The sequence below is a fragment of the Cervus elaphus genome, chromosome 12, assembly GCF_910594005.1.
Source record: "Cervus elaphus chromosome 12, mCerEla1.1, whole genome shotgun sequence".
Classification (NCBI taxonomy): domain Eukaryota; kingdom Metazoa; phylum Chordata; class Mammalia; order Artiodactyla; family Cervidae; genus Cervus; species Cervus elaphus.
The window spans coordinates 58,268,409-58,556,766 of record NC_057826.1 but is presented as its reverse complement, the minus strand read 5'-3'; the positions used below and the strand labels follow the sequence as shown (position 1 = coordinate 58,556,766).

General features: G+C 39.7%; 11 protein-coding genes, 1 long non-coding RNA gene, 3 other non-coding genes and 4 pseudogenes across 22 annotated transcripts; 10 read left to right on the top strand and 9 right to left on the bottom strand.

Annotated features, from left to right (window-relative positions):
• Positions 1 to 80,383: 80,383 nt before the first annotated feature.
• Positions 80,384 to 84,500, bottom strand: LOC122705233 (annotated as a pseudogene).
• A 2,802-nt stretch (positions 84,501 to 87,302) lies between these two features.
• On the top strand, positions 87,303 to 87,724 carry LOC122705565 (annotated as a pseudogene).
• Positions 87,725 to 108,680: 20,956 nt separating this feature from the next.
• RPS29 (ribosomal protein S29) lies at positions 108,681 to 110,593 on the bottom strand. The gene is made up of 3 exons (XM_043920933.1): positions 110,433 to 110,593; positions 110,090 to 110,189; positions 108,681 to 108,783 (listed from the first exon to the last, which is right to left on the bottom strand). The coding sequence occupies exons 1-3, from the start codon at positions 110,492 to 110,494 to the stop codon at positions 108,775 to 108,777; spliced, it is 171 nt and encodes a 56-aa protein (XP_043776868.1). The 5' UTR covers positions 110,495 to 110,593; the 3' UTR covers positions 108,681 to 108,774.
• Positions 110,594 to 117,608: 7,015 nt separating this feature from the next.
• LRR1 (leucine rich repeat protein 1) lies at positions 117,609 to 129,832 on the top strand. Of its 3 annotated transcripts, none has more exons than XM_043919031.1 (4): positions 117,617 to 117,906; positions 121,075 to 121,176; positions 123,548 to 124,269; positions 127,741 to 129,832. In XM_043919031.1, exons 1-4 carry the CDS (start codon positions 117,694 to 117,696, stop codon positions 127,979 to 127,981), a joined length of 1,278 nt encoding a protein of 425 aa, XP_043774966.1. In that variant the 5' UTR covers positions 117,617 to 117,693; the 3' UTR covers positions 127,982 to 129,832. The 3 variants fall into 3 exon arrangements, with proteins under 3 accessions (XP_043774968.1, XP_043774966.1, XP_043774967.1); XM_043919032.1 differs by having other exon boundaries at positions 117,619 to 117,906; positions 121,078 to 121,176; positions 127,741 to 129,830; XM_043919033.1 differs by lacking the exon at positions 123,548 to 124,269 and having other exon boundaries at positions 117,609 to 117,906; positions 121,078 to 121,176; positions 127,741 to 127,899.
• On the top strand, positions 125,137 to 125,243 carry LOC122705922. The gene has a single exon (XR_006344194.1). It is a non-coding gene; the product is annotated as a U6 spliceosomal RNA (small nuclear RNA).
• Positions 129,833 to 130,365: 533 nt separating the features above from the next.
• RPL36AL (ribosomal protein L36a like) lies at positions 130,366 to 131,612 on the bottom strand. Its single transcript, XM_043919029.1, has 2 exons — positions 131,492 to 131,612; positions 130,366 to 130,816 (listed from the first exon to the last, which is right to left on the bottom strand). Exon 2 carries the CDS (start codon positions 130,783 to 130,785, stop codon positions 130,465 to 130,467), a length of 321 nt encoding a protein of 106 aa, XP_043774964.1. The 5' UTR covers positions 130,786 to 130,816; positions 131,492 to 131,612; the 3' UTR covers positions 130,366 to 130,464.
• Positions 131,613 to 132,102: 490 nt separating this feature from the next.
• Positions 132,103 to 134,254, top strand: MGAT2 (alpha-1,6-mannosyl-glycoprotein 2-beta-N-acetylglucosaminyltransferase). The gene has a single exon (XM_043919027.1). It carries the CDS (start codon positions 132,181 to 132,183, stop codon positions 133,519 to 133,521), a length of 1,341 nt encoding a protein of 446 aa, XP_043774962.1. The 5' UTR covers positions 132,103 to 132,180; the 3' UTR covers positions 133,522 to 134,254.
• Positions 134,255 to 134,487: 233 nt separating this feature from the next.
• DNAAF2 (dynein axonemal assembly factor 2) lies at positions 134,488 to 142,736 on the bottom strand. Its single transcript, XM_043919024.1, has 3 exons — positions 140,673 to 142,736; positions 137,390 to 137,533; positions 134,488 to 136,485 (listed from the first exon to the last, which is right to left on the bottom strand). The coding sequence occupies exons 1-3, from the start codon at positions 142,509 to 142,511 to the stop codon at positions 135,979 to 135,981; spliced, it is 2,490 nt and encodes an 829-aa protein (XP_043774959.1). The 5' UTR covers positions 142,512 to 142,736; the 3' UTR covers positions 134,488 to 135,978.
• On the top strand, positions 141,530 to 149,262 carry LOC122704402. Its single transcript, XR_006343852.1, has 3 exons — positions 141,530 to 141,645; positions 142,890 to 142,971; positions 149,206 to 149,262. It is a non-coding gene; the product is annotated as an uncharacterized LOC122704402 (long non-coding RNA).
• POLE2 (DNA polymerase epsilon 2, accessory subunit) lies at positions 145,261 to 174,829 on the bottom strand. Of its 2 annotated transcripts, XM_043919025.1 has the most exons (19): positions 174,701 to 174,829; positions 171,841 to 171,941; positions 169,271 to 169,346; positions 167,004 to 167,081; positions 166,777 to 166,870; positions 164,271 to 164,345; positions 161,888 to 161,971; positions 161,246 to 161,302; positions 161,024 to 161,072; positions 159,543 to 159,615; positions 156,481 to 156,653; positions 155,834 to 155,923; positions 155,606 to 155,660; positions 154,863 to 154,922; positions 154,700 to 154,777; positions 152,932 to 153,040; positions 151,939 to 152,115; positions 149,778 to 149,845; positions 145,261 to 145,375 (listed from the first exon to the last, which is right to left on the bottom strand). In XM_043919025.1, the coding sequence occupies exons 1-19, from the start codon at positions 174,766 to 174,768 to the stop codon at positions 145,357 to 145,359; spliced, it is 1,584 nt and encodes a 527-aa protein (XP_043774960.1). In that variant the 5' UTR covers positions 174,769 to 174,829; the 3' UTR covers positions 145,261 to 145,356. The 2 variants fall into 2 exon arrangements, with proteins under 2 accessions (XP_043774960.1, XP_043774961.1); XM_043919026.1 differs by lacking the exon at positions 164,271 to 164,345 and having other exon boundaries at positions 174,701 to 174,802.
• Positions 145,426 to 146,484, top strand: LOC122704400 (signal recognition particle 14 kDa protein-like). The gene has a single exon (XM_043919028.1). The coding sequence runs from the start codon at positions 145,677 to 145,679 to the stop codon at positions 146,007 to 146,009; it is 333 nt and encodes a 110-aa protein (XP_043774963.1). The 5' UTR covers positions 145,426 to 145,676; the 3' UTR covers positions 146,010 to 146,484.
• LOC122706045 lies at positions 146,685 to 146,764 on the top strand. Its single transcript, XR_006344299.1, has one exon. It is a non-coding gene; the product is annotated as a small nucleolar RNA U2-19 (small nucleolar RNA).
• Positions 146,912 to 146,983, top strand: LOC122706044. The gene has a single exon (XR_006344298.1). It is a non-coding gene; the product is annotated as a small nucleolar RNA U2-30 (small nucleolar RNA).
• Positions 157,690 to 157,821, bottom strand: LOC122706075 (annotated as a pseudogene).
• Positions 174,830 to 176,775: 1,946 nt separating the features above from the next.
• Positions 176,776 to 214,476, top strand: KLHDC1 (kelch domain containing 1). 4 transcript variants are annotated; one of them, XR_006344025.1, is made up of 15 exons: positions 176,789 to 177,033; positions 187,786 to 187,856; positions 188,313 to 188,430; positions 188,863 to 188,981; positions 192,756 to 192,834; positions 193,169 to 193,216; positions 194,525 to 194,608; positions 198,814 to 198,897; positions 199,378 to 199,436; positions 202,216 to 202,328; positions 203,833 to 203,905; positions 207,981 to 208,065; positions 209,931 to 209,983; positions 211,008 to 211,100; positions 212,660 to 212,791. XR_006344025.1 is itself a non-coding variant. In XM_043920227.1 (14 exons), the coding sequence occupies exons 1-14, from the start codon at positions 176,938 to 176,940 to the stop codon at positions 212,844 to 212,846; spliced, it is 1,269 nt and encodes a 422-aa protein (XP_043776162.1). In that variant the 5' UTR covers positions 176,798 to 176,937; the 3' UTR covers positions 212,847 to 214,476. The 4 variants fall into 4 exon arrangements, 3 of the variants coding, with proteins under 3 accessions (XP_043776165.1, XP_043776162.1, XP_043776164.1); XM_043920227.1 differs by lacking the exon at positions 211,008 to 211,100 and having other exon boundaries at positions 176,798 to 177,033; positions 212,660 to 214,476; XM_043920230.1 differs by lacking the exons at positions 209,931 to 209,983; positions 211,008 to 211,100; positions 212,660 to 212,791 and adding an exon at positions 209,584 to 209,892 and having other exon boundaries at positions 176,776 to 177,033.
• On the bottom strand, positions 185,654 to 186,414 carry LOC122705033 (flavin reductase (NADPH)-like). Its single transcript, XM_043920231.1, has one exon. It carries the CDS (start codon positions 186,361 to 186,363, stop codon positions 185,743 to 185,745), a length of 621 nt encoding a protein of 206 aa, XP_043776166.1. The 5' UTR covers positions 186,364 to 186,414; the 3' UTR covers positions 185,654 to 185,742.
• Positions 214,477 to 216,715: 2,239 nt separating the features above from the next.
• Positions 216,716 to 231,302, top strand: KLHDC2 (kelch domain containing 2). The gene is made up of 13 exons (XM_043919023.1): positions 216,716 to 217,766; positions 220,288 to 220,367; positions 222,041 to 222,158; positions 227,034 to 227,149; positions 227,448 to 227,529; positions 227,693 to 227,776; positions 228,289 to 228,369; positions 228,447 to 228,505; positions 228,915 to 229,024; positions 229,427 to 229,499; positions 230,532 to 230,619; positions 230,712 to 230,764; positions 230,993 to 231,302. The coding sequence occupies exons 1-13, from the start codon at positions 217,614 to 217,616 to the stop codon at positions 231,114 to 231,116; spliced, it is 1,221 nt and encodes a 406-aa protein (XP_043774958.1). The 5' UTR covers positions 216,716 to 217,613; the 3' UTR covers positions 231,117 to 231,302.
• On the bottom strand, positions 226,140 to 226,263 carry LOC122706054 (annotated as a pseudogene).
• A 376-nt stretch (positions 231,303 to 231,678) lies between the features above and the next one.
• NEMF (nuclear export mediator factor) lies at positions 231,679 to 280,510 on the bottom strand. 2 transcript variants are annotated; one of them, XM_043919020.1, is made up of 33 exons: positions 280,366 to 280,510; positions 279,457 to 279,525; positions 279,232 to 279,334; positions 275,985 to 276,110; positions 271,784 to 271,932; positions 270,465 to 270,532; positions 268,451 to 268,537; positions 267,157 to 267,230; positions 266,232 to 266,302; positions 266,076 to 266,151; positions 265,624 to 265,686; positions 263,624 to 263,701; positions 263,324 to 263,532; positions 262,894 to 263,085; positions 262,393 to 262,456; positions 258,469 to 258,557; positions 252,298 to 252,401; positions 250,893 to 250,955; positions 247,255 to 247,367; positions 245,828 to 245,885; positions 245,310 to 245,368; positions 245,101 to 245,221; positions 243,249 to 243,525; positions 242,455 to 242,497; positions 242,257 to 242,306; positions 240,002 to 240,155; positions 235,619 to 235,696; positions 235,270 to 235,467; positions 234,013 to 234,045; positions 233,105 to 233,205; positions 232,963 to 233,006; positions 232,801 to 232,880; positions 231,679 to 232,548 (listed from the first exon to the last, which is right to left on the bottom strand). In XM_043919020.1, the coding sequence occupies exons 1-33, from the start codon at positions 280,422 to 280,424 to the stop codon at positions 232,471 to 232,473; spliced, it is 3,231 nt and encodes a 1,076-aa protein (XP_043774955.1). In that variant the 5' UTR covers positions 280,425 to 280,510; the 3' UTR covers positions 231,679 to 232,470. The 2 variants fall into 2 exon arrangements, with proteins under 2 accessions (XP_043774955.1, XP_043774956.1); XM_043919021.1 differs by having other exon boundaries at positions 243,249 to 243,522.
• Between the last annotated feature and the right edge of the window lie 7,848 nt (positions 280,511 to 288,358).

Sequence of the window (288,358 nt, the reverse complement as noted above, 5' to 3'; positions counted from 1 at the left end):
ATTCAAATGTTGAATAATATCAAGTAATGATATGTTTAAATGAGAGCCGCAAATTTCTTAAAAATTAGGTGACAAGGGCATTAAAGTTATATTTTCTTTTCCTGAGCCACAGGTCTGGGATGTTTTTCAGTTGATAATAAAGTTTTCACTCCTGCAATGAGATTTATTCTGAAATCATACCTAACCATCTTTGCATAGGAGGCAAATTTGCATGGTACTGATCAGCAAAGGTCATTCTCTGTACAATATGGGGACTGAACCCATATTTATCACCCTTCCATCTACTGTGTTGATTCAGATCCCCCAAAATTATTTTACCTATTCAAAATACAACTTCAATAAATAAATAAAATACAACTTAAGTGTCGGTCAAAAATTCTTCTAAGGAGTTTGCAAATATTAACTCATTTAATCCTCAGAACAACTCGGTAATCCTATTATTATCCCCATTTTACAGATGAGAAAACCAAGGTTTACAGCAGTCACATAGCTCATAAGTAGTAGATGATTCCAACCAGCAGACTGACTTCAGAGTCCATGCACTCAAAACAGTATCCCACGAGGGCTAAATGATTGATTTGGGGAAGACTAAAGACATGATGGTCAGACGTACTTGAGGTAATTCAGGATTTCCTCGTTCTTGGCACTTTTCTGATGCTCGAATTGGTTGCACAGGAAACTGAGCAAGACCACAAGATGGGCTCTGGTCCTGTCCATCCCAGCCTCCCCTTTCCCAGGCCACAGTCCCCTACTAATAAAGTGCCAAGTGCAATCAGGGAAAAAAAGACAACAAGGTCCAGAGAAAATACAGACCCAGGTAGGCGTGACATGCAGTTGTCATCTGAACAAATGTTTATTGAGCCTGGGCCAGTCTGGAATACAGTCTTGAATCTGGCCTGGTCCCTTCTTTCCCCACCTAGAGCACCCAATCTAGCAGGTGAACAGACATTAAACCAAAATAACAACCCAAGTGAGAACAGTGATGAGCGGAGAGAGTGTTAATGCATAGCAGGTGGCCCTCTCACTCCCTTCAGGGCAGAGGTGCCACTAGAAGAAAATTCCTACAAAGGATGATAGTAGAGCATCCACTGAATGGTAAGTGAGATCTGACCAGCTGGGAAAAGAAGGGAGGTACACACAAGTACACAGTGACTTTGTTTAAGGAATAGAAAATTGTTCAGCTTGGCTACAGACGGGATCACCACAGGGAATGGCAGAAAACGGGATGGGAGAAGTGGGATGTCCCAGGCTTGTCTGAGCAGGACTGTGCCCTGATAAACACTCAGAAAACAGCCATGCTCTCAGAAAGCACACATTCTGCTCATATAATCAATCTAGTGACACGTATGTATACCCTGAGAACAGAGGCTCAGAAGTCTCTGGATCTTAAGGGGTTTCCTTGACCAGAAACTTGGGCTAAAATCTTCCTCCCCAGGGTCCTGGGTCTTGGCCCTTGGGCCCAATTTTGAAACTGTAGCATCCCTCAGGTTTCCTCCCCTTGGACCTAGCATCAAAGTCTTGTGAGTAATTTGTCGATTATTCCATGTAAGATGGAGCGATACCTTATGAAACGGTGCTTACTTCACCTCAGGACTTCCATCTCTTGGAAAAACAGCTGAACTCTGGACCAAGGATAAAAACTAATCCCTAAATCCTAGCATAATCATTTGGAAATACTGTATCAATTTTGTTCACATCAAATACCCAGAGGCCTGTTTCAGACCTGCATGCATGTGTCTTCCAACAACCTCCAAGCCACTCTGAGTTTTAACATCTCTCCTCTAATGATAATAGTCAAAACAATTCCACTTTTTAATTAATTGTTTTGATTTAAGTATTATGCCTGGAAGAGACTTTAAGCCAAGAACATAATTTGACAAACCTAATTACACACTTCATACATAAATACATATGTATGTTCAAATGAAAAGGCCAGGTTGGAATTGAAACCACATAAGCGTAAAATTAATTAACATGACTATATGCTATTCACTATTTAACACAAAGAGCTTTGCAATAACTTTTATTCTTGGTGGCTTCCAACCACCTCACGGGGAGCACTAATACCATTTTACCACAAATATTGCAAACAAAAGGGGATCTGTAGAGATTACAAGGTGGCCAAGGTTTTGTGTGAAGTGAAGCAGAATATTGAGACAAAAATGTAGGTAATTCAGGAGAGAGAAAAGCTAATGAGAAAAAAAAAAAAAGAACATCGATTCCAAACTCCCCACTGTACAGAGGAGAAAACAGAGATTCAGAGAGAGTAGGCAGTTGAACTTCAGGTACATGGCCTGTGAGCAGAGAACCAAGGTCATAGACACATTCTCTCATGTCTGGTTCAATGTTCTTTCTAAGTCTTTGCTTGTCAAATTCATCTAGACATGACCCCAGAGGGTCACAGAAGGGAGACACCAAGGGTGTGCAGTCATGCCATAAAGCATGTGTATCATGTATATCTGAGGACTGGAGAGGAAATAATATTATTTTATTTATGCAAACTTTATATCACTCAATATTTAACTATTAGAACAATACAGATGTAGTATAGATTTTGAATTTTTTAATTGCATGAATGTTTTTCAAAATACAACAGGACACTTCACAGAAAGGTTGTGCTTTTGTAGAAATCTCTTTGGACCCCTCCCCCGAGACTTCTCCAGGAAGCACAGTGCCCCTGCTCCCTGCAGCCCAGACACAGCTTGCCTGCTCCAGGGAATCAGGGCATCCTGGGAACACGGACCAAGTTCTTCTCATTCAACCTCCCTCAGACCAGTCTGGCCCTAGAGAGCCTAAGAAGTGGGCTGGGAATGGGAAACCTTTGGGAGGGGTTAATCCCAAGGCCTGGGTCATCCCTCTCCAAAAGAAGGTAAAGGAAAGGGGCTAACTCACAGCAGAAGCAGTAAAAGTGAGAGCCAAGCTCTGAGAGCTACAAAGCAACCGCTGAAAAGTGAAAGTGTTAGTCATTCACGAGTGTCCAGCTCTTTGCAACCCCACGGACTGTAGCCCGCCAGGCTCCTCTGTCATGGGGGTTCTCCAGGCAATTCTACTAGAGTGGGTAGTCATTCCCTTCTCCAGAGGATCTTCCCAACCCAGGGATCAAACCCAGGTCTCCTGCATCAAAGGCAGATACTTTGCCATCTGAGCCACCAGGAAAGCCCACAAAGCAACTAAGTCTCTGCAAGTAAGAGGCAGCCTATCAGAAGTATTAACAACCAAAAGAGCAGAGATATATTCTGACAGTCTAGTTAAAACACAAAGGTCTTGTATTCATTCTTAATGGCAAAAAAAAAAAAAAAGAAAGGCTCTCTCTGCCATGGACATGAGGAAAACCTGAATCAGCCACCTGGCCAGACCCAAGAGACCATCCTACAGCAGGGTCTTAGGAAACTACAGTTTAGGGTATAAAGGGCACAATCCCAGTACATGGTCATGGATCAAAGCCATTGTGGTCACTCAGCACTTCTTGGCCTCCTTTTAAGGTTCCTACATGTACATCAACCATACTATGCTCCATGCTAGAGTTATTCTCTCCCTTGCAATCTCTCCCTGTTCTTGGCTTTAAGAAAAATCTTCCGCTTTCCCTTGCAAGCCCCTCCCAGCCTCCAGGTTTCAGGGGCTACATCTATGAGTTTTTGTCTGTTTCATCTTCTGTTTCCGTTTCAAACTACTAATTCCATCTTCATCCTGTAGCTGCCCATATAACAGTTATATTAATACTATACCTTAGATCACTGCTTGGAGAAGGAAATAGCAACCCACTCCAGTATTCTTGCCTGGAGAATTCCATGGACAGAGGAGCCTGATGGGCTACAGTCCATGGGGTCACAAAGAGTCGGACACAGCTGAGTGACTTACTTTTTTTCTTTCTTTAGATCGCTGCTAGATCACACATAACAGCAGCTTAGTAACTTTCATTCTTATTTTTCATCAGTTGTATTTATCAGGTCGAAAATTAAATCTCTTGAAAACATTTCTGCCTAAGGAAATCACTTCCTCCTTTCTCTGTGATTAATTTTTCTTTGCTCATGTAACTTTTAAAAGTACTTGCTGCCTTTCCAGAAGGTCAAATGTGTTTGATTTTTTTAATTCTATTAACTTATCAGTCATAGAACCTCAGATATCGCCAACAAGGCAAATTATAATAGAACTGAGAAATAACAACTTAGAAGCTTTAAAAAGGCAGTTTAATCGGCATTATAATCACCAGGCTCAGAGGCACTCAGAATTGAGGGCAGGAGTGAGATGCTAAACTGAAAATCAGAATTAAATGAAGCCTGCTTGTTATTAATAAAACCTCCATTCTACGTCCAGGATGCTAACAGCCAGGCACACATCTATTGGCAGGAGACAAGGAATTTAGGGGAGAAACTGAATGGCTCAGAGAAAAGACCTAACAATCATGATCTTTAAGGCTTCCCTGAACATAAGGTCTGCTTATAACCTGTCATATCAGAGAAGCCCACCTTATGTGCACAGAGTTTTCTATCAGCAGTTTTGTGCCTCACATTTAAATGGGAAAGACAACCAAGGATGATTAGAAATTTGAGGAAAGAATTCAAAGTATGGAAGTGTAAGATCGTAAAAATAAACAGAAAAGAAGAACTTGGCAGAAATCAATAAACTATAAACAAAGCAAAGATGAAACTTTAAAGCCTGTATTAAGTGTGCCCAGGAAGTGAAAAGAATGTAGTGCATTCAAAAAACAGAAGAAGCTAATACTTTTTAAAATAGCAATGGGAGCACAAGAAAGAGTTACTGGAAATTTTTAAATAGATACGAAAGCAAAAAAGAAAAACTCAGTAAAGTTTGGAATGTGATCTCAGCCAAGGAAATCTCTCAAAGTTGGAGAAAAAAAAAGACAAAGACATGGAAAATAAGAGATGAGTAAGAAAGTTAGAGAATCAGTTCAAGAGATTTAACCTGAAACAGAACAAGTTCCATTAAGAGAGCACAGAGAAAAACAGAGGAAAGGAGCCATCAAGGAAATAATACAAAAAGACCCACCATGTTCCAAGCACAGTGAATAAGAAAAGACTTGTACCAGGAATAAAGATTCTCAAAGTTCCAAGGAAGAAAAAAGAAAGGCAGGGTAAGGCAAAAATAAGCCTAAGATGGGAGAACTAAGGAAGAGCATCCAACAGCCAAAGGGGTGAAGACAAGTCCTGGGACAGCAGCTGTGCATCAAGCCTAGAGCTCAGCCCAGCCAGAGGAGAGCAGGAGGACACAGCTGCAGGAGGAAGGCTGCATAAGGAAACAGTGGGACCAGTAGGATGAACGACGTGCCTGAGCATTTGGAAAAACCAGTAGTAGCATTTGACAGCTCGATGAAAGCATTTGGGAAATACCGTGTAGCAATAAGTGCAGAGACAAAGTCAATAGGAAAAAATGAGATATTAACAATTCCAGGAATAATGTAAATTTAAACATAGATGGGATCTCATCATTTAATTACTGACGAAATTTCACTGATTAAAAAAAAGGAAAAAAAGAAGCAAAAAACAATAATTTCAGTGATTATCTTTAAATGTTATAGTCAACCTGAAAAAAATTAGCACAAGAAAAGAAACTTATCATACAACTCATAATGGTCCAAGAACACAAAACATTTATAATCATCATAATAATGTAAGCAGGGGTTATTTAACCAAAATTTGTGACATAACTATTTTAGGGAAATGGGTGTGGTAACTAAGTCATTTCAGTACTGTCTAATTATTTTTGTGCACAGGTAGCTTTGATAAAAGTAAACATTAAAGTGAATTTTAAAAGCTATTAAAATAGCATGGTGTTCCTCAAAAAATAAAAATGGGGGACTTCCCTGGCAGTGGTTTGCATCTCCACTGCAAGGGGTAAACATTCAATCCTAGTCAGGGAACTAAGAACTCATATGCCAAGTGAGAAGGCCAAAAAAACATGAAGTTACTGTATGATCTCTGGCGATGTACCCAAAGGAACTGAAGCAAGGTCTATTATCAAAGAGATATTTGCTTATCAATGTTCAAAGTAGCCTTATTTGCAGTAGCCAAAATAAGAAGCATCCATCAACCATCAACAAATGAATGGGTAAACAAAATATGATAGATCCATACAATGAAAATATCACTCAGATTAGAAAGGAAGGAAATTCTGACACGTGCTACATTGTGGATAAACCTTGAGGACATTATGCTACATAATATAAGCCAGTCACAAAAAGACATATACAACATGATTTCACTTATATTCTAATTCTGTGAATGTGTGAGGTCAAATTCGCAGAGACAAAAAGTAGAAGAGTAGTTCCCAGGAGCTATAAGTATGGTGGAATGGAAAGTTGTCCTTTAATGGGTATAGAAGTTTCAGGTCTGCAAGATGAAAAAAGTTCTGTAGACTGCTTGCACAACAATGTGAATGGACTGAACACAAATGAACTATACACTTTTACATGGTTAAAACGGTAAATTTCATGTTCTGTGTATTTTAGCCACAATTTTTTAAATGTTTAAGGGAAAAAGCATGATGATCCCAAAAGTAAAACGTTTAAATTCAGGCCAATGCAGGGGACATGGGTTCGATTCCTGATCCGAGAAGATCCCACATTCCTAGGAGGAACTAAGCCCCTGCGCCACAATTACTGAGCCTGTGCTCCAGAGTCCAAGAATCAAAACAACTAAAGCCTGAGCGCCCAGAGCCCGTGCTCCGCAACAAGAGAAGCCCCCGCACTGAGAGGTCCACGCACCACAACTGGAGAGGAGCCCCCGCTCACCGCAACCAGAGAAAAGCCCATGCAGCAGTGAATACCCAGCACACCAAAAACCAAATAAATCAACACAACTCTAAATTCAGAAATGAAAATTTTTAACGTACATAAAAGCGAGTTTTTATCTAGCAATTGACTTTAAATTTCACTGATAGTCCTAAAATGTTATTCTCAACATGAAAAAAAAAATTTTTTTACAAATATGTTTCCTTTCACACATTAGTAAAGCAGTGAAGAATGAAATGTTGTTGCCATTTTGCTGCTGTTATTGATTTTAATAATGTAACTTCACAATAGTTATCATGTTTTAGTTTAATTCACTGTAATAGCACAAATCCAGGTGATCATGATATGAACCAAAGTATAAGAGAAATTCCAAATACAGGCCAAATAAAGGAAATTACCTGTTTTACTATAAAAAGTGAAAAACACAAATCAAAATATTTTTTATAAATAATAAAGTTTCTTTCAAATTGCATTAGCTGCATATCCTTGGCTCTAAGTTTTGCCTAATAGCTATCCCATCCATAATTTTTAAAAAGAGGAAGAATCTGAAAATTTAAACAGAGGTTTCGTTCTGTTTTATATAGAGAAACCATCAAGAACTGCTATCCTAGCCTACTTGAGTTTCAAATATTTATTAAGAATCTATAACACACGAACACTGTTCAGGGCAGGACAATGTGGGTGGGGAGCGGGGTTGCACCATGAGACCCACAGAAAGTCAAGAAACTCTTCCCGAATCTTCTTTCAAGTAATGAAGCACCTTCCTGTGCCTAAATTGAGTATGGATATTGTGATTAAATGGATATGATTAAATGGATGTGATTAATATGGATATGATTAAAATCGAGCTTCCCTGATGGCTCAGTAGTAAAGAATTCACCTGCCAATGCAGGAGACCTGGGTTCAACCCCTGGGTCTAGAATATCCCCTGGAGAAGGAAATGGCAACCCTCTCCAGTATTCTTGCTTGGGAAGTCCCACAGACAAAGGAGCCTGGCGGGCTACAGTCCATCGGGTCACAAAGAGTCAGACATGACTTAGTGACTAAACACCGTTCTGTTTTTATCAGGTAACTCAACAGTTTATATAAATAAATGAGAAAAGTAACAGCCAGTCACCTACCTAAAAAATACATGGATCCTGTATACCTTCTCCTCCAAAATATAACTGAAGATTAGAGTTTCATTCCATCAAAAACTGGAGAGCGTCCCTCTGCCTTCAAGAGATATTCCTGTTTTTTCTGCCCCTACTGTCTTGGGGATTCTAGGTTGTTCAGTGTTTCCAATTCTGTACTCTCATGACAAAAAGCCACAGATTTCATTCACATAAAACAATTGTACAACACCTACACTGTTCTCACCACTGTTCTGAGCATTTTGCAAATAATAACTAATTTAATCCTCATAAAGCATTAGGTAAGATATAGGCTTCCCTGGTGGCCCAGACAGTAAAGAATTCACCTGCAGTGCAGAAGACCTGGGTTCAAGCCCTGGGTCAGAACGATCCCCTGGAGAAGGACAAATTCCAGCTCCATAGAGGAATCGGGTGGAGAGGGAGGTGGGAGGGGGGATCGGGATTGGGAATACATGTAAATCCATGGCTGATTCATATCAATGTATGACAAAACCCACTGGAAAAAAAAATAATAAAAAAAAAAATAAATGCAGTGTGCCTAGATAATTGCTTAACTACTATGAGTCTGTTTTCACACCTATAAAAGAGACCATAATATCTATTGCATAGGCTTGATGGGGAGATTAAATGAGATAACATAGTAGTAATGCGCCTCTCACACTGGACATATTCAATAAGCTACAACCTTTTTAGATCGAAGGTTCTAATTGTCATGTATGACATGACAATTTTTTAAATTTTTCTATGAGAGACTCTCAAGTAATTAAACAAATTTTTAAAAATTCTAGAAGAAACCTAATAAGCAAAGAGTAATTCTAACTCTGGAAACTATAAAATTAACAATTTAATTCAATATTCAAGTAAGTTTTCTGGGCATGACATAAATTAAATGGTTATGGTCTCCATATACTGCAACCACATAGAAATAAAAAAGAGGGTATTCAGAATAACCTACTTGACCTTCTAAATAAAAATCAATCACTTATCACTAGAAATATCATCCTGTTATTTCATTTATTGAAAGTGCAAAGAGGAAAGTAAAGTATTACAGATGATATCTTACCAATTCAATGTACTACAATATCATAGTAGTATCATTTGTTTTTTTCACTCTTTTCAGACCCTTGGTGGGACTGTGTTTCTCTGACCCCTTGAACTGGATGTGGACATGCGATTCACTTTGAGCACCAAAGAATTGATGCTTTTGAACTGTGGTGTTGGAGAAGACTCTTGAGAGTCCCTTGAACTGCAAGAAAATCAAACCAGTCAATCCCAAAGGAGATCAGTCCTGAATATTCATTGGAAGGACTGATGCTGAAGCTGAAACTCCAATACTTTGGCTAACTGATTCGAAGAACTGAATCATTGGAAAAGACCCTGATGCTGGGAAAGACTGAAGGCAGGAGGAGAAGGGGATGACAGAGGATGAGACAGTTGAATGGCATCATCAACTCGATGGACATGAGGTTGAGCAAGCTACGGGAGTTGGTGATGGACAAGGAAGCCTGGCATGTTGCAGTCCATGGGGTTGCAAAGAGTCGGACACAACTGAGCAACTGAACTGAACTTGGGCAGTGAAATGTGAGTAGAAATGGTATGTGTCTCTTGCAGGCAGAAGCATTTAATTACTAGGTTGATACTCTGCAGAACTCCATTCATGTTTCCTGGGAATCACAGATGCTCAGACTGAGTTGGAATTACCATCATCCTGAGTGTTTCTGCATGACTGAGATAAGCATAGCCCTCCTGTCAATTCTCATTGATCAGATGGCATGGGCAAAAAAGTAAATTTTTGTTACATATAAGCCATCAAAGTGTACAGGCTGTTTGTCATTGTGACTTCACCTAGCCTATCCTAATAACAGAATAATGGGACAACTTATCTAAAAAGTGAGTTATTGCTGCAGACTGACTCATCTCATTTATGTCACAGAATGTGGATTAATCAACTCAACCACTGGGTGTCAGAAAAAACAAATGTGGTTGATTGTATCACTGTGCTCCCACTCTTTAGTCAGTAGCTGCCTCTCATCTTCAATATTTATTCTAATTTTAAGGGATTTGTTTCTTTGATGTTAAATACTATTGAACCTATTTTAAACATTATTTGGCTTTCACAGGCTTGAGAAATTGCTAGACGTATTTAATAAACTGTCAGTATGTTATTTAGGCATTAAGATTATCCATGCCTCAACACGGGCCTAAGTTGTCTGGATAAACTATAAACCTTTCTCTTTTTGACTCTCCAGGAAGAAATAGTGATGGTGGCTTCCCACTGCTTACTCACTTATCATGGGGTCATAAAGAGTTAAAACTCTGAAACACATAGAAGCCTACTAAAGAGATAAGTACACATCAGCTTTTTATTACATTGAAAAGCTGCAATGATCACAGAACAGATCCTAGCCTAAAGATTCAAAGCAAGCTTTCATAAGAAAAGCTCACCAGAGGGTTACAAAGACAAATCATATCTTCTCTCACCCCCACCAAACAAAAAGTGTCTCCTATTTCCTAGCCAAGTCCCAGGTTTGCAAGCTCAGTCACAAGCTCAGCTGGAACTCTACAGGATAAAACATAATTGATCCCCCACAAATTGCTGCAGAGTTCAGTGTGAAAATCAAAAACTTTCATTGAGCCTTTTAACACAGCTAGAGTGAGTTATAAAACCCTAGTCCATGATCAGGCTTCCCTTGAAGCAACAGATTCCTGGAAAATTTGCATATAAATCATAAAGAAATAAACAAAAATAGACCCAAACAAATTTATGGTTACCAAAGGGGAGATGTGCTCAGATGCTTCAATGGTGGCTGACTCTTTGCAACCCTATGGACTGTAGCCTGCCAGGGTCCTCTGTCCACAGTTTTCTCCAGGCGAGAATACCAAAGGGAAAGGCAGGGATAAATTAGGAGTTTGGGATTAACACATGCACACTACATAATACAGATAGTCAACAAGGACCGGTCTAGCACAGGGAACGATACTCAATTTTGTAATAACCCATACAGGAAAAGAATCTGGCAGTGCGCCCCACAGTCCCGCAGATCTGTCTCTCGCTTCAACAATGTTCAGATAGAAGAGACCCAGGGACACCCCTCGCTCCAGTCTCTGGCCACCCTCCAACATTTTTTCCAGTCCCAATCTTCAGAATCAGCCACTCAGCTATCCTCGATCACTGGGACCAGCCAACACCATGTTTTGAGCTTAACTCTTTACCCATCAACCATGAGCTCCCAGATGCGTTAGAATTATTCTGTCAAGAGGGAGGCTGTCAACTGCCTGGTCAACATGCATCTGCAGGCCTCCCACACCTACCTCTCATCTATTTCAACTGCGACGATATGGCCCTGGCATGGGCCACTTTTTCCCCCAGATTGGTCAGGAGAAGCAAGAGGGTACTGAGTCTCTCAAAAATGCAACCAGCACAGCAGCTGCGCTTTCTTCCAGAACGTGCAGAAGATGTCTCAAGATGAGTGGGGTAAAATCCAGGATGGTATGGAAGCTGCCATTCTCATGAAGAAGAACCTGAAACAGGCCTTTTAGGACCTGCATGGCCTGGGGTCTGCCCATGCAGACCCCACCTCGGTGACTTTCGGGAGAGTCACTTCCTGCAGGAGCAGGTGAAACTCATCAAGAAGATGGGTGACCACCTGACCATCGTCTGCAAGCTGGTTGGTCCCCATGTGGGGTTGGCTGAGTACAGCTTGGAAAGGATCACAAGCACAACTAGGAGCGTCTGGAGCCCAGTGGTGTTTGAGGAGCCCCTCTGGTATTAGGACTTCTGTCTGGAGCCCTAGGCAAATTTCTAACCACCCTGGAGCCCTCTCCCAAGCCTTGGATCAAATGGAAACAATAAAGTTTTTTGCAGCAAAAAAAAGAAAATAAAAGAATCTGAATATATATATATATATACACACACACACACATATATATATCTACATATATATATATATATATAACTGAATCACTTTGCTGTATGCCTGAAACTGACACAACATTAAATCAACTATACCTCAGTAATTAATAAACAAATCATAGATAGCCAGCCATATTAGATATGTCTAAATATTTATATTTCTAGAATACATATTTACATATATATATAACTAGCAAATAAAAGGAGTACCTACACAGTAAAACATTTCACACAATGATTAATCACTTTCTAATATCCCTGTATTAATCTCAAAATTTATAGTATTGGCCCTGTTTTATAACTTTGCATAAATGTCTAGAGATCAATTGCTCTAACAAAAACACCTAACTGCCTAAGCATTTTGAACAAGTAGTCACGTTAAGCAAAAACCCACGGGGACTCCAGACAACTATTTTTCATTTTTAAGCCAGGACATGGAAGCAACCTAGATGTCCATCAGCAGACGAATGGATAAGAAAGCTGTGGTACACATACACAATGGAATATTACTCATCCATTAAAAAGAATACATTTGAATCAGTTCTAATGAGATTGATGAAACTGGAGCCTATTATACAAGTGAAGTAAGCCAGAAAGAAAAACACCAGTACAGTATACTAACACATATATATAGAATTTAGAAAGATGGTAACTATAACCCTGTATGCAAGACAGCAAGAGAGACACAGATGTATTAAACAGTCTTTTGGACTCTGTGGGAGAGGGCCAGGGCAGGATGAGATGGGAGAATGTCATTGAAACATGTAAATTATCATATGTGAACCAAATCACCAGTCCAGGTTCAAAGCATGATACAGGATGCTCGGGGCTGGTGCACTGGGATGACCCAGAGGGATGGGATGCGGAGGGAGGTGGGAGGGGGGTTCAGGATGGGGAACACATGTACACCCATGGCAGATTCAAGTCAATGTATGGCAAAACCAATACAATGTTGTAAAGTAAAATAAATTAATTAATTTAAAAAAAAAAAAAAAGTTTTACCTCTGGTGAAAGCTAACAGCTGAGGAGAACAGACCCTGAAATTCAAATCAGAAGACCTGGTTTCTGGTCTGAGGGCACATCTGGGTTCTGCAGTGGACAGGACGTGCTGTTCGGGTAGTTCTTTACCTGTCTGAGGCTGTTTCCTTATCAGCAGATAATCTCTCAATTCCTTTCCAGATGTAAAGACTCCTAAGCAATAAGTGAAAAATTCAACATCTACTCTTATTGCAGGATAGCAAGAGAGTAAATTGAAATGGCAGGATAAGGCTGACTCAGCACAAAGGGAAGGATTTCTGGGAGAGGGGAGAGAGAATGATTGTTGTCATTATAACGTACCCACCTTCGGGGGGAAAAAGTTTTCACTGGACTCATTTGCATTTTCTCCCATACCTGGAGTCTCCACCTTTATTAAGTCTTTATAAACACACTCTCTATGCTTCCAGGGCCCCATATAAGGCACAGTCTCTGCCCTGGTCATCAGAGGAGGGTGATTCCAATAAAATAAGGATAAAGGGATGAAGATAAATGACCAGAAAGAAAATAGACTCACCAATAATATGTGTAAATGTGCTTATTTTCATGTTCTCTGCCAAAAACTGGAAGCTGCAGTGGCAGGGTCTCTGTTTCGGAGAGATTTTTTACATGCAAAATATTTTTACATTTTTACATAAAGAAACAACAGAAGCAAACACTAAAGTAGGCCAAGTTAAGAGTGCAGGTTGTTAAGATCAGTAATAAATCTGCAGTGGCTGATAGTGAACCCTGATTCATCCTTGATTCATTTCTAATACCCTTGTTGATGCAAAACAGAAAACCCCAAGTAGCTCAAACAAAATAAGACAGAAACAGGAGCTGGCAGTACAGTAGTGAACATAGCTGCCTTCCAGAATAAAACAAAAAAGCCAAGAGACAGGAACATGACATAAGTTGTATATTGTGGAAGTCTTGTAGTTTTCAAGGACCTATTTAAATAATCTGATCCATCCAATATGGCTTACCAGCATCCTTCACTTAAATTGCTCTGAATTTACTTCCTCATCTCCCATCTTTCGCACATTCTGTTCTTCTGCCTAAGATACAACCCTCCTACCCTGTCATTTTTGCCTAAGTAATTCCTACTCATTGTTCCAGTCTTCCTTCTCCAGGAACTCCTCTTGACACTCTAAAGCTAAGGCTGGGCTTCCCTGGCGGTCCAGTGGTTAAGAATCAGCCTTGCAATGCAAGGAACACGGGTTCAATCCCTGGTCCCGGAAAGATTCCACGTCTCGGAGCAACAAAGCCAGTGCACCGGCCACAATCACACTGCAACAAGAGAAACCACTGCATGGGAAGCCTGCACACCACAATGAAGAGTAGCCCCTGCTCATCACAATTAGAAAAAACCCGAGAAGCTATAAAGACCCAGCACAGTCGGGAATTAAAATAAATAAATCTTTTTTTTTTAAGTTCCTTAAAATAAATATTCCTCCACGTGTCCCACAGCCCTGTCTTAAAATTACTTGTGTGCTCATCCGTGTGACCCACAAGACCACAAGCATTCTGAGGGCTGATCCAGTGTCTTGTGGTGCTTATATCCTCAGCATCTACAGTACGCCTGGCACAAAGTAGGTGTGCAACAAATATCATGGCCCACTCTCCTGGCCTAATCATCAAAATCTTACAATAGAATCTGCCAAGTCATTCCTATTCCTGTCTCCAGGATAAAACCAAACAATCTGAAAAGCAGAGCAATGCTTTGTGAAGACGGTAAAATACTTCACAGTCCTAGGCTAGAACCAGGCCTGGCACAAATCAGATGATCGTGTCCTCTTTCCCTTTTTTCCCCCCTTCATTTTACTCTCAATCCACCCACTTCCTCACATCCTTGTTTATCAAGTGTAAACTTCAAGCACCATTCATAGACTAGTTGTTGTTCAGTCGATAAGTCGGGTCTGACTCTTTGTGACCCCATTGACTGTAGCCCTGTCCTGCCAGGTTCCTCTGTCCCTGGAATTCACCAGGCAAGAATACTGGAGTGGGTTGCCATTCCCTTCTCCACGGGATCTTCCGGACCCAGAGACTAAACCCAGATCTCCTGCATTGCAGATAGATTCTTTACCATCTGAACCACCAATGATTCCAATAAAGCCTTGCCTCAATTTCTTGTCTGGCGTCTTCTCAATTTCTGTTGAACACTGGTTGGTAGCAAAGCCATCCCAGGCCATCCTATCTTCAACAATTTTTCAAAAAAATTGTATATCCCCCTTCCCTGCTTTATTTTCATCTTTAACACTTATCATTAACATACTCTATACTTTTGTATTTATCTCATTACTTGCTAGCCCCTCTCCCTAAAATGCAAGTTCCACAAAAATCTCTCTTTTCTGTTTGAACCACTAACATAGTTCCCATCCTTAGAACAGTATCTGGCACAGAGCAGGTATGTAATAGAAATATTTATTGAAATAATGAATGAATGTGTGAGTGAATGAAAGTGAAAACTGTTGCTGTAAAACTTGAAAATAAAATGATTCGAGTTTAACTAAAAATATGCCACCAAGTTATTTACTTTATTCAGTAAATAATGCTTCAAGCATCAACTCTTTCCCAGCATTCTACATGTGTGTCATAAGAAAACCTTTCATAGAAAAAAAAAATCATAGTCATGCAGGTAAATCTTTGCTGTTATTCATCTGACAGAGGAGAAAAGCAATCTAAACGTGTTTGGTTTCCATTCTCAGCTGGACCCTCAATCTTACTAAATAAGCCATTCATTTGGCCAATCATGCCCCCCAGTCTATTCTTAATAGCCTGATAGTCCCAAGACTTATCAATTGCCTCAAGCATTCAGCCCCAATCCATATTTGCAAAGAAAAGAAGCCATAGTATCTTTCTCTTCCATTTTCATACATATTATAGTAAAAAGCAAAAAGGATCACAGCTTTTCACACCTCTCTCTAACCACACCCTTTACAGTGTGAATTTCAAGTTTCCTCTCATCAAGAGATAAAGTCTTTCCGAACCCCATAAATCTGGACAAATCTTGGGATTCCCTTTGTCCTGTAAAATGCAGCAGAAGGCATGCTGTGGAAGTTCCGATCTTGGCCTCAGCAGAACTGAGCACACTTGTGCTCACTCTCTTGGCTAGCCTACTAGAGAACAGGATACCACATGGAGCAGAGATGAGTCATCCCAGCTAAGGCCATCCTAGATCAACCATCTCCCAGCTGCCCTCAGAGCAACGGTTGATACTTGAGTGAACCCAGCAAAGCCCATAAGAACTGCCCATCTGAGCCCAGCCCAAATTACTGGTCCACAGAATCATGAGATTAATAAATGGTTGGTGTTTTAAGTTACCACAATTTGGGGTGATGTATTACACAGCAAAAGCTAAATGATAAACTTATGTAAATCTTTTCCTTTGTTTATTACCTTCCTTTTTGTCGCAAGTAGCAATGACTTAACTCTTTCAGAGCCTTTTTGGCTTAAGCACATCCTGTTCTTTCTCCTGGGTTGCCTTCCCCACATGGTCCACCTGGAAAACTCACATTAAGGCTCAGTTCAATACCACCTTGGTAATCTCCCCTTCCACCACCTGCACCGCCCCACTCCTATCTGAGATCACAGCACACATACATGCCTCCATCATAGCACTTACTTCTGTATCTTGCTACCCCAGAAGACTATCCATTCCTCAAAGGTTGAGATTATATTTTATTCAATCTCTGAAATCTAGTCCTTAACCTAGGGCTTGTCATGTAGGAGAGATGCTCAGTAGATATTGGGTAAATAAACCTTGAATGCTTTGACATCTCTCATTTCTGTCCCTCTTCTCCATACCTGCTACCTCTGCCTTCATGACTGACCTGGATAATTTAAACAGGCCTTCTTTGCTCCCCAGCCTCCCATCCACTCCACTGCAAACACCTTCAACACAGGGCCATGATTATTCACACAGTATTTTTCCCATAAGATTTCTAGCTCTTTCAAGGCAGAAATCGCATACCCTTCACTTTTGTATATCTAGCAGCCAGTCTAATTTATTAATAAAAGGTAGTTAATTTAATGATGAAACCAATATTACCAGTTAAAAAGGTACTCTGTTTCCAAAAAATAAAAATACCCTTTTTAATAATGATGAAGGACCTTTTTTTTCTTGACTGCACTGCATCACATGTGGGATTTTAGTTCCCCTACCAGGGATTGAACCCATACCCCTTGCAATGGAAGTGCAGAGTCTTAACTGCTGGTCCACCAAGGAAGTCCCCGCTTCCAAAAAAACTTCTACAGAGCTGACTTTTTAATAAGGTGTTGAAAGCAGTCAATAGAAGCAAGAGTGCTGTTTAGACTGAGTCACGCTTGGGAAGAAAAGGAATCAACTCTTGCCTTGGAGGGGTTTTTCTGGGACAGTCACTGTCATCCTGTATTGTCCTACTTGAAGCCCTAGAAGACTATCCACCTAGGGTAGTCTTCTATGGTAGTGAGAAGTGAAGTCTTTACTACCAATTCATCTACTACAGTTTTCAATATTTAAAAATGCGAGGACATCAGTATGAGAGACATCACTCCATTAACTGTCCCCAAGATTGGCAATTAATGGATTAATGCTGATCTGCTCAAAGACTCTTCCCTTGATGTTCAATGTCATGTTAACAACAAGTGTGAAGATGCAGAAAATAGGTTTATCAAATTCATAAATGCCCAAAGATGGAATGAAGACCAATTACCTCAAACCCATTCATCCCTTCAACAAATACTTATTGTATCAGTTCAGTTCGGTTCAGTCGCTCAGTCGTGTCCTACTCTGCGATCCCATGAACTGCAGCAGGCCAGGCCTCCCTGTCCATCACCAACTCCCGGCATATTTACCTACTATATGGCAGGACACTAGCCTAGGTATCAGGATGTGGCAGAACACAAAATAGACACATTGCTTTCTTTCATAGAGTCAAAAGAAAAGGTAAACATTAACCAAAGAAACTAATACATATAATGAATAAGCAAAACTAACACCTTGCCCTGCCACCATTGTGACCAAGCATACTACATACTGAAAAAAAAAAAAACATTAAAAACAAATTTTTTAAAAAGCACTTCACATCTGCAGATAAACCTTAAAAACAGGAATATCCTACCAAATATTAGTCCTGAAAATAACTGAGACCTTGAACCCTGTCCCCAAAATTGCTAACTCAAGAGTGAACATATTGACCCCTGACTTTTACAATACCAGCATCTAAAGCTATCTGAATATTCTACAGATATATTTTTAATCTTATGTTGCGTGTTAAGTCAATTCAGTCGTGTCCAACTCTGTGCAACCCTGTGGACTATAGCCCACCAGGCTCCTCTGTCCATGGGATTCTCCAGGCAAGGAGAATGGACTGCCAAGCCTTCCTCCAGGGGATCTTCCTAATACAGGGGTTGAACCCATGTCTCTTATGTCTCCTGCATTGGCAGGTGGGTTCTTTACCACTGGCACGACCTGGGAAGCCCCATTTTTAATCTTATCAGTTGTGATTTATTCATACCTTCTTCATTTAATATTAAGACATAGAAAGTATAATTATTGCATACAAGACAATGTATGCATACATCACTGGAAACTAAATTTACATAAAACTTCTCCATTTCTACAGCTTTAATAACTACATGAGAAAACTGCCATTGTTTCCCATCATGAACAGCTAACCAGTGGTAACCTGGAAGGGCTTTTTTTCTTAAATACTTGTTGTGTCCTTTACTTGGAAAGCCAATTCTGAAGGCTGGTCTTTCTTGCAAAATAATGCAAATAAAAATCCTTTAGTTTTCTTATTGCTCTTATCCCTGAGTTTCTCTTCCACCCACTGGAAGAGAAACACTTAATTAGCTGTGTTACCTGATAAATATACAACTCAGACCTCTTTCATCCAGGTTTGACTTTCTCAGCTCCTGAAGTAACAGGCCATGGAGGTGCAGCTTTTACTCCAGATGACTCAGTTTCTGTTTCTAATCCTTTGTCTCTTGGTTCCTAGAGTGAGTCTGGTTCTTGACCATGTCTGGGTCTGCTCTGCACGTGACTGCTATTTCAGTTCCTCTGTAACTAGCAAGAGAGCCAGGAGGCAAGCTTCCATCCTGTGCTCTGACCAGCTGGTTTCCAATGGGTGGCAGACAACAGGGAATGTGCTGTTCTTCATACCCTTTTCTCTTTCTCAATTGTCTTGATAAATTCTGATGTGTCCAGGCCTTAGAAATACTGTCACTTTGCCACCAAGTCATGAACTGTAATTTATTCAGGACCCTGGATAGTCCCAACCATGGCACTGAGAATTCACTCATGCCTCATCCTGAACCCCCAATTACGTAGTTTTATTTCCAACTATCAGTAAAATCTTCATGCTCTTTGGGCTGTCAACTGTGAGCTCAAATTACTCCAAATTTTTTTTAAAAAAAGAAAGAGAAATGTCCTGTGCACCCCTGAAATAGAGACTCATGCCTGGGTCAAGGAACATCACAGCAAAGGCAGCGTTGGCATGCAACTTGTTGTCCCTGCTGGACATAAAGCTGCTGCAACTGACTGGTGAGTTTTTGCTGGGACCTGACAAACGGGGCTTTGTATTTACTTTTGACTCGTGACAGAGGTTGCTGCTCTCTGTGTGTCTGTGGCCTTTCTCCTCTCCCCCAAAGGAAGATAATTAAACTTTAACAGTGGAGCAGGACAGACTGTAGGGGAATAAGGATGGAAGCAGAGAGGACAGTGGGACACTAATACATGAGAGCAGGCAAGAGACAGCCAAAGCTCAGACTATACTGGTAACAGCAAACGTGTGAGAAGCCATTGCATCCGATATAGTTTAAAGGCTGAGTTGACCACCTTGGCAGAAGGAATGGATGTGAGAGATGAGAAGAACTAAGAAACCAAGAATGACCCCAAGATTTTTGATGGATGACAGAAAATAAAAACTCAAAATTACCTTGACTATTGAGAAAAATGGAATGCAATAGGGATGTGTAAACCCAGCTCTTGAGTTTAGAAATGCTACTACAAAAATATAAGACAAGGGAAAATGGGCCTTAATGGAGCCTATGAGAAAATGACCTGGAGGAGTGGGGGTATGTATTAGTGGAACTAAGTTCAGAGTGATTCACTTGGCAATCAAAAGAGCCTACAACTTAAAATAAAGCAACGGAGGTAGAGGGCCTGATTTGAGGGAGATGATGTTTTCAGTACATTCCACACTAGACAGTCGACATTTCAAATCCCTCCCACCAACAAGGACCTACTGGGTAGCACAGGGAGTGATACTCAATCATTTTGTTATAACCTGTAAGGGGAGGAGAATCTGATAAAAGAAGAGCTACATTCATAGATAACTGAATCACTGTGCTGTACACCCTAAACTAACACAACACTGTAAATCAACTACACTTCCATTTTTTAGAAAAGAAAAAATAAAAGGAAATTAAATCACACATACCACACATACATATATAAATAAAATAAAATAAGATCCCTTCCAAGGCTAAGATTCATAAATCTTTTTTGTTGTTGTTGTTGTTTTTGGGTTTTTTTCCATTTATTTTTATTAGTTGGAGGCTAATTACTTTACAATATTGTAGTCATAAATCTTTAAATCCATCACTTAGGAGAAGCAGCATGTACTTGTAGCGGTCTCCATGTGTGACATATATACAGGAAGGAATCACAGACAAATCTACATTTTTAAACACTAAATGATAAACTGTAAAACCATGCGAAGTACCTCATTAGCATGCTTTACATATATGATTACTGAACTTTCTCAGTGATTCCTTCCTAACACAGGAGGAAGCTGTCCATGCATCCACACTGAGTACCTTATTTGTCTTTGAAGTTTCTTTTTATGAATAGGCATGGAAATCAGGAGAAGGGTGTAATTACCCAATGTGTGTGTCTGTCTGTGTGCATGCAAGCGTGAGTGTGTGTTTTGCAGAAGCAACATAAACACCAGAGCAGTCAACCAAGTCAAAAGAACTGAGTTCTGGGTGGGTCTCAGGCTTCAACTTTCCACAGGACTTCAGGCAAGTGTCCTTTGCCTGCATTCCACTGTCCTGAGCTGTAATGGAGCAGATAATGGCAGCCTCCGTGCCCACTGAAAAGAGACTCTCAAGACAAATGGGGTGTCCTACAATCATAGCCACCTACGGAACAGTTGCTGAGTACAAGACAGTATAATTAAGCCCTTAGGAGAAAAATGTGCTCTGAGTTCTCCAGAGAGAAAAAGGAAAGAGGAAAAGTAAATGAGAAAATGAAAAAGGACAGCAGGCAGGAACAACAGTCCCTCCCTGGGAGCTGGTTTAAGATGTGGTCTCTCCAGAAACATCCATCCAAGGCACCAAAGCTTTTAAACACACCAGCCAGTAATGGAGTGCAAGAGAGGTCACTGCTGTAGATGAATGCGGTGTTCACTCAACAGCAGAAATGGATGGTTTCTGTAACAAGAACAGATGGTTCTGCCAGGGTAGTATCTCCCCTGTCCTTCCTGCCTGTGTTTATAACGCTGTGTGTAATGTCACGGGACAAAGATCAAAGAAGGAAATGACAACCACGTGGATAGCACAGGAAGACTATTAGATAGAATAAAAGTACTTAAGGCAGTTCCAGGTAAATTAGTGTTAATTCTCAGCTACCCCGACAACCATTATGGGCCTTCCAGACAACATCTTACCAATTGAAAAACACTCTTTTGTCTCTTTTTCTCCAGATTGTGGGCATTTAATTCCTACATAAAAAGAAAGAGCCTTAAAACATAAGAACCCAGAAAACCAAAACCATTGTTCCTTTTAAGCAATTTTAAACTAGATCCACTAAAAACTATCTGGTCTACTGGTTTTATACTGAAAAGTTTAGCTGGCTGAAACCCATACTGTTTTACAACTATAAGGAACACAAGAATTCAAAAATCTGGCAGAATATAAGGTCTCTGCATTCTCATTTTAAAGCAATATCACTTTCCTTGAAGATGAATATTGTATTTCTAAATGACTGGATATGACCTTTACAAGTGTGTGGTTTCTCTCAGCAGCTAATATATATGTATTTCATTCATATGTATATCATTCCTGCTTCTCATTCTCTTGTTTCTATTAATTACTTTTTCTCTTTACATACTACATAATCAGTAGGGACATGTCCATTGCCTTTCTAGCTGATTTCTATTATTCCTCATTACAGCCTTTGTCCCAATTCCCTGCTTCCCACCGGTTATTAAATATTTAGACACTGAGTCTAAAATATCCTATTCCTGCCACTGTCACAGTGACCATCCTATAGTTGTATGATCAATTAGCCTGGCATCTGATCTCTGTTTAAACTGTCTTCTTAAAGGAAATTTAATTATGATTAATATCTTTTCATGACTTTGAAATTGTATAGGCATGATTCCTTACTCAGTCATGCCTGTTAAAAATCATAAATCAATTTATTTTATTCCCTCTAGATCTGAGGAGACCTTATAAATTCTGACTGAATTTTGACAATGTAAAAAGTCCAGGAGACATTAGATGAATACACTTCTGTTTTTCTCTTGCTGGAAAACCCTTTCAGTAAAATCTTTTTGGTTGGGATATTTGAGGAACAAAGGCCAGGTTCTGTGATGTCACATGCTAACATCACATATATGTTTTTTTTAATGTACTGTATCATTTTGTGTGGTCGAATACCAAAGGTTACGGTTTGTTTACTATTAACCTGTCTTGTCTCTAACCTGGGAAACTTACTTCAGCAAATTTCTCCTCCCTACTTTGAACTTCCTTTACCTGTCTTGCTTCTTGCCTTATTAATAAATTAATGCTTGACATATATTCTTTATCTGTATGAGGCACATTTTATTTCTTTAAGTCTTTGTTGAATTTGTTGCAATATTGCTTCTGTTCTATGTTTTGGTTTCTTGCCCCTCAGGCATGTGGAATCTTAGTTCTCTGATCCAAGATTAGGGGATGGACTGGCACCCCCCCTACATTGGAAGGTGAAACTTTAACCACTGGACTGCCAGAGAAGTCCCCGAGAGTCACATTTTAATTTCTTTGAAAACTATATTTTGACATCCACCCCTTGACTTTTTTAAAAGTTGAGTTTTTACTGGAAAAGGATTGACTAAAAGGGAATAAGGAAATAGATACATGTATAAGTGTGTGGGTGTGTGTCCTTTCCTGTTTCCATCTAGGGATCTTTCCTTCCTCCCTCCCTTTTTTCCCTTCCTTCCTTTCTCTCTTCATATGCTGGAGAGCAGACTGGCTCAGAGCTATCTGTAGGCCATGCGAGACTTTTTAATGGAGACAAGCATTTCCAAGCTTTTCCAAGGAGAGCCATGCAACACGACTCCAGTCACTGAGATACAAATAGAAGTGTGATTGGAGTTTCTGGAAAAGTTTTTGCTCCCCTCATAAAGAAGACAGTCGTAGCTGGCATTACCCCCTTTCCTCGCCTTTCTGCCTTGATTTCCAACCTGATTTCTAGAGTTGGGGCAGCCAGCCTTGCTCCCAACAGGCAATAAGGTCAAAAGAAAGGCTAAGAGACTCTGAGACACACCAGCTTGACATCACTGAGCCTATGAAACAAGAGCAGCAGCCACCAACCTCTAAACTTCTTATCTGAGAAAAAAGAAACGTCCATGTGTTCAACTCAACCCATTGCAAGTCGGCGTTCTTCTTGCCTTCCACCAAACACATTATTTGTTGTTGTTTAATCACTAAGTCGTGTCCAACTCTTTTGTGACCCCACGGACTATAGCCCGCCAGGCTCCTCTGTTCATGGGATTTCCCAGGCACAAACATTGGAGTGGGTTGCCATTTCCTACTCCAAGGGATCTTCCTGACCCAGGGATTGAAACTGCATCTCCTACACTGGCAGGAGGATTCTTTACCACTGAGCCACCAGGGAGGCCCAAACACATTTGTAACTGTTACAATCCCTAAGCCTCTTCTATGCTCCTGATTTTGCAAGTTACCAGATTTTTAACCAGAAAAGCAAGCTCTACTCAGCCTAAAGCTAGCCCTACAAAAGTGCACACTTTCCAACAGAGATCATGGAGCAGGCTTGGCAATGCTTTACAACAGTTTATAAAAATAAATTGATAGTGTCTCCAAGTGTGATGGAAACAAGTAACAAGCTGCCTGCAGCCTTCACTCCCCATCCCCCTCCAAATAGGAGAGCTGGAGGATCACCGTGGCCCTGCAGTGCTTGGGCTCCCTTCCCCGCCCCCTCCTCTATGCTCCAGGACTGATCCAGACTAAGACCTGGCCTCCACCCCACATTACTAGAGAGGAGAGCCCCAGGGGAATATGTGCTGACAAACAAAAATAACTAGACCCTGAGGAGTACTCAAAGCATAACTAAGCTCAACTCAAGCTTTTGACCTAAACTTTGCTTTCTTCTCACCGTTGGGTACCTAAGAATTTTTTTTCCACAGCTGCTGGTTGTGTGCTCAGGGTTTATTTCTGGCTTCTCATCAAAGGGAGAATGCCAATTCCTTTTTATGTATCTCTTCTAAATAAGGAACATTTGCTTTACATGTCTCCATTGAAAAGTCTCACAAGGCCTACAGATAGCTCTGAGCCAGTCTGCTCTCCAACATATGAAGAGAGAAAGAAAGGAAGGGAAAAAAGGGAGGGAGGAAGGAAAGATCCCTAGATGGAAACAGGAAAGGACACACACCCACACAGTTATGCGTATATCTATTTCCTTATTCCCTTTTAGTCAATCCTTTTCCAGTAAAAACTCAACTCTTTAAAAAGTCAACTTTTTTCCATGTAAAAACTCATTACTCAGAGAATCAAAATGTCCTGCACAAACTGCCTGTTTCTTAGGATTTCTCTGAAGATTCTGTAGCCCTGAGTCATCCCCTCGGAGATGGCTCCTGTGGAACTCTCTTAGGATAGGATATGGGCTCCTAGGATTACTTTTGCTCCTTGATATCATAGTGGTTATGTCTTCTTTCTTTTCTTTTTTTTCCCCCTCCTTTCTTTTTGACTCAAAAGTCTGTATGGTCACTGACATTTCCTTACCCTTCCAAACCCCCATTTCCTCTCCCCTTCTTTCCTTGATTTTCTTTCTTCTTGGCTCTTTCCACCACATGTGAAAAAGAGTGGGTGGGTGGGAGCAAATGAGATGAGAAAATGACAGGGAAGAGTAGAGAAGCAAGAATATAGTCACATGAACCTTGCCTGAGAAGAGCCTTCAGTCTCAGGGCACAGTTAGCTTATCTGTGAGTGGAAAGCAGCTCACCCTAAGCCTTGTCAACTTGTCATTGGAGCCTGGACATCCCAGGGGCCACTCCTGCAAGTCCTGGAGGAAATGCTGCCAACCTGTCATCTCTTCTCTTATCAAGCTATTGTGCTGAGGAGTCTCTGGCCACTTTTTCATTGTCTTGTGATCTAACTAAATCCATGGATGGCCCTAACAGGATAGTTCCTTAGTTGATCAACCAGAAAGGCTAAAAAATGACTTTTGCAACCATTTCTTTGCCCCAGAAAAAGCAAGAATATAATGTGATGTCCCTTTTCAGATGAGGTCACTTCTGTGACAGCCATCCCTCAGAATGAAAGTAGGCAGCCAAAGAGGGTCTGGTGCTGAGGAAACCTTATATTGAAGTGGCCAGATCCCCTGCTCCTCCCAATACAGATCTTCAAAGGGAGTCCAACTACAGTAAGTTCAAGAACATCAGACACTGTCTCAAAAGTGAAAAGAGGGATTTAGAATTCGTGCTTTTTTTTTTTTAAAGTTTCTTCAAATTGTACTTTTCTATACTGATGAATTCTTTAACAGCGATTTACCAGGCTTCTCTGTTCACGGAATTCTCCAGGCAAGAATGCTGGAGTGGGTAGCCATTCCCTTCTCCGGGGTATCTTCCCCAACCCAGGGATCAAATCCAAGTCTCCCGCATTGAATTGCAGGTGGATTCTTTATTGTCTGAGTTACCAGGGAAGCATATATATATATATATAGTGATGAATTTATTTTATAGTGATTTACCTATTTTTGTCTAAATACATTAAATTTTTATTCTAGAAGTGACTTCAAAACACACCCCAGAGGGTTGCTACTGACTCTCCATTGAGGGGTAAGTGAAGTGAAGGCTACTGGTGATGGTGACCCCAACCCTAGCCCTCTCACAGCCTCTTGTTTTAGGAACCTATGGGCTTTTGGGGAAGTGGATCCTATTTAAGCAAAAAAAGAACCCTTTTTCAAGGATAATTATTTTGTCCAATCCTCATTTTGCACAAGTCTTTCTCAGAATTGACATTTCCCCGAAAGTGGCAAAGTGTTCAGCTCAATGTCAAGTGCAGCGAAGCCTTCTATTTTCCTTAAAGCAAAAAGGTTTCAAATATATTTTACCATCCTGACAGCAGTGACAAATGGGACTTCATCTCAAATGAATTACAGATGGGCTTTCTGAATCACATAAAACTCTATGTAAATAGAGAACCACCAACTTTTTTTTTTTAATGTCAGGAATACTCTGAGGATTTTTTTGACATTTGTTCAAAAAAAAAAAAAAAACAATTACTAGCTCCCATCTCTTCATTGCTTTTTTCATTTATTAATGGAAGTAGAGTGAGGCAGGATGCAGGAGCAAGGAAGCAGGAGGAAGAAATCAACTTCAGGAAAACAAGAAGTTCCTTGATCAGGTGACCATGCCAAGGACGCAGCGTGGTCACAAGCAAATTCCTCAGACCACACTGCTTGTCTGAGGAACAGATAAGCAGAGGTCAGCAAACTTTTTCTGCAAAGGATCAGGTAATAAATATTTTAGGCTTTGTGAACAATGGAGTCTCAGCTGCAATTACTCAACTCTGTAGGGTGAGAGCAGCCAAAATACTATGCAAATGAGTGGGCAAGGCCATGTCAAATAAAACTTTTTTCAAAAGGAGGTGGCCAGATGTGCCCCCCCAAGCCAGATTTTCAGACCCCTGAATTACTGCATGACGTATTTTTTAAAAATAGTGCTTGATGGCACGTGAAAAGATGCTCAGCATTGCTAACCATCAGGGGAAAAGTACAAATCAAAACTACAGTGAGTCAGGACTTCCCTGGTGGTGCAGTGGATAAGAATCCATCTGCCAGTGGAGGGGACATGGATTCAATCCCTGATCTGGGAAGGTTCCACATGCCTCAGAACAAGTAAGCCCATGCACCACAACTACTGAACCTGAGCCTTAGGGCGCAAAAGCCACAACCACTGAGCCCCTGAGCTGGAACTACTGAAGCACGTGCCCTCTAGAGCCCATGCTCCGAAACAAGAAGAGCCACCACAATGAGAAGCCCACATAACACAACAAAGAGTAGCCCCTGCTCATCACAACTAGAGAAAGCCCACACACAGCAACAAAGACCCAGCACTGCCAAAACAATAATAATAAACCAATAAAACTGCTAGAGAAAAAACTATAATGAGTCATCACCTCACACCTGTCAGAATGGCCATCCCAAAGAGAATAACAAATAACAAAGGTTAGTGAGGATGTGGCGAAAAGGGAACCCTCATACACTGTTGATGGAAATGAAAATGGGTGCTGTCACTAAGGGAAACAGCATGCAGGAGTCTCAAAAAACTAAAATTAGAACTATCCTATGACCCAGCAATTCCAGTCCTGTATCAAAAAAAAAAAAAAACCACTAACTCAAAAAGATACATTCACCCAACATTCTTAGCAGCATTATTTACAAGTGCCAAGATATAGAAGCAACCTAAGTGTGTCCATCAACAAATGAATGGATAAAGAAGATGTGTTTATATGCATACACAACAAAACACCACTCAGCCATAAAAAAGAACGAAGTTTTGTCACTTGCAGAAATATAGATGGACCTGGAGGGCATTATGCTAAATGAAACAAGTCAGACAAAGACAAATACTGTATAATGTCACTTATATGAGGAATCTAAAAATACAACAAACCAGTAAATACAACAAAAACAAGCATACTCACTGATATAGAGAGTAAACCAGCGGTTACCAGTGGAAGTAGGTGAAACATAGGGGTGGAGGAGTGGAAGGAACAAACTACGGGATGTAAGATAGACTATGAGGATGTATTGTACAATGTGGGGGATATAGCCAATATTTTGTAATAACTATACATGGAGTATAACCTTTACAATGGTATAAGAAATAAAAAACAAAACAAAAAAATTTTGACAGTGCTTGGCAAGGAGAAGGGGACCACAAAACATCATCCCCCAGAAGCGTGTACTCGCAATGGAGCTGGTGCAAGTGCAGAGGCCTCCTGAGGGACCAGGCATTAACCTTTTATTATCGAATTGTGAGGAGAAGGGACTTCCAGATGAGGGACTGGAAGGGTTGTCAGGAGCTTCAGGACAACAGCTAGCTCAACCAGTATAAAAAGTTTCCAATATTTTAACAACAGGTAGGGCCATGCTGGCGGTACCAGCTAACAGCCTGTGTATAGTCTGGATTCCTGCATTAAGACACTTAATCCAAGAAAAAGATTAAGAAAAAAAATTAAAGACTTGCAAAAATGTGAAATTTGTTCATTCTATCTCCCCCTCCAAAAAAACAAAGCTCCAAACAAAAATAGCTGTATTTATTTACAAGCAAAAAAAGTATAAAAGCCGTAAGAAGACAACACAACTAGTAATTTCCAAGGTCATTTTAAAGCAGGATGCAAGAGAAGGTAGAGTGAAATGCTTCCTCCCATCAGCTTCCACCCATAATTAATGGCATTAGTGATAAGGACAGTGGCTTTGTGGCCCTCTGGTGGGTGGAAGTGCTGCAGAAATAGTGCTCTGAAGAAAACAACAACAGAGGAAGAAACTGTCTTTGGAGCAGCCCACCCCCCACCCCAGGTGCTCAGGACCCTCCTCATTTACTCCCACTCCCCCAACACAGGCATAAACACATGTATCAACTAAGCTGCCGTTGTGCCTTCCCAAGGAGCCCTCACCTGGCTGCCAATAAAAAGTCTGGGAACTCCCTGGCAGTCCAGTGGTTAGGACTTCGCACTTTCATTGCCAAGGGCGTGGTTTTGATCGCTGGTTGGGGATCCCACAAGCAGTGTTTCCAAAAAAAAATTAATAGCCAAACTAATTCATGCTAAAGTGTTTGTGAATAACAATGGCTGCCTTTTATTAAGACCTCTCAGAGGGTTTGAGTTTGGGGTTGGTTTTTTTGTTTGTTTTTTGTTGTTGGTTTTTTTTTTTTTTTTTTTTTTTTTTTCATTTTTGGCCAAGCTACAAGGCATGTGGGATCTTAATTCCCTGACCAGGGATCAAACCCATGTCCCCTGCATTGGAAGTGCAGAGTCTTAACCACTGAACCACTAGGGAAGTCCAGAGTTTTTAAAAAGAGGCTCTGGAATGAGCAATTCCTTAACCCAAATGAAATATTCTATAAACGGGAAGGAGGATAAGCAGATATTTTCAGTCAGGGAGCCCTATCCAAACATGCTACCTTGATGAGTGCCAATCATTTCCCTGAAAAAAGCAGATGCCCCCACTACAGCTCAAGATGGCAGAAAGTTTAAATTTTTTTAAGTTGAAGGTCTTGTCTTCATATCCAGATGTCCAGAACATCAAGAAGTTTAGAACAAGGTGCACCCTGCATACATGTCCCAACCACTTCCCCAGGACTCTACATTAAGGGCTGCTGCGGTTACACTATGAATGCAGAGACTTTGATGGAGCTGGAATTATGCAGTTTTGGGGGTGGGGGCAGGGGGTGGAGTTAGTGCTGTTGCCTCAGTGGCTCCCGGCCCATGAAGGGCGCTCTCTTACCTCAGGGCAGGGAGAACACATCTTTGGAATTAAACTGCCCTTTGTGGAGTTCAGCTTCGGCCAACAGGCAGCCGGGCAGATTCCTTTATAACAATAGTGTCCCAGTTTAAAAAAAAAAAAATGCCAGAACCGAAGCACATATATGGCTCCTCAGTCACAAAAGGAAGATGAAGGCAAGACCTGTGACCTCCAGTTCCCAAACTCACAGCCGCATGCTCTTTTTGTGGTCAGCACAACCTTAATCTTTAAACATACAAGCTGCATCTCTTGAAAATGTTCAGCCTTCAGCCGACCACATTTAATCAGAAGAGGGAATTCTAAGCCCCTGACTCCATGCCCTTCACAGCAATGACCTTGGAGGCACCCAGAGAGCATGTGCTTCCAGGGCCTTATTTCCTGGCAAAGGCAATGACAGCCTCAAAGTCTGAGCTCATAAACTCCTCACTAAAAACTCTGTCTGACCTCACCTGAAGCACTGTGATTTTAAAGCTTTGCACAAGCCTTTTCATAGAACCATTTGGTTTTGCTAAAGGGACGGAGGTGGGAAGAAAGGTGCTTTCCCTTGCTGAGCCACAGGAGAGCAGCGTGGAATCAGGCCACTGGCCTCCCAGCCAAGCAATGAATCTGGGGAGCAGACCAGGGTTAAGACTGTGACCATGATAAAGGATGATAATCGCCACCATAGGCAGGAGGATCTTTTTCTAATTAAACTCTCCTTTACCTCCTGGGAGAAGTGTTGCTGAGCCAAAAGCCGCAGGACCAAGTGAGCTGAGAGAGAGAACTGCAAAGGAAAAATAACCACAGGAATGAGATCTCTAGCTCCAAGGAGGACATCACAGTGAAATGCCTCTGGTTGGAAAGGAGGTCTCGGGTGGGAGATATACATGCCCATGGGCATCTCGGTGGTCCCAGCTGGTGGCCTCACACAGCCTCAGCTTTGCCTCAGCATCCAAACCGTGAGGCTGCATACACAAAAGTACGAGAGAGTGCTCATGAACACTGATATTGCCGGGACTCAAGGGAGGGGCCAAAACACATATGAGACATACAGGGAGAATACATCAGGAAGGGAAGCCAGAGGCGTGTGCTGCAGGCTGAGCAGTTGGCCCAGAACCTGCCCGAGCGTCCCTGGGACCAGAGCAGGCAGCCTGTGGGGAAGGGTGATTCCTCTGTAACCCCAGGCTACCTCCCCATCAGCCTTTACTCTGCCCTCATCATGCCCCAGGCCCTCACTGTCTTCATGCAGTTTCCCTCTGAGGCAGCCCTCTTCCTAAGCAAGAACCCAAGTCCAGAGGACATTCCCCTTCTCTGTCAGAACATATTCTCTGAAGCTGTATTTCTCCTAGGACCTGGTCCTCTGTCAGCAAGTTTTTCTGATCAACTGACCTCTGTGAGACATTACTTTGCCGACATAGGTCTGTCTAGTCAAAGCTATGGTTTTTCCAGTAGTCATGTATGGATGTGAGAGTTGGACTATAAAGAAAGCTGAGCACCAAAGAATTGATGCTTTTGAACTGTGGTGTTGGAGAAGATTCTTGAGAGTCCCTTGGACTGCAGGGAGATCAAACCAGCCAATCCTTAAGGAAATCAATCCTGAATATTCATTGGAAGGACTGATGTTGAAGCTGAAACTCCAATACTTTGGCCACCTGATGCAAAGACCTGACTCATTGGAAAAGACCCTGATGCTGGGAAACATTGAAGGCAGGAGGAGAAGAGGATTACAGAGGATGAGATGGATGGCATCACCGACTCGATGGACATGAGTTGGAGCAAGCTCCGGGAGTTGGTGATGGACAGGGAAGCCTGGCGTGCTGCAGTCCATGGGGTCACAGAGTCGGACAAGACTGAGCGACTGAACTGACTGACCTCTGTTAACAGGTGATGATGAGGATAAGTTTCTTCTGTAAAGAGTTTTGCATATTAACAGGGTCTTTCAATTCTTTAACTAAAAACTGTGACTCAAATGCTCAGAATTGCAAATACTCACTCAGACTGAGAAAGTGCTAACACAGTCATCCACTGAAACAAAAAACCACACATTAGGCATGAAGCTTCTGGGGGTCACATCTTATGTCTCCTGAATGTTAATGAGTCCCGTCTCCAATTTACAGCTAAAGAACAGCATGCACCTGTATAATACATGTGCTCAGTTGCTCAGCCGTGTCCAACTCTTTGCGGCCCCATGAGCCCACTAGGCTCATTTGTCCATGTAATTTTTCAGTCCGGAATACTGGAGTGGGTTGCCATTTCCTACGCCAAAGGACCTTTCTGACCCAGGGGTTGAATCCAAGTCTCTTGCATCTCCTACATTGGCAAGCAGATTCTTTACCACTAGCACCACCTGGGAAGCATGTATGATACATACACATCTATATTTTTTCCTTTTTTAAAAATTTGGCTTCTGAAAAGATGAGCATTCTCTGTGTCTTGATGGTTAACTTGGTGAGGAAAGTATATTTCCCTGTAATACTCAGAAGCTAAAGTGTAGAACTAAAAAGAGAAAATCAGAAGACCCATCTTTGATTCAGAAAGATCCCACTTGGAGTAGAGGATACACTGAGGCCTGTTTACTGGGTGAGGGGAAAGTATCAGAGTGAGGGAGATGGAAGGATGGGTGGATGGATAGTTAGACAACCAACAATGAGGGTAAACACAGACACAGCATCCTCAGCAGACTACAAAGGATGTGGAAAGATGAGGAGACAGATTAGAATATGCCTTCCTACCATCAGGGCAAATTCTTTTTTAGATATCAAAATTACCTATAATTAAAGGATCCCCCAAAGGGTCTCTCATAGTAAGTGATATTCCTCATGGCAACACTGTTAAAGGACTGAAAAGTAGTTGATTACGTTAGTATGATTTCTCTCCTCCCCTTTCTTTAGAATATGTAACAATTTTTTTCTTAGTCATTAATAAAGATCAGACAAAAAGTCATTCCTTTTGACCGCAGAAGACAGACTCCAAGGCACATCTGAGAGTCAGAGGTAAGAGTGGCCCTGGGTGAAGGATCAGTGGGAGGAAGAAAGAGTCAAAATGAACATCTCTCTAGGCAGACTCAAGATCCCTAACACACACACACAGTTCCGTGGTAGAGCTGGGGCAAGGAATCTATGCATATTCTTCAACATACAGCACTAGTGGATTCTGAAAAGGACTGTTGCTGAATTGTGTGTAGGTGAAAATGAAGCTTCCCAAATTGTATCCCTATATGCTCTCTCTCCCACCATCTCTTCATCAAGTTCATCTAATCACATGAATGTGGAAGCACAAACTGGAAACAAAATTAGTTTAAACATATATCTATCCTGGAAGTAGAAATATCACATGACATCCAAACTTTACATGTGGAATCTAAAAAGAAATTATACAAATGAACTTACTTACAAAACAGAAAGTCTCACAGACTTAGAGAACAAACGTATGGTTGCCAGGAGGGCAGGATGGGGGGAAGGGATAGTTAGGGAGTTTGAGATGGACATGTACACATGTGTGCTCAGTCACTCAGCCATGTTCAACTCTTTGCACCCCCATGGATTATACTCTGCCAGGTTCTTCTGTGCATGGGATTGTCCAGGCAAGAATACTGGAGTGGGATGCCATTTCCTCCTCCAGTGGCTCTTCCCAACCCAGGGATCAAACCCACATCTCCTGTGTCTCCTTCATTGACAGGCAGACGCTTTACCACTGAGTCACGTGGGAAGCCTGGATATGCACACACTGCTATATTCAAAACAAATAACGAACAAAGTCCTACTACATAGCACATGGAATTCTGCTCAATGTTATCCAGCAGCCTGGATAGGAGGGGAGTCTGGGGAAAATGGATACATGTATATGTATCGCTGAGTCCCTTCACTATCCACCCGGAACTATCACAAAATTGTTAATCAGCTATATCCCAATACAAAATAAAAAGGCTTTTTTTTAATAAATTAAAAAATACAAATCTATCTATAAGTGTGGAGCTTAAAATGTTCAAAATAGGATTGAGGGACGACCCACTTCCACCAAAGGGCTTGATGATTTCTTGTGTTCTAGGTCAACTCTACAAAACATGGTGTCCCATTAAGTCCTACAGACATAGGATTTGTAAGATTGCTCCCTGCAATGTCTCTCTTAGAGTATCAGGATAAATCAATTCTTCTCTATTCCTCATGCTTAGCAGGCTGAAAATCTTACTACTAAATGAGGGAATCAGCTTAGAGTGACTACACTTTACCAGCAAAACCCAGACTTACTTTTAGTAGAGCCAGGGTTTGCCTTACAAGAGTGCCGCCTAGTGTCTATCTGTGGAACTGCACACAATTTGTCTTAACACATTGAGGACCTAGACAGATCATTCGTGTTGTGGGACAGAAGAGCCTTGCTTTATGCAATCACAAAGAGTCGGACACAACTTAGTTATCAAACAAAAAAGTTTCTAAGGGGCTTCCCTTGTGGCTCAGTGGTAAAGAATCTGCCTGTCAATGCAGAAAAACTCGGGCTCAATCCCTCCTTGGGAAGATCCCCTGGAGAAGGAAATGGCAATCGGCTCCAGCATTCTTGCCTGGCAAATCCCAAGGACAGAGGAGCCTGGCATGCTACACTCCATGGCGTCACAAAAGAGTCAGGCATGAATTAGTGATTAAACAACAACAGAATTTCTAGGCAGACATGATTTTGCAAATCAAATTATATTCTAATCGATTTCTGCCTATTTCAAATATGCTTTCACATTGAAAGGGTCCCTGACACATGATAAAGATCACAATTTAAAATATAGCTGGGGACTCCCCTGGTGGTCCAGTGGTTAAGAATCTACCTGCCGATGCATGGGACACTGGTTCAATCCCTAGTCGAGGAAGACTCCACATGCCGCGGATCAACTAAGCCTGGATGCCACAATCAGAGAAACCCGTGCCCTCTAGAGGTGATGCTCCGCAACAAAAAAAGCCACCAGCATAAGAAGGCGGGGCACCACAACTGGAGAGTAACCCCTGCTCGCCCCAACTAGAGAGAGGCTTTGCACAGCAGTAAAGACCCAGCGCAGCCAAAAACAAATATTTCACTTAGAAATGCCATTACTAAAAAATATATAAATAGAAAAACAATGACACTAATTAACTTGTTCACAAAACAGAAACAAACTGACAGACGAAAAACAAACTTACGGTTCCAAAGAGGAAAGAGTGAGTGAGTGAAGTCGTTCAGTCGTGTCCAACTGTTTGTGACCCGGTGGACCTACCAGGCTCCTCCATCCATGGGATTCTCCAGGCAAGAATACTGGAGTGGGTTGCCATTTCCTTCTCCATGGGATCTTTCCGACCCAGGGGTCGAACCCAGGTCTCCCACACTGCAGGCAGACGCTTTAACCTCTGAGCCACCAGGGAAGCCCAAAGAGGAAAGTAGGGGAGGGATAAATTAGGATCTTGGGATTAATAAATTAGGAGCTTGGGATTAAAAGATACACACCACTTTATATAAAATATATAAACAAGTATAGCATAGGGAACTGTATTCAACATTTCGCAGTAACCTATAAAGAATCTGAAAAAGAAAATATATATATATATATAACTGAATCACTTCACTGTACAATAGAAACTAACACAATGTTGGAAATCAAATATATCTCAATTATAAATAATTTTAAATTTTTAAAAATAAAAAAGAGTCAATCATAGCTTTCAGGCCTCCCAATCTCCAGGGACACAGAGTCAAACTCTTCCGAGAACTTTCTCCCCATATTGTGCTCCAGTCCCTTCAGGCCCTGAGTCCTTGGTTCAGCAGTTCAACAAGCATCCAGTCACGCATGAGACACTGGTCTTCAAGCTTAGCCTCTCTGAGTGGCTCCCTCAGAAACCCCCCTCACTTGGCTCAGAAGGTATGGAAGGAGGTAAAATGTCAAGGTATTCTCTACTCCTTATAACATTAACTCTGATAAATCTTCTAATAAATTCTAGCTTTCTGTTATAAAGCCAGTGGGTACAGTCATGGGATCAATCAATTTGGCCATTTTTTTTCACAGCCATCATCTTGGTCTTAAGTCTTATCACCTTATGTTGAGTAGCAGCGGCCACTGGGTGTTTTCCACGTCCTCTGCTGTATTAGTTTCCTGTTGTAGCTGTTAACAAATCACCGTGAACTTGACAGCTTAAAACAGCACACACTTATATTAATATTATGGTTCTGAAGATCAGAAGTCCAAAATGGGTCTCCCTGGGCTTAAACCAAGGTGTTGGTTGCAGTGCTGTGTTATTCCAGAGACTCTATGGCAAAATCTCTTTTTTTGATTCTCTAGTTTCTAGAACTACATTTCTTGGCCTCATGGCCCTCTTCCATCTTCTAAACTAGCAATGGCCGAGCAAGTTTTTCTCTAGTATTATCACTTTGATACTATTGCCTCTGCTTTCCTCTTTCATCTTAAAGGACCTTGGTAACTGCCTTGAACCCACTTTGATAAGCCAGCAGGTAAGAGATAAATTGGGGGTTTGGAACTAACATATAGTAGAAGGAAACATACTCAGTGTCTTATAATAACCTAAAATGGAAAAGAATCTAAAACAGATATATAGATATGTGTATAACTGAATCACTTTGCTGTAACCCTGAAACTAGCACAGTGTTATACTTTAGTTAACTATACTTTAGTTTTTTTTTTAATGGTTTTAAAAAATGCCCTCCCTAGACACAGACCTTAGAATTCTCAAATAGAGGAGTGGCTAAGAATCCCCAAGCCAGAGCTTAAAGGGGTTTTCTTTCTAATGGTAATCATTCAGATTTCATACCTAAAGACTTAAAACAACAACAACAATAAAAAATACTGCAGTGATCGGTGGTGGCCTCAGGTTAGGAATAGAAGGGAGGGGACAAGCAGTGGGTGCACTTATAAAAAGGCAACCACATGGGTTTCCATGTGGTCATTCCATCTGAACTGAGCGTTGAGTTCAACCCTGACTGCGGCAGTGATACACAAACCTATCTATGTGCTAAGATGGAACAAGACTCGGATTAGACAGTGGTGATGGCTGCATGACGTGGTGATGGCTGCATGACGTGGTGATACACTGAAGCCCACTGAAGCATACGCATTCAGTGATTAAAACAACAGGAAAAGTGTTAAGAGCTAAATGTGTGTGTACACACTAAGTCACTTCAGTTGTGTCTGATTCTTTGCGACCCCATGGACTGTAGCCCACCAGGCTCCTCCGTTCACAGGATTCTCCAGGCAAGAATACTGGGGTAGGTTGCCATGCCCTCCTCCAGGGGATCTTCCTAACCCAGGGACTGAACCTCCATCTCTTGTGTCTTCTGCATTGGCAGGCAGGTTCTTTACCATTAGCGCCTCCTGGGAAACCCAAGAATTAAATAGACACATAGATAAAAAATGAACAAAAGCAAAGCTAGAAAAATCTAAATAAGACTGTGGATTCTGAGACTTCCATGATGGCCCAGTGGCTAAAACTCCACACTCTCAGTGCAGGGAGCCTGGGCTCAACACCTGGTCAGGGAACTAGATCCCACCGGCCACAGCTAAGACCTGGCACAGCCAAATAAATAAATTTTAAATAAAGACTGTGGATCCCAGCAATGTCAATATCCTGATTATAATACTGTTTTGCAAAACGTTATCACTAGGAAGAACTGGGCAAAAGGCACCCTAGGAGTTCTCTGTATTATTTCTTACACCTGCATGTGAATCTACACTTCCCATAAAAACGTCCATTTTTTAAATGGCTATAGTTTTGCAAGACTTGTTTGTTGTATAATTTTCTAATAGTATCTGAAGATAGTGGAAAAAGAAATGCTTTTGGTTCATTAATCAGAAACTTTTCCCAAATGTGAAATCCATCCTCTAGGGTTCAGAGATTCCATACTACCCCCAAGTGGTCAGTATTCTTTACTAACTATATATTTATATAGTCAGGGGAGTTCCAAGAAGTGATGTATCCTGAGAAGGTCTGAACTACATTCATTTGTTTTCAATCCACGTTTCATCCCTCAGATTCATTTCTTTTAGAGATCTAGAAATAAAAACAGCATTTATAAAAATTATTCTTTCCATCAGTTTTGCTGAGGGGCAAAATAAACCATTTCATTCAAGTTCTCCAGTCAATTTTACTAAATCCAAATAAGGACATTGCACACATATGCATATATGCAAGTCTACAGAGACAGTGGCAAACCACAATAATTAGATCTACATATTCTTAACCCAAAAAAGTAACTGTTTTTCTGTCCTATCTCCCTCTGTGTTCCCCTCTCCCAAAGTCTTATTTAACAATAACCCAAGACAGTAATTCCACCCACTGAATTTGCTTCCTGGCCTTGACACTTCCTGTTGTGACCAAACACATCTGATTGATCAGACATCCATGCAGGGCTCCTCATTCACAGTACAGTTGTGTCTTCTTAGCAAACACAAAATTTTCAAAGTACCCCCCCACCCCTGTTAAGTGGCTATACACTTATTCCTAAAGTAGTAGATGTTGGTTTATGAAACATTTTGGAAATTCTTTCTTACAGTTACCTTAAAGTCTTGTAGCATTTGTTTTTTTATCTATCCTAACTAGTGGGATTCTTTTTTCCCTTTAAGGAAAGGATTTGTTGACTGGGAACAGCTAACTAGAATTCACAGCTAAAAATTCACAGTTGGTCAATAATGTGGACAATGGAGCTTGTTAAAATTACTTTATCATCCAAAATACCCATAAAGTACTGAGAATGAATTTTTAAATATGTGTGCTCCCAAGACTAGCTCTGAAGGCAGACTGAGAAGAATTTCTATTATGTTTCAGGCAACAATAGCAGTAGAATAAGTGTATTATCAACCCCATGAAGATCTCTTAAGAAGATAATTGCTTGGATAAATAACTTCTAGCATATGCATAATATTAGAGGCATAAAAAGGGACCCAGAGCTCTCAACTTCCACCCCCAGTCCACCTACAAGCTAATACTCTGTGAGCTCAGAAGCGGTAAAACTTTTAGAACTGTGTGACCTGTAGTAGAATTGTCAGAACTGCATGAACACAATTCCATAGGTTGCAGCATAATTTATAGACTACTATAAACTTTTATTCAACACAGAAAATTAAAACAAAGCCCATGAGCACCCTGAGCACCATCTTGAGTAGAAAACTACCATTCACAACCACTCCAAATTTCTGAGTCAATTCTTTTTTTTTAAATCAGGCTTTTTACTATGTAGATGTAAGTCATTTTTAGGGAACATGTTAAGTACCTGGGCTCATGAAGGAGTTCAATAAATGGTGGCCATTATTATTATGCTTCCTATCACCCATGAGGGGCTGGATGGGATTATTACCTCTGTTCTTAGGTAAAGAGAGACTACAGTGGATTCTCGAACAATGTGGGTATCAGGGGTGCCAACCTTCTGCACAATAGAAAATCCCTGCACAACTTATAGTCAGCCCTCCATAAACTTGTGTGTGTGGGTGTGTGCTCAGTCTTGTCCAACTTTTTTTGACCCCATGGACTGCAGCCCACCAGACTCCTCTATCCTTGGAGTTTTCCAGGCAAGAATACTGGAGCGGTTTGCCATTTCCTTCTCCAGGCGATATTCCCAACCCAGGGATTGAACCCGAGTCTCCCGAGTCTCGTGCATTGGCAGGTGGATTCTTTACCCTGTACCACTTATCCATGGATTCAACCAACCATGGATCTATAAATATAGTGGTACTGTATCTACTACTGAAAAATATTGTATATAAGCAGACCCGCAGCAGATCAATAACCTCAGATATGCAGATGACACCACCCTTATGGCAGAAAGTGAAGAGGAATGAAAGATCCTCTTGATGAAGGTAAAAAAGGAGAGTGAAAAAGTTGGCTTAAAACTCAACATTCAAAAAACAAAGATCATGGCATCCAGTCCCATCACCTCATGGCAAATAGAAGGGTAAACAATGGAAAGAGTGACAGACTTTATCTTCTTGGGCTCCAAAATCACTGCAGATGGTGGCTGCAGCCATGAAATTAAAAGATGCTTGCTCCTTGGAAGAAAAGCTATGACAAACCTAGGCAGCATATTAAAAAGCAGAGACATTACTTTGCCAACAAAGGTCCGTCTAGTCAAACCTATGGTTTTTCCAGTTAGTCATGTATGGATGTGAGAGTTGGACCATAAAGAAGGCTGAGCACTGAAGAACTGATGCTTTTGAACTGTGGTGTTGGAGAAGACTATTGAGAATCCCTTGGACAGCAAGAAAATCAAACCAGTCAATCCTAAAGGAAATCAGTACTGAATATTCATTGGAAGGACTGATACTGAAGCTGAAACTCCAATACTTTGGCCACCTGATTTGAAGAACTGACTCACTGGAAAAGACCTTGATGCTGGGAAAGACTGAAGGCAGGAGAAAAAGGGGTGGACAGAGGACAAGATGGTTGGATGGCATCACCGACTTGATGGACATGAGTTTGAGCAAGCTCCAGGAGATGGTGAAGGATAGGGAAGCCTGGCGTGCTGCAGTCCATGGGGCTGCAAAGAGTTGGACACGACTGAGTGACTGAACAACAACAGCAGATCAAACCAGTGTTGTTCAAGAGTCAACTGTATTCTTGTCTAGGATTACCATGTTACTAAGTCCTAACAGTGTTAGCATGGTTGAGTTTCACAAATTGTATATATTCATATATAATTTGGTCTAACGTGTATTTTATCACATAACACTTATTTTATATAATATGCTTAAAATGTAATACATATTACATATTTATATAACATTTATATAATAAACATAATATAATTTATTTATATATGATATGCTAATATAGTATGCTATATATATGCTATATATAATATGCTTATATATGTCTATATTCTAAACATACATATTTATATGTTATTTTATGTCAAATTGTATAACATATTTGTACTATATAATGTTTTAAATATATACTTATATAATTTATATATACAGATTACTTACAATTTTCTACAAATGGAATTCACTTGAAATCAATCATTTTTCCTAGTAATTTTTAAAACACTAAAGGAGGAAGAGACTAGAAGCCCAGGTACTCTTTGAAAACTTAAAGGACAAAGACAAACTTGATAAAGGGTCCTCAGCTTCTGCCATGTCTTCTACCTTTGTCTTTATTTCTTTTTTTGACAGCCACCTTCCCTGTCCCCTGTTTCAACTAGCCAATAAATCACAAGGCTTACAAAAACAGTCCTCAGAAAATACTGTTGGAACGGTCGTCTGGACCCCAAACAACAGACAGGGAAACAAGAACCCCCAGCTGCAGGTTCAATTAACATAGAAAACCGCTGCCTAATTGGCCCCACGGGGCTTCCCCGGTGGAGCAGCAGTAAAGAATCTGTCTGCAAATGCAGAAGACGTCAGAGACTCGGGTTTGACCTCTGGGTCAGGAAGATCCCCTGGAGGAGGAAATGGCAGCCCGCTCCAGTGTTCTTGCCTGGAGGATTTCGTGGACAGAGGAGCCTGACGGGCTACAGTCCATGGGGTCTCAAGGAGTCATACATGACTGAGCACACACGAGCTGACACCACACAGCCAGAACTTGGCCTCCTACCCCGCCACTCCCTGCTGGATGGAGGGGTCACTCAGTCGGCAGGTGCCCTCTGATGTACCTCAGCTAAAGAAAGTCTTTCAGCTCTATTTGAGTCACTAAATCCTTTTCTTCTGACACCATGAAAGTACTTATTCCATCACACAACTTAGAACATTTGTATTAGCAGGGGGAAAAAAATGATCATGTCATACCATATTGATAGCAGGTATTTATGATTTAGCAACATTACAACTATGAGTCCCTGGGTCCACGGGAAAAATAACTCCACCTAAGCCTGATCAGCAGTCTCAGAATCTCGCCATCAACATTCACCTGCTCCTTAGTCAGTCATTTTTGGTGTCCTCAAGTTTGCCCACAATAGTAGATGCCAATGATGTAAGAACTATACAGGGGAGAACTTGATTCTTCTCATTCATTTGGAAAGTGTACTTATGTACAAAGTACTTATGTACTTCAGGTTGCCTTTTGTCAGAGGACCACTAAAGCACCAGCATTCCACTGCCTGGGGGCAGCTCCTTTTCATACACAAAACTCCCAACATCTTCACGGGTTACACTTTGCAAATGGAAATGGCATCCAGAAAGCAGTAAGGCAATGACCATAATTAACTCAAAAGGGGTACCCTTGGGTAGATGTGCCATCCGAGAAGACAATACCTCTGTCCTCAGCATAATGAACATAGGGTGTCAGCACACTGTAAGCACAGCCTATGGCAAGGGATTAAGTGACTTTCCTGGAGTGAGACAAGATGGAGAGCCTCTTGGCCCAGAATAGATAGATAGACAGATAAATAGATAGACACACAGCCAGATAGATTAAGAACTAACAGGAGACAGCAAGGTGAATGTATTTTATTACTAGTTCTATTTTTGTTACTACACCAATAATCTTCCATGCCAGTGGCTCCTGCTTAGAAAAGGTAAATGAAGGGGAAACTCTTCAAAGAGCCAAGTTGATGGATTCAAATTTAAATGCTAACTGGGCACAGGAATGTTACCTCCTGGGTCCTTAGTGACTGAAAGTTGGGACCTGACTCAGCTCTAGTTCTCACTTTGAATGTCAAACTCTTGCCTTGCGTGGTGTCAGCAGCTATTTAAAGAATCACCAGGAGAATCAAACCAGGGTTGTTGTTTTTCAGTCGCTCAGTCTTGTCCAACTCTTTGAGACCCCATGGACTGCAGCACACCAGGCTTCCCTGTCCTCTACTATCTTCCGCACTTTGCTCAAACTCATGTCCACTGAGTCAGTGATACCATCCAACCATCTCGTCCTCTGATATCCCCTTCTCTTCCTGCCTTCAATCTTTCCCAGCATCAGGGTCTTTTCCAATGAGTTGGATCTTCAAATCAGGTGGCCAAAGTATTGGAGCTTCAGCATCAGTCCTTCCACCAAATATTCAGGGTTGATTTCCTTTAGGATTGACTGGTTTGATCTCCCTGCTGTCCAAAGGACTTTCAAGAGTCTTCTTACATCATTTTCCCAAAACCTTATCAATAGCGAACAGCATAGACAAATCCCAGGGATAATGATGGGGGAAAATGTATCCTCTGAGGCTTTCAACAAAATATAACAACCTCAAGGAAGACTCCACAGCTCAGCCCTGACTTACCAGTCACTCCACTGAGAGGAAGAATCCTGAACTGTCTGTGGCTCCCTCCTACCTCCTGTGGCCTTTAGGCAGTAGAGCTCCAGGATACGAGAATCTTGAGGAAGGATTCTCTTCGTCATTGAGAGGCAGGAAGAAACTCACAGTTAGGTTGAGGTTTTGATAAGCCTCTTCCCAAATAAACAGTCAAGGCCCCATGATTCCCAAGTCCAGAGCAAAAACCAAGTCCCAAAATCAAAGGAAGGATACACTGCTCCGTAACAGGAACACAGTGAACACACACACGTGTGTGTGCACATGTCAATGCACCTCTGTGTGCCAAGGCAATTAACTCAAGTTCCTTGGTCTGCCCTTTATTGCTAAGGCTGTGGGCAGAGATCTCGGGTCATACAAAGACTCATCTCCACAGTTCTCTCTGCTAACACACCAGGGGCCAGGGAGCGTGCTGAGGCCTTCACAATAACAAAGGGAGGAGTCACCAGCTGGGACAAAGGCCCATCCAAAAGGCAGGTGCACAGTGCAGAGAAGTCCCTGGCAGACGCATGACTGATACACATAATACCTGCAGTGGGTTGAACAATGGCATCAGAAGGTATCAGATCCTAATCTCTGGAACCTATAAATGTGACCCCATATGGCAAAGACCTCGCTGATGTGACTGAGTTCTGGCTCTGAAAAGCAGAGATGATCCTGGATTACCCAGGGGGACCTGAAATGCAATCACGTGCCAGGCATGCTCAGTAGCTTCAGCCATGTCCGACTCTTGCGACCCCATGGACTGTAGCCCTATCCCGCCAGGCTCCTCTGTCCATGGGATTCTCCAGGCCAAGAACACTGGAGTGGGTTGCCATGTCTTCCTCCTAGGGATCTTCCCAATCCAGGGATTGAAACCATGTCTCTTGAGTCTCCTGCATGGCAGATGGATTCTTTACTGCTGAGCCACTGGGGAATCCCCAAATATAACCACAAGGACCCTTAAAAAGCAAAGCCGAGGAAGACATGGCACAGACAGAAGAGGGGAAGGCAGTGAGACATGGAGGCCAGAATGGAGTGATGCAGCCGCAAGTTAAGGAGGGCCGGCAGCCCCGGATGCTGGAAGAGCGAGCTCTGAAGGGAGTGGGGCCCTGCCGCCACCTAGACTTCTGCTGGCTGATGTCCACTTCAGACTTCCGGCCTCCAGAACTGACAGAGAATCAATTTCTGATATTTGTGGTGATCTGTTATTGCGGCAGTTGTGTAACAACTAGCCAAGTTACCTAACGGGAATTTTCACAACATAAAACTTCACCGAAGGTTATTTTAGGCTTGGAAAAGTAATACTTCTTAATGAGTAATGAACATGTGTCTGCAACAGAGAAAGAACTGAGACTACTTCCATGACCAAACCTGCTCGCCACTATCACAGCCCAGGAAGTATATTGATGGATCTGCTCAAACAAAACTGGCCCAGAGAATCTGCCTATCACAGGAGGCAAATAGCCAACCTAGTTTTAACATGAAATCTCACTTTGTCTTCCTCTTTGCTATATTTGTATAGAAGTCATTCTGCCCATTCTGGGGGGTAAGGCAATCTTTCCAAGGATGGGCTGCAAGACCTGTGTTCCCTTTTTCTCTGGCTACAGCATTTCTAAGGCTAAGGCCATCTTCCAGAGAAAAGTGCCATTGGGTGGCACTTTTGTGGTCCTTTTGTACCTTTTGTGGTCCCAGGGACCAGGCCTAACTGGAAGAAAACTCCAGAGCCCCCTGATGAACCAATAGCCACTCCAAAAAAAATCATTATCAGGAAAGGGTAAACATTTTGCTGAACTGGAAAAGAAGGCAGTGGACAAGGAAAGGGATCAATACCCTGGGAAGGGGAGAGGAAATCAGACATTGTGGATAGAAACCAACCACCTTGCTTAAGAGAAACTGCCCAGAGATGGCAAGGTCTCATTATGAGAATGGACAGCAAACATCTCAGGGGTGACAAGGAAGGACTTAGCCTCATGGAACTACTCCAGCCCAAGTGCAGGGAGGTGGCCATGAAAATGACTCCTTGAAACCTAGCACTCCTGATGGAGAGAGCTCTGGAAAGGCCAAGATCCTAGGGGCATCACTAGAAAGAGAGGCCCACATGGAGCCTGATCAGGACCAGGCAGTGGTTTTAACAGGAGGCAAAATGGAACATGACATCTCGGAGGGGAACTCTCAAGGAGATAAAGTGCTTACAACAAATGACATTAAATTTATGACTCCACTTCCCTGCTCCAACATTCAGGTTAATAGTGGATATGTGTGAGAAACTCTTTCCTGATTATTCCAAGTTAGACTTGGAAAACCTTTTGTCATGGGTTGAACTGTATCCCCCCCAAAAGAGACACAGTGAAGTCCTCACCCCAAGCACCTCATCACCAGACCGTTTTAGAAATAGAGTCTTTACAGGAATAGTCAAATCAAACTGAGGTCATTGTCTAATCCAATAGGAATGGAGTTTTTATAAAAGGGAGGATCTGGACACAGAGACTGACATGCCCAGAGGAAAGACAGTGTGAAGAGACTCAGGAGAACGCTACAAGAAGACAGGAGTGGAGTATATATGTATAAGAAAGAAATCCCAGAGACTGCCAGCCACCACCACAAGCGAGGAAGAGGCCCCTACAGGCTTTACAGGGAACATGGTCCTGCTGACACCGTGGTTTTGGTCTTTAGTTTTTAGAGTCATGAGACAATTCATGCCTATGGTTTTAAGCTGCCCAATCTGTTGGTTATAGCAGCCCTAGGAAGTTGATACACCTTGCTTTTCCAAATGTATAATATATGCCAAAATTTCTCAGACATGTTCAGTTCCCACCCCATCCTCCAGCAATTCCCACACCACTCAGACACACTCACAGCCCTCTCTCAGGGGCTCAGGAAGGTCATGGTTCCAGAGGGTTAATCCCTTTAACACACACTATCAAGAGCTTTCAAACTTTTTTTTTTTTTTTTAATGAAAACAAACTCAACCCATCAACAAAGTGAAAAAGATGTTTCTCCCACATGCTTTTACTTTGATGCAAAATTTACTTAAAACAATATTACATTATTACTGTTTGACAGCACCCCTTTCAAACCTGGCACCAGGAGAAAATAAAAGACTCTACATGTTCTAAAGACAACCAAAAAAAAGACAAAAGACAACAATCTGACATCAGTGCTCAGCCTGACAGCAAATGACACTGTCTTCCTCCTGAGTCTCTCAGGAAAAGACACCTCACATATTAGAAGTTTTAAACTCGGTTTCTCATAAAACAGCCAATGCCAAAGACAAAGGACACAAAAAAATATCAACTAAACATACACAAATTTCCGTCATGATCCTCAGGATATTTTTAATTTTTTGCATAATAGCTCAAAAAAATAATTACATTAGATATATACAGATAGAGATACAGTTATATGTAAAGCAATAAATAAGAATACTTCACTAGAAAAAAAAACCTTAGTCTCTGACATAGAACACACAATTTTGAAGGTCAGAGATAGGAATCTTCAGACAACTCACTCACTTAGGCTGAGTTATGTTTGTTCAGTAACTAAGATAAGATTCCGTTCAGATTGTGTTAAGCTGTATGCAGCAGGAACCTGACTTGATTGCCTTCACAAATTAGGGTTTATTTTTCTTATAGAAGCAGAAATCAGAAGCAGGCCAACCATGGCTGAACCAGATGCTCAAAGAAATCACCAGTGATTCAGGCTTCATCTAATCCCCTGCTCTTCCATCTTTAACATGTGGCCCTTGTGCTCATGGTCACATGATGACTTCCTTCTAGGCAGCAGTAGAAAGGAGAAGTGTGTGTGTGCTCAGTCGTATCCAACTCTCTGCTTCCCCCATGGGCTGTAGCCTGCCAGGCTCTTCTGTCCATGGGACTCTCCAGGCAAGAATACTGGAGTGGGTTGCCATTTCCTCCTCCAGGGGATCTTCCCAACCCAGGGATGGAAACCGAGTCTCCTGTGTCTCCTGCATTGGCAGGCGGGTTCTTTATGACCAAGCCACCTGGGAAGCCCCCATAGAAAGGAAAGAGGAAAGGCTAGAGGTAAATGATGTGTACCAACTGAATCTGTCCATTTGTCAGGAAAAGAATAGTTTTCCTGGATTTGTGTCTAACTGCCCAGAACAGAGTCACTCTTACTTCTAAAAAAGCCTGGAAAATCTAGTTTTGCACTGCTCCATTATTGCCCCAAACCAGTGTTAGTAGGGAACATGAAGGAGAATGATATTAAGGAAAGGGAAATTTAGCAGAATCTGCCGTGAAGTATGAGGAAGAAAAACCCAAAATGCTATCTCTCTCTTAAATCATAAAATCTCTCCTAGTTTTAAGATATAGTTAAATTAGTATATACCATCATTTAATCTTATGATGCAAGGTAAAACCACCTAACCTGCAATATAAATGGATTTAAACGGCTTTTTTTTTTTTTATTTAACAATTCCAGGCTGGAAATAAGCAAGAATTGACAAAATTAGGATGCATGTACAAGGATGTTAAATTCAGCATCACTGTTTATAAAAGTTCAAAGCTTCAAAGTTCAAGCAACCTTTTTTTTGGCTGTGCCACAAAACTTGCAGAATCTCAGTTCCCTGACCAGAGATCAAACCTACGTCCCCTGCAGTAGAAGTGCGGAATCTTAACCACTGGGAAGTCCCAAAAGTTCAAACAACTTTATATAACCATCAATATATAGAATTTTTTTCATTTATGGCACGACCATACTCTGAGAAATCTAAGCAGCTGTTTAAAAATGAGGTAGAATTAAATGTTGACATGGACAATGTTCCAATTTTGGACAATGTTCCAATACTGACTGTGAAGTGATAAAGCAAATCAGATTCCATTTACCTGAACACTTATGTGTGCACATACCTATTGATGTCATTGCATAAAAGGATGAATATAATATACATACCCATTGTTGAGGCTAGGTGAACAGGGGGAAGAACTAGGAATGGTGTTTGCAGGACAAGAGAACTTACATTTTGCTCTTTTTACACCTGTATTCCTTGATATTTAAAAAATAAAAGTGCATTTATCTATTACTTGTGTAACTCTAAAATAATAAAAGCAGAAAAGATTAATTTATACTGTTTTGCACAACATGAAACTTCAGTGCTCTGGACAAGAAGATCTAGTCCCACTTTTGTTACAATATATTTTTTTTGACCACTAGGCTTGTGGGGTCTTAGTTCCCTGACCAAGGATTGAAACCTGGGGGCTTAGCAGTGAAAGCACAGAGTCCTAACCACTGGACCACCAGTGAATTCCCTGTCACAATTTTTTAACTGCAATTCTTTCATTTGTAGAAATAGGAGATTGTGTGTCGATTTATAGGACTTTTTTGAGAAACAAATGAGATGAAGAATATGTAAGTTCTTTGAAAAAAATGGAACATCCCCTTAGATAGACAGATGTAAGATGTCATTATTATACCCTAAAACTTTCCAGAATTCATTTATTCATTCAATAAATCTTTTCTCTTTAAGGGAAAGCCACTGTTCTACACACTAGGGTAAGATATCAACACCAGTGGAAATGGATGGAAAAAAGATGGAAATTTTGATAAGAAAAGACATACCATCAAATATGTCTGTCAAGACAAAATTAAGTTTGTCTCTCGTTGCCATAAAATGATTACCCAGAGATAGCTTTGTGATGATTTATTAGTTCTATCCCAAGTGACATTTATTACTCTTGAGCTACCATCAGATCCACACTCTCTGGGTGAGTAGTAGTATATTAGACACCATCATTATCATAAAATTATTTTTTAAGCTATTGATATAGTAATAAAGCAAAACAACAGAACAAGATATCAAACTGTGGGGAGGTGATGTCTATTTTTTACTAGACATATTTTTGCATATCCTAATTTTTATGAGCATTGAATTAAATGAAATTACAACAAAGAAACAATGAGCTAAAATCAAGAAAATATAGGTGAGTTTTCCTAATTAACCTAAATCCCTAAACCCCAGCCCAAAGTCAAAACATTTTCTCTCCAGACTTACAGTCAACAACTTGCTCATAGCTAAGAAAAACAAATGTCTAAGACGATATTGGTTAAAGTTTCCTGTTAAGAGAGCTGTCCTTTTAAGTCAACCTGTCTTCTGAACATCACAGAGTCAGTCCCAGAAATGGAGTTAGAGATAAGCAGGCCCCCAGAGTGAGGTACAGAGGTGCAAGCTTGACCTCTACCATCAGATGCCTGAACCTGATGCAGCCAACCAGGTCAGAGGAGGGCTTAAGGTGCAGACCCTTGTCCACAACAATCACGGACTGTGGGCAGGAGCAGAGAAAAGCCAGGCAGAGGACAGGAGAGTAGGGGCAGGTCCCGCCCTGCATTCACTCCCACCACCGCCAGCATCACCAGAAGATGAAGGGGTGTGTGATATTGTTTCATGCTTGCAATGGTCTCACATTGTCCCCCTAGAAGAGACGAATAATGGTTTAACAGCAAATTGGGAAGGAATGAGAAAAATCTGATAGAATCCAGACTTGTGTCCCCACTCTGTTTCATCTCTAGCCCCCAACTATTAGGAGAGTGCTGGGGAGTTATGAGCACCCCTGTCCACACCTATTCTCAGCTGCTACCCCAGTGGCATTTCTGGCTGGGCATAATCTAAATCATCTAGTTTATTTCTTCTCACTCTTTGTCTATTCCACACTTTTCTGATTTGTCCCCCTCATTTTTCTCCCATAAATGTCCTTGCACTTTGAAGAAGTTTTGAAGAACTTATGGTTGCCAAACGGAAGAGTGGGGGGAGGGTGGGTATAAATTAGGAATACCATACATACTACTATATATAAAATAAACAGCAAGACCCACTGTATAGCACAGGGAACTATATTCCTTATCTTGTAATAACCTTTAACAGAAAAAAAAAAAAATGAAAAAAATTTGAATCACTTTTTTGTTCACCTAAAACTAACACAACATTGTAAAGTAACTATTTCAATTTTTAGATGGTTGAAGAAGAAGAAGAAGAAGGAGAAATGTTGAAGAGGAGAAAAGACAACTTCGAGGAAAGGATGGTGGTGAGCAGGGTCATGAGATTTACAGGGTTGAGGTTAGCCTTTTCCTATTTTCTGGTTTATTTTCCTATTTCAACAGACTATACCTTGAGTAAGTATACCCTTACACCCAATGTGAGGCTCATGGAATGCAATGGGAAGGCGAGGAGGGCTGGCGAGGACATCTAGAATCTGCCTTTGAAGTCACTTTCCTGGCAAGCGTGTGCCTGCTTGCCCCAGACGGGCTCACTCTCTATCTTCCCAACAAGTTCACTGCTTCAATAGTGGGACCCAGACAGTGCATTTTTTGACACCAGATGTGTGCATGTGTTTGGGAAGAGAGGGTGTCGAGTGTAACCCTGGAAAACCTGGGTCCTGATCCGATTCAGAAACAGTAAGATAGTGCTCATTAAGACCACCACGACAAATCGGCACACCCAGAAAGAGAGGGAGCATCACAAGTCGCTCTCAGCCTTGGGACTGTGATCAGAATGATGGAGCCATAGGTGAGAGAGCCAGAGAGGGCCTCGAGGTGACCATCCAGTGCCCACCCTGCCCCGCCCCCTCTGCACAGGTGAGCCTTCCCACTGAGGCCTCCAGACTCCTGAAGCGTTCATCTTCACCAAAGCCAAACAAGCGCATAATTGAGTCCATCCATCAAAGGGTCAATGGTCCTTTACAGATAACAGTCAAGTTTCCAAAGCTAGTCCCTGGGAACCTTCAGTACAGTGAATAAAACCACGAGGCACTACATCACTTTGTTTATTGCTTTTTTCATAGCTCATACTGGCATCTGTTCAGCCCAGGATTATTTAAGGCCTAATGTTCATGGCGCTGGAGTGTACAGTGAAATAAATGGGGTTTCAGCTAATTAAATGCTGGCGCAAAGCTGAGGTGTTTGAAAAATCTCAAAATCCATCTATTACCAGTGGGTCCCAGAGCCAAGAGCTGCTGCTGCTACATGACACAATAAAAGAGACGCTGTGTAAATTTTAAATATTTTATTGAACATAAATAATTAGAATATCTAGTTATTTTCTAAGGCAGAACTATCTAGCAGCTAATGTGCAGAAAGCACTGCAGATGTTCACAAATGGCAGAAATGTCAATTTGCTTTTAAGTTCCTTTTAAGCAATTTTTTACTCTAAAGAAGTAAACATTTATAACTGTGAATAAATCGTTTGTGGTTTGGGCAAATGTTTAGGAATATTCAATAAAGCATCCGTATAAATATTCAGTTATGGAGATAATTTGATTTAAATAGATGATACTTTCAATAAATAAACATTGTTCAACATGAATAAACATTTTAAACAACCAGCAAGCATCAAAACCCAGCTGATGTTTCATGCAAATCTTCAGAAAACATTTTATTTAGCAGTTCTCCTCATACACACCACACATTGTCAATGATTCTTTCAGAGGCTTCATTATAAGGAATATTTGCATGAAAGCAGCACCGTCTTTCAAGAAAATTCATCTTTTACAGCACCATCCTTTTATTACGCTCTTTTCTTCTTTGCAAAATCACCGTGTCACACAGCTGGAGTGTTATGTGGCATTATGATGTCCAAAGTTAAGAGCCCAACCACAGGAACCAGACTGCTTGGACTCGGAACTTTCTCTGCCATTTATGACTCTGTGACCCTGGGCAATTTAATCTTGCTTACCCTCCATATCATCATATTTTAAATGGAAACAATAATCACCTCCTCAGAGGAATGAGGGTTAAATAAGGTCATATTAAGTAAAATGCCTAACAAACACTCTATAAATCTATGTACTATCACTTTATACAATATTGTAGAAATTGAACACTCTCTGAATCATTTAAAACAGACTGCGTGCCCAGCGTTTGAACCTGCAACTACGTTCATATGCTGCTGTTGAGAATGCAGATCGGCGCAACATTCTTGGAGAGCAATTTGGCAACAGCTATCAAAATTTGAAATGCACATTTTCTTTGAGCCATTAGCTCTGCTCCTAGAAATTTACTTATCACTAGTTAGCAAATGTATTACCAGATGTCTCAGGATGTTCACTGCTGCATTTTTGTAAGAATAAAACAAAGGAGCAACTGTAATGTCCACCAATAGATAATTAAGTTACCAGGAATGCCCACTTATGAAGCTTGCCACAATGCAAATTTTACCTTTGTACATTTGGTTATTGGATTATTATTGTATTTCTTCCAGTGAGGAGAGAATAAGTTTCCTTCCAGGGACTTCCCTGGCAGTCCAGTCATTAAAGACTCTGCACTTCTGCTGCAAGGGTCACAGGTTCAATCCCTGGTCAGGGAACAAAGATCCCATATGCTGTATGATGCAGCCAGATAAAGTTTCCTTCCATAGGAGAGAGCCCCATGTGTGATACACTGCTGACCTCTCTCTGTCCAAAGATGCACTCAACCCAAGAAGGTAGCATAACTCATGCAACCCATGGTAAGTCTGAGAAGAGTAACCGGACTTGCTATGCTCAGCATCCGCTTTTTATCACAGTGGAGGAACAGGAGCTCTCTCCTGATCCCCCACCCCACCCCACTAGTGTCCTACCAGGGACGCCTACTCCAGCATAGCCCTTCCTGTGACTGGCTGGGTACAGTTGGGTTTAAACATGGATTCTGCCAACCTCTACAATTTCTATGACAATGTAAGTGCTATGAGGTCAGGAACCTGACCTGTCTGGTTCATGGCTGCATCTCAGAGATTAGAATTGGACCTGGTAGAGAGATGTCCCTCAATATGTCTTGAATGTGATCGGCCTGGCTCTTTTTCACAGGCTTCATGCACACTGCACTTTCTAATCAGGATGCCTTTCTGCTTTGCCTGTCACCAACTCTGCCATGTGACTCTGGATAGATCACATAACTACCCGGAGCTTCAGTCTTCATACGTAGAAAATGACCCTTAGATGATCTTTCAGGTCTCTTTCAGGTATAAAAATCGTATCTCTCTGCCTTATCCCACTCATTTGATGACTTCCAACAATGATGCCAAAACACACCAGCTCAGAGGAAGGCACTAACACAGTGCCCTCAGGTTCTTACCTTACAACTGAGCCGCTTAAGACGCAGCCTCTGGAAACACACTGAATACAAAAGCAAAGCCTCCCACACTCAATAAATCCTTGTTGAATTTCAGCATGAGACCAGAGGGAGAGGTATTGATGCTGGAGCTGTAAAGAACCTCCAAAAACAGACAGCCCATTCTTTGCCCTCTTGGGTGTTCACATCCTTTCTCAGCTGTCACCCAGCCCAGGCAGATAAATATATCTCTTTTTATCTTTCCACATACATCAACCCCTTTCTTTCCTGAATCATTTTTGTTGCTTTTCTCAGAATCTTCCCCACTCTGTCTCCGACGTTCCAATATTTAATGTCAGGGGCATTCACAGCGTAGGAGTAGGGGGACCACGGAAGCAGTAGAGGGGGCGGGGCCACGCAGACAAATAACAGTGAGGCAGCCACACCCCCTGAGCATCTGCCTCGCCCTGAAGGCTGCAGGACACTCAGGACACCCATCTGAAGGCTGCCAGATGCGCAGAGCCGGCCATTACCAATGACGTGGATTTGAGGGCCTGAAGTATAGCCTCCTGCTAACAAACGGCTAGCCTGGGTTCAAACCCCAGCTTCATCACTAAGTGTGTGTGACCTTGCACAACCGTTCCATTCCTCAGTTTCCTTGTTTAGAAAATAAGGATGACCTAAGTGAAGTAGGTCAGGGGAAAATGTCACATGGTATTTCTTATATGCAGAACCTTAAAAAATGATGAACTTATTTACAAAACAGAACTTATTCACAATGAACTTATTTACAAAATAAACAAACTCACAGACTTAGAGAATGAGTTGATGGTTGGAGGGGAATGGTGGGGGGAGGAATAGATTGGGAGTTTGGGATGGACACATACACACTAATATATTTAAAATAGATATCCAACAAGGACCTACTGTATAGCACAAGGAACTCTGCTCAATATGCTATAATAACTTAAATGGGAAAAGAATTTTTAAAAGAATTGTCAGAGGAGTGCATAATTTCCTTGGTTCTGTGTCATCGCGACAAAAATTTGAAGGGAAGGATGGACCAGTGTTACAGCCCTCAGCTGCACCAGTGTTACAGCCCTTGAACGGACCAGTGTTACAGCTTAGTTTTACTTAGAAAGGAAAGGAAAACACATTCTCGAGGCGTGAGGGCATGCTGACCAAAAAGATGGGAAGAGGAGAGAGGCCCCCACCCCAATTTTGGCTCCTCTTTCTATATGCTTTTTCTTCTCCCCCTGGGCCTGCCCTATGTAAATTGGGCTAGCCAGGAGTGTTCTTTGTTTTACCTGAGGTGCTCACTCTGGTCCTCAAACCTTCCTTTGTTCTATTTTCCCGGGTTGTTCCCTTCCCTGTCTTTTAGCCACCGCCATTCTGGACTCCTTTTTCGTATTCTAACTACCTAACATTCCCCCCTCAAGAGATAGGAGGCCCAATATTTTGGAAATAGGGGCATCGCAGTCTCTCTGGCTACTTCCTGCTGAACTGGGATGGCAAGGGGCATCAGGCCTTCCCCTCTTGCTAGTCTCAAGCCTCAGAGTCCTTATGGGGTGTCCATCTAAGGGTGAGTGATATTTTCTGTGGTCAGCGGTAGTTTTATATATCCTTGTTGAACTGGCACGCCATTTTGTAGCTTGTTGATCTAGGCAGAGACAAAACCGGTCAGACAACTGATAATACATGGAGCAATCATAAGCAGCATCAATATGGTGATGACAGGGACTAGCAGGGGCATTAGCCAACTCCAAATTTTCCATCACCAGGAGGATCCCCCAAAGAGAGATTGTAGCCACCCCGAAAACTCTCCAGCTTGTTCTTTGAGATCCCGTAGAGTCTGAGTGTTTTTCTTGAGGACTGTGAGACTTTCTTTAACTTAGATGGATATATTTACCCAGAAACAACATGTCTCACTCAAGATGGCTCAAGTCTCTCCTTGTTTAGGGATCAGGAGATCTATCTCCATCTGTTTTAAAGTACAACCCCTACCAAGCTGTGTTGGCTCTTTAGAGCTCTCCTGAGAAATTTTATCCCTAGAAACTTAATTTTGGGGGTGTTCATTAGAAAGGCACTCATTTGTAGTTCTGAATAGGTATCTGAGATCTCCAAGGGGCTCACAGGTGTATTGAGTGTCCTCTTCTGTTTTCTTCCACGGCATGACTCATGAGTAGTGAATCCAGGAGTCATGTCTTTGACTGCTATGGGGATAGAAAGTATTACAAGGTAGGGGCCCTTCCATGTGGGCCAGAGTTGAGCCTTTGGGGACCCATCTTTCCAGACTTTAATTAGAACTTGAGTCCCTGGAGCATATAGTGGTAACTGTTCAGAATCTTTTGGGTCCTGGTTGACTCCCCACAAGTGTATATCCCGTTGGAATTGCCCAGCGGCCATGGTATAAGACCAGAGCATCTGAGCCAGTGGATCTAGGAAGAGGTCACTGACATAAACAAAAGGTCTCCTGTACAGCATCTCATAAGGATTAAGACCAACCTGTTCCTTGGGGACAATACGGGTGCAGAGGAGAACTACTGGTAAAGCCTCCTTCATCCCAGGGAGGTCTCCTGGGTTATCTTTTTATCGCTGATTTTAAGAATTGGTTGGTTCTTTCTACTTTTCCTGAAGACTGAGGCCTCCGGGCACAATGGAGATAATAAGCAATGCCCAATGCTTTAGAGACCCCTTGGGTGACCTTAGAAGGAAATGATGTCCCATCGTCACTTTGTAATGACCTGGGCAGACCAAATCTCAGAATGATTTCATGGAGGAGTTTTTTTACCACCTTCTCAGGCTTCTCAGTTTGAGTGGAAAAGCCTTCAATCCATCCTGTGAATGTATCTATCATGACTAACAAGTATTTATACCCTTGAGAAACTGGCATCTGGGTGAAGTCCATCTGCCAGTCCTCTCCTGGGTAGGTCCCATGTCGTTGGACAGGCTGGGCCAGCTGGGATCTTCAAGCTCCTTGGGGGTTGTTTAATTGGCAAGTGGGACATGAGGAAACCACTTGCCTTATAGTTGTTTGGAGGCCTTTTCCTCTGAAGAATCTTTCTAGTAACCTTTGGAGGGCCTTCTCCCCTAAATGAGTGGTGGCATGTAAGGAGTTAACCAACTTCCATTGGAGGTTCCCAGGCAGAAAAAGGAGTCCGTCCTTTTGGAACCACCCCATATGATCTTCTTGAAAGCCCTCACTCTTAGCTTTAAGAGTCTCACCTTTAGTATATGGAGGAGTTTCTGGCAAATTAGTCTGTGGAACTAGGGTGGCAACCCCTATTAGGTCATGGTTCTGTAACGCCGCTCTCTTAGCTGCCTGATCAGCTGCTTGGTTCCCTCGTGCCACTTCCATGCTCCCGTTTTGGTGTCCTTTACAGTGGGAGACTGAAACGTCAGCAGGCAGATGGACTGCTTCCAAGAGCCTAAGAATTTGATCACCATATTTGATTAGGGACCCTCAGGTGGTCAAGTGGCCTCTTTCTTTCCAAATAGCAACATGTGCATGTAGCACCAGAAAGGCATACTTGGAGTCAGTGTAAATGGCTATTCTTTTTCTTTTCCCCAGTTCTAGAGCTCGAGTCAGGGCTATGAGCTCAGCTAATTGGGCTGAAGTACCTGGTGGCAAAGGTGTAGCCTCTATGGTCTCAAAATTGGAGACTACTGCATATCTGGCTCTTCTTTTTTCATTCAAGACAAAGCTGAGTCCATCAGTGTACCAGATTTCCTCAGAATTGGTCAGAGGATCTTCTGACAATCCCTCTCGGGGTTTTGTCCAGTGGTCCAAGGTTTCTAGGCAAGAGTGAAAAGGGAGAGAGCCCTCAGGTGTAGGCAGGATGGTGGCTGGGTTAAGAACCTCACAAGGGGATATAGTGAAGCCTGGATTTTCCATCAGCACTACTTGATAGCTGAGGATTCTTTGATCGGGCATCCAAAAATGACCTCTCCCATTTAGGAATTGTTTCACTTGGTGGCTGGTAAAAAATAGTTTGCCCCCAAAGGAGAATTTTAAAGCATCTTCTATCAGGATTGCAATAGCTGCAAGATTTCAAAGGCAGGGAGGCTAGCCTCGGGTGGTTGGGTCAAGCCTCTTGGATAAGTAAACTACAGGCTGGGGCTCAGGTCCTAACCTTTGAGTTAACACTCCCAAGGCTATTCCTTCTTTTTCGTGGACATGGCAAATAGATGGGGAAACAGTGGAAACAGTCAATTTTTCTGGGCTCCAAAATCACTGCAGATGGTGATTGCAGCCATGAAATTAAAAGACGCTTGCTCCTTGGAAGGAAAGTTATGATCAACCTAGACAGCATATTAAAAAGCAGAGATATTACTTTGTCAACAGAAGTCCGTCTAGTCAAGACTATGGTTTTTCCAGTGGTCATGTATGGATGTGAGAGTTGGACTATACAGAAAGCTGAGTGCAGAAGAATTGATGCTTTTGAACTGTGGTGTTGGAGAAGACTCTTGAGAGTCCCTTGGACTGCAAGGAGATCCAACCAGTCCATCCTAAAGGAGATCAGTCCTGGGTGTTCATTGGAAGGACTGATGTTGAAGCTGAAACTCCAATACTTTGGCCGCCTGATGCAGAGAGCTGACTCATTTGAAAAGACCCTGATGCTGGGAAGGATTGAGGGCAGGGGGAGAATGGGAAGACAGAGGATGAGATGGTTGGATAGCATCACCAACACAATGGACATGGGTTTGGGTGGACTCCAGGAGTTGGTGATGGACAAGGAGGCCTGGAGTGCTGCGATTCATGGGGTCGCAAAGAGTCAGACACGACTGAATGACTGAACTGAACTGAACTGAACTGAAAGTTGGAATGCTTTTTCTGGGTCTGGCAACCTCAAGGCAGGCGCTTGAGTTAAGGCTTGTTTCAGTGTAGCCTATGCCTTTTTTTGAGGATTTCCCCACATTGGTGGTATTGAATCATCACATCCTTTCACGCTTTCATATAAGGGCTGGCCAATTAGACCACAGTTGGGTATCCAGATTCTACAATACCCAGTTAGCCCCAGGAAAGCTCGCAATTGTTTTTCAGTCATAGGGGAGGGCAACTGAAGGATTCCTTGTACTCGATCAGAGGACATCCTCCTGGACCCGTGTGTAATCTGAACTCCCAACTAAGTGATCTTTGTCTTGACCATCTGTGCCTCAGCATGGGAGACTTTATATTCCCTCTCTGTCAAAAAGTTTAGAACCTGAATTGCATGTTGCTTGGCATTTTTCTCATCTGGAGGGCAGATTAGTAGGTCATCTACGTACTGTAATATCTTCCCATTTGGCCCCAGGTCCAGATCTAAGAGATCCCAGCAAAAGGCCTGCCCAAATAAGTGGGGGCTATCTCTGAACCCCTGAGGTAATACTGCCCAAGTCATCTGTTGGTGTTTTTCTCCTGGAGCCTCCCATTCAAAGGCAAAATGATATTGGGATTCTTTAGCCAATGGTATGCAAAAGAATGTATCTTTGAGATCCAAGACTGTAAACCACTTGGCACTGGGTGGGATTTCTCCCAAGATTACATAGGGGTTGGGTACTGTGAGATGGAGGGAGACTACAGCTTCACTTATGAACCATTAGCCAGGTTCCATCCTTTTTCTTTACAGGGGAGGATCGGGGTGTTACACGGCACACTGGTGGGGATCAATAGCCCACAGGCAAGGAATTTATTTATTAGAGGCTGTAGTCCTTCCTGAGTTTCTCTTCTGAGGGAATATTGTTTCCAGTTAAGAAACCGAGTGGGATCTCAGAGGACAATGATGACTGGTTCAGCTTGGTGGGCTCGTCTAGGAGTCCCCTGGTCCCACATCTGGGGGTTAATCTTGTCCTCCCATAGTTTTTGGTCCCTTTCTATTGGAGAGTGTGTAATGGGTTCCTCAGTAGTAACCAGAAGTTGTAGGGCTCTAGGGGCTGAAAAGTTTCCCATCACAAGGATGGTCCCCAGTTAGTATATCTGTTCCCAATAAGGGAGTAGGACACTTAGGGACCACCAGAAACTGGTGGGAAAATATTTGTCCATCCCAGCAACAAAAAAGTGCTTGGGTGAATCTTATAGTAATTGTTTTTCTTGTAGCACCCAAAAATGGTACAGGTTTGGGAAGAGAAGGCTCCGAAGTAGGAGGTCAGGACAGAGTAGGCAGCCCCTGTGTCAACCAAGAAATTCTCAGACCTACCTGCCACATCCAGTTGCACCCTTGGCTCCAGCCCTGTGATGGCTGTCTGTGACAGGCAGGCTGGCTGGAGTGGGCCGCTTCAGTCCTCTTGAACCACTTGACCTTGAGGCTCTTGCGCCCCCAGAGCAGAGTGCCTCCCAATGTCCCAATTGATGACATCTGTAGCAAGCCATTTTAGGAGACTTGTCACGGTTTGGACATTCTGGCCCAATGCCCCGCCTGTCTACAGATTAAGCATTTGTCTGGTGCCTTGTCCTTCAATAACTCGGGGTTTGCCATAGGGCTTCCCTGGAGGGTGGCCAGCATCTGGGCATGCCTTATCTCTTTCCTTTTCTCCCTTTCCTGGGCCTTGGCTTCCCACTCCTGTTCTCTGTTATAAAAGGCATTGGTAGCTGTCTGGACCATCTCATCTAAAGAGGCAGCAGGGTCCCGCTGCTGTAATTGTTGTAACTTTATCCTGATGTCTGATGCACATTGGGACAGGAAGTTGCCCTTTAAAATCACCTGTCCCTCGTAGGGGTCTAATTCCAGATTGGTAAACTTTTGGAGGGCCTCTTTTAGCCTTTCCAGAAAGGCAATGGGGTTCTCATTGGGCTCCTGAGTTATTGCTAAAACCTGGGCATAGCTGATTACTTTTTGCTGGGCTGCTTTCAGTCCTGCCTTCACACAGATCAGAAAATTATCCCTTTCCCAGATGTGCTCAGGGTCATTTTAATTTCAATTAGGATCTGAGGAGGGGACTGCAGTTTCCCCTACTGGATATTTATTGCTTGACATGTGAAGCTCCGTAGCATACCTTCAGGCTTCCTTTAAGACCGTAGCATGCTCGGGGTAAGATAAAGTTGGACTAAATATGACCATGATGTCCTTCCACATCAAGTCAGAGGCCAAGGTAATGTGATGGAATGTAACTATATATTTGCCTGAGTCATCTGTATAGCTTCCCAGATCTTGTTAGAGCTGTCTTAGTTCTAAGAGGGAGAAGGGCTTATGGATCCGGGTTGGTCCGAATTCTCCTCCAGTTTCAACTAAGGGACATACTCGAGTTGGCTTTTATGGAGGGGGTGTTCCCGGATATGGGGACATGTTTGGATACAAGGAAGGAGCACCAGGCAACTCGGGAGCTGTGGGAGGTGAGCCTTCACGGGGGGGTTCCCTCTCTTGGTTGTCTGTGCCTAAGACCATTTGCCTAGTAGGCTCACTTTTAGGGCATACAACAATCCCATACTTAAGACAGAGTTCCTTCATATCTCTTAGTTGGAAGAAAATTTGGACACAGGGCATCTCTGTCCATTTACCTTGTCTTTTGCAGAATAAGTCTAGCTGCAGAACAGTATTGTAATTTGAACTCCCACCCTCAGGCCAGTGTTCCTTGTCCCCCAGAGGATACCGTGGCCATGCAGTGGCACAAATGAATTTTAGCGACTTCTCCTTAGAGTTAGAGGATCAAACAGCTTCCAGTTATCAAGGATACATCTCAAGGGCGTCTGTCGGGAAGTAGATTGGTTATTTCCCATCTGAAAGACAGTGATGACAGGGAGGAAAAGAAAAAAGAAGAAAACGAATAGGACTCCTTCAGTTTCCATGGGTGGACTTCCTTAGGAGTGAGTCTTTTTGAAGCTTATCCTACCCAGTACTATTGCAACCTGAGAGCCAGGCATCCCCGGGTCAGGGTGCAGATCCCCAGGCAAGCTGAGGCATGACAGCCTCCTGGAGATCGAATCCCCAGGCAGGTCGAGGCATGCTGGCCTCCTGAGAATTGGGTCCCTGGGCAGGTCAAGGCATGTTGACCTCCTGGGACCCCAGGATTGGCGGATCCCTGAGCAGGTTGAGGCGTGACAACCTTTCAAGGACCAGATTTCTAGGCAAGTTGAGGCAGGTTGACCTCCTGGGACCCCCAGACTGGAGTTGGGTGTCCCCAAGGTCTCCAGTGTGACCAGTGCTGGGTAGGTTGTAATCTTAACTCATTGCCAGTTTGTTCATCACAGATGGGAATAGATATCATGATGTAAAGCAATCCAAGCCTGTGCCCTGAGACTGGGAACCTGATGAAGCAGCCATAAGCCTTATTCTCTTACTGCTCTAAGGGAATGTAAGTCACTGATTTTCTCCCCTAGTCCTCCGTAAGAGCAGGTTAGGGTGTCTCCAATGATAAACATTTCATTGTCATAGATCCACTTTAGGTAATAACAGAAGTAATGACAAAGGAGTGAGTTATCTTATCCTGTTAGGGGCTTTAAGAGTACCTTAATAATAAGCAGCATGGAGCAATGTTGCCCACAAGGGGGCAGGGTCCTGGTTGTAGGAGTTAGTAAGAGGCTTAAGAACAAATTGATAAGAGGCAACAGACCAGATGTTCCATAAAAGTGGAGTGGAGATTTAATCCAGGAGTATGTTTGTAACTTTAGAAGGGTGGTAAGGGTCTGGGCCCAAATGGCATGTAGGGCTAACTACCAAAGTGGCAAACATTATCCCTGGAAGCCCAATAGCCCTTGAAGGGATGCCACCAACAGATGGACTTCTAGCAGGCATTGTGTGCGTGTCACCCACCCTAGCGGATTCACTGAGAGATGCTGTTGTTACACATGATGTAGGAAACATGGGAGATGAAGGCCTGAATATTTAGAGGGATTGGATATTATACAGTATTTCCCTCCCAAGGGCCAGCTATTTTCTGGTTGTCCCTTCAGAAGATGGTAGAGGCAACACTGTGGGCCCAGACTGGGTTCAGGAAAAGAGCATAAAACAGGAGGGAAGGGGGCAGGGCACAACTTTTGAAAGAATGACATAGCCCAACGGCATAACATAAACTGATTAAAATCAAAGAGGTCCAAGATGACAAGTTCAACTAAACCTTGATCCCCAAACTGCAAGCTAAATGACACACCCAGAGGTGGCAGAACAGTTCCAAGTCACTGTCAAAAGACAGAGGAGTGGGTGGTTCCCCAATGATTGGGATGATCCTCCCACTCATTAGCATATGAATTCACCTAGCTGGCAAAAACTAGCCACACCACATTCCATGGCCGAAGCACTTGCCCTCTGCAATGGCCCACCCCCTGCGGAGTCTGATTCTCTCTATATCAGAACAAATCCCCCTCTTTCCTATTGCTGTGTCTCTAACTGAATTTTTGCAATGAGACATCAGAACCTGGGCTTCATTAGGTCCTGAAGCCAAGCACCATAGGTTTTGGCCAGGCTCAAGTCCCAGGAGAGAGGAGCTGAAGGACATGAGGATAAAGCAGTGGGAAAAACATGCTGAGGAATCCCCTTCATAACCTGCCAGAAAATCTGCTAAATACCTGATCTGTGCTCACAGTTTTCATTGGCCTGATTCTTGGCATAAAGAAGATTAAAGACAGAAGAACCCCCACTGGCTTGCGTAACAGCCACTAGAGCGCAGAGGATAGTGGAGTCTTCAGGACACACTGAGGAGTAGTCTCTCCAGAGTTCCTCAGATGCACCTACTGCCACTCGCCTGTTCTTGGGGGGTTCAAGGAAACAAGAAATGAGAGATTGTAAAGGAATTAAGATTTTGTTAAGCATATGTCCTTCCAGCCACAGGAGCAAGGACCTCTTACCTTAACCGGAGGTCTTCTGGAATCTGAGACTGAGCCATGTGAGCTTTCTGCTGAGCTCGTTTTTCACTGTGCCAGTTTCCAGCACACTGGGCTTCTTGTCACTGCCCCTGCCCTGGGTTTTCTTTGCATTCACCTTCCACCATGGGAGCTTTCGCAGAGTTGAGCTCCTGCTGTGCCTGGCCTCCTCCTTGTGGGACCCTGCCGAGACTGTTTCAGCAAGGTTAAATATGAGAAACGGGACCATAGATGTTGGGGGTGTGTGTAATTTCCTCAGTTCTGTCTCGTCAAGACAAAAATTTGAAGCAACAGATGGACCAGTGTTACAGCCCTTGAATGAACCGGTGTTACAGCTCAATTTTATTTAGAAAGGAAAGGAAAATACATAATTGAGGTGTGAGGGCATGCCGACCCAAAAGACTAGAAGAGAACAGAGGCCCTCCGGCCCAATTTTGGCTCCTCTTTTTATATGTTTTTTCTCCTCCCCCTGGGCCTGCCCTATGCAAATTGGGCTAGACAGGAGTGCTGTTTGTGCTGAGGTCCTCACTCTGGTCCTCAGACCTTCCTTTGCTCTATTTTTGCAAGTTTTTCCCTCCCTTGTCTTTTTGTCACCTCCATTCTGGATTCCTTTTTCTTATTCTACCTAACAGAATAGATCCATGTATATGTATAACTGAATCACTTTGCTTTACACCTGAAACCAACACAACATTGTTAATCAAGTATACTCCAATATAAAATTTAATTTTTTAAGTAAGGATGATAAGGGACTTCCCTGGTGGTTGAGTGGTTAAGAATCTGCCTTCTAATGCAGGGGACACAGGGTTTATACCTGTTCGGGGAACTAAGATACCACATGTGTTGGGGCAACTAAGCCCATGAGCTGCAACTACGGAGCCCACACACCACAACTAGAGAGAAGCCCACGAGCTGCAACAAAGACTCCAGGTATCACAACTGAGACTGACGCAGCCAAAAATAGATAATCTTTCTGTTTAAATAAGTGAAAGTTATTGGTTACACCCTTTAAAAAAGAAGGATAACACATGCTACTGCACAGGTTGTTGTGAAGCTTAAATGAAATAATACACATGAAATGCTTTGAACAGTACCTAGCACGTAGAAAGTGCTCAATAATTGTGAGCCATTACCTATTATCTTCCACGATGCCTGAAATTCTACTACTAAAGACTAACTCCTTGGGATTAAGGAGGGATTCTGGCCTGACTGCTAGTCCTATGCTTTTCATAGTCTCAGATTAAGAAGTCCAATGACACTCCTACTGTATTCTGTGAGGAGTGAGACTCCTGCCTGAGGCCCCTGTCATTGCATCCCTGCCTTGGTAATCTACCCAAAGTCCAATCCTGTACTGTTAACACCATATCTTTAGTCACCTTTTTGTGGCTAAACTCCAGCTGCTGAAATGCAGACCCATGAATAGAGTTCTCCCCAGTATGAAGTAGCTACTCAATTAATAATAGTTGATCGACCAGCTACATTCCACTGGTCTCCTTGAAACTGACCTCGAATAGTATCCTGTGGGTTCCCTCCACTTGCCCTCAGTGGCCACATGCTCACTGCCCACCCTGGGCCCTCCAGCCATTCTCCATGAGCAGATAGGTTCAAAACATCAGTCAACCACTACCCTTTTTCCATCTTCGTGGCTGATTAAACCACATCATTAAATCTCTGAGGGCTCTCCTCCACAGCACATGTTCTATGATTCAGTTCAGTTCAGTTCAGTCGCTCAGTCATTTCCAACTCTTTGCGACCCCATGAACCGCAGCATACCAGGCCTCCCTGTCCATCACCAACTACCGGAGTTTACTCAAACTCATGTCCATTGTGTTGGTGATGCCATCCAGCCATCTCATCCTCTGTCGTCCCCTTCTCCTCCCGCCCTCAATCTTTCCCAGCATCAGGGTCTTTTCAAATGAGTCAGCTCTTCACATCAGGTGGCCAAAGCATTGGAGTTCCAGCTTCAACATCAGTCCTTCCAGTGAATACCCAAGACTGATCTCCTTTAGGATGGACTGGCTAGATCTCCTTGCAGTTCAAGGGACTCTCAAGAGTCTTCTCCAACACCACAGTTCAAAAGCATCAATTCTTCAGTGCTCAGCTTTCTTTATAGTCCAACTCTCACATCCATACATGACCACTGGAAAAACCATAGCCTTGACTGGATGGACCTTTGTTGACAAAGTAATGTCTCTGCTTTTTAATATGCTATCTAGGTTGGTCATAACTTTCCTTCCAAGGAGTAAGCATCTTTTAATTTCATGGCTGCAATCACCATCTGCAGTGATTTTGGAGCCCAGAAAAATAAAGTCTGACACTGTTTCCGCTGTTTCCCCATCTATTTCCCAAGAAGTGATGGGACCAGATGCCATGATCTTAGTTTTCTGAATGTTGAACTTTAAGCCAACTTTTTCACTCTCCTCTTTCACTTTCATCAAGAGGTTCTTTAGTTCTTCACTTTCTGCCATAAGGGTGGTGTCATCTGCATATCTGAGGTTATTGATATTTCTCCCGGCAATCTTGATTGTAGCGTGTGCTTCTTCCAGCCCAGCGTTTCTCATGATGTACTCTGCATATAAGTTAAATAAGCAGGGTGACAAGATACAGCCTTGACGTACTCCTTTTCCTATTTGGAACCAGTCTATTGTTCCATGTACAGTTCTAACTGTTGCTTCCTGACCTGCATACAGGTTTCTCAAGAGGCAGGTCATGTGGTCTGGTATTCCGATGTCTTTCAGAATTTCCACAGTTTATTGTGATCCACACAGTCAAAAGTTTTGGCATAGTCATTAAAGCAGAAATATGTTTTTCTGGAATTCTCTTGCTTTTTTAATGATCCATTGGATGTTGGCAATTTGATCTCTGGTTCCTCTGCCTTTTCTAAAACCAACTTGAACAACTGGAAGTTCACGGTTCACGTATTGCTGAAACCTGGCTTGAGAATTTTGAACATTACTCTACTAGTGTGTGAGATGAGTGCAATTGTGCAGTAGTTTGAGCATTCTTTAGCATTGCCTTTCTTTGGGATTGGAAAGAAAACTGACCTTTTCCAGTCCTGTGTCCACTGCTGAGTTTTCCAAATTTGCTGACATATTGAATGCAGCACTTTCACAGCATCATCTTTTAGGATTTGAAACCGCTCAACTGGATTTCCATCACCTCCATGAGCTTTGTTCGTCATGATACATGATTGCCCTGCTTTAAAATGCTACGTCTCCAGGCTCAGACAACACTTATCAACGTGTACCCAGCTTCCTCCACCCTCTTCACTACCCTCTGCACCACTCTGCACCACCCTGTGTGGAGCTCCATTCCCAGACAGAGTCCCCCTCACTACAGCCAGGGCCTGGAATCCCTAACCAAGTCTCCTAGAATCTGTGTTACGTGCTAGAAGAAAGTCAGGACTATGGAAAAAGCAGGCTGCCTAGAGCAAAGGGTTCATTCAGGACATGAAGGAAGTGTAAAATTAGGCTAGAAAAGTAGGATGGGCCAAACCAAGGAGAGCCTTGAAAGGAGGCAGGTTTGAGCTGGAGACTGGGAGGGCGGTCATGCCCAGATACACTTGTACCAGAATGAGAAGAGTTTGGAGATGGGAGAACCAGTGAGGGAATCACAGGGCCCTTTGAAAGAAAGCAGAAAAGTAGACCACGTTCCCAGAGGGGGAAAAAACACACATACTGAACAATTTGCATAATATTTCAGAGGGTTGCAGACCTTTAAAGACCATCCAGAGGACTCTCTATTGGTGAACTCCAGATTAAAATCTCTGGAACAGAATCTTACAACCAATTAGAACCTGGCATAGTCACTCAAATAGTGATGTTTAAGGGGGGGAAAAGGACTTCCCTGATGGTTTAGTGGTTACAAATCTGCCTGCCAATGCAGGAGACATGGTTTTAATCCCTGGTCTGGGCAGATTCCACCTGCCGTAGGGTAGCCAAGTCCATACACCACAACAACTGAAGCCCACACACCCTAGAGCCTGTGCTCCACAACAAGAGAAACCACTGCCAAGAGAAGCCCAAGCACTGCAACTAGAGAGAAAGCCTGTGTGCCAAAACAAAGACTCAGCACAGCCCCAAAAATAAAATATATTTTTTTTTACAAAAAGAAAAAAATCTTAATTCCTGGTCAGAGAAAACAAGAACCTGGCTAAGCTTGGCAGTAACAGAAAGGACAACAGGGAGTGAATTCCAAACCATTTAAGAAGTGGGGGGAAAAGTGGGTGGTTTTTTTTTTTTTTTTCTTTTTTTTAAGATAGGAGAAATGAAAAAAAGGGAAGTTTGCACGTCTCTCATCTACGTGATCAGATGCATCCAAATGAGGGAGAGCGTCAGTTTTTTGTTGATTTGGTTTTTTCCAATGCTGGCGGTTTTTTCCAATGTGAAGTTTGATTTGTTCCTTCAACATGCTTTAATCAAGTGCCCAGGATAGGCTTGACCCTGGAACATCGACATGGAAAGGCAGAGCCCTGCTCTCATGGAGCTCACACTGCAATGGGGAAACAGGCACAGAACAAGGGCAACACAGAGACTGCTGGAGAGTGAGGGGTGGAGGGGCTTGCACAAAGCAAGGGGAGCATGTGGAGTCTGCAGTATGCTTGGGGAAATCAGGTGCTCCAGATAAAACTTGAATAGCTTGGAGCTTAACCTAACTAATGAGCTTTACCTAAAGCTCCAACAGGAAGAACTACACATTAACTTTTCCCTGCCCCAATAGCCCACATGTCCTTCCTTTCATGTTCTTCGCCAAGTGTTGCCTACAGATATGCTCAGTCACTCAGTCATATACGCCTCTTTGCAGCTCCATGGACTGTGGCCTGCCAGATTTCTCTGTCCATGGAATTTCCCAAGCAAGAATACTGGAGTGGATTGCCATTCCCTGTTCCAGGGGATCTTCCAAACCCAGGGATCAAACCCATGTCTCTTGCATCTCCTGCACTGGCAGGCAGATTCTTTACCACTAGCTCTACCTGGAAAGCCTTTGCCTATAGGAGATGGGAAATAAAGTGTCTGATTAAATATAGGAAAGGTCACACTGATAGCTGAGGAGAGGAGGGGAAAGCAGGAAAAGATTTGAGACATTAAGGGGTGGGAGTGGGGGAGGTAACAATAAGGAAATTATTATATTCGTGAACTTAAATTCCAAGCTGTCTCCTTGACAGATGAGAAAATAACAAAATCTGCAAATCCGGACTAGCAAATCCAGACAGGCTCCAAATGGGTTTGTCTGCCTTCAGGGAATAGTTAGTAAAATCACCCTGCAGGGAGCTCAAGGAGCCAGTCTTTGAATTGGGTTTAACAGCAGTGAAGCCAGATTTGCTTCTCTATTCTGCAGCTGTGTTAGCCTCTGTGATCTCTGAATAAATCGAGGAATTTTTCCTCAAGAAGGAAACCTTCCACAGCTGGTTTCTTGGGAGCCTTGAATGCTGTGCTTTTTGGCAGGTGTGTGACTGCCCAGCAGGGAATCCCGGAGTTTTGAGCAGGCCTGACAGTCACCTGTGAGGCAGGTCACAGAGCTTTAGAAATCTCCATCTAGATACAAATAAACTTATTTACCAAACCAAAATAGACTCACAGACATAGAAAACAAACTTATGGTTACCAAAAGGGATTGGAGGGGGCGTAGGAATGGAGGGATAAATTAGGAGTTTGAGATTAATATGTACACACTATTTAACATAAAACAGACAAACAACAAAGACCTACTGTATAGCACAGGAAACCTATATTCAATAGCTTGTGATAACCTATAATGAAAAATCTGAAAAAGACTATATGTGTGTATGTGTGTGTACAAAAAGAAGAAAGGGAGTCTCCTTCTAAACAAAAAAACAGAAGGGCCTAAACTTAGGGATGAGAGGCAGATCTACCGGAGGAGAGGTGATAAGTACTGGATTTTTTAGAAAATAGACAAGGTTGATTAATTGGGAATGTAGAACCAAAGTAAAGGGAGGAATTGAGAATGATGCCCAGATGTCTTACTCAGGGAACATGGGTTCTGACAGTTCTCTTCACTGACATAAGGAGTAGTGGGCATTCCAGGGAGGTGAGGTAGGGTGGGGGTTGCTAGAAGGAGAATGAGCTCAGTTCTGTTTTAGAAGTTTTTTTTTCCTCTGTGTACCTTTGGAAAACATAACAAAAATGCACTGACTATACAAGCCTAGAGTTCAGGAGAGTAGTCTAGTCTCAACATAGAGTCTGGAAATAACAGCTCATAAGCAGTGACCGAAATCCTGAGCACAGAGGAGATGCAGCATGAGAACATAAGGGGCTGAGAGGAGGTCCCAGGGGAAAACCAAAACTGAGACCACCAGAGGAGACCTGAGTAGAAGACAGCTAGACTAACCAGGAGAAGACTACCAAAAAAACTAAAGGGAGAATTTCAAGAATGGAGTGGCCCAAAAAGTCAAATGTCTTATAAAGTTCAAATAAAATGCCGACCAAAATATATCGTTTGGATGTAGCAACCAGGAAATCATTGGTAACCTTTTCAAGATGGGGGAGGAGCCAAGATGGCTGAGGAGTAGGACGGGGAGACCACTTTCTCTCCTACAAATTCATCAAAAGAATAACTGAACGCAGAGCAAACTTCGCAAAACAACTTCTGATCGCTAGCTGAGGTCATCAGGCGCCCAGAAAAGCAGCCCATTGTCTTCGAAAGGAGGTAGGACAAAATATAAAAGATTAAAAGTGAGACAGAAGAGCTAAGGACGGAGATCCGTCCCGGGAAGGGAATCTTAGGCGGCACTGCTTGGAGTAGGGTCTGGGCCTGAGAGCCCTGAGGGCAATCGGAGGGAGCTTCTGTGAGGTGCCAACTTGAACTGTGGGAGACCAAAGGAGAGAGAGTAAATTAACCGGCCCGAACACACTGCCGGCCGTTCGCAGAACAAAGAGACCGAGAAAATCCAGAGAAGAGCTCGCAGGCTGCGGACCGGCCCAGCCCCACCGGAGGCAGGAGGCAGGGGGGAGGGGAAGGTCGCGGCGAGACACAGGGCGCAGGCACCCGACCTGCGCGGGCGGGGACTGGGGCTGGGGACGCGGAGGGCGGAAGGCGCGCGCGCCCGACTGGCGCCAGCGGAAACTGAGACTGGGTCCGCGGAAGGGAGTGGGCACGCCACACCTGGGGAGAGTGCGCCCACCAAGCCCCTGGCTGCCTGGACCGCTCTGATGGGGAAGGCACAGAGAGCAGGCGCAGCTTTTTGCTCCGGGCTTTTGTGGAACACCCGAGGGCTGGAACCTCGCGCAGCACGGGCCGCGCTCCATATAGAACAGCCGGGAGCCTGAGCAGCGCAGACGGAGAAAGCAGCATCAGCCCCTCCCGGCAGCGCCAGCCCGCCCCCGCAGGGCCAGCCCCTCCCTGCCCCGCAGAGCGACTGAACTAGCTACCTGAATGAGTCCACCTCCGCCCGCCTGTGTCAGGGCGGAAATGAGGCTCTGAAGAGACCTGCAAACAGAAGCCAAATAAACAAACGGAACCGCCTCAGAAGGGACTGGTGCAACAGATTAAAATCCCTCTAGAAAACACCGACCACACCGGAAAGGGCCTGTAGATATCGAGAAGTGTAAGCTGGAACGAGGAGCTATCTGAAACTGAGCCGAACCCACACTGACCGCAACAGCTCCAGAGAAACTCCTAGATATAATTTTACTTTTTTCTTTTTTTCTTTTTTTTCTTTTTTCTTTTTTATTATTTTTTCTTTTTTTATTTTTTCTTTTTTATTTTTTCTCTTTTATTTTCCTTTAAAATCCCCTATTACTCCCCCATTACTCCTTAACTTTCATTTCCATAGATTTTTACGATTTTTTTAATTAGGGGAAAAAAAAAAATTTTTTTTTCTTTCTTTTTTTTTCTTTTCCTTTTTTTTTTTCTTCTTTTTTCTTTCCTTTTCTCTTCTATTTTCTATTTTTCTTTTTCTCTTATTTCTTTTAAAGTCCTCTAGTACTCCTCTACTCCTCCTTAATTTTCATTTTCAATACACTATAACCTTACAAAAAAAAAAAAAAGAGAAGCCCTATTTTTAAACCGAAGATTATTCTCTCCCAATCTTGACTCTCTGTTTTCTACCTCAGAACACCTCTATTTTCTCCTTTCCCCTTCTCTTCCCAATCCAATTCTGTGAATCTTTGTAGGTGACTGGGCTACGGAGAACACTCTGGGAACAGACAGCTGCGTAGATCTGTCTCTCTCCTCTTGCATCCCCCTTTTTCTCTTCCTGCTCATCTCTATCTCCCTCCTCCCTCTCCTCTTCTTCATGTAACTCTGTGAACCTCTCTGGGTGTCACTAACGGGGGAGAATCTTTTCGCCATTAACCTAGAAGTTTTCTTATCAGTGCTGTATAGTTGGAGAAGTCCTGAGACTACAGGAAGAATAAAACTGAAATCCAGAGGCAGGAGACTTAAGCCCAAAACCTGAGAACACCAGAAAACTCCTGACTACATGGAACTTTAAGTAATAAGTGACCGTCCAAAAGCCTCCATACCTACACTGAAACCAACCACCACCCAAGAGCCAATAAGTTTTAGAGCAAGACATACCACGCAAATTCTCCAGCAACACAGGAACATAGCCCCGAATGTCAACATACAGGCGGCCCAAGGACACACCTAACACATAGACCCATCTCAAAACTCATTACTGGGCACTCCATTGCTCTCCAAAGAGAAGAAATCAAATTGCACGCACCAGTACACTGACGCAAGCTTCCCTAATCAGGAAACCTTGACAAGCCAATCGTCTAACCCCACCCACGGGGTAAATCCTCCACAATAAAAAGGAACCACAGACCTCCAGAATACAGAAAGCCCACTCCAGACACAGCAATCTAAACAAGATGAAAAGGCAAAGAAATACCCAACAGGTAAAGGAACATGAAAAATGCCCATCAAGTCAAACAAAAGAAGAGGAGATAGGGAATCTACCTGAAAAAGAATTTAGAATAATGATAATAAAAATGATCCAAAATCTTGAAAACAAAATGGAGTTACAGATAAATAGCCTGGAGACAAAGATTGAAAAGATACAAGAAATGTTTAATAAAGACCTAGAAGAAATAAAAAAGAGTCAATTAAAAATGAATAATGCAATGAATGAGATCAAAAACACTTTGGAGGGAACCAAGAGTAGACTAACGGAAGCAGAAGATAGGATAAGTGAGATAGAAGATAAAATGGTGGAAATAAATGAAGCAGAGAGGAAAAAAGAAAACAGGATCAAAAGAAATGAGGACAACCTCAGGGACCTCTGGGACAATGTGAAACGCCCCAACATTCGAATCATAGGAGTTCCAGAAGAAGAAGACAAAAAGAAAGGCCATGAGAAAATACTCGAGGAGATAATAGCTGAAAACTTCCCTAAAATGGGGAAGGAAATAGCCACCCAAGTCCAAGAAGCCCAGAGAGTCCCAAACAGGATAAACACAAGGTGAAACACCCCAAGACACATATTAATCAAATTAACAAAGATCAAACACAAAGAACAAATATTAAAAGCAACAAGGGAGAAACAACAAATAACACACAAAGGGATCCCCATAAGGATAACAGCTGATCTATCAATAGAAACCCTCCAGGCCAGAAGGGAATGGCAGGACGTACTGAAAGTAATGAAAGAGAATAACCTACAACCTAGATTACTGTATCCAGCAAGGATCTCATTCAGATATGAAGGAGAATTCAAAAGCTTTACAGATAAGCAAAAGCTGAGAGAATTCAGCACCACCAAACCAGCTCTTCAACAAATGCTAAAGGATCTTCTCTAGACAGGAAACACAGAAAGGTTGTATAAACGTGAACCCAAAACAACAAAGTAAATGGCAACGGGACCACACCTATCAATAATTACCCTAAATGTAAATGGGTTGAATGCCCCAACCAAAAGACAAAGATTGGCTGAATGGATACAAAAACAAGACCCCTATATATGCTGTCTACAAGAGACCCACCTCAAAGCAAGAGACACATACAGACTAAAAGTGAAGGGCTGGAAAAAAATATTTCATGCAAACGGAGACCAAAAGAAAGCAGGAGTCGCAATACTCATATCAGATAAAATAGACTTTCAAATAAAGGATGTGAAAAGAGACAAAGAAGGACACTATATGATGATCAAAGGATCAATCCAAGAAGAAGATATAACAATTATAAATATATATGCACCCAACATAGGAGCACCGCAATATGTACGGCAAACGCTAACGAGTATGAAAGAGGAAATTAATAGTAACACAATAATAGTGGGAGACTTTAATACCCCACTCACAACTATGGATAGATCAACTAAACAGAAAATTAACAAGGAAACACAAACCTTAAATGACACAATGGACCAGCTAGACCTAATTGATATCTATAGGACATTTCACCCCAAAACAATCAACTTCACCTTTTTCTCAAGTGCACACGGAACCTTCTCCAGAATAGATCACATCCTGGGCCATAAATCTGGTCTTGGAAAATTCAAAAAAATTGAAATCATTCCAGTCATCTTTTCTGACCACAGTGCAGTAAGATTAGATCTCAATTACAGGAAAAAAATTGTTAAAAATTCAAACATATGGAGGCTAAATAACACGCTTCTGAATAACCAACAAATCATAGAAGAAATCAAAAAAGAAATCAAAATATGTATAGAAATGAATGAAAATGAAAACACAACAACCCAAAACCTATGGGACACTGTAAAAGCAGTGCTAAGGGGAAGGTTCATAGCATTACAGGCTTACATCAAGAAACAAGAAAAAAACCAAATAAATAACCTAACTCTACACCTAAAGCAACTAGAGAAGGAAGAAATGAAGAACCCCAGGGTTAGCAGAAGGAAAGAAATCTTAAAAATCAGGGCAGAAATAAATGCAAAAGAAACTAAAGAGACCATAGCAAAAATCAACAAAGCTAAAAGCTGGTTTTTTGAAAAAATAAACAAAATTGACAAGCCATTAGCAAGACTCATTAAGAAACAAAGAGAGAAGAACCAAATTAACAAAATTAGAAATGAAAATGGAGAGATCACAACAGGCAACACTGAAATACAAAGGATCATAAGAGACTACTACCAGCAGCTCTATGCCAATAAAATGGACAACTTGGATGAAATGGACAAATTCTTAGAAAAGTATAACTTTCCAAAACTGAACCAGGAAGAAATAGAAGATCTTAACAGACCCATCACAAGCAAGGAAATCGAAACTGTCATCAAAAATCTTCCAGCAAACAAAAGCCCAGGACCAGATGGCTTCACAGCTGAATTCTACCAACAATTTAGAGAAGAGCTAACACCTATCTTACTCAAACTCTTCCAGAAAATTGTAGAGGAAGGTAAGCTTCCAAACTCATTCTATGAGGCCACCATCACCCTAATTCCAAAACCAGACAAAGATGCCACAAAAAAAGAAAACTACAGGCCAATATCACTAATGAACATAGATGCAAAAATCCTTAACAAAATTCTAGCAAACAGAATCCAACAACATATTAAAAAAATCATACACCATGACCAAGTGGGCTTTATCCCAGGAATGCAAGGATTCTTTAATATCCGCAAATCAATCAATGTAATACACCACATTAACAAATTGAAAGATAAAAACCATATGATTATCTCAATAGATGCAGAGAAAGCCTTTGACAAAATTCAACACTCATTTATGATTAAAACTCTCCAAAAAGCAGGAATAGAAGGAACATACCTCAACATAATAAAAGCTATATATGACAAACCCACAGCAAGCATCACCCTCAATGGTGAAAAATTGAAAGCATTTCCCCTGAAATCAGGAACAAGACAAGGGTGCCCACTCTCACCACTACTATTCAACATAGTGTTGGAAGTTCTGGCCACAGCAATCAGAGCAGAAAAAGAAGTAAAAGGAATCCAGATAGGAAAAGAAGAAGTGAAACTCTCACTGTTTGCAGATGACATGATCCTCTATATAGAAAACCCTAAAGACTCTACCAGAAAATTACTAGAGCTAATCAATGAATATAGTAAAGTTGCAGGATATAAAATTAACACACAGAAATCCCTTGCATTCCTATATACTAACAATGAAAAAACAGAAAGAGAAATTAAAGAAACAATACCATTCACCATTGCAACAAAAAGAATAAAATACTTAGGAGTATATCTACCTAAAGAAACAAAAGACCTATACATAGAAAACTATAAAACACTGATGAAAGAAATCAAAGAGGACACAAACAGATGGAGAAACATACCGTGTTCATGGATTGGAAGAATCAATATTGTCAAAATGGCTATTCTACCTAAAGCAATCTATAGATTCAATGCAATCCCTATCAAGTTACCAACGGTATTTTTCACAGAACTAGACCAAAGAATTTCACAATTTGTATGGAAATACAAAAAACCTCGAATAGCCAAAGTAATCTTGAGAAAGAAGAATGGAACTGGAGGAATCAACCTGCCTGACTTCAGACTCTACTACAAAGCCACAGTCATCAAGACAGTATGGTACTGGCACAAAGACAGAAATATAAATCAGTGGAACAGGATAGAAAGCCCAGAGATAAATCCACGAACCTATGGACACCTTATCTTTGACAAAGGAGGCAAGGATATACAATGGAAAAAAGACAACCTCTTTAACAAGTGGTGCTGGGATAACTGGTCAACCACTTGTAAAAGAATGAAACTAGAACACTTTCTAACACCATACACAAAAATAAACTCAAAATGGATTAAAGATCTAAATGTAAGACCAGAAACTATAAAACTCCTAGAGGAGAACATAGGCAAAACACTCTCCGACATAAATCACAGCAAGATCCTCTATGACCCACCTCCCAGAATATTGGAAATAAAAGCAAAAATAAACAAATGGGACCTAATGAAACTTAAAAGCTTTTGCACTACAAAGGAAACTATAAGTAAGGTGAAAAGACAGCCCTCAGATTGGGAGAAAACAATAGCAAATGAAGAAACAGACAAAGGATTAATCTCAAAAATATACAAGCAACTCCTGCAGCTCAATTCCAGAAAAATAAATGACCCAATCAAAACATGGGCGAAAGAACTAAACAGACACTTCTCCAAAGAAGACATACAGATGGCTAACAAACACATGAAAAGATGCTCAACATCACTCATTATTAGAGAAATGCAAATCAAAACTACAATGAGGTACCATTACACGCCAGTCAGGATGGCTGCTCTCCAAAAGTCTACAAGCAATAAATGCTGGAGAGGGTGTGGAGAAAAGGGAACCCTCTTACACTGTTGGTGGGAATGCAAACTAGTACAGCTGCTATGGAGAACAGTGTGGAGATTTCTTAAAAAACTGGAAATAGAACTGCCATATGACCCAGCAATCCCACTTCTGGGCATACACACTGAGGAAACCAGATCGGAAAGAGACACGTGCACCCCAATGTTCATCGCAGCACTGTTTATAATAGCCAGGACATGGAAGCAACCTAGATGCCCATCAGCAGATGAATGGATAAGGAAGCTGTGGTACATATACACCATGGAATATTACTCAGCCGTTAAAAAGAATTCATTTGAATCAGTCCTAATGAGATGGATGAAACTGGAGCCCCTTATACAGAGTGAAGTAAGCCAGAAAGATAAAGAACATTACAGCATACTAACACATATATATGGAATTTAGAAAGATGGTAACGATAACCCTATATGCAAAACGGAAAAAGAGACACAGAAATACAGAACAGACTTTTGAACTCTGTGGGAGAAGGTGAGGGTGGGATATTTCAAAAGAACAGCATGTATACTATCTATGGTGAAACAGATCACCAGCCCAGGTGGGATGCATGAGACAAGTGCTCGGGCCTGGTGCACTGGGAAGACCCAGAGGAATCGGGTGGAGAGGGAGGTGGGAGGGGGGATCGGGATGGGGAATACGTGTAAGTCTATGGCTGATTCATATCAATGTATGACCAAAAAAAATAAATTAAAAAAAAAAAAAAAAGATGGGGGTAAAAAGCAGATTATTGAGGATTGAAGAGTAATTGAAAGTGAGGCAGTGTAGACAGTCCCAGGAAGGAAGGAGAGAGCTGGGTGTGGGGAGGAGAATCTCTGGAAGACAAGCTGGGTCATCAGCAGGCGTTCTTTTGTTGCCAAGGTTTTCTAATGGGAAATATTTCAAAGTGTTCTTATTTTGTAGGGAAGTGCCAATGAAGAGCTAGAGGATACAACAATGGAAAACAAAAAGTAAATCTCACAGAAGGGACCAGCGAGGTAGCACTTCAGTTGTCAGATGAGCCTTGGATAGGAGCGACTCGTCACCAAAGAAGGAGAATGGGAGGTAAAGGCTGGTGCCAAGGCCGACAAAAGTGTACATGGGAGCAACTGTTGTGTTTTTCCTAGGAAATGTTAAATTAGGTTATCCACAGAAAGTCAGGAAGTTGGAGTAGAAGTGGGTGCCTAAGAAGAGTGGGAGAGGGTTGGAGGCAGTATTAAGACGAGTGTGCATTCCATTAACATTGGATGCTATAAACGTACGTCTACACCTACAGTACCCATGTTGTGTGACTGCCTCTAGCATCTTTCAGAAACAAGATTTGGAGAAGGAGCATCTCAGAAGTAAAAAAGATATGAGTTGGGGTTTGCAGGACAGCTGTAGCAGATTTTGAAAAAGAGGCAAAGAAAGCAAGGATGCCAGCAAGACAGAGACCCAAGGATAAAACACAGCATGGAGTTTCATCATGGGGAATACATGTAAATCCATGGCTGATTCATGTCAATGTATGACAAAAACCACTACAATATTGTAAAGTAATTAGCCTCCAACTAATAAAAATAAATGAAAAAGAAAAAAAAAGAAAGAATAAAGAAATGAAACCATGAAGGGGCTCACAGGCTTCTGAGAAGAGTGGGGGAGGAGGAGACTGAAGATTATCACAAAGAGGGAAAGCAGTTGGGCTTTCAAATCCATATTAAAGGAAATGTGAAAGGGTGAGTCTTATGTTTAATAGTATGGGATATTACCAAGATGTTCCAATTGTGATTATCCTACCTGGGGAAATGGAATAGGTGCAAAGGCCAAGGGTGCCTATGAACTGCAAATACTGCTCCAAAAAAGTAAAAGCAACCTTCTATTCATCCAAAACTGCTAACTGCAAGAGATCTGCCTGTCACTGGCATTGGAGTATAAAAAGTTAGAGGCAAGAAGTGTGTCTGAAGTGACAATGTGGGAAAGACAGATCAAGAAGAAGCAAAATCCTACTTCAGACAACAGTTGCAACCAAGACCTCTCACAGGGACTTCCCTGGTGGTCCAGAGGTTAAGACGCCACACTGAATGCAGGGGGCCTGGGTTCAACCCCTAGTCAGGGAACTAGATCCCACATGAAACAACTAAGAGTTTGTGTGCCAAAGAAAACTATCAGTCAGTCAGTCAGTTCAGTCGCTCAGTCATGTCTGACTCTTTGTGACCCCACGGACCGCAGCATGCCAGGCTTCCCTGTCCATCACCAACTCCTGGATCTTGTTCAAATCAATGGAAACTATAAACAAGGTGAAAAGACAATCCTCAGAATGGGAGAAAATAATAGCAAATGAAACAACTGACAAAGGATAAATTTCCAAAATATACAAGCAGCTCATACAATTCAATGCCAGAAAAACAAACAACCCAATCAAAAAGTGGGGAAAAGACCTAAACAGACATTTCGCCAAAGAAGACATACAGATGGCTAACAAACACATGAAAATATGCTCAGCATCACTCATTATTGGAGAAATGCAAAGCAAAACTACAGTGAGGTATCACCTCACACCAGTCAGAATGGCCATCATCAAAAAGTCTACAAACAGTAAATGCTGGAGAGGGTGTGGAAAAAAGGGAATCCTCTTACACTGTTGGTGGGAATGTAAATCGATACAGCCACTACAGAAGATGGTATAGAGATTCCTTAAAAAACTAAAACCAACATATGACCCAGCAATCCCACTCCTACACATATACCCTGAGGAAACCAAAATTGAAAAAGACACATGTACCCCAATGTTCACTGCAGCACTATTTACAACAGCAAGAACATGGGAACAACCTAGATGTCCATCGACAGATGAATGGATAAAGAAGCTGTGGTACACATACACAATGGAATATTACTCAGCCATAAAAAGGAACACATTTGAGTCAGTTCTAATGAGGTGGATGAACCAAGAGCCTATTATACATAGTGAAGTAAGTCAGAAAGAGAAAGATAAATATCATATACTAACACATATACATGGAATCTAAAAAGAGGGTACTGATGAATTGACCTGTAAGGCAGCAGTGGAGAAACAGACACAGAGAACAGACTTATGGACACGAGGAGAGGGGAGGAGAGGGTGAGATGTATGTAGAGAGTAACACGGAAACTTACATCACCATATGTAAAATAGACAGCCAATGGGAATCTGCTGTGCATCTCAGGGAACTCAAACAGGGGCTCTGTGTCGACCTAGAGCAGAGGGGTGGGGAGGGAGATGGGAGGGTGGTTCAAGAGGAAGGGGACATATCTATACCTATGGCTGATTCATGTTGATGTTTGACCGAAAACAACAAAGTTCTGTAAAGCAAGTATCCTTCAATTAAAAAAATAAATTAAAAAAAAAAGAGTTTGCATGCCATAACTAAAAACCCAGCATGCCGAAACAAAGATTGAGATATACATGCCACAACTAAGACTTGGAGCAGCCAAATAAATAAATAAAAATAAACATTTTAAAAAAAGATCTTTGACAGAAGTTGCAACTCTGTTAAGACTTGTCAAGGACCATGGCTACTGAGGAGCAGATCTAGCTTTTCTGGGTAGCAGGTTGAAGTATTACTCAACTCATAATTTCCTCAGTTATAGCCAAAGTCATAGTCCAAGAGGGATGACCTTCACTGCCCAGACACGCATATAATCTACTTTGAGACTTTGATCTCCTCCCTTTCTCCCCTCTCCCCCCATGCCTCTTATTGGCGAAACGTAGCAGGAAATCAAGTAGAAAGGCTATGGATGCAAGACACACACAGTTAGCTTCCCAGGACAGGGATAAGGAAAGAGAGGTGTGAGGGACTTCTTTGGTGGTACAGTGGATAAGAATCTGCCTGCCAATGGAGCGGACATAGGTTCGACCCCTGGTCCAGGAATATTCCACATGCCTTGGGACAACTAAGCCTATGCACCATAGCTTGTGAGTCTGTGTTCTAGAGTCCACAAGCCGCAGCTACTGAAACCCGTGTACTCTCGAACCCAGGCTTCGAAACAAGAGAAGCCACCACAACTAGAGTGTAGCCCCTGCTCGCTGCAACTAAAGAAAGCCCACACACAGCCACAAAGACCCAGTGCAGCCAACAATTAAATAAATAAGTAAAAAGTATTTTTAAAAATGAGGGAGAGGTGTGAGGAGCAGATCTGGTGGAAGAAATGAAAAACACCCAGCAGAGTTAACAAAGTATATGAAGAGTTGTAATACTCCAGCACGTGTCTTTAGAGAAGGCACTGGTTTAAAGAAGTAGGTGAGACTTAGCATGCAGACTGGGACTAAACCAGAAGTCACAAACCAAACCCACAGGAACCTCAGAGTGTAGACAGGTTTTGTTTGGCGCATAGAACATATGGGTATATATGTGTTCAAATCAAAAACAGCAAATGTTTTCAAACCAGGAGATATCACAAAGAAATATAATTTCTGGCTTTTCTTTAAAAACTGGAAGATCCAGCAACAGTTGGCCCATTTCCTATAGCGCAACGCTTGGCTTGAGCTAACCACAGCCCCTTTAGACAGGGCATGCCTTGTCCAAATTTCCTCAGACCCCACCACCTTCTCTTCCATGCCTAACACTGAGGTCGAGAGTGAGTTTTCAGCCTGGAGGTGTCAATCAGCCTGAGGGGTATTTTATTTCTTTTTTTTTCTTTCATTTTTAAAAAATAAAGTTTATTAGATCATAATGTTGTCTGAATTTACCACCTTTGTCAAAAGTGAACTCAAAGCTTCCAATGTAGTCTATAATTCCTCAAAGTCAGCAACTTATGGACAGCTTCAGCATCTATGGTCGACCTTTCACTAGCCAGACAAATCTCCCGAAATAATCGCAGTGACCGAGTCATCTTCTCAAATTCTCTTGCTTTTCTATGTCCCTTTTGAATAACCTCCTCTGGAAGATTAGCAAGCCTAGCTGCATTAAAGCCATAGCTTTTAGGACAGGCTCCTTTAATGAATTTATAGAGGAAGGTAACAGTCTCCTAGCTGGGATCTTCACATTCATTTTCATATGTCCTAGGTACATTGCAACATTTTGAGAATAATCTTCAACTAGTGAATGGTAGTGGGTAGAAAACAATGTACAACACTTTATATTCTCAGCAAGTTCTTTAACAACTGCATTTGCTATTGCTGTCCTATCAAATGCTGCAGTACCTCTTCCTAATTCATCCACAAGCACCAGAGAATGTGCTGTTGCATGTGTAAGTATACTGGCAGTTTCACTCAATTCAACAAAAAATGTACTTTCACCTGACATTATTCTGTCTGAGGCACCAAATCTAGTAAACACTCTATCAATTGGTGTGAGCCTACACACTTCAGATGGTACATAACAGCCCCTCTGGGGCATTATAGCTAATGACCAGCCTGTCTCATGAGTGTAGACTTGCCTCCCATATTTGGCCCAGTAACAAGCACACAATAAGTTTGCCATTTTCCTCCTCCTCTTCCTCACAGCCTATTAGAATGTCATTAGGAACAAAGTCATCACCAAAAAAAGTCTTTGTAATGCAGGGATGGCGTGATCCTTTAAGGTCTAGAAAGGGAGGAGTAGCTTCTCCTGGCAACAGAATTACTGGACATTACATAGGACCATCACCCCCTCAACTGTAGTTAGCCAGGCACGATAAGACATCCAACACTACGGTGCACTCCACAGCAGCCTGCCAGTCCTTATAATTTTTATCAAAGGTATAGAACAGTCACTCCATGCAGTCTTTTAATCATGCACCTCTCTGTTCATCAGCATTTATCAGATTAACCAACTTATCAATTGTTTTGGTCCAGTATTGTTTACAGTCCTTTTGGGTGGATTTCAACTCATATTCTTCTGGCAAATTATGGGTGATGAAATTCTCTGGAATTTCCAACAGGTAACGATTCCTACCAATTCCCCAGTAAACTATGGTCCTACAGCCAATTCAACTGTGCTGTTTCTCCAAGTATTCCAGGAGGCTCTGTTCATTTTCTCTTATCTCAGCAAGAGCTTGATCATAATCAGAGTCAAATCCTACTTTGGGAGTAATCAGTCCAGTCTTTCGAGCCTTTTCATGGCCAAAAGTTGTATGCCATCGATTCAGTTCTGAAATCAAATCAGGAAAGCGGCCTTCAGGATTTTTTGTCTGCAGGGTGAGGACCTGCTTAAGGATTTTAGACTTAAAGTTATCAATGACTTCTTCCATAAGCCCTACAATTTTACATATTACTTTGAATCCTTCCAGAGCTGAAAGAAAATCAATAATCTTATTTTTTGCTATATGTGGTTTCTTCATACATATAGCCCGGCTATCTGGGTGGTTCTGGCTCTTGAGGAGAGACCCAACATTATGAATTTTACTCAGTAGTCTCTCGAGATCTGGAAGCTTCTTAAGAAGGTCTACAGCCTCAGAGATTTTGTTGGGCACAACCATTAGGTCTTCTATGGCATCCAGAGTAGGGCACAAAGCCACTGCTTTAGAAGCCGTTTACCAAAGGGGGTATGGCAAGTATCAATCTTCTCTAACAGGGTCCCTTTACTAGAACCGCCTGTTCCATTCAGAAAAATCTCAAAGTTGTTCAATGTCACAGCATCTAGCACCATTCGTTGATTGGCTTTAGCAAAGACAGCACCAGGTCTTGTAGCACAGACCCTGTCAGAATCCAAGAGAACATACTCTTCAAAATTAGCCATTGATAAAAGCTCCTGATCAATAAGGCATTTTTTGAGGTAGAAGACACAACCACCAAGAGCAGAGAGGGCCAATTCACTCTTCTCTCCTGGTGTCAATCCAATAGAATCTGACTCCGAGGTCATACCTTTAAGCAACTGGGGTACCATCACCCTATCATCCTCATTTAACTTGTCTGTAAAATATCCTTCTTGAAAGAGAGTTCTCAAAGTTTTGGCTGCATTCCAAAACTGGGAGCCTGGTATCAGACCTTCCTGAAGAGAAGAGGATAATAAACTCTTGAGAATCATCTTAGTTTCCATTGAAAGGTTTCCCCTTTCAAATAAGACTTGCACTGGAGGATAGTGTACCATTAAAGTCCTAAACCTGGACCAATGGCGATCATCTGAAAACTGACCTATGAAGAACCTCCCTAGTGAGGTATCAACAAATCATACTCCATACACACGAATGTGGCCAGCAGACTCCTCTTTTCTCTTTGAGGCTAAGAAGATCCTTACTGCAGTTCTCTGAGGGGTCACCTTCCAGCACACTGTAGGTCTGTGTACCCCTGGTAACGACCCTACAGATCTCCCTCCACACCACTCTGTCATACTAAGATATGTGTGCCATTTTTCAGCATCGTGCCTCCATCATTTCTGGGGTCTCAGCTGTTCTACTTGTGCTACTTTATAGCCTTTCTGGACCAGGGAATCTGAGTATTGGCCTTTCACAATTTCAGGGAGACCAGAATGGGCCCAGCTGCCTTTCATGAATACCAGCCCTAGTTCACTGACTCCAATAAGCACATCCATGTGGTACAGCTCATAAAACTTCCCCACTTTTTAAAATATAACCAGATCAAAGTTCTGAGACTTAATTTGTAACCACTTCTTCATCCCAGGAGTACAGGAATTAAGGAAATCCTCAGGCACATGGAATGTGGATGCATAAAAATCAGGGTGATCGGGCCGCCTCCTGTGCACATCTCTTCTCTTTTCCTCCGTAAGCCCCTCTAAAGTTTCATGATACCAGACAGTGGGGCGATTACTGTCATCACATCCTCCACCAGTGTGGGCATGGGATTCAGAATTTTGAGGGGCAGAGGAAGCCCTCAAAGTACTCCTGGTTTCTGATGAAATGCCAGTTGCTCATTTGGTGCTGAGGGCATTTCCTTCCTTGAACTCTTCCTCTTGAGGGAACCATTTCCAGTTACCATTCTCTTCCGCTTTGGAGCAACTTTGACAGGGCCGTCCAGGCCTTCACTGTCACTGTCCCCCACGCCACTGCTTATTTCATCACGGCTTCCTTCGTCCTTAGCGTCTGGCTTAAATTCCATATCAGAGTCACCAATGTCACTCTCAGAGTATGAAATAACCCTTCGTTTTTTATTTGGCGGCTACTTCGCCTGGATCCTTGCACCTTTGGCCTCACTTCCTCTTCACTCTCAATGTCATTTTCCTCTTCACTCTTATCTGACGCGTAAGTGGCACCTGCCTCCGTCTCTTCTTCCTCCTCTGGCTCTGAGGACTCATCACATACTGCCAACTCAAGCCTCTTAATCTTGTCTTTATTCAAGCCTTCATCTGCACGTTGCATTGCTCTGAGTATTTCAGGCTTTGCACTGTAAAAATGACCTCCTTTCTGGGCTTCTTTTGAATGTGAACCTGTATATGGCTTTAATAGCCTTCTGCTAACCCAGCCCCTTGTTGGGCTATCATCAAAAAACTGTACATGAATTTGGGCAGACTTTCCTTTCTCACAAATGAATGTTCCATCAAAAGGGTGGTTATAATCCAGGCAAGGCCACCAAGGGTAACCCTCCATCTTGGTCCAAACCAAATCACCTGGTGAGAAGTCACAAGAACTGCTGGTGGGGACCGCAAGGGATGCTGACTTTCACAGCCCTCCGTTGAGGTTCCTGGCCTCAGCCCAAGACATGGTAACCGCTAGGGGCTCTGGCCCAGCCTCGCTCCAGGCCTCATCCCTGCCTGGGGAAAGGAAGGCCCCAGTGTTAGCGGCAGTGGCGCTGCTTTCATTTGAGGCCCTGACAGGGGCTTTGTTGGCATTATTCATGGCTGGAAACTTAGGGAAGAAGCTATACAGTGTATTCTGTCACAACATAGCCACAGTTGCCGAGGCTCAACTACTCTGTCATACCGAGCCACTAGAGGCAAGGCATCTACCACTCGGGGCCTGCTGGCAGGAAATCTCTCTTTCTTTCTTTTTAAATTTGCAATATTTTTTCTCCCAGTTTTAATGAAATATATGTTATGACATATAACACACACACAGAAATAAAGCTTAAGAAAAGAGATATAACTTACAAAGAGCACTGTGTAAGTTCAAGGTAAACAGGGGTGTTTACTTATAGTAGAAAAGTACTTTTCTGGATTCACAGGTATTCCTGCTTTTCAAAAGTTCGCTTTTCATCACTTCACTTTTATAAAAGACATACACTAGTATCTGTTTTCAAAAACCAAAAGAAATCAGAGGAGGATTTTTGCTTTTACCAAAGAAAGATGAAAATCAAAAATAGTGTTCCACATTTGTTTTGCAGTGAGCCCTTAAACACTTAGAGAATCAGCTTGCACCCTGAGAAGCCAGAGTGGCCCCACTAAGCTCCCTCCCCGGGAATGACACGCAGCATCTCAGCATCAGGCCACCGTAGTGCTGAGCTGTGTCTGTGAGCATCTGTGTTTTCTCTCAATTTATCTTGTGCTTCCATTAGCAAGATGTGTCTTAAGGTAATTGCTTCTTTGCCTTCTATCTTTCAGCTTAAAGAAGATTTCATAGGCATGCTCTACTTTTGAATAGCAGGGGAAACCTGTTAGTCTCTACCAAGGTGGAAAAACAAAACAGGGCTGAATTTTTCCTGAAAAATGGAAGAGAACATTTTCTTTATGAAAGGGAAGAGCATTCCCACAGTGTTATAATATGCACACAAAGTGTTTCTGTGTCAAAAGGATATAAATCAAGAGACCATTTTTCTTTCACCCAGCCCACTTTACTCAATTATGTTACCTGCCTGGAACCCTGTAAGCAATGCAGCTTAAGGTTATGGACTAGAGCCATCCAGGTGGAAAGCAGAAAAATCATCTAAATTTCATGTCACTTACCCACAATATTCTTTATACTTATTGCTATTCCCCCCCACTATTGCTCAATCTCCAAATATCTCCGAGCCAAAGAGCACCTCTACCATCACCTCTGTCTTCTAACTAACTTGGGGGCATCTGGATCTCAAAGGTTCTGCAGCATTGCCAGGTGGGGACATCCTCTAGGCAGGTAGAAAAATGGTACTAGAGGCAAATACCAGTGAAGCAGAGATAATGGTAAGTTCACTGAGTTAAAGCAGTGTGGAAAGAAAACTGTAGAGGTCAAGAACAGAGCTGTAAGTGGCACAAATAATTAAAAACTGAGGAAAGGCAATTCAAGTAAAGGAAACTCAATAAAAGTAATTAGTTACCCAAGTGATGGAACAGCTGAGAAGCTAAAGGGACAATGAGGCAATCCAGAGATGAGCAATACCAGGAAGTTTTTGCCACCCCTGGGCCTGACAGAACAAAAGAAGGAGACGATGATGCCAGAAACCAGAATCAGGATTTTGGCGGAAAGGACAGGAGCCGAGGCTGCCTACCATGAGCTGGGGCTACGGGAAAAGGGTGCAATCTACTGAGCTAGAAATGACAGAGATTGAACCGCTGCCTGAGAAACCACCTTAGTCTCCTGCCGGCTCCTTTCATGGGCCATGGCTGATTCATGCTGATATTTGACAGAAAAAAGTATGTAAACAAAAGTATGTAAAGCAATTATTCTTCAATCAAAAAAATAAATTAAAAAAAAAGAGTTTGCATGCCATAACTAAAAATCCAGCATGTCGAAACAAAGACCGAGATACACGTGCCACAGAAAGGTAGGCTTGATACAAACAGGGCAGGGAAGGAGTAGAGAATGAATCTGGGAGCGACTGCAAATACTGGGCAGAAACCAAGCTTTGGAGGAGTCACGAGGACTTTAGGAATAAGAAACAGAAGCAGCAGATGTAGACCACACATTTGTCCTTTGTGCTGTTTCAGCCTACCAGTGCAAACTTGGTCCTGTTTGCATTCTTACATTCCTGAGATTCAGTTCAGTTCAGTTGCTCAGCCGTGTCCGACTCTTTGCAACCCCATGAATCGCAGCACACCAGGGGGGAAGCTAATGCCTACACGCTGATTTTAGAAGCTCCATTTCAAGTTACTCTTCCCTAGATAGAATAGCTTTCCCCCAAATTTCTCCTTCCTCATTTTCTGCTGAAATTTACAACCCTCTTTGTTACTTTATAATTCCTTTTCTTCAATGAAGATAATAAATAATTGTATGATTCTCCCCAATAACATCCTGAATTGCTTCCATGAATAAGTTATTTTTACACAATTTTTAACTCTTCTGCAATCAGGAATTCAGCAATGGGATGCTGTTCTTGTTATTACTTTGCAACTACAAAGCAGTAAATCCATTCATTTGAGAGCTAGTCAGCCTGTGATTTGAAATAACATCTAAGTAGAAGCTAGGACCCCTCTTCGTTTGGAGAGATGAAGTTTTCCATTTCAATAATTGGAACAGCGAACAGCGCAGAATATAGATACTCTGTATCCACTAAGTGATGTGCTCCTAAATCAGGTGATTACTATTGTAATCATACAGTCAGTGCAACAAACGCTGGTTGATTTAAGAGAGCAAGACATAACCTGGAGACAGAACAAGACCAAGACCTAGAGTATTTTAAAAACCTAGCACTAACTTTCAATTTTCTCATTTGAAATTTTAGAGTAATGATCGATGCCCCAACTACCTCACAGAGCTTTTGGAAGGTCAAATGAGACAAGTGCCTGAGTATGCCTTTTAAAATGCAGCACAGATCCTTTCCAAGGAGCCGAGGAGATGGCGGAAGTGGAACAGAATCAGAAGCGGACCATCCGCAAGTTCACCTACCGTGGCGTGGACCTCGACCGTGTCCTACGAGCAGCTGATGCAGCTGTAAGGTGAGCGGCGGCGGTGGGGGCTGAACCGCTGCCTCCGGCAGAAGCGAGACTGGCCGCTGAATGGCTGCGCAAGGCCAAGAAGGATGGGCTGCCCCTGGAGAAGCCCGAGGTGGTGACGACGCACCTGCGCGAACTGATCTTCCTGCCACAGACGCTGGACAGCATGATGGGCGTCTACAACCGCAAGACCTTCAACCTGGTGGAAATCAAGCCTGAGATGACTGGCCACTACCTAGGCGAGTTCATCCCTTACAAGCCCGTGAAGCACGGCGGGCCAGGCATGGGGCCACACACTCCTCCCGATTCCTCCCCCTCAAGTAGCCTGCTGGCCAAGGGAGGCAGAGACTTCTAAAAATAGATAAAATTTTAAAAATGCAGCATAAAATATATCCGCAGAGCCAGCATGCCTAGGGTCCAAATACAATCCCACCAGTTTTTGGCCGTGTGAACTTGAGTAAATTATTCAACTTCTCTGTGCCTAAAGTTTCTCATCTGTAAAGTGGAAAGAGTAGGGGGGCCCTCATCATGGCTTGTAACTAATGACTAGCTGGGGTGAGGGTAGAAACGCCCTCCTCCCTTCCTAGCAATGAGGCAAGGTACTATTTACACTCCAGAGCCCCCAGACATCACGCTGAGACCGTACTTCACCTGAAATCCCATCCTTGTGTAGCACCTTCTCTTTTCTTACTCTGCTTCTCCCTTACCAGTTTTCCTTAAGAACATTCTCGTCATCAACCTCATGCACACAAACTGCTTTTGCAGACTCTGTTTTTATAGAGCCCAAACTAAGTTCAGAACTACTCACACGGAGTTGCTGATAGACAGTTGTTTCAAGTAGAGCACTTGAAACAGTGCCTGGCATGTAGTAATTTCTCAGTAACACCTAGTAGAAAATGGGCCAGAAAAGACAGTCACATGATAATCACAATAATGATGTTACAAAACCCCTGGCTTAAGGAGGCCCAGGATATGTGTGTACTTATAGCTGATTCACATTCTTATACAGTGGAGACTGGCACAGCATCGTGGAGCAATTATACTCCAATGAAAAAAGTAAATTTTAAAAGAAGTTTAAAGAAAAAACGTGGCTTTCAGTTAATGTGTATGGAGATTAAAAGTCCTCCCTCTTGAAGTAATACCATTTGCAGCAACATGGATGAATCTAGACAGTGTCAAACTAAGTGAAGTAAGTCAGACAGAGAAAGACAAATCCCATATGATAGACAGAGCAAACAGCCTGTGGTTGTGGGCAGGGAATGGGGAGGATGGATTGGGAGTGTGGAAATTATGTGAAAAAGAATATATGTGTGTATGACTGAATCACTCTGCTATACAGCAGAAGTTAAGACAGCACTGTAAATTAATTATACTTCAATAAAATTTTTTTAAAAAAAGACATCCCTCTATCCTAACAAGTAAAAAGCTGAACAAACTGAAAAACCAGCAGCTCGACTTAGATCTGGCAGAATTGAGGTTACAAGGGAACACCCCTAAAACTGGAGAGACAGACAGGGGGATACTGAGAATTTCAACTTACTAGAGCAGAAATCCACAGGCAGAAAGCTCCACAGGAACAGTTGCTGGGGTAAGAAAACCTGAATTGTAATTGACAAATTGCTGGAAGCTCAGTGTGGATAAATCTGAGAGATGAAAATTCCAGGTGGACCCAATCATTGGATGAGAGTAGGAGGGGGGAATAATGGGTGGGGGGGGGGGGGGTGGATTCTGTGAGTTTTACCTCCAGGAGCTCTTCCAGGTTCTTACAATGAAGAAATTAAAAAAAAAAAAAAATCCCCTGGTGCTTCCTGCATGGGGAGGGGAAAAGTAATCATTTTGAAATAATCAGAGTATCCTGTTCTAACAGAGCCTGCCCTCAAGAGAAATTATTTTACCAGATCCTAAATTATTGGGGTCTTATCAGAGCCTAACTAACCCAGCAGAAAGGAAACGCCCAACTCTAGTCCCTCTAGCCATCCTGTCCCACCTAAGATGGTGGGGACACTTGTGAAGTTCACAGTCCTGGGGTACAGGCTCACTAAAAGGCTGATACTTAATCATAGGACTGTAGAACCCTTCCTCTGCCCCCACAAAAAAAACTTACCACCACATCCTTGAAGGACTACTTCCTGGAGTTCCTTTTAACCAATACATCACATCCCACTTTGAACAAAAAATTACAAGACATACTAAAACGCAAAAAAAAAAAAAAAGTTTGAAGAGAGAAAGCAAGCATTGGAACCAAACTCAGATATGGCAAAGATGTTAAAATGATCAAATGGGAATTTAGAATAACTATGACTGGGAATTCCCTGGCTGTCTGGTGGTTAGGACTTAGCACTTTCACTGCCAGGGCCTGGGTTCCATCCCTGATGGGGCAACTAAGATGGTGCACCCCTCCCCACCCCCACCACATCCCCACAAAAAACAACTCAATATATTAAGGGCTGTAATGGAGGTTTAACTTCTCTCTGATTGAGTATGGACTGGACTTATTGGATCACATCTATTGAATAGATTAAAGCAGAAGTGATAAGATGTCTCTTCCAACAGTAGGTTATATGAAGATGGGAGTTTCCATCTGGGGTGCTCTCACCCCCTCCTTCTTTGTCCTAGATCTTGTACTATTGAGGAAGCCCTACAAAAATGTTCACGTCACAAGGATCTGTAGCTGCTGCCAACAACCCCCATGAGACATCTTGAAAATGGACCCTCCACCTCTTCACATGTTTGCAGCCCTGGTCGACCAGTTCGCTGCAACCTCACAAGAGATCAGGAGCCAGTGTCTGGATTCTTGACCCACAGAAACTGTGACCCTAGAAATGTTTGTTGCTTTAAGCTACCAAATCTAGGGCAATTTGTTACGCAGCAGTCAATAGCTGACCACATGGAAAGATAATAAAATTCCAGATAGCAGTGGTTTGATAGAAGAATAAGGGAGAAACACCAAGGCTATGGACAGAATGAGATGGACTGGAAATGGAGTTACCCATGTGTATGAAGAGCATCAGAAAATGAAGCTGGAAAACACAAATCTCACCATGTTGGTATGGGAAGAGCCAAAATAAGTATCATAATCTACAGGAAACTCAGTGGTGAAACCGGATCCCTAAGCTCAGTGAGGTGGCTCTGCTATTAGAAGGAGCCCTGCCAGTAGAAACCCAGTGTCTTTAAAGCAAATGCAGAGTGTCATTATGAAGGAGAGAGTGGAAACAGAAAAGACTTTCCTTGGAGAAAGAGAGCAAAGACAAATAATCAGCCCTTAAAAAAAAAAATCACGAATGAATGCTTTTCTCTTCTCCTGCTAGCACAAGGGTATCAGATAATTCAAATTGTTTGTATCGAAGGTTGCTTTTTCTGGTCATCTGAATATAAATTAATAAGATGTTCCTGTATATTCAGTCTTAACTGGAAGGATTTCAAAGAAACTTTCCAAAGTCATTAGACACGAACAGAGTCCCCAGGACTCTCAACTTTTCCAAGGTGGCTCGGTAGCTTCTTTCCCAAAGTTTCCTTTACTCTGGGATGACCCTGCTCATCCTCCTGACAGAAGAGGGTGCTGAAGGCTAACAGGGCCGATCCAAGTTCTGCTCTCAGCTCCATCTAAGCAGCCATAGCAACTCAGATAAGACCTTTCTCTTTCGCAGCTTCCTTCCTTATGTGTCACACGGTGTTGACAATGCCATGCTTCACAGCACTGATGTCAAACAGATTACAGAGAGAAAAAGCACTTGGCCAACTGTAAAGGGCCGCACAAAGAGAAAAGGGGAATTCCTTTCAGCTGCCACATCTCCGAAAGAACCCTGTCTCTCAGCCACTGCCAACTCCTCAGTCACAGCAGACCTTTTATTAGCAGGGAATGCTTCTCTCCGACATTTGCTGTCTCTTTGATTAGAACCATAACAATATCCCTGTGCTTTCAGCACGCCGGCCCACCTCCCTTCTTCGCCTGTGGCTGGTGTTATTATTTCTGCCTTCCCTCCGGCTGCTCTCAGAGTTTCCTTTCACTCCCTCTCTGCCTCCTTTCACCTGAGAGATAGCTCCCCCCAGAAAACGCTTCAGCAGTGTTTTGAGGAAACCACTGTGGAGTCGCTCTGTTTTCATTTTCCCAAGAATAGCTGCCTGCTGAGTGAGAACGCGTTCTCCACTGTGCTGCCGCCCTAAAAATCGACTCTGAATTGTCTGGCCAGTGCAGTCCGGAACTACTGTGGACCAGGGATACTGAAATTCTGAACAACATCTTCTCACTTTCCTAAGACACCGAATTCTCCAGTATTCGAAATCCAGGATGCTTCATCTCCCGCCAACCTGGCCTGCACCCCCTTTTCCATGGAGGGACTGTTGGTGGTTCAGAACATGGACTTCAGAAACTGTGCTTCATTTCTCAGGAGGATCTTGTTAACTGCCTGCCAAGGCCACAGGTCAGCACGAAGTAAGACAGTATATAGGGGCTTCCCCGGTGGCTCAGTGGTAAAGAATCCACCTGCCAATGCAGGAGATGTGGGTTCAAGCCGGGATTCAGGAAGATCCCATGGGCTGACCAGCAGCTAAGCCCCTGCACCACGACTAGTGAGCCTGTGCCCTAGAGCCTGGGAGCTGCCACTACTGAGCCCACACGCTTAGAGCCGGAGCCGGAGCGCTAAGACAGAAGAAGCCACTGCGCTGAGAAGCCCACACACCACAAAGAAAAGTAGCCTCCCCTCGCCGCAACTGAAGAAAAGCCTGCAGAGCAACAAAGACCCAGCCCAGCCAAAATAAATAAATAAAATTTTATATACATATATATATTTTAAAAAGACAATATGCAGTATGTTTACAGGTGTGCCAGGCACGGATATGGCCTTCAGGAATGCACTGTTAGAATAGAATTACTGTTCACGGAGTTTCAGTTCCTCTTCCAAGCTACCCTAGCTTCTTCCCTCCTCGGCCCTTTCTCCCCGCCACCCCCACCCCACCACTTCCTTCCTTCCTGCAGATCCCAAAAGGCCCCAGCAGGGCCTCCCTCCTCTGCAGAGGGCCACTGCGCCAGCCCACAACACTGTCTCCCTTGCCGAATACCCTGTCTACACCCTGAATACACTGTCTCTGCCACTCATGGGGAAGTGGTCCCCTTCTTCCTTCCGCTGTTCATTATCTTTCTTTGCGTGCTGTTATTTAATCCAAGCAGGCTTTATTTGCTGACACTGTGAATTGTTATCAATATTTTATCAGACTTCCACCCAGGCCCAGTAATGAAGATGCTGAATTTTAAAACAATGTAAATAAATGCCAATGAATAACACAACAAAGAGGAATGTTGGCTAAATTTAGAGTCCAAAAGTGAGTCTCGTTTTCCTCAGGGCTCCCTTTATACCTTCTAGAGCTGTTCTTATTAATAAAGAAGGTTCAGTTCCCACCCAGATTTATCAGTAAAATTATCAGAAATGGAAATAACATAAAATATGTAGACGTGTTCTGAAAAGGTGGCAAGAAGATTCTACAGTTTAAAAAAAAGTAATTAGATAAAAGTCATTAGATTCTAAGTAAGGTATGGTCAATTTCCTGGAAATTACAAAATAAACACCTGGGAGCTCAATCTTTAAAACCAGAAAAATATTGAGGTAAAGTTAGTAAAGTTGTTGAAAAAGAGAGCTGGCTATAAACATCAAGGAGGAGTAACCAGGAGAGAGAGAAGTCCCACCATGTAATCTGTGCCCAGGACCCAGAAGTGGATTTCTATCAGCCCTCACAAACCAGGGGTGCCTTCTAGAGTGGAGACACATCCCTTTGCCTCTCTTCCTGGCCCTGACCAACGAGACAAATGAGGGGTATTTTCAAAGTCAGTATTAAAAAGAGACCAATGGTGATTTCAAGGGTCACCCAGGGAAATCTCTCCCCACTTACTTGCTGATTCCCGAAAAGTTCTTTCTGCTCTAAGTAGAGACTGAGGCTGAATATGTGAACACAGTTTCACATATTGATGAACAATCTACAAATGCACACAGTGCTAAGCTATGTTTTCTGGGTTTTATTGGGAAAAGTGAAAGTATTAGCTGCTCAGTCATGTCCAAATCTTTGCAACCCCACGGACTGTAGCCCTCCAGGCTCCTTTGTCCATGGGCTTCTCCAGGCAAGAATATAGGAGAGGACTGCCATTCCCTTCTCCAGGGGATCTTCCCAACCCAGGGCCTGAACCCGGGTCTCCCTTTATTGGGAAGAAAGGAATCAAAAAGACCAGTGTGGAATGAGACCTCAGAAGTGATCAACTAGCTTTGAACGTCAAACAAAATAAAGAGAATTTGTGTTCCAGGATCGCCTCCACCAGGTTTGCTGGTATGTTTGCCCGCAACTCTGCTAGTTAAGTTACTTTGTGACGCTAGTAAAGTTGTGGATTCACTTGGGCCAGCCTTGGGACTGTGCCATGATCAAACAAGTACAGTGTTTAGTAGTAAGAATAATTTTAAAGATATTTCCTCCAATTCCTCAAAGAGTGTTGAAGAGGGTTGTTATGGACTAAATTGTATGCCACCCGCACAAAATTCGTAGGTTGAAGCTCTGGCCCCCAATGAGACTGTATTTGGAGATAGAACATTGAAGGAGGTATTTAAGATTAAAAGAGGTCATAAGGGTGGGGCTCCAATCCACCAAGAAGAGAACACGAGGAGTGTAGGCAATGCAGAGGAAAGAACATGTGAGGACACAATGAGGAGGCACTGTCTGCAAGCCAGGAGGAGAGACCTCACTAGAAACCAGCCCTGCTGGCTCCCTTATCTAGGGATTCCAGCCTCCAGAACTGTGGAAAAGTAAATTTTTCTTATTGAAGCCACCCAGTTTGAGGTATTCTGTTATGGCAATCCAAGCATATAAATACATATGCCTAGTTTATAACCAACACACACACACAAACACGCACACACACATCTCCCCATAGGGAGATAAAGAACCCAAGCTGACCGTTGCAGAATCCTCTTGATGGACTCCAGGGTGCAGGATGGAAAGTCCACAGATTCTCTCATATTAATACTTTTTATCCCATCTCAACACAGTCATTAAAATAGAAAGAATATCTCTTCCTGGGGCATTTATACATACAGGTCAACACACACTTATTATGCACCTGCAATGACACATACTAGGACCTGGGATACAAAGATGAAGATGTCTGCTTTCAAGGCTCTTATAGCAGACTCACCAGTCATTGGGTCTGAGGCCACTGGATCTGGCTGCTCCTTCCTGGTCACCCTCTGCCCACCTCGGCAGGAGGATGCCGAACGTGCCTCTGAGCCTTAAGTCCTATAGTCTCCAACTCTGTGGATGGATTGGGCTTGGGCAACTTTCCTATCCTGTCTGCTTCTAAGATGTTTTTACCTCTGTGATGTGGGTACCATTGTAAGCTCCATTTTTACTAATAAGAAAAATGAGACAGTGAAACTCTATAACTGGGCTGAGGTCATAAGCCTGAGGATTGGAAGCTTGGTGACTCCACAGTTCTGGGCACCTATTACCCTATTATATTCCTTGGTTGCATAACCTTTAATCAGTTGTCTTAAGTATTTAAGTTATTTGCATTTGTTACTTAGCATCATAATTTAAGGGTTCCCCCTGGTGGTAAAGAATCTGCCTGCAGTGTAGGAGACCCGCGTTCAATCTGGGTCAGGAAGATCCGTGGAGAAGCTACCCACTCCGGTATTCTTGCCTAGAGAATTCCATGGACAGAGGAACCTGGCAGGCTACATTCCATGGGGTCACAAAGAGTCAGACATGATTGAGCAACTAAACCTATTTAATCATAATTTAAAGGAGTTGATGTACACTTTACAGGTGAGACCACAAGGAGGAAAAGACTAAATAACAGGGTAATCATTAAAAGGGCTTGGAAGACACTCTTCATCCAGGCTCATGCCAACTCTATGCTTCTAACACACCCCCTACCCCACTGATAATTCCACAAAAGGGTTAAAGAACCCTTTAGCATGAAGTTGGTTATGCTCATCAAATTCCTGTCATAGCAGACAATTTTCCTGATTTTTTTTAACCTTGAAAATTGTTCCTGTTACAAACTAGGAGTTAAAGCAGGTTTCTGTAGTGTAGTGGTTATCACGTTCGCCTGACAAACTAGGGGTTATCAGTGGGGAGAGAGTGGGGCAGGGGCAAAATAGGGGTAGGGTATTAAGAAATACAAACTATTAGCTATAAAATAAGCTACAAGGATATATTGTACAACACAGGGAATATAACCAATATTTTATAATAACTATAAATGAAGTATAACCTTCAAAAAGTGAATCACTATATGTACACTTGTAACATATAATATGGTACAGCAACTCTACTTCAATAAAAGAAAAAAAATTGTTCCTCTTAAAAATTAAGTAGACTGGCGGTTACCAGGGAGTGGGGGTGGGAGAAGTGGGGAGATCATGGCCAGAGGGTACAAACTCTGTTATAATATTAACAAGTTCTAGGAATCTAATGTACAGCATGGTGACTATAGCTAATAATACTGTATCATACACTATAATGTTGCTAATAGACTAATCTTAAACGATTTACCACCAAACAAGGGGGTGTTTCTGATAGGGTGTTTCTGTGATGGAGGTGTTAGCTAATGCTATGGTGAGTAGTAATCATTTTGCAATATGTAAATATATTGTATCAACACACTGCAAACTTTAAAAATACACGTTATATGTCAATTATATCTCAGTAACCTGGAAAAAATTGTTCCTCCTAAACCTCCTAAATCTCCTAAACATCACATTCAACTGCCTCTTTTCTATCATTCAGATGGGTAAACAGGAGTTACATTTTTTTTTTAATGAAGACAGGGTTTATCTTCTCTCCAACCCCACATTAAGCCTTTAACTGTGTGATTACTCTGCCATCTAGCTTCCTACGCCTATATAACTGTTCATGAGACTATCCTGGGACATATTAGGGCTAAGCGCTGCTTTGGTTTAAAATGCATTGTTTTAGATTACTTAACAACCGTTCAATGATCACACACACATACACACAGCAGGAACAAGAAGCATGCTGTCTCTTCAACAGGAAGACATCCTTGTCAGAAAGGTCAGTCTACAAGGTGGTGAGAGATAACTGAGCCAGTTGAGATTTCTGCTTGGAAAAAAACAAAAGAACAATGGAATAGCATTCCTTCTTTTCAAGAATCTGGAATGCAGATTTTAAGACTTAAAGTGAGTGACGTTAACATGAAAAGCCAACATACAAAACACCAAGCATCCATCTGTTGACTAAATCTTCTAAATTTAGTTGAAAAGAGAAACTGCTTTGTGATAGTCTGTATACATTCTATAACAACAGTTTCTTTAAACTTGCTCCACCTAAGCTACTCTCAGCTCAGCTCAGTTCAGTTGCTCAGTCATGTCTGACTCTTTGTGACCCCATGGACTACAGCACACCAGGCTTCCCTGTCCATCACCAACTCCTGGAGCTTGCTCAAACTCATGCCCATTAAGTCGGTGATGCCATCCAACCATCTCATCCTCTGTCGTCCCCTTCTCCTCCTGCCTTCAATGGGGAACAAAATTTGCCATCCTGGTTATTTAGTAAGAGACAGCAGACTCTTTGAAAACCAAGTAGGAGTTTACCTTTTGTAAGAAACATTTACATTTTCAAGGAAAATCCCCAATGGTAAGGACAGGTCCCTCTCCAGATACCCAGTAGAGCAGGAGTGTTGGGCTGCAACCCACAGCCACAAGACGAAAGAAGGAGCCCAAAGGCAGCAACAGAGACATCAGTGATGTAGTGGAGAGGGAATCTTACAAGTTTGAAGCCAAAGGTCCTGGAGGAACACTAATGCAGACAGAAGACAGGACACACAGCCCTCCTCCTCTGATCCCTTCTCAACACTACACTCCTCGGCAGAACTCTGCCTCTGTCATTCTCCACATAGGCTTACTAGCTCTATCTTATCCAAGAGACTCTAAGCATCATGACAGCAAGAACTGTGAATATTCTTTTTTTTTGCCATCACTTTATCCCTGGTACTTAGCATAGTTGTTCACACTAATGAGACAGTTCATATACATTTGTGAAATGAATGAATGCGTGCATGCATGAGCATATCTTTCTTCACTGGATTGACTACAGAGTTATAGACTTGAAGCCAGGACTTTCTAATCCTAACACTCATCCTCACCTCTATCTCCACCCCATCATCACTGGGTTCCTTGAGGGGTAGCAGCAGTGGAATTTCTGGCATCCAGTTCTGAGCATCGGTGGTAACAGATATTTTCACTAAAGAAGTTCCCTACCCCACAGTAGTGTAAGACATTTTCTTGTCTGTGGCTTCAGACCCTCTGACCTTATATATTAATGAACTTTTAAGTTAAAAGAAAGAGAAAGAAGTACAAAGGTCATTATATAATTCTTAATTTTTTTTATATTTTAGGCTGTGCCACACAGCATGCAAGATCTTAGTTCCCCAACCAGGGACCCAGCCCATGTCCCATGCACTGGGAGCACAATGTCTTAACCACTGTACTGCCAGGGAAGTCCCAACAGGTCATTATATGATAAAGGAGTCAATTTATTAAGAAGATATAATAATGTTAAATATGTTCTCACCTAACATTGAAGCATCTAAATATATTAAGCCAATACTAACGGATCTGAAAGGAGAAAGAGACAACAACATAATAATAGTAGGGGACTTCAATACCTATCTTTCAATAATGGATAGATAGATAATCCAGACAGAAAATCAATAAGGAAACATTGGACCTGAACCATATTGCAGATCAAATGAACCTAACAGACACACATAGAACATGCTATTCAACAGCAGCAAAATACTCATTCTTCTCAAATACATAGAACAATGAAAACAGGGTACTGATCTCCAGAAAGAGTGCGACCTGTTTGGATACACAAGGCACTCATTCCATAGTGCTTTGATATTCTAACCCCTGGAACAGCAGAGCTCAAGTAGTCAATTCACTCTTCAGACCCTTGGAGCCACGACCATTCCTACTCCTGGTGACTGTTCAGTGGGCCAAGGAAAGTGAGATGTGTGCTCCTAGTGCATTCAGCCATCTCCTCGAGGGTCCTCAGATGCCTAGAGTAAGTCTTGCATCAAGTATCCAGTCTTTAAGGCCCTGTACCACCCAAAACCATCCACAGCCAACAATCCGTACACTTTTACACATCAACTCACTGGATACTTGGAACAGTTCCATAAGGTAAATCTGGTTATCATGCTTATTTTATAGATGAGGTTGCTGTCCTCTAGAAGCTCCCACATTTCATTGACATTTTATTATGAAAATAACTAACCAATTAGTGTGTTTAAATGTAAGAATGGAGGGCTTCCCGCGTGGCTCAGTGGTAAAGAATCTACCTGACAATGCAGGAAACTCCGATTTGATCCTTGGTCTGGAAGATCCCACATGCTGCGGAGCAACTAAGCCCATGTGCCACAATTACTGAGCCTGTGCTCCTGAGCACGGGAGCAGCAACTACTGAGACCACACGCTGCAATTACTGAAGCTCAAGCTTTCTAAATCCTATGCTCCGCAACGAGAGAAAAGCCACCACAATGAGAAGCCAGTGCACCACAACCAGAGAGTAGCCTGTGCTCAATGCAACTAGAGAAAAGTCTGTGCAGCAACAGAGACCCAGCACAGTAAAAAATAAAATAAAATAAAAAATATAAGAGTGGGAATTTTCACTCAGACAGTAAGGGTTATTTTGGGTGATTAGGCAACACTGTAAACCAGCTATTTTCCACATAAATATAAAATCAAAGAAAGAGAAGTTGAACTTGCAAGGAGAGATTCTGAGGCATACACTTGCATGGAGGTTGCCACAGCTGTATTAGACGCTGATCTATCCTACTTCACAGGCTCTCAAGAAATGAGCCTCACAAATTGTACCTCCCAACTCCTCCACCATCTCTGCCTCTCTCTCCCTCACTTCCTGGGAGGGCTTAGCTTCCGTCTTGCCCAACGGTGGAGGAATTGCATGACCTAGTAGTTCCAGGCAGACATAAGAATACTTCTCTTGACTCAGGCATCCACATGGCACAATTAGGTCTCAGAATCTAGTACCCTGTGCAGAGGCTATGCACTTAAGCTCCAATTTCTATCAAGAAGTTTGACAGACTTTTGTCCCATTTTCCCACAAAGCATTGCACTTGAAAAGGCAGGAAGTAAATATCCTACAGGTAGCCTGGGGACTTGCCCAGTGTGGCTAGCATCGGAAGTGGGGGCAGTCTGGCTGTGGACCTATGACCTTTAACTTGTGAGGTGTGTGCTAACTCTAGTTAGTTAGTTTAGTTCAGTTCAGTCGCTCAGTCGTGTCTGACACTTTGCGACACCATGGACTGCAGCACGCCAGGCTGCCCTGTCCATCACCAGCTCCGAGAGCTTGCTCAAACTCATGTCCATCAAGTTGGTTATGCCATCCAACCAACTCATCCTCTGTCATCCCCTTCTCCTCCTGCCTTCAATCTTTGTTAATACCAGAATTAAATTTTAGTATACTGGTTAGTAACAGAACATTTTCCAATTATTGTTTCTTACTTTTATAAGCTTTTTTATTTCCCCACTACTTAATTGGTATATTTTGTATCTGTGAAAATTACTTGAGGACCTTGTGGGGCAGTGGAACACACCATATTTTTTTTTCTAATAAAACTAATGAAAAAATTTTTTTCATTTAACAGCTTTTAACCTAGTGGCAGTGTTTTTAGGAACAAATTAAAGTCATTAACAAGAGATAAGGTTATTTAGAAAACCTATAATGAAGGCTCCAAATGAGGAGCAGTCATCTCCATGAGGTGCTCCCTTGGTAATAAAGAAGCTAGGATACTCAGGAATCATATAATGAAGACTCCTGATCATGGAGAAAAGTTTAAAGGAAATTGTGTTTAAGATTACTTACCCAAAAAGTTCCAAATATGAAAACATTTGTGAAAACATATTCTTTTCATGATGGAGTGAATGTATCATCTGTGCTAGCCATCCCCACTTAATCTGAGGGAATGGCAGTAGGAGTTAATTAGCGTCAAAGGACAAACAGATGCACCACTGTCATCTTAAAATGGGATTTGTGGGTATGTGAAAAGAGACCACAAGATAAACCAGACTCAGTCTATGAAATGCAACTAACTGGAATGCCAAGAAACAGGTTCCATTTTTTCTTATTTGATGCTTTTATTGATTTGCCGTTGCTGCCATGAATGTTTATCACTTTGTCAACTAGTCCTTTATTATGTAATCTTTTTATTATTTAGGAAATAAAACAAAACCTCCTTTAGCATTAACATAATGGGATATTACTCTTTATGGGCAACTATTAACAGTTTTAGTAACCTACATATCTTTGGTTCCCTGGGTAAAGGCTTATTGATTTTTCTAGCTCCTGCTGTTAATTCTTGATGTTTGGCAGTGGAGGCTCAGCTAGTCTACACAGGGAAGCTGTTTACACGATCAGCATAATTATTATGGGGTTGTATAATGTGCATGAGGCTACTGGTACTTAACACTCTTTACAACTTTATTAAGCAAGGCTGTTTTTTCCTTTCATTGCTGCAACATCTAAAACCATAAACATACCTACAGTGATCCTATTCTGAAACCTGGATTATACACAGTAAGAAGTTACACAGTTACTCTTGAATACGTACCTGTTTTAAGATGTGTTTGAAGAGGCCAATGAGATCCTGCATTACTGGCCCCAGAATCACTGTTATATATAAGCAGGAAAAAAGGCTGATGTTTCTCTTAACACTAATCTCTCTCCTCATCTCTCCAGGTGCTTCTTCAGTCTCCCCCCTTTCACTGGGACCTCAGCAACTCTAGTCACAGTCCCTGTTGACAGAAATTCATTCCTCCCTTTCCTTTTGTTAACACTGTTAAGTTCTAAGGCTATCTAAATTGTTGCAGGAAGGAGGACCCAAGAGTGGGCTCTTGTCTGACACTCAGAAATGAACTGTCCAAGGAGACACATATACTGACAAAGCAAGAGGCTTTATTGGGAAGGGGCACCTGGGTGGAGAGCAGGAGGGAGAACCCAGAAGGACTGTGCAGTGTCATGTGGCTGGCAACCTCGGGTTTTACAGTAATGGGGTTAGTTTCGGGGTTGTCTCTGGCCAATCACTCTGACTCAGGGTCCTTCCCGGTGGTGCACACATTGCTCAGCCCAGGATGCCAGTGAAAAGGATTCTGGGAGGCTGGTAAAATATATGGGCGGGTGTTTCTTCTCTCCTTTTGACCTTTCCCCAATACTTCCAGCTGGTGGCAGCTCATTAGTTTCACGTTCCTTACCAGGACTCCTGCTCCTGAGCTTGCCTGACTAAGAAGATGGCAGACGAAGGTCTCAAAATAACCACCTTTTTGGGGTCTTGGATGCCAGGTTCTTTTATAGATCAAGATGCAGACAGGTGAGGAAACAAAGGAAAAAAAGTCTTTAATCTTGCAAATATTTCCTAGAATGGCAAGCCTCAGGCAGAGGATGTGTTAATTTCTTCCTTCCTGCCATCTACAGGCGGATAGGGTTCTGAACAAAGGCACTTTAGTTTAACAGTCAGGCAGAGGGGCAGCATTCTCTGAGGCCGGCCAGTATGTTATAATTTTAAAAAGCAATGGAAAGCAAGTCAAAGAAACAGTTCCCAATGGGTGTCAGAATTGGCTTTTCAAACCTGCAACACTGTTGTAAGCTAACACATACAAGAAGTTACTATCTTGCTGGGTCAGGGTGGGTGGTTTCAGTTAGTGGTTCCCCTAATAGAATTAATAAAGGTTTTACAGTAAGTAACACAGGCTTCACTGGTGGCTCAGTGGTTTAAAAAAAAAAAAAATCACCTGTCAGTGCAGAAGACACATGTTTGATCCCTGGGTCGGGAAGATCCCCTGGAGATGGAAATGGCAACCCACTCCAGTATTCTTGCCTGGGAAAGTCCCATGGACAGAGAAACCTTGAGGGCTAAGTCTATGGGGTTCCAAGAGTCACATATGACAGAGAGACTAACGGACAATAACATTACAGTGAGACAGCTGAATGGCAGGCTGCTGAACAACCAAATGAGTTGACCAAGGACATCAAAGTACTGGTCAGCAGCCACCCAGAAAAGGTCAGCAGCATCATCCCTTAGATTCCAGCTGAATCTGGTAGCTGGCACCCAAGGAGGGGATTTAAATTCTGCAAAGTAGCTCCAGACAGGGCTTTAGTCTTTACCATTGAAACAGAACTGGGAGTCTTTACAACTGACTTGTTATCTTTGTTACTGTTATTTCTCTTGCATGGAAGTTTGCCCTGTTGTTCTCCTAAGATCATTATCACTAAGACCTGTTCAAGGACAAGCATCGTGGCCAGGCTTATCACAAAATGGCTTAGCCAAAAATGGCTTCTCTTCTGTCAAGAAAGCCATGACTGGTTCTCTTTCTCTGATGATCTCCTACCTATCTGCTGACAAAACAAGTCCAGGAAAGTGACCAACAGCAGACATTCCAAGGTAAAGGGAATGTTGGCCATTTTGGCCAGAAGGACAGCTTCCTGAAACGTATCCTTTGAACTCTTAGGATGGGGTCCAGTTGAGGACCCCAGCAGCCACTCTCAGAACCATAGATATTTTAGTCCTTGCCCCACGATTAGTGGTTCTGAAACAATTCAAGTAGGTTAGGGATTTCTTCACAAGCAGATAAGATGTTTAGGGGATAAGGGGACCAATAGGAACAATGTGAGGGGTTGGGAGAACAGAAGGAGGGAGTGGGGCACTATGGGTCTAAAGGCTTTCAATTCTTCTGTTGGGGAATCCAGCATTTGTTTATAGAACTCAGAAGGTCAAGTCTGGAATTAGCTCAAGGGAGTGGTCACTGATGAACTGATGAACATAGTAGTCTGAATTTAAAACGATTTTCAGTAAAAAACAAAGCCAGCCCTGCTTTCTTTGAATTATTTTCTCATTAACCAAATGACTTTAAATTGAGACATTATATGATAACTAGCCCATCTAGATAAATTTGTCAATTCCAATCTCAATTCTTTTAAAGCTCTTATAGACAGAGGACACCTGGAGGAAGCACACCCAATAATCTACTCTTTAGCCACTATATAGCTTTGATTGCTACCCTTGTATATACCCAGTGATATCAACAAACTGAGCCTTTAATTTTCTAGATTAACCCTCGAGAAATAGCTAGTAGCTCAGCCTTCTCTTTTTTCCTTTTTCAATTTTTGTGGATATTGAGGAAATTCAAACACCGTGTTTTACCCTTAGTCATTCCACTAGAACAGCTTTGTTCTGCCTACCCAAAAGCCCAATTCTCTATGGTACCAATTTTTAAAGATAGTTTTCAACAAGAACTATGTCTCAGACAGAGGTTATACAGAGCAAGCTAATTTAAAATTATCAGGGGCATTAGACATATAGATAGCTGTTGAAGGCCAGGGTCTCTGGTTTTTCTGAAATGGTAAAAAGGGTCCATAAAAAGTGAAAAAGTAATGATGGCCAACCAGATTAAAGTCATTACCAAATCTGCTCATTCATTCATTGTATTTTTTTCCGCATGCCTGTCCTATGAAACATGCTATGCTGGTCAGTTAGGATCTAGCTGGAGTGGAAATCAGAGAACACCAAAGATGGCGCTTAAATTAGATCCTATAAGGAACAGTTCAAATAATCAGGGATGGTTTCGCCTGAAATAAGGTTTCTGAAGATGAGAATCCTCATGCCTAAATAATTAACCAGTTTTCTTGCAGAAGAAATATTAGACTTGTTTATATAGGACCACATAGAATCAATATCAATGGGTGGAAATCAGTGATGGAAGAAAATAACAAGAACTTGCTCTCAGAGCAATCTAAAGATAGAATCAGATGTGTGGGGAGGAGCAGGAGCCTAATTAGCAAAGTTGTTACCTGGGGCACTCTAAACTGCACCACTGGATAGCCCACCTCTAAAACAAATCTTTTTTTTTTTTTTTTTTTTTCTTTTTTTTTTTTTTTTTTTTTTTTTTTTTACTTTTTTTTTTTTTTTTTCCCTGCCTCCTTTTTGAGAGACTAATTTTATAGGGTTGGGACATCCCCTAGAACTGTTTTTTTTGTTTGTTTGTTTTGTTTTGTTTTTAAGCCTTCTTTGTGATCTTTTAGGGAACTTATGCCTAAATGTTTATCTTTTTTTTTTTCTTTTAAAATGGACTTTTGAAATGGCAGCTTTAACTTCTAAAATATTAATTAATACTTTGCATTTCTGGAGAAAATTCCTTTTCACCTCCCTCCCAACTTGGCCCAGGCTTCAGCTCTCCAGGCTCTGCAGTCCTTGCTTGACACTTACTGCCCTGTGTTCTCTCTGGTTCCTGTGACTCCTGGTTTTCCTTCCTGGCAGCATATTTGGGGTTTTCTGTTGTTCACTGGCCTCTCTTCTTGTACTGTCTTTCAAAGCACTGTTGCTGCTCAAGGTGTCCTGGAAACTCTGGTGGGCATATTATCCACTCCCATGATCGATCATTGATCGGTATTTGGGTGCTTACTGTTCTCTAATCTGCATCTCTCACTCTTCCTGTGGGAAGCCCTCCAGATACCCATGTCAGCTGCCTAGAGAGCACCTACTCTCAGATGTCCCACAAAGCACCTCACACTCCCTGTTTCTCCAATATTGAGTTTCTCACCATGTTTGTCCCCTGTGTTTCATATCTCAGAGAAAGGCTTTCCCAAGTTATTCAAGGAGAAACCTGGGGATACCAGAGACTCTGCTGAACTTGCATTCTACAAGGTGGCAACAGTCAGTCTCTCAGCCTCACGGATTCCAGCTCCTTCGTATCTCTAGACTCCCATTTTGCCCCTTCAGTCACTCCTTAGATCAGAATTCCCCAATGGCCTGCCTCATTCTCTCCACAACAGGGTAATCAATTTTAGTCTCCAGCTTTAAGTTCTCCATCCTCCCAGGATAAAGTTCATCTTCACAAATCTGGGTTAAAAGGTTATACAGCCTCTGGGCCCTGCTGGTCTCTCTACCACACCTCTCCTCACATGGAAGGCACTTTCCTCACAGCCACATGGAGTTACAGCTGCAACCTGCCCTACCAGCCACTCCCCACCCCCTCCTCTTCCACCCCGTCAATTACTCTTCACTCTTCAGGTCCCAGCTTGGATACTGACAGAGAGCCTTTGAGATGGCCTCCTGCTATTCATGCCCTTGAGTGTGAGCTGGACTTCCTGATGTGATTCTGGAGAAGAGAAGATGGCCGAAGTGACAGGCTGCTCCTTTCAGGCACCCTCCCCCACCTTACCTCTAAAACAAATCTTAATCTGATGCTTCAGAGCAAATCACCTCTAACTCTATGACCCAAAGGCAATCACTGATAATATACTATTATGCCTCAGAGTTGTTTTATTAAAGGAGTTAATTTAAGTAAAGCATTAAGAACAGTTCCTGGCACAGCATTCACTCAAAAAGTTTTATCAATTTTAGGTAAAAGCATTAAGTCTATGGAGAACTACTGTGAAAGACTTCAAAATGAACCAAAAAATTACTAGCTGTTTTTCATGGAACTTAAATCTTTGCCTACACACTTTCCGGGTAAGGAACCCCGAGCTTTTGTGTTAAGAGCTATTTTACAACTTTCCAAGTTATACATAAGTGATACAGACATGCACATTGTCCACACACATTTACCCATAGACACACACATTTGTCTGGTGGATAACAGACTTCCCTTTTCTGTTAAAAAAAAAAAAAATCCAGTTTTACATTTATTTATAAATTCATTATAGAAATCCTTGATTCATCTATTGTGATGATTTCAATTCTCCTTTGAACTGGTAGAAAAACCTTACTGGCTTCATTAATGAGTTAAGTAAAATCTTCAACAGGTCCTTTAACAGGTCCCAACTCAGTCCAAACTCAGTAATTCAACCTAAGACAATATACTCTTTGTTTTAATGGTAGTTTAAACCTCTCCTGTAGAATCTATTGTTTTGCCATCAACGTTATTGAGCTTCAACTTACCTGGTGGTCCAGTCGTTAGGACTCCAAACTCTAACTGCCAAGGGCCCAGGCTCAATCCCTGGTCAGGGAATTAACATCCCACTTGCAAGGTGTGGTCAAGAAAAAAAAATTATCAACCTTTTACTAGCAAATTTAATTCAACTCTTCCAACAATTCAGTATCTACTATTAATACACAATGTATAATGCTACATGCTATGGTAAATATGAAGATAACTTATTATCATGTAAATGCATCCTTTGGGGACGAGTCTTTCAACCTTAAAATTAAAATAGTACTTCCTGTCATGTAAATTCATCTTTGGGGACAAGAGATACAGTTTTTCAACCTTAAAATAAGTGTGCTGTGGGTTATTAAGAATATTAGCACTGATGTCAGTCTCAAGTTCCAGTCTTGACGCCATTCTAACTTAGGAAGACTTTGCAGAAACTGCTTAATCTCTAGCTTTGTAATGATATCCACAAATGTGGATATCCACAATGTGGATATATCAACCCACAGTGGATTAAGACTCGAAAAAGATAATACACATAAAAGCACTTAGCATGCCTCACACATACATTTTTAAATTATTTTTTTTGTTGTCATAGTTGATATACAATGTTGGGGCACAAACATTTTAAAATAATCTTTAGCAGTAAGTTATTCAACTCTGAATAGAGACCATCTGCTCGCACCAGCCTTCCTACCCACCACACCCACAGGGCCAGGACTGACTAGAGAATGTTCCCTTCCACATAATTCTCAACTAACACACAACTCTTACAGGAGCATTTACGTAAGACTATCCCACTAGAGCAGTGTTCATCTTTCCCCCAGTTCTCATACCCAAATATATCACTTCATTTACTTAAATCACTGTTTAGGCCTCTCCTCTCCAAGAGGCCTCTCCTCTCCAAGAGTAAAAAATTTTTTACTCTTGCTCAGCTGCTATTGCTTCTCACCTAGCCACTCTATCTGTAACATAGAAAACTTTCCTGTTTGATCTCTCCTAAAATTCTATCCACTTCCTTACCCTGTTTGAAACCTGTTCCCTAAACACTTTCCCAGAAACTTAAAATTTCGTTAGAAGTCCACCACAGAATTACCATGTACTCCTGCAACTCAGGGCCAGTAAGAACTGAATTTACCATGAAACTCTTTGAGACCTAAGCTTCAGGATCCCTAACCTCCATGAGCTCAAGTCTTACACTGTGTTCAACTGTTTTTGAAGTTTTCTAACATACCACTTTTTTGCCTTTCCTTCTACTCTGTTGAATCTTCATTTTACCTGCTCTTGGGAATAACCCAGAACAGCCTTCTCCATGTTTATCATTTAATCTCTAGACTTTAGGGCTAAGATCTCACCCAGTCAGGAAAATGAGATCCCCAAACAGCAGACACTATTCATAACCTGAGAACAACCAGTCAAGCCTATCTTGTGATAGTTCAGTTCAGGGTTAGTCTTGTCTCTGTGACCCCACACCAGGCTCCCGTCTATGGAATTCTCCAGGCAAGAACACTGGAGTGGGTTGCCATTTCTTTCCCCAGGTTATTCAGAGACAAAGCCACACCACCCACTGCAAGATCCCCACGAAACAGTGGGCCCCAGAGGGAGCCCAGGATAGGCTCCTGTCAACCCTAGATGAATGCCTGCTTCAGAGCTTAACACAAATGGCTAATAAGCATTTAAAATTCAATATGCCTGAAACTCAACTTTTTCTTCCCTAAACCAAGCTACTTTCTCAAGTCCTAGCTCAAGAGTAACCCTTCCAGTTGTTCGAGCCAAAACCCTTAGAATCACTCTTGGTTCTCTCCCACACCTAATCCTTCAACAAATCCTGTCTTCCTCTTCAGAAGTCATTTTGACTTGTGTGCTAGTTGACTAGCTCAACTTTCATGCTGCCTATTCTGATAGACTTGTTTTTCTGTTAAACTCTGCCCCAACTAAAAGCTACTTTTGTTTATAAGACCCTTTTCACTTTTAATCATCTCACCCAAACACGTTGAGAAATTTACAAGCTTTCTTGTAAACTGATGAATTAGCCCAAAATTAGTAGTAGCAGGACTACTAAATACTAGGTAAATGCTCAGAGCAGGTCTTTTTTTTTCCACCCAGCGCAGATCTAAATGACAGCAACTGCTCAAGAGTCCAATTGTCTCAGGTTATATGCTGGATGCTGCTATATGTAATGGGCACCTTAACTAACAAAAAACGGCTTTTTTGAAGTATAAAGCTAAAACTGACATTACAAGAGTTCAACATGAATACTTTTGCATAAGCCAGGGAAAAGAAGTATTTTTAAGTTGAATCCAGAGAAGTAAAGTTTTAAAAGATTTCACTCATACTTGAAGTTTTGAAAACTTTTATTTTACATACAAAGAGCTAGTATTATTTCCACCTAGGGGTGATGTGCTGGATGAGCCATATAAGGAAGTTCAGTTAGTCCAACTGAAAAAAAAGAAAAAAAGAAAATGAATTAATTCAAAATGCCTTAAACATCCATTTTATTCTCAGAAAGAAATGGTTCATTGTAGAATGAGGTTTAAACTGGAAATCTGACCCACCCAAACTAGTAATCCAGACCTAAATAGCTTAAATATTTACTGAACACCTACTACAAGCTACTCCATGAATCTCAGCTTGATCTGTAACTGAATTTTAGTATTGGGACACCCACTTCTACCATCAAAGAAATTTCCCAGTAGAAAAACATTGCTTCAGAAAATTATCCTTACCAAAAGCTCAGGACTGTCATTAAGTAGTAACTAACAACACAGCTAATATTTTGTTACTCATTGTGTGCCAGACACTATTCTATAAGACATTCGTTAAGTCAATTCATTTCTTCTTAATCTCTTAATCACAAAACTGGCAGACTTGAGTCCATTCTCCCATCTGTGATAGAGTTATTTCAACTTCCATAATTAACACTAAACAAGTATTTCTTAAGTATTCGGTCAAAATCAAAAGTTTAAGCTTCAGATACTTTGTCACAGAAATCGCACATTAACAATTCATCTCCGCTATTACATTAACAAATTATACCCACGGTAATACTTCAACGTAAGAGCTAATTTAAACAAATACGTTGTACTCAACATTGTTGCATTCTAATTACTAATAAAAAGGTAGTGACAGATTTTTATATCTCAAAGAGCCAGTTCGAAATTAATCTTCAACTTAAAAAAAAAAAAAAAACAACTAACATTTAAGTGACTTTTAGGAGCCAAGAAACCGTCACATATAATTTTTGCAACAACCCTACTATTTATTTTTCACAGGAAAAAACTTAAACTTTTGAGTGACTTGACCAAAGTCATGACTATTAAATGACAGATCTCTGAATCCTGCAAAGATCTAGCCCCAAACCTCAAGCTCATTCCACTACATGACCCTATTCAGTTATTTCAGGGCAGCGGTCAAGGCATGTGTTTTGCCGAAAATTAACAAGATATGATTAGTGATCTAATGTTTCATTTTAGCGACTTCTAAAAAGTAATGTTTACCCAACATTACATATAGCACCTAAAACTAACAGAAGTGGGTAAAAAGGTATTAGAAAAACTACTTTTCCACGCCTTCACATCCCCCCCAATAATATTAAGATGACTGCCGAGCCTCTCAACTGTGTTGTCCGCTACAAAGGAAGAGCCCTGCTACCTAAAAGAAAAACGGCATTGATCAAACGCAAACACCCAACGGCCGGCTTGTCGGCCCCTCCCGAAACAGGAGACCATGGCGTCCGCCAGCGTACCTTAATGAAGCCGATGTCCTTCGCATACTGGCGGAAACACTGGCGGCACATATTGAGGCCGTATTTCCGGATCAGACCGTGCCGGTTTGAGCAGACCCGGCTGCAAAAAGAAACGGCATTATCATTAGTCACAGAAAGTAAAGTATCGGCACTCGGCGCGGGGGGGGTGCCCATCACTCGCACTGCAGGTCACCACGGACTCATCCGAGGCCTGTAAATGGCGGCAGCCACCTCTCCGATTCCGTCTGCCCCCACGCGCCGCCCGTGGGCTCCTCTATATTCTATTTCAAGCAGTGTCGCGCCCCAAAGCAACCCTTCCATACAGCCACATTCTGTTTCTCACCAAGAGCGAGAACCCTGGCCGAATTTTCTCGGATGGCTCCAGTAGAGCTGCTGGTGACCCATGTTGCTTTCTCGGTTGCAACGAGGTAAAAGGAACGAGAGAGCGTACGCATGCGCTCTTCAAAATTTTAGGACCCTTTACCCAGAAAGCAGTGCTGACAAACGGTGCGTGCGCAATGCGTCTACGGAGTCGCAGGGGCGGGGAGAGGCTTGGAAATATTCTAGGCCGGCACAGCTGATGACGTCACCACACCTCAGCCTCAAGTGTTGTCTTGCGCTGCCCTGCGATCGCCGGGCGCGGTGGCGCGCGCCTGTAATCCCAGCTACTCGGGAGGCTGAGGCTGGAGGATCGCTTGAGCTCAGGAGTTCTGGGCTGCAGTGCGCTATGCCGATCGGGTGTCCGCACTAAGTTCGGCATCAATATGGTGACCTCCCGGGAGCGGGGGACCACCAGGTTGCCTAAGGAGGGGTGAACCGGCCCAGGTCGGAAACGGAGCAGGTCAAAACTCCCGTGCTGATCAGTAGTGGGATCGCGCCTGTGAATAGCCACTGTACTCCAGCCTGGGCAACATAGCGAGACCCTGTCTCTTTTGAGCCTCCAGGAAAGAGTTTTGAACTTTTAAGAAATAAACGACGTAACTATTCTGTTTATTCCTCGTCGTCTGAACCTTTATATATTCTTCTAATTAAAATTTTGCACTTGGAAAAAGAATTTTTTCTGGACTCAGCACTGACACCTACTGGAATAAAATTGCAAAATAACTTAAAACCTACTGTAATAATTAGGAGTGGACGGTAGGAGTTGCTGTTTTGTTAGGCAACTTCTTTTTAGTTGGCACACAGCTTCTAGAGACACCTACACTATTCAGGAAAAATGACATGAGATAATGTCTTTAATATTTAAGTGTAGCTAGTTGAGTTTAAAGTAAGAAAAAGTAAATAGCCAATGTGTGCTGCTTTGACTAGATGATTCGGTAATAAAACAACTTGTGAAAACCAAATGCCATCCAATAAACTAGTGAAAACTGTCCCTAAAATCCACGTAGTCATTTATAATGTTTCTAAATAAACCTAAAGTTATACATGGCTCTGATATCAAAGCTTTAACCAGATCTATAAAATGTACCACAGGGTGCAATAATGCAGAAAATTTTTTTTTTTTTTTTTTTTTTTGGCAGAGTCTTGGCTCTGCTCCGCTCCCAAGCTTGTATGGGACCTTGGCGAAGTCAGTTCACCTCCACAGACTGCAGTATCTCAGCAGCAAAATGAAGCCGGCATAGTTTGGGTCAGCGTTTTTCAAACTTTACACAGGAAATATTGTTAAAATGCAGATTCTGATTCTGTAGGTCTGGGGTGGGGCCTAGGATTCTGCATTTCTTTTTTTTTTTTTTTCTTTTTTTTTTTCTTTTTGATATGAATCAGCCATAGATTTACACTTATTCCCCATCCCGATCCCCCCTCCCATCTCCCTCTCCACCCGATTCCTCTGGGTCTTCCCAGTGCACCAGGCCCGAGCACTTGTCTCATGCATCCCACCTGGGCTGGTGATCTGTTTCACCATAGATAGTATACATGCTGTTCTTTTGAAACATCCCACCCTCACCTTCTCCCACAGAGTTCAAAAGACTGTTCTGTATTTCTGTGTCTCTTTTTCTGTTTTGCATATAGGGTTATCGTTACCATCTTTCTAAATTCCATATATATGTGTTAGTATGCTGTAATGTTCTTTATCTTTCTGGCTTACTTCACTCTGTATAAGGGGCTCCAGTTTCATCCATCTCATTAGGACTGGTTCAAATGAATTCTTTTTGACGGCTGAGTAAAATTCCATGGTGTATATGTACCACAGCTTCCTTATCCATTCATCTGCTGATGGGCATCTAGGTTGCTTCCATGTCCTGGCTATTATAAACAGTGCTGCGATGAACATTGGGGTGCATGTGTCTCTTTCAGATCTGGTTTCCTCAGTGTGTATGCCCAGAAGTGGTATTGCTGGGTCATATGGCAGTTCTATTTCCAGTTTTTTAAGGAATCTCCACACTGTTTTCCATAGAAAATTTTTATACATGAACTCTTATACTAGAATTGAAATACCATACCTCTTGAAGCTATATTGTTTCAGGTCTAGTGCCCCTCCCAATCTAAATTAGGCACTTTGCTACCTGATAAAGGAAGGAGTCAAGCCAGAGATTTAAAAACTGATATGACCTGATCCTGCTCTCAAAACGAATGTCTTGAGAAAGATAGAACTTTCTCAGAGCCCTTCCTTCCAGTTTCAGCTTTTTTGTTTTGTTTTCAGTTTCAACTTTCATGACTCTAAGTAGGTAGGACAACTGTATTCAATGATAGATGTACTTATAGAGCACAAGAAGAGCAAAGAAGAAAGATTAATTCCAGAATGAGTTTCATCTGAGGGGCCTTTGAAGTAGACCTTAAGTGAAGAGTGAGGTTTACACGGGCAGCACTTGATGGAAGGGAGCTCAGTGAGAGGACGGCTTTGAGCCCAGAACTGGAGTTGGGAGAAGCTTAAGGAGGATAACAACCTCGGGTAACTAGAGAGGAGGATGCACAAAAGACCTAGTGACAGATGATTAATTAAAATTTAAAGCCTGACTGTAGACGGTCAAATGTCAAGCTTCTACAGTTTGCCTGGAATTTGTGTCAGTCATAAATGTGTAGTTTCCAAAATCCATATGCTTCTCAGAAGCTAATCAAACATTTGCCCGCCTATAGCCTCTCAGGCCTTTCCTAGTTGTTCTCCATAATTGTTAAAATATGACAATGGTACTGAGATCAATTCCATAAATATTTTCAATATTCTGCTATAAAATCCTCAAGGGAGAAGGGGGAGGATAAACAAGAAACAATTAATTACACTTGAACAATAACAATCTCTTATAGCTTAAACTATCTTGAACTATGGTGATATCCAAGTAGTTCTTAATGTTTATTCTGGTCTTGAAAATTAGTCTCCTTGATGGAGCTACTACAAAACTGCAGTTGAAAAGCTGTACTTCCCACTCAGTCTTAAGATGATGTAGCACTGTCTATCTCCATCAATGGAATTATCAATTTCTTTTTCAATAAGAAAGCTGAGAATACCATTTTAAAAGTCCATTTTAACCCAGTATTTGTAAAGAGCTTTTAGCTTAATTCTATACTATTTTTACAAAATCCTATTACTCATTTGTATTTGGCTTTTAAAATCTTCTTTTAGATTACATTTTCCCTGAATATAATACATACCAAGTACTCTTTCTTTCATTCTTTCTTAAATACAGTGAAAGTCAAAGAAAAAGAAAAAATGTGCCACTAATCTCCTAGCCCAGATAACACCTATTAATATTTTGTTTCATCTGAGTATAGATATTGTTTTTTAATTTAAGCACATTGGAATGATCTGTATGTTAAGACACCATTATTCAAGATATTGCCTATTTTCCTCCTTAACTTAGTCTCACAATTATTTGTGATTCTACATCCATAATTAAAGACCTATATCTCTATTGAGCTGTCTTCAATTTCAGAATATATATTAAATATATATATTGAAATGGGTGTATATATATATATATATATATATATATAAACATATATATGTTTATGTTTATGATGCATTAAACTCTACATCATCAAAATTCAAATAGAAACAAGAGTTGCCATTTTTAGGCTATCAGAAGGACAAGTACAAAAAAAAAATGTTTGCTACTTCACACTGTTGAGGAATGTGGAAAAACAGATACTTTCTATGGGTATACTTGAATTGTCACAGTGAACTAAAATCACTGGAATGGGTAAATTTAACTCAGATGACCGTTATATCTACTACTGTGGGCAGGAATCCCTTAGAAGAAATGGAGTAGCCATCATAGTCAACAAAAGAGTCTGAAATGCAGTACTTGGATGCAATCTCAAAAATGACAGAATGATCTCTGTTCCTTTCCAAGGCAAACCATTCAATATCACGGTAATCCAAGTCTATGCCCCGACCAGTAACGCTAAAGAAGCTGAAGTTGAACGGTTCTATGAAGATCTACAAGACGTTATAGAATTAACACCCAAAAAAGATGTCCTTTTCATTATAGGGGACTGGAATGCAAAGTAGGAAGTCAAGAAACACCTGGAGTAACAAGCAAATTTGGCCTTGGAGTACAGAATGAAGCAGGGCAAAAGTTAATAGAGTTTTGCCAAGAGAACCCACTGGTCAAGCAAACACCCTCTTCCAACAACACAAGAGAAGACTCTACACTTGATGGCCAACACCGAAATCAGATTGATTATACTCTTTGCAGCCAAAGATGGAGAAGCTCTATACAGTCAGCAAAAACAAGGCTGGGAGCTGACTGTGGCTCAGATCATGAACACCTCATTGCCATATTCAGACATAAATTGAAGAAAGTGGGGAAAACCACAAGACCATTCAGGTATGACCTAAATCAAATCCCTTATGATTATACAGTGGAAGTGAGAAGTAGATTTAAGGGACTAGACATGATAGACAGAGTGCATGATGAACTATGGATGGAGGTTCATGACATTGTACAGGAGACAGGGATCAAGACCATCCCCAAGAAAAAGAAATGCAAAAATGAAAATGGCTGTCTTAGGAGGCCTTACAAATAGCTGTGAAAAGAAGAGAAGCGAAAAGCAAAGGAGAAAAGGAAAGATATACCCATTTGAAGGCAGAGTTTCAAAGAATATCCAGGAGAGATAAGAAAGCCTTCCTCAGCAATCAATGCAAAGAAATAGAGGAAAACAATAGAATGGGAAAGAATAGAGATCTCTTCAAGAAAATTTAAGATACCAAGGGAACAGTTCATGCAAAGATGGGCTCAATAAAGGACAGAAATGGTATGGACCTAACAGAAACAGAAGATATTTATTAAGAAGAGGTGGCAAGAATACACAGAAGAACTGTACAAAAAAGATCTTCATGACTCAGATAATCACGATGGTGTGATCACATCCTGGAATGTGAAGTCAAGTGGGCCTTAGGAAGCATCTCTAGAACAAAGCTAGTGGAGGTGATGGAATTCCAGTCGAGCTATTTCAAATCCTAAAAGATGATGCTGTGAAAGTGCTGCACTCAACATGTCAGCAAATTTGGAAAACTCAGCAGTGGCCACAGGACTGGAAAAGGTCAGTTTTCATTCCAATCCCAAAGAAAGGAAATGCCAAAGAATGCTCAAACTACTGCACAATTGCACTCATCTCACACACTAGTAAAGTAATGCTCAAAATTCTCCAAGCCAGGCTTCAGCAATACATGAACCGTGAACTTCCAGATGTTCAAGCTGGTTTTAGAAAAGGCAGAGGAACCAGAGATCAAATTGCCAATATGCACTGGATCATTGAAAAAGCAAGAGAGTTCCAGAAAAACATCTATTTCTGCTTTATTGACTACACCAAAGCCTTTGACCGTGTGGATCACAATAAACTGTGGAAAATTCTCAAAGAGATGGGAATACCAGATCACCTGACCTGCCTCTTGAGTAACCTGTATGCAGGTCAGGAAGCAAAAGTTAGAACTGGACATGCAACAACAGACTTGTTCCAAATAGGAAAAGGAGTACGTCAAGGCTGTATATCGTCACCCTGCTTGTTTAACTTATATGCAGAGTACATCATGAGAAACGCTGGGCTGGAAGAAGCACAAGCTGAAATCAAGATGGCTGGGAGAAATATCAATAACCTCAGATGTGCAGATGACACCACCCTTATGGTAGAAAGGGAAAAAGAACTAAAGAGCCTCTTGATGAAAGTGAAAGAGGAGAGTGAAAAAGTTGGCTTAAAGCTCAACATTCAGAAAACTAAGATCATGGCATTCGGTCCCATCACTGCATGGCAAATAGATGGGGAAACAGCGGAAATCGTGGCTGACTATTTTTTGGGCTCCAAAATCACTGCAGATGGTGATTGCAGCCATGACATTAAAAGACGCTTGCTCCTTGGAGGTAAAGTTATGACCAACCTAGCAGCATATTAAAAAGCAGAGACATTACTTTGTCAACAAAGATCCATCTGGTCAAGGCTATGGTTTTTCCAGTAGTCATGTATGGATGTGAAAGTTGGACTATAAAGAAAGCTGAGCGCCGAAGAATTGATGCTTTTGAACTGTGGTGTTGGAGAAGACTCTTGAGAGTCCCTTGGACTGCAAGGAGATCCAACCAGTCCATCCTAAAGGAGATCAGTCCTGGGTGTTCATTGGAAGGACTGATGTTGAAGCTGAAACTCCAATACTTTGGCCACCTGATACAAAGAGCTGATTCATTTGAAAAGACCCTGATGCTGGGAAAGATTGAGGGCAGGAGGAGAAGGGGACGGCAGAGGATGAGATGGTTGGATGGCATCATCTACTCAATGGACATGAGTTTGGGTAAACTCCAGCAGTTAGTGATGGACAGAGAGGCCTAGCGTGCTGCGGTTCACGGGGTCCCAAAGAGTCGGACAAGGAGTCCAAACGGTCCAGAAGGTCTTTCCAAGTCTCAGATGCAGTCAAGTCAGTCACTCCATCCAATCCACTAGCGGTTGTAAACAGGGAATCTGTATAATAGGGATTGTTGTTTAGTCTCTAAGTCTTGTCGGACTCTTGCGATCCCATGAACTGTAGCCAGGCTTCTCTGTCCATGGGATTTTTCAGGCAAAAAATATTGGAGTGGGTTGCCAGTTCCCTCTCCATCATTTACCAAGACAAATATTGTCATCTCAAGTTCCCTTCTGATGTGACTATTGTCTCCTCCAGAGCACCAAAACAAAACACCAGCCTATCAGCGCCCCAGCTGGCAGTGGGCAACTCGCAAAGCTAGGTAGACAGAAAGACTTCCCCCAAAACACAGGAACTACGGCCTTTCTTGGGAAACTCAAAGACCCCACGTGTGCGGGCAGCGTGTAAACTGTCAGCAGCGGAAACTCGGACTCTGCCCCAAAGTACAGCTGGGGCGGTCAGCGCGCGCTCCCGGGAAAGGCCGTGGCGCCCCCGCCAATCGCCGGGCTCGGGAGGCGCGAGCCGGATCCTCCGGCGGTCGGTGCCCGCGGTTCGCAGCCACCGTGCAGTATTGGTCCTGCAAGGGAGAGGGGACCGCGTCCGCCCCTGCAGGACTCGTGGGGCCGCTGCCCGAAGAAACGGGGGCGTCGGCACCGAGAGCCGGCAGGCAGATCCCCGGACAGCCCGTGCTCGAGGGCCCCGGCGGCGGCGCGGCGGCGCGGGAAGGGGGAAGTTTCAAAGCCGAGTGGTGGGAGCCGGTGGCTGGTGTCCCGGCGGGATGAGGCTGCACTGCGAGGTGGAGGTGGTCAGCCGGCACTTGCCGGCCTTGGGGCTGAGGAACCGGGGCAAGGGCGTCCGGGCGGTGTTGAGCCTCTGTCAGCAGGCGCCCAGGACTCCGCCGGGTCCCCGAGCTGGAGGCGAGCGGGGCGGCCGGCACCCCGCCTGCCTGTTCATTTCCACCCTCAAGGACAAGCGCGGGACCCGCTATGAGGTGCGTGGAGCCGGCGGCTCAGGGGTGGCAGCCAGGCGTTCTTGCCCTAAGCGCCCGACTGTTTCCCCAGCCGGACTCCGCCTTGGGGGTTCCCGAGCGCCCGGTCCCTGAACCCCACTATCATCCGGACCCTGGCGTCTCCCTACGGACCCGAAGGCGGAAAGATTTTGAGAATCACTTTTTATTTTTCTTGCCCATTTCTGCGACTTTATTGACTGCCTTGCTACTTAGTAGTAGATAGCAACCCCGCCCCTTTAAAGTCTTTGAAATTTCGGCCTGCGTGTAGCATCAGTCCAGTTTGGGAGAACCGTAAAATGACTACACTTTGTTTTTGTTTTTTATGACTACACTTTGGTTCAGTAGATTGTTTCTCCCAGTTCCTCCGCTAAGTTTGTTTTTAAGGCTTTGTGGGATGCGTCTAAGGTCGTTAGGCCAGATTGTGCGGTGCTAAGTCGTTTGTCTTGTCCGACTCATTGCGACCCCAGGGACTGCAGCCCGCCAGGCTCCTCTGTCGATGGGATTTTCCAGGCAAGAATACTGGAGTGGGTTGCCATTTCCTATTCCAGGGGATCTTCCCGACTAGTACAGCAGTAAAGCAGTGATGCTTGGGTTGCATCTTGATAATTTTATTAAAATTCTTGGCTACTGCATCTCTCTCTCTTAGCTGTTTAATTTCCTAAGTTTTGATTTGTTAGGTCCAGGGCTTTTTTGTATCTACATAACAGGAGTAAACCCTCTAGAAGAAGTTGGAAACTGAAATAGAATTTTTAAAGCACAAGTTTTATAAAATCCTTTTACCTTGATTCCCAGGCACGTTCTTTTGTGAAAATGATTGGAATACCCTTGTGCCTACTATAATAAAATTAAGGGGCGATTCATCACCCTCTGTTGCATCTAACTCTTGACTGGGTTTTATACAATTTCTAGGATTGTTTCCCTTACAGTGTTGTATCCTCAGTGAAGACTCTTAGTTGAGGAAGAGTTTGCTGTTTCATTCAGAGTCATGTAAATGTTTGTATAAGTAGTTGAAAGTCTAAATTCCACTCTTCCAGTGGAATCACCTCATGTAATTTTTCAAATGGAAAGGACTTCTGTCACCAAATTTTAAAGATTAGAAAACTGTTAGGTGAGCGAAGCAAACTCATAACCAGAAGTGGGTCTCCCTTTTTTCCCTGTTGACCTCCCTAAAACCTATCTTCATGCCTACCTTAGGTACTGTCTGTTTTAAGAGTCTGTTATGATCTCTCCTTTAAAACTTCCGCTGTACTAATGTCAGTACCTGAAAATCCTAACAAAAATTTTATTGTAAACCATTAATTGAAGACTTAGTGTGTGCAGGATGCAATGCTGGATAGATACTATGGGAAATAAACCTGATTTAGTCACTGTTTTTCCAAGACTAGAAAGGGAAAAACAGAAGCCACCACTTACAAAGGTGGGCTATAATTGCTATAATAAAGGTAGAAGCAGAGTAGTATTATATAGTATAATATTAAAAATGAAATGAATTCTGATTCAAGTCTTTGAGAAAGTTTTGTGGAAGAGGTGGTGCCACAGGGCTTGGGACATAGTAGGTGGCAAGTAAACATTTATTTGATAAGTTAAGGTGGTTTGGTCTTGGCCTTGAGGAGTAGGAATTAGTGCTGACTGTGGAAGCACCTTGGGGCACTTTCTCACAACCTTCTACTTTTCTGTCCCATGACTTCAGCTGTCATCCATCTGACTGATTTCCAAATCTGTATCTTTGCTAGTCCTCTCCCTTAACTTCCAACTTTAACCAGCTACCTACTGGAAATCTTCATTTGGTTGTGTCACAGTATTTCAAACTCAGAATACCTCCAGATTAATTTTCCTTGCCACCCCTGACCCAGCTTTTCTGATGGTGTTCTGCAACTTCTTTAAGGAGTATTCTGTCCCTCTCCAGGAACCTTAAAGACTTTCCTTCCCCATATCCAATTTGTTGAATTCTTTCAATTCTGCTTCCTGGGTAACTTTTGTATTTTCATACCCCCTTCCATCCCAGGTGTCGCCTAAACCACCATTGTCCCTTGCCTGGCTAGTTTCTTAAAGGATCTCCTACCTCTACCATTGTCTTTCCTCCATCCTGTTCCCCCCTCTCCCAAAGTTCATTATTAAACTTTGTAGTTAAAGGGAACTTTTCAAAATGCAGATCTAACAGTAATATCCACTGAATGTTCATCTAATCTCCACCGTCTAATCTGTTTACCTCTCTACACTCACCTCTTTTCACTTGATCTTCCAGGCATACCGAACGTCTTTCAACCTCCTCACAGTTGCCGAACTCTCTTACCTTCAAGGCTTTGCACACTGTTCCATCTTATTTATATACTACCTCCCTCTCCTCCCCTCCCCTCAGTATCTTCACTTGCCTAACATCTCTTAATCCTTCATTTCTTACTCATTTCAGTTCTCTTTCATACTCCCAGACCAGGTAAGAGTCCTTTCCTATATAAGGTCTTATAGCGGCCTGTACTTTCTTGTCTTAATATTTGTTATGCTTGTAATTACTTGTTTAATAAACTTTCTCTCATGAAGTTGGCAACTTGATAAGTGTAATTACCATGCTGGTCTTATTTACCTTATTCTTGTCCCAAGCCCCCTGTCATAGTGCCTGGTACATAGTGGCTTCTCAATAAATAGTTGTTAAAGTCTGCAGCAGAAGCAACATCAGTTATTAAAGATTACTGAGCAGCTATTTTATGTTAGTCACTCTTCTGGCTCTGGGAAAATAATACTGAACAAAGGAGACAAGATTCCTGCTTTCATCAAGTTTATATATTGTGGGAGGCATGCCCACCGCAGGCTGATAGACTGAAGTTAAGAAAGCAGGTAACTACTATTGGCAACTCTTACTACAGCCAGAGTTAGAATGGGAGAGGAGAAGCATTCTCCTCAAACAAAGGGGATTCTGAGGAAGGAAGAGTTACTGGACAGGTAGAACAATTGTATCTTACCCAAAGCTGGATGAGGAGTATAAATACCCCAAAAACCAATTAAGCAAAAACCTTTACATCTTAAAACCACAAAGCACCCAGACGTAAGGACTAAAAGCCAAACTGAATCCTGACTAAGTGGCATATTGCAGCTGTAATAAATACTGAATAACAGTACCTGGTTTTGTCATTTTCTTCCCCCATTGGTTTTAAGCAGCTAAAGGAGAACATTGAGCAGTTCTTCACCAAATTTGTGGATGAGGGGAAAGCCACTGTTCGGTTAAAGGAGCCTCCCGTGGACATCTGTCTCAGTAAGGTATGGTATTAATGCGTAGGTTGGTTTACTGTAAAGAGAATGGAGGCTGTGTCAGGAGCCTGATCTCTCTCCCACAGAGCTGAACAAGGCAGGCACTTGCAGGCATGTTTGAGGAAGTGATGGCAGCTTCCCGGCTTGCTTGTGTGGCCTTGAAAAGAGCAGAGTCAGTCTTAGAAAAGCTGCCCAGGATGAGAAGGAAAGCTGATTTTGCTTCTATGCCCAAGATGGAGCCTCGGGGTGTTCTTAGAACTCTATAAGCAGGTGGCACAGGTCTGCATCTTGCCAGCTGAATCACAGGTGACAAATCTAAATTTGGTGTTAAAGAAAAAAAAGGATAAAATACAATTAGAAACACTTTAGGGGACATTTTACTTACTATACTCATTTTTTAAAATACAGAAACCATTAAGATAAAAAACTGTTTTCTTCTTTGCCTTGTCTCGCTTTTTCCTTTTTTCCCTTCCCAGAGGGTAGGAGCTGTGATTTGTTCAACCTTGCATTTTCCTTTATCCTTGACCCCAAGTCAAGTGCTTTGTAAACATTTGAAGTTTAATAACTGTTTAAGCTGTTTTATTGAATGGAGGCGCTTTGTCCTACCTCCTCCTGTTCTGGTTTTTCATTTTCTCTTGCTATTCAGCCTGTCCTGCCACTGACTCCTACCTACAAACAAGCTGAGAGTCCTACCAATTAGAATAGAAGAGACAAATTTCTAGAACATTGAGGCTAAAACTGTTGGTTCCACTTTCTCAGTATCTCTTTTGACCTCTACTTTCACTGTTTTATTCATAAAACACTGTCACATGTCAGTGATCTCTTCCTATATGCTAATCACATTGCCATGATTACTCATCCTTTTTGAGCTCTGTAGAATTTGACACTGATGACCACTCCCTTCATAGTAACTTTTCTTTCTTGCCACCTGTGATAGGGCACTGTGCTGGTTTATCTTCAGTTTTCTTAGCTGCTCCTTTGTTTCCTGTTTCTTGGCAACCTTTTTTCTATCCTGGGAGTGAAGAATTTATTCCCCTTCTCTGCCTGCTCTCTGCCATACATGCTTTCTGTTACCACAGCTCAGCCTTTAATGTGTGTAACTCCCAAGTAGGTCCCTCTGCTGGACCTACTTAACCCAGGTCACCAGACTTTCCTCACTCCACTTCACCGTGTAAATTGCTGCAAGAATAATATGTAGCTCTTGTTACGTCATTCTCAACTCAAAATTCTTCAGTGATTTCCCACAGCTTGATCATTCTGTCCTCCTTACCCTGGCATCAAGGGTACTCATTTATACTCTATAGCCATACAGTATTTCTACTCTTTTACTCTTCTGCAAAACTCCCACATTCCAACCAAATAGTTTCCCAGACTTGCTGAAATTTCACTAGTCCTTCATATATAAAGTTTTTGAAACTTCTAAAGTATCCAGCAAGTATTTTTATTGCTGACTTAATTCACATATCACTTTAATAGTATTCACATATCACTTTAATAGTGATTTCTCTGTCCAGCTGAAAGCAGTCTCTTGCTTTTGATGTATTGTACAACTTTTGGCAGTAAGTGCTAAGTTACACCTACCTTTATTTTTTAAAGTTTCTTGATATGTATATGTATATAATTTTTACTTCTTTTATTTTTGGCTGCATTGAGAGTTGCAGTGCATGGGCATCTCATTGCAGTGACTTCTCTTGTGGAGCACAGACTCTAGGCGAGTGGGTTTCAGTAGTTGTGACCTGTGGGCTCAGTAGTACCTCTTGGACTTAGTTGCCCTGCAGCATGTGAGATCTTCCCCGACCAGGGATCGAACCCATGTCCTGTGCATTGGCAGGCAGATTCTTATCCACTGCACCACTAGGGAAGTCCTTGGCCTTGCTTTTGACTGGGCTATTGCTTTTCACAGTTCCTAGTCTTTGAGAATAACCCTCCTGGGTACTTTGCACTTCACAGCACTACCTCAGTCTGTCTCAAAGGCACCAGAGATTTGAGTCAGCTCATCTTTTCATTTTCTTTTGGTTACCAAGGTTAAGTGGCTTTAAAAAAATTTTTTTATTGGATTATAGTTGATGGGTCAGTTCATCTTAAATCCAAGTCTTCAGTGGAATCTTCATGTTTTCCTGTTTTATTTTATATTCATATGGTTCCCCCTGTGAACAGTTTTATTTAGAGCATGTCAACATAATTTTTTCAAAAACTTTAAAAATTTTTGTATACGTAATGAAATTTAGTGAAAATAGAATACTGAAAAAAAATTTAGTAATTTTCAATAAATAATTGCATGATTTACATATACAACTTCACCACGTTTTAGGATGAATTAGCATGTATGTATTACCTAAAATGGAATTTATAATTGTACAACCTACTTTTACATCTTCAGGCCAATTCCAGCAGTCTAAAGGGTTTCCTTTCAGCTGTGCGACTGGCTCATAGAGGCTGTGATGTTGAGGCACCACTTTCAACCCTCACACCAGTGAAGACTTCAGAATTTGAAAAATTTAAAACTAAAATGGTTATCACATCCAAAAAGGACTATCCTCTAAGCAAGAACTTCCCCTATTCTCTGGAACATCTTCAGACTTCTTATTGTGGGCTCGTCCGGGTTGATATGCGTATGCTTTGCTTAAAAAACCTTAGAAAATTAGACTTGAGTCATAATCATATAAAAAAGCTTCCAGCTACAATTGGAGACCTCATCCACCTTCAAGAACTTAACCTGAATGATAACCACTTGGAATCATTTAGTGTAGCCTTGTGTCAGTCTACACTCCAGAAGTCACTTCGGAGTTTGGATATCAGCAAGAACAAAATTAAGGCACTCCCCGTGCAGTTTTGCCAGCTCCGAGAACTTACAGATTTAAAACTTGATGATAATGAATTGATTCGACTTCCTTTCAAGATGGGACAACTGAGGAACCTGCGTTTTTTGTCAGCAGCTCGAAATAAGCTTCCATTTTTGCCTAGTGAATTTAAAAATTTATCCCTTGAGTACTTGGATCTTTTTGGAAATACTTTTGAACAACCAAAAGCCCTTCCAATTATACACCTGCAAATGCCATTAACTTTACTGGAATCTTCTGCACGAACCATATTATATAACAGGTAAGCCTTTGATAGCATCATGGTATTTTCACCATTCTCAGAGTTAAATCTTTAACATAGCTGTTTATACTGTGCACAATCTGACCCTTTGCTCCAGTGGATTCTTTTAAAAAGAAATGAGAAAAGTTATGGGCCTAGAAGAATGGGCATATGAATAAACACAGATAAACTTTATAATGCTCATAGACATCCCAAGCCAGTCTTCCCTCTTCACCATCCCAGCTTAAGTACTCTTATCCTAAAGCAGTGGTTCTCAGATTTTACTTCACATTAGAATTACCTAAGGAGCTTTAAAAAATTCTGATGGTTAGTCCCCACCCCAGACTTACTAAATCAGAATGTTTGGGAGTAGGACTGAGGTTTTTTTTTTTCTTTTTTTTTTAATATCCAGGTGTTTCTACTGTACAGCTAGCTAGGATTAAGAGTCTTGGCTTACTTCTAAATTTTATTATTCATCACATCCCTGGGAGTCTTGTTTAGCAGATTTTGTTTTAGAGGTCTGAGGTAGAGATCTGCTTTTTAAACTGCATTCAAGGTGAGGCTGCTAGTTCATGAGTTACACTTTGAATACTAAGACTCTAAAAGTAACTTGGGCTTCCCTTGTAGCTTAGTCGGTAAAACATCTGCCTGCAGTGCAGGAGACCTGGGTTTGACTGCTGGGTTAGGAAGATTCCCTGGAGAAGGAAATGGCAACCCACTCCAATATTCTTACCTGGAGAATCCCATGGATGGAGGAGCCTGGCAGGCTACCATTCATGGGGTTGCAAGAGTCAGACACAACTTAGCGACAACATCACCACCACCACCAAAAGTACCTCAAAGGGCTCATTATTGTTTTAAGGCAGTGATCCTTGAAAGTTGAGGAGTGTGCTCGCTTCGGCAGCACATATACTAAAATTGGAACGATACAGAGAAGATTAGCATGGCCCCTGCGCAAGGATGACACGCAGATTCGTGAAGCGTTCCATGTTTTTAAAAAAAAAAAAGAAAGTTGAGGAGTGCATCACCAATCATGCTTATTGTAACATGGTACTTAACTAAAGCAGATTGCTGGTCCCAACCCTCAGAGATTCTTATTCAGTAAATTTGGAGTGGGGATGAAGAAACTGCATCTCTCACAAGTTCCAAGGAGATGCTGACAATGCTGGTCAGGGGACCACACTTGGGAGGGCTGCTGGTTTAAGGTATTGACTCTTAATTAGGAGTTTAAAATTATCTCTTAAATGACCGTACATGTAAGTGCCAAGAATAGTGCCTGGTTAATAATAGGTCTCAATAAATACTCACTGGATTTATAAATACATGTGATTTGCTTATTTGGCAAATTAAAAATCAGTGTTACCATTAGTTGTAGAGGAGCTTCTAAATAATATAGATGTGAAATACATACCTAGATCTGGTCATATGGGTCCTAGATTCTACCTCAGATCAACTAGTTCAGAATCTCCAGAGATGGGCCCCTACTGTGTGTCATATATTTGTTAAAGTCTCCAGAAGTGATATTCATGATTCAGGTTAAAACCGCTGATTTGAGAGAACTCTAAATGGTGTCTTTTGGCAATAAACTACTCCCAGCTCTCTTGTTCTTTGCATTCTCTGAGACTTATATATGAAAAAAAATAATGTATTTATTCAAATTTGAAAATTATATCCAAGTGAAAAATGCTGTAAATTGTCACTGATGATTTGAAAGGATCATAAATTGGCTAGGATGACTCTGATCTTTACTGAAGTATAATTTTGCAAATTTCCAACTGCCTTGGTTTAAGAATATAGATCCAAAGCCATGAGAACAATCTCTGCTATTTAGCTGTTGATAGATTGTCCTACGGAGAAGGCAGTGGCAACCCACTTCAGTACTCTTGCCTGGAAAATCCCATGGATGGAGGAGCCTTGTAGGCTGCAGTCCACGGGGTTGCTAGGAGTTGGACACGACTAAGCGACTTCACTTTCACTTTTCACTTTCATGCATTGGAGAAGGAAATGGCAACCCACTCCAGTGTTCTTGCCTGGAGAATCCCAGGGATGGGGAGCCTGGTGGGCTGCCGTCTATGGGGTTGCACAGAGTTGGACACAACTGAACTGACTTAGCAGCAGCAGATTGTCCTAACTACTGGTTACAAACATAAATTTATAGTCTATTAGAAAAATATGCGGGGACTTAGATTGGGTAGAAAATACAGTTTTTAACTGTTTCCTGTTTTTCTTAGTCTATAACCAAGAGCCTGGAATATAAGCAAGTGGTTTTTTAAAAAAAAAAAAATCACTTACACAAGTTAACAGATTAGTACATGTGAAAAAATGAAAAATTTAAACAAAGTCAATCCCATTCTTTAAGTAAGTAAGCCACTATTTTTGATTTGATGTGCACTTTTCTACTAGGGTTTTAAACGCCAGTTAAGGGACTTCCTGGAGGTCCAGTGGTTAATACTGTAGTTCCAGTGCAGGGGGCACAGGTCAGGGCACTAAGATGCCACATACTGTGTGGCGAAACAAACAGCACCAGTTTAAATTGTAACAGTAGGTTTTGCTTGTTGCTAAAGATCTGAACACCTGTTAATGTGCCAGCCTATGTACTAGAGAAAGAATAAAGAAAAGGGTGTGGGAGACACAAAAGTGCTTGGGGTACGACTGTGTTGAGGGTGCTCGAGATTGTCTCAGTGTTATGCAGTGAAAGTGAGGTCTCTCAGTTGTGTCCGGTGACCCCGTGGACTGTAGCCTACCAGGCTCCTCCGTCCATGGGATTTTCCGGGCAAGAATGCTGGAGTGGGTTGCCATTTCCTTCTCCAGGAGATCTTCCCCACCCAGGGATCGAACCCGGGTCTCCCGCATTGTAGACAGACGCTTTACACCTGAGCCACCAGGGAAGTGTTATGCGGGGAGAGAGCAGTTGTATTGGGGGCCACTGAAGTTTTAAGTAAGAGGGTGAATGACTTAATTTAAGCACCGTTAGGAGCCTTGCTTGCTTTAGTAAAGTAAAACTAATATCACAAACAACATTTTTTAAATTTGCTTCACACTGTGTAGGATTCTCTTGAACACCTGATGCCTAGGAGTGTATATGTATTTATTTAAATAAATGTTTCTTCACAGATAGAACTGAGAAATTCTCATTACCATTTATAGGAATTGTATGAGAGCACCATACATTTAAATTATGTTACACTGGCCATACAGTATAATTATATAAAGGACAGATGACTCTTTCCTTGTATTCAGTGGGTTATACTATTAAGTGGCCATACTAAAAGGTACCTACTTTATGGAGTAGTATAGATCCTCTTAGGCTTATGTCATATGCTGTTATTTAGTATATTTTTCCCATTTGTACCAGTTTGGAAAATAAAAACAACATACTGGATTAATAATTTTATTTTCCCATGGTTATAATTCAGTGTCTAATAATTCATGTCCTAATACATGAAGTTTTGAGTGATTAAAAAATATCTTTAAAATGTTTTTTTCCAATAGGATTCCATATGGCTCTCATATCATTCCTTTCCATCTTTGTCAAGATTTGGATACTGCAAAAACCTGTGTTTGTGGAAGATACAGCATAAGCAGTTTTATTCAAGGAACTACTACCATGAATCTACACTCTGTTGCTCACACTGTGGTCTTAGTAGATAATATGGGTGGTACTGAAGCACCCATTATCTCTTACTTCTGTTCTCTAGCCTGTTATGTAAATTCTTGTGATATGCTCAAGTAATAGGTGGGGTTATCTTTTAATGTTAAACAGGTATTGATCCTAACCACTCTGGTTGTAAAATTTTCTTAATTTTTGTCTTGCATTTAAGTTAAATTGAGTTTGTTTGCAGAAAATACACTTTGGACTAATACAGTCTAAATTGTAGTGAAAACTTGTTCAAAATGAAACTACATATGTTTTTAAACACTTGTATTTTCTGGTATATTTTTCTATATACGGAATTTTATATTCACCAAACATAAAGTAGAAGTTGTTTTGGACAAATAGACTTCAGCCTTTAAAAGTTTTATAATATTAATCGCGTAATCTTTGTTGTGATTTTTAAGTTTTTCCATTTTTAGGGTTGGAATAAGGTTTTGGTGTTGGATAGGAGAAAATTTCTACTTTTTTACTGATTAAGTTCTGTATTATATGAGGGTTGTTCTTTTTCTGTTGGTCAGGTTTTTTAAACTTGGAGTATAATTGCCCTTCAGTGTTGTTAGTTTCTGCCGTACAACATAGTGAATTAGCTGTTGTGTTGTGTGTGTCAGTCGTGTTTGACTCTTTGCATCTCTCTGTATACATATATCCCCACTCTTGAGCCTCCCACCCCTCTAGGTCATCACAGAGCACCAAGTTGAGCTCCCTGTGCTGTACACCAACTTTTGGTCTTTAAAACTAAGAATTTTCTAAGAATCTTAGGACTTTCTAAACTCATAAATTACTGAGATATTGACCAAAAATATTATAAAATTTTAGTAAGTTTCTTTACAAACATGGTTCTTTAAAAAGTGATTGGGGGGAACATATTTAAAAGTAATTCAGTGCTTACCTGATTTTTACATGTTCCTGTAGAGAATTATTTCATCAATAAACACAGGTATAATAGGCTATGTTGGGAATAAATGCTAACGCACTAGCCCTTTGCATTCTTCATCTACAAGCCATCTCCATGTAAGCATCTTAGCCTATTTAAAATTCATGTACAGAAAGCAGAATTTGTTCTCATAACCCATACCCTTTCCCAGTTTATTTTTCCTTTCACTTGATATTCAAACTTCTTTTTTTTCTTGCCTTTATGTGTTTACTAGACTCACTTCTTTCATTGATTTTAACTTTCCATTTTATTCAGTCATGGTTGTTTACCTCAACCCTCCCCGCAGTCAATTTATAACATTAGAGTAGCCCCCGGAGTGTGTTCAAAAGGGTTCAAAAAAGAGTTTGTTGTCATAACTCATGCTTTTTTCACAAGCTTCAGAACTTTTTGTAGTTAGAAGTCCATTATCAACTCCTACCTTACATTCAAGACTGAGGTCTAATAAAGTACTGTCCAAAAAAACTGGTGGAATTGTTTGTTCTGTCTCTTGTCCAATAGGGTGGTCACATGTGGCTAGTGAGCAATAAATGTAGTAATGAAATGAGGCACTGCATTAATACAAGTAACTATATTGGGCTAGTAGTCCCTGCTGGAGTGTAAACTTGCAGAAAAATCAGGGGGTTTTTTTGGCAGCCATTGTGAGATATTAGTTCCCCAACCAGGGATTGAACCCTTGTCATTAGCAATGACAGCACCGAGTTGGAACCACTGGACCACTAGGGAATTCCCAAAGTCAGCTTTTAATTTTTTCAACTTGGATCCTCTGTTTGACTCAGTCTGCTGTACACAGGTGTAGCTTATCCCCTTCACTTTTAAAATTTCACATTGGAGCATAACACAGTATTTAGTTTCAGGTGTACAGCAGTGATTCAGTTATACATGGATCTACTCTTTTTCAAATTATTTTCTCGTTTAGGTCATTACAGAATATTGAGAATTCCTTGCGCTATACAGTAGGTCCTTGTTGGTTGTCTGTTTTAAATATTTAGCAGTGTGTACGTCAATCCCCAATTCCCACTCTATCCCTTCCCCCCCACCCGAAGTTTGTTGTCAATCTGTTTTGTAAAATTTTAAATTCATTTGTATCATGTTTAGCCAAGTCATGTCTTTCTCTGGCTTACTTCACCTATTATGATAATCTTCAGGTCCATCCATGTTGTTGCAAATGGGGTTATTTCATTCAATGGCTGAGCACTCTCATTTACTTTTTTTCAAAGTCTGATTAAGAACTTTCCCAGCAGCTCATCAATCATAATTATGAATTCACCCAACATAAATATATATTTTAAATTGACCTGGGAAAGTAAAGGATCAGTTTTTCCCTCCTTTATGATTTATCTCCATAACCTAGTTAGAAAATTTGAGGTGGGACTCCTATCTTCTTTATATATAAATACAAAATGCCAGTTCTTGTGGAACGAAATTTAAATAATGAATTTGAGAAGAGGATGAACTTTAACCCACAAATAATTTGCCATTATTTTAATTTAGAACCATATTAGGCATGCAATTAATGTAAAACACAAGATTTTAGTAAGGATATCACTGTATTTATTCTCATTCAGGAAATTTTTCTATAACTTCAACATTTTCCTCTCAAAACATAAGAACAAAAGAGTCCCAAATCTTAGAACTGGATCACTTGGCCCTTTCTCTTCTTATCTCCTCCGAGTTCAAAATGCTTGCACCTCTTAATGGCCAGCATCCTCTTGGATCTGCAGTTGGGTTCAACACATTCAAGTCTCAGCACGATCTTCTTGGTGGTTTTCGCCTTCTTCCGGAAAATTGGCTTGGTCTGCCCACCATAGCCACTCTGCTTCCGATCATAGCGCCTCTTTCCCTGGGCATACAGGGAATCTTTGCCCTTCTTATACTGGGTCACTTTGTGCGGCTGATGCTTTCCACACTTCTTACAGAAAGTCCTTCGGGTTTTAGGGACATTGACCATCTTTGCAGTAGAGGTGTCTTCGCGGTGCAAACTGTTGTAAAACCCGACAGCAAACGTTAGAACACTTGAAACAGCAACGTTAAATCCACCAAGTACTCATTTTCCGTATGAGTAAGTGCACAACTTTTTGGAATGCTTAGATTTACATAATGAGACTCACTGAAAAACAACAAGAGCAGCAGCATAGGGACGCCCAGTACGGTCAGTCCCGCGTACAAAGTGGGATCCTTTGGGGCTTAATTTATCGTGGTTGCCCAACAACTAAAGCGTAGTGGTGTGATACCTTATTTTCTCCGGCAGAGAGAGGGCCGAGGCTAGAGTTTATTTTCGACTCTCAGCGCACCCTTTCCCTCCATGTTCTAGCTCCCGGGCATGCCTGGCTCGGACGCGGTGTACAGCCACCGCCACGGCCCGCTCAGTCCCTTCGAGGACAGCATCTGCCTAGTTTCACTTTTGCCTTCAAAGCACCGTCACCCGTAAAAGCCCTGAAGGCTGACGTGTCCTTAATGAGTGCCTCGAGGCCGAGCAGCCGCCATGAGAGGGGCCTTTCCGGAAGGGAAAAGTGAATTCTGGAAATCCACTAACCAAGGCGGCGGGCCTCGCCCTCCCTCTCCTAACAGGGCTTACCAGCCCCGGCCCGGCCCAGCCTCGAATCCTGAGCACTGGAGGCTCCGCCGTGACCGCCACCACCCAAAACCCGGCTTACCGAGAGACGCGCCGTCCACGTTCCTGCCTCGCTCTGCTCGCGCCTCACAGGAAAGGGAGGGACGTGGCGGAAGTAGGAACTGGGCCTGAGCGGCAGTGCAGCGGACCAATAGGTGGCGGGCAGCGACGGCCGGGCGTCTCCGGACGTGTCCGGGAAGCGCCAACCGACGGCCAGGGGCGGGCCTGAGGGGTGTGGGTCCCGGGGCCGCGGCGCTCGGCGGGCCAGTCGCTGGTTGTCAGGACAGTCGCCGCCGGAGTGAGGCGAGGCGAGGCTGTGTCTCTCGTTCCGGGATGTCCGGGGCCGCGTAGAGATGAGAGCGCGGAGGACGCAGGGCCGCTGGAGGCGCAGGTAACGGAGCCGAAGTACAGTGGGGCCGCGTTGGGCTTCTTCCCGGGCCGGTGCTGAATGGAGAGGACCGAAGCGACGCCGTGCCGCGGCTCCTAGCGGCGGGGCCGCTGCCCGAGCTGCAGTTGCCAGGTGAAGATGTGTGGAGCCGGGGCGGCGCGGGGGAGCTGAAAACCTGCGGGTCCCCGGACCCCCGGGGCCGGGGATGAGTTAGCGAGGGCAGCCGCGGGGGCCAGTTCCGACTGCTGCAGGCCACCGCCACGGTCGCCGCCCGCCCGCCCCTTCCCCGCTGGAGCCGCTAGCTCCTTTCCGCGCCCGCCCGCCCGCTCCCGGCCCCGGAGACCATGAGGTTCCGCATCTATAAGCGGAAGGTGCTGATCTTGACGCTCGTGGTGGCCGCCTGCGGCTTCGTCCTCTGGAGCAGCAATGGGCGACAAAGGAAGAACGAGGCCCTCGCCCCGCCGCTGCTGGACGCTGATCCCGCGCGGGGTGCGGGCGCCCGGGCCGGGAACCATCTCGCCGTGTCGGTGGGCATCCGCCAGGGCTCCAACGAGTCAGCGGCTCCGCTGGTCGCCGCGGCCCCGCAGCCCGAGGTGGACAATCTGACGCTGCGGTACCGGTCCCTAGTGTACCAGCTGAACTTTGACCAGACGCTGAGGAATGTAGATAAGGCCGGCTCCTGGACCCCCCGAGAGCTGGCGCTGGTGGTCCAGGTGCACAACCGGCCCGAATACCTCAAACTGCTGCTGGACTCACTTCGAAAAGCCCAGGGAATCGACGACGTCCTCGTCATCTTTAGCCATGACTTCTGGTCGACTGAAATCAATCAGCTGATTGCTGGGGTGGATTTCTGTCCAGTTCTGCAGGTGTTCTTTCCTTTCAGCATTCAGTTGTACCCTAACGAGTTCCCGGGCACTGACCCTAGAGATTGCCCCAGAGACGTGGAGAAGAATGCAGCTTTGCGGATGGGATGCATTAATGCTGAATATCCCGACTCCTTCGGCCATTATAGAGAGGCCAAGTTCTCCCAAACCAAACACCACTGGTGGTGGAAGCTGCATTTTGTATGGGAGAGGGTCAAAGTCCTTCGAGACTATGCTGGCCTCATACTTTTCCTAGAGGAGGATCACTACTTAGCCCCAGACTTTTACCATGTCTTCAAAAAGATGTGGAAATTAAAGCAGCTAGAGTGCCCCGAGTGTGATGTTCTCTCCCTGGGGACCTATACTGCCGTTCGAAATTTCTATGACATGGCTGACAAGGTAGATGTGAAAACGTGGAAATCCACAGAGCACAATATGGGTCTGGCCCTGACCCGGGAAGCCTATCAGAAGCTGATTGAGTGCACAGACACTTTCTGTACTTATGATGATTATAACTGGGACTGGACCCTTCAATATTTGACTGTATCTTGTCTTCCAAAATTCTGGAAAGTGCTGGTTCCTCAAGTTCCTAGGATTTTTCATGCTGGAGACTGTGGTATGCATCACCAAAAAACTTGTAGACCAGCCACCCAGAGTGCCCAACTTGAGTCACTCTTAAATAATAACAAACAGTACCTGTTTCCAGAAACTCTAACTATCAGTGAGAAGTTTATGACAGCCCTTTCCCCACCTAGGAAAAATGGAGGGTGGGGAGATATTAGGGACCATGAACTCTGTAAAAGTTATAGAAGACTGCAGTAAGAAAAAAAACAAAACAAAATCAGAATTATAAAAGCAAAAGTAGTAACAGTCTTCTATTTTTGATATTTGTTCAAATAGGATATACAATTGAATAAAAAGGTTTAGGAACTGGTTTCTGCTTTAATACAACAACAAAATTCTTGTAAAAGTTGTCCAAATATAGTCATCTTTTCTGTTTATGTCTGATTAAGATTTAAAACGCAAGTTTTCATTTTGAGAATTGCGTTTTAAAGTTCAGTATGTATCTGCTAGAGGTAAAATCGTTAATTGATAAGAGAGAAGAGGGGAAACTATTTAAATTGCATCTATTAATCTTTTTATCTGGAACTTTGTACACTTTTCCACTTTCAAGACTTATTTTAAGTACAGCAAAATTTATTTAAAATCGTCATATCAGTAAAAAGTATTACAGTGAAATTAAGAGTATTAATGTACAAGCCCAGCTTCACTCTTGATACAGTAACTAGGAAGAGGTTGCTTCAGTGGTTTTATAATTAGAAAGTTATGTTTGTTAAACACCCTGTCAGAACAGAGTCATTTTCAGTATTAAAGATTCCTGTATTATTGTGTTAAGAATTGCCTGTGCTCTGGAACCTGCATAGAACATACTTTCTTTTGGAATGTATTTGACTGATAAGAAAGTTTAAACACTTTTCACCTCAATGTAGAAATACAGTGATTTTTTTTTTTCTTTTAGTGCTGCCAAAATAAAATACTTGATTTTGCATTAAAAGGTTCCTAATCATTTTTCAGAATAATTTTACATCAAAGTCCACTAAAGACACTCTTGAAGGTTTAAAATTAGCATTACATCTTATTTGTACATGTGTAAATAAGTTTGAAATAAAGAAAACCCAGCTCTTGACAGTGCATTTCCTTTGGAGGAAACTGGCTTTCAAGTTAGCCTCACAGAGATAACGAGCAATAAAAAGCTGCTGCATAAGTGAAATACAGCCAGAAGTGAAACATGTTCTAGAGCCAGCTTTATTTGATCAGAAATTGTACTTTTAAATTTAAAACAACAAAGTAAATAAGAAACAGGCTTAAAATTTATTCCATATTTAACATAAAAGTTTCCTTTAACATACATCATTGCATTCAACCAAAAGTATACTCATAATTTGTGTTGATACTGCAAATAGTCATTTCAACCTAAAGATTGTGTACCTAATGGACAGTCTCAAAATCACTACTGAATCAAGAGATTCCTGTCATGGTTGAAAAATGTATATGGTCATCTATAATGATGCAAATAGTTCTGTTTTATGAGTTCCTTTATACTGCATATCAGGATGAACTGCCAGGTGGTGTTCCAGCTTTTGGTGCTCTGACCTGACCTCCCTAGTTCAAAAAGACTAAAGAAATTAGGTAGTTTCCTGGACTATAAGGCCAGACGTTTGAGTTAGTAGCTGACTTTGGAACAGAAATGCATCAGCAGCTCATGGTCTTGGGGTCAGCAATTAGATCAACAAATACTTTCCTTTCTATATTGTCTTTTGTGTTGTCCTAAACTTTTTGTGAGAGAAAAAAGAAACTATTGGGATTTTCTCCTGGCCTTATATAAAATATTCCACAACTCATAACTTGGCAACTATTAGAAACATCTGCTGCCCTCTTTTAGGTATTATAAACGAAACTGATTAGGAAACACTAACTTTTGTTGTCTTCATGTAATAATATAGGAAGACAATTTTCCTATTGGAATAAATTCTCAGATTTTCTTAAATTTTCTTGTTCTAAAACTTGTAAACTAATTTTATAAAACCAAGGAATGTTTTACTAATTTCCAAAAAATTATTTTAAATTTTGAGCTTTCAAAGTCATTAATAACTTTTATTTATATATGTATACACCCACACAAATATATGGTGACTTACATATGAGAAGAGTAAGATACAGAGTTGAAGCAGAAATACTAAATTTCAGTCTATTTGTATTGTTTGAATCATTTAATATTGGTTAATAAAGTTCTTTCAGAATCTCTATGACAAGCATAAATACTGAATAAATCCTATTAAGTGAGATTTATAAACACATAGTTTTGAGATTCTCCTTCCCCCAACACACACACTCTATTGTGTGTGCTTTTAGTTCATTGCATTCTTGAGAATTACTTTTTGTGACATAATATTTGGAAACTTTATTAAAGTAATGGCAAACAAAAGAAACCAAAAACAAGACTATAAACAGGTTGTATTGACACTAAACATTTAACTCTCCATTAGAAAAAATATACAACAGAGGAATCACAAAATTTATTTCCATAATTAAGGAAGCTTTGTATTGACATAAACTGTACACACACACACAAAATATTAGCTTCAGTTTCCCCATAAGAATAAAAATATAAATTTTAATTTTATACTTTTTTGAATACTTTTGGCTTTAAGATAGTAAACAATCTATTTTATGTCCAAAAGTTTTTACTCAGCCTTTAAATTAAAAAATGATACAGAATTAATCCAAGTCATAAAGCAAAGAATTCTGAAAACTGAATGAGCAGTGAGTCACATGATCTTTAATGATCTGCACACTACCGTCCTGCATATTGGTTTCCTTTATGTGGTCAAAACCAGGTGTATTGTGAACTGCAGTTTTGTTCAGTAACGAAGATGGGTGATTTCCATTCACTTCTTTCTCTTCAGTTATTACTGGTTCTTTTAAGTTATCTTTTTCTTCATTTGCATAAACAGCACTTTTGTCTTTTATAAATTCACCTTCCTTTTCTGACTTAGGTTGCTGAGACTTTGCAAACAGCTTTTGAGAAACATCAAGAGCCCCTTGTTGCAAGCATGCGACTGAACCACAACTGTCTGCTTCTAGTACCGTGACTGCTACAGATGAATCAGAATCAGTTGTTGAAGTGGAAGCATTTTCTGTATTTTCTTTTTCTGTTAGAGGACTTCCTTCATGGACTTTTTCTTCTTTTTCATGAAGCTGCTCAGAGTTACTGCATTCTTGCAACTATGTTAAGAGAAACAGCAAATTAATAATTCATTGAAACAAACAGAAAAGTAAATTGTACCCTCTGGAAACTTCTTTAAGTTGTGAAGGAATAACCCAGTAGACTTGCAAATCCACTTCCTGGCTTCCCTCTCAAAGTCAATTTCCAAATGCTGCCAGTCATTTTTTAACAATGCAAACCTGGCATTGATGCTCTAATTAAATCCTTTCACTGACTCTTCATCTTCTTCAGGATAAAACAATCCTGGCCTACAAATCTTTTAACATAGCCTATAAAGCCCATTAACAGTCATTCTTATAAGGGCATTCTTGGTTCACTGGTTAGGACTCCACCCTCTCACTTCCAAGGACCTGGGATCAATCCCTGATTAGGAAACTAAGATCCTTCAGGCCTCCGGAAGCAGCCAAAAAATTTTTAAAAGGGCATTCTTGAATTTTCCTGTATTTCTGTGATTCTTCAGAACCTCTTTCTCACCCAGTTCACATATAAGTCAACTGTGCTAGTTACTAAATTATTTAAGTCTAATATCAAAGACTATAAAGATAATCAAACTTAAACTAGAAAGAATGAACAAACCATATATAACGTATATAGTTCCTGTGGTTTGAGAGTCAAAAAGAGTTGTTAGTCCCTGGACTAATACTCACATTTCCCAAATGTCAGTTTCTCTCTATTCCTCACTGGACAGTTATTTTGGAATTAAATGAGATAACATAAGTGAAAATGAATCACAGATGTTTAACAGTAAAATACACATCAAAAAAGGTCTGTATTCTTAACATCACTCTTCCCAGCCATTATGTGCATCTAAAGTTATGATATAAAAAATCAAGAATTAAGTGATTTGTCAGGCTTCAACCTTGCCCCAAATCACTACTTTATAAAGCCTACCCAAATCCTTACCTTTGCATGTATTTCAATCTTACTATCAGTAACCTGAAGAACTTCAATTAATGGTGGCGTCAGGGGTAATGTCTGTTTGAATGGAGGGCTCAGGACCTCTTCAAGAAACTCATTAACGTTGTCTTCATTGACAAATAACCTTTCCTAAAATAAAAAGACAAAAAATATTCTACATTATTGGTCATACTTGACAGACAGAATTGTATCTAATATCATCTCATAACAATTCTCACACAGTTCAGGTCTTCACTTTTAAAATGTTTATTTCATGTTATTCCTATGCTGTTTTGGCCAAAGAAAACAGTATTGTACAGAGCAAAAAAATAGCGAGACTACACACCTATCTAGGAGAAGACCCTAAAATAAAAAGTCTTAGTTCCTTTTCTAGGTCTGTATAAATCTAAGGTATGCTTTCCCTCCAGATAATCCTACTTACAAATCATATCTTCCTTTTTTTCCCCCCTCTCAGTATTTTGTAAGAATAACATCACCTCTAGTTTTAAATGCAGTCCAAACTATAAAATGTAATTCAATTTTAGAATACTTCCTAATGAGTCAGCTAAAGATAGACAAGACAGGATGCATTCAAATTTTGTGTGACCAATTTGCCTTTTAGTTCTTGGCTAAGTAAGAGCCAAATATAATATTTTATTTAAGAGAATTATATTCTATTTTTTTAAGCACTGTGATAATCCGTTGCAACACTAGCATATAACTGTATATAAGAATGAGGAAGCACTATAAATCAACTAATCTTAAAAAAAAAAAGAATGAGGAAACACAATATTGTAAATCAACTATACTTAAATAAAATTTTTAAAAGTTAAAAAAAGGAAGGAGAAAAAAAAAATTAAAAAAATAAAAAAAGGAAGGAGGTAGATTACCAAACTGTAGGATATACAAAAGTCACTTTTGCAGGGAATCCCAAAGACAAAGCAATTTGTTCCTATTCGAGTATGTAAAGTGAATATAGGTATATGGTTAGGTCTTTGAAGGAATAACCATATTTTAAATTCTTCAAATCAGTTCACCATTGCCCCAAATAAAAATTTTTCCTCTGTACTACAATATAAACAAATTAATTACAAATACACACAATGCATTATTTGGTCCAAATTGGGGGCGTGGTGGGGAGGGGAATCAGATGTTTCGAATTCCCTTCTATTAAACATAACCTGTGAACACCTACCAAACAAAAGTGAACTTTGGTGAAAGAAAAACTTTACATTTGAAATAATTTGCCTTGTATTATCTGAAGATCTAGGCAACAAAATAATACTGTAGGGTACAAACAACCCTCCCCCCAAAGCATTTCTAAGGTTCATGTCTCTGCAAAAGACTTACACATTAACTGCAAAAACTACACTACACAGTTCAGTTACCCCGGAAGAGTAACATTTATAATGGAAATGGTTATGATTAAAATAGAAAGGACTTGCATAAACTTGCCTTCTCGGTCTGACTAATTTTACTATAAAATATAATAAATTCAGAGGTCCTAAAGCTCTAGGAAAATTCCCAGTGAAGACTTAAGGTTTACAGAAATGTATTTCATACCTGTCTGTAAAGTAACAAATTCTGACCTTGACAGTCACAAATCAGTCTCTTTATAATATTTTCACATAATGCATATAATAATGTAATCATATATGTCTACTCACAAAATACTGTTGTGATTTAAAAAAAACATTTTTTGTTACTTTAATACTTACAGCCTGATCAATAAAATTTAAAGGAAAAAAATTGAACATTATGGTTCCATCAGCCTCAGCAAATGTGATGATTAATGAAGTAATTATAAATCTATTTCAGGCTTCAAAGATATAAAACACAGTTGCCCTAATCCCATTTTGGTCTAGTTTCTTTGTTAAAAAAACATTCAGATACTAGAAAGTCAGATTAAAATAAATTCTTTAGTATTCTCTCAAATGGTGTCCATTAAAGCTTTCTTCCCACCTTGTGAGTTATTTTCTCATTTACTAAAACAATTACAGGAAAACGACTGCCCTTTCCTAAATTTCCCCCTTCTGATGACATAAACAGATAGTCGATTTCGTATTTTATTTTCTCACAAAGTATCTTACCTATCCCTGCCTATTTATTTTACCATTTTTGGAGGGTTTCAATTAACCACTTCTCATAGAAGATGCACCTCATAAACATAAAAATTTAACTTACTAGTAAATTTCTAGAAAAACACAGGAAGAAGTAAAACTTTCTGGCAGGTTAAATAAAGCCCAAGGCCCAAAGCTTAAATTTTATATATAATCTATGTAACTAGGGTTCTGAATTAGGGAATTTAACCCTTGAAGATCTTAAAAGAGCAAAATAAAATTACATGTAACATTGACACAAACCTCAATCAAAACTACCAATTGTTGACTTATGAGTGTAAACTTTCTATAGAACTCTTCAAATTTTAAGTAGGTCCCCCCACCTCCAGTATTTGCCAATAGTACTGGAGTACTGAATTGAATCTCAAGATCCTAGTAGTAACTACAAAATTATATCCTAGGTAAACCTAAGATTCAGCCTGTTTTTTGACCAAAAAGAGATGGAGCTGACGTCGGTGCTAACAAAGGATTATATTACACTTTGTTAAATGCCAGCCATTATGCCAAATACTAGTAGGGAAGAGATTAAAACTGATGCCAAAAGAAGAAATTTCACTGTAATGTAAAGACCACTAGAGATCAATCCCACCAACATCAAGGAGTAAAATTAAGCTGCACCGTATGGCAGAGAACGCAAAGTATTTAGATTCAGCCCTGGGTCTGAGTTGGTTTTCCCACAAAAAAACCGGCACAGGCCGTTACTTTTGCTTTCTGGAAGTAAACTATTATTTACTTTCTAAGGTTGGGAAAAGCTATTTAAAACCGAAAATAACGCTATGATAGAATGTCTCTTCCCTATTTGTGTCACAAACCCCTTTGAGAATATGACTAAAGTTATAGTCCTTCTCCCCAGAAGAAAACCCTCAACTTTGTGTATACAATTTTAGAGGTCTACGGATCCCTGAGAATCGATTCATGCATTGAGGGCAACTTTGAAGACTTGAAACCCATCCACCAGAGAGGATGCGTTAAATTTTCTTCGTGTTTTTTTTTTTCCCCCCAATTATGCGTTTAACGTGTACTGACGTCTTTCATCAAGGGTTATCAACTTCAGGTCGTCAGGAGAGAAGTTATACTGGGAAATCCTTTGTTCAGGATAAACTGTGAAGATGACTGTGATAAGTGGAATAGAATATGTTAAACATTAAGACTCTAGAAAGAACTGTTACCTCCAAACAATAGTTGTTTAAGCCGTAATACCACTCTCTCCAGTATCCATGGCATTCTGGAGACTTGGCCAGGTCTATCACTGCATTGTTGGAAGAAATGCTAACCACTGGTTCTTTGGTACTCAATTTATTCTCTGGAGCAAATTGCAAAAAGAAGGAATAATAAACTAAGTCTTGGGTAGAGAAGGACAATTTGTACCAGAGGGGGTTCACTTCCCCTTGAAGACTTTGAAGCAGGATCCAAGGCACGTGAATGAGCAGAGTCAGGGATTCTTCATCCTGACTACACTGCAAAGGCGGACACAAAGCTTCCCCGCGGTCGGTCTCGGGACCACCCATAGCTCGATCAGGCGGCTCCCTGCCGGTGCCTTCCCGGGCCTCGCGCGCCTCCACGCCGAGGGTCGGGCGCACGCTCGCGCTCCCTACAGAAAGGCCCGCGTCAAGGACCCCGCAGGAAGTACTAAGAGCGCCTCCGCCACGGTCCCCAGGTGAGTTCCCGGCTCCGGGAGGCGGCTCCTCCCCGGTCCCCGGGGTTGGTATCTCTTGCCCGCCGAAATCCCGCTCCTCGGATTCTGCGACGCGCTCCTCCCCGGCGGCGTCCGGAGTGGTGATCCCGGCGTCTGCAGCCCGGGTTCGGCTGGGACCTGAGCTTGCGTCCCCAGCACAAACCCCCGCCGGGCCCGCCTCCACGGGGCAAGCGGAAGCGCAGGCCGCGCCGTCAGTTCCTGGCGGGTCGGCTGCCCCTTCCGGGGACGCGGCGGGCTCCGGGCGCGAGGCGGTCGGCGCCACCGGAAGCGTGACCACCAGCTGCCGCCGCGCCTTGTTGAACTGTGCCTTGCCGCGGCTGTCATCCACCGGGTACGGGAGCGAGAGTCGCAGCCGGTAGTCGGGCTTCCTTGAGTCAAGGCATAGCAGCTTCCCCGTCACCTCCAGCGCCGCCTGCTCGGCCGATCGCAGCAACGGCAGCTCGATGGTAACCACCAGCTCTTGGGGCACGGTGCCGGGCGCCGAGTCCCGGGAGCAGCGGTAATCCTGGAGGTCCACGTGGTGGCGCTGCACCACGCTGTAGCGAGGCTCGGTGGGGGCGGGCTGCCGCACGGCCTCCGGAGGGGAGGGCGCCTGGGGCCGGGGGACCGCAGCGCTCACGCCGGCCGCCGGGTATCGGTAGGGGTAGGGGAAACTGGGGAGAGGGCTCTCCGGCTCCCCCTCGGGTCGGGCCGGCGCGCCTCCGGGCAGGGGCGTGCGCAGCACGGCGGCATCCGGAGTCCCCTTGTACTTGATCTTCAGGGTCTTGGCGTTCCTCCGGTCCAACTTCACGCCGAACTGCTTCTCCACGGCCTCCAGGGCCGTGGCGTCCAGCATCTGGCGGAAGCGCTCGTGGCGCCGGGCCAGCGCGATCGCGTCTGGGTGGAAGACCACGTCGTAGACGGTGTAGCGGGTGCCGCGCCCCCCCGCGTACTCACGGCCGGGGGCCAGGCTGTAGGGCAGGGACCACTGGCTGCCGGACACCGCGCCCCCAGAGCCGGGCTGGCTGCTGGGCGCGCCCACCAGCGCGTTGCTGCACACGTTCACGAAGCAGCGCCGGGTCCCGTCCAGGCTGGTGCGCAATACGTGGCCCGGCTCCGGGTGCACGAACCGCACCTCCACTCCGCGCTCACGCTCCAGCGCCGTGATCTCCTCCTCGTAGCGCCGCCGGTTCTCAGGGTCTGTGAGCTCCTCGGCGTACTCGGAGAACATTCGCCGGAACTCCGGGTCCTGGAAGGCGGAGGTGAGCCGCTGGACCTCCTCTCCACTCAGATCCAAGTCTTCTAGCGGCGAAGAGGCTGCCGCCTTGGCCATGCTGCCCTTCGGCTCCTTGCGCGGAGACCAAGGGAGATGTATCCGAGACCTAGTGGGTGGGACGCGCGGTGAAATCACTAGTCTGCGGAGAGTGAGGCAGCGGAGGTCAGTAACCGCTTCAGAATTGAGCCTGGGCGGCGCGTGCTCGTTGCCATAGTGACACCACCAACACCCAGGAGGAGGGGCTGAAACAGGGATGATGGAAATGACAGAAATAGCCTTAGTTTCTTCAGACCAACATCCTACGTTGTTTAGATTCCTGTGCCATGGTACAGTTACCTCTGCAGAATAAGCACCTTAATAACTGTAATTTCCAGCATTATGTACGTTATTCGTTGTTCAGAACCCTTCAAGGTAGACCTGATCCTCAATTCACAGATGAGAAGATGAGACCTGAAAAGTTACCTCACCAAAGTCACACAGTCGATGCACCACCCAGCAGTCACAAACTGACTCTACAGTAAGTTTTTCTGCTTTACTCACTTCGCTAAACCAACATTTCAGTCGTCTAGATAGTTCACCAATTTACCCTATTTACAGCTCTCATTTGGTATGAGAGTTATGCACAGGTTATTCATAAATAACCAATCATCAGTAAACATGACTTTGTTAATAATAAAAATGCAAACATAAGATACCACATATCACCTATAAAAATAGAAAAGGCTTTCTTTACAAAAACAATTACTCTATTTCCTTGGGGTGGTAGAATTTATATTAAAATTTTTCTAGGAAGTAGTTTGGTACCTATGTCAAAAGCCTTTAGAATGTGCATACTTTTTTTAACGCAGAAATTCCGATTCTGAGATCATGCTCAAGGCACTATTATGATTCTAAAGGTTTGGGAAGAATCTAAGAATTCAACAGCGGGACTGGTTGAGCAGATTTGGGTAGAGCCATACAATGGGATTCTAAGCAGCCATTCAAATTGATATTATAGAAGGATATTTATTGACTGATGTAGTTATTAATTGCTGCTGCTACTGCTAAGTCACTTCAGTCGTGTCCAACTCTGTGCGACCCCATAGACGGCAGCCCACCAGGCTCCCCCGTCCCTGGGATTCTCCAGGCAAGAACACTGGAGTGGGTTGCCATTTCCTTCTCCAAGTTATTAATTGGTAGTTGTTAAATTCAGTGGTCATTTTTCTGTCCTCATTTTGTTGACAGCCTCTGCCACATGTAACATAATGTTGGCGTTACCTCAATGACAAGACACCATCCAGGTTTTCCTCCTGCCTCATCAGATACAGTTCCTGTGGTTTCCCCACACAGAGACCAAGTGTTGGCTTTTTCCATAGCACAGAAATCTCAGCCCACTCCCCTCTTGTGTGATCTACCTGGCCTCTTAAGGCATAATGTCACATGAAAGTGCTTTAGACCCAGATTTCTGAGGTGAGGTCAGCCATGCTGATTAATCACCAAGTGGGGGAGCATACCACCTCTGTTGTTCCTCAACAGTATTAGCTCTGGGTACTCCTGCCGTACTGTTCGTCTGCTACCCCATTTTTCAGATCTGTGCTTCCTTTTAATTTCCAGACAATGTCTACCATTAACTGGTTCTAATTCGTGTCTTATTCTAATAATTATAATTCTGCTAATTATAATTCTAATAATTATAATTAACTGCTCTGCTTCATCTTTCTTCACCTTGCTAACCCCTAAATGCACCCTGTATTTCTAGGCATTAAATGTGTTCCTAAAGAAATCTTTCATGTTTAGCTCTATGGTTCTTGAAACTAGACCAACAATCTGGCAGTGTCTATTTCAGTACCACTTTCAAGGCCTAGATTGTAAATTTTTCCAAGTAATCTAGTAGCTTTTGGAATTATGCCTTGATTTCACTTTTAGTCAAAATTTCCAGGCTATTCTTGAGATTAAAGCTCAATCTTGCTCTTTTAACATCAGGTCTTTTCTAATATTTTGAAAATTTACATCCTCAAACCATATCTCAAATTGCCACTTTATCCTTAACCACAATTTGCAATATCACAATATTCAGATTAAATTTCTTGAGGAATTTCCTTCAATGTCATTTTAGTTTTTTTATTAGCATCTCTTCCCCCAAAAGCTAAGTTTCTTTGAAAGAAGAGTATTCCATTCCAAGTTGTCTATAATATTAAGATTATTCCTACATTTGAAACACTCTTTGTACCTTTAACAATGTCCTATCACTCAGATTCATTTCTGGGCTTTCATTGTAGTTCCCGCCATAAACTAAAAGATAAGGGGATGGTGTTGAGTGGTTATGCCCAAAATAGAAAAACAGGGCTGCTTCAAAGTGAATATTACTCCTCTTAAAGGTAAAAACTGTGGGGACAATGTTTTTAAATTTTCAGTGCCAAAAGGTAATGTAATGAATATCTCAGTAATATCTTGAAACAGCGGTTTTCACTATCATTAGAATAAATTCTATGACTTGAAATTTAAACAATTTGAAATTATTAAATACACCATTAAGACTCTTATGATGAACAATTAGCATGTGAATTGTTCAGTCGCTCCCATGCCAGGCTCCCCTCTCCTTCACTACCTCCTGGAGTTTGCTCAAGTTCATATCCAAGCATATAACTAGTATAGGAATAATGAAATTTAAATTTTTATATACAAATATATACTTAGATTATGTATTTCTATACATTTTCCTATTTTCCTTACGATTATACAGAAAATATTTTCCTATGAAACTCTGTAAAGTATACCATTATGTTTATAAAAAAATTTTATAAATAGAAATTTAAACAAGACATTCTAAAGTTTACCATAATTTTATTATAATTTAATAACAAAATTATATAAAATAAGCAGATGATTGATGATTTCTGTTTCTTCAGATGGTCTAAGAATCTCAAAACCCTTGAAGTTTGCTGAAAATAGAAAATATTTATAAAATTAAACATCTTGGAAAGCTAAGTTATACATTTCTTAATATCTAGTTTTAATTTTAAAAATAGGTCAATACATGCACATTGCTCCAAATTCCAAAGGGGACACAGTGGAAAATAAGCCTGTCTCACTCTATTTCTGTTCTCTAGAAGCAACAGTTATATCCTTACAAAGACTGTCTAATCATATATAAAGGACTGTCTAATCGCATGTAAGCATGCGTAGGGATAAATGCTTTAAAAACACAAACACGGCTGACCGAGCGGAGCCAGCAGCGCCAGGATGGTGCTGCTGGAGAGTGAACAGTTCCTGACGGAGCTGACTAGGCCCTTCCAGAAGTGCCCGTTGTCGGGCAGCGTGTTCATCACCCTGAAGAAGTATGATGGCCGAACTAAGCCCATTCCAAGGAAGGGTTCTGTGGAGGGCTTTGAGCCCTCAGACAACAAATGTCTGTTAAGAGCTACTGATGGGAAAAAGAAGATCAGCACTGTGGTGAGCTCCAAAGAAGTGAATAAGTTTCAGATGGCTTATTCAAACCTATTGCGAGCTAACATGGATGGGCTGAAGAAGAGGGACAAAAAGAGCAAGAGTAAGAAGAGCAAAGCAGCACAGTGAAGGGCACCAGCTTTCCCGCTTTCACCAACTAACCACTGAATTGCTATTTTTCCTTTGGTTTTTATTTTTGGCCACAAAGCTGAGTTTCTGACTCCCTTATAATGACTGTTTTCATGTGAGATTAGGGTCATTTTTGGATGGAAGAAGGGCTGCAGTGTTTACAGGGTAGTTACAAGAAGCCAGTTTATCTTAGATCTGGCTAAGTGGTTTGTGTTGGACGGTTGTATATTCCTGGATAATAGTTTACAGACTCTGTAGCCATCTGTAAAGAGCAGTGTATTATTTAACCTGTATTTATCAGCACTGACCAACTTTTATTCTTTTTCCTGCCCCATAAAAAGTTTCTGGCCACAGCTCCTCGTTCTGGAATGATGTGACTATGAATAGGCTTGAGGCCCTGTCTTTTGGTTTACTGGAACTGAAACCTGACACTTTTATTAAAAGTTGTGTTATTTCATGGAAAAAAAAAACAAAACACAAACACAAGTGGTAGAATACATGAACACTATTCTATGCCTTTTTTTCAACTAGTAATAAATACACAATATATTTATAATTTTAACTAATCCTTTATGGCTTTGAAATTAATGTAAATTAGAAAAGTCAGAATATAACTTTTACATAGGTATATATTTAAACTACTTGCTTTCTCTGAGATCTGCTCTTACTAAAGTGGATCAGTGATGAAAGTAGCCAAATCTGAGCATCAGAAGACCACCCGGTGTACCTGATGCATGATCTCTGTAGTTCTGAGAAGCAAAATAATTTAAAATAAGGGGTGTGTGTGTGTGTGTGTGTGTTTGGGGGTGTGTGTGTAAAGGTGACTGGATAATTAAGGGGCTTATTGGTGGGTAAGTGAGAGTTGGTTGTGGGTGTACATGTATGAAAGGCTGATCAGTTCTGAGCAATGATGAAAAGTTTTTACTGCAGAACTTTATATAACTATGAAGGTTTCTACACTTGATCTGAGCTCAGAATTAAGAATTAAGAAAAAAAAAGAAAAAACTACTTGCTTAGCTGTTATAAAAACTACAGTAAAAACAGCTGTACCCAGTTTTATGCATAAACCCAAGTATACCTGTAGGATAAATTCCTAGAAATGAAATAGATGGTATATGCAGTTGAGGTCTTAAGAAATCTTGTTCAGTTGCCCTCTGTAGAGGTTTTTGGTTTGTTTTTTTTTTCCATTTTTATTCTGACCAACTATTGTGTGAGAGTGGGTGTTTCTCTTGTACATCACTAACATTATGTTTTTAAATAAAACTACTACATTTGAAAGCGCATGTTGAAACAGGGTTAACCTCAGTCCACTTTGGCTACATTTCTGTTAACTCTAAAATATGATTTCACAAATATTCTAAGAAAAAATTATTTTTAGGAGAAACTAAGTATTATGTATAAATATAAGTTATTTCACTAAATTAGTTATTTCACAAAATTATTTCACTGTATCATAAAAATTTTTTCTCTCAAAAAAAAGGAAAAAGCATACATCAACTTGTTTGATCTAGCACTGAAAAAACTCCTCAAATTATCACTACTAAATTATAGTTTGGAAATTAGGTCAAGGGTTTTAGTATCTGACTCCACAGATGATAAATGGACCAACTATGTCAACAATAGTCAGTATCAATTGCAAGTCAAGGCCTGTGTTAGAAACTTTAAGAGGAACAGGCACATAAGTGACTTCTCATTCAGCATGTTAAGAACTGTCATAGAAGTCTGTACTTAAAACACTAAACAATTCTGCATGTCATTCAGGAAACATTATAAGAAATTTAACTGAAGTGTCCTGTGCCATCATAATTAATAGATCAGTTAAATCCTATTGTGGTTTTTCTATCTCTAGAATATTAAATGGTTTGCTAAGATAGATATAATAAAAGGATAAAAGTTAAGGAAAGAAGGAAACTCAGGTAAGAGAAAAATACAGATCAAAAAAGATGAGGCCAGAGCCACAGCCAACATTTATGCTAGTAATTCCCACTGCTGTAGAGGTGGGCTGCACATTTGTCTGTGCTCCTGGCAGCTAAAGCAAAGGGAGTCTATCAGATTTACAGTTTTCCCAAGATGAAAATGAACAGTTGCTTGGGACAGGCACAGATTTCTTTTGTTCTGAGACCTGTTGAAAGTGCTCACTATTGGTTTTCATAGCAGAATAAGTTTCATATGTCTGTTAATTTACAACAAAACTCAGTTCAGTAAAAGTCAATCTAAAGGTGGACAAAACGGAATTCCCTGGTGGTCCAGTGGTTAGGACTCTGCACGTTCACTGACGAGGTCATGGGTTTGATCTCTGGTTTGGGAACTAAGATCCTGAAATCTGGCACGGTGCAGCCAAAGATTGTTTTGAAAGATAGACAAAATATGCTTCAAAGGTAGCTTAATCCTGGGGTCACAAAATCACTGTCAATAACAGGAAGTGGTTAAGACAGGGTAAGAGTGTTTGCCCTTACCTAAAGGCATTCCAGATTAAAAAAAAAATTTCCTTAAGGATTCATTGTTAACTAAAGTCAAACACATGTTCAGTTTATGGAACAGAGGCTAGAATATCAGTTACTTTTATGAGTATCTGCCTGGTTATACTCTGAAAACTAAGCAGTGCTGGAATACAGTAAGAATAAAATACATGTCAAATAAGTGAATCCAATAATAAAATTTAGTATGTCCCAAAATGAACAGACTTTAACCTCCATGAATACTGAGCAGCAAAAATAATGCAAACAATTTTTTTCAAGAAATATATATAAGAAACTATTAATCATGATTTCAGGATTACGAAGTAGAGGTATGTTTTCTTTCTCTATTTTATACTTTTAAGCATTGTTTGAAATTTTTATCATGTATTTGTGCTTTTATTTAAATAAATTTGTTAATTACAAAAAGTAAAAAAAGGTTGAGTGTCAAGATTATATTCTCTAAGGAGAACCTGGAGGTACTTGGTTACTGTTCTTAACTGGTGGGAAACAAAATACAATTAATGGAGAAATCACATGTTAGGATGCCTGCATCTAAGGGAAACTGTTAAAGATGCACATTTCTGGGTACTACAACTGGAGAGACATTTAATAACGCTGAGGTGGGATCTTGTAATGTAACACTTTTAACATGGACCTCAGAGGATTCTCATGCATGTGGTCTATAGGACACCCCCTGAAAACTACTACCCACTGGGTAATTATTCTTTTTTCCTCAGGATCTCCCGACACCAACAATTCTTTCCTGCCAATTTAAGGCAGATTACCTGGGATTTGAGTGGCTCAGCTGGTAAAGAATCCGCCTGCAATACGGGAGACCTGGGATTGACCCCTGGGTTTGGAAGATCCCCTGAAGAAGGGAAAGGCTACCCACCTCGCCCCGCGCCCCCCCCCCCCCCCCCCGCCCAGTATTCTGGCCTGGAGAATTCCATGGACTGTATAGTCCATGGGGTCTCAAAGAGTCAGACATGATTGAGGGACTTTCACATGTGGAAGGCAAGCCTGCCCTTTCAGAATAATAACCTCATCACAAATCAGCCTGTAAAAGAACTAGCCCAGCCCCACAGCCAATCTGAGATTTCCCGCAGAAAACAGTTCTTGGTCTGTTTCATACAAATGTGCCATCAAGTACATACAATTCTGTGTCACACAGCGTGAACACAGTAAGTTCAGCCTAGAACATTGCCAATGAGCTACTATAGTCATTTTTAAAAACCTCAGCACACCTTCAGAACATCTGATTTTTAGCAGTATTATGCCAAGAGACAGCTGTTTATGAAGGCACACTTACCTATCTTCTACTATCTTATTGGAAGGATAAAAAACTTTGAATGAAAATCCACTTCTTGGAAAAGAGCCCTTTGGAGAGAAAAATGCCCATCAGTGAATACTCAACTTTTGAAAAAAAAGAACCCCTATTTTTAAAATCAAATTCCTTGCTCGTGGCTTAAAGATGAAGGTACAAGATGTGACTATAAAGTAATGAGACAAATTTCTGCATGCTCTTTATAGAGCAAAAATATTACTATAAAGTATCTCCACTAGAAGGAAAAAGTAAAGTTGACCAGAACAGTCATGCTAAAAAATGTGGCCAGAAATGCTTAGGAGTGGGTCTACTTAGTATAAGAAATAAGCAGTACTGAATGATGCTTAGTAAGCATATAAGACACTCAAACATCATGTTCAAGAAATCTTTCCTGCCCCTCTCCCCAGTGAAAATCTGGGATTGATGCCCCGCCATGGTCCCCTCAAAGCCACAGAGCAGGGTCACATATACAACTGTCCATTACTAAACTAAATAAAGCAGACTCTTATCTTTTCAGTCTTTGTGTCCCTGGCACTAGCTCAATGCGTGGCCTATTGCAGATCTTCATTAATGTGAGTAAGTATCAAGAAAGGATGGAACAATGTCAAAACCATGTTTTGGGGACTTCTCTGTGGTCCAGTGGTTAAGAATCCGCCTGCTAATGCAGCAGACGTGGGTTCGGTCCTTGCTCCTGAAAGATCCCACATGCTGCAGGGGACTAAGCCCATGCACCACAACTACTGAGCCTGTGCTCGAGAGCCTAGTCGCCGCAGCTGCTGAAGCCCGCTCACCCTGGAGCCCGCGCTCGGCAGCAAGAGGAGCCCCTGCAATGAGAAGTCCATGCACTGCAACTACAGCATAGCCCCCACTCGCCAAACTAGAGACAGCCCCCATGCAGCACCAAAGAACCAGTGCAGCCAAAAATAAACAAAATTATTTAAAGAAAGTTAAAGAAAAAAAGTTTTGAACTTGTCCACAAAGGTATAAATAAGGTAAAAAAAAGATAAAATGATGGTGTAGGAAATGGTGGTTTACTCATTTACAAGATGAAAAAGAAGAAAAAAACTCAGAAATAAAAGTGTTTTCAAATACAGCATTAACTATGTGAACACCCAAAGAGTTCAGTTTAAATAAGGAAATAGCCTCATTATGACAAGAATATTGAAACATGAATAAAGATTCTGTAAAAATTAGGCCACACATTACAAAAACAATGAAACCAAGTCAATTGTGTGCATCCTTATAGCAGTAGTTCCCAACCAGGGTCAGTTCTGTCCCCTAGAGACATTTGGCAAATACCTGAGGACACTGTCGACTGTTAAACCTGGGGGCTGCTACTGGCATCTAATGGGTAGAAGTCAGGGATGCTACTAAACACCCTGAAATGAACAGGACAGTGCCCCAAAACAGAATTATTTGGTTCAAAATGTCGATAGTTCTGTGGTTGAGGAAGCTGGACACAATAAATGTGTAAGAAAAGCAGTAAGGATGATGTTTCTAAAAGTGACCTAGATTTAAAAAAAAAGAACCAAAAAATTAAAGTCTAAAATTTGTAAGAATCAAGGAAACATACATATTAAAAATCACCAGTGAAGATACTTGATATAAATAGCAACATTTATGCAGCATTTAAGCCCCAAGTTAAAAAAGTCAATTATATTTTTACAGAAATTCAGAAGCAACTTCAGGATTCTGAAGCATTTCAAGGTTCTGCATAAAAATGAAATATTAAAGTGTGTCCCAGTAAGAATCTCAACATTCATCAGGCTTAGATTTTGGAGACCTGGACAATTTCTAAAAAAAAAAAAAAAATCACCCTCAATGAACAAGTACCATTAATATGTGTACAGAGAGCAGGATACATGCTCTGAAAGTAATTTCCAGAAAGGAATCCCAAGGCAAGTTACTTTGAAGGGGAAAATACTTATTTGGATTTATAATGGTGCCTTTTTTTTTTTTAAGACTAAGTCACATTACTTTATAGTCACATGTTCTTTTGAAAATTTAAGAACTTTCTCTTTATACCAAATTAATTCCGTTATTTCATTGATCGTATGTTTTTACTCCAACAGTAACTGACTAAACATAAAGAAGTAACACTGTAATCTTGACAAATTATGATACATAATGTTAACTACATTCTTACAGGGTTTATGCAGAGGCATTCGGTATTGGTCAAAGTAAAAGGATCATATTTGTCTGCGATGACAAGCAGGTCAGGCACAGGGTACACCCTCAGAGCATAGTCATATGCCCAATACACTGGGCAGACATAAAGAGGGAGAGGAGTCAGGTGTCCTTGGGATAAGACAGTCTTTACAAACTACAAAAGAACAACACAAAACAAACTTCAATGCATTTGTAAAAGCTAAAAGAGCAACAGAGGATTTCAAATTAAATACCGATTACCAAAGAGACAGAAAATTTGAGAAACATTTGGGAAAACTGAATCCCAGAGCTTTGGGAACACTGATATGAAATTATCCTGTATTTTAGGAGAAATTAATGAGTTTTCATTTAATACTATAAAAGCTACTTCCCCAAAGAGTCATTTTGGAGCAGTTATATTTTTAGCTGTACAATAAACTCATTTCCTAATTTTGTTCATTTAAAAATAATTCCACAGCTTGGGTAATGCCAAGAATATATACTTGACCTACATACACATTAAAGGTTATAAAATACATACTGAAAATGCTGTGTATGATCTCTTTCCATACTTCCAAATGAGGATACATGTAACCAGTGATTGAAAGCTGTATGTCAGGGAATCTCGATAAACACCACATCTTCCTAATGTGGGCATATCATAGGAAATATTTAATAAACATGATTAAAAACACATTTTCTTTAAATATATGTAAAAGTACAATGTAAGATTTGTGAGTTCTAAAGGCAAAATGGGAAGCTCCAAAGAAATTTCCTGCTTGTTCTGGGCTTTCTTCTGTCTATTAGGGGATACCTCAATAAGAAAACTGAGAAACACTGATTTAGGGAACCAAAATTACCTTACTGACAAAAGTGTGTTGAAATTATTTTGAACTATAAACAAAAAACAAAAGGGCAACTGATTAAGTGACTTAAAATTTTATATAAAGTCACATGTAAGATATCTTAATAAAGAAGATGTTTAACTTACATGATTAGGAATATCCAAATTGCTACTGGGAAAACGGACGCAGTTTCTGCACATTTTATTCACTAAGTCTTCACGAAAGACAATAATTTCTTGTGTACAATACTGAATTCTGAAATGAAAATGGTAGTTGAATGTGACTTCCTCCGAAAAAAATATAATGTAATTTTAAAGGCAAGATATTTTATAATACATTCCCACTTCAAATTCAACCATAATCTATTCATCCATGCATTTGACAGTAATTTACTGAGCTCTCAATATGTGTCTAGCAGTACTCTAGGGATGAGTGGACAGTACAAAAAGACCCCAACCCCAATGCAGTTCATTCTACTGGGGGTGGGTGTTCAGAGACGATAAACAACAGATATGAAAACTAATAGTATGTTGAGAGATGATTAAGTGTATGGCAAAAAGAAAAAGACTAACAGGGATCATGTGCAGGAAGGGAAGGTCAAAGGCTGGAGTATTTAATAGGAGGACCGGAACAGGTGGGACTCATAATGAAGTTTGATCTGAGCACAGAGTTGAAGGAAGTGAGAGTCATGCAGACATGCAGAGGCAGGCGGAGGGAACAGGCAGGCGGAGGGAACAGGCAGGCAGAGGCCCTAGGATGAACCATGCCTGGCACATCTGAAGAACAAAAGGGGGCTGGAGTGGCTGGACTGAAAGAGGAGGAGAAGAAATCACAGAGGAAACGGGGCCAGGTCTCGCAGGGCCATGACCACCATTGCATAGGATATGGGCTGTTACCAAATAAACGATGGGTCCATCTTTCTGAATCTGTAAGGGCAGATCCACCTTCTGGTTTAAAGGATCACGCTGACATGGTTGAGGGCCGACTACGGAGGAGCAGGAGTAGAAGCTAGAGACCAGTGAGGAGGCTATTACAGTAGCCAAGGCTAGAGAAGATGGTCGAGGGTCATAGAGGGGGAGGTATAGAGAGATGGCCAGATTCTGGATATAAATGTTTAAAGTCCTCCTTCAGATTTTTGAAGGACTTTCTAAAAGCCTGCATGTGAGGAGAAACCCCAAAGGTTAGCCTGAATGAATGGAAGGATAAAGGTGTCATGAACTACAATGAGGAAAGCTACAGGACAGGGTGGGGCTGATGGGGGAAGAAGATTAGCAGTTCGGTTTGAAGTTGTTTATTAGACATCCATGGGGAGATGATGTGTAGGCAACTGAATTGTGCGTCTGGAGTCAGGGAGAAGGTTTGAGGTGGAGATATCAACGTGGGACTTGTCAATACATAGAGGATATTTAAAGCTCATGGACTGGATAAAGTCACTGAAGGAGTGAATGTAGGTAGAAAAGAGAGGGAAACAAAGACTGAAAGCATTCCCTCCATAAGAACCTATGGTCACCGTGGCACATACAGTAAATGCGTAATCCTTCCATCCTTCCATTGTAACTTTTCTTAAAGGATGTATAATCGGAATATCTATTTTAAAATCTCCATCCATTAAGTTTCTAAATTCAATGTTAGTGAATTATTTAAATATATTGAAAGTATTATATTAATATATACAATATATTAATATAATATATACAACATACACAATATATATATATTGTGTATATATATAATATATACAATATATACAATATAAACAATATATTAAAGTATTGTTAAAGTTTTGAGAAACCTAAAATAAAGAGAAATTCTCTTTTTACTCCATGACAATCAAAATCTAGACAAATTTTAAGAAATAGGTTAATTTTTAAATGAAAGGTAAGAAAAAACATGATATAAAATATTAATATTTACCTGCAAGGATTAGTAGTAAAAACTGAAAATGGTACTCTTTGCCTGAATTCATTAGTGATGCTTTCAGCAAATGGTGGCCTATAAATACAATTAAGGTGATACAGTATATATTTTTTAGTTTACAGAGTTTTCTTTCTGTTGCAAATATCTGAATAAAACTTACCTTGGTAAGATGGAACCAAATCCAGGATCCTCTGGGCCAGGTACAAACACAAAACGACTACTGTAGCAAAATTCAACATAAATCATTCTAAAAATATTATCATACCACTACCCAATAGTCTAAAACCAAGTTATCACCTTTAATTAAATTATAAAATTTTTAAATTAAATTTCATACATTTTAATAAATGAACTAATAAAATTCTCTAGACCAATATCATTCAATAGATCTTTTTTGCAATGATGGACATGTTCTATATCTGTACTGCCTAATTACTGAGTACCTGAACTGTGGCTAGTGTGACTGAATGTTTTTTTTTTAGTTTTTTAATTTTAGGCTGCACTGCCAGGTTTATAGGGTTCTTTTAGTTCCCTGACCAGGGATCGAACCTGGACCCCTCCTCAGTGAAAGCACAGAGTCCGAACCATTGGACCACCAGGGAATTCCTTTAAATGATATAGCTTTAAATTTAAAGAGATCCATGCTGCCAGCGACTATCATATTGAAGAGTATAGTTCTAGACCCTTAGAGTAATAATGTCACCAAGAAATTTGGATTATGGTTGAAATTATTACTCTTCCATTTAATACTTTCCAATATATTATTGTGACAGAAGGATAATTTTATCTCCCAGCTATACTAATTTTCTCAACTTTTTCTTCCACTCACTTCTTAAATTAGGATTTATTTTTGTTTCTCAAATAACCCTTTAAATGAAAAAATATAGCAACAGAAATCATTACCTTTGATGAATATTTGGATATTCACATATTATATCTGCCAAAGTTTTTAGGGAATCTAAAATTTTAAAGGGATATTGAATTTAATTGGCATATGATATACATAAATCAAATTTTATTTGATCAGATAGAACTCTACATATTATGAATAAATTTAAATTAATATAGATTATTTCTTATCAACTTAGTTTATATAAATGTAGGAACACTTATTAAATAGATCCTCAATACCTTTCAAAGCTTGAACTTGATTTTTTCCATATGGTGCAGATGAAAAATTACCACACAGAATAAAGCAGGTTGGAGGTGCTGGTGAGTAACCTAAAAAGAATAAATGAACATCACTTTTCTGGTCTAGAAAGCATATTAAAATCTTTTAGCCATGAGCTTTTTTTTTTAGCCATGAGTTTTTAATAATAAAACCTTACTGTCTAAAAGCAATACCTTATTTTAGTAACAACTTATTATAAAAAATAGTAATAATAGTGCCCATTTATTGAGCACTTATTTTGTGCCAGGCCCTGCAAAGGCTTGATTAGTCCTCACAACATCTCTCTAAACTGAGAAAGAGATTAAGTAACCTGCCCAAAGTATTAGGCTGCAGTTTAAACCCAGTTCTGTCAAACTCCAAAGCCTAAGCTGTTATCCACTCTTGTACTGTTTTAGGACTAATTCATATTTATCATGAACACACACATACAGTTATTTTTCAAATGTAAAAATGTAACTCTTTAAGATGAACTCATTTAAAATATTTCAGGGCTGAATCAACTTTTTTTAACAAAAACAGACTACTCAAAAAGATACATTTTTTTAAAAAGAATTTCGTTTTAAGACATGAGCTCTCATAAAAAAGAATAGAAAAAAATGACACCTACCAGAAAACATGATGTGAAGTTTTTCCAATACTTCTACTTGGTCCAACCAAACATCAGATATAAACACAAACATGGCATCTTTATTCTCATCCTCTAGTTGTTTTAGTTTTGCAGAAGTCTTCACAGATGTATTAGAAGGCCCTCCGAAAAAATTAATATTTCCATAGTATGCCCTAGGTAATTATAACACAATTATTACCTTCTATCCTATATTCTATTGAAGATATTTTTCTGCTAATTCTACAAATTAAGCTTCTGTCTATCTAATGAGGTTATTTCCCCATCAATGTAAATTGTACCATGAAAATGTATTATCTGTATCACTTAAAAAGCAAACAAGTTTATTTAAACATTCTAAAATGAGAAAGGAAGCAACACTGAGGCAGTAAACAAAGTAAGATAAGTAAACTATATCTGGACCTTTTAAAACTTTCTAAAGCAAATATTAAAATAAATCATAATTTCCTTATATAGTTGAAAGTAGGAGACATAGGTACTCAATTTGAATAATAACTAATACAGGTCTCAAAAAAAAGTGCTAGCCATTTGACCAGGCAATTTCACTTCTAGATATCTGTTCTAAGAATTTAAGGATGTCTACAAAGACTTATCTATATCCCAGAATTGTGAAAATCTGGAAGGAACACTAAAGCTTGCGCCAAACGGAAATTGGAGTGATCTTCTGCACTCCCAGCCTCCACTGCTCTTGCCACCTACCCTTCACCGGCTGCCGTTCTACAGTCCTCAGTTTAAATGTTGAATACTGTCCCAGAGAACTGCCCCTTGAGGATCCCAACAGAGGTCAGACTTCCCCACTACACACACTTGGAGGACCCTGCACTTCTCTTTCACAGAACTCATCAAATTTGTAATCAGCAAATTACTTGGGTGATGTGTAATGTCTATCTCCCTAATCCAACACCTAGCACAGAGTCTGGCAATATAGTATGTGCTTAAAGTACATTGCTGAATGTCACAAACCATGTAATAAATTTCATGGTAATGGAAAATGTTGACTGAATATTATTAAATGATGAAGCAGGTTACAAAGCATTGTACAGTATGTATTCATTTTCAGCATCCAAAAAAAGTGAATAGATATAGAACCTGTATATTCTTATTAAGTCACTGTAATTATATCCTATAAAGTCACTGCAAACACTGCCTTAGGGAATACTGAACCTTTCTCTTAAGGAAACTGAACTTTCTCTTGGCTAAACTGAAACGAATGGTAACTGGTATCAGACAGATTGTAATATTAAATCATTAAAAAAAAAAAACCTCATCTTGGTAGATTCTATTTTTCTACACTTGATCTTAGCCAAAAGGCCGAGAAGCGATCTATTTTTCTTTATCTTACAAAAGAGAAAGCAAGGTTCAGATTTAGAAGCGTTAAGTGACGTGCCTGAGGCCATCCCAATAACAGGTGACAGTGTTAGGTTTTAATCTTGCAGCTATCAGAGGAATGAAATAAGATGATACAGATGATTTCAGTTATATATCCAAACATAAACCAGAACATTACAAACAGAAATGCCTATTAGGCTGATTCTTGAGAAATTAAAGCTTAAAAAAGCCTCAGTAACATCCTCCATCCTTGGTTCATGGAATGTAAGGTACAAAGACAGGAGCAAGAGGAAGGCTGTTTTCCCAAGAAATGATCTAGGAATTCTAGGAACTTTAACAATGCATCAGGCTCAGAAAACATAAGTCACATGTCTTGTACCAGTGAAAGAGAGCAACATGGCAATGGAATCTCAGCAAATCTGTACTTTAATTTAGAGAAAGTGGGACAATTTAAATAGAAGATTATTTGAGACATTACAAAGATGAATGCTTGGCTAAACTGAAACGAATGGTAACACTCAAGGCCAGCTTCCTTGATTATACCTCTCATTCAGAAGAGTAATTTTGAGGCCTGTATGAAACTATAACACCAAGACAACAGCAATTATGCTTTCAATACAGCCCCAAGAAACCCTACCATGATGTAAGCCTAGCCACAAACTAGCACTAAAAGCACTCACTCAAAAGTAAACTGGCTTGATGCGGGCTTGTATTCTCTGTGGCATGACCAGCACTTTACCCTGGATTTACTTCACCAAGAAGAAGATGCACAGCAAAAGCTGCCTGCCAGTGACTCCCCGCCAGCAAACGTGGCCTTGGCACCTGATTTATAACAGCAGACTGGACCTAAAATCTTAATCATCAGACTTCTTGAAATCATCACCATCATCATGGAATCTCAGGATTAGAATGCAACTACTTTAATTACCCCAGATGCCTAGAGGCTCCAGGAAGCTAATATTAAATATCAAAGCAGCAGCCAGCTGAAGCTGACTAGGTGTGAATGAGGGTGCATACATTTATCTCGCCCACAGTGAGCCATCACTGAAGATGTTCCAGGCGAGAATTCAGGTGCAAAGCACTGCCAGAGCTGACTGTTCAAGATAACTCAGAAATCTCCTAATTGTCAAATATTGAACACTAATTCAAAATATGCTTAAATACCTCCAAGGGGAAACAAGAAATGTCTATAGACTACATTCAACCCACAGGCCACCGGCTACAACTTTCACACCATTATTCAGCCTCTGTCAAATTCCTTGAGTGACAGGGAATTCACTCCTCTCAGAGAAGGTCCTTTTGGAACCCCTCTAATATTATAATGATTTTGCACATATTAAATAACTATATAATCTGCCTCTTATAGCTTTTACTCAGTAAAATACAAAAATAAGAACTTTATATTAACATGGGAATTATATTCTTCTGTTTTCCTATCTCTTGTCTCAGTCCTATAGATAAATAAGACCAATGGATTGGAAATCTTTCCCAGTGAGAGCCAAATACAAAGATGCTATTGCAACCAGTCTGGAGTCAACCCACTAGTTTTCAGTTTCATATAAAGTCCAGTCTTTTAACTCTCATTTTCCACTGCTCTTCACCTTCTAACACAAAGTCTGAGGACTTGTAATAATTGACACGTGATATACTATCTTACATTTATTACTGCCAGTATTCTAAAATTTTTATAGAGTTTAAGTGAAACATTTTTATACCTAGTAGTACTAGAGGGTTCAGTGGGTGGAAATCCAAAGGCATTGACATGAAACACCTGATCTTCAAACCAACCTGAAAAACAGATAAGTAACACATCACTTTTATTTGTCCAATTTTCTTGTTTGAAAGGACAAAACTGTGGCACGTAAAGCAGTAATGCTAGGCCATCGTTTAATCCCCGGTCAACTAACTACAGAATTCACCAGTCCCACTGAACTACAGAACAGTTTCAGGTTCAGAGACAGTCTCAGTTCTTTTTTTGTTTTTTATTTTTGGCCACACCATGTGACTTGCAAGATCTTAGTTCCCTGACCAAGGATGGAACCTGGGGCCATGGAAGTGAACATGCCGAGTGCTAACCACTGGACCACCAGAGAATTCCTGATAATCCCAGATCTATTAAAAAAAAAAAAAAGTCATGAAACTGTAATAGATTTAGAAGTAAAATTTTTCCCTTTCTTATTTCACAGTACATGTTAGAGTACAGATAGATAAGGTACACAGATAAAAATGCTTTTTTTTTTAACATCTATTTTTTATTGGAGTATAATTATATAACAAAGTGTACAACAGAGTAAATCAGCTAAATGTATCCATATATCCACTCTCTCTCAAGCCTCCCTCCCCCTCCTCTAGGACATCACAGAGCTTCAAGCTGAGCTCCCTGTGCTACACAGGAGCTTCTCACAGCTATCTGTTTTACACATGGTAATGTATCTATGTCAATTCTGCTCTCCCAAGCGGTCCCACCCTCCCCTTTCCCCCCTGTATCCACAAGGCCATTCTCTACATCTGCATAAAAATGTCTCATTTTATGACTCTACGTGCAATCTTTTTTTCTTTTAACTTCACTGAGAATATAACTCACACGTCATACAACCCTTTAAAAGTGTATACCTCAGGACTTCCCTGGTGGCCCAGTGGTTAAGAAGCCGCCTTGAAATGCAGGGAACACAGGTTTGATCCCTGGTCTGTCAAGATTCCCACATGCTGCAGGGCAACTAAGCTCCTTTGCCATAACTACTTGAGCCTGCTCTCTAGAGCGGGGAGCCACAACTACTGAAGCCCGCACACCCTAGAGCCCATGCTCTGCAACAGGAGAAGCCACCGCAATGAGAAGCCCATGACTCACAACTAAAGAGTATCCCCCACTTGCCACAACTAGAGAAAGCCCACGCATAGCAACAAAGACCCAGCGCAGCCAAAAATAAGTAAATCAATAAAAACAAATTAAAAGTGCATACCTCAGTAGCTTTTAGTCTATTCACAAGTTGTACAACCATCAGTACTAATTTCAGAATATTTTCATCATCCCAGAAGGAAACCCTGTGCCCACTAGAAGTCTGAGAGTTACATAATGTCAAAAGTATGCTCTGATAATCAATATTCCCCTGAGTTACACTGTTAATGTATTTTAACCAATGTAGAAAGGGTTTTACTGTAGAATGATTAGGACAGGGAAAAAAAAATACTAACTTACCCTCTGCTAAGACAAAGCATGATTCTGTATATAAACCACTATGGAACTGGTATACAGTAGTTAAGGAAAATAATTCTATTTCTATGGTTGAGGTAGTGATAAAGTCAATATACATTTTGGAAGTTACACTAAGTATCCAAATAGGTAAATTTGAAAATGATACATAGTCAATTTCCCCAATTCATTTAACACAGATTTTAAAAAAATAAAAGTGAGGGATATAGCTTTACTGAGATCCAGTTGTATTGTTCCTGTAGGGTCTTCCAGAAAAAATTTTCCCTAAAAAAAATTAAAAGAAATATGTCCACATTTATGTAAAAATGAATACTATGGTAAAATAATTAAGATACTGACAATTTTGACAACAGAATATAGTAGAGAGTACCATGGATTTTTTAAAAAATCAGTAATTCCAAGTCTAGGCTTTTCCATCACTTAATTGAGACTCAGAGTCCTCAGAGGTATCAAACAATGACTACTGCTGATCAAGAGATGGCAGCAGGGACATTTGCTGCCTGCCACAAGAGGGACCTCACCAGGTGCCTTCACCTAAGATAGCCAACAGCATCTCCCAGGGAGCAGGATGTGGTCTGCAGCTTTGAATGCTTAGAAACTGAGAAGTCAACCAGAGATTACTGGGGAACTAATTTCAGGCTATGCAAACTGGTGGCTTGTCTAAGACACTCTTTTCTGATGTCTACTCAGGAAACCAAATGCAAATGAAAAAGTTACTTAGTAACTGAAGTAGCTGCTTTCAAAGAAGAATAGGTTCCAGTGCCCTCTGTAAAAATGCTGAATTTAACTGACATTTCATCAGTCTGAAGGCTGAAAATAAAGGATGGATACTTATCAAGTTTCACTTACCTCTTTTAACTGGGTTATCATCCCAAGAACAATCACATCTCCGATTTTGCTTGTACTGCCCAATAGGGTTTCTATTGTCTTCAGCTAAAATAAACAAAATAAACTCTTAAGGACTGAAAATATGTTCCTTTAAGAGACTAATCTTTTTTTTATAAAAATAAGTAAATTTTGAGTGCACATTGCAGTATTTACATCTATTTTACAGTAGAAAATAAAAACTTAGAAAATATAATTTTATCCTACAAAAAGCTAAAATAGCAACTGATGATGTCTTGGAAGAATTATGCCTAAAAAAACACCATGTCAACACAGGCCCTTACCAATGACTGAAGTTTCATACCATATTATTTTGAATAATGATAAGTATATTTATCTTTAAATATAGAAGAATATGAATTTTGTCAGTCTCTTCAGCACCTGTAAATTAGTGGGCTATTTAAAAAGTTATATTCTACTCTTACTTTATTTAGTATTTTGAAAGTCTGTCATTATTACTTATAGTCTCAATTTGATCATTATATTTTTACCAGAAAGTTAAACGTAGTAGTAATTGGGGCACTATTTTAAAGAAATCCTTTCTGATCCTTTTCTATACATATAATCCTAACAATATATTAATACACACATACATAATTTATAAACACATACCCATACAGTTTGTTTTATTTGCAAAGATGAAATATTATTTGTATTATTCTTCAACTTAACTTTTTAAGTTTAATACATCTTAGACATTGTTGCATTTAACTATATTTAGATACACTTAATTCTTCTTAATGGATAGAAATATCTATAGTATATATACAACAATATACCAAACAACTTAAAGGACATAATCACAACATCCCATAATAATCACATTAACATATGATATTGAAGTTCTCTTTAAAACCATGAACCTCAAGTGACACAAGAATACAATGTTCATTTTAAACAGTTTTTAAAAAATGAAATACTTGGGAATAAATCTGAAGAAAAGACATGTATCCTAAAAACTTGATTAGGTAAAGATTTCTTAGAAACAATACTAAAAATATGAGCCATGAAAAAAAAAACTTATAAGCTAGACTTCAACATAATTAATAACAAGTATTTCAAAAAGACTGTTGAGAGAATAAAAAGACAACTTACAGACTGGGAAAAATATTTCAATTCACAATCAGTAAATAAAGCAACACAGGAGTACAAAGCTATAACAAAGTGAGGATACAATATTTGTAGTTTGCAAAGGTAGAATACCATACAGGGACAATAAATGGGGATTTAAATAACATGCCAACAGGGATACAAAGTTAAACAGCCTGGAAAGATAACAAGAACAATAAATTATTTAGCTAAGTCTTAACATTACTTTGGCAAAGAGGAAAGGTGAAATAATGCTTCTGGGCTGTAGGTATCTGAGTTGCTATAGGAAACCTAATATATTTGAGAAAATGCATAGATAATCATTGGTAGAGAAATAATCAATAATGTCAATTTCCACAACTTATTTTTTTCTGATAGCAGAACTATCAAACACTATAAATGTTTTCTCCTCATGGTGCTACCATCAAACATTAATTTAAGCATCATCTAGTATTATTGTTTTAGTATCTATCAGACTGCCCATCATTATGAATTCTGATCTAACATGGTAGAGAAGTGAATGAACCTGAGCAGAGCCTGGGCTCTTCAGAAGTTATGTGGAAACTCATAGAAACGGTGGGGCCTAGCCCGAAGGCGCTAAGGACTGTCCCCCACAGGGTTCCGTGTGCTGAAGCAGGGAACAAAGCCACCGACGCACTGACAGTAACCAGGTATGTGGCTGCAACAAAAGTGACGGTGCTGTCTGGTAACCGCTTCCTGAAATAGAACAGCAGAAGGAACACACGTTCTCCCTCTCCCTAGACGACGCCGTGGCCTGTCTGTGCCCTCTCATGCATTCTGTACATGTGGTTTCTTTAGCGCCTTCAGCACAGTTTTCACTCCAACTGATGTAACATGTCTCGGCTGAACAAGTGTGTGGTGGTCACTAGATGGCTGGACTGGGCAAAGAGCAGGATTTCAGAGTGGGAGTGAGGGCAAGATGGGTAATGGTGAGGGTTGGTCAGAAAGTCAGCAAATGGACCAGGAGGACTAGGGTTCTGTCCTGGTGGTGAGAGACTATCTGGGGGTTACCAGCATCTCAGGGCCTGCCCCAAAGAAGGAAGTAGATGATTCTGTTAGAGATTTGTAGCACCCAGGACACAAGGCATGGACTTTGCCAAGAGGGGGCACACGCAGGTCAGTTAGCGAAACAGTTATCAGTGGTTCATTTGCATTTAAAATTCAATAAATTAGAATTAAGCAACAAATACTAAGCTTGTACACTTACACCCCTAAATAATAAGGATAACGTTCTAACCTGGAATTTGCTTCCACTTTCATCAGGGTGAGAACCTATCACTGGAGGAGTAAATAATTCATGTCTGTGGGTTCTCTAGGAAAAAGAAAAATTCACATGAATTACTGAGGCAAACCTTTAATAAAACAGAGCGCTGTTCATTAAAATAGCACCCTGACAAACCATTGTTCTTAAATTAACATTACTATTATTTATTCTCAACAAATTTGAAAACTCACATACTTTAAAGTACAAATATCTAGAAATGCAATTTAAAAAAAACTTTTAAGGCTTTTTAAAAAAGGTCTATTGTGTACCTGGCAGTAATGCGCCCTGGGCTGATATGAAATGACAAACTAAAGCTGTCATCCTCAGAGGCAGGGGGAGTGAGAAAGAAGTGTCAATAGGTCACAATACAACCAAGGACCCTGAGAAGAAGGGGCCATTTAATGAGATTCTAAATGATAAAAAAGACTCTGCTAGTAGGAAACAGAAGGAGACTGAGACAAGACATTTTAGGCAGAGGAAGGGATGTGTCACAGAAGGAGTTCTGAGTCAAGAAGTGTTAGGGAAGTGATGTGAAGTTTAGTACAGCTGGATCACAAGGTGCACAAGTCAGAAAATGCGAGAGGTTGGTGGGAGTCTATATTTGGGAAACTATGCCCCCCTCCACACTGTGGTACCCAAAGTTTAGGTAGGGCAGGTGCCCTTCCCCCTCCACTGATATACCACCAAGACCTAGCAAATCAAAGTACTCCATCCCCTTGGCCACTGATTGGTTCAGGGTTGAATAAGTGCCTAAAGCCACGCCAATAAGTGACAGTTACTAGAACTTTTGAAAAAGAAGAACTCTCTAAGAGTTACTAAGGCTACTATTGGCCACCTGTGTCACTTCATAGGGAGAATATGTTTGAAAGTAAGATGAATTTTGTAAAGTTGCTGGGAGATGGGAAGAGCTAGATGCCTCAAGACATTGTGTGAGCACTGACTCCAGTCGTGCTTGACACAGCTGGACCTTCTCCACAAGCCAAGAAATTCCTTTGTCTGTTTTTGCCAGTTTGAGTTTCCATTACCTCTAATAAAAAAGCCCTAACAATATAGACTCTGCATGCCAAACCAAGAAGTTAGTCTTACACACAATTGAAAACAACAATTTTGAAGCAGAATGGTAAAAGCAGATTTGTGTTCAGGAAGAAACTGCAATAAAAATATGCATGGACTAAAATTCAACCCTTTTAAAAAATGTATGTATTTATTTATTTAGCTGTGCTGCATCTTAGCTGTTGCACAGGGGACCTTGGATCTTCACTGAGGCATGCAGGATCTTCAGCTGCAGCATGCGAACTCTTAGTTGAGGCATGTAGGATCTAGTTCCCTGATCAGGGATCAAACCTGCCCCCTGCATTGGGAGTGTGGAGTCTTAGCCACTGGACCACCAGATTCAACCCTTTTAATGAGGCTCGGGAGGGTTTAGTGACACCCCCAAATAATATCGTAGGCTTTAACACATAATTTTTAAAAAGAAAGAAAAAAGAAAGTGGTATTTACTGAGCATCTTCTCTGTGAAAAGCACTATGCCAAATGTGGCGGAGGAAATAAACAAGGAGTGTGCAGTCTGACACCAGGGCTACGCACCCCGAATGCCCAGCAGGACCCACTCCAGTAATTGACACGGGAGACACATTGAGTTGTCAGTGGCTGAAAGCAGAGAGAGACTGCATTCAACTGGAGATCGCGGAGGGCTTCGGGACACAGGAGGAATCTGAGACGGCCCATCCGTGATTTAGCTGCCACTTGATTTTACAGACTTATCCCATGCTACTCCTCTTCACGAGCCTTCCCCTCCACACAAAGGACTGAGAACTCATCATTTCCTGCACAGAGTCCACTTTACCTTTTGCTTTTGTTCACACTGTTCGCCACCTTTCCCCCATTTCCACAAGATCAGAGCAATCAAGGTCCCTGTCAAATGCCATCGTTTCCCTGAAGCTGTCTCTGATTTTTCTATGGAATGCATTCTTTTTGTATTTCTTCTAAAGCATGTATAAAATTCTACTCTTTATTTGTGCACATGTCTTCAACTTCATAGACTATAGTGTAGGAGGCGAATGCTAGGCTCAAGTCAGACTGACTAGATTCAAATCCTCATTCTACTTACTAGATATAACCTCTGGGCTAGTGACTAAACTTCTTTATGTCTCAGTTTCCCCATCCATAAAATGGGAATAATAGCATTTATACATACTGAATGTTGATATTATGATGATCAAATGATAAGCAATGTCTGTAAAGTAATAAACAATGCCTGGCATATCAAAAGCATGTGAAAAATGTTAGCTACTATTTTTACCACCATCATGATGGTTAAAGTGTTTTTTTCATATCTGTATCCTCTATACGGTCTCAAACAGAGAGAGCCCAATAGCAGTCTACTGAAGGACAAACTTTAGTGCACAAAAGTCCATCCTTTGATTATTCCAGAGTCTAACCTACATTGAAACAGTCTCTTTCTCCCCCTCCAACTTACCTGGTGCAAAATTGTGTATCGTTCACGAAACAGCTCTGCTTTATCTCTTGCTGTCCCAAATAAATTTGGTGCAGGGTGGTTGGTCATTAATAAACTAAAAAAAAAAGAATATGTCTATTTATGACTACCATAACACACAAAGACAGATCAGAAATGAAAGCTATATACCTTCTGAAAAAAAAATATACATTTGAAATTAGCTTCACATCAACGGATGGCATACTTACGGAAGAAATTTTTTTCTTTCTGAACTGTACACAAAGCGTGGGATATCAAATGCTCCTATGATATTGAAGATATGATCTCTGAAAAACAACCCATAAGAACAAACCTGATTTACTAAAAAATAAGTATTCCAAGTGAACATGAAAACTTGCATTATAATCTTATGTCATACACATTTACTTTCCACAGATCATGTACACAATTTCTTGTAGTGTCAAAAATAATATGGGGTTTTTAGCCTGTATGTTTTCCTCTCAGAGAAAAGAAAGCACTGCCAATACTCTCAAACAAACAAAAAATTTAATCAACTTCTAATTAATAATGTCATCTGTTGGGAAAGAACATTTATAATAAAATAGTGACATCTTAAAGCAATCTCTCCTAATATATACTGCTTTTATAGGCTACAATATTATTAAAGGGTGTAATTCATTTCCAACTATTTTTTAATCCAAAATATCATGCAAAAGTGACCCAGGAAAAGATGTAAACAAAAATGAACCGCCCCCCAAATTCTGACTATATCATTGACACTTACAGTGTTAGAGAAGGACAATTTACAAAATAATTTACCTTCAGACACTTCTAATATAACCATGTTTGAATGAGGTTAAATAGCACTATTCTCAGCACTGCTGCATAAATATTCCAATCTAAAAAAAAAAAACAACCTCCCTAAAATTATATCTATTTCCCAAAATGAAAATGGTCAAAAAAACTTCATGCTCGCCTGTTGGTAGCACCTAGTATAGAGAAGCAGAAAACCAGTGAACTTGAAGCAAGCCTTGATTCTAGGTACAGCTCCATGGTTTTCTAGTGGATCAGTCTCAGCAAGTTATTTAACGCTCCTTATGCATCTATAATAATGAAAGCCTGTCCCTTCTGCTATAATATAATGACTTTCTGACAACTGGAGTTGCAAAGATCATTTATAATTCAGTCCCCACTCGACCTCTATATTGGCTGACAGTAGCATGGCAGCCCACTCCAGTATTCTTGTTTGGAGAATCCCCATGGACAGAGGAGCCTGAAGGGCCGCAGTCCATGGAGTTGCAAAGAGTCAGACACAACTGAGCGACTGAGCACAGCACATAGGAACCGCTTGACAGAAACAATAGGTAACTTTAACGCCTATTTTAGGATTATAATCCTTATACTTTGATACAATTGTTTTGAATTTCTAATGAAGGATTTAGGAGCAAGTACTCTAGTATCTTAAGCAATGAGTTGGCAAGGATACATTTTAAATACCTTAACTTCTCTATTTTTTGCAGCTCTAATAAGTTCTAATAGAAAAAAGATTACTATTTGGGGATAGACATGTACACACTGCTATATTTTAAATAGATAACCAACAAAAACCTATCATATAGCCAAAAAAAAAAAAAAAGATTAAAACTATTGACCAAAAGGAGTAATGACTCCTTTCAATTATCTCCATTGCCCCAATAGGAAAAAAAATGTTAAAACTGTTTCTCTTCATTTTTCCCAGATGTTTTCATTTCAGTTAAACCCTGTGAATTTGGAAAGAAGTATTACATTCAAAGGAGGAAAGGAAAGAGGTTCACTTGGGAATAAAACCCAGAAAAATTACTGCCATATAAATTGTTAAGCTCTAACAGCATGAGACAGGGTAACAAGTCATAAAGCTGAGGTTCCACCCTCCGGGGCCATTCAGCATGTTACCCAAGTTAAGTCCCTGAACTTCAGGATTCAGCCCTTTCCTAAGATAAAAAGTAAATTATACCTCTGAATAATCAATTCAATTCACCTGTAGCATATAAAATATTAAATCAAATCAGTTGGGTAAGTGGCAAAAGTCTGTCATGGTACAAACACATCAAAATCTCAAATCCTGAGATAAAAATAGTAAAGATGAGTCATGTAATATTGAGGTTTATAATGTAGTGAAGTGAAAGTTACTCAGTCATATGACTCTACGACCCCATGGACTATAGCCTGCTAGGCTCCTCTGTCCATGGAATTCTCCAGGCCAGACTACTTGAGTGGGTAGCCATTCCCTTCTCCAGGCGATCTTCCCAACCCAGGGATCAAATCCAGGTCTCCCGCATTGCAGGTGGATTCTTTACCATCTGAGCCACCAAGGAAGCCCAAAGATAGCTTATAATGTAAGCTATCACCAAAAAGAAACTCAAGGAAAGAACCACTGTAGAAATGGTGACCACTGGTTATTTTCCCAAGAAAATAATTTAAAATAAGCACTCAATAACACTTCTGTACAGGGAAAAATTGAAATTTGTCCACATACATAGTTTCATCTACTGACTGACTGCATTCCTGGACTGCTGCTTCCACTACCGATCGTTCAATCATGTTTGATGACACTGAAAAGAGAAGTTCAAAGTCAAATTTTAAAAACAGGCATACAATTTAGTTCTCTCCATACATGGCTGTTTTTCCTTAAAATAATCTGTAAACAGTAACCCCAGGATTCTCATTTACATAGGTTTTAGGAGGAAAAAACATGTTAGGTTAGAACAGTAACTAACAAAAGTCTTATCTCAAATATCTTAATTTTCTTCTCTCAAATACACTTGACACACAGTCAAATGCCTCAGTTTTCTAAGTATTGTTTAGCAATATACAGTCAGGTATACAAATGTTTCTGTAAGCTCCTAGGTTAATATGGTTACAGTAGTATAACTTTTCATCACGACTGCTATGTTTCTTCCTTTTTTTTTTTTTTTGTGGCTGTGATTGGTCTTCATTGCGGTGTGCAGGCTTCTCCAGTTGCCCCATGGCGTGCAGGGTCTTAGTTCCCCTATCAGGGACAGAAACCACATCCCCTGCACTAGAAGGCAGATTCTTAATCACTGGACCACCAGAGAAATCCCCACAACTGCTATGTTTCAACAGGCATGAGAGTAACAGTAATAACAATAACTGCCACCATTTATCAAACCCTTAGTAAACAAGTACACTATGCTCAGTACTTCACAAGCATTACTGGATAGATGTCCTATAAGACTGATGTTCAAGCCATGTCTTACAGATGAGGAAAGCGCAACTCCAAGAGGTCAAATAACCTGCTGATGAACATAACTGGAAGGAGTAGAGAGCAACACAAACCAGAACCTGTTTCCAGATTGGGTGCCCTTAACCACTGTGGTATGTTCTCAAGCAAAATGCCATCATGTGCCATTAATGTATATTAATTTTCTAAAATTAACCATCTCTAAATTTTCAACTATAAAGAAAATTTTAAAAGATATATTTAAAATTCCCCCCTTAGAAGTAAAAATGAGATATAATAGCAATTTCTCCTCTATCATAGAAAGTTTCCACCCGTTTAACTGAAGAAACCGGCATCTGTACAACCTATGAGAGCAAGCCACACCCACCTCCCTCCTTCAGTGCTCTAGAAACTGGACATTTTTTTCTAGGAGAAGAACATTTCTCTTTTGTAGGTCCACGCTTATGGCAAAAGATTGAATATTTAACAAAAAGATCCCTCAAGAAAGGCTGAGGCAGGAAGGGAAAGTTATTCTCACTCACTCTTTTTTCCCCTCAAACATTTAAAAATAACTAACTTGAAAATCTATATGCAGGTCAGGAAGCAACAGTTAGAACTGGACATGGAACAACAGACTGGTTCCAAATAGGAAAAGGAGTACGTCAAGGCTGTATACTGTCACCCGGCTTATTTAACTTATATGCAGAGCACATCATGAGAAACGCTGGGCTGGATGAAGCACAAGCTGGAATCAAGATTGCCAGGAGAAATATCAGTAACCTCAGATATGCCGATGACAACACTCTTATGGCAGGAAGTGAAGAAGAACTAAAGAGCCTCTTGATGAAAGTGAAAGAGGAGAGTGAAAAAGTTGGCTTAAAGCTCAACATTCAAAAAAAAAAAAGCTCAACATTCAGAACACTAAGATCATGGCATCTGGTCCCATCACTGCATGACAAATAGATGGATAAACAGTAGAAACAGTGACTGACTTTATTTGTTGGGCTCCAAAATCACTGCGGATGGTGATTGCAGCCATGAAATTAAAAGAGGCGTAAGCCATTTTAGGATGGAAGGAAGGCCACCATGGAAGGAAAGTTATGACCAACCTAGACAGCATATTAAAAAGCAGAGACATGACTTTGCCAACAAAGGTCTGTCTAGTCAAGGCTATGGTTTTTCCAGTAGTCATGTATGGATGTGAGAGTTGGACTATAAAGTAATCTGAGTGCCAAAGAATTGATGCTTTTGAACTGTGGTGTTGGAGAAGGCTCTTGAGAGTCCCTTGGACTGCAAGGAGATCCAACCAGTCCATCCTAAAGAAGATCAGTCCTGAGTGTTCATTGGAAAGACTGATGTTGAAGCTGACATTCCAATATTTTGGCCACCTAACGCAAAGAACTACACATTTGAAAAGACCCTGATGCTGGGAAAGATTGAAGGCAGGAGAAGGGGACAACAGAGGATGAGATGGTTGGATGGCATCGCCGACTCAATGGAGATGAGAGGGAGGGACACGGAGGCCTGGAGTGCTGTGGTCCATGACACCGTGAAGAGTCAGACACGACTGAGCAACTGACCTGAACTGAAGTAACACAAAGAAATAGGCATACAGAGAAAAGACAGTGACCATAAAGGAATCAGAGGGAAATTCATAAAAGGGAAGAACTGTAGACGAGTCTCTGGGAAGGCCCCAAGGTTCCAACAGAATTAGAGGTTCCCGTTTAGCAGCAAGTGCTACCAGGGGTATGTCTCATGCCACCAGGACATTCAATACTGAGTCCTCAACTGCTCCTGAAACTTTTTAAGATAACTGAGGATGTAGAACTATATGAACAATATAAGTTACAGAGAATGTTACTTACAGGGTTGCTTTTCAACTGCATCGACGATCCTTTCCAGTGCATCTTCAAGCTCTATTTCATTGATAGACTGAAGAGCTTCTGTGAGGCACTTAACAGCTTCACTGAAAAGAAAGACTGGTAATTAAGACTACATGTTTTATGCCAAAATCTGGCAAACGTTCATCAATCCAGCATTGAAATTAAGACCTACTCACTCACTCCTCCCGGCAAGCAACACTCCCCTTTCCTGTGCTTTCTGAACAAAGCTCTTTCTCCTACCCACTGCCAACAGAACCATTCTTAAAATCCCAAATCATATCCTTCTTCTAGGAAGACTTCCTAAACCAGCTCTACCAGCTGCAATCTCCCTTTCCTTCTGAAATTGTTAATCTCACTTATAGGTCCCTTACATCTGCTACATCAAGTAGCTTTGTACTATGTATTACTTGACATTAATAAACTCAGTCTACTTCAATGTTCTGAATATAACAGACAAATAAATATTTATTAACTTGATAATGCATTTGCTTAAGTTCCAATAATTTCATCATCGTTTTCAATTGTAAAATAAGAAAAAAAAACGGGCTAGAAAAAACTTTGACATTTGAATATTGTCGTAGAGGGAATAACATTCACTAAAATCACATGAATCCCCCCCATAATCAATAAAACAGATTTTTAATAAATCACATGAATTCTTGATTTAAATAACAATAATTCTCAGAGTGAATACTGTCTCCTTAAACAATTAGCTAATTCCATGCCATTCTGTATTTGTGGACCACAACTTTACACTTTATATCAATATTAATTGTTACAGTCATATATCTTAGGTTGCTTATTGTTTCATGTGTGGGTGTCACATCCCTTTAGTTTATTATAGAACATGATTGATTCCCTAAAATCACACACATATTGGGTGAATCTTGGGAAAGCTACTAGGATAGACCAAAGTCATACTGGATCTGGTCCCTGTCAAATCTCACTGGTCTTATCCAGTGTCTCTGGACTTCCTGATGCTCTCCGGCTTCAAGATCTTTATATGGTCACTTCTCCCCTCCTCTTTACCTACTCAAGTCCTGCTCATACTCAGTTCAAACCATTCTTTTTTTTTTTTTCCCCAAATCATTCTTTTTTTTTTTCCAAATCATTCTTTAATGAAGACTTTCTTGACTCTAGAACTGTTTATATACCTGGTTATACACTATCATAGCACTTCTTTCCTCGGATCCTTTTCACAATTGAAAGTAGATAATTGTGCATTATTTAATATCCATGCTAGACAGACTTCTAAGATGACCCCTAATAATCCACCCCTCCTGGTAATCACATCCTTGTTTAATCACCTCCCCTTGAGTGTAGGTTGGACCTAATGACTTGCTTCTAATTATAGAATATGGCACAAGTGATCAAATATTTGAATGTATTGTACTTTTAAAAACAAACATTTTTAAGTGACAAGATGTCACTTTCTTGCCTTAAGTTACAAAAAACGGTGACTTTCATTTACTAGCAGACTCTGTTGCTAGTTGTGATAAAGTAAGCTGCCATGTTGGGGACGCCCAATAGCCAGGAAGGACTGAAGCCATCAGTCGGACAATCCAGGATGAACTGAATCCTGCCAATCACTGAATGAACTCGGAAGCAAACCCTGCCCAACTGACCTGAGATGACTGCATCTTGACTGCAGCCTGCTGAGAGACGGTGAAGCTAAGGACCCAACTAAGCCTACCTGAATTCCTGACCCATGGAAAATGTGAGAATTTAAGTGCCTGCTGTTTTAAACGTCTAAATTGGGGGTAATGAGTTATGCAGCAATAAACAATTAATACACTATCTGCCCTCCAACCTCCTCAGTGTTGTACTCTCCTATTCCCTTGCTCCGTAAGTATTTTACAGCTAATATATTTCAGTGTATTTCTGACTTAATTAATGAATGACATCTCGGTGTTAAGTCAAATCCTAAGTGAAAAGAAAAATACTGATTTATTGCTTGTATTTTTTAAATGTCGGGGATCAACAGATAATCAAATAATCAGAATTTATTATTTTCTCCTACAGAATATCCACTCTTGCCCCTGTCACCACTAACCCCAAAACATGGTAAAAGTCCCATAAAACTCATCTTCACAAAAACAAACCAAAAACCTCTACACACACAAGACCAATCAAAACCTGGTAGAGACGTGTATCCCGTCCAGCAGGTATTTACATATGTAAATACCGTATTCTTTCTTTTTTTTTTAAAAAAAGGCAGATTTAATGAGAAAAATCTTGTATAGGATCATTCTACAAATCGTAGAAAACACGGATATGGCAAGAGAAGTTCTAAAGGAAATCTTTAAAAAATAAATAAAAAAGACGACATGCTTCAAACCTACCCACTTCTTAACCCGTCAGGAATTCTCTCTCAAGAATAGGACCTGACCTAAAATTGGGAGGGCTGGCAGGGCCCACAATTTGTACTAATCTGACAGCTACTGGCAAGCAATGGGCTTTCCCAGGGCTCTCATTCGCTGTCTCCGTAACCACGTGAGCAGCGATGCTGGGATTCCCAAGCCGCAGAGGAAAAGACTAAGCGAGGAGAGAGCGCCCAAGCACCGTGCTAATATACGGATGCTGCGGAACCTATCGCCGCTTCTCCGGCTGTTCGGCAAGTGCAGGAGAGCCTCATCCCTTCCGGGAGAAACTTGACGAGTCCGCGTCGGGGAATCTAAGGCACCGCCAGATCCTCTTCGCTTCTTAGAACTCTTTCAGGGTCTCTGTGATTTTAAGGCCAGAGGCCTGGGTCCCTCTCGGCATACGGCTCATCCCGCGGCCCCGCACGGCGGCCTGGCCCTGGCTCTCCCTTCCTACCCCGCCAGCTTTCCGGCCCACTCACCCCCGGAGCAGCAATCCGCGAAGCTTGAAGGCGGAGACCGCCCGGCTCCTTAACCGCTCAGGCGCCATGTTCGCGTTTTGGCGCCACGGCCCCGGCTCCGCCCCTTCCCGGGCGTGCCCCGTCCTGGCCCCGCCCCAGACACGCCAGTTCTTATAATAACACGCTTTTTTAAATAGCGCCAGAGGCCGCTACTCCTCTCGGTGCGTGGAAAGATCCGCGCTTCCGCGGGCCATGCAGGCTGCTTCCCTGCACCCTCTAAGTTGCAGGAGTAAACGACCCTACACTGCTCTGTTATTAGGATACTGACCAGCGAGTGCCCCGTTGTTTGGTTGGGAACGTGCTTCCCTATCTCAAGTGCTTCATGGAACCCACTTTACGCTCTCATCGCTGCCCTCCACCTTCCGTGACTCCGGCCGGGCTCCTCCGGACCTTGGGGCCCTTCAGTACTTATGTTCTCTGCTTCACACAAGCCCTGGAAATGCTCTGTGTCACCACAGGGTTTTCCCCGACATTCACTCGCAGCTGTTAGACGTCACCATAATTCTCACTCACTCCACTTTATATTTAAGTTGCGAGCTGCCTTTGAGCGCTTTAAATGTATTAATATATTGCTCGTAACGCCAAATGAGCTGTGTGCTGTTTTTTCAACATCTTCCTTTTACTGATGAGAAAAGTGAGACACAGATGTGGTAGGTAGATGGCTCACTCAAGATGAAACATTCGGTGAGTGATGGATGGAGCCAGGATTACTCAGGCTTATTCCAGCAAGTGAGTTGTTCATTTGCCAAGCGTCAAAACGCTTGCTCCAATGAGTTAAAATAAAACCTTGGAGTGCATATAAGTGAACGTGCAGTCTTATGAAATGTGAGGATGATTCCTAAGAACTGCTATACGGTGACTTCCAGTGTATTCAACTTGTTGCTTATGTACAGCTCTGCGACCCGACGGACTGGAGCCCGACAGGTTCCTCTGTCCAACGGATTTCCCAGGCAAGGATATTAGAGTGGGTTGCATTTCCTTCTTCTGGGAATCTTCCCGGCCCAGGGATTGAACCCAGGTCTCCTGAACTGGCAGGCAGATTCTTTACTGCTGACCCACCAGGGAAGGCCAGTATCTACAGATTTAGAATTTATTATCTATTACTACAAGACTCTGAGAAGTCAATAATACTTGATTATTTCAGCGTTTGTGTCTAACGGGACCTCAGGACCAACTAGCTACAGCAAGCAGGCACTTAATAAACATATGCTGAATAAATGAATAAATTAACGTTCTGAGGGGTGAGCAGCCACATTCTCTTAAAGGACAGGGGCATCTATAGACACTGGAATGATTATTGTCTTCCCTCTTGGCACTAGTTTTACTTCAGGAACATCATATTATAGCAAGGGTTAGGCAGCTTTCTCTGGAAGGGGCCAGACAGTAAACATTTTCCACAGTGAGACCTATCTGGTCTGTTGCAGGTGCTCAGCGGGGTCTACTCAACTCTGTGGCTTACATCAGCAGCCACAGACAATCCTTAAACGAATTAGAGTGGCTGTGTGCCAATAAACTATGTGCAGACGCTGAAATTTGGATTTGTATTTTTTATGAGTAATATCATTTTTTATTTTTTCAACCATTAAAAAATGTATACTTATTTTTAACTTGTGGGCGCCACAGAAACACGTAGTGATAAGATTTGGCCTGCAGTCTGTAGCTTGCTGGCATATGTTTTAGAAAATTTTCAATTAAATATATATATGTATACATATATAAAATTCTCATTCTCTCCTATTCTCTCTCTCTCTCTGGATAACTATCTCTGCTGGAAGTTGAATGGAAGTTGAATGGAAGTACATAAAGCATTTGTGTACTAATACATTGATTTAAGTCACAGCAGCATCAAGTCCGTGTACAAGAAGTCCACAGAGTCACTGGATAAGGTACAGAGTTAGGCTGTTCCGCCCACACAACACAATCGCAAGTGACACGAAATAAGCGAGTGGCAGGGCTGCGGAGACGCGAAGGCACCTCCCTGCCCACTCAGACCTCAAGCATCCCTAGCTGGCGACGCCACCCCGGGCTCGGCTTCCCGGGCGGGCTTCGGGACGGCGCAGCCGCACTGGTGCCGCCTTCCCACCAATCTCGACCCTCGACGCGTTCCGTTCGTGCGTGGAGGAGCCGGGCGGGAGGAGAGGCCGCTCCGTGGGCAGGGGCTGCGGCGCGCCGAGCGGCTGGGCCCAGCTACCGCGCGGATGGCGGACTCGCAGCTGTTCTGCGTGGCCGAGGAGCGCAGCGGCCACTGTGCCGTGGTGGACGGAAACTTCCTCTACGTGTGGGGGGGCTACGTGGTAAGGGGAAGAGGCGGGACGGGGCGGACTCGCGCCGGGAGCCCGCCCGGCCTCCCGGGCCGACCGGCCGGCTAGCCCCCGCCCACACCGGCCCAGAGGCGGGGGCCGGTCCGCGGCCCGGGCCGGCGCCGCCGGCGCCCCGCCCGGCCCTCTGCTGTCGGCCGCTCTCCCGCCGCTTCGGGGCTGGACGCCGAGCCGCCGTTGCTTGCACTGGGAAAGCCTTCAAAGCCCGCTCCGGGGCTCTTCCCATTCTCCAGTCCGCCGGGTCCTCGCAGCTGGCGGATAGCTTGGCTTGCCCAGCGCTCAGGCGGTTACTGCGCGATTGATGATCATTTTTAAATGCTTACGCAGACGCAAAAGCCCACCGAGGATGCCGAGCTATATTAGTCCATAAATATTTCCTTATTCCCGCGGCGCGATTCGGAATCACTGAAGCATTTAAGTATTCCTAAGTTGTTTTTAGTGGCATTCCTTTACCAGTGGGTAATGATTTTTTTTTTTTTTTTTTCCGAATCTGAAAACAGGCTCATATTAACAGTATGAATGTTAGGCTTTAAAATCCTTATTACAGTGGAGGTTTGAATATGTGCTTTGTTTCTATAATCGTAGGATTATAGAATCAAGGATTCTAAAGATGGAAAGCAGTTCTGGAATATATGCCAACCCCTTTAGTTTAAGATTTAAGAAAAGAAAAACAAAAAAAGCGAGCCATCTGGAGTTCTACTGGAGGTAGAACAGATATTTTTCTGACTGATTCAATACTATTATGTGACAGATGTAACATGATTGAATCGTTCAAAGAAATAAAGAACATACTGTTTATGTTAAATGATTCTCAAATCCAAGTTGGTTTTTGTTGTTTTGTTTGTGTGTTTATTTTTAATCTGATTCAGTGTCAGGATGGGAAAATCGGAACTCACATTTGAGTGCCTACTATACGTGGCATGTGTTACGAAATATATTCCCAATCTTATATAATCCTTACTATACCTTGTAAGGTAAGTAATATACTATTTAAAAAATAAGGTCTATGAGTCAGTAAGAGTAAATAATTTGAATGGCCATTTGGCTGCAAGGGCAGCAGATTCCAACTTAGATATATTGGATTTCCAAAGCCTATTTTATTTTTATGATAAACATAAATTAGGCTTTCCTAAGGTCTAATAGTTCCACCTCGTGTTCTTGGTGAAAAAGTAGTCTAGATATAATGATGGTTTTTGCAGAAGAAATATTTGTATTGTTTTGAGCTGTACTACTTGAAGATGTACAGTTGTCAGACTTCATGGCTATATTAATTCTTAGTATTGTGACAGATGAAAAAAATCTCACTTAAGATAGTAATCTGTAATATCTCATATCTGGTGACAGTATAGATTTCTGTTGGGCCCATAACTGAAAGGTCTGGTGTTTTTACATTTCATTTTAATCTTGAAAATTGTGTAATTGGTAAGATTCCAGGTTTTCAGATCACAGTTAGTGAGTAGAAATACTTCGTGCTACTGATCCAATGAGTAAATGCTATAAGAACCACCCTGGAAAGTACCACACAGATTTGGATCAAGCCTAGTTTTAAATCCAGGGATTGTCAGCACTTAAAATATGTCTAAGGCATAAGGGAAAGGAAAGAGAGAGTGGGAGGCAGAAAAGAATATATATAATGATGAAAAAGTAGAATCATTCCAACAATTGTTTTATTCACATCCTTCTGAACAGCTAAAAGGCTCTGGAATCTAGAGGTAACCCAGTAGTCAGTCTTAAAGAATAGTATTCAGTTGATTCCAGATTGTTTGTTCCAAGCCCAGTTTTCCTCCTCATGAACACAATGTGTGTTAAAATTGACAAAAGTATATCCTAAAACTTGAATGGCCCACATATATCTGTCTAAATTATTATTACCCTATTATTGAACATCTTGTAAAGTCCAGTGTATCTGAAAATAACCCTACCTCTAGAGGTAAGAGCAGCAATGCTGAAAAAAGTAAATTCTAATTGGTGCCAGAATATTCTCTTGTTCCTAGTTTTTTCATATATTTTCCACACTACTGAAATTCATACAAACTTTAGTATTACAACTAGGAACATTTAAAAGTTGTGAGTAGTTTTTTCTAAATTTTTGAGGAGAAACACAATGTTTTAGCATGTTTACAGATGATATACTTTCCTCTTAAGGTTTAATCATATGAACAGTTCTATTTCTGTAATACAATTGATGTTAATACATTTTGCCCTAAACCTTTCCTTATACAAACTAGCTGTATGAGTCTGTTTAACTATATGTTTCTGTTTTGGAAAAGGACTTAAAGGAAAGAAGAATCAATTTAAAAAACGTTTGAAAAGAATGAAAGTTGGAGGTTTACAGTACCAGATTTTAAAACATAATACTGAAACAAATCAGTGATGCAAGTTGAGATAGCATGATGGAATGGAGAAGAAATTACATAAACAACCAAGCATATAAGAGTATTTCGTATATAAAAGGCAGCATTTCAGTTCTGGAAGAACAGTTGCTTATTCAATATGTTCCTGGGACTACTGGAGGAAAATGACAGTAGAGTTTCGGATTGACAAATATAGAGAAATTAAGCCATTTAATACCAGAAGAAAATATGTGACGTGTAAAATTCTGAGTTGGGAAAAGAAAAACTGAATTGGGAAAAAACTATAAGGGAAAAAGCTTGGTAGATCAAAGTTGTTTTTTAATATAAAAGGAAAATTGTTTAATCATCTTAGAGCGGTTAAGATCAGAGTTTTAAAAATTAAAATCTGTGCTTTTTAAACACCATAAAGTGAGGAGGTGAATGACAAATGGGCAAAGTTATTTGCAACATGTGTCATAGACAAAAGTTCTGTAAAAATAAAGACTGATATTTCCCTGAAAAATGAGCAATGGACAAGCACAGAAATTTAAAAGGAAAGAAATAGATTGTGAATCAAAGAAACAGAAATGAAAATTTTATTTTCCAACTTGCAAATATTCAGAATTTTTGAGAAGAGTGTAGGGAAATGAATTACTCATGCACTAGTAAACTTCTTTGGAGAGAAAGTTAGCAATGTGTATTAAAAGCCTTAAGTGAGTATTTCTTTAACCTAATTATTTATTCATAGATGGTCACACAGACCATCCATATTATGTGGAGATGTTAATTCTTTTTAGATGGCCAGAATTTGAATCCCCTTCCTCTTGTTGTATCCCCCACTAAGTGAGTCTTGCTTTAGTTGTCTGAGTATTTATTTTAGTTGTCTGAGTACCTCCTACGTACCTTCATAGAAAATATATTCTGTAAGAGAGGAATTTTGTTCCCTATTCTGTCCTTAGTGTCCTGAGTCAGACATAGCTCATAGTAGGTGCCCAATAAAAAAGAACAAGAGTACCAGGTTTTTTCCCGCTTCGCTTGCAGCTAGGTTCTGGGCAAGTAGCCTGGATGCTATTGGTTAGATGTATGTGTGGTAGATTTGGACTTAAGAATAAAGACGTAAAAATCAGGACTTAAGGAGGATTCTTGGCTACCCATAGAATTTGTAGGAAGATAAGGTCCCTGGCGTAAAAGGCAGTTCTACACGCTGCAATGCTACAAGCTGCTCACCAGCGACCGGGGCAGTTTACACTTCAGACTGGTTCTCTGGGTTTTTAGGTCTTGCTTCTCTTAACACAAGCTGGTTCTCCAGCTTCCCTGATGATTCCATGAGCTACCTAATATTCATTTATTAGAATTTTATTCTTTAATTTAAAAATTTGAAATGTTTATACAAAAGGATATGTAAAATAATGACATCAGATTAAGAAATCAGCTAAAATCAGTACCATAGAAGTTTCATGTTTATCCTTCCCTGATTATATTGTTCCTCCCACGCTCATAGAGTACCACTATCTTGATTTCTTATTAATCACTGTTTTGTTTATAGTTTTATCACTTATGCATCTGTCCCTAAACAATATATTATTTGGTTTTTTAATCAGAGCATGGGTTTTCTTTCATGACTTAATTCTTTTAGTTAACATTGTGTGTTTTAGACTCATACGTGATTTGTATTCAGCTAGTTGTGCACTTGCATGGCTGTGACTGTGCTTAGTGTTTATTTTGTTTGGTCAGTTTCTGTGCTGTGCAGTTATTAAATATTTTGAAAATCACTGCTAGATTTATTCCTTTGATGTGTGTACTATATAATATTCTATTGTGTGAATTCACAGCAATTTCCTTATCTATTCCACTATTGATGTATATTTGAATGTTTCAGGTTTGTTTTTTTTTTTTTCTTTTTGGAATTGTAAGCAATGCTACATTGAGCATTCCTTATAACATGTCACCTATTATACCTGCAGAGGGGCATATACATTCTCTAGGGCAGACACCAACGGATGGGATGCTGGGTTGCCTGGTCACACACTTCCAAATTAAATTGGAAACATCAGTGTTACCAAAATATTTGTATCAATTTACACCACCCTCACCAACTTCCTTGTTCCATATCCTTGACAACATTTGGTACCATCTGGCCTTCAAATTTGCCAATGCAGTGAGTGTGACGACCTATTTCATTGTAGTTTTTATTTGCTTTCCATGATTACAATACAGTGGAGTGTCTTTTCATAGCTTTATGAACTATTTGTGTTTTCTGTGAAAACACTGGTTCATGTCTTTTGCTCACTTGTCTATTGAGTTGTCTTTTACTGATTTATAGGAATTCTTTAATTACATAGTTGTAGGAGTTTAATATGGCTTTTCAGTTTGAGGCTTCCCTGGTAGCTCAGTTGGTAAAGAATCCGCCTGCAATGCAGGAGACTTGGGTTCGATCCCTGGGTTGGGAAGATCCCCTAGAGATGGGAAAGGCTACCCACCCTAGTATTCTAGCCTGAAGAATTCCATGGACTGTATAGTCCATGGGGTTGCAGAGTTGGACACGACTGAGCAACTTTCACTTTTCTCAGTCTGTAGCTTATCTTTGTACTTTCTTGATTATATTTTGTTCAACAGAGGCTTTTAATTAATGACATTAATGCTTTGTACTTTCTGCATCTTAAATCTTTCCCAGCGTGGAGATCATAAAGTCTCCTATATTGTCTTCTAAACAATTTTTGGTTTTGCCTTCCACATTTAATTTCTTTTAATTTGAATTTTTTGTTTGGTTGGTTGGTTTAAGGTAGGGATCCAATTTGATTATATTTTCAATATGGGTAATCAGTTATTCTTGTGTCATATATTAAATAGTCCCCTCTTTCCCTACTCTGACATGCATCAAGTTTCCTTGTTTGTGTCATCTGTTTCTAGGTTCTTTATTTTGTGAAGTTTGCTATTTATTCTTGGAACAGAACCTCCCTCAGTGTCTAAATGACAACAGCTTTACTAGAAGTCTGAATGTTGGATGGTAAAAGCTCCACTCACACTCTATCTTGTACTTGAGGAATATTTTGGTTATGTAGGGACTTTTGTTGTTTCATATACATTTTCTTTACTATTTTTATTATAGTAAAATATATAAAACATTTAATTTGTCATTTTAACCAAGTTAGTGTACAGTTGGTGGCATTATATTCAGTGTTGTCCAGTGTTACCACTGTCTGCTTCCTAAATGGTGCCGGTGCTAACGAACCTGCCTGCCAGTGCTTGAATGTAAGAGAAACGGGTTTAGTCTCTAGGCCGGGAAGATTCCCTGGAGAAGGGCATGGCAACTGACTCTAGTATTCTTGCCTGGAAAATCCCGTGGACAAAGGAGCCTGGCTGGCTACAGTCCATAGGGTCTCACAGAGTTGGCCTGACTGAAGCGACTTAGCACACACCGCTGTCTAGTTGCAAAACTCTACCCCAAACAGAAATTCTGCCTCCCTCCCTTCTTACCCCAGGCCCTGCTAACTTCTAATCATTCTATCTTTATACATTTGCCTTTTTCTAGATTTTCATGTAAATGAGATCTTAATAATGTTTATATTTGTGAGTCTGGCTTCTTTTATTTAGCATATTACATTCATGGTTTGCCTACATTGCAGTATGTGTCAGAACTTCATTCCTTTTATAGAGAATAGGATTACATTGTATGCATATGCCACATTTTGTTTATCCATTCATCTGTTATTGGGACACTTGGGTTGTTGCCCCCTTTTGTGTATTCTAAGTAGTTCTGATATCAAGATTGGCATTACAAGTATCTGAGTCCCTATTTTCAATTCTTTTGGGTACGTAGGAGTGGAATTCCTGGGTCATGTGGTTATTCTACGTTTAACTTTTAGAAGAACTGCCAACTTGCTTTCCACCGTACTTTCTCATTTGTATAAACTTTAGAATCAGATTGTCAAATAAATTACTCTGTAAGATTTTATGTTACTGTACTCAATCTTTAGATCACTTGAGAGTGATAGACATGTTATGAAATTGAGGCTTCAGGTCCAAGTATCTAGTATATCTCTATTCAAGACTTTTTGATGTCTTTCAATAAAGTTTTGTAGTATCTTCATCAATATCTTGTATATCTTTTGTATCTATATCTTATATATCTTTGCTTGGCTTCTTTGTGTTTTTGGTTGTTAGTTTCTTTAAAACTAAATTGCTTGATTATCACTGGTATTTAGAAATACAATTAACTTGAATATTTTTTACTCTGGCAGACTTTCTAAACATACATTCATTCTCAAAATCCATCTGTTAATTATCTTTATTTTCTTTTTTTTATCTTTATTTTCTATATGGAATCTACACATGATGACAGTTTTGTTTCTTCCATCCTAATCTTTATTCGTAATTTTTTTTATTATACTGGTGGACCTAAAGTACAGTGTAAAATGAAAGCTATTTTTTCCTTGCTCCTAATCTCAGAGGGATTGTTTTAAACTATTAACCATTAAGTTTAATGATTGCTTAGGGTTTTGTTTGTTTGTAGGTGTCCTTTTTCAAGTTAATGGCCCTTTTCAAATGAACAAGGTGCCTTTCTACCCAATTTTCAATTTGTGAATGTTGAGTTTTCAAGAGTGATTTTTGCATTATACTGAGATAATTATGTTTTTTCTTCTTTACTCTCCAAATGTGATGACTTATAAAATAATAGTAATATTTGTAATATTAAATCAATGTTCCATTCCTTGGATTAAGTACAAGTTAGTATAATATGTTACCTTTTATATACATCAACTGGATCCTATTTACTCATTACTTTTTAAAGCAATTTTACATCTATGTTCAAAAGTGGTTTGGCTAGTATTCCTTCTTTTATATTCTGGAGTAGATTTTTTGGAAGATTTAATTACTTGTTCTGTGAGTGTTTGGAAGAATTCATCTGTAAAGCCATCTGGGTTTGGTACTTTGTGGGGGAGATTTTAAATCTCTGATTCAATCAAAACTATGAGATTATTCATATTTTCCATGTTTTTTTTGAGTCAAGTTTCCTCACTCATTCTCTCTCTTCCTCCATGTCTCTTAACTTCTTTTTTATATATTCCATCTCTCTGGGCTATGTTTCTGGATTAATAAGTTCACTAATTCTCTCTCTCTTTTTTTTTTAGGGTAACTTTGACAAAAGCAGTTTTAGTGGAATGAGTCTGAATGGATTAATCTGGGTTGATGCTGTAACGAGCAACGAAGCAATGGAGAGCCCCACTGTAACTCAGTGTGGAGCCTTTGTTAGGAAGGGAGCCGAGAAATGAGAGAAGGAGTTGTGGAAGAGTTCTGTTTTAAGATGAGCAATACTAAGGCATGTTTGAGTATCGATAGGGGTGATCTACCACAGAAGCAAAATTTGATGATGAGAAGGGATGATGAAAAGAAGGGATAATTTAGGAGTGAAATCACTGAGAAAATAAGGAACTAGGGCCAAACTGTTCAGTTCTGTGCTCCATTTGGCTTTTTGCAACACCACTTTTAAAGATTAGTTAAACGGACTTCTCTTTTTAACCATGAGATGAGCATACAGTCAGTTTAATAAGTATTATTCATGTATCCATTCTCTTAAGCCACAAATATTCTATTGGTCTTGTATGTCCAAGTCACTGTGGTAGACTCTGGAACAACAAAATAAACATGACCTGTGCACTCATGAAACTTGTATCATGGCAGTGGTGGTGCTGTGTGGATATGATGCAGACAAAGGACTTGGAAGGGAAGGTATAGGATTTATGAGAGCATTTAACAGGGACCTTAATCTCTTAACTTTATTCTAGAAGAGTAAAGAAGCAACAAAATGATTCCCAAAGAAAGAGTAATTAGCCGAACAAATTTTGGGAGAGCCCTGCAAGAAGAGAGAAGAACATAGGTGAAGGTCCAGTAGGAAACTTGCATGGGTTTAGGAACGGAAGGAAGACTGGAACTTAATGACTAAAGGCAAGAACTTTGGAGGGATAGCAGGTGCTATACAGCATAGAATCATAAGAATTTTAGACCATCCTGAGAGCATCAGGGAAGCACTGAAGGGACTTGAGCAGAAAAGCGACAGAAGCCATTTTCATACTGTTTCTGTTGTAAAGGTGTACTCATGTGGCTACTAGAGCTGGATACCATTAAACCTTAGAGTCATACATTAACTCCTTTTCTTAACAATTATTTACTTGTCCATCAGTCAGACATGGTTTCCTCAGTCAGACAGAGTGGAAGTTTCCTTGGAAATTTTTTTTTTTTTTTTTTTTGTGGATCCTCTAGAGTAATCTGAAGCTCTTGGCTCTAGTTTTATTGCCCCCTTTCTTTGTTCTCTGTTTCACAGGATGCTGTCCTCCCGGACAGGGCCAGAGCCCTATTCATACACATGGGAGGGGTAGGTGCTGTGCCCGTTGTACTCATCAGTGGTGAGGCAGTGCAGCATGAAGTGGCCCAGGTCGTGTTTGGAGATGACCCTCAAGGGCCCTCGTCCATCCAGGGTCACTGTGTAGGCCCCAGTCAATGGGTGGTCTCCTATATGTGGTGGCATCACGGCCACGTACTTCAGGCCCGACTGCTGGAGTACCTTGTGCATCCGGACATGGTCATCAGTCACATCCTGCAGTCTTGGGGGCACCTTGGAAGGGTCCCACAGTAGGAAGGCCGAGGTGCAGGCCACGACCTTGTCCACGCCATGGGCCTTCATGGCCGCCACGATGTTCTGGGCACCCTCGGACATCATTGTGGTAGGACTGAGGTCATTGCGGGTGCCCAGCAGCACGACGACAGCATCTTGCCCAGCCACAGTTTTGTCCACGTCAGCCGGCTCCCGGACGTCACCCACCACCACGTGGGCCGGCTGGGGCCCCTCTGAGGGCAGCCTGGAGGGGTCCCGCACCAGCACCGTCACCTCATAGCCTGCTTGCACCGCCTGCGCCAGCGTGGTGAGCCCGGTGTTGCTGGTGGCGCCGAAAAGGGCAATCTTCTTGACGACCATGCTACGGGATCGTGGGGGCGCGAGGCCGCGGAGTCGCAGGACACGCGGGAACCGACTCCCTTGGAAATTTTATTATAATGTTCTTCTGCTTTGAGTGTGTGTGTATGAGAGTAGGGAATGGGGAGAGATACAGACAGAAACAGAGATGGAGTTAGAGACATAGAACTAGTAGTCAGGATACTATTTTAAAATTTTAACTAGTAGAGCAATGAGAATATTAACTAATTCTACTTAGCATGTTAATAATTTATACATCATACAGAAATTCTTAAATTTTTAGACATTTAATTCTTAGATATTCTTAAACATCTTTTGCAACTAGCTATTTTTGAGTTATTTTATAACTTTTTTTTCATTTATTTTTATTAGTTGGAGGTTAATTATTTTACAATATTGTAGTGGTTTTTGCCATACATTGACATGAATCAGCCATGAATTTATATGTGTTCCCCATCCCGATCCTCCCTCCCGCCTTCTCCCCATCCCATCCCTCTGGGTCTTCCCAGTGCACCAGCCCTGAGCACTTGTCTCATGCATCCAACCTGGGCTGGTGATCTCTTTCACCCTTGGTAGTATACTTGTTTCAATGCTATTCTCTCAGAACATTCCACCCTCGCCTTCTCCCACAGAGTCCAAAAGTCTGTTCTGTACATCTGTGTCTCTTTTTCTGTTTTGCATATAGGGTTATCATTACCATCTTTTATTTTATAACTTTTAACTATTCCTGACAGAGTTGGGTAAGGGTTTGTTTTAATCCCTAGGTTTTTAACCTTAACATAAAGAAAATTGTTATTTTATTCTTATTTCTCTTTTTATCATAAATATCAGAATGTACTATATATGTTTTCAGCTTCTTTAGAGATTATTCATATTCGGAGTTGGCATTTTGACTAGTTTAATTTATCTTGATCCTTAGATTCTATATTTAATCAACATCTAACACCATGCCTTGCACATAGTAGGCACTCAAAAAACATGTCCAGTGAATCAAGGTATTTGATATGGTGCTCTTAATTATATTTCATAAAAGTTTCCTTTCTTAACTCCTCCCTTTTACCACAAATATATTGCCCTTTTTCAATATTCCTTTTCTTTCTGGCTTCATAGTCTTCAGTATTCTTTTCTAATGTTATTGTTTTGCTGTTTTCTCTTTCTTGAACTTCTTGGAAAGTTTAATGGCCCTCAGTCTTTTTCTGAGACTCATATACTTGCTATTTTGTATTTGCCTACTTTCTCTTAGAAAATGTCTCTCTTCCCCTTCTCTTTTGATCTATCTTAATTTCTATTGAAAAAACCGTCTTTGAGGCTGTTTATTGTTTTTGTCTTTTTCACTTTTTACATTGTGGTTTTCCCATCCTGAGCAACTATTTAGTTGTTACTTTGTAAATAATAAACATAATTTTATGTATTCTGTGTTTTTAGTCTATTGAAGACAATGAAGTATATTTGCCTAATGATGAGATTTGGACCTATGATATTGATAGTGGGTTGTGGTAAGTAATTTTGCATTGCTTAATGTCCAGTCTTAATATCTGTTACAACTGTTATCATAGACAACGGGAGATCTGAGACCATACTCAGAACATACTGCAATATTATGTTGTCTCCCTTTCCCTTTCCTTCAGTGCTTTATTCCCTCTGGATGTTTCTCTCCCCAAATCCCTTCCTCTCTTCACTTGTTGTCCTTTACTATTCCTATCTGAAGACTTTGTTTTGTTCTACTATTTCCCAATTCTGGTGACATGAGAAGATTTTGTAACTTTTTTCCTCAGTAGGTTGAAAAGTCTTTACCATGGATCTTCTTACACTTTTTAGAGTATTGGCTACCATGATATCTTAATTGTAATTGTCAGTGACAATTTTCATTGAAAAAGTACTGATGGAGTTCAAAAGGAATTTTAATTTGCCTTTCTGGAAAGTTACGGCATCCCACGTTGTTCTTGCTGCAGGACAATGCACCTCATGGAAGGAGAACTGCCTACCTCCATGTCAGGAAGCTGCGGTGCTTGCATTAATGGAAAGCTGTACGTTTTTGGAGGATATGATGACAAAGGATACAGCAATCGAGTAATTTTTTTCTTTTCAATTCAGGAGTGCAGAAAAATGTAATGTTTAATGTGTCACTTCATCTCACAAGTATTTTGCAAAGAAGACATATGTAGAAAAGCTTGAGCTAACTTTAGATAAGGTTTTAAAAGACAGAGTGAAAATGCAGCATACCTGCTCCTCTCTGGTCCCAGATCCTTCTGCTTCTGAATTAACTGCTTACTTGGTTGATATCCATAGGGCGAGAACGAGAAGGGTAAAGATTCATTTCAGTATGTTTCATATATCATTTTTGCTTCTAAAACATAGTCCCATTTTCATTAACTCTACAATTAAAATTTTTACCTTTTAAAAATAAAAAGTAACGTTATTAATTTTGGATCACCTGTCCCTGTGACATATATTTAATTTTCCAATGCCCTGTCTGTTAACAGTATTCTCCTCTTTTAAAAGCTTTATTTTGTTAATTTACGAACAAGAGATGGAACCTACGTTTGGGAAAAAATCACCAACTTTGAAGGGCAACCACCCACACCACGTGATAAACTTTCCTGCTGGGTTTATAAAGACAGGTAATGCAGCAAAACCACCTGATTAACTGCGTTCAAGTAAGGATTATAGCTTGTGTTCAAAACAGAGAAAACTTGAAACTGAATTTTCTTCAAGATATAATTACAAACTGTTTTGACACTGATGGTAAAGGCAGTTTTGAATCCTAGATAAGAGCCAGGTCATAAGAATAAATATGGTGGAAGCAACTATTTGTTTTTTTTAATTAATTACTTAATTAATTTTCTGGATAGTTAATATAGTCACATGGTTTAAAAATCAAAACCATATTAAAAAGTCTAGCTCCCATTGTTGCGCCCATCCATCCTGTTCCTACCCCTCCAGATGCACAAATAGCTACTTTCATCAACATCCTTTGTATTTTTATAGCAGTGGTTCTCAAACTTGTCTGCCATAGGAATAATATAGGGATTTTTTTTTTTTAATGCTCTGAAGCCCAGGTAATACCCTGCTGCTGCTGCTGCTGCTAAGTCGCTTCAGTCGTGTCCGACTCTGTGCGACCCCATAGACGGCAGCCCACCAGGCTCCCCCGTCCCTGGGATTCTCCAGGCAAGAGTACTGGAGTGGGGTGCCATTGCCTTCTCCGAGGTGATACCCTAGACTAACTAAATTACAATCCATGGGAGTATGATTTTTTTTAAGCTCCTTAAGTAATTCCAAGATGCAGACATGTTTGGGAACAGTTGCACTCTGTTACTTTAAGCAGATAGAAGCAAATACATACATATGTGTATATATATGTATACATACGTATGTATCTCTCTATATATTTATCTGTATCTTTTCTGCCTCTTTACACAAACATCTGTGTTCTCTGTACACTATTCTGCATCCTACTGCTTCTTTTATTTATTTATTTATTTTAGCCATTACTTTATATAATTTATTTTTTTAATATATTTTTTCCATTTATTTTTATTAGTTGGAGGCTAATTACTTTACAATATTGTAGTGGTTTTTGCCATACATTGACATGAATCAGCCATGGATTTACATGTGTTCCCCATCCTGAACCCCCCTCCCCCCTCCCTCCCCATCCCATCCCTCTGGGTCATCCCAATGCACCAGCCCTGAGCACTTGTCTCATACATCCAACCTGGACTGGCGATCTGTTTCACACTTGATAATATACATGTTTCGACGCTTTTCTCTCAGATCATCCCACCCTCGCCTTCTCCCATAGAGTCCAAAAGTCTGTTCTATACATCTGTGTCTCTTTTTCTGTCTTGCATATAGGGTTATTGTTACCATCTTTCTAAATTCCATATATATGTGTTAGTATACTGTATTGGTGTTTATCTTTCTGGCTTACTTCACTCTGTATAAGGGGCTCCAGTTTCATCCATCTCATTAGAACTGATTCAAATGTATTCTTTTTAATGGCTGAGTAATATTCCATGGTGTATATGTACCACAGCTTCCTTATCCATTCATCTTCTGATGGGCATCTAGGTTGCTTCCATGACCTGGCTATTATAAACAGTGTTGTGATGAACATTGGGGTACACGTGTCTCTTTCAGATCTGGTTTCCTCGGTGTGTATGCCCAGGAGTGGGATTGCTGGGTCATATGGCAGTTCTATTTCCAGTTTTTTAAGGAATCTCCACACTGTTCTCCATAGCGGCTGTACTAGTTTGCATTCCCACCAACAGTGTAAGAGGGTTCCCTTTTCTCCATACCCTCTCCAGCATTTATTGCTTGTAGACTTTTGGAGAGCAGCCATTCTGACTGGCAAGTAATGGTACCTCGCTGAGGTTTTGATTTGCATTTCTCTGATAATGAGTGATGTTGAACATCCTACTGCTTCTTTTAGTCTACACTGTACCATGGAGAACTTTCATTTTTCTGTATCTCTAGTTGGAAAGCTTGTTTTTTTGCTTTTGTTTTGTTTTTACAGCTGCATAGTATTCTTCCATGAGGATATACTATAGTTTATTTAACTTTTTCCTGATAAATGAAGCAACACTTAGATTATTTCAATTCATATGCCATTACAATCTATGCTTTAATGAATATCTTTGTGTTTATATACATATAATTGCAGATCTATTTGTTGGATAAAATTCCACAATTTGATTTCTGGATTAAAGGATAATACGTTTATAATTGTGGTAAATGTTTATTTTGCTAGGGCTGATGTAACAGAGTTCTATAAACTGAATGATTTAAACAACAGAAATGTACTTCCATGGTTGTCAGTGGTTAAGACTCTGCTCTTCCACTGCAAGGGGCACAGGTGTGCATCCTGGTCAGGGAACTAGGATCCCGCATGCCATGGGGTGTGTCAAAAAATGTATTGTCTCATAGTTTTGGAGGCTAGAAGTCTGAGATCAAACTGTCAGCAAGGTTGGTTCTTTCTCTGGGTTTTCAGGAAGAATCTACTTCATGCCTTTCCCCAGCTTCTGGTGACTTGTTGGTAATCTGGTGTGTAGAAGCATCACTCAGATCTCTGCCTTCATAGTCACGTAACATTCTCTCTGTACTTGCTTGTCTTCCTCCAAATTTCCCCCTTTTGTAAGAATACCAGTTATATTGAATTAGTGCCTACCCTAATCACTTCATCTTAACTTGATTGCCTCTATAATAGGTGTCCCCATGTCTCTGCCAAAATTATCTCATTCTTCCTGAACTTTGTCCACCTTTTACAAACTAGTCTGTTACTATTTCTGTTAGAATTATTTTAGAGGCCAGGTCTGCTAATTCCAATATCTAAAGTCAGCTATATTGACTCTTTCCTCTCTTGATTGTGGGTCACTTTTTCTTTTTGCCTTTTCATATACCTTCTAACTTTACATCATATGGCAGACATTCTGTTTGAAAGAACAGTAAAGGTTGTAGTAAACAATCATCTCTCCAGAAAAGGACATGCCCTTTCTTTCTTTTTCAGGCTGCTGGAGTGGACTTTAAGTCAGTCTAACCTGCAGTTGGCCTGTGCTTAGGCTTTGTTGCAGCTTTAGTTTCATTCCGTTTTAGCACTGGCTTCAAATGTTCTAATGCAGGATCAAGACTTTTCTTTGCTAGGACCCCACATTTTGAGCACTAGAAATTGTGAAGAGGTTTTGAGCTGGACTTCACAGCCATGTACCTACTTCTCAGAACTGGGAGAGATCCCTCCTTGTTTCATAGCCTAATTGGTAGGTATTTCGGCTGCTAGGGAGTTCTCTTTGCTCCGCAATCCCACTTTACACTTTTTGTACCTTGAGTGACGTCTTTAAGCATTGCATGTCCTCCCTGGCCTTTGTGGGCAGCACTCCAAGGTGTTTCCTTCAGATTTCCTGTCCTAATCCCAAACTTTAGAGTTGATAGCTCAGATTGCCTCAAGAAGAGTTGCTGTAATCTCTGCTGCTTCATACTCTTGGTGACTGGCCCGAAGTCCTCTCTGAAGATTATGTGAATACTTTTTGAATAGATTCAAACTCCCTAGGTGACTGAGTCTCTTAAGGTTCTAATTTGCTGTGCTAGCCTACCCGTGACTATTGAAATTTTGGCTGGCTTCTTTTACAAACCCTGTGTGTGCCAGGTTCTTCCTCCTCCTGCTGTTGCATCAAGGATGAAAGCAACAGTGGGTTTCTCTCTCCTACTGCAGGCTCATCACTTTCTGGAATTAGTTCACTTAGGTCTCTTTGTTCCCATAGTGGTTTGATTTTTTTTTTTTTAACTATGGTTTTGTAGTTTATATGTCTTGTTTAGGTTGTGAGAGAAATGATGTCTTTCAGCTTTCTGTGAACAAGCTGAAAGCAGAACTCCCAAAGTGTGTCCTTTGTTTTGTTTTTCAGGTTAATATATTTTGGTGGCTATGGGTGTAGGAGACATAATGAACTCCAAGATTGTTTTGATGTTCATGATGCATCTTGGGTAAGAGAGTAATCCCTGTTTACCTTTTCCTCTAATTTAGTGTCACCTTAAAGTTTTTAGAAATAATGAGCCCAGTCCTTCTCATTTTAATTTGCTATAATTGATACTATGAAAAAAAAGTGTCTTTTCTCTCTCTTGAATTTGGGTCCAGTTGCAAGAGATTCTCTCTTCTAATGGTATCAGCCTTCATTGCTACTGGCAGAGTAATTTCTTTTCTGATATCATAAATCACTTAAAGATGCTTCTATTAGACAAGTAGTGGCTTTAGCACAACTTGAAAAACTTTGTTCATAGGTAACCACAGTGGCTGTTGCTGACATACACCTCCTTTTAGGTACGTCCGCCAGAACTATTCATAGCTCAGACTGGCTTCTGTATGACAGTGAGTAAGTTGGTAGTGATACTGCTTTTTTCTACTTATTCTTACGGGCTAGAGAATAAACTATTATATTAATGAAAGAAGTCATGAAATGATACTGCTTTTTTCTACTTATTCTTACGGGCTAGAGAATGAACTATTATATTAATGAAAGAAGTCATGAAATGAAATCCTCTAAATCTTTTTTAAAATGAAATCTTTTAAAAGATAACTTTAAAAGCCATTGATCTCACCACCAAGATACACAGTAACCTCACTTTTACCTTCTACTAGCGTATTTTATTATTGTATATTATTAATGTAAAGATATATGTACATTTCCTGTATATCTCTTTGTATATGGGTATTTAAAATTTCACCATAGGCTTTACTTAGACTGTGTGTGAAATTAATATATGTTAATACAATTGAATGATTTTTAAGTGATAAAAGTGGTTTACATGGTTTTTGAGTTTTTAAAATGAAGTATCTTTTAAGTTTTGCTGCTTACAGTATTACTGATAATTTTTAGTGATATAACTTCCCACTAATGATGTCTAATTATTTTTACTCATCAGTGAAAGCTCTCATTTTTTTTTCTCAACTAGTATAGTTAGGCTAATGATCATGTCCTGAAGTTTATGGTGTACAGGTAGGTTTTTTCACTTAGATTCTGAACTAGGTAAATTATTTAGTTTATTTGACTTGTCTGACAAGTCCTGATGCAAATGAATGACGTAGTCCTGATGTATAACACAAAACCGCTGCAGAGGTAAGCTAGAGTGGTGGTAGAGGATCTCAACAATGCAGAAGATACTACATACAGTCTAACCGCTAAATCTTTGCCTTGCCAGGTCTTCCTAGAAGACAGAGGAGAGTAAGCATACATTTAATGTATAAGAATAAGCTGCTTAGTTAAGTGATTAGAATTCTTTTACAAAAAGAACCACTGTTCCCTAAAGTTTCTAACAGCAAAGATGAGAAATTTGGCACATGTACTTTAGGAAAACAGATTTTCAAATCTAAATATCATTCTTTCCTCTGCAATTTTCAAAGAGATAATCCTTTGAGAGGACTGGAGGACTGTTAACAAGTATAGTGATGAGTCATGCAAGCAATGCTATGAGAAGAACAGGTGCTAGGCGATGCTGCTGTAGCCTGGGGATCACCAGTGAGCCACTGGTGAATGCGTAAAGTTTATAACTATGGTCACACTTGACTCTATTTCTGTAAAAATGCCTATTATTGCACCAGTAAATAAGCAGTGAAGCTATCATACAAATCTAAAAGTCGTTAAAAACTTTTAAAATATTTAAAAAATTTATGTTTTAGGAAGAGCAGATATTCTGGGGATGGCATAATGATGTTCACATATTTGACACAAAGACACAGAGTTGGCTTCAACCCGAAATTAAAGTAAGTATTGTGAAAAGTTACCTTTATGTTTTTATATTCATTAATACTTTTAAAGTGAATTTCTTTTACTAAGTTATTGGCTGTTAGTAATTGAGTTTGTAATCATGTACAAAGGGGTTCTCTTGAGTGCAGTCACTATTATTGTTTTTTTATCACATAGTTTTCTCCAGGTTAAGGTTTTCTAGGAAAATCTAGAGAGGTGCCATCATCATTCTTTACCCACAAGTGTAATGCCCTGATTTAATGAAGGCTCTTTTTAAAAGTCCTTTCGTAACAAAGTTCATGATTTTGAAAAGCCCATGTTTCATAAACTCCTGAAATCTCAGTACTCTTTCACGTGCTAGTGAGCAAACACAAATTCACATGAGTTTAAGCCGTAAAGAATTCTTGCATAGCTGGGAGGTGTATTTTGAAGTGGCTCACACAGTGGAAAGGCTACAGGGACCAGGGTCTTAGGAACTGGAGCAGGTTACCCAACCTCGTCACAGTATTTCCGTCTTTCTGTTGGCTTCTCCCTGCTTCTCTGTGTGCTAGCTTATTCTGTCTGCTGCAGACTGGCCAGCTCATTTAGGAGGGACTATGGCCCTGCCTATACCAGCAGTTCTTTCTGTTGGTGCTGTATTTTCTCAATGTCTGTATCTTCACCCTGGCTCTACTTAGCTGTGTTCCTCCTCTATATCAATCCCCGTTGCCAAGGGTATGATTGGCCAGGCCTGAGTCTGAGACCTGTCCCTAGGGGAGCAAGGTATTATGATTGGTCAGATCATTGGAACTGTGCAGAATAAAATACTGAACAACATTTTTGTTCGAATTTTTGAACAAAACCAAAAATTTGGCTCAAATTCTATTCTCTGTGATTTTAAGAGAGGAAAGAGGATTTGAGAGGATTGGAGGATTGTCAACAAGTACAGTTATGAGTCATTCAAGCAATGCTCTGAGAACAGTTGCTAGGTGATGCTGCTACAGTCTAGGGAAAAACCAAATTTTTGTCCACTAACATGCATGTGGGCTTCTCTGTTGGCTCAGCAGTAAAGAATCCACTGACAAAGCAGGAGTTTGACAAGTTTGATCTCTGGTTTGGGAAAATCCCCTGGAGAAGGAAATGGCAACCCACTCCACTATTCTTACCTGGAAAATCCCGTGGACAAAGGAGCCTGGTGGGCTTTAGTCCCTGGGGTCGCAAAAGAGTTGGACACAACTTAATGAATAAACCACAACACGCATGTATGCCTAAAATTCCTTGCAGTTCAGCTTGTGTAAATGGAAGTGAGGGAAGTTCTATGCAAAATAAAAAGTGTTACAAGGCTTGACCCATCTCAGCATCCTCTTTTTCCTAGCAGTAGCTTTCACATTTCCAGTGTTCTTCTGTTCTAATTTTGGAACTGATCAACTATCAGTCAGTCATATTTGTTGATGGAAGTTTCCTGCAAGTCAGTATTTGAATGTTAAGATTTATGTGTTAATGAAATAAAAGCATCTTGTCTCTCTTAAAATAATTTCATATCAGTAAGCAGGTGGAGAGAAATTTTATTGACACTGGATCTACTAAAACTCATCCTAGATCTCTTTCAGGCTTCTTAACCCTTTGCTTCCTTAGAGAATAAGCAAGAATCTGGAGCTACTGCACACATAGTTTTAGAATGTGCTCCTTGGGATCAGTGAGCTGAGGTAGTTTCTAAGGAGTTCTTTGGGACTTCAGGTCTTTCCGTGACTGTCTCTCCTTACCGTAGTTTGTATCCCTCCCATCCTTCTGTGCCAGGGACAGGGACACTTTTAGTTATTGTTTAAAAATATTTTCACTGTGATCTCTCTGATCATTTCTTCAGATACGTTCTTCGGTTCAGTTCAGTTCAGTCGCTCAGTTATGTCGACCCCATGGACTGCACCACGCCAGACTTCCTTGTCCATCACCAACTCCCGGAGCTTGCTGAACTCATGTCCATTAAGTTGGTGATGCCATCTAATCATCTCATCCTCTGTCATCCCCTTCTCCTCCTGCCTTCAATCTTTCCCAGCATCAGAGTCTTTTCCAGTGAGTCTGTTCTTTGCATCAGGTGGCCAAAGTATTGGCGTTTCAGCTTCAGCATCAGTCCTTCCAATGAATATTTAGGACTGATTTCCTTTAGGATTGACTGGTTGGATCTCCTTGCAGTCCAAGAGACACTCAAGAGTCTTCTCCAACAAATGTACTCCAACAAAGAACTGTTACATTGTTTATATTCTATCTGAAAGTTTTTCTGATGTGGTTGCAGCTAGAATCTGTTTTCTTTATTTTCTAGAGACTTCCTTAAATTAATTCATTGTTCCTAAATATCTGCATCAAAGTGCAAGGTAACTTGATACAGTGTAACAGTTACTTGTTTTGAAGCTGAAGAAACTGGATTTGCATTCTAATTATGTCATGAAAGAGCTGTGTATTTTTAGATAAGCCATAGAGTGTGACATAGGCTTCCCAGGTGACCCTAGTGATAAAGAACCCACCTGCCAATGGAGGAGATGCATTGATTTTTAATAAAGAATCTGCCTGCAATGCCAGAGACCCAGGTTCGATCCCTAGGTCAAGAAGATCCCCTGGAGCATGGCATGGCAACCCACTCCAGTATTCTTGCCTGGAGAATTCCATGGACAGCGGAGCCTGGTGGGCTACAGCCCATAGGATCACAGAGAGTCAGAAATGACTGAAGCGACTTAGCACACACACATAGCGTGTCATCCATAAAGTGGAAGGTTGAAAGAGTTTTCCTGCACAGGATTCTTAACTCTATCAGAACAGAATTGCGTTATTTTGAGTATTTCAAACAACTTAATAAGCACTATGCATCATTTACACAGTCACATAGGCTAATGCAAATCCCATTACTTTGTTTTTGTTTGGACTGATATGAACCCAGTTTATTCAGAAGCTTTGATTGGCTATTAAATGTATTTCATAAATAAAAAAGGAGAAGGTCAACATTTATTTCATAATGAACATATACGTAGTAGAAGAATTTTTCTAAAATTTCACATCAGATACTGGAGACTAAAACTTGTCTTGCTTGAAGAGTTGGGAATCACAACACAAATGGTTCCTTCTCATTTATTTAAAAGTCTTATGTAGGTAATGGGGCTTCCCTAGTGGCTCAGATGATAAAGAATCTGCCTGCAATGCAGGAGACCCAGGTTCAATCTCTGGGTCAGGAAGATCCCCTGGAGAAGGACATGGCAACCCACTCCAGTATTCTTGCCTTGGAGAATTCCATGGACTTTGGAGCCTGGTGAGCTATAGTCAAAGTGGTTGCAGAGTCAGACATAACTGAGCAACTAACACACACACATATAGGTAATATCAGAATTATTTCTTACTGTGTTGACCTTATAGTTACTCAAGTAAACCTGAAAAGTGTAGAAAGTTGTGATCTTTGATGCAGAGATTAAATTTTGTATGCCCACATTTGGTAGCCAACGAGTTGAAAATACTGGGTTCCTTCAGAATTCGGAATGAAAAATACAAACAGAAAAGTACTCATCATGAACATGTGGAAATTATGCAGAAAAGTATTTATATTTTATTCATTCATCTACTCATTACACTTTTTTCCCCACCAATCTGAAACTTCTCTGAAGAAAAGATCTGCTATGTTTATTCAAAGCAAAGGATAAAGGTGTATTATCAGTTAATGTCAAGAGTTTTAGTAAGAGAGAAAACACTGGCTTAAGCCAAGAGTAAAGTTCTTATTGTGGAATTTGAAGCACCAAGAGTCTTCAGGGACAGATTTAATTTTTTTATTAGAGTCTCTGAGATTACCATTCTGTGTACTGCTCATTCATATTATTAACTCTGTGTATGTGCATGTGAGAGAGAGAGAGAAAAAAGAGAGGAAAGAAGGGGTGGGGTGTGTCAGAGAGGCAAAGAGAATGTCTTTAAATTTAATTTTTAAATCTTTACATTTTGAGCTAAAATTAATGTGAAATCTCATGCACCAAATAGTGTCAGGTATTTAAGAAAAACATTAAAAAAATAAAGATCTGAGTGAATTAATTCCTTAAGAGTAGTATTTGTCTATAATTGCTTACTACCTTGGACAGACTTTTGCATTAGGGTTTTTAATTAAGCTACATACATAATTGTAACTTAGCAGCAAGTATTTTGCATCCTGAGCATAGGAATGTAACTTAGAGCCGTTCTAATCCTTAGTGCTCTGTTTTCTGATCTCTGCTTGCAGGGTGGCATTCCACCACAGCCACGAGCCGCGCATACATGTGCAGTTCTTGGAAATAAGGGCTATGTCTTTGGCGGACGTGTTTTGGTTAGTGTTTTTTATGGAAATGGTCTTTTCTTGTTTGATGTTTCCTATAAAAATTTATCCTTTGTTTTTGTGGAATAGCTGAACATTCAGATAGTCTGGAAATTAAAATACCATTCAATAATAGCTTTAAAAAATCTCCTATTACCTGAACAGACCATATCTAAGTAATCACAAATGATTATAAATCATATTTTAATGGGGAGAATCCTTCACTTCAGTGATTTATCAGAAAAACCTTACTTCTTATTATCTAAATCTTGTTAGTTTATACTCATTTTTTCCTTTCTCCCCTGACACATTCATTTGGTAGCTCTATGATAATTTTATTAATGCTTAGCATTGTTTCCCAATATGTAAACTTCTGATATTAAGTAAAATAGAGTTGATCTATTTTTAATATGACTTTATTTTAAAGCCAAAATTTAAGTCCATGAAATATGTAAAACACCAACTGACCAATTTCATGCATTTTTATTTTAGCAAACTAGGATGAATGATTTGCACTATCTAAACTTAGATACCTGGACCTGGTCTGGAAGGTGAGTTTGAAATTCTAAGTATTGTTTTAACCTATAGGTATTTCTGTGTTTGTGTGTGTCTGCACATGCATGCTGTAATCCAAATTTGGGTCTGTAAAACTGAACAGATGTTTTCTTCCCCTTCAGATTGTTTGCCTAAGCAAGGAATATGTAGATATAAATATAGAGTTTGTTCTTTAATCAGGCTACCTAAAACATGAGAACACTAACAGTTAATTGATTATGTGAAAGTACTGGGTTTTTTTTAAATTACTGGTTTTATATTACAAATTCTTAAGGGTCTTTAAGAAATAATGAAACAAAGAGATAATCAAGTGAGTCAAAATCAGATTTTATTGCTCCTAATATATATTTAGAAATAGAATAATATATTTAGCTATCAATTCATCTGTTCATGTAATGAGATAGAATGAGAGCCATACATTATGCCAAAGTACAAATAGTGTTAAAAAATGAAACCACAGAAGTACTAGAAGGAAATATAACAATTTATCTTTAAAATCTTGGCGTGGAAAAAGCTTTTCTAAAGATGATATAAACCCAAAATTCATAAATGAAAAGACTGATAAGACCACTTAAGAATTAAATATTTCTGTGTAGAAATATATACCATAAAAAGTTAAGAGGCAAGTTGGAAAATGCAAACAAAAAGCAAACTAGAAGTAATATTTACAGTAATTCTAACAGAAAGGGCTATGATTCACAAGAACTCAGAAAATCGGAAAGAAAAAGACAATACAGTAAAAGTGAACAAGGAACATGAATGAACAACTCGTAGAAGAAATAAGAATATTTATAAATTATTATTTTTAATGTTCAACTTCATAAATTATTAAATAAATTGAAATAAAAATAATAATTTTCACTTTCCAGGAAGAATAATTACAAATGACCAGTGTATCCTATGTTGTAACAACACAATTAGTGGGTGTTTAAATTGGTACAATTTTCTGGAAGGTGGTCTGGCAATGTGTTTAAAATATGGAATTTCTACTTTGATCCAAAATTCCTCCCAAGACAAAAATTGGACAAGTGTTTATATGTGTGCACATATATGTATATGTGTGTGCATACACAACAAAGATGTTTATGGCAACATTATTTATAAAAGCAAAAACATGACATCAACCCTCATGTCCATAAGTGGGGGCTGTTAAATCATGGTACATTTGCCCAGTGAACTGCCATGCTTCCATTACCAAAGGAAACTATGCTTCATGGAATATTCTGCAACATATTAATTGAATGAAAAAAATTTACAGAACAGAATATGTGATCCTATTTGTATATTTTTAATAAATACGTTTAAGTGTGCATAAAAGTCAGGAAAGATATATACCAAATTATGATTTCTTATTGCTGGAAAACAGGATTATAGAACTCTCCTTTATAAAAAATAATTTTGTGGTTGAACATTTTGTAACCCAAATATTTTTTAATAGTTACAAAAACAGTAAAAATACTTCCATTTTGGAAAAAACAAATTACATCTTCTACCACAGGCCCATGTTATTCTCACCTCCTATATTAGTTAAACTTTTTCACTTATGGTCTTTTCGTGTGTTTTTTTTTTTTTGGCCTCAATGCATGGCCTATGGGATCTTAGTTCCCTGACCAAGGTTTGAACCTGTGTCCCATGCACCAGGAAGTCCTTGTGGTTATGTTTTTTAAGAATATGACAAGATTTGTTTGAAATCTTTAGAGGTTTATCCTGGATCTGGAATAGCTTGCATGCTTTTATTTTGTAATTAGAGTAGCTACTGTTTTCAAGAAATTCCATAATAAAAAGACCAAAGTAAAAAACAACAACAAAATCCCACAGTCAGCTGAAAATACAAAATTAAATGTGAAACAACAGTCAAAAATGATAGACATGAAAATAATTACATTGAAAACCTGAAGAAGTTTTTACTGATTTACCAACAGGGAAGCCAAATCTGGCCTCTGTACACTGACACCGAATTAAATCTCAAAGATAGAGTTTTGGGTGAAGTAAAAAAGAATAGCTCTACGCTGTGCCAGGCAAAGGGGACAACAGTGGGCTAATGCCCTCAAAACTGTGTGTCCCCACCCGAGGGAGCTTGTGAGGAGTCTTACAGTCCAGGAACAGGACTGCTGATAAGGATCAGGGTTTGTGCAGGGTCCACATTCCTTCAGTCCAGAGATCATCTGACGTCAGATGATGACGGGCAAACTGTGACCTTCCCTGCCATGATGAATGTTTCATCGAGTAGTTAACATCTTCCATTTGGTGAGGGTTTCAGTGCTACAGAAGAGTTCAAAGATATTATATATATCCCTTGAGGTGGAACCAGGACCCTGCCCCAAGAATGCACTTTTGTTTCTTTACTGCTCCTCCCTTGTTTCTGCACCCCCTCCTTTCCCTGATCAGCAACTGTTTGAACCTGCCCTTTGGAACTCAGAGAAGGGGACATAGAAAGGCTTTTGTGCCTAGGAGCTCCATAGGATCCAGCATTTCTGTAGGAATGATGCTCAGTATGCATTGTGAATAACTAGGAATTGACTTTTTAAATTTTCAGTCTGTGTTCCATGGCCAAGAGGGATAGATGTTACAAGGAAAGAAATGGCGTAAATTTGTCTAAGAATTTAAGAATGTTTTAAAAATATTATTGTAGGTGGGATTAGTATAATCAAATTTTTTTAAACAGGGAAGGGCAGTTTTTTCTTTCGAGATCTGAGATGATCAAAAACCTTTTATTTTCACTAACACAGTCAAAATTTTTTTGACTAGACTTTTCTATTTTTTCCCTCACCACAGGATTCCTATTAATGGAGAAAACCCTAAACATCGGTCATGGCATACTTTAACACCAATAGCTGATGATACTCTTTTCCTGTTTGGTGGACTAAGTGCAGACAATATTCCATTAAGTAAGCTGAAGTTTAGCCTACAATTAATATCTTATTCTTTTTACCTAATTGCATTTGATACTATGGTATCTTTCTTTTTCTGATTTTATAGTTTACCTTTATCCCCAACTATGTGGTCACATCAAGAATTTAGAAGTCCCCTTTGCTTTTGTACCCTTACCTCTCTTTAAGTTCTCCTGTTTCCTTGGTGTAGGGAAAGGAAGTAGTTGAACCTAGGGGAATTAAAGCCCCTTTCAACTATAGTATTCTGTGATTTTGTGACCTCCTAATTTTGACCCAGATGCTTACACTATAGTCTAGAAGAGGGATTAGAAGAAGAGCCTTTCCCAGAAGGCTCTGAAAAGACAAGGTGGGAATGCCACTTGCTTCTCTTTTTGTTCCAGAAGTATAAAGAAAGTGCTTAGCTAGAGTTTTTTTAACTCCTGACACTGCTGATTCCAATGGCTGTGAGTTTGTATCCCAGTTTTTCTTCAGCAGTAAAAATTGTGGCATCAAGATAGACAAATGACCAAGAATATTCACTTAGTTTGACATATTAAGTGTTTTGTAATTTAACTCAGAGTTTTCTATAGCTAGAGACATTTTCCTTAAGATACTTTATATAAGACCTTAAGACCATTTATATAATTTTATATAGGCTGTAAAAACAATTACTTGTTTTCCAAGAAAAATTTTTATTGTGCATCAGCTGTGTATCTGGCAGTCTGCTGGCCCATAAACTCCAGATGCTGGTTGGAGGAACAGCCAGTTTTTATAGATTTTTATACTTGTCTAATTTTGTGGGTTTTTTAATTAAAATAGATTTGGAATATAATTTAAAAACTAACATCTATACGTCTTAAATAGATACAGTATTGTGTCAATTATATCTCAATAACCAAACTGGAAGAAAAAAATTAACATTTACCCATTACACTAGGGTTTACTTAATTATATCTTCATGAGCTCTAGTGCTTCAGATCCCTATATGCTGGTTTTTGTCATTGAACTATGGAGAACTAAATTTCCTAATTCCTAGTCTAGTCAGTTTCCTCCCTTAGAGATTCAGTTTAAGATATGGTCATGTGGGTATCAGATGATCCCAGAAAACCATTTGGAGTTTTCTTGGCTGTGACTGTAGCATTGTGGTTAAATGATAATAGCACTGTGGCTATTTACAAAATGTCCAGTTGTTGTTTTTTTTTTTAGTGATGCTCACTGAACTATGTATGGGGAAAGTGATAAGGGAGCTAGGATTTGCTTTAGAATAATTCAGCAGCAAGAATGACAAAAAGACATAAATGGAGCACATGTGGCAAAACCTTAATAGTTGTTGAATCTGGGTTATGTGAAAGTTCATTGTCATGTTCACTTGACTTTTGTCCATGTTTGAGAATTTTTATGGTAAAATAGGCACACACACAAAAGATAGTCATATAAATGTAGCATGATAAATTTGGGGAAAAAAACTAAAATTTTATCCCAAAGACCTGATCTTAATTTCTGGACTGTCATAATATTGCAGGTGATGGTTGGATTCATAATGTCATAACAAATTGTTGGAAACAGCTTACACATTTACCTAAAACAAAACCCAGGTAAGTCCAGAAGTTGGCAAATATTGAAATAGTTAAGAATTTTAAAGTATTAAGATATAGCAGTAAATTTATAGTGTTTGTCATTAAAACCAGGAACCATTTGGAAGGATATCTTTCAAGTAAACTTGGTATTACCCAAATAATACATAGTAGAAAGGATATATTCAGTTTCTATCCATATTTGTATATTTGAAAGTATTACTCTTTTAGCTAACTGCATAATCTTGCCTGATAAATATCAAAAGGCTAAGAAATTGAAAGTATCATATAATGGTAATATTTTTAATAAGTAGATGAAAATGGGGTTGGCTTTATTAGTAGTTATTTGGGTTTTGAAGTGGTTTATAGCAATTTAATGAGGAAGTTGCTTTCATGTTTATCAAGTAGATGACAGATTATTATTTTGTTTATTAACTGATGTACTCATTAATGGAAATTTCTTGAAAATGTATTAGTTATTTGTGGTATATTATAGAGTAAAAGATTGTAGAAAAATATACCATTATTAGACTGCAAAGAAAATCACATTCATATTGTAATTCTTATTTTTTCTAATTTGAATGTAATGAAGATATATTCATAGGAGATTCAAGTAGTTTTATTCATTTTCATGTCATGTATTTCAGAATTTTTTACTAAGATTATATTAATGTGAAGCTTATTAATGATATATTAATGCATAATTAATGATATATTAATCAATTAAGCTAATTAATGATATTATTAATACTATTAATTATTACTAATAATTATATATTAATGCACAATCTAATGTTATGTATTTCAGAAATTTAAGAAATAACAAGTAACATACTTGAGAAAAAGGCCTAAAAAATATATACATTGTGTATATCTATATTAACATGCATAATACATTTAGAGCTTATCATAACTTCATATGTGATTATTATATTCTTATGTATAAAAATTCAGTGGAATGTATTTGCAATTCTGGGTCTTTTGAAATATATTGTTTAATTTAAAGAGTTTTGTGTTAAAATCCAGGAGCCCAGTGTTCTAGTCCTTGCTCAGCTAACACTTAGTTTTTTGGCTTGGGAAAGTCACTTTGAAGAAGCTGAGCATCAATTTCTTCACCTATGAAATGAGGGAGTTGGACTAGATGAGCTCTTAGTTCTCTTCCAGTTGTCTGTGTGCATGCATTACTTATAGACCAAAGTGGTAGTAAGAATGTGTTTAATTTTTAATTGCTCCTGTTTAATATTTCCATCCTTAATGAGTAATGAGAGCCATACAACTGTTATCAATAAAATACTAGTTAGAACTGAGCTATGTAAAGAGATTTCTTTGAACTCAACTGATGTGTCATGTAGACCGTACGCTGTATGAGAGTGCTCGGGCGATGAGCTTAGAGCAGCTGTGTGAGGACACAAGCTATCAGTCTGTAGAAAAACACCAGGTTGCAAGCTAGACGCCACCAGAGTCAAGGCAGGAAAGGCCTTCCAGTGTTCCTTGATGATGAAGTCCAGGCCAGAGTTTCCCTCAGGCAGATAAGACAAAGGCAGATCTATCTTCAGGTTACAAGGTGAGGAGGAGAACAGGTGGGATACAGTTTATTGTAAGGAGAGCATATATAAGTGTATATATACTAATTGTTTTTATGAAAGTAAGAGTGTATGTAACATCAAAATGTATTTCGTGCAAACTTTTCCAAGTTACAATTTGAAATGTAAGCTGCCCAATCCTCCTCTTGTAATTCTACAGAAAGGTTTCTCAACTTTGGTATTAATGACGTTTTGGACCAAATTATTCTTTGTTGTTAGGGGTGTCCTGTGCATTTTAGGATATTTAGAAGCATCTCTGGCCTTTATGTAATAGATGCCAGTGGTGTTGCGCCCACTCCCCCCTTGCCACACACACCTGGTATTATAACAATCAAATATCTCCAGATGTTGTCAGATGTCCCCTTGGGGACAAAATTGACCCTGTCCTACAGTGTAGCACTCTCTTCACTAGGTCTTACTTTAGATAAACTATGCTTGGGTGAATAGCTATCTATATAGTCATATCAGATCAGCTATATAGATGGCTATCAGCAAGGTCCCTTTTTTGTTTCTGTGAAAGATGTCCAATAAAGTGTTGCTATGTAGAGCCTTAGGCACTGTTGAATCCCGTGAGTATTGCCAAGGTTACACATGGCTTTCTCTTCTCAAAATTAAGCTGTTCCTTCCTGTGAGGGCATTCATTATACTTTGTCTCCTTTGCTCAGTCCCTCCTCCAAACCCTGTCCCCAATCCTACAACATAATCTGCGTGTTGCTGAAGATCTATATAACTTATATTCTAACATACAAGTTGGAGAGTTAATTGGGAAGAATATTTCCCAAACAAAATTTCTAATGACTCAGTTCTGTTCTGGGTCCCAAGTGCATTAGTCCTTGAATGTGTCATGATTGTTTGAGAAAACTATTTTAACAAATTGTGCACAATCCCACTGTTTGCACTTGTGGAAATTAAATAAAAAGAATTAATGTACTAAAAATAGTTATGTGGTAATAAAAGACGTGGTAGTACGTAATTTGGGAGGCATCTATTGCTTCAGAAATTTGGCCTATTAAGGAAAGCAATCAAGTACTCTCAGAAACAAAGCAATGACTGTAAAACTTCATTTATTTTCTAAAAGTGAGAAATTATGTGTACTATTTTCTGAGGGTTAGACCCCCAGAAACATTGAATTTTATAAAAACGTAACATTACTTTTTAATGTGAAATTGTACATGAATATGAGCTATCAGACCATTTCCAAAACAACATCAGATGCTCTAGCTCTTTCTGAAATAATTTGTGTATTGAGTAAATTATGCTAGTATTTTGTGTTTGCTTTTGTTAGTCAGAAGTTTTTGAGCACCTACTGGATGCAGAAAACCTTATTAAGCATTTTTAAGGAGAACATAAAATTAGATTACCGAAATTCTAGTGGTGTGCTGGTAAATAGTTATCAACTGCTGTCCAAGAAAAACAAAACCGAAAAAAGTCCTAATTTGTAGCATTTGCTGATTTCCACTGTGGCCAACATATCGTCGAACATGATGTGCCTGGAGTTGACAGGCACAACTGGCTTTACCCAAATCCAGCACACCACTGGGGCCATTTTTTACCTTAAAGACTTTATAGAGTTTTTGTTGGGAGTTAGAAAACAAATTACATCAAACAATTGAAGTAGTAGATAGAGCAGTTTGTCTTCAAATGTAAGTTAAGATATTGTAAAATAAGCACATAAATGTTGAAAGGTGCTGAGCAGAGAGGGTAACAGAGCCAATTTGGGTGGTGTTTGGAATCCTTCCTGGGGATTTTGAGCCTGTTTTTAGGCCCTGAGAGAATGACTTCTCATTCTAAGCCTAAGAAACAGGGCGAACCAAAGCCTAGGAAGAGATGTAAGCTTTTCTCTTAGGGGACACAAATGAATGGACTTGGCTGAAGTTGGAGGGAGGGTTCATTTGAGAAAATTACAATTTATCAGAAAAAGAAATAGCTGTTGATCATAAATTTGAGGCTAAGAACAATGGCACAGATGCTTCCTGATCAGGAAATATCCATGTTTAAAAACAATAAATATTTGAAATATATTATTTATCAGTTCTATGTAGCTGGAAGAGATTAGAGACAGAAAAATGAGGAACGTGTTATGGTATTCTGTACCCAAAGTGATTAATGTGACAATGTAAAGAGAATGATGAGAATAGCGCCATGGCAGATAGCAATAAGAAAACTGTTTATGGAATAGGCTGGTCAGTTCTTTTTAAAATTGTTTTATTTTGTGATACTATCTATGAGATAAAGAGGTTAGAAAAAAGTTGAAGGATATGATATGAAAGAGTTATTGGGAGTCATCTCTTTCATTGAAATAATGTGATTTAATAAACCCTAGAACCCAAGTCTCTAATGATTCTAGAGGAATTTAAAATCTAACCTCTTTGAGGATATGGCACAGGCTTATGTTCAATCATGCCTCTTTTGAAATAGATTCAATTTTAGAGTGTTCAGTTTAAAATTGATTTATAAGTGATGTACAGCTTCTTCCTTGATAGTATTTCACGGTTTATAATTTTCAATCACAGGTTATGGCACACAGCCTGTTTGGGAAAAGAAAATGAAATAATGGTATTTGGTGGGAGCAAAGATGATTTACTTTCCTTGGATACAGTAAGAAATTTTCATATCTAAATATTTTCTCTGAGTAATTGTTTTATTGACGCTAAATGGCTGTTCAAAAAGATTATTGATATTCCCACATTGAAAAAAGGGCACAAAATGCTACACTGTTGTATGATTAATCTCCAGAATGAGTGACTTTTGTGAAGCATTTCAGGATATTTGGAGTTGATAAATCAAAATAGGTCTATTAACATTAGTCAAGTTATTAAGAAGAGCTTTTAAAAGATGACTCTTCCTTTTCTCTTTGACCCTTCCCATAGTCTGGGTATTTATAATTTTATCAAATTAAAATATTTGTAAACATGAAAAGAATACATATAATGTATATGTAAACTACTAAGTATAAGTACTCTTGAAATTTGCTACCTAACTTAATAACTGGAACATTATCAATGCTAGCTTTTCCCTTCATGAGGAAACTACTTTGAAATGTTTAAAGTATATTTTATTTCTATTTTATGTTCCCTTTGCCACTGCTTTATCCACCCCTGTTTTACAATTGAGTTTAGTTAAAGCATTCTGATTTTAAAATCTGATAAAACTAAAGTCAAAGGGATAAATAAGTAGATTTTGTAGCTTGTGTGGCTCAGCTGGTAAAGAATCTGCCTGCAGTGTGAGACTTGCGTTCGATCCCTGGGTTGGGAAGATCCCCTGGAGAAGGGAAAGGCTACCCACCAAGTATTCTGGCCTGGAGAATTCCATGGACTGTGTAGTCCATGGGGTCGGAAAGAGTCGGACATGACTTTCACTTTTCACTTTGGAAAGTATTTTTCTTTCCCTCCTAGCACCCTGGGAAATTCAGAGAGATGGGCACAGTCTGTACATGATGGACCAGGAGCTCAGGATTGCTTGCTCTGGTTTGCATCAGGCGCTGGGGAATGGCTGACACTGGGAGCTGGTGGGGATGGGCTACTCTTGAGCCAGAGCCCGCCCCCAAGAACCCCAGCGCCCTCTCACCTCTTCAGGCATTGTTTTTTCCAGACTTGCTCCTACAGAGTGGCAAGCTGAAATAAGGTGGCTTTTCTCCTGGGAATTTGGTTTACTGTAAGGTTCTGGGGCCTCCAAATCAAATGTTAGGTATAGTGAAAGTTTTAGAACTTTCTATGGCTAAGAACTCGGTGCTTTAAGGAAAGATTAAAACCACAACTTTACCTTTATTTAAAAAGCAAATTAAAAAAATTAAAAAATTAAAAAAAATAAAAAGCAAATTTTGTGGTTTGTCTTTATTTTCTTGGCACTAGAAATCTCTATTTAGGATACAAACTTTATCATTAACATATGAATTCTGATTAAAATCATGATCATAAATTGTGAAGTTCTAAAGACCTACTTGAAAGGATAAGAAAAAATGTTTGCTGACTCCTCCCCATTAACTTTTCGATGAGAGAGTCATTATCCAAAAAATCATCTGAATTTGTGATTTTCAAATTAGGAATTCCCAGGGAATCTATCACCTGGAAAAGGGAGACAGAGATTTTATTTTATTTTATTTTTTATTTTTTTAAGAATAGAGATTTTAAAATGAATCATTTGGAAGAAAAAGTTCTGCTTAAAAGACAAAAACTTGAAGACCACTGCCATTCTCATTTTGAAACCACTGTTCTAAGAAAAAAAAAACATTTGCAGTTATATAGGCTGTGCTTAGTTAAAAGTTGGGTCACTGAATAAATGGTAACCATACACCCAAAGTTTGTATAGCTAGCAGGTGTGTATATATTTGTGTGTGTGTGACTAGAGATTTATTTGCTGCTTTACATAATTTCTTCTACATTTATAAAATAAAAATATTCAGTTATTAATGTTACTGTTATTTTTATTAAAAGTCTTGACCACTCCTTTTTTATGTTGATTAGGGTCATTGTAACGATTTATTGATCTTTCAAACACAGCCTTATTCATTACTCAGGTAAGAAAATTCATTACTTTAAAATATGTATGTTATTAATATATGATAATTTCTTTCTTCTTCCTTTTTGGGAAGTGTTATAATATTTTTCAAGTAGTTTATCACTTGAATTTAAGTTTACAGCTGCCTAAGAGTATAATCCGGAGAAGGCAATGGCACCCCACTCCAGTACTCTTGCCTGGAAAATCCCATGGACGGAGGAGCCTGGTGGGCTGCAGTCCATGGGGTCGCCAAGAGTCGGACACAACTGAAAGACTTCACTTTCACTTTTCACTTTCATGCATTGGAGAAGGAAATGGCAACCCACTCCAATGTTCTTGCCTGGAGAATCCCAGGGACGGGGAGCCTGGTGGGCTGCCGTCTATGGGGTCGCACAGAGTCGGACACGACTGAAGCGACTTAGCAGCAGCAAAAGCATAATCAAATTTGTAATGATGCATCATATGCCAGTACATTTCTAAAAATTAAAATATACAGTATAGTCACATTTTTGTTTCTGAAATTGAATTTAGTTCATGTGGTAGTGTTAAACATAGTGTACTTCCTTGATTCTAGGCCTGACTTTCTCATATTTTAACTTTCTGAAATCAGAGTGTGTCTAATACTAGACACATACATGCACGTCTCATTAATATATAGAATTTCTCTTTTAACCCCAAAGTTTTTATTAGTGGTGTGACTTTGTGGGTCAGCTCTGCCCAGGAAGAGTTTTGAGAGTAAGCGGGGGGCCAACAACTGAGCATTAAGAACTCATAACATTTGAGGCATAGGACAAGGACGCGCAAGAGAGTGACCAGAGTTAAAGATGAAGCAGGAGATAAAGGGAGCACAAAAAACGAGGGAGGAAGTCACTGCAGATGGAGCATCTGCTTCCTGTAAGGAGGTCACAGAACATCTGGGTCGGCAAGTGCCCTGGAGTTTGGCAGTACTAAGATGTTGTTGGTACCGTACAGGGGGAAGCCAGGATGACTTCTGGGGGTGAGCGCGACCAGAGGAGTGAGAGTATTTGTTTCTATGCTTACAGAAGAAGCCATCATCGAGGCAGTTATTGGAAACACAATAAATGAAGGGAAAGTGAATGGAGCAGGCTCTTGAGGAGGTTGATTTTAGCAAACAGGTAACAGAACTATCCCTTGACTGGAGGAAGAGTACTTTTAAAATAATGGGGAAAGAAGGAAATATAGTTATAGGAATAGGTGACTTTGTTGGTGGGGCAGGGCACTGAGGTGGTTTTGGCTGACAGCGAGGTTGTCTGAGGAGGAAGAGGGGAGGTGAGGCTGTGGATTTAAGAACAGTGAAGATGTGCCACAGCTGCTGACGAGACTGTGAGCAGATGCTGATGAGGGAGGTATTAATACAATATTGTTCTGCTGAGCACTCAGGAGGGCCCAGCGGAGATGGAACAGAATCTGTATGCCACATCCACAGAAACGTGGTTTTCTCCAGCAGCATGAAGCAGCCAGGTTGTAAGTGCAGAAAGGAGATGGTTGGCTGAGTTTAGCCACGATGGTACAAACAGAGGGACAGTGGAGAAAGAGATTGTTGGCAAGAGAATGAAGAATGAAGTGCGTATGGACAGGCAAATGCATATGGATAAACTGTGAAATGAATATGGACAGGCTGGTTAGGGAAGAAAGTTACAACAGGGCTGGTGTCATTATTTGGAGATCTGGAAAGAGTCAAAGGAGGAAAGGGGTATAAGAGGTAAAAGAATATAAGGTTGTGGTCCAGGAGGAGGACAGAAGTTTAAGATTTCAGAGGTGAACTGTCCAGAGTGAAGTCATAAGAGTAAAGAGGGTTTTCCACACAGATGTTAAAATCAGTCTAGGGACAAGACTGTGAGGAGCCCAGGGCCAAAGTCCTCAGCAGTGGGGGGAAATGAGCGGGAGATTAACAGATGGCAGCACCGGAGGGTGAAATGATTGCAGCCTGGAAGCAGGAGGGGGGAGCACGGAGAATGCATACTAGTGTCCGCTCCTGGCTGTAAAAGTGGAGATAGGGGAAATTTGTTCCCTTTTCTCAAGAAGAGAAAGAAAAAAAAAACTGCAGAAAGCAGCTTTCTTAGATTTCACTTAAAACAAGGACAGAAAGTCAGAGGAAGCAGGAGTGTTTGTGGACACAACTGGTGTTTCAAAAGGCACCAAGGAAAGATTTGGAAGGGGAGATAAGCAGGGATGGGGAAGATGAACCAGTATAGGACACTGGGCGTGCCTGCCTTTGAGGTTAGGACTCAGCTTGGCTGAGTTAGGACTCAGTCCATTTCTGGAGGTGGGTGCAAGCTGCAGGGAGGGTTGGGTCACAGGGAATGAAATGGATGCAAAGTGTTGCATCTCAGGGTGATGGAGAAGACAGTTCTCAGAGAAGAGTGGTTATTGGGCTGGAAGAATACGTGAAAAGGAGTCTGCTTCAGACTAACTTGCTTCAAAATTAAGTCTGAATCTTTTTTACTTAAAGAACAGTATACATGGTAAGTTGTAACTGGATTTTGGTCAGACACGGCACTATGCTATAAAAATACACAATTAATGTGGTGCTCTGGAAAGAACATGTATCCTGTCACGTTCCAAACAATACAAAGGGAGTACATAATCCTGTGAGATTTTTATAATACTTGCCTATACATATTTTATAAGTTCAGGTTCAAAAAGTAATAATTCTGTTATGTTTGGCTTACAGGTCATGCCTTGACTGCATTGGTAAAAATGCTATAATTTTAGAAAGTCAGATATCTTTATTACCTCCTAAACTTCTCCAACAAGTACTCAAAAAAATAACATTTTGGACTGCAGCTAATCACCGGGAAGAACAAAGAGCCCAAAAAGAAGAAACAGAAAATAAATATCAGTGGATCAGTAGCAATTAAGTTGTTATATATGCTATATGTTTAATATGTTTAAACATTTTAATCAGACTGTATATTTACCCCCTAAATTGGAGGCTTTATTTAGAAGATAAAATCTGAAACAGAAATTCTATGTTAAAGTGATTGTATGGCATGAGATATATGAAAAGAAGATGTTAATGGCAGATTAATTTATATTTGTAAATTAATTTAATTGTAAGTTGCAGAAAAAATCTACTTTCTGAAAGTAAGTACAATTGTCAGAGATTTTAACTCACTGTGTCCTCTTTACAGGAAAGATTATACAAATTTGAGAAGAATTAAGAAATTACACCCAAGGACTTAGGGACTCTCCAACATAAAGACAAATAGATATATAAAAACACCTCATGTCAGCTTTCAGAAAGAATAGATTTTTCTCAAGTCACTTTAAAGTCACCTAAAGTTTCCCATTAAATAATTCAGTTATTTAAAGAACTTCTCCTTAAATAACTAATGTAGCTGGCCAAAACGAGAAAATAGGCAGGCACTGGTATGGGATTAAATATTGAACTCCTTTTAGCATTTATCTAGTAAAGTATTCTTGGTCATCTTTATTTGAGTAGGGAAATGAATGTCTTCATTGTCTTTCTGTTACCTCTAAGTTGTTAGATTGTCCCATTTTCTCTGTATATATAAAGACAATGTTTGAAAGCGTTACAGTGGAGATTTATCATACAGGGTTTGACATACTGAGAGGCAGCATAGTTATTAACTTTTGAGACACCTTAAAATACATTTTGTCTTGGGGGCATACTTCTAAAAAGTAACCTTCAGTGAATTATGAAATGGGATGATAACCTAGTAATTTATCTTTCTAGAAACTCATTTTGGCCCACACCATTCTACAGAGTTGGTGCTCAAGACCCAGGTTATTCGAAATATGTTATCTTACCATTTGTTTTCAGTATTAACTCCCTATAAAGAAATGGAACATGAATATTTATCTTTGTAGTCCTTAAATAGTACTTTTTCCATAATTAAGAAGTTCTTCATATATCACAGTCATATCCATCCATTAAATTACTAATAACAAGGAATTGCTGAAAACTTGGTATATAAAATTTCTACCATACTACCATGCAAGTTGGCTCTGCAATTTAAAATGTTAGAGTAAATGTATTTCTATATTGAAGTATATGTGTAATTTATAATGAAAATTACAGTAGTTTGTAGATCTTCTTAAATTTTAGAGATATATTTTATATATATATATATATGTACTGTATTTTGGATGTGTAAAACTTCTATTTATGTATTGAAATATTTTGTGTTTGCATTTTATTATACAAACTATATAGAATTACTATTTTCCTAGTTTTGTTAGTGTGAACCAGTCATTAGAATTGTGCAAATGATACTTCAGCATAAGTTTTCATTTCTGCTTACTATTTTCAGGCTGAATAACAGATTTAGAAAGTGAGTCTCACAGGTAATACAGGTCTTAGAAGTAATTATTTTATTACTATGAACTTTAGTATCAGCAGTCTATAAGGAAAAACTATCTAAATATATTAGATAGTGATAGATGACACAGTGGGATGACCTCTTTTTAAATAGCTTCTGAATTATTTCAGTACTTTCTCTAGCCTCTTAGAAAAGTACTTCTGTTTATAAACAGTTTACCTAAACATTAAAAGTTAGATTAGCCCCTCAAAACACACACACTTGAGTAAGGCTTTAAGAGAATGAAAATCTATGTATTATCTTTGGCACACAAATCTGGTGCTCTTCTTATTTGACTGATTATGCTGTACTACTTCAAAAAGTTATGTTCTGAACTAGCCCCATGTTAGGAGTGGCAGGGAATTCTAATCTGATCTTCAATTTCCAAAACTTGCCTTAAATCAGGGCTTCCTTGCTACTAAGAGATGTAAAGATTCTGGGAGCTGGCAGAACCAGTTTTGAAAATCCCTAGTCAAGCAGTCTTCATTCCTCATTTCTTACCTCTGTATGGTTTACTGTCAACTCTTTTGTTGTTGACCTGTGCTGTGTATAGGAGCCCAAGGCAACATCAGCCTCATGACTTTTTTTTTTTTCCCTTCAGCCTCACAACTTTAAACCCTCCCTTATGGGTTCTCTGTTTGAAAGATGGGTCTAGAGGGTTGACTTTTTTCTTTTTCCAGGTGGTTCACAAAATAGGTTTCCAGTCTGATTCTCAAGAAAAAAGAATTTCTGGCCATCTTTATTATGTGTATCAGAATATTCGTCCAGTTGTCAGGAAGGATTCTTTTGAGGTATTATCATTTTTAGAATGATACAGTAAATGGCATATCAAAATTAGTAGTATCTTTTCCAAGTAGTATCTTTGCAAAAACACCTTTAAAAATTATCAGCCTCTTGATAGAAGCTTAAAAATATTCTTTAGAACTTCATGCTGCCAACCCAGAAACAAAGTGATGTTTCATAACTACATTATTTATATGTATGTATGTGTGAGAGAGAAATAATATAAACTCACTAAAGTAGAATAATTTTCATGGTAGTACATATTGTTTGAAAAAGTAAAATTTTGATTTCAGAACACTTCAAAGGAAAAGAAGCAGTTTTAAGAATTCCCATTTTTTGGTGCCCGTTTTTCCATTGTATTAATATTGTGATTCTATTGGAATTTCCAGCTCGATGGAGTTACCATGTGGTCCAGCACGTGGGTACAGCAAGAACATTTTCTAAATCACCCATGTAATGGACTGAATGTTTATATCCCCACAAAATTCATATATTGAAACCCTAATCCCCAGTGTGATGATTTTTGGAGGTGGGGTATTTGGGAGGTAATTAGGTTAAGATGAGGTCAGGAGGGTGGGGACCGGGGATGGATTATTGGAAGAGACCAGAGCTCTCCTTCTATGTCCCTTCCCTATGAGAAGGCAGCCCACTGCCAGGCAGGAGGGCCCACAGTAAGTACCAAGTCTGTCTGTACCTTGATCTCAGACTTCCTAGCCTCTAGAACTGTGAGAAATAAATGTTGTTTAAGCCATCCAGTCTGTGGTATTTTGTTATATTTGCCTGAGCTAAGACAAACCTGAAGTCCACAGTTTATGTTGGGGTTCATTCTTGGTGGTGTATGTTTTATAGGCTTAGACAAATGTGTAATAACATTTATCTACCTTTATAGTAACATAGAAACTAAGCACTGCTCTAAAAATCCTCTGCGTTCTGCCCATTTATTCGTCCCTCCCCACTAAGCCCTGGCAACCATAGATATCTTACTGTTTTCATATTTTTGCCTTTTTCATGCTATACAGTTAGAATTATACAGTATGTACGTTTTTTAGATTGGCTTATTTCATTAGTAATATGCATTTGGGCTCCCCTGGTAGTTCAGATGGTAAAGAATCTGCCTGCAATGTGGGAGATACGCGTTCAATCTCTGAGTCAGGAAGATCCCCTGGAGAAGGAAATGGCAACCTACTCCAGTATTCTTGCCTGGAAAATCCCATGGACAGAGGAGCCTGGCGGGCTACGGTTCATGGGGTTGCAGAGCCGGACACGACTGAGCAACTAACACACAATATGCATTTAAGTTTCCTCCATGTCTTCTCATGGCTTGAAAAAAATGGCTCATTTTCCAGTACTGAATAATATTCCATTGTCTCAATGTTTTACAAGTGAGGAAACAAATTTAGATCACAATAATTCTTAATTTTCAGTCTAACGCTCTCCTAACTAAGCTATTCCGGCTAGCTTAGATCACAATAATTCTTAATTTTCTCTTGATCTAATTGAAAAGTGTCATGTAAAATGTAAGCTAAAATAGCGTCTGTGTGAACAGGATTCCCTTTCCTCCCTGAAGGCCTGGGAGGTGAAGATTTCTGAAACACTTTTTTTTTTTGCAGATTTTTTTTTTTTTTTTCCTGAAACACTTTTTAAGCACAATTTTCCAAACTGGGTGGAGGATGCAGCACTGAATTAAAATTTCTGCTGGACCAAAAGAGCTTATCGAGAAGAGACGTCACGATCCGCTCCGCAGGCAAATCGCGGTGGCACGCAGTCCCGGAGCTGCCTCGCGCGACACAGCGGCGCCTCCGCCCGGAAGCCGCCCAGCAATCGCGGCTGCGGCCACCTGGGACCACGCGTGAGGGTAGAGGTGCCACCCCCATCCAGTGTCCTGGGAAAGAGAGGGCACCGACTCTGGAGACCCTGAAACCTCAAACTTACTAGCTGAGCCATTTGCTACCCCCTTCCGGGCTGTGAATATCCTTCAGCCACACAAGACCTTCTTGGGAAGAAAGACTTTTTTGCAAGAGTCTGGCTAATTCAGCATTTCCTCGTAATGAAGGGAGGCTCGGAGGTGCTTGGAAGTACCTTTAGCTTCTGGGCCCCGGCCCGGCAGGCGCAGGCGGCGGGAGGACTCGGAGCTGGGGACGCTCAGCGCCAGCCGCACTTCCGGATCCCGGAGAGCGGCGTCAGCGGAACAGGCGGCTCCCAGCGCGGCGTAAACAAGGGCCCTCCGCGGCGAGAAGCGAGCTGGAGGCGGGGCTGACGGGCTGGAGCTGGTATCAGCCCGAGGCGGACCCCTGCCGCCCTGCTCGCGTCCCAGCGCCCTGGCCGCCCCCAGCCCGCAAGCCCTCCTCAGGCGGCGAGAGGCCGTCCTCGCAGAGACGGGCCGGGAGGACAGAAGCCCGGGCGGCGGGGCGCGGCCGTAACGCCGAGCCTTTCGCCGCCGCCGTGCGTCTCTTTCTTTTCCTTTGTCTTTTTCTCCTCCGCGGGTGCGGGGATTCTGGTGAACCGAAGTGCAGCCTCAAGATGGCCGATGGCTACGAGGACCTGCGGGAGGACGAGCTCCCAGGGCCGGCCTACGAAGGCTACGAATCCGCGGAGCTCGCCTGCCCCGCCGAGCGCAGCGGCCACGTAGCCGTCAGCGACGGGCGCCACATGTTCGTCTGGGGCGGTTACAAGGTCAGTGGGTCGCGGCGGGCGTCGGCCAGCAGTTACTGGTCGGGGGCGGCGGGCCGGGCGGAAAGGGCCAGCGTGGCCGCCCCGGGCGCCTCAGCGCCCCCGCGCTGCGACTCCGCCGGTTGGTTCGTTCTCTTGCGAGTGTGGGAATCTTCCCACGGGTCTCCCCACCCGTCCCAGGGCTCCTGGACTGTTGTCACGCCCGCCTTCTGCTTACAAAGCCTGCTCCCCGCTCCCTGCCCGCGCTTACCCAGCGCGCTCTTAGATGTCCGAGCTTTACCTGCGGAGGGCGAGGCGGGCGATGCGAGATCTCGAAACGTGTTTTTATTTAAAGGGTTGGGGTGTAAGAAGGGACGGTGTGTGAGGTCACTCTTTATTTGTTATCGGGCCTCCTAGGAGCACACTCCCTTACAGAGCCGGGGTCCGGTGCCCGCTGGTCCCGTGGCCCAGTTATGGGAGACGGCCGCGTAGGGAATATGCACCGAAATTCCCCAAGGCCGCAAGAATTGGCTTGTTGAAGCTTCCCGCCGGTTCAGGAGTCCCGGCTACCCTGTGCACCTGCCATCCTAGTGTTGTTCGAATGTTTCGGGGCTATTTTCCTTTTGGTTGCAGCTGAGAAAGGGTTGAGATTTTTCACATGAAACTCCTATAAAGAAAATTAATGGAAAATTTGTATCAATAACCGGAAAGAAAAAAAGATCAACAGTAACAACTTTTAACTACAGAATGCAGCCCTTTGACCCTTAGTCATGAACCAGTATGATTAGTTACCAGTTGAGAGCATGTAGTTGTGTTTCTTCTCTTTTCCTCTGTCTGGAAATCCTGCCCAAGTGCCTCCTATTTAAACCTTCTCACTAGTTCTCTTGCCCTTTTGCTTTTAGAGCTTCTTAATAACACTCCACATTCTAGAATCGTCTTATTTCATTTGCTGGGGTGGTTTGGATCTGTTCTTACCAGAAATATTTTTAGTCCCTTTTTTTAAAAAAAATGATCTGCCCGCGCTTTAATTTGCTAGAAATCTAGTCCTGGACAGCAGTGCCTTCCATGACTTAGAAGCACTAGGTGATTCTGGTAATAGATTTTAGCTTATGCTACAGTTGATGTGACCATTTTTTGAGATGACTCTGAAAAGATAGCTGGGGGAAAGCTGTCTTGATTACTTCCTTTGGTTCCTTTTTCCTAATCCTAATTTATCTGACATGTTTTCCCCAGCCTCCAATGAATAGGTGTTCAGAGGAGGGTATTTGGTAGGAGCAAGGTGGCTGGTACTGGGTGACTTTTCTTAAAATGTAAATAATTGCCTTGGAGAAAAATAAAACTGTTAATCGTCAGTAGGAAGAGGGAAGGTGAGGGGAGAAGGGGAGAAAAAGGGTTGTGCAGGTGGAAGATTCTGAAGGTGAGTTGTGAAGGGCCTGGATGCCCAGGGCTGAGGCGGGGTGGAGAAGCGTAACTAGTGAAGTAAGTTTGTAGTTCTCAAACAGGCTTCCCTCCACATTCTGGCTACAACCCTAAGAGTACCACACAGCGGAGGCCCTTGGGAGATTGTTTTGATTTCAATAAACCTTAGCTTCATACACAGAAGTCAGTTTTCCTCCTCCTGCCAGACTGACGTACTCTGGGTCAACCTGCTATCTTGCTGCCAGCGTTTTTGTTTCATAAGTGGTGGAGTGGAAAGAGAAATGTTTACATGCCCAGATGTTCTCTTCTGTGTGTTTTTCAAGCTTGTGACTCTGACACCCATTCCTAGTGAACTGCAGCTGTTTACTGTATGTCAACCTTGTCCAGAAGGTGGCCAGGGTGGTTCAAAGTCTGGAGGGGTCAGGCGGAGTGGCTGAAGTTGCAGATTCAGAGAAAGGAGGCTGGAATTGTGGCTCCACCATTCCTTGCGGAGTAGCCGTGGGCAACTTCTCTGAGAAACCTACACCAGTTATTTCTTATGGTTGTTGTGAGGATTAAATGTAGCACTCCATGGATAGCACTTCGCTGGTTCTGGCATATAGTAAGCTCGATCTGAAGGGAAATGGAGCACAACAAGGAACTTAAAGATTTTGTACAAGGACTTGATATTTGCAGTTCTGCCCTCTCTGCTTCCTGGTAGAGAATAAATGGGTAAAAGGGAAGAACGTCTGGCCTGTTAGTGTGGATCAGGTGCTTTCAAGGTTGAACTTTCTTTAGCCTGCCAGCATGACACAGATAATCTCCCATGAGGTCATGTAACTCAGATTTGGTGCGTGGAGTGTTGAGGATAAAGTGGCCTTAGAGATTACCTGGAGAGCTCTTAACTTCGTGCATCATTGCAACTGCTGTATCAAGAATTTGAATTGAGGCCTGTCTATATTAAGCATTACTTTGAGTATGTGGCATGGGGTAGGGAGAACTGTACCTGTCATAGAATTGTTGAAACCTGTTTAACTTCTTGTAACTCTCAGTATCTCAAATGAGATAGATGTGAAAAAATATACAATAGTGCCTTTTTAGAATACAAGTTATTTTTTGTATTTGCAACTTTTTGTTGTTGTTTTAGAGTAATCAAGTCAGAGGATTATATGACTTCTATCTGCCTAGAGAAGAACTCTGGATCTACAACATGGAGACTGGAAGATGGTAACTGTGCATATTAAGAGGGGGACTAGAACATCCAAATAAGGTTGCAAACAAAAACATACTCTGTAAAACCCATACTACTGAATAAAAGCACTTTAATTAAAGATGCTAACCTAGCTGTATATTTTGAAAACAGTATTCTACTAGTTTAGCTTAGCTTCTAAGCTTAAATACTTTTGTATTTCTTCAGTAGTTACTAGATGCTTTTATGACCCTTGAAGAAATTTCTATTCAGAACTGTGTCAAGTATTATAGCAATATTAAGAGGTAGAGGCTTCAGATCCTGGAATGGAAATACAATAAAAGTTCCATATGTATATTCAGTATGTTATGTCTTGTTATGTATTTTGAATGTGAGAAGAATTTCTAGACTGTATTTGCTAGAAATAAAGGTAGTATTCTATTTTAATGAGTTCTAATATTAAAATTTCTATGCACATTTCTTTGAGTTAGCATGTTTTGCCTTAAAAACAAAATTAAATTTGCCATCCATGCAAACTGGGGTTATTCTGAAAGGACTTTTTGCCAGTTTCATACCAGTAATACTCGAGTACATTCTTAGCAGAATTAATGAATTCTCAAAATGCTGGGTTGGCTGGGTTTGAGGATTTAGAAAGTAGTTTTCCCCATGGTTTGCTTTATGAAAACTTAGTCTGTTATATATTTTAGCTCATTAGAGATCTCAGAAGTAGGAGAATACTAGTTCCACTTGATTTAAGAGTTCAACAGAAAATAAACCAGGATTATTTTTGCATATAGCCAGTGTTAATCTAGCTGTTTAATGATCTTTTTCTAGAGAACTGGACATTTACAATTGTATTCCTTTAATGGGGAAACTTTAATTAAAAAAGAAAATTCAACCCCATAAAGAATTTTTACAAAATCAGCCTATCAAAACTTAAAAATTGGGAATTCCCTAGTGGTCCAGTGGTTAAGACTCCATGCTTCCACTGCAGGGGGCACGGGTTCAGTTCTAGGTCGAGGAACTAAGCTCCAGCATGTGCCACAGCACAGCCAGAAACAGACAGACATAAAGCTTAACACAGATGAAGCGATATTAGGAGCAGAAACGCTTGAATGTCATATTAATATTCTGAATCTTAGAATTAACCTTTTGATTCAGATTTACTTTTAGACTTAGAATGAGTTAAAACAGGTAAAGAGCACTCAGAGGAATGGTTGGCCTATAGTAGACACTACCTGAGTGTCTGTAGTATTACATAAGGTTGGAATCAGACTAATTTGAATGGCTAACGGTGACTGAATTAAAAAACACTTATTAATCTGTCAGGACTGAGATATTGAAGTTTTCTTCCTTTGGGTTCTTGGCCCACTCAAAAAACAAAACCATCATTTATGGTCAAGTAACTAGAAAAAGCAAACAATTTAGTTAGAGAAATGTTAAGATGGTTTGCTCCTAGAGTGATATATGACATGTAGGCTTTCAGAACCTCCCATGCTGTCACGTTAGTGCCTGCTGGCACAGCCTGTGGAGGGGGTGGAAGGGACAAGTTCATTCTTCTAATTAATTTTAGAGCTAGAAGAGACCTCAGCATGGCTACTCACACCTTATTTTTTCCTTTTATTGTGGGGATAGAATTAGAAGAATGGATACATTGTTGCATTTCTTCTTCTTGGGGAAATTTATTTACATTCAGTTCTTTCCCTCTCAGGAAAAAAATTAACACTGAGGGTGATGTTCCTCCTTCTATGTCAGGAAGCTGTGCCGTGTGTGTGGACAGGGTGCTGTACTTGTTTGGAGGACACCATTCAAGAGGCAATACGAATAAGGTTAGTGTGTGTAAGGATGGTTTAAGGTAATTTTGTTCTTTTTCAGACCACTTTAGATTTCTAAGGTTAACCCAGTTTATTCCTGTTCAAGTTCAAAAACATTTGTACTTGATTGTGATATGTTCTTTGCAGCTACTTATTCTCTTATTAATAAAATGCTTTAGTATTAGATGAATATTAGTAAACTAAAAACAAGATGCAGTTTGGGGGGCGAGGTGGGGTATTGGTGGCTCAGATGGTAAAGAATCTGCCTGCAGTGCAGGAGACTTGGGTTCCATCCCTGGGTTGGGAAGATCCCCTGGAGAAAGGAATGGCTATTCACTACAGTATTCTTGCCTGGAGAATCCCATGGACAGGAGCCTGGCAGGCTACAGTCCATGGAATTACAGTGAGTTGCACACACCTGAGCAACTAACACACACAGTAAAATTTAACTGGCCACAACTCAAAAAGCTGTAAGGAGAAATTAACACTGACAAAATTTCATATACTAACATTCCTATAACATGGCACCATAAGATACTGTTGTTCAGACTTTTGTCTATGTTTTGCCCAAATAGGAAAAAGGCATGTTTTTCTCAGGCCCGTACAAGACAGATGCAGTCAGAAAGATGCATGTAATATACGTTCAGTTAGTTCAGTTGCTCAGTCATGTCCAGCTCTTTGAGACCCCGTGGACTGCAGCACGCCAGCCCTCCCTGTCCATCACCAACTCCCAGAGTTTCCTCAAACTCATGTCCATTGAGTCGGTGATGGCATCCAACCACCTCATCCTCTTCTCTTCCCCGCCTTCAGTCATTTTTCCCAGCATCAGGGTCTTTTCCAATGAGTCGGTTTTTCACATCAGGTGGCCAAAGGATTGGAGTTTCAGCTTCAGCATTGGTCCTTCCAATGAGTATTCAGGACTAATTTTCTTTAGGATGGACTGGTTGGAACTCCTTGCAGTCCAAGGGACTCTTCAAGAGTCTTCTCCAACACCACAGTTCAAAAGCATCAATTCTTTTGGAACTCAGCTTTCTGTATAGTCCAACTCTCACATCCATACATGACTACTGGAAAAACCGTACTACTAGCTTGGACTAGACGGACCTTTGTTGGCAAAGTAATGTCTCTGCTTTTTCATATGCTGTCTAGGTTGGTCATAACTTTTCTTCCAAGAAGCATGCGTCTTTTAATTTCATGGCTGCAGTCACCATCTGCAGTGATTTTGGAGCCCAAAAGATAAAGTCTGTCATTGTTTCCACTGTTTCTCCATCTATTTGCCATGAAGTGATGGGACCAGATGCCATGATCTTAGTTTTCTGAATGCTGAGTTTTAAGCCAACTTTTTCACTCTCCTCTTTCACTTTCATCAAGAGGCTCTTTAGTTCTTTGCTTTCTTCCATAAGGGTGGTGTCATCTGCATATCTGAGGTTATTGATATTTTTCCTGGCAATCTTGATTCTAGCTTGTGCTTCATCCAGCCCAGCATTTCTCATGATGTACTCTGCATATAAATTAAATAAGCAGGGTGACAATATACAACCTTGACGTACTCCTTTCCTGATGTGGAACCAGTCTGTTGTTGCATGTGGCCATTGCTCAGTTTTCCAAATTTGTTGGCATATTGAGTGCAGCACTTTCACAGCATCATCTTTCAGGATTTGAAATAGCTCAGCTGGAATTCTGTCACCTCCGCTAGCTTTGTTCATAGTGATGCTTCCTAAGGCCCACTTGACTTCGAATTCCAGGATGTCTGGTCTAGGTGAGTGATCACACCATCATGATTATGTTTTTTGTATACTTCTTCTGTGTATTCTTGCCACCTCTTCTTAATATCTTCTGCTTCTGTTAGGTCCATACCACTTCTGTCCTTTATTGAGCCCATCTTTGCATGAAATATTCCCTTGGTATCTCTAATTTTCTTGAATAGATCTCTAGCCTTTCCCGTTCTATTGTTTTCCTCTATTTCTTTGCACTGATCACTGAGGAAGGCTTTCTTATCTCTCCTTGCTAATCTTTGGAACCCTGCATTCAAATGGATGTATCTTTCCTTTTCTTCTTTGCCTTTCACTTCTTTTTACAGCTGTTTGTAAGGCCTCCTCAGACAACCAGTTTGCCTTATGCGTTTCTTTTTCTTGGGGATTGTCTTGATCCCTGGCTCCTGTACAATGTCATGAACCTCCGTCCATAGTTCTTCAGGCACTCTTATCAGATCTGATCCCTTGAATCTGTTTGTCACTTCCACTGTATAATCATAAGGGATTTTATTTAGGTCATACCTGAATGGTCTTGTGGTTTTCTCTACTTTCTCCAGCTTAAGTCTGAATTTGGCAATGAGTTCATGATCTGAGCCACAGGCAGCTCCCAGTCTTGTTTTTGCTGACTGTATAGAGCTTTTCCATCTTTGGTTGCAAAGAATATAATCAATTTGATTTTGGTATTGACCATCTGGTGATGTCCATGTGTATAGTCATCTCTTGTGTTGTTGGAAGAGGGTGTTTGCTATGACCAGTGTGTTCTCTTGGCAAAACTCTATTAGCCTTTGCCCTGCTTCATTCCATACTCCAAGGCCAAATTTGCTTGTTACTCCAGGTGTTTCTTGACTTCCTACTTTTGCATTCCAGTCCCCTATAATGAAAAGGACATCTTTTTTGGGTGTTAGTTCTAAAGGTCTTGTAGGTCTTCATAGAACCGTTCAGCTTTTTCAGCATTACTGGTTGGGGCAGAGACTTGGATTACTGTGATATTGAATGGTTTGCCTTGAACACAAACAGATCATTCTGTCATTTTTGAGACTGCATCCAAGTACTGCATTTTGGACTCTTTTGTTGACTGTGATGGCTACTCCATTTCTTCTAAGGGATTCTTGCCCACAGTAGTAGATATAATGGTCATCTGAGTTAAATTCACCCATTCTAGTCCATTTTAGTTCGCTGATTCCTAAAATGTCACCATTCACTCTTGCCTGTTTGATCTGTTTCAGTGATATATGTAGACACTTTTAAAAAAATTCGTTTATTTAGCAACTTAGTAAGCACCTTACTGCGAGCACTTGCTTAGACATTGGAGACAGATGAATGATACAGTCCCCACCTCTAGAAGCTCACATTCTAGACGGAACACATATACATAAACAATTTCAGGAGCATAAAGAGAAACAGAGTCGGCTCATAGTAATAGCTCAGTAAATATTGTTGAATCTGAAAAAGAATCCTTACCATTGTGTTTGGTAGGACAGAGGAACAGAAAAACAAAAAGTGTTAACCCAAGAGGTGATGCTTGAGTGGAATCACATACTACAATTGGAAGGGGTATTATGCAAGATATATAGGTACCAAGATGCAGAGTTATAAGCAGATATGTCTGGTTTATGGAAATGCCAAGTGATTTGGTATAGATGGAGCATGTGGGCTGAACTGGTTTCAGATTTCAAACTGTGCTCCTAGGAACTCTAGGGATTTGTGGGGGGATGCTTTGGAACACCTGTGAGAGAAGTATATAGGGTTAGGCAGGCTTCACACCACCCTTTTCCTCCTTCCTTTTAACAATTGTAGCTCCACCTATTTATTTATTTACAGTTCACCCTAAGGTAAATCACAGTTCACTTTAATTAAATGAATAGTGTTGCATGCTCTTTGGGTTTGGACAAAAGTATGACGTATATCCATTATTATAATGTCACACAAAGTATTTCCCTGCTCATGAAAACTTCTGTACTTTGTGTATACATCTCCTCTCCCCCCCTAAACTCCTGCTAACTATCAGTCTTTTTATTGTCTCCATAGTTTTGCCTTTTCCAGATGGCATGTAGTTGGAATCTGTTTTTCTCTTCTTTGCCATCCAGAGAAAAGCCTTTATGACACCACTCATGGCTCACCCATGCATCAACCCGACACGCTCTGAGTGGCGAACTTCCCCACTAGATGCTGTAGCTTTTCTTTCAGTGTTGAGCCCTGTCACACTGGTCCTGCCCAGCAGCACGTGGAGGTGCAGGGGAGCATGTGTTTTCTGTTTCTTCATAGGACAGCCACAAGTTTTGCCCGTTCTCACAGTGAACCCAGATTTTTGTTGGGTATGTTGTAAACAGAGAAGCCATTTCTTCAGGTTCTTATTTTTATATTTAGGCGTTTGCTTAAGATTTTGTTGGAAGAAAGGGTTTTGTGCCTAAAAGGTTTTGTGAGGCACTGCTGTAGGTTATAGTTGAGCCATGTATTTTTCAGGGTCAAAGGGGAGAAAACTTAACTTTGACACAACATGAGGAAACTTGGGGGAAAGACTAGTTGTGGCTTTAGTAAAGGGGAGTGGTCAGAGAAATGGTTAATAGTTAAATGAGTAGGGTTGAGGAAGCTTTAGGAGCCTAAAAAAAAGAAGTTAACTTATTGACTATTTAAATGTAAGTACCTGGATGTGAACCCTCTGAAAGACAAATGAATACTTAATCTTTTAAGATTTATCCTTAGCTCCTAGAGTTAAGTGGGCACTTAATTATATGTTTGTTAAATTGAATTTGAATATGAATTGCTAAGTTTGATTTTTTTTTTTGGTAATACCATCCCAATATACATAAATTAGATCAGTACAATTCAAAGTGCCTATCTCAGGCAAAGAATGTAGTAAATTAACACACTTTCTAATCTTTCAGCCAGAAAGTGGTATGGGGGAAAAAATAGGCTGAACACAAACAAGGTGCACAGTGACTTAGGTAATTTACATTCTGGCAGAAATTTCTTATCTAGACTCAGACTAGGTAACATTTTGCAGACTGGCAGCCAGTTTGCAATTATACTTTTAGTAGTACTGAATTAGACATTCTTATTAGCATAAGTGCAATAACATTAAATGCCATGGTTGAATTTCCTTCATGTAACAAAATCTTAACATTGCTTCTGGCAGTTCTACATGCTGGATTCAAGGTCCACGGATCGAGTATTACACTGGGAAAGAATTGACTGCCAAGGAGTTCCTCCATCATCAAAGGACAAACTCGGTGTCTGGGTATATAAAAACAAGTGAGTCAGCAGCACTATAGGTTTGGGTTTTTATGTGGAAAGTACTTTGCCATTCACGTATCCTTCGCTAATAACCATTGTAATCATGTAACATGCCTCTGAAGGCCCATGAAGATTAAGTAAATTAACGTCAAAGCACCTAAGACATCGTTGTTAGCCATATTAGCCATTATTATTTGAATAAGTATTTTTATATACTCGTGTGCCTTCTCAGCTCATGGAATATTACAAAACAAAAAAAATCTCTTGTATCCTATGGATGTTTGAATTTTTAATGTCTTGGTTTTTTATCAAACAGGTTAATATTTTTTGGAGGGTATGGATATTTACCTGAAGATAAAGTATTGGGAACTTTTGAATTTGATGAAACATCTTTTTGGGTAAATGAAGTTTCGTATTTGCATATGTGGCCTACTTAGTCTGTTGAAATAATATACTTAGTTTGCTATTAGCTTTGTTCATTTTGCCCTGTTAATAAACCAAAGGTTGTTTTACAAACATTATTTGTGAAAACTAACTCAGATTCTTTCTTACTTTCTGTAGAATTCAAGTCATCCAAGAGGATGGAATGATCATGTACATATTTTAGACACTGAAACGTTTATCTGGAGCCAGCCTATAACTACTGTGAGTTACTGAAAAATAATGAATTAATTATTAAAGCAAAGCTGCCTCAATGAGAAGGGCAGTTTGCAAGTGGTGTAAAATTGACAGCTCATTATTCTCCAAGGAGTCTAAAACTAAAAAGTTAATGAATGTATAGACTAGCCCAGTATCTGTCATCTAATAACTGTTAAAAGTGGTATTGTCTGTAATTAAGTAAATGACCTAGTGCTGGATTGGGATTTAAATTACTCAAATGTTAGATATCTTTTTCCTCTGACACGGTGTCATATAATGTGCTAGCTTTTATTTTAAAAGAAAAGTAAAGCAAGTAAGCATTCTATTAACTAGCCCATTCAGTAATGTTTGCCAAAAGCTCCCAGTTTTGGTAGTCAGCCTTCAGTACTGCTGTTTATTACAAGTTTGCACTTCAGCTTAAGAGCTCAAGTGTTCTGCACATTCTATCCCACCTCCAGAAAAGACTTCTGGTATTTATAAAACGTTCACTTATTCATTATTGTTTTTATGACAACTAGGGTAAACCACCTTCACCTCGTGCTGCCCATGCCTGTGCAGCTGTTGGAAACAAAGGCTTTGTGTTTGGAGGCAGATACCGAGTGAGTATATAAAACAGTTTCAAAGATGTGCTTTTCAGTTACTCAGAAAGATAACTAGTTAATTTATCCTTTTTTAGGATGCTAGAATGAATGACCTTCACTATCTTAATCTGGATACATGGGAGTGGAATGAACTGTAGGTATCATTTAGATAATTATTTAGGAAAGTTTTGCAAAAAAATTCCAATGGATTTTCCCCTTACTCTCTATTATTAGTACATAATATACCTGCTTTCCTTTTCAGTAACAATGAATTTAAGTAAACATGATCACTAAATCCTTAGGGAATCTTTAAATTTTAAGTTCTCATAACTGTATGTCTAGCACATAGCATGTGCTCAGTGTTTGTTGAAAAGATCTAACGTTGACCCTCATTCCAAGGAAATAGTTCATTGAAAAGCATGTAGTTGTTAATATCAAGAAGCCTTTTTTAAAGTCTCTTCAAAATTCCATATAAAATTTTAAAGAAAACTTCAGTATTTCTCTGCTTTAAATACAGTAGTGGCTTTTAAATGCAGATATTGTAACTTAGCTCTCATTTTCAGAATTCCACAAGGCATATGCCCAGTTGGCCGATCTTGGCACTCACTAACACCAGTTTCTTCAGATCATCTCTTTCTCTTTGGAGGATTTACCACTGATAAACAGCCACTAAGTAAGTACTTTTAAAATATTTTAAACAGTTATTATATGTCATTCATAAGTAATATATAAATAGCTGGAAAAAATCAGTATTTTAGGTATATCAGAGGGCTATAGGGATAGTTAGAAGGTTTGGTATTAATTTTGATCCTATAATATACATAGAATTGTTTTCATATGACACATCTATCTGTCCAGTTTTAAAAAAAAAGTTACCTAGAGCTCTTTGCCGTGCTAAATGGCTGTAACATGAAAAGGGCTTACATGCCTAACTGCAGGGAAAAAAAGGAAATATACTTTCTGTATCTACTCAAAATCTGATTTATTATTGTTTTTACTAAAGCTGAACTCTTTAAATATCAGTGTCACATTGACAGAATAACACACTTCATGCTTTTTTCTTTGCTTTAATCAGGTGATGCCTGGACATACTGCATCAGTAAAAATGAATGGATACAGTTTAATCATCCCCATACTGAAAAACCAAGGTATGAACTATTTAAAAGGTAGTTCTTAGGTTGAGTAAGGTCCTTAGAGATGTATAAGACTGGTAATGAATGAGAAAATTCAGTTGGCTGCATTCACTTCCTCATAAAAACCCTAGCATTCATTAAGGTTTAGCATCATACCTTTTGAAAGAAAACCAATGTTCTTAGTATTAGTACTTTCTTTTTCATCATCTGTGCATGAAAAACAGGGCTGAATTTTGCTTTTTGCTTCATCAGAATACTGACATCGTTAAAATTTATACTAAAGCTCTTTACCAGAGTAGGACTGTTTCTAGATTTTTCATTTGAAAAAGGAACTTCTGGTTCTCTTCTAGGAGAGAATTAAAAACCCTAAAGAATCTTTGAGGGTGAGGGAATCAAGAACTTTCAATCAAATGTACAGTTACACTGTATAACAAATATTAGGAAGTTGAATTGTCCAAAAAGAACCTGTTAGAACACTGCTACTTTTCTTATCTCAGAATTGTTACAGAGACTGCTAAAAGGAAATGATATAGTCAGAATTGGTGTTCAAAGCACATGTGTATAACGTTAGCTTGCATTTTTGTCCATGCCTCTAACCTAAGTAGTATAGTCATGCCACTAGGATGCCTTTCGGCACAAATACTCTTTCCAGAGAGTCAGGCCTGAAGATGCTTTGTTTACTCAGTAAGAGTAAAACATTCCTCAGATGTTTTGTGTAAGGACAACTGACCTTGACTGTGAAAAGGAGAGGGCATATACCACTCATCTCCCAAAGACTTTTATTGCTCATAAAAACTTAAGAGAACAGATTGTTCAGTTCAGACTCCTCATTGCATAAATTAGGAATGGACCAGAGAGATAATGATATCCAGATAAAAGACATTGATTTTTCTAGCTTTTTGTACTTTTGAGATAACTGTGTCTCAATTTTATGTTTTGGTCGGCGCTAAAGACCTTTAGTCTTTATTTCATCATCTCTAGTCTCTAGTATAAATCATCAATTTGGTCTTTGGGGTGACTTCAAACAAGTTCTTGTTTTAAATGTAGATTATGGCATACAGCTTGTGCCAGTGATGAAGGAGAAGTAATTGTGTTTGGAGGGTGTGCCAATAACCTTCTTGTCCATCACAGAGCTGTAAGTACACCACCCTTTATTAAAGGACACTTCGTATTATTGCTGAAACTTTCTTGTTAAGTACTTTTAATGTATTCTTGTCTGTTTTTCAGGCACACAGTAACGAAATACTTATATTTTCAGTTCAACCAAAATCTCTTGTAAGGTAAGTAACTTTTTACTTGGTACATATTTTAAATTGTTTCTTAAACACTTATTAGTGTTCTTGAAAAAATAGGTTTATGGATAATTTAAGGGCAATAATAAACTTTCATTGATAAAACTATCCAGTTCCTGTGAAAATCTTTAAAGTGCTTTTTGTTTTTTGGTAGTTTTTCAAGTGAATATACTTCTAAACAGTAAAGTGAAATTATTTTTCTTTGTCCACTTGCAGGCTAAGTTTAGAAGCTGTCATCTGCTTTAAAGAAATGTTAGCCAACTCATGGAACTGCCTTCCAAAACACTTACTTCACAGTGTTAATCAGAGGTTTGGTAGTAACAACACTTCTGGATCTTAAGGCTTCACAGATAATGCCTCTGATCACTTGCATGGACAGCAATTCTGTAAACATCAGAGTGAAATCATTTGTATAATTATATACACTGTTGTAGTTTGCAGCTTTTTAGTTTTAATGTGCATGTGAATGGCCTAGAGAACCTATTTTTGTGTCTAAAGTTTACAATAAATGTATTTAACAGCAGAAGTTAATAGTTGGGCTTTTTACCCAAAGGAATGATTATTTCCTATTTGGTAACATCAGGGTCTATATCTGTAGAAACATTGTATTAATTATTCCTACCACTATCAAAATGGTCAAGTTACTTTCTAAAGACATTAATATTTTAGCTGTTTGTTTAATGGCATGAGTAGTCTATTATGTTGAATTTAAAACAGTAGGCTACATAAAGTGGTTGTTGATAGGACTACGCTGGTGAAAGAAACCTTTCAAGGACCAACGGCCGTCCAGTCCTTGACCCCAGTGCTTTGGTGTAAGGGCCGGGGCAAGCGGAGTTCCTCATGTTGACTCAAGGCAGCCTGTTGAATTGTTTTAAAATCAACAGCTTTTATAGCTCATAAAGAATGGAAATAATGTATGACTTTATTCTCCATTGTTAGGAGACAGAAGAAAAAAGCTGGGTCATGAGTCTTTAGTGGTAAACCTGAAAGTGCACTTATAATATTATAGGTTAAGATACTCTTAGGTTAAGATCAGTAACATGCTACTGATAATTACTAGAGGTGGAAAATAAAATGACACAAAGCTGAATGAGATTACAAGAAAGAAATTAAGATGAAAAGTAACGGTATTATATAAATGCGTGGAAGTTATCAACACCAATTTCTTCTAGGTGTTATCTTAAGCCAAGTCACGGGAATGATTTGTATTTAAAATCTAGTCTAATATGAGTAAAAGCAGAAGAAGTCTACTTCCTCAAGACTTATTAAATGTATAACCACCCCAGCCCCCACCAGGAAAAACAAAACTTGCGATTGGCCTGTAATAGATATATTAGATGTTATGTACAGTAGACTACTAGGTCAGTAGTCTAACCAGTTGAGCCACTTCACTATTCCATTTCTTTACAACATGAAATGAATACTTACTATTAACCTTCCAAATTTCAAGAAAATGTAGAATAATTGCAGTTGTTTACAATTAGCATTTGCTGTCCACAAATATTTTAGGAAACCCTATCATAGTGTTTCCTCTCTATAAAACTGGAAAAAAACCAAGTCATTTTGGCGAATACAGCAAGGCAATGTTAGTTCACTTTTAAATGTGGAAGTCTTGTTACATGATGTTTTCATCTTTGAACTTCCAAAAGGCTATAAAACTGACTCTTCTCAAATATTTTAGGATTTCATTTCAGCTATTTTCTTTTTACATTCAGAAGATTGGGTGCAGACACTTTCACTTTGCCAGGAATGTTTCTTGATAAATCCGTGTCCTAAAAAAAAAAAAAAAGGCTGAATATTTTCACAGTCACGTTTTTATGATCTTTCTATGTCCTCTGCTGCCAAAAGAATGGCATTTCTAAAATTTTCATCTGAAATTTTTTATTTTATATTGTTTCTAGCAAGACAGCAGTCTTCTAATAGTTGCAGCTTCCATCTGCTAACAATGCAAAAATAAAAAAATTATAACTGCTCATATTTAACTGTACCACCAATCTCTAGAGATTTCTACAGGAATACTTTACCTTTACACTGCGGAATAAGTCTTTTTCTCTTGCTGTTGCTTCTCTGGAATGCATGAAACTATTCAAGGCTGTTTTCGCAGCTGTAAGCAGAAGATAGAAGAATCTACTTCTGTTCAGTCAAGAAATGTTTAAAATCATAATTCACAAAAAGATTTTAAATACCTTTTCCTTTTTTCTGAACTCCAGGAGTAAGTTTCACTTTGTATCTTTAAAAAGGAATTGCATGTGTTACTAAACAGAGATTACAAAATGATTCATACATCAATGTTGTGGCAGCTGCTTGAGTAAACTCATAATGACTTACTTATAGTTTGTCATGGTGGTATATGGGGCACATATTGGAATGGCAAACAGTAGTACATCTTCAGAATGTGGCTGCCCTGTCAAAGAGTCAAACAGATTTTCCTAAAAAGGGAAAACAAAAACAATTACAAAAGCTATTTACACCAGCCCTAAAATAGGAAAATTCTAATAAAACAATCAATACATTTTATCATTTTCTGATATATAATATTTCACCCTTTGGGGCTATATATAAAGCAGAGCTTAATGACGATTTTCAAAATGACACTTAGATATATTTAAGAGAAAGGGAGAAACGGGAGGCATTTTTGGTTGTCATAACTGAAGCAGGGTTGGGGGCGGGAACAATATTATTGACATCTATTAGTGTAGATGCCAGGAATGGGACAACTCCCCACAAAAAAGAATTATCCATCCCCAAATGTTAAAGATGTCAAAGTCGGGAAACTGGATTAGAACAGTCATCTCTCATGCCTGTTCTTAAGGAGAAATTCTAGGGCTTCTTAGAGTTCCCATTTTGTGGGCTGCCTAGAAGATTGCCTATATTTATCTAACAACATGAGTAAATTTAGATTTAGGACAAAACACTTGGTACAGTTAGTGCTTACTATATGCCATGAACTTTTCTAAATGCTTTATGTATACTATCTTAGTTCTTGCACAACTCTCCCGGTAGAGGCAAGTATATCCCGTTTTTCAGATGAGGAAACTGAGGCACAAAGAAAAATGTTTCCAAGGTTGTAGTTATATGTAATAGAGTTAGGATTCAAACACAAGAATGTGTTACTCCAGAGCTTGTGGTCTTTTTTTTTTAGCCTTTTAAAGTTCTTGCTAGAAGTTGTGTGCCAGATATTGTGGGACCCAGATTGCAGTCAGTGTTGTAGTATGAACCCAAACACAAATTCATACCTCATTTCCCTGTTGGTCTAGATCTTGTTCTTCCTGTTTCAAATATATAAAATTTTAAAAGTCAGTTGTAACTTAAATTGAAACGCTATACCATTAAAATCTATGAAGAGAAAAACTGATAAATATAAGATAGATTAAGTTCATACATGTGTCTAATATATAAGAAAGCGATGCCATTCAAAGAAAAAAGGATGTGCCCTAAAGTTAAAAAAGACTTCCACAGAATATATGCTAATGAAAGTGTTAGTCACTCAGTTGGGACCAACTCCTTGCGACCCCATGGACTGTACAGCCCACCAGGCTCCTCTGTCCATGGGATTCTCCAGACAAGAATGCTGGAGAGGGCTTGCCATTCCTTCTCCAGGGGATCTTCCCCACACAGGGATTGAACCCAGGTCTCCTTGCACTGCAGGCAGATTCTTTACCATCTCAGCTGCCAGGGAAGCCCATTGATAATTATGAATATTCTTTTAACAGTTATGAATATTTGTAAGGTTTACAGAGTAAGTAATATAAAAATCTGAAGACAAAAAGTGAGTTAATATTACTAAACAACACTGTTCAGGGAACCAAGAAAACAGGAATACATTTAGGATCCCTGTAAGCACGACCTGCACTGAATGGAGCACACATACAACCAGTTTTAACTCCATGAATAGAAGCACAAAATACCCCATGAATACAAAATGAAACCAATTTATAAAACAATAAATCCTTCGTTCAGAATTTCAAAAAGATGTACATATTCTTGCAAGAAGATACACATTAAGGCCAGACTTTTGTACTCAGCTGATAGAACTAGGCAACTATCTTAACTGGAAAAATGTTAACATCTCACACTGTGTAGTCACATTTGACATCATGTAATACAGTATATATTCTTATAGAAAAACCTAGAAAAGTGCAAATTCATTTCTCATTCATGGTCAACATAATCCTAATTATCTGTTTTAACTAAGTTTCCACCAGAATCTAGTTTCTCCATAAAATTTCCTAATGGCTTATGATAAACTTTTTAGGAGCTAACCAACACTGCCATTTTTTATATACGGCAATTAAAATTTAGGTCTTTTAGGCTATATTTCTTTTTCCTTTTTTTTTTTTTTAGGCTGTATTTCTAAGGTAACTTCCCATTAGGAATAGGGTTACCACTCACCCTGGTTTTATTTTAGCACTGTAAATCCCATGTCCTGGGAACCTTGAGATCGTTGGTCATCCTAATGAAGAAGCAAAAGCCCATGTGTGTGGTGGCCTTACCTTGTCATCATGTGGATCATCTACAGCCAAGTCTTGTAACTCATGAGTGGTAACTTCAAGGGATAGAGTTTCCTTCTTTATGCTGTCTGAAACTCTTGGTCCACCTCTAGGTTTCTGGGGCTGTTTCTTCACTGGTTCATCCTTTATTTTGCCTTTCTTTCCCTTTTTCCCTTTTTCTTCTTTGTTCGAACCTGCAGACTTCATAGAGGGAAAAGCAGTTAGTTAATGCTGACAGTATTTTCAGTGTTGTCAGTTCTTTAATGAAGTACTGAATGCACAGCATATGATAGGCAGTGGTCTGGATGCCCCTTGAAAAACAAATGAAAATTTATTATTAAATGTTACTTACTCCCAGCAATTTCATGATGAGCTCACGTTCTTCTTCATCTTGGTCCTTGTATTTTTCCTTCATTTTTTTCATTTTACTCTACAAAATAAAAAACGTTTTTGGTTGGAAAAATTCAGCAGTAAGAAAATGTTAAGACATGTATGTAAAGAAAAGGCACTTCTCTAATTCTGTCAAAATGGTTAACACCAAAAAGGCACCACTTTAACAACCAATATGGAGTCTTTGAAGATGGATAATCCATAGTCCTCACCCTCAAACAATTGACCATCTTGTGGAAAAAAAGATACACAGAATAAATTAATGCAAAATAGTCTAAATGCAAACAAGTTTATATCTAAGATAATTTAGAGAAAGAAGACTTTTTCTTAGCTTGAGCAAGAACTAAAGGGAAGAAATAAAGCAGAACTGAAAGGTTCACTGCATCTGGGAATACAGGAAAGGCAAGATTATAATGTAAAGACAGAACAGAGTAGTAACAGCTAGTCATCACACATGGTTGTCATCAGGATACACATAATAGGAAATGGGGCAGCAAAATTTAGCTGGCTATTTATTGCAGAGACTCTTAATACTTTGGATTTCATCAATTAAACAACTGATTCTTTACTCTGGGTACACATCCAAATCACTCGACCAGTTTTTAAAACCATAGACACATAGGCTTCACCTCCAAAGGCTTTCATCTTGACTAGTCTTAGCTAGGACCCAAATAACAAATTTATAAAATCATAAAGATTTAATAAGACACACACAAAAAACCACTATACAAGATTGACAAATCAGACTTCATTAAAATTGACAAATGTTGCTCATCAAAAAACAATTACAGAAGTGAAAAAGCAAGTCACAAAACATGAGAAATATTTGTAGTACAGAAAACCAAGAAAAGACATGTATTTAGGATTTCAAAGAACTCCTATAAATCAGTGAGAAAGTTGGACAACCCAACTTTTAAAAGCCAAATTAAGATTTCAGTATATACACACTTGAATGACTTGAAAAACCCCAACAATACCAAATGAAAGTGACGATGTAAAGCAACTGGAACTCGGATACACAGCTTGGTGGGAAATTGGTACAAGTACTCCAAAAAACTGATAATATCTACTAAGTCAAACACAGCATGTGCGCTATAACCCCAGCATTTCCACTTGTAGCTATACAGGACAGAAATGAGTATTTGTGAATCTCAAAGATACAGGTCTTCAATGATGAACAATATAGTAGACAGAAACTGGCAGATGCTATTTAGCAATGCAAGTGAACTGTTACAACAACATGGATTATTCACAAGGTTGAGTGAAAGATGTAAGACAGGAATATATAAAGGATGATTGCTTTTTTACATAAAGTTCAAAAACAGGCAAAATAATCTATTGTGATTAAGACATGTTTTTCTCTGGTGGGACTACTATTTAGAAAGGGGCAAGAGTGAGCTTTCTGGAGTAATATAAACATTCAAGGGTCTTGTTCTGGGTGTTGGTTTCACACAGATATATGTGCATATAAAAACTGAACTAAAAGCAAAATATCTGCATATTACTATACATATGTAGCATGTGTACTGAATCATGTCCGACTCTTGGAGACCCCATGGACTGCAGCCTGCCAGACTCCTCTGTCCATGGAATTTTTCCAGGCAAGAATACTGGAGTGGGTTGCCATTTCCTCCAGGGGCTCTTCCCAACCCAGGGATCAAACCTGGGTCCACTGCGTCTCCTGCACAGGCAGGCAGATTCTTTACCACTGAGCCACCTGGGAAGCCCACTATATGTATGTTACACCACAAAAAACAAAACAAAAAACTTGAGAATAGAATGAACTATTACCAATAAATTGAACCAAGAAATGGAAAACTCAACAAAAAGAATAGTTTTTTGGAAAAATATAGCTTGGGAAAACCAACTTTGAAAAAAAAAACCTGAATGGAGTTATGATCGCTAAAGAAAGTTATTAAGTACTTAAAAACCTACCCTGAAAGTGTTACTTGCTCAGTCGTGTCTGACTCTTCTGTGACCCCATGGACTGTAGCCAGCCAGGCTTCTCTGTCCATGGAATTCTCTAGGCAAGAATACTGGAGTGGATTGCCATTTCCTTCTCCAGGGGATCTTCCCAACCCAGGGATGGAACTCGGGTCTCCTGCATTATACGCAGATTCTTTACCATCTGAACCACCAGGGAAGCCAGATATCCCTAAACATCAGGCCCAACTGCTAAAAAAAAATTTTCAAGGAACAAATGATCTCCATTTTATACAAAGCACTAGAGAGCATAAAAAAGGAAAAGTACTAAACTTACTTTATGAAGCTGGTATCACCCAGATACCCAAACAAGGCAAGGACAGAATTAGGGGATTTTATAGTGTAATTTACACATGAACTCACTCGGAGAAAAATAGACGCAGAAAAGGCATTCAGTAAAACTTAACTCATGATTATTAAAACTAGCCCTTTGTAAAGGATGTCTACCAACAACCCACAAGAAACATACTACAATGTTAAAAATCTTAGAATTAGTCCCTTTAATGTATTACTGTAACAAAGAGGCATGCTATTCTTACTTTTATGCCACACTGTCCTGATGTTTGAGTCAGAACAAGAAACATGAGAAAGAAAAGCAAAGCCATTATTTGCAGACTGACTGCCTAAATTTCATCTGTAGCTGCTGCTACTGCTGCTGCTAAGTTGCTTCAGTCGTGTCCAACTCTGTGCGACCCCACAGATGGCAGCCCACCAGGCTCCCCGTCCCTGGGATTCTCCAGGCAAGAACACTGGAGTGGGTTGCTATTTCCTTCTCCAATGCATGAAAGTGAAAAGTGAAAGTGAAGTCGCTCAGTCCTGTCTGACTCTTAGCAACCCCATGGACTGCAGCCTACCAGGCTCCTCTGTCCATGGGATTTTCCAGGCAAGAGTACTGGAGTGGGGTGCCGTTGCCTTCTCCTTCATCTGTAGATGAAATGTTAAATACTCAAGTAAAACTGCTTAATACTATCAGCTGGACGAATACCCTTAGTGCATACTTACGACTTTTTTTAAGATAAATGACTAAAAATAAGAATTGCTGAGTCAGAGGGTAAATGCACTGTTAGGACTCTTGATTGGAATTCCCATGGTATATACTCAAACTTGTACTGAATGACTGAATACACATTATCTATTAATTTGATGGGTGAAAAAATTCCCCTTGTTTACATAAACATTTCTCTGATCTACCCCCTACCCTGCAATTTGCCCTTTCTTTCAATTATATTGAGTTATATTGATGGTTCTTTTCTCCACCAGATTTAAAGCCAGATTTTTTAAAAGATGACTAGCCACTAATTTTGAATGCTTCATACCCTTTAAAACACAATTTATGGTTCTGTGTCTAGATTTTATTCTGCTTCACTTTTCTACCTGGCTGTTCCTATGTTAATACCATTCTGTTTTAGAAAGTCTAACAGTAAATATTTTACTACCTAGTAAGGAGATCCATCCTTCATCTTCTTTTCCAAGATTCCCTTAACTATTCTCTGGTATGTACTCTTTCAAATGAACTTTCAAATGTTAATTAAAAATCTCAATTCTTTTTTGAATGACTTCACGTTGAATTTACGTAGTAATACAGGGAGAATTGATTTTTTCCCCCTTTCATCCCTGGTCCAGGAATTGAACTGAGTCCATGTACCACAACTACTGAGCGTGTACTCTGGAGACCATGAGCCGCAATTACTTAGCCTGTGCACCACAACTTAAGCTTGCATGCCGAGAGCCTGTGCTCTACAAGAGAAGCCACTGAAATGAGAAGTCTGTGCACTGCAACTAGAGAGTAGCCCCTGCTTGCCTCAACTCGAGAAAAGCACAAGCAGCAGTGAAGACCCAGCACAACCAAAAATAAAAAACTCCATAGCAGAAGAAAACTAAATTAAAAAAAAAATTTTCAAAAGAATTTAATTTTCTTAAAGATATACCTATACATCAGCTCATAATCTCTACACAGCTACATTTTTTAAAGTATAGTCTAAAAAAAAAATAAATAAATAAAGTATAGTCTATACCTCGTCTTTCTTCATCCCCTATCTTTATAAAATAGGTAAGAACTGTAACCAAAATTGCATTAATAATTGAAAAACAAACTACTAAGTTAAATTATCAGATCAGCACTGCCAGTTTTTAGCTAAGTGTCTCTGGCAAATAAATCAATCTCCTATTCCTCTTCTACATAACTTGAGAGTTTCTGTATAGATGGTCTTAAAAGAACAGAGAGTGATCTCTATGCTCCTAAACACTATCTTTTCAACTAATTTTCAAAAGAAGTCACACAAGATTATTTTTCTATTTCACTTAAACTTTAAAAAAGGAACCTCAAAACTTTACTTGTGAATCATATAGTACTAAATATTACCTTTTGTCCTCGTTTCATTGGCTGAACAACTGGGACATTTTTGCTTGTGTTCTGATGAGTTTCAATGTGTAGAGCATTTTCTTTTTCTTTGTCCTTTCCTTCTGTCATTTCTAAATCCCCTGAGTCATTTGGAAGCTTCTTTTTCTTCATTTCCCTAAATATAAATGAAATGAAAAATATCTTAATCTTAGAATTCCAAATTCTTAATATCCTAAAAAAATGATACGCAGAAGGGAATGTGTATGAGATCATGCCTTCTGCTTAACTTGTTATCACCAGGCTACAGTATAAAAGGAGTGCAAGTCATCACACAAGAAAAAGCTAAAAAATTTTCTCTCATGAATTTATGATTCTTCCTGGCATCCAGGCTCAACACACTGTCATCCTTGACTTATCCTGATTCAGTAGCCACGTTCAGTCCCTCAACACCTTGATGGCCAGGCAAAGGGATTTGTAGTCTTTGTATCACCATGGCCTTGGCAGATGTTAAATATTCAGTAAAACATTTGTGGGTCTGTTAGTGGAAAAAATGGATCTTAGAAAATAAAGAGGAAAGGAAAATCCTATTACTGTGCAATCACATTCCCAATGCCACTGCCCCAGTCCAAGTCCTTATCACTTACCACCCAGACTTCCTCCATATTCCCCCATAATCTGTTCTACATGAACTTCTACATTAATTTTCCATTGTTTACCTATGTCACATTTCCATTCAAAATCGTCCAAAAGTCCTCTTCACATCACTATTAAGATAAGTCTAAAACACTTAGCTTGTTATTCTAGGTTCTCCACTTTTGATTCTATTTCACTTTGCCAATTTTATCATCTATCAGTTCACAAACATGAACATTTTGTTCCTTCCACCTCAATCTACTTATCCATTTCCCCAAAGCACCCTCAACATTACTTCCAAATACCTATCACCTCCCCGTCTCTGATCATACTAATTCTCCTTGAAGTTTCTGACCTTAACTTGCATTATCTAAGATGCAACTATATCTTCAAGGTAAAAACTTCTGATGGTATTTCCCAAAACACTTCAATGCACAAAAAATTCTTATTCCTGAAATACTGTATCACTTTCAGATAACACTGTTTACAGATTTATGGCTATTTCTTGAATCCAGGACTCAAAAGCTTCTTGAAGGCACAAACTTTTAATTTTACCTCTTTGTATTCTACCATAATATCTAGCATAATACCATACTCATAAATATCAGCACTCAGTTTTCTATAATTTATAAAGATTATCAAACAAATGGGTTTACTATCCATTCCAATCTAGGGCCTCTTTCTGGAGTGCTTCACCAGCTGTCGTCTTTTCCACCCTGCAGTAGTTGTCTCAGTTGTCCCCTTCACTCTATCTTTTTCTGTCTGCCTTCTACGCCCTGTTATGTTAAAGAAGAAAAAAAAAAAAGATGGGGGAAAACCCCCAAGTCTTCCTCTTACATAAAAACTGCCTAATTTCAGTACAGGCATGCCTCAGAGATATTACAGTTTCTGTTCCAGACCATTGCAATAAAGTGAATACTGCAGTAAAGCAAGTCATGAATTTTTTGGTTTCCTAGTGCATACAAATTTATGCTTACACTACCCTGTAGTCTATCAAGTGTGCAAAGCAATATATCTTTAAAAAGCAATTGTATATACCTTAATCAATACTTTACTGCTAAAAAAAAAAAATACCACCACCTGAGCTTTCAGTGCATCATAATCGCTTTACAATAGAAACAAAGTTCACTGATCACAGATCACCTGAACAATTAATAATAAAAAGCCTGAAACATTGCAAGAATTATCAAAATATGATCCAGAGACATGAAGTAAACAAATGATGTTGGAAAAGTGATGCGAACAGATTTACTCCATACAGGGTTACGATAAACCTTCAATTTGTTAAAAAAAATTAAAAATCTGCAAAGCACAATAAAATGTGGTATGCCTGTATTCGTCTTCACTTCTGTCAATAGTATCACAGAATCAGCCTATCTATTTAATATACTGCAATTATTACCATACATATTTATTTAATAAAAGGTCTGTTTTGTGTTACTTGACCTATCTGATTATAGTGGCAGACGGGGCCCTTAAAAGAGAAAAACCTATCAGAGCTGAATGTAAAGAACAAAACAAAATTTATGCTAAATCTTGGTAATGTTAATGAGATCTTTATAACAGCCAAGTGATCTGTCATAACCAAACTGTCAGTTATAAAAAATAGATGCTTTTCAGTTAAATAACACAAGTATATTTACCTTCTTTCCTTGGCTGACAAATGCCTCCGGCTCTGCAATTTACTGTCACTCTATTAAAATTAAAACAAAAACACAAGCAGATACAAACAATAACATCACTACTGTTAATTTTTCAAAAGCCAAAATTAAAAAGAAAATTACTCTTATTTATTGAGAATGACATGATGTTCTTCAAAACACTTTGAAGGAAAATGTTACCGTATTAGAAGATTCCTCTTTTGAAGCCAATTTCTGGAGGGACCTATGGAAACAAACAGAAAGAGGAGTCTACAAGCCTTTACAGGCATTCAGTTACAAAGCCCCCAAACATTCCCATATTACTCTCCTAATTAATTATTGGCAATGCTATCCATACATTTTCAAATGTGGTAAAATTAGAAAAAGTATAATCAAATTGCTCATCTTAAAAAAAATTGCTCATCTTCTCACTTTATATTCTTAAATAGCTGACATGTATTGGACACCTATAATATGCCAGGCACTGCGAGATGCTTTACATGCATATAACCTTCACAAAAACCCTACGAAGGGGTACCATTCTCTTTTCACCAAGAAGGAAACAAGCTTAGACTCAGTCACTCGCCTAAGGACCCACTTTAAGATTCAATACTGGTCTGACTCCTAAGCCTTTCTTAACTACTAATATAATAAAGTTTTTATAGCTATGGTGTTGTTTACCTAGTGATCTGTGAGACATTAAAGACTAAGACACCCTTTTTAAAAGAGTGTAATTGCCCTTTTATTATTAGAATTTATAAACATTAACTTGTTCCTATTTTCATCTAGTTTGGCAACTTTCACATTTACTGTATTTTTTTACCCAGTGTCCTGAGAATTTAAGAGAGTTCTACCTCCTTATCAAATGGTGAACAGACAGTAAGATCGTAGGACAACGGAGGGTAAAAGCACTGAAGTCAATCTTGGCATTATTTTTATAAGGTCATCACTCCCAGCTTACAAAATAAGACTGAAAATTATGGCTTTGAAATTACCTTTGGGACTGGAGGTGGGACAAGTCGATGGAAGTATCAGGATAATGTAATGTCTCTTCTTCATCCTTAATTTCACCAACAGGTTCCTGATCTTTTACCACCCCCTCAGACTCTCCTTCATCTTCAGAGCTTTCTTCCTGAATTAATTCATTTAGTTCATTGCCACCACTCTGAATAGTAATATCCTCTTGGTCAACCTGAGTCACGAGCTCCACTTCCACAGGAGTTTCATGTAATTCGTCTTTATCTTCTTCACTGCTACTTTCACCCCCATCTGCTAAATTACAATAAGGAAAGTCAGAGTGCTATCATCACAACAAAGTTAGATGATTTCCTTGAAAACTTCATAAAAATATTCTGTTCACTTCCTCGTTCTTCAAAACATCACCAGAAAAATATTGGATCGTCCCCAAAGGTTACTCTGACTTAGATAAAAGGATACTCTGTATCCGGAATTGACTGGAATAAATGATCTCCAAGATCCTATACCACAATAAATTTCTTAGACATTGCAATCATTTCTGCAATGAAAACTACATCTTTTCTTTGTTATTTCCAAAACGAGAAAAACAGAAGCAGTTGTAGAAATTCTGCCAATTTTATCATAATTTGCACATGAGAACTGAAATGAAATAAAACAAGTTATGTAACTGGCACACAGCAAGTGTTCACACTTTTGCAAAAGGACCACCATCCAGTGGTAATAATATGGTCCAGTTGTGCGTGTGTGTGCACTCAGTTGCTTCAGTCACGTCCAACTCTTTGTGACCCTATGGACTGAGGCCCACCAGGTTCCTCTGTCCATAGATTCTCCAGGCAAAAATACTGGAGTGGGTTGCCATGCCCTCCTCCAGCGGATCTTCCTGAACCAAGGATCGAACCCGTGTTTCCTGCATCTTCTCCAGTTACCTCACCTATAAAAATTAGATGCCACCAACCAAGGATGGTTGTGAGAATTCAATAGAAAATAATGTAAATAAAGTATTCATGTCAGGAACATGGTGAAAATTCAGTAAAACAGAATCATGTTTAACAGTAGTTGTTAAGTGAAACAATGAGACTATTCTTAAGAAGCAATGACTGTAAAATATGTAAAAATAACTTTGAGGGCATATATTCCCTAGTTCCTTTAGGTAGGCAGGTTAATTTATTCCAGCAACCATAGCTGCTCTCTACTTGAAGCAAACATATTATTATTATTTTTTTAAATTTTTTTTTTTGCAAACATATTATTAAATCAAGGTAAATTCTCATAAGAAACTGCACGTATAATAACTCATCTTTGTATTGCTTCTAAATCCTAAATCCAAAGGTAAATGCTTATTTATATATACCTGAGTCTATCTCTGATAAACACGTTTATGTACTACTCATTAACACTGGGCTTCCCAGGTGGCACTAGTGGTAAAGAACTCGCCCGTCAATGCAGGAGACCTATGAGACCCGGGGTCAAACCCTGGGTCGGGAAGATCCCTGGAGAAGAGCATGGCAACCCACTCTAGCATTCTTGCCTGGAGAATCCCATGGACAGGAGATCCTGGCGGGCTACAGTTTACAGGGCTGCAAAGAGTTGGACACAACTGAAGTGACCTAGCATGCATGCATGCATTCAATACTGAAGTTTTACAACATAAACATACATTCAAGTATTGGTTATGGATTCAAACACTTTATAATTCACTAGAATAAGTGTATTGAACATTTCAAAAAACAAAAATTCAATACCATTGATAACAAGTCGGGTATTTTTGAAATTTTAATTATCCCAAAAGAGACGATCTTCTAAAAATTCAGAAGCAAAACTAGACAATGGAAAACATGATCAGCTACTTTATTAAAATCTGTGTACTACCTAGTTGTTCCATTTCTTCTGACATGAGCTCACTTGTACAACTCGCCAGTGTCTCCATGTCTTCATCCTGCACTCTGACTTTTCGTTCACCCCGATGTCTCCAAACACAAGACTCATCTACCTACAGAAACAGTTCTTTTCATTGGTGGAACTTTAGGTTAAGACTAGTGAAAATCAGGAGAAAAAAAAAAGAAGAAGCTGAAGAATACCTTAAAGAGGAAGCTAAACCCCATCATTAGATGTGAAGGAGGAAGGAAATTCTTTTTTCCTGCAAAGATAATGTACAGTTTTAAAATTCCATTTTCTGCATTTTATGCTTGTAAGATATCTGACACAGTGGTCAAATTTGTTCTTTTTTTTTTGCTGTCATCAAGCAACATTTTCCATTAATAGACTCTGGCATTATGTATAGGAATAAGAATTAAGAAAAAAAAAATATGAAAGCTTGCTCTCATCTGGATTAGTCAGATCCTGAATAATCTATTTTGAGAAAAAAGATCATGTTATTTACTTTCTTACCCTTATAAACATAAACTATGTGAAAGAACACTGTCATTAATAAAAATATATGTGGCATGAGCATGTCAAATGCTAAATTTGCCAAACCACAGTAAAATCTTCCTTATTTAATAACATACTTCATATATGAAATCAGAATAATTAGCTTCTGAGAATGTTAGCAGATGGTCTTCAAACCTGTCTCCATAATCCACTGACAAACCATTACCTCTTATCATGAAGCTTCCTGTGGTCAAATATTCCCCAGTTGGTGCTGTTTTAGATACCTGAGAAACACAATGATACATTATACTCTTGTCTTAAACACATTTTTAAAATTTTCACCTGAGAAAGTAAAGCCATATTAAAGTAAACAGCAGTATGTCCTGAAAAGTTTATAATTTAGCAAAAATTCTTAACACTGAAAGGATAAATCTCTCTTTAAAGATAGGTGTAACTTTGTCAGTAACAAAGAGAAGAAATAACAAAGGATATACTACATCAATCATTTTCAAATGCCGTAGACCAGAGCCACAACTGACCTACATTGCCTCTCATGTGAGATAAAACAAGAAAAACAAGGACAGTTTAAAAAGCTTAACATAAAGGTATAAAACTATATTAACTCTATTTATTACATTAAATCATTTCCTGAGATTTTTTCCCCTGGCTAGGGCAGGGGAGAGGGGGCAGGGGGAAGGGGATGAAATAACCTTTCATCTTATTTATTTGGGGGGGTAATGAAATAACCTTTCATTTTAGTAAATAAGGATAATAGCTTATTTTTAAAAATATATTCTAACTTGGCAAAATAGGAAGTGAGCAATATAATTCTGAAATTTAAAAAAATTTTACACATCTGTGAAACACCCAAATCTGAGAGTATCTTTACTAGTAATAGGTATGCAAGGGATTAAAAGCACACTAAAAAAACCTATTCATAAAACAATTAAAGCCATTTTTATTACACTGCAACAGGCAGAAAAAATAACCCCAGAAGTGATATTAATTTCCTAAGAACACAGCATCACAGCACAGCAGAAAACAAATACAAACAAATATAAAAAGAAACTAAATCTAAGGGAGGATAATGGTATTGAACTTTTTTAATCTTGCTATATAACGTTAGGACTTTGAAAAGCAATGTGAAATCATATATGGAATGTGAAATCATATATGGAATGAAGTACCATCAAGAAAATAGCATTAACCACAAAAAAATGGCAATTACTAAAACCAAGGGTATAGAAAAAGAAAAGAAAAAACACTGATAACCTATTTTACAGGAAAAGCTAGAGAGAATTCAGAAAATTTCAACAAAGATGAACAGGTGAAAGACCTTTTAGGTCAGTGTGCAAGTCATAACTGGAACAGTCCATCCCATGGATAGAGCATGGATTGCTCTAAGTCTCTGCTCAAATCTTACCCTTCCAGAAAGGCTTTCCCTGACACTATATTCAAAATGGTAGCCTGTATCACTCTCTATCCCCTTACTATGCTTTAAAAAAAACTTTGTTACCGCCACTATATATTTTTCTTCAATATCAAAATGTCAACTCCATCACAAGGTACTTTGCCTTGTTCATTCTATACCCTCAAAATTTGGAACACAGTTACCCTTCTCACTAAATTAAGAAACAGGACCACCCTTATTACCTGATGATGGTACACCCACCAAGCACTAGTGATAACTCGAGCGTCCCAAGCAGCACTGTAGCAAAGAGCCATTGTGCCAGCTTCAGTCAAGGTCCGAGGGGGAATCAGTTCTCCTGTAATAACAATGCTACGATGTTTCAGTACCGAAGTACGGACCTTCTAGAGCAAGACATGGAAACCATATACAGGATGACAGGTTCATTTCTCTTGTATTTTAAATAACAATATCACACTTTAACTTCAGTAGTGTATGAAGTTACTATTTTTATTAAAAAAATGTATTTATAAAAAAAAATGTATTTATACAACAGGTTTTTAAATGGTCTAAGTAAATAAGTTCAGAAAATATCCTTTCATTTTTATCAGTAATTCTAACCTCATTCTAGAAAGGATAATTTAGAAAAACCTATTTAAAGGTTAAAGACTGCCAGAATTACTATATTGCCTAAAAAGTAAAAATCAAGAACATATTAACAGATCCCTAAGTAAGAATTCAAATATTTTAAAACTAGGATATAACTCACATACTATAAAATTCATTTTTAAAGTATATAATTCTGAGTTTTGATATGTTCATAAAGCTTTACAATCATTACCATTAATTCCAGAATATTTTCATCATCTGCAAAATAAATTCTGTATCTATTAACAGTAACTTTTCATTTTTCCCAGCCACTGGCAATCACTAATCTACTTTCTGTCTCTATGGATTTTCCTATTTTGTAATTTCATATAAATGGAATCATGTATACCTGGCTTCTTTCACTTAGCATGTTTTCAAGGTTCATTCATGTTAGAGCATTTGTCAATACTTCATTTCCTTTTAAGACTGAATAATATTCTACTTTATGGATATACCACATTGTATCTATTAATCAATTAACAGAGATACAGGTTGGGGATTCCCTGGTTGCTCAGTGGTAAAGAACCCACTTGCCAATGCAAGAGACTCAGGTTTGATCCCTGTATTGGGAAAATCCCCTGGAGAAGGAAATGGCAACCCACTCCAGTATTCTTGCTTGGGAAATGCCATGGACAGAGGAGCCTGGTGGGCTATGGGGTCACAATGAATGGGACACGACTTAGTCACTAAACAACAATAACAACAGAGATAACAGGGTATTTCCATTTCTTGGCTATTATAAATATTTTCAAACAAGTTTGGACACATTTTTAATTATCCTGGGTATATATCTAGGAGTGGGTCACATGGTAAATTCTATGTTTAACTTTTTCAGAAACTATCAAACTATTTCCTATTGCAGCTAGATCATTGTCCATTCCCACCAGCAGTGTATAAACAGTCCAGTCTCTCCACAACCTCACCAACTCATTACTGTTTTTGGCTTTTTTATTTGGATTTTTCCCCACCCTGTGTGGCTTGTGGAATTTTCTTCCCTAACCAGTGACTGAACCCGAGCCCTCAGCACAGACAGCTTGGAGTTCTAATCACTGGACCACTAGGAATTTTCAATGTGTTTTTTAAATGTTCTTGTGGGTGTTAAGTGGCATTTCACTGTGGTTTTGATTTGTATTTCCTTAATGGATGAATGATGCTGAGCATCTTATCATGTGCTTGTGGGCTACTTGTATATCTTCAGAGAAACATCTATTTGACATTTTAATAACTGTTCATTTTAAAATTGCCTTTCTACTGTTGAGTCAAAACAGCTCCAGAGTGTTTTGGATATTGGTCCTTTATCAGGTAAATGATTTGCAAATATCTTCTCCCATTCTGTGAAGTGTCTTTTAATTTTCTTGATAGAGTCCTTTGAATTAAAGTTTTAATTTTTGCATAACTCTAATTTACATTTTTTTCTTTGGTTGCTTATGCTTTTGGTGTCGTATCTAAAATGACACCAAAGCCAATAACTTCCAAAGCCAGTATTATGAAGATTTACACCTCATTTTCTTCTAACAGTCCTAGAATTTTAGCTGTTAAATTTAGGTCTATGATGTATTTGAGTTCATTTTTATAAGTGGTAAGAAGTTCCTATTTCTAACTTCATTCTTTGGCACATGGATATTGATTTCCCCAACCAAAATTTGTTGAAAAGATTATTCTATCCTTACTGAATGGCCTTGGCACCCTTGCTAAAAATCAACTGACTATAAACAAGGAATCTCAATTCTCTTTATTAATCTATCAGTTCATTCTCATACCAATACCACACTGTCTTGATACAACACTGATAGCTACTTTGTAGGAGGTTTTGAGGAAGTGTGAGGACTCCAAATTTGTTCTCCATTTTCAAGAATGATTTGGCTAATCTGGTTTCTCTGCATTTCCACATGAATTTTAGGACGAATTTTGTCCATCTTTGCAAAAACAGGCAATGGTGAGAGAGACTGCACCACATTTGTTGATTAGTGTGGGAAATACTGCCATCAGAACAATATTAAGACTTTCAATTTATAAACATTGGAAATCTTCCCATTTATTTAGATCTTCTTTAATTTCTTTTCATGATGTTTTGTAGTTTGGTGTGTATGTCTTACTTTTTGGTAAGTTTGTTACTAAATATTTTATTCTTCTTCAATGCTGTTATAAGTGGATGTTTTATTAATTTCCTCTTAATATTGCTCATTACTAGTATATAAAAACATAACTGACATTTTATATACTGACATTATATCCTAGATACTGCTGAACTTGTTAATTAATAATTTTTGGTGGATTCCTTAAGGTTTTAAATATATAAGATTATGCCATTTGCAAACAGAGACACTTTTATCTGTTCCTTACCAATTTGGATATTTTAAACTTTTCACTGCCTAATGGCCTACTCAGAACCCCCATATGATGTTGAGTAGAAGCGTGGCAAGAACAGATGTGCTCATCTTATTCCTGATCTTGGGGGGAAAGCTCTCAGTCTTTCCCAATTAAGCATGATTTTCAGCTGTGCATTTTTTATAGATGTTATTTACCAACTTGAGGACGTGTCCATCTATTCTCAGTTTGTTGAGTATTTTTATCACAAATGAGTACTAGATTATTACCAAAGGCTTTAAGGCTTTTTTGCATTAGTTGAGATCATCATGTGGTTTTTGTCCTCTATTCTACTAATATACTGTATTATACTGATTAATTTTCATATGTTAAATTAACCTTGCATTCCTGGGAATAAATCCCACTTTATCATACGTATAATCCTTATAATATACTGCTGGATTCAATTTCCTAGTAGTCTGTTGAGAATTTTTGTGTCTCTATTCATAAATGACATTGGTCAGTGGTTTCCTTCGCTGTGATGTCTTTGTCTGGTTTTGTTATTAGGGTAATACTCATTCCATAGAATGAGTTAGAAAGTTCCTGTCTCTTCTGTCTTTTGGAAGAGTTTATGAAGGATTGATGTTCAGTCTTCTTTAAAAGTCCTATAGATTTTAAGAATTTGAATCTTATTTTTTCAGTTAGTATCGTTAAAGGTTTATCAATTTTATTGATCTTTTCAAAGAACTAGCTTTGGTTTTATTGATTTTCTCTATGGTCTTTCTGTTTTATTTCTACTCTGTATCTTATTGATGGACTGAAACATCATTATAAAGTGTCCCTTATCTCTATTAGTGTTTTTTCTCTTATACTAAAAATAGTTCAAACAAAAGACTAAACTTCTGAATAACAGAATGAATTACATTACCTGTTGGATTCTTAATTACACAGCTAGTTGCTCCATGAAGGTCAGCATGGACATAAATGTCCCCTTTAAAACAAATAAATACTGTAAGTCTTATTTCTGCTTAAGTTGAAATTGCTTATTTATTGTTTAAAGGGTTCAAAACCCAAAACGTATAAGAAAATAAAGAAAGAAAAGACCATCTCCCACCTGTGGGAGGATTTCTCATAGGCCTCCTCAGAGGAGAGCTATGCTAATAAGGCAGATAAAATGGTCCTAGTTCTTCTCCCTCCCTCTATCCACACCTTTCTGCTTTATGACCCTGAAGCTGCATCAGGAGGTGGAGTCCACTCCCCTGTCACTCAAATATGGGCCTACCCCTTGACGAAGAGAATGTGGCAGACATGACCAAAGGCCAGTTCCCAGGCTAGGCCTAGACAGGCCTTGTATGCTTCCTCTTTTTCCTCTCAAAAATTTGCTGAGTTGCCATATAAGCGAGCCCAGGCTAGCCTGCTGATTGGTGAGAGAAACTTGGTGATGAGTGAGTCATCCTAGCAAATGCAAAGGTCCTGAGAACCACAGATGGTTGACAAATGTGACAATCATGAAGCCAGACTGAAGATAAGTAAGAAATGAGACTAGAGAAGAAGCCAGGAACCTTGTAAGCCACAATAAGGACTTCTAGTTTTATTCTGAAATGTGTGATGAAAAAGAAATAGATGAATGCATGGATGATGGTAAACTAGGGAAAAGTAAAGTGCCTGGTTTCTAACAGAAAAAATGAGCAGCCACTGTTTGCCATGGATAGTTCATCTGAGATTTGAAACTCAAAGAAGAGCAAAGCCCATACAGTTCCATGAAAGGCTCGGCTCACAATGAAAAGAGTTAGAGAAGACAGAGAGCAAGCCCTGGGTACCATGTAACCTGAACCCTGTTGTTTTCTTTCCTGCTTCTGGATCCTCAAAGGACATAACATTAGCTCTGATATTGATTATTGACTTCTGATACCCATACTGAGAGTTCAGCCACAGTGAAGTGACGGTTATCAGCAAACAAAAACAAATGAGAGGCCTTACAACACAGGGGTGAAGCCCTGTTTCTAAATGCGTAAAAAGTTTACAAACTTCAGCATTTAAAAATTAAGCTTTAAAAAATCTGATGTACAGCCACTTTGGAGAATTAAAAGCTATTTTGTTAATATAGCAGAAAATCAGAAATCTAATACTATAGATTACCTCAGCATTAATCCTTTAGGAATATTCACTTAAAATGAGAATTAAGTATCAAAGCACATATTCAACCATAAACCATGAAACTACCAATTAAATCTGTCAAACAAAGGAGTACAAGATGAAAATCTACACCTAATATTGAGATAACCAATCCAATTACTTAAGAGAAAATTCTTTCGAATTTTAATCTTACTTACCTGGTGTCAAGTATCTTTTCACAATTATTTCATTCTGTTGCTGATCTCGTCCACCAATAATTAGATAGTTCTCTGAGCTAATGAACCAGAGGAATTTCTCAAACCTACCAAATTTTAAAGAAAAAAGTTAACATTTTTTCCCCTTCATAGTTGCCTGCATTCAGATCCTTTTAATTAACAAAATGAACCAGAAGGCTCTCCTACATGTAGGTTAAGACAACTTGATGGCTTAGTTTCTTTTCTTAAGATATCAAGCTCAATTTTACCGAAAACTTGTAATAAATTGCCTTAGGGTATTCTTAAGACAGTCTTAGTAGAAAGCAATTTAATATTATGTTTAAAAAAATGTTCTCTCTTTATCTCCTTCCCATATAGACAGTCTTAGACTGAAGTTGTAATAATGAATTACAAAAAGTATAAAATGTCACCTGGTCCCTAGGTTTAGCTCTCTTTCAGTGGGGCACTGGATATTCTTTGGGACTGCAGGTAAGAAAGAAAAATTGTTTTCCCATCCTGTCCTCAATCAACTGAATGTTTACATATATGACATTCTTTACACTTAAAATACGTAAAACCAAAAATTGTCATCAGAAGTGTAAAATTACAACTTTTCTGAAGAAGCAAATTAACTTGGGTTTTCATGGTTAATACATACCACCACAGAAAAACAGAGTGTAACTGCTATATTTAAAATGGATAACCAACAAAGACCTATTGTATAGCACATGGAACTCAGCTCAATGTTATGTGCCAGCCTGGATGGGAGGCAGGATTGAGGGAGAACAGATACATGCATATGTATGGCTGAGTCCTTTTGCTATTCACCTGAAACTACCACAACACTGTTAACCAGCTACACACCCCAATACAAAATAAGGTTGTTTTTTTTTTAAGTGAAGAGTGTATATTTGTATGATATTTAGAAAATGAGATGAACATAAATATTTCTATGCTACGTATGACTAGTAGGATCATCTTTTTATGATTTAACCTACAATTTTAAAATTTCTGGCTAAATATGATAGATTGGGGACGTCCCTGGTGGTCCAGTGGCTAAGACTCTGTACTCCCAATGCAGGGGGACCAGGTTCGATCCCTGGTCAAAGAGCTAGACCCCTCATGCTGCAACTAAGGGACTTGGCATAGCCAAATAAATAAATATTAAAAAAAAAAAAATGACAGGTTGAGCACAGGCATTAAATGAAACTCTCATATCAAATATAACAGCAGAAGGATTCTACTCTTATTTTCTAAAATGATTTTTTTATTAAGTAATACATATACATGGTTCAAAATTTAAGACTATATAGAAATGTAGATTGAGAGATCCTACATCTCTTTATCTTCTACCACTGCTACTGACCAAGGGGCCATTAGCTTCTGATGTACCCCTCTCAAGTATTTGTTTATATATAAAAAAGCTAAAATAAACTGCTTATTCTAAACCTTTTCATTTTTAGACACAACACACTGTTCTGCATCTTTTTTTCTCTTTTTACTTAAAAATATATTTTCTTCATTGCTGAATGGATGTACTATGGATTTAACCACTTCCCACTGATGGTAAAAAGGTTTGTAAAATGACATATACCCAATAAGGACAAAAAGAATGAGAAAGGTAAATTAGGGATGTATTTTGTAATCATCCTAGCAAAGGAATGCATAACTAACAGGCCAAAAAAAAAGTCAACTAATCAAAAGAAAGCAATAAGGAAGACAAAAAAGAACATAGAATGACACATGACACATAGAAAGCAAACAGTAAGACAGAAGATTTAAACCAAAATATATCAGAAATTGTATTAAATATAAACATAGTCAATTCTCTTGGAGCTTCCCTGGTGGCTCAGACAGTCAAGAATCTGCCTTCAATGAGAGAGACCTAGGCTCGATCCCCAGATTGGGCAGATACCCTGGAGAAAGGAATGGCAATCCACTCCAGTATTTTTGCCTGTAGAATTCATGGACAGAGGAGCCTGGTGGGCTACAGTCCGTGTGGTCACAAACAGTTGGACATGACTGAGTGATTAACACACACACACAGTCATTTTTCCAGGTAAAATGCAAAGACTATCAGACAGGGAAAAAAACAATATATATATACTTTAAAACATAAGGATATAAAAACGTTGAAATACAATGATAGCAAAAGATAATACCATGCAAACACAAACCAAAACCAGTTGAAACAGTCTGAACATCTAGCATAGACAGATAAAATAGATGTAAGTTAAAAGGACATTTCATTAAAATAAAAGGCTCAATTCACTGAAAAGATAAAACAGTTCTACATTGGTGTTACCTAACTAGATAGCCTTGACATATATGAAGCAAAAATGCAAAAGTAAAAGGAGCGACAATCCATAATTGTACAATATTCGACACATCCCTCAGTAATTGGAAAAACAATCATTAAAAAGAATCAAAGGTGCCAAAAATTTGAACATGATTAATAAACATGACTTGATATTTAAAGAAATGTACTCAATAACTCTAGAAAAGACAGTCTTTTCAATTATACATGAAACATTTATAAATAAAGCTTGTGTATAAATAGACTGGACCAGAAAACAAGTTTCAACAAACATCAAGTGTCTGAGGTACAGAATATCATCTCTATTACACAAATTAAGCTAAAAATTAGTGACAAAAATATAACCAATCCCCCTCTCAATATGTTCGGAAAGCAAGACATATACTTTTAAATAACGCACGGGTGGAGAAATCACACTGGAAATGAGAATATATCTTGACATGAAAGATAATGAAAATACTAAACAACAAAATGCTTTAGATGCAGATAAAGCCATGTTGATATAAATTTATTGCTTAAATATATTAGAAAAGAAGCTGAGGGAGGGGGAAAAAAAAGCAATGAACTAAGCTTCTATTTCCAGAAATCAGAAAGGGAAATGCAAAAAAAAAAAAAACCCAAAGAAAAGCACAAAGATGAAAATAATTATTAAAATAGCACATATATAATATGGAGATCAATAGTTAAAAACTAGTTTTTTAAGGATCCTACTACTACTGAAAATCCTCTGGTCAATTTAATTAAGAAAAAGAGAAGGCACAAATAATTCTTGAATGAAAACGGAAAAGTAATTAAAGAGTCTAGTGATGTTAGAAAGTTCAGTGGAGGGACTCCCCTGATGAACTAGTAGTTAAAACTCCACGCTTTCACTAGAGGGGGCACAGGTTTGACCCCCGGCCAGAGAACTAAGATCCCACATGCCGCACAGTACAGCCAAAAAAAAGAAAAGAAGGTTAAGCTGGATATTATAAACTTTTTGCCAATAAATTTCAAACTTTGGACAAAATAGACAACATCTTAGAAAAGCATTGCTAACCAAAACTAGAAAATCTGAGTGATCCTATTATTTACTAAAGAATTTGAATCTGTAATGAAAAACTTTCCCATAAAGAAAATCTCAGATGACTTCCATCAAGGACAGTTGACAAAGGAACACTTCTCAGTTGTTTTATGAGATAATATAATCTTGTATCAATAGCTAACAAAAGCATTATGAGAAATGAAAATTACAGGTCAAGGATATTCAAGAGATGTTAGAGAGAGAGAAAAGAAAAAAGCAAAAAAATTTTGAAAGCTGGAAAATAAATGGACAAGTGAGCCGACTCAAGAAGCTGAATCCTAAGCTGATGGTACAAAAAGTCAAGAAACAAATCAACTTACACATGTGTGACCCATGAAAAGCACAAAGTACTGCTAGAAATAGGGTTTAAGATGAAGTTTAAACAGAAAGGCTGGCTAAAAATCTGATTAAGAAGTAACAACCTCCCTAGATCTTTCCAGCTTTGAACATGGTGGTAACTACCCCTTCAACATTCTAACAGAAAAGCCAGAAATTAAATCTCTAAAAAGGGTACAAAGAAGATTACTGGACTAGGGGAAATAAATCACAAGTTACATATATTAATATGTAAAAATAGGGCAATTAAGTAAATGTATGAAATACTGGATACTAAGACTCTCTAGCTTATTATTTCCACTGGGCTCCTAAAACGGAGACAGCCAAGTCTTCACTTTACAAGCATAAGCAAAAGAAGCTTTTCTAGGAAATGAGACCAGCTGAAGAGGCAAAAAGAAGTGACAAAAAGACATTAAGAAAAAAAAAAAAAAAAGACATTAAGAGTTGCACAGAAAATGGACCACACAGATTATTTTACAAGTCCAACAAACCACAAAGAACTTCCAATCAGCATTTTACTGTTCTACTAGAAAACATGAGCAGACAGTCAAGGATCACCAGACATTAACACAAGTGAACACTGGAGACAGAACTAAAAAAATAGAAAAAAGAAACTTGGAGAAGACAGACCTGTTAAGGAAACAATACTAAATAAAATGTAATACAGCAAAACTGTTCTCAGTTATAAAGAAATGTACTGTTAAAAAAACAGTAAGTTTTTTAAGTAACATTGAAATAACCAAAAATGGCTCAAAATTTAAACATAATAGGAAGAAATAGAAGATCAAAAAATTCAATGGAAGGATTGAAGATAAAGTTGAAAAAAAATCTCAGAATACACAACAAAAAGAGAGAGATGGAGAAAAACAATGCAGTAAAACTGTAGAACTGTTGAGGGGGTCCCATATGTACAAAATAAGACTTTTAGAAAGTAGGAAAAAGAACACAAAACAAAAAACAAACAGAGGGTGGGGGATTTTCTAAAAAAAAGTTCAAGAAAATTTCTGTTTCCAAATGAAAAAGGCTCACAAATTATCCAGCATAAGGATAAAAACATCCTCACCAACATATTCACTATATTCTAGTGAAATTTTGGAAAATTAAGAGAAAACAAAAAAGATCCAGAAGCTTACAGAAAGATAAAAACAAGTTTCCTATTAAAATTCAACTGTCAAATGACACCAAACTTCAAGATCAAATCTGGAAGTTAAGACAACAGAAAATGCCTTTTCAAAAGTCTGAGGAAAACATTTTCAAATTAGAATTCAATACCCATCGAAACTGTTAAGAGTAAAATAATTTTTTTATACACTGGAGACCTCAAAGCTTTACCTCTTACATACATACCCCTTTTCATGAAGTTTCTAGACCACACAGTCCATCACTACAGAAAAAGGAAGTTTGAGATTCAGGAGAGAGAGGTTAAAGAGAACTTGCAGAATAATAATCAAAGGAAAATTAAAAATGCTTAGAGAAACCATCTAGAACAAAGTAGATCAAAAAGCTCCAGTGAAGACTTCTGCAAGGAGATGATACTGCTAAGATTTCAATTGTTTGAACATACTTGAAAGAGAATTTGAACATAATTAAGAACAAAAGAAAAAGAAAGCAAGTGAAACAATACAATCATTAACTTCAGGGAAGATAAAATGCTGAGCAGGAAAGGAAAAGAAAGCAGAATACTATATGATCCAGCTGTGACTACAATTTAAATATCCATAATACTCTTAATCGGAGAAGGCAATGGCAACCCACTCCACTACTCTTGCCTGGAAAATCCCATGGATGGAGGAGCCTGGTTAGGCTGCCGTCTATGGGGCTGCACAGAGTCGGACATGACTGAAGCAACTTGGCAGCAAAACTCTTAATACAGAATATCAATCTTGACAAAATTATGCTGTAACTATATTGAGAAGCTAGGTGATGTGTGTGTATGTAATGGAGCACAAATGAAAAGAATTATTAAATCTTCATCTTTCCATAATGGGAAGTTATTAATAGAGTGTAAAACAGAAAAATTAGGCAGCAATATATTACTAAGAGAAACGGAAGTACGCAGCAAAACAATCAGCTAAAAGAACTAAAAGTTTCCTTGGGAGAGGAGGCAATAGGAGCAGGGAGAGACTTCCCTGGTGGTCCAGCAGTAAAGACTCCACCTTGCAATGTAGGTGACATGGCTTTAATCCCTGCTCAGGGAACTGAGATCCCACATGCCATAGAGGAACGAAGTCCATGGGCGACAACTAGAGAGCCCACATGCCGCAACTATTAGACCTGCCCTCTGGGGAGCCTGCATGCCACAACTCTGAGACCACTAGCTGCAAGAGTTTGCAGGGTTAGCGGTTTTTAACAGGCTTTGTAGAACTGCTTGATTTTCTAAACAATGTGCATGCAGAAGTTTGATAAAAACAAAATATATTTTAAAAACGAACACTTAAAAAAAAAAACAACGAACACTTACCAATATACTTTTCTTGCTTTTTGAATAGAGGTAACTGTTTGGACTTCTTTTAAGGTTTGCTTTGTTTTCTTTTCTGCTGATTTGAATGCCTATTTATAAGAAAAGAGTTTTTAAGTAATTTGTTGAAAAATTTATTTAAATAATACCAAGTAAGTGATAGGGCAAGAAATAGTTTAAATGCCACAAAATGATGCAATCTATATATTAATACACACAGCATGCACATAAAGTAATGAAAAAAACTTTGCCTTAAATATTAAAATGATTTTAAACAAATATCTGCTTAAGACCTATCAAAAAAAAAAGGGGGGGGGTTTCAAACAGTTCATTTATTTGCCAGATAATCAGTGCAACCATACAGTAGATTTGGGGCTAGATGTCAGAGACACAACAATGAATAAGTCATTGGGGTCTAGAAGAAATATATAAATACATAATTATTCAAATAAACATGGTAAATGCTACAAAGGATGCTGCAAGAGTATAACAAAGGAACCTATATTTATAATTGATTATGGTCAAAGGTATTTCTGAGGAAATGGCACTTAGGCTGAAGCCTGAAGGATTAATGGAATTACCAATGCAAAGAATAAAAAGATAAGGAAAAGGGCAGCTTGACCAGCAAGTATAATCACAGGGTAAACTGTCAAAAAATGAGGGCGGAGAGGAAGATAGAACTAAGTCATGAAGGCCATTCGTTTAACAGATTTTAGTGTGACTAGGTTCCAAGCAATATTCTAGGGACTGGGACACAGCAATGAATAAAACAGATAAAGATCCCATGTTCATGCAATCTACATTCTAGAGAGAAGACAGATAATCATATGTTGGGGTGTATGTTTTTAAACAAGAAAAACAAAGAGTCAACAGAAATTGAGGGCAGTCGTATTTTTACTGAGAGTGGTCCAAAAAGGCCTTTCTGATAAAGGCTTATTTAAGTAGACACATGAATGAAGAGGGGGATCCAACCACGAAAAATCTGAGGAAAGAACATTCTTGGAAGAAAGAGCAGCAAGTGCAAAGGCCCTGAGAAAGTAGTATGGGCCACTGTTGTAGAACAGTTTACGATCCCACTGTAGTTGGAAAGAACATGTAACTGTGTGGTGCAGTTGCCAAATCATGTCCAACTTTTGTTGACCCCATGGACTACAGCCCACCAGGCTCTTTTGTCTACGGGATTCTTCAGGCAAGAATACTGAAGTGGGTTGCCATTTCTTTCTCCAGGGGAACTCCCCAACCAGGGATCATACTCTAGTCTCCAGCACTGCAGGAGGAGTCTTCACTGACTGAGCCACCAGGGAAGCCCCATGTAACAGGATAGGTGATGTGATCAAAGGGAAGTAGATTGTGTGGGACCTGATGGGCCAGAAGGGCTTTACAGTGTCTTAAATAAGACAGGAAGAAACTGGAAGATTCTGAACAGAGAATAATCACTTCATTTTTCTTTAAAAGGACTTACTGAATATGAGAAAAGTCTAAGATGACACCAATATTTTTAACTTGAGCAAAGGGAAAATTACTGAGATAGAGAACTCCGGGGAAGACAGGCTTAGGGGAGAAAATAAAAACTGGAAATACACACATTTTAAGCAAAATTAAATTTAAAAGGTATTTCTGAATTTGAAAATCTCATTTAAAAATAGAAGAAATAATTCAGTTCAATTCAGTTCAGTCGCTCAGTCGTATCTGACTCTTTGCGATCCCATGAATCGCAGCATGCCAGGCCTCCCTGTCCATCACCAACTCCCAGGGTCTACCCAAACCCATGTCCATTGTGTCGGTGATGCCATCCAACCATCTCATCCTCTGTTGTCCCATTGTCCTCCTGCCCTCAATCTTTCCCAGCATCAGGGTCTTTTCAAATGGGTCAGCTCTCTGTATCAGGTGGCCAAAGTATTGGAGTTTCAATTCAACATCAGTCCTTCCAACGAACACCCAGAACTGATCTCCTTTAGGATGGACTGGTTGGATCTCCTTGCAGTCCAAGGGACTCTCAAGAGTCTTCTCCAACACCACAGTTCAAGAGCATCATCAATTCTGTATATGGCTGATTCATGTCAATGTATGACAAAAACCACTATAATATTGTAAAGTAATTAGCCTCCAACTAATAAAAATAAATGAAAAAAAAGAGCATCAATTCTTCAGCGCTCAGCTTTCTTTATAGTCCAACTCTCACATCCATACATGACCACTGGAAAAACCATAGCCTTGACTAGACAGACCTTTGTTGGCAAAGTCATGTCTCTGCTTTTTAATAGGCTGTCAGGGTTGGTCATAACTTTCCTTCCAAGGAGCACCTTTTAATTTCATGGCTGCAATCACCATCTGCAGTGATTTTGGAGCCCAGAAAAATAAAGTAAGTCACTGTTCCCACTGTTCCCCCATCTATTTGCCATGAAGTGATGGGACCAGATGCCATGATCTTAGTTTTCTGAATGTTGAGCTTTAAGCCAACTTTTTCACTCTCCTCTTTCTCTCTCATCAAGAGGCTCTTTAGTTCTTCTTCACTTTTTGCTGTAAGGGTGGTGTCATCTGCGTATCTGAGGTTATTGCTATTTCTCCTGGCAATCTTGATTCTAGCTTGTGATTCCTCCAGCCCAGCGTTTCTCATGATGTACTCAGCATATAAGTTAAATAAGCAGGGTGACAATATACAGGCTTGACATACTCCTTTTCCTATTTGGAACCAGTCTGTTGTTCCATGTTCAGTTCTAACTGTTGCTTCCTGACCTGCATACAGGTTTCTCAAGAGGCAGGTCAGGTGGTCTGGTATTCCCACCTCTTTCAGAATTTTCCACTTTGTTGTGATCTACACAGTCAAAGGTTTTGGCATATTTAATAAAGCAGAAATAGATGTTTTTCTGGAACTCTCTTGCTTTTTCAATGATCCAGTGCATATTGGCAATTTGATCTCTGGTTCCTCTGCCTTTTCTAAAACCAGCTTGAACATCTGGACGTTCACGGTTCACATATTGCTGAAACCTGGCTTGGAGAATTTTGAGCATTACTTTACTAGCGTGTGAGATGAGTACAACTGCGTGGTAGTTTGAGCATTCTTTGACATTGCCTTTCTTTGGGATTGAAATGAAAACGGAGCTTTTCCAGTCCTGTGGCCACTGCTGAGTTTTCCAAATTTACTGACATATTGAATGCAGCACTTTCATAGCATCATCTTTTAGGATTTGAAATAGCTCAACTGGAATTCCATCACCTCCACTAGCTTTATTTGTAGTGACGCTTCCTAAGGCCCACCTGACTTCACATTCCAGGATGTCCAGCCCTAGGTGAGGGTGAGTGATCACACCTTCATGATTATCTGGGTCGTGAAGATCTTTTTTTTACAGTTCTTCTGTGTATTCTTGCCACCTCTTCTTAATATCTTCTGCTTCTGTTAGGTCCATACCATTTCTGTCCTTTATTGAGCCCATCTTTGCACGAAATGTTCCCTTGGTATCTCTCATTTTCTTGAAGAGATCTCTAGTCTTTCCCATTCTGTTGTTTTCCTCTACTTCTTTGCACTGATCGCTGAGGAAGGCTTTCTTATCTCTCCTTGCTATTCTTTGGAACTCTGCATTCAAATGGGTGTATCTTTCCTTTTCTCCTTTGCCTTTCGCCTCTCTTCTTTTCACAGCTATTTGTAAGTCCTCCTCAGACAACCATTTTGCTTTTTTGCATTTCTTTTTCTTGGGGATGGTCTTGCTCCCTGTCTCCTATACAATGTCACTAACCTCCATCCATAGTTCATCAGGCACTCTATCAGATCTAGTCCCTTAAATCTATTTCTCACTTCCACTGTATAGTCATAAGGGATTTGACAGAGATCATTCTGTCATTTTTGAGATTACAAAGAAATAATTAAGTCCATTAAATTAATAAGGCAGAGAAAAACAATGAACGTTTACTCTAAAACATATTAAGTACCTTCTCAGCAGCTTCAACAGTCTTCTGCGTTTTCTTAGCAGCATATCTCTTGTGATCATAATACCTAGAAAAATATCTCTCTTAATTTTAGATAAAATCTTTACACTTTAGTTTTCCATTTACATTATTCCTAATTTTACAGACTCTCAAACAATTAAGAACAAGTTTTGCACATTATGTAACTTTCTTTTGTATGTTGTATATGAAAAAGTTAAATAATGCACAAGGTTTTAAAATATTTTCTGAAAAGTATTTCACCCCAAAGTATATATAGTCAAAATAATACTTCTTATCCATAATACCCCAACAGATTTATTGCAGGTAATATTTTACCTAAAACTTATACTTATGGGAACTCCCTGGCAGTCCAGTGGTTAGGAATCCGTGTTTTCACTGCAAGGGACATAGGTTTGATCCCTGGTGGTCAGGGAACTAAAGTCTCACATGCCTTACAACACAGCCAAAAAATAAATTTAATTTATACTTAAATTTGTGACTTACTTTTTGGCATTGGCATATGCTGACAAGCTGAGATCAACATCAACAAGCAATGGCCTGTTTTTCTGAGGCTTCTGCAGTTGCTTATTCTTTTGCTTTTTCTTTTTTCCTTTTGGCGGTTCGGTCTCATTTTTCTCAGTACTGACGTCACCATCAACATTGTCATCTTCCTCCTCTGATAACAAGTATGGATTTCTATTAAAAATATTCAATAGTATTTCACTAACGTCAATGACATCACTTTCTTATTTTCAATTTTTTTCTCAATGAAATTATAAATGGTCTACAGTACTTAAAAAGTTGCATTATTTTAATGTAAATTAATGTTTCCCAGTATTTTCAGAGAAAAGTTTTCAAATAAATTTTTAATGAATACAGTGAAAAATTAAACAGCGAAATAAACATTAACTGCTTAACTAAGAATCAAACTTACCTTAGCAGCATTGTTACATGGTTTGTCTGTAGTTTTAATTCTTTGATTGCATTTGCAACAGGGTCTCCTTGAGCCTGGGCTTCTTTCACAATTAACCCAATTTCCGTCCAATCTATCTGGTTGGCTAAAGCACTTCGAACAACCTGAATGGCTCTGTCAACTATTTGTAAGTTCATTTCTATAAGTTCTCCTTTAAGTTTGTCTATTTCCTTAAGAAATAAGCCAAAAAAACATTTGTTTCAATGCCAGTTGAAGTTCCCATTTTTGAAAAAGTATATGAAAGAAAGTTAAACACAGTACCTGAGCCTGCTGAAGAGCTTCTAATCTGTTTTCGTGATCCTTCCGGACATTATCTAATTTCTTCAATGCTTGTTTTTCCTTTTGTTGACAAAACAGAATTTTTAAAAATCAGATTTATTCTACCATCTGTACCTTCTCTCTTACCTCCTGAGACTCACTCTCCCACCCCTACTTCTGCCTCCTCAATGTTGTTACTAGCCGGCTGAAGCTCCCTGTAGTCCACCTCCCCAGGTTTAGGCTACCCCAAAGTGTTTCATGCTCCAAAATTACCTCTCCTGACCGTCTACCTCCCATTCCCTACATAGGAATGTATATTTAAGATATGCCCCTAATGCCCTTGCGTTATTCAAGGCAGAATTCAAGACATTTTTCCCTATGACATAAATGTAAAGTTTGGGGGAATGCATCCTTAGCATGAGTTCCTAAAATAGCTTCTTTTTATTTTATTGCTGTTTTTAATTTCTCTTATTTGTATCTATTCTTTTTCCTAAATTTATTACACAAAGGCTCATGGTAGTTATCTGACCTTTTATATAGTCAGTACTCAGTATCTGCAGATACAAAACCTATAGATATGGGAGGCCGACTATATTCATTGTACTATACCATTTTGTAAAAATCCTTGGATTTTGGTACCCACAGAGGCTCCTGGAACAATCCACTGCAGGCAGTGAGGGATGACTGTGTAGCATTTTATCACCTGGAACTTACATTTTAAGTTCCACACAACTTACTGATATGGGAGCTAAGTTTTCACAATAGTCAGAGCATTACCACTAAATGAATATGAGCATGCTGGATGTAATATTAAAAATACTTAAATTGTAAGAATGGTGACTCTTAAAAGAATGTACAACAATTGCTAATATAATCCATGAGTATTCTGATGCACATAAAAATATGGGATTCAATGTTACCCTTAAACAACTTGATAAAGTGCTGCCACCATGTGGCAATCATACTGTGTAACTGGTAACCCACCTGCTTTGAAATTCTGATTTTTACTAATTTTTTAAAAAAAACAACTGAGGGTGGGGAGGACACAGGCATTCACGTAAAGTTTTTGCACACATATTTTAAGATCTTATGAATATTTTTAAAAATCAAATCTCCTTGAACTCAAGAGTGACTGTCACCATTTTCTAAAACTTCTCTGCAGTGAGAGCCCCTTAAACATGGTCAGATGTGCTGGGAAAACACAGCGTATTAAAGCTTCCTTGCGGAGTCACAATACACACAAACTATATAAAGGTCTGCTTCAAAAGACCACTTTAACACACGTGCTGAAAACACTTCCCTCTCCTTCAGCCCGGGGTTTCCCTGGTAGTTCAGATGGTAAAGAATACGCCTGCAATGCGGGAGACCTGGGTTTGATTCTGTGGGTTGGGAAGATGCCCTGGAGAAGGGTATGGCAAACCACTCCTGTATTCTTGCCTGGAGAACTCCATGGACAGAGAAGCCTGGCAGGCTACAGTCCATGGAGTTGCAAAGAGTTGGTCATAACTGAGCAACTTTCACTTCACTTTCACTCCTTTGGCCCATTTAAAAATCTCCTCCTTGAAACACTATTCCTTTTACAGCAAAGTTTGAGAAGCTCTGGGTAGTTGTAATAAAGCAAATCATACTAGGGAATAAATAACAGGCCTCCTTGTCACTGTATTTCCTGGTTTAGAGAGTATCTGATACTCTAATAGAGCAAATGAGTGGGGTTTTTGTCTGTTTAACACTGGTTCCCAAAAACAAAAAAAACACACCAGTTCCCCTGGACCTTTATCAATATCCCAAGAGATCAGGGCATTCCCATACTACTTCTAAAAGGCTACCGATTTCTGTATGAGAACATCACCTACCCAGCAAACCACACTTAAGGCTAGTTTATATTAAATAAATTTAATATAATAAATTATATTAAATATCATGCTATTTATATTATATTAAAGTGTGGTTTTTATATAAATCACACTTAAGGTTTAATATAAATGTTTTTAATAATACCATACCTGTTGTAAAGCTTTTAAATCTATTTTCTGACCTTCTATCTTGGAATAAAATTCATCTACGGCCTTATCAAAAAAAGAAAAAGAAAAAGACAATCAACCAGCTGAAAAAAAAAACCCCAAAATATGGTCTCTGCATCAACTTTCATACACACAATTTTAGAGTTCATTTTGTTTCATAACACCACTCGAAGAACTTGAGCAGATTTCCAGTAAATGTATTATACAGCTAAACAGTCAAGAATCAAATTAAGTTCAGATCTTTGGTCCTTCATCTTAAAATAAAGTGACAACAAACTTTTCCAACAGTCTGTATCTGTGACCTCACTGATTTTTAATGTCCAGATTTATAGTGATTGTAAAGCAAAAATATTTTCAATTTCTCAAAGGAAGCTGGATTAATCTAACAATTCATATCATGCTAACTGGTCAAAAAACAGAATCAGAAAACCCACCTTGTCAAATGATTCAAATTCTATATATGGACATTGTGAATGTTGAGAAAACAAGAAAGGATGAAATTCCTCATACCTGTAAAACATATTTACTATATCACATTCAAGAACATTAATAAACACCCAAAGCAAACAGACCCATGCCTACATACTTACGTGAGTATGTCTTCAGTTGGCTTATCTACCTCCAGGCTTGGTTTTACTTCTCTTTTCTGAATGATATACCCCTACAAAAATCCAACATTAAAACTAATTTCTATTTATAATTAACAAAGATTTACTTTCCTTGAATGATATTGACTTTATTGGCTTATAAAATTATTCTAGTTAAAAATAATCAGTAGGATTTGTCTATTGATTGCATCACTTCTCAAAATGATGTTTTTAAGGATTAGTAAGAATCATTAGAACCTACTAATTCACATGGACAAGAGAAAAACAGGGAATAAAGAAAATGAATATTAATGATTTGATAAAGTAGTGGGATTATACATATGCATTTTGCTCTTTTCTTCCATTTTTCAGATGTTCTGCAATTTAAAAGAGCCAAAAGCACTTTACTTTCAGCAGAAAGTCTTTGGTTCACACTGCTGGTAGGAAATTTTAGTTCATTTTAATAACTGGGTGAAGGGTATATTTGGACTGAATTTAGCTATAATAACCAGAACTTTTCCTAAACTTTTTTGTAAGTGAAGTTATACTTGGGACTAGGAAAGAAAAACAAGATACGAGGTAATTCAGCAGATATTTAATAATTAAAAAGATGTTGTAAATTTTTGGAAAGTGAAGGCAAATTAAAATGTGCTTTTCTATCTAAAAAACAACCTAAGAGGAAATATCTTCAAATTCCTCAAACTTCTGGGAGTGCTGATACTGACCCAGTACTTTGTAGAAGATTTAAGGAACAGAACAAAAATCAGAAACCAACAGCAATTAAAAAAAAAAAAAACTACCTTAGAATAAGCATATTACAGGTGTTAAATTTCCAAATTACAACAAAAGATTTACATATACTGATCCTTCAATGAAACTTCTAATATCTAAGCCACAACAATATATAGCAAGTATTATGTGGCACTACCTTTCCATTGAAGTTGGATGTTGTTTTCATATACTCTTCTGCTTTCTGTAGACAAACAAGTACTTTTTCAATAACTAATAGGGAAATAAGAAAGGAAAGAATGAGTACCAATCAATTGTCCATTAGCTATTACCAAACATCTATGCAGAAAATAGAAAGTGCTTATGAAATAATAAAGTTATTTAAGAAAATTAGTTATTTCATGCTTATAATCAATGTATTAAATAAGAATATATCTTGGTCAGCTTGTTGTCCCAACAGCTTTTAATGAATCCATCTTTCCCCTCATGATCTAAAAGGTACTTCTGTTCATATGCTAAAGTCTCACATATATTTGGGCTTGTTTCTGAATTCTTTATGCTGTGTATTCCTTCTTCCAAAACTTAATTACTACAGTTTCATAACGCATTTTAATCTATGAAAAGATTATTTTCTACCATTACTATTATTTTCCAGAGTTTTCCTGAACATTTATATAGGCTTTTTATTGCACATATCAGATTCATTTTAAAAAGGAAGTGTAATACCAAAATTAGCAATACCACCTGTTGGCATTTTGAACAGGACTGCACTAAATTCATATACTCCAGAAACTAAATCATTCATTTCAAACATTCAGTTTATATTTTTAAATTCACAAAAAAATTTGACAGCATAAAAATGATCCCTAAACCTTAAGAAATAATATATAATCCCAAAACATTAATAGCAAAAATGATTTTTTTTTAAATTTTACATGAGAATCTGCAGATAAAAACTTGTTTCAAAGACCAAATCTTCCATTTTCCTTATATTTCCTATAATTTTTTATTATCCTAATCTGAAAGTTAATTTAGGTTTAATTAATCTAGAAAGTGAATTTAAGTAGTTACAAAAGCCTAATTCATTATGTAGTCACAGCACAGCACTTACAGAGTTAAAATCCATAAATAATGCTACTTCTAGAAACACCTCAGGTGCTGAGTCTGAAGGTGAATAATTCAACTCCTTCAAGCCTCCAGAGATTGTCTCAAGTGCAGTAACCCCTTCAAAAATTTAGGAGGAGGGAGGAAGAATATTTCATAATTGAAAGGTAATAGGGTAGATCAAGAGATTAAACTGCATGTTACTAGGGATAAAATGTCACATTACAGTACAAAGTCAGGAATATCATATGGACAGAATACTCATAGGTCAAATTGTTTTTAAGTTTAAAACTACGCACTCACTGATTACTTTTCCCAGAAATAATTTTCACAGGTTTAAAAAAATGAAATAAATAAAAATGGGCAAAACTTGTAGCATGCACGTATACCTTTACTTTCAAATTTTTCATCCACTTTGACATTGGCAGGGAATCCATTTTCTATAAGACAATGCTCAATGAGAGCTGGCCCATAGGCTATAAAAGCAAAGGATATTATTTGTAGTATTTTCCTACAAAATTTCACATTCAAAATATAATACTAGGCTAACAAACACATGAAAAGGTGCTCAACATCACTCATTATTAGAGAAATGCAAATCAAAACCACAATGAGGTACCATTACACGCCAGTCAGGATGGCTGCTATCCAAAAGACTACAAGCAATAAATGCTGGAGAGGGTGTGGAGAAAAGGGAACCCTCTTACACTGTTGGTGGGAATGCAAACTAGTACAGCCACTATGGAAAACAGTGTGGAGATTCCTTAAAAAACTGGAAATAGAACTGCCATATGACCTAGCAATCCCACTTTTGGGCATACACACTGAGGAAACCAGATCTGAAAGAGACACGTGCACCCCAATGTTCATTGCAGCACTGTTTATAATAGCCAGGACATGGAAGCAACCTAGATGCCCATCAGCAGATGAATGGATAAGGAAGCTGTGGTACATATACACCATGGAATATTACTCAGCTGTCAAAAAGAATTCATTTGAATCAGTCCTAATGAGATGGATGAAACTGGAGCCCATTATACAGAGTGAAGTAAGCCAGAAAGATAAAGAACATTACAGCATACTAACACATATATATGGAATTTAGAAAGATGGTAATGATAACCCTATATGCAAAACAGAAAAAGAGACACAGAAATACAGAACAGACTTTTGAACTCTGTGGGAGAATGTGAGGGTGGGATGTTTCAAAAGAACAGCATGTATACTATCTATGGTGAAACAGATCACCAGCCCAGGTGGGATGCATGAGACAAGTGCTCGGGCCTGGTGCACTGGGAAGACCCAGAGGAGTCGGGTGAAGAGGGAGGTGGGAGGGGGGATCGGGATGGGGAATAAGTGTAAATCTATGGCTGATTCATATCAATGTATGACAAAACCCACTGAAATGTTGTGAAGTAATTAGCCTCCAACTAATAAAAAAATTAAAAAAAAAAAAATATATAATACTAATGTATATCCCAATATAAGTCATCTACTCAATAGCAGTAACCAGTGAAAATAACAATTGGTTTATTTATTTTTAAATGCTATCAGAAATGACAGTTACTAGAAATTACTTATAAAAATTTGAGACAATAAACCTGAGGAAGTCAGTGCAAAAGTTACAAGAATTTAGTGGAATTTAGCCACATATAAAAAGGATTATAAACCAGGGATGCAAGGTTGGTTTAGCATCCAAAAACTGGTTAATGTAATATATCACATTAACAGAATAAAAATTTTTCTATTGAAAAATCCAAACTTACAAATTTCACATGTTATACTAACTAATGGAAAGTTTTCAAAATAACTTCTTAATGCATTCTAATTTCATAGGAGAGGAAGAGTAACTCCCTTAGTAATCAATGGTACCTGTCTTCTCATATGTCCTTTTCAGATTCCTTAATACAGAGATAAGTGATGACTTTTCTCAAGTATAATGGAAAATCTTTATGCTGGTTATCAACAGTACCAGGCAGACCCTGGAATGCTCTGAGACTCACCAATAAAAATCAAAAAGCAAAAACAAAGAAAACCCAGCCAAGCTAAGTGGGTTATTAAACCAAAAAGCTTATGACACTGAAAAAACCAACTGATTTCTTAGAAAACTATAGCTAGCAATCAAGTACTAGATAACATACTATTAGTTTATATAACTGTATTGCTGTTAAATAAGATCTAAAAAGTAATGGTCAAAGTTCATACAGTATAATAAATTTCTCTTTCTTTGAAAATAAACCTCTATTTAAAGATCATTTTAAACTCCTTCCTACATTTATCAAGTTGTTCTAATTTTCTACTAGATTTAAATTTCTACTACAATTAGATCTGCATGTGTTAAACATATTCCTGAAAACCATATTATTTTACAAACACTTTGTTGCTCTATGTAGGATTACTCACGAAGTAATGGGTTAAGAACTCTCTTCAATAGTTCACCCTTAGGTGCACTGGCTAGTATTTCAGTCAATCTGTGAAACAAAATTAACACACCCCTTACTATCTTATATTTAATAGATCTTACAGAAATATTCACAATACTTTGACACGCATATATTTACCTGATCTTCAAAATATTCTAAAGTATAAGAGGAGTTAGTTTACTCTATAGGTAAAACCAAAGCGGTGGGGGGGAGTCATAAAAGCAACTAAGGTTACTAGGTTCCTGAACAGCAGGCTGAGACTCAAAACCAACTTCTCCAAAGAAACCCAATACTTTTTTCAACTAAGTCATACTGCTTGTCATCAGTGCGCTCATATGACATGAAAAGACACAGTTTTATGCAATAGTTAAATGTAGTTTGTGGAGATTGGTGTTACCATCTTTTTAAAAAAAATTTTATTAGAGTATAGTTGATTTAAAATGTTAGTTTCAGGCGTACAGTAAAGTGAATCAGTTATACCTACACATATATCCACTCTTTCTTTTAGATTCTTTTCCCACATAGGTCACTACACAGTAGAATTCCCTATGCTTTTTACATGTTATTAGTTTTCTATTTTGTACACAGTAGTGTGTACATGTCAATTCCAATCTCCCAATTTATCCCTCCCTGTTAATATACCTTAACACCTGAAATGGCTTTACCTAACTAAGCATTTAGAAAGAACTCAAGGACGCTGTGGGCCATTACAACCCCCTAATCAGCATCAACTTCATCTACTAACTCCTTAGAAATATAAATTCCCAGGACCTACACCAGAAATACTTAAATCAAAAACTAGAGGGGGAGTTGTGCATGGAGTCTGTATTTTACCAAGCCCTCTAGGTGATCCTGATGCATGCTAAACTTTGAAAACCACTGTTGTAGCCTCTTAGTCAGCAGTCTTCCAGTCAGAAGATTATAGCTACAGTCAGAACCTTATCCCACCATATTCCTATTTCTTTTAGATAAACCAGAATTTCTATCTCCTTTCGCACTCTGCCAAGATATCCATTGTCTTTTTAAAGAACAGCTAATAAGTCCCCTCACTTCACCAAGAAATTATAAATATCTGAAGTAACAACAAACTTAAGATTAAAAAAAAATACACTTGCTACTCCCAAATAAGGCTTAACTGCTTACATTCAAGTGCACATTTATATAATTCAAGCAGTCCTAATTTATTTTATGCAAGTAAACAAATTATTTCCTTATGTGACAGTGCTTTCATATCCTGATGTATAATCTCTTTTACTATCTAATACAGTATGAAATGAGTTAATAAACAAAACATGTTACCTTTCCAAGGTAAGCAACGGTTCAGCAGCTCTAGCATGATCAATTGGATAGCGTTCACGAACAGCAAATTTAACATCATCAGACTCATCAGTTCGAAATCTTAGGATATTTAAAATTAGATACTCATAATCCGTAAGAACAATGTTTCCCTGTAATAGAATAAAATATAATTTAATGTTTTTCCTAAATCATTCTTAAATTTCCTTAAAAATTGAGAAAGGAAATGTCTCTTAAAACCCCAATGAAGGCTACAGAAAGGAAGTTACAAACAAAAAACATTTGAGTCACATCTCAACAATGCTCCTTACACTGACCCAGCATAGACTGTGAAATAAAATAAATAAATTAAACACTCCAAGTCTGAAACACAATGAAGGGGTCTGGAACAAGGTTAAATTCTGTGTGATGGTTCTGCTGCTGCTGCTAAGTCACTTCAGTCGTGTCCAACCCTGTGCGACCCCATAGATGGCAGCCCACCAGGCTCCCCCGTCCCTGGGATTCTCCAGGCAAGAACACTGGAGTGAGTTGTCATTTCCTTCTCCAATGTGTGAAAGTGAAAAGTGAAAGTGAAGTCGTTCAGTCGTGTCTGACTTGTAGTGACCAGATGGACTGCAGCCCACCAGGCTCCTCTGTCCATGGGATTTTCCAGGCAAGAGTGCTGGAGTGGGCTGCCATTGCCTTCTCTGTCTTCTCTCCTACCTTTGAATTAACACCTTGATGACCACCAGTTGAACTTAATGTTGCCCCTGGTTGAGGCAAATCTACAAACGCTGTGGCTTGTTAAGAAAAACCACATATATTTCAGAAGCCAAACACAAAGCTATTTATTTATATTTTCACTTGCAATTTGTCTTTTAATGGCAGTTATATGGCAAAATCAATAAAGGTCATAATACCCTCTGACCAAGGAATTCCACAATTGGTTATTTATGTGGCCTAATGTAGTAACTCAATAAAACCAAAAGCTACATGCTTAAACTGCAGCTTATTTACGACAGGAAAAAAACTAGAAACAGCCTAAATGCAAAAATCAGGGAAAGTGTTAAATAAATTATATCAATATGACAAGATATTTAAAAGCTGTTAAGACAACGTTTAAAAAGTAGAAAAATGTTTTATAATAAGATACAAAATTGGAAGACAAAAAATCCTGTATCCTGGCAAGCGAAAGGCAAATACAGGGGAAAATTAAAATACTTATTTGCTCAGACAGTAAAGAATCTGCCTGCAATGGGGAGGCCCAGGTTCGATCCCTGGGTTGGGAAGATCCACTGCAGAAGGGAATGGCAACTCACTCCAGTATTCTTGCCTGGGAAATCCCATGGACAGAGGAGCCTGGCGGGCTACAGTCAATGGGGTTGCAAAGAGTTGGACATGACTGAGTGACTAACACTTCAACTTTTTTTTTTTTTCATTAAAAAGTGAGGATTTTAAAAATCTTTTTAAAATTTAACATAATCTTTTTAATAAAAAAGAGGGGGAGAAGCCTAATGAAAATAAACTGCCCAAAGAACACAACCTTCCAAATTTATTATAGATAGTGAAGCTACAGGTTGTTGTATAATTAAAATACAAAAAAGCATTCATGAAGCAGTCACAAATGCCTTAGCAAGTACTCAGAAGTTGTCATCAAAGATGGTGGGAATAGTCTCAACCTGATGAAGAATAACATAAACGTCACTAGAGGGGGCCAAGATTCACCCTGATCACAGATACACAGATATACCTTGAAGGTATTATAGGTTTGGCTTCAGACCACTGAAATAAAGCAGATATTGCAATAAAGCAAGTCACATTAATTTTTTGATTTCTCGGTGCATATAAAAGTAATGTTTATACTATACTGTAATGTGTAATAATATAATGTGATATATATAACAAAACATATAACAGTGTATAAATAATACACTGTAAAAACAATGTACATATCTTACCTTAAAAATACTTTATTGCCAAGAACTCCTAACCATCAACTGAGCTTTCAGCAAGCTGTTTGTGGTAACATTAAAGATCAGTAATCACAGATTACTATAAAAATAGTAATGAAAAAGTCTGAAATATTGTGAGAATTAACAAAATGAAACAGAGATACAAAGTGAGCAAAGGCTGTTGAAAAATGGCACATCAAGCAAAAAGTTACTTGATGCAGGACTGCCACAAACCTTCAATTTGTAAAAAAAAAAAAAAAAAAATGCAGCATATGAGAAGCACAATAAAATAAGCCTCAGTAAAATGATGTATGCCTGTAGATAATCTGAAGTTTCTGGTGTTGAAAGAGTAGGACCTACTGCTAAAGGTTCTAACTTCAAAGAAACCATGAATTTAGAAATTTAAATATTTATTTAACTTAACAGAAATGTTAACTGCATAAGGAAAGTAAGAGACTTGGACAGAGGTCCATATAGTGTCTAATTAGTTCATAAAGATGTGACTTGAAAAACAGATCTGGCCATAGGGCCTGGCATCTAGAAAGTGCTCAATAAATGTTTGTTGACTCAAACTGTTCAGTTATCAAGAGCATCTGGAAGATTCAAGTAAGGTAGTTCCCTAAAAGGGCTTTCTTTAAACCAAGGTTTCCCAAAAGTTTTCTGTTAAGATGGTTCCCATTACTTTAGCTGTGAATACTGGAGTTGCTTGGAGTCTAGAAAGAAGACAACAATTCTCTTCTATCTCACATATAAGGAACAAATAGGGACCAATTTCCACCGAAGAGCTGTAGTTAAGTCCAGTTCAAATGACTCATGCAAGAATTAAATGGGACCATTTAGGAGATGATAATCACAGAGAAAAGGAGAAAAAGCAAAGAAACAAAGACATTCAGGTTCTTTCCAAGTTTAACTATTATAAACACTGTAAGAATATCCTCGACATGGTCCTTTCCAAGCACTCACCTCAAACTCTTATAATAAATTCCCAGAAGTGGAATTCCTGGGTCAAAGGTTTAGACACATAAACTTTAAAAATCACGTTATAATCTGTCAAATAATCCTCGAAAATAATGTTCTAATCTGCCCTTGTTCCTGTACACCTTTTTTTTAACTCGTCTTTTTTTTTGGCTGGATTAAACCTGGGCCATGGCAGTGAAAGCTCAGAGTCCTAACCACTAGGCCACCAGGGAGCGCCCTGTACATTCTTGATAACATTGGTTGTCATCAAACATTCCAATCATTTATATGCTGACCGAGAAATAAAGGAATAAGAGGAGAAAGAAAAATATCTCACTTTTCTCTCTCAGTAATTTGTGAATTTATACACATTTTCATAAGCCATTTGTATTATTCTTTTCTGAATTGTGTAATCAAGTACTTTACCCATTTTTTCCACTTGAATGGTTTGTGAAAACTACATATTGAGGATTATGAACACTTTATTTACCATACGAGTTAAAAATATTTCTTCCCAGTTTTTCACTTCATATGTAGATCATGGTGTTTTCTGCTTTACTCAGTTTTCAAACTGTCTTACTGGTAGGTTAAGTAGTCATATTTATTATTTTCACTGTTAAGCTTAAAAATCTTTTGCATCCCAAATTCGTCCATCTTAATCCATATTTTCACCTAGCACTTCTATGGTCTCACTTTTTATATTTAAATTTTTCATGCAAATGGAATTTATTTTGCTGTTGATAGCTCATGAAAAAACATTTCCAAGATAGAACAGGTAACTAAGGGAAGGATTAAGAGGCAAGAAGAATGGTGAGGCCATTAGCAGTCCTCCTCTTATAACTGTTGACACTGAAAGCACGGCTATATCCCTAAGTCTCAAATGCTGTTTAGGACAATACTATTTGATAATTTGCTGGCTCTATCACATCAGTCCTGAAATTTAAAGTACCAGATAATATTTTCACTTCTCAGATCTTCATCCACCACATTTAAATGCTATTATTTTTTGTTTTTCTGGCTGCACACATGGCATATGGGATCTTAGTTCCCAGTGGAAGCACAGTCTTAACCACAAACCACCAAGGAAGTCCCTCAACTACTATTTTAAATGGCTAAGGTCTGCCTAAATTCTGGCCTCCAGATAAGATGAAGATTAAAGGAAGATTACATTTTACTTGCATTGCACTACATTATCCTAGTGTATCAATGGCCTTTCACAAGAAAAAAATGTTCCCTGCTCATGTCTGATAGCACTCTTATAGAAGTAATCGACAATACAGTGAATTCTCCTCACCCCACCCTCAAATTTAACTTACCCTGTCATAGAGCTCAATGATTAAGTGATAAGCAGCTTCATCACTTCCAAACTGAAAATCTACAATTCTATCCACACCAAGCTGTTTTGCACTGACTAATCTCCGGCTCTTCAAATGTTTTCGGCACTAGCAAGAAAGAAAAGAAAAGGGCATTTAAATAGTAAAAGTGAATTTCTAATCATTTGGTATTGGTTTATAAGTAAGTTTCTCCTTCTAATTTCCATTAGGAATGATATCTTAAGACTAGAAGATAAAATAGTACAGTCTTAAAATCAAAACTTACAGAATGATAATCAGAAGAAATAATTTTATTTCAGACCACTCTGACTGCTAACTCTGAAACAGTATTTCATATTCAATTTTTAAGTAGACAATAACAGATAACGAAATTTACTTTGTTGCTTTATATCACTGCTAAATAAATTTCTGTCCTTGTCCTGAAGACCACACACAAAACCGTAAACTTTTTTTAAAGGCCTTTCTACTCCAATTTTTTAAATATTCCAAATTTCCTTTTGTGTGTTTGTGTCCAAGATTAATTAGTGATTTCTACTAATCTTTCAGTTCAAATACAAATTCTGAACCATGAGCTTACTAGAATTCTATAAATCAGTCTTCCAACTTACAACCAATAACCTATTCTCACAAACTTTATAAATAAAGCTCAAGCAGAGTTTTTGAACAACTTAGCTCAAACCCAAATACAGCAACTCCTATCTTTTATCAAATCCCATTTCTATCCCTAGTCGTAAGGTTCTTGTTCTTATCAGCAATTAAAATAAAATGAACATGTTAAACCCAAAGGCAACTTACTTGGTAAATACCTACTGTTTTATATTTCGTGTACTACCCTTCGAAGTGAAAGTCACTCAGTCGAGTCCAACTCTTGCGACCCCACGGACTGTAGCCCCCTGGCTCCTCTGTCCATGGGATTCTCCAGGCAAGAATACTGGAGTGGGTTGCTATTTCCTTCTCCAGGGGACATTCCCAACCCAGGAACTGAACCTGAGTCTCCTGCATTGCAGGCAGATTCTTTACTGACTGAGCTATGAGGGAAACCCATACTACCCTTTACTATAAATATCTAAGTATGACATCAACTAAAAACAAAACTACTCTGTGGCTCCTTAAAAAACTTTTAAGAATTGTTTCTCATTTTTGAATCTGAAAGACCTCTTAGTCAAGACCAGAAAGAAAGGATGCTTTCTTTTCCTCAAGACTCAACTCCAAGACAAATTTTACAGATAAGTTCATCTAAAACCATCTTAAAAAAAGAAGAAATATGCAGGATCATTCTTCAAATCAATACCAATTCTTTCATAAATAAGAAGAGTTCTCCAGAGCTACAGTTCAAACTGACCAAAATTCTTTTTATGTACTCAGGCAGAATTTTATATTCATATTATATTCAGGCAGATATGTCTTTTTAACCTTCACAGAATAAATATTCTCCCCCTCCTAAATTTAACAGTTTTCATTTAGAAGTGGCCTACTTTAATTTTGACTTAAACAGTGACCTACATTCAGGGCTATCTTTAAATCCCCAGGTGAAAATCAGTCAATTTGTCCAGTAACATTTTTATGAGAAAAATAAAGTTAAAATGAAGCTAAAAGGCATCCTTGAATGGAATAGAAGTCCACACCATGGAATGGTAAAAAAGGGAAAATTATCATGAGTATAGAGAGACATATAATACATGTGTAAAACTTGTTTTTTCTTTATTTCTCTCCTAGCATCTTGGTGAAAACAAGCTCTGGCAGTGCCACAAAGCCGTATCTGGCATCCCCAAATGTGAGAATTAGGAAAAGTCACTGATTTACCACATACTAAACATGATTCTCCCTGACATACAACAGTAACAGCTCTTAGTTATTTATAAAGTGCTTAATGTTGTCTACTCCACTGGAGGGAATTTGTATACATATTTAGACTGACACGTATACCTAACTCATAAAAGTTTTCTTTTTTTTTTTGAGTGTCTGATCTCCTATCAATATAGCCTTATTTGGGGATGTTTACACAATCCCAAAAGCATAAAGCTTATCATCTATCATCTGTAAAACTGAAATGATATTTGTTCTTCATATCCACTGAGTTGCTAAACAACCCAATGAAGTATTACTCCTTGAAGAGTGCTATGCAAATATAAAGTGTCATTATTATTAAGGACAATTTCCAAAAGAAACATTTTGGGTTACTATTAAGTAAATGAAACTTTTAAGAATTTGGTTAATTTTGTGACAGGCCTTGTGATTTGGGAAACACTTACCTAACGTGTAATCCAAAACAGATTCTAAGTTGCTGGGGATAAGGATCTTCTCTGTAAAGCCTCTAATGAAATAACACAATGCCAAAACAAATAAATTGCTGAAGGAAAGTGAGGAGGAGAGGAAGAAGGAAATTAATACATATGGAGCCCTATTATGTGTCAGGCATTGTGTTAGGTGCTTTACGTTTAACTTCAATTAATCCTCACCAATAACCCCATTAAAGAGGCATTATCTATATTTTACATTTAAAGAAACAAGTTCCAAGAGGTTAAGTAAAATTTCCAAGTTATAAAATTATTCAGCAGCAAAACCATTAATTCAAAGTTATGTATATCTGATTCTAACATCTTTCCTCTGTACCAAGAGCTCTCAGTATACCTATTATGTCAATAAGCAAATGGGTAATACATTCACAGATGCAGGATCTCAGTTTTAACAGTAAAACAGAGAGAAGAGAAAAGTAAAAAGATACGGCTGGTAGCATACTAATGTCATTGAGTATTCCAACAAAATACATACTGGCAGCTGAAAAGTGAACTGTGGGAGACAAGGATAGGGAAGGAGGGCAGAAAACAGAAAGCCAAGAATGCTGGGGTGTAGGATATAGACTCAGATATCATAGAATTGTAAAAGGTGGGATAACTAATCAAAATGATGCTTTAGAAAAATCAGTGTTGGTCTGAAACAAAAATTTTTTGATAGTGAGAAGCACAGAGTTAAAAGACTATAACGACCAGCTCTATAAAAGCTTGAATTAGAATGGTAACTTTGGGAAGGAAAGATCTGGAACACAAAGTGGTGTGATGGATAAAAGGGAGAAGTTAATAAACATCTCCTTTATTCATCCGGTATGTCTCAACTACTCTGTATTTATCTGTTTTATTTATTCCAAGGAAGAAAAACCAGTTTATAACTTCAATTGTTAGTGACCACTCTCAGGGCCTTAACATTTAGCTTCAAGTATAATAAAGTTTACCTTCATGGCAAAACTAGACGGCATCATATTCTTAGGCCACTCAAATTCTGTTGTGTGAATTCGTATGCCAGATTCGAGTAAAAGTGTAGCTTTAAAGTCTGGTCTGTAGAAGAAAAAAGTCAAAATTTCTTTAGGGTCCTACCAGCACTAACGGTAGGCTGTTGTTGTTGTTGTTTTTTTTTAATTAATTACAAAAGATAAAACAAGCATATAAAATGCTCTTACTTTTGAAGACGAATAAGATACGTTTTATTATCCACATCGTAAACATTGTTTACTCTCATTCCTAGCAAGCTGCAAAAAGAAAGAAAACATGTAACAAATCATACTACCATTTGAAACATAATACTTCCCACAACTTAAACCAGTAGGCGGAAGCACAGCCTGCCAAAGAGGGAATCCTTAAAGATAGGGAGTCAACCAGAGTGCAAAGGCTGAAGGCCAGCAACCTTCTGCCCAAACCTCGAATGTAACTTTAAAAAAAGGGATAGATCAGCTCCAGGAACACCATACAATGCTTTGAGTTTTTTTAAGTGATCCAATACATATATTAGGAAATACAGTCAAATCTAACTCAATTATAGAAGAAAAAATGTAAACGAAGCCCTGAGAAATATGACAAGGCTCACACAGCTAAATAATATTAATAAAAACCGAACTAGAATGCAGATCTCCGGCCGAATCTGTTATCTCCAGCTAAAACTCTCTGGGGTGAGGAGGAGAGTCAACCAAACCAAGCATCTGGTCTGGAAACCTCTGGAACTAATGACTTACTCTGGTGTCCTGGAGTCCAACTGACTTCTTTTAGTAAACGTTTCCTGCCAGACTGGGGCGACTCAGGTCGGCAAGCCGAGAGCCCTGCCAAAGTAGGACGCAAGACCTGGCGAGACCAGCAGCCCAGGAGAGCCGGGGGGGTGGAGCACGCGGCCGCCGGGGTCTCCCCGGCATCCTCAGGGCCACGGAAAGATGTCACGCGCTCGCCCACTCAGGCCTAGCCAGGTCTACTGGAGAACAGCACCCGCGGGGAGGGGGGGGGGGGAACGACGACACAAGGCCGTTCTTATTTCTACAGTGGGGCTATGGCCTCTGCCTCCTGCACGCCCCGCACAAGCTTGGTCACCCGTCGTACAGTACCTGGCATTCAGCTCCGCAAGTACCGCACGGAGGTCAACGGTGCTAAAGCGGGTCTTCATGACGAGCCTTGAGGGTCGCTACCGCAGTTTCCTCCACTGCCGGCCTGACTCAACGCCGCTACTCTTATGCGCAGGCGCACTGGGCGGATCTACGGCCGCGGAGAAGATCCAATACTCCTTGAAGCGAACGTTTTTTTGGTCACATTTTGTGAAGCGTTCGGCAGTCAAGTCGTCGTCGATTAGCTTCTCGTCGTACCAAAACAATTCGAAATAGATACATATTATTTTCTTGAAACTGCATTTCTTCCTGGAAAGCTTACAAACTAGTCCGGTTACTTTGCTCCCTTGCCTCTCGGGATTCAAGCCAGCCTCCATAGTGACTCCTACTGGTCATAACAATTTATGAGCAACGTACTAGGAGGATTTCCCCAGGTACCGTTCCGAGTACCTGAGCAACGACCACTTTCCCTAGGGCGTACACTTGAAATTTAACGCAGTGGACTATTTCATTCGCCCTACAGTTACCCTCAATGATCAAGGCAAACCAACTCTCAAAAAAAAAAAAAAAAAAAAGTTCCTATTCTGATAAGTGTTCCTCTCCAAAGAGCATTTTGCGTTTTGCTGTGAGATTCTTATCCATTCTAAGTATTGGGAGGCCCTGGGCTCAGCATAGAACCTGATATACAATAGGGGCTCTATAAATACTTGGCAACCTGAATATTCAGTTGTTTCGCTAGATAATGGTGAAGTAAGACTAAAAATAAAAATGGAAAAATATTAAAATAAAAAAGAGACAGGGTCTCGCTATATTGCCCAGGCTGGAGTACAGTGACTACTCACAGGCGCGATCCCACTACTGATCAGCACGGGAGTTTTGACCTGCTCCGTTTCCGACCTGGGCCGGTTCACCCCTCCTTAGGCAACCTGGTGGTCCCCCGCTTCCGGGAGGTCACCATATTGATGCCGAACTTAGTGCGGACACCCGATCGGCATAGCGCACTGCAGCCCAGAACTCCTGAGCTCAAGCGATCCTCCAGCCTCAGCCTCCCAAGTAGCTGGGATTACAGGCGCGCGCCACAGCGCCCGGCGAAGAATCCACACCTACCAGAATTCTAGGGCTTACCGGCTGCAAGTCGTGGCAAGCCGAATTCCCACCAGTAGAAGGCGACTCTTAAGTAAAAACGGCTCGATTGATATTTCAGAAGAAACCGGGAATTGTAGATGCTCCAGTGGGTTGCTTTAACACGAACAGCGCAGCATTACTGCATCAGATGGCAAAGTAAATCATGCAAAATAGATCAAAATATGCAATAAGCCATTTGAAGGTATTAGGAAAGATGGGGAACCCCACTAACTGTAGTACAAACAGTAAAAGCGAGAGGTCTAACTGTACAAAAATAATATTAAGGTTCTTATGTTGGCGCTTTCAGGCATTTCCCGAATAATGCCTAAATATTTTGCATAAAAGCAATCCACATTGAAAGGGACAACACTCAGATCTTCTTTATAAACAAAAACTGAAATACTTTCTGGCAAAACACCCACGTTAGGGCCCTAGACCTAGACCCATGAGATAGGAGCAGAATACTAATTTAAGTTATACATGACAGCCACTTGACTAACTCATAGGTAGCTTCTGCTTTGTCTCTCGAGGAAAATGAGCAAATACAAGAAAACACAGAAGGGGAAGAAGAAGATAAAGATAACTGTTATAAAGAAACTATCGTTTACTATGAATTCTATCATTTCTGGGTTTTGGAATAGTTTCTTGATTTTGAAAAAATTCTGAATCAGGGATACTTAGAGACTTGTGAGAAAAATAAGAGGTAAGAGTAAATGGACAAATCATCTTCCCATTTTCAAAGAGAAGATAAAGGTGAATATCTGAAATCACTAACAGATTTTATTGGCATTTGTCCCAACTGAAAATTTAGAGATGGTTATTAATGGATGACTTAGGATCATCTAGAGCTGTGATTCTCAAGCTTTGGTGTGATTCACTGATCACTGTGGTGATAGTCAAAGCAAATTCCTGAACACAACACCAGAGATTTTGAATTAACTTTGGCTCAAGGTATCTGCATTTGTAACTGCCAAGATGAATAGGGCCTGTAGCCGTACTTGGAAGTTTACTGATCTCAGGAAGATGAAGTGGTAATCATTAGGAACCAACAGAGTATCACTTCAAAATAATTTATAGTCTTATAAGACAAGATTGCCCCACCAAAGAGGATTCACAATACAGCAGGAAATCAGTCTTGCAAAAATGTAAACATGGTACTTCTTATTGAGATATATACATGGGAAGACGGTCTATTTACTCTAATGTTTCTTACTTTTATCATATAATTATTAAAGCCGATTTTATTATATAACTATTGAAACTATTTTTATCTTGTCTTATTTTTACCATATAATTATATTTATATAATTTATTGATTTTACTTTCTATTCAACTCGTGGAAATACTTGATGTGTAGCGTCAACGAGGGAAAAATCTCCACTTTTATCCCTCTTCAGTTCTTCTGGCTGGATTAATAATAAAAGTGATGCAAGACAACATAAGAGGAGAAAGAAAAATAAAGTTTAATTAACGCACATGGAGGTTTCATAGAAATGGGACCTAAGAAGTGGCCAAAGCAGGCAGCCTTTATATTTTTTAGATAAATTAATAAATTTGTAAGGAACTGACAGGACAAAAAAGCTTAGGTTTTGGGGCGGGTGCTCAAGTAGTGAGGAATCTAAACTGATTATAGACTTGGGTAATAAAGAAGTAATGAGGTTCATTTATACAGCCTGAGTTCCCTGGCTCTGGGGTTAAGGGTGTCCTACCTCCGGAGGCAGGGAGTGCACCTTTCACATGAGAGATTATTTCCTGCTTTCAGAGAAAGAGAAAGGAGGGTGAGAGTGTCGCTCTCGTGTTGGCCATTTCTTAGGTAACTTGAATTCAAAGTAGTCAGTGTTTCATTCAGGCACAATTTGGGGTGGCCTACACTGGCCCAGAGGACACTTCTTGCCCCACAACAGTGAGAAATAAATTTGTGAGGGGGTCCTGGGCACCCTTGAAGATATCAGTGATCATGTTTCTCTGTAGGCCAGAACTTACAGTGGGAGCAGGTGCCACTGATTCAGAAAACCTGAATGCAAGGGGAGTAACTGGAGCCTGAGTGGCAGAGAACAATAGAAGCAATCATATGCAGAGGCCAGGGGGCTGTGATGATCACAGTGAACAGCGGAGTCAAAGCAGCGATCAGAATAGTCTGACTAGGGAGACTGGTGGTGTTGGCTATGTGAGCACGGTGTTCCTAGAAGTGAAATGTATGGCACGCTAAGTCACTTCAGTCGTGTCCGACTCTATGCAACCCCATGGACAGCAGCCCACCAGGCTCCTCTGTCCACAGGATTCTCTAGACAGAAACACTGGAGTGGGTTGCCATCTTACTTGGTCTGTGTAAGCAAGAGAGATGTAACTTAAGTGAAATGATAAAAAATGATGAAAACTGAGTTGTAGTCTTCCAATCAATTTTCAGACTTGAGCCAGTTCACAGATCCAGAACCTCTTGTTTGAGAGGAAATCTGGGTGCCCTTGAGGAAGGACACTGCCAAAAATGCATACTGCTAATCTCTCTCCCAGACTTCCCCAAAGAGATCTACATCTTTTTACCACGGTAACTGTGCATTGGGGAAAAGGAAATGGTCAGGCTTTAGGGGGGATTCCTGGGTACTGGCTCTGAACTCACACTAATTCCAGGAGACTCAAAACATGGCTGTGGTCCACTCAGAATAGGGGTTTATGGAGATCAGGTGGTCAGTGAAGTTTCAGCTCAGGTCTGTCTCACAGTGGGCCCAGAGTGTCCTCAAATGCCCCATGTGGGTATTTCTCCAGTGCTGGAAAGTATGATTGGGATACACATTCTCAACAACTAGCAGAATCCCCACACAGGTTTCCTGACCTGTGAGGGCAATTATGGGCAGAAGGCCAAGTGGAAGCCACTAAAACTGTCTCTATGTAGGAAAATAGTAAACCAAAAGCAATACTGCTTTCCTGGAGGGATTGTAGCGATTACTGCCACTATCAAGGATCTAAAGATGCAGGGGTGGTCATCCCTACGACATCCCATTCAACTCACCTAATCGGCCTGTGCAGAAGACGGATGGACCCTGGAGAATAACAGTGAATGTTGTAAGATTAACCTGGTGGGGACTCCTGTTGGAGTTGCTATACTAGATGAGGTTTCATTGCTTAAGCAAATTAACACATCCCCAGCACCTTGTATGCAGCTATTGATCTACTTATGTCTTTGTCTCTGTTAGACCACAAGAAGCAGTTTACTTTCAGCTGGCAAGGCCAGAAATACACCTTCACTGTGCTACTTCGGGAGTATCAGCTTTCCAGCCCTACATCATAATTTAATTTGCCGGGACCTTGATCACCTTTCCTTTCCACCAGATATCACGTGGATCGTTTACATTGATGACACCTCAGTGATTAGACTTAGGGAAAAAGACACAGCAGCTACTCTGTACTTATAGGTAAGACATTTATGTGTCAGAGGGAGAAAATAAATCTGACAAAAATTCAGAGTACTGCCTCAGAGAAATTTCTAGGGATCCAGTGGTGTGGTATATGTCAAGCTATCCCTTATTAATGTGAAGTTTAAGTTGTTGCATCTGGCTCCCTTCCAGCTAAAAAAGAGGTACAACGCCAAGTGGGCCTCTTTGGATTTTGGAGACAACATAGTCCTCCTTTGTGTCACTCTGGCCCATTTACTGAGGGACCCAAAGAGCTATTAATTTTGAGTGGGGTCCATATCAGGAGAAGGCTGTGCATCAGGTCCAGGCTGCCATGCCAGTTGCTCTGCCACATGTGATCCAGCAGGTCCAACAGGGCTTGCAGTGGCTACGGCAGACAGGCATGCAGTTTGCAGCATTTGGCAGGGCCCTCTAGATGAAGCACCCTGTAGGTCCTTAGAATTTTGAAACAAAGCCCTGCCATGCTCTGTGGATAACTGCTCTCCATTTAAGAAACAGCATTTGGCCTGCTACTGGGCTTTGGAGAAACTGAATGCTTAACCACAGGCCTCCAATGTTATCGTGCAACCTGGCTGCCCATCATGAACTGAGTGTTACCTAACCCACCATGCCATAAAGCTGGGGGTGCACAGTAGCCCTCCATCATCAAATGGAATTGGTAGGTATGAGATCAGACCCAAGCAGGTTCTGAAGGCACGAATTAGCTACATGAAGATGTGGTCCAAATGCCCATGTTCCCCACTCCTGCTATACCACCTTCTCTCTCCCAGCCTGCACCTATGGCCTCATGTGGAGTTCCCTGTAATCAGCTGACAGAGGAAGAGAAGACTTGGGCCTGGTGTATAGGTAGTTCTATATGATATGCCCACCCTAAAACACACAGCTGCAGCACTATTGACCCCTTCTGGGACATTCCCTGGAGGGATGTAATGAAGGAAATCCTCCCAGCGGGCAGAACTCTGAGCAGAGTACCTGGTTGTTCATTTTGCTTGGAAGGAGAAATTTCCAGCTATGCAATTATACACCAATTCATGGGCTGAGGCCAACTGTTTGGCTAGATGGTCAGGGACTTGGAAGGAATGCAATTGGAAAATTGGTGACGATGAAGTCTGGGAGAAGTATGTGGACAGACCTATCAAAATAGGTGAAGAATATGGAGGTATTTGGATCCCATATATATACTCACCAAAGATTGATCTAAGTAGAAAAGGATTTTAATAATCAAGTGGAAAGCTGACCAACTTATTCTGTAGATATTAGCCAAACTCCTTCCCCAGCTACCTCTGTCATTAACCAAAGGGCTCATGAACAGAGTAGCATGGTGGCAGGGGCAGGGTTGGAGCTTATGTGGAGGCTCAACAACATGGACTTCCACTCACCAAGGCAGATGGCTGCAGCCAGTGCCAAGCACCTAATTGGCCAGTAGCGAAGACCAACACTGAGTCCTGGACATGGCACCCTTCCCCAGGGTGATCAGCCACTACCGAGAGGGAGATTGATTACACAGGACTACTTCCATCATGGAAGGGGTGAGGTTTGTTGTTACTGGAACAGACATATATTTGGCCACAGATTTGCCTACCCTCCATACAATGCTTCTGCCAAAACTACCATCGAAGGCTTACAGAATGCCTTTTCCACCATTATGGTTTTTCACAAGCATTGCTTCTGATCAGAAACTCACTTCACAGCAGATGAAGTAGAGTAATGGGCTTGTTCTCATGGATTTTACTGGTTTTACCATTTTCCCCCACCATCCTGAAGCAACTGACTTGATAGAATGATGGCATAACCTTTCAAGGATTCAGTTACAACACAGCTAGGTGCCAATCCTTCACAGGGCTGAGGCAAGGTTCTTCAGGAGGTTCTATATGCTCTGACTCAGTGTCCAATATAGAGTGTTATTTCTCCCATAGCCAATATTCATAAGTCCAGGAAAGAAGGGCTGGAAATGGGAGTGGCATTATTCACTACTACCCCTAGTACCTCACTAGCAAAAATTTTTCATCTTGCCCCTTGTAGAGGTCTCAGGCCTAAAGCGAGAAATGCTTCTTCTAGAAGACACAATAATGATTCCATTGAACTAACAGTTTAGACTGCTGCCTATTAATTTGGGGTTCTTTGTTCCTCTGAATCAAAAGCAAAGAAGGGAGTTGCTACACTGGCTGCAGTGATTTGTTTTGACTACTAAGCAGAAGTTTGACTGCTACTCCACAATGAGGTAAGGAAAAGTGTGCTAAAAATATAATACATCCCTTAGAGCATCTCTTCCTGCTGAACTGAAGAGTGAGGAATGGAACAGAGAAAATGAAAATGCCACAGAGCTCCAGTACTGAAATTCTGCAGGTTTTTTTTTTTTTCATCGATTAAACATTTTCCCAGTTGCTGTAAATTTTTAAACTTAAGATTCTAAAGTTCTAAAAAAACATGATTCTGACAGTTTTTGCCAGCTTATTCATTGCTTCTGAGAGGAACAGACAGAGCCTAGGAGTTCCCTACTGTGCCATGTTCCAGTAGGCCAAGTTTTTACAAGGTTTTTAAATTTATCCACTTATTCATTCAATAGCCATGGATTGAGCCCCAGGCATTGTTTTATATCAGGTATTTTAGTCTCTTGTAAAGTCAGCGTTAGGCATCAGTGTTACTTGGCTTTCTCAGTAGAAGTTTGGAATCTAAAATGAAAGATGAGACATTCTACACTTAGATGATAAACCAGAAATAGAATATTATGCTCTCTACTGGAGCTATTACTTTCCAAGAAAGATATACAAACTGGACAAACAGAAAGGTAAAATGAGATTGAAAGAATGCAGGACAAGAAATGGTTGAGGTGTTGATGGATAAAAATGTTTTATTTGTTATCTGTAACCCCTGGGGTTATAGCTTCAGAGAACTAAATTGTCTTAATACAATCAAGAACTTCCTAGAAGTCAACACTGCTTAAAGAAGGAAAAAATATTTAGAGATGCATATATAGGTGGCAAAACCATAAAGTATAACAAGATAATGTCACAAAGTTAGAATAGTGGTTATGTCCAAGAGGGAAGGCTATTTGGGTATGGGCTTCTAGGATGCTAGCAAGTTCTATTTCTGAATACCAGTTATCTAGCTGGTCATTTTATAAACACTTTAAATTTTACATTTGTATCTTTCATAAATATGACATATATCACAGAAGTTAAAAAGAAAACACAGGTAATGGATACATATGGGGGATTAAAATAGTTACAAATTCTTTTTTTTTTTTTTTTGGCTGCTCAGAGTGACATGTTAGTTCCCCAATGAGGAATTAAATATGTGCCCCCTGCAATAGAAGCACAGAATCTTAACCACTGAACCATCAGGGGAGTCCTGGCCGCAAATTCTTTAACATCCATAGAGGAGGTTCTGTTCTCTCCACACCTTTGAATCTAGGCTGGCCCGTGGCTGCTTTAACTAATATAAAGCACAGCAGACAAAGC

What these genes read in the sequence shown, in the direction of transcription:
- LOC122704400 (XM_043919028.1), top strand. Translation starts at nt 145,677, where the DNA reads ATGGTGCTGCTGGAGAGTGAACAGTTCCTGACGGAGCTGACTAGGCCC.
- KLHDC2 (XM_043919023.1), top strand. Translation starts at nt 217,614, where the DNA reads ATGGCCGATGGCTACGAGGACCTGCGGGAGGACGAGCTCCCAGGGCCG. An exon ending in AACATGGAGACTGGAAGATG is followed by an intron (nt 220,368 to 222,040) that starts GTAACTGTGCAT and finishes TTTCCCTCTCAG; the next exon opens with GAAAAAAATTAACACTGAGG. An exon ending in CAAGAGGCAATACGAATAAG is followed by an intron (nt 222,159 to 227,033) that starts GTTAGTGTGTGT and finishes TGCTTCTGGCAG; the next exon opens with TTCTACATGCTGGATTCAAG.
- KLHDC1 (XM_043920227.1), top strand. Translation starts at nt 176,938, where the DNA reads ATGGCGGACTCGCAGCTGTTCTGCGTGGCCGAGGAGCGCAGCGGCCAC. An exon ending in ACAAAGGATACAGCAATCGA is followed by an intron (nt 188,431 to 188,862) that starts GTAATTTTTTTC and finishes CTCTTTTAAAAG; the next exon opens with CTTTATTTTGTTAATTTACG. An exon ending in ATTTACTTTCCTTGGATACA is followed by an intron (nt 208,066 to 209,930) that starts GTAAGAAATTTT and finishes TATGTTGATTAG; the next exon opens with GGTCATTGTAACGATTTATT.
- MGAT2 (XM_043919027.1), top strand. Translation starts at nt 132,181, where the DNA reads ATGAGGTTCCGCATCTATAAGCGGAAGGTGCTGATCTTGACGCTCGTG.
- NEMF (XM_043919020.1), bottom strand. Translation starts at nt 280,424, where the DNA reads ATGAAGACCCGCTTTAGCACCGTTGACCTCCGTGCGGTACTTGCGGAG. An exon ending in AAGCTCTTCAGCAGGCTCAG is followed by an intron (nt 263,533 to 263,623) that starts GTACTGTGTTTA and finishes TTATTTCTTAAG; the next exon opens with GAAATAGACAAACTTAAAGG. An exon ending in AGTTCAGAAAAAAGGAAAAG is followed by an intron (nt 232,881 to 232,962) that starts GTATTTAAAATC and finishes TTCTGCTTACAG; the next exon opens with CTGCGAAAACAGCCTTGAAT.
- DNAAF2 (XM_043919024.1), bottom strand. Translation starts at nt 142,511, where the DNA reads ATGGCCAAGGCGGCAGCCTCTTCGCCGCTAGAAGACTTGGATCTGAGT. An exon ending in TAAACAACTATTGTTTGGAG is followed by an intron (nt 137,534 to 140,672) that starts GTAACAGTTCTT and finishes TTTTTATTTTAG; the next exon opens with GAAAGGTTATTTGTCAATGA. An exon ending in AGATTGAAATACATGCAAAG is followed by an intron (nt 136,486 to 137,389) that starts GTAAGGATTTGG and finishes CTCTTAACATAG; the next exon opens with TTGCAAGAATGCAGTAACTC.
- RPS29 (XM_043920933.1), bottom strand. Translation starts at nt 110,494, where the DNA reads ATGGGTCACCAGCAGCTCTACTGGAGCCATCCGAGAAAATTCGGCCAG. An exon ending in GGCCAGGGTTCTCGCTCTTG is followed by an intron (nt 110,190 to 110,432) that starts GTGAGAAACAGA and finishes TTCTTTTTGCAG; the next exon opens with CCGGGTCTGCTCAAACCGGC.
- POLE2 (XM_043919025.1), bottom strand. Translation starts at nt 174,768, where the DNA reads ATGGCGCCTGAGCGGTTAAGGAGCCGGGCGGTCTCCGCCTTCAAGCTT. An exon ending in TTTACTACTAATCCTTGCAG is followed by an intron (nt 153,041 to 154,699) that starts GTAAATATTAAT and finishes TTTTCATTTCAG; the next exon opens with AATTCAGTATTGTACACAAG. An exon ending in AATGCCTCTGCATAAACCCT is followed by an intron (nt 149,846 to 151,938) that starts GTAAGAATGTAG and finishes TTCTCTCCAAAG; the next exon opens with GGCTCTTTTCCAAGAAGTGG.
- LRR1 (XM_043919031.1), top strand. Translation starts at nt 117,694, where the DNA reads ATGAGGCTGCACTGCGAGGTGGAGGTGGTCAGCCGGCACTTGCCGGCC. An exon ending in TGGACATCTGTCTCAGTAAG is followed by an intron (nt 121,177 to 123,547) that starts GTATGGTATTAA and finishes TTACATCTTCAG; the next exon opens with GCCAATTCCAGCAGTCTAAA. An exon ending in CGAACCATATTATATAACAG is followed by an intron (nt 124,270 to 127,740) that starts GTAAGCCTTTGA and finishes TTTTTCCAATAG; the next exon opens with GATTCCATATGGCTCTCATA.
- RPL36AL (XM_043919029.1), bottom strand. Translation starts at nt 130,785, where the DNA reads ATGGTCAATGTCCCTAAAACCCGAAGGACTTTCTGTAAGAAGTGTGGA.
- LOC122705033 (XM_043920231.1), bottom strand. Translation starts at nt 186,363, where the DNA reads ATGGTCGTCAAGAAGATTGCCCTTTTCGGCGCCACCAGCAACACCGGG.